This window comes from Stigmatopora argus, chromosome 9 (assembly GCF_051989625.1).
Source record: "Stigmatopora argus isolate UIUO_Sarg chromosome 9, RoL_Sarg_1.0, whole genome shotgun sequence".
Classification (NCBI taxonomy): Eukaryota; Metazoa; Chordata; class Actinopteri; order Syngnathiformes; family Syngnathidae; genus Stigmatopora; species Stigmatopora argus.
In genome coordinates this window covers 16,227,050-16,495,902 of record NC_135395.1, presented here as the reverse complement: position 1 = coordinate 16,495,902, position 268,853 = coordinate 16,227,050, and the positions used below count along the sequence as shown (strand labels likewise).

General features: G+C 39.8%; 11 protein-coding genes and 3 long non-coding RNA genes across 30 annotated transcripts; 5 read left to right on the top strand and 9 right to left on the bottom strand.

The window, feature by feature from the left end:
• Positions 1-2,603: 2,603 nt before the first annotated feature.
• Positions 2,604-7,376, top strand: LOC144082851 (transcriptional activator protein Pur-alpha-like). Its single transcript, XM_077610302.1, has one exon. It carries the CDS (start codon positions 2,697-2,699, stop codon positions 3,543-3,545), a length of 849 nt encoding a protein of 282 aa, XP_077466428.1. The 5' UTR covers positions 2,604-2,696; the 3' UTR covers positions 3,546-7,376.
• A 2,646-nt stretch (positions 7,377-10,022) lies between these two features.
• Positions 10,023-38,106, bottom strand: LOC144082508 (PH and SEC7 domain-containing protein 2-like). Its single transcript, XM_077609729.1, has 15 exons — positions 37,747-38,106; positions 31,592-32,132; positions 29,806-30,558; positions 19,897-20,094; positions 19,729-19,809; positions 18,471-18,583; positions 17,830-17,888; positions 16,512-16,601; positions 16,391-16,434; positions 16,109-16,299; positions 15,892-15,962; positions 14,535-14,692; positions 14,316-14,460; positions 13,357-13,500; positions 10,023-12,028 (listed from the first exon to the last, which is right to left on the bottom strand). Exons 2-15 carry the CDS (start codon positions 32,050-32,052, stop codon positions 11,804-11,806), a joined length of 2,733 nt encoding a protein of 910 aa, XP_077465855.1. The 5' UTR covers positions 32,053-32,132; positions 37,747-38,106; the 3' UTR covers positions 10,023-11,803.
• Positions 38,107-49,040: 10,934 nt separating this feature from the next.
• On the top strand, positions 49,041-56,487 carry LOC144082922 (uncharacterized). Of its 5 annotated transcripts, XM_077610420.1 has the most exons (7): positions 49,041-49,209; positions 49,562-49,599; positions 51,009-51,414; positions 53,907-54,024; positions 54,883-54,997; positions 55,086-55,317; positions 55,837-56,487. In XM_077610420.1, exons 3-7 carry the CDS (start codon positions 51,243-51,245, stop codon positions 55,992-55,994), a joined length of 795 nt encoding a protein of 264 aa, XP_077466546.1. In that variant the 5' UTR covers positions 49,041-49,209; positions 49,562-49,599; positions 51,009-51,242; the 3' UTR covers positions 55,995-56,487. The 5 variants fall into 5 exon arrangements, with proteins under 5 accessions (XP_077466546.1, XP_077466545.1, XP_077466544.1 ...); XM_077610419.1 differs by lacking the exon at positions 49,562-49,599; XM_077610418.1 differs by lacking the exon at positions 49,041-49,209 and having other exon boundaries at positions 49,241-49,599.
• Positions 56,488-63,526: 7,039 nt separating this feature from the next.
• On the bottom strand, positions 63,527-66,400 carry LOC144082925 (uncharacterized). The gene is made up of 2 exons (XM_077610426.1): positions 66,116-66,400; positions 63,527-65,254 (listed from the first exon to the last, which is right to left on the bottom strand). The coding sequence occupies exon 2, from the start codon at positions 65,013-65,015 to the stop codon at positions 64,119-64,121; it is 897 nt and encodes a 298-aa protein (XP_077466552.1). The 5' UTR covers positions 65,016-65,254; positions 66,116-66,400; the 3' UTR covers positions 63,527-64,118.
• Positions 66,401-68,433: 2,033 nt separating this feature from the next.
• Positions 68,434-71,355, bottom strand: LOC144082404 (CDGSH iron-sulfur domain-containing protein 1-like). Its single transcript, XM_077609559.1, has 3 exons — positions 71,185-71,355; positions 70,213-70,415; positions 68,434-69,032 (listed from the first exon to the last, which is right to left on the bottom strand). The coding sequence occupies exons 1-3, from the start codon at positions 71,240-71,242 to the stop codon at positions 68,943-68,945; spliced, it is 351 nt and encodes a 116-aa protein (XP_077465685.1). The 5' UTR covers positions 71,243-71,355; the 3' UTR covers positions 68,434-68,942.
• Positions 71,356-72,623: 1,268 nt separating this feature from the next.
• On the bottom strand, positions 72,624-79,961 carry LOC144082537 (ubiquitin-conjugating enzyme E2 D2). Its single transcript, XM_077609767.1, has 7 exons — positions 79,679-79,961; positions 77,226-77,289; positions 74,999-75,030; positions 74,791-74,868; positions 74,561-74,666; positions 73,974-74,067; positions 72,624-73,673 (listed from the first exon to the last, which is right to left on the bottom strand). Exons 1-7 carry the CDS (start codon positions 79,700-79,702, stop codon positions 73,628-73,630), a joined length of 444 nt encoding a protein of 147 aa, XP_077465893.1. The 5' UTR covers positions 79,703-79,961; the 3' UTR covers positions 72,624-73,627.
• A 608-nt stretch (positions 79,962-80,569) lies between these two features.
• Positions 80,570-116,802, top strand: LOC144082586 (protein phosphatase 3 catalytic subunit alpha-like). 4 transcript variants are annotated; one of them, XM_077609844.1, is made up of 14 exons: positions 80,570-80,913; positions 93,138-93,338; positions 96,663-96,787; positions 97,696-97,807; positions 100,622-100,767; positions 102,145-102,284; positions 103,720-103,797; positions 105,622-105,716; positions 105,794-105,919; positions 107,038-107,115; positions 108,103-108,187; positions 109,513-109,610; positions 110,936-110,983; positions 114,917-116,802. In XM_077609844.1, the coding sequence occupies exons 1-14, from the start codon at positions 80,871-80,873 to the stop codon at positions 115,093-115,095; spliced, it is 1,554 nt and encodes a 517-aa protein (XP_077465970.1). In that variant the 5' UTR covers positions 80,570-80,870; the 3' UTR covers positions 115,096-116,802. The 4 variants fall into 4 exon arrangements, with proteins under 4 accessions (XP_077465970.1, XP_077465971.1, XP_077465968.1 ...); XM_077609845.1 differs by lacking the exon at positions 80,570-80,913 and adding an exon at positions 81,238-81,471; XM_077609842.1 differs by lacking the exon at positions 80,570-80,913 and adding an exon at positions 91,470-92,846.
• A 2,239-nt stretch (positions 116,803-119,041) lies between these two features.
• On the top strand, positions 119,042-121,474 carry LOC144082892 (uncharacterized). 5 transcript variants are annotated; one of them, XR_013303390.1, is made up of 6 exons: positions 119,042-119,184; positions 119,368-119,453; positions 120,456-120,529; positions 120,979-121,095; positions 121,164-121,280; positions 121,346-121,474. It is a non-coding gene; the product is annotated as an uncharacterized LOC144082892 (long non-coding RNA). The 5 variants fall into 5 exon arrangements; XR_013303387.1 differs by lacking the exon at positions 120,456-120,529; XR_013303388.1 differs by lacking the exons at positions 120,456-120,529; positions 121,164-121,280.
• Positions 121,475-121,516: 42 nt separating this feature from the next.
• On the bottom strand, positions 121,517-122,571 carry LOC144082893 (uncharacterized). Its single transcript, XR_013303391.1, has 2 exons — positions 122,440-122,571; positions 121,517-121,626 (listed from the first exon to the last, which is right to left on the bottom strand). It is a non-coding gene; the product is annotated as an uncharacterized LOC144082893 (long non-coding RNA).
• Positions 122,572-122,659: 88 nt separating this feature from the next.
• On the bottom strand, positions 122,660-130,140 carry LOC144082894 (uncharacterized). The gene is made up of 3 exons (XR_013303392.1): positions 130,071-130,140; positions 127,153-127,313; positions 122,660-122,734 (listed from the first exon to the last, which is right to left on the bottom strand). It is a non-coding gene; the product is annotated as an uncharacterized LOC144082894 (long non-coding RNA).
• On the top strand, positions 127,225-129,264 carry LOC144082891 (DNA damage-inducible transcript 4-like protein). Its single transcript, XM_077610365.1, has 2 exons — positions 127,225-127,562; positions 128,362-129,264. Exons 1-2 carry the CDS (start codon positions 127,385-127,387, stop codon positions 128,805-128,807), a joined length of 624 nt encoding a protein of 207 aa, XP_077466491.1. The 5' UTR covers positions 127,225-127,384; the 3' UTR covers positions 128,808-129,264.
• A 1,122-nt stretch (positions 130,141-131,262) lies between the features above and the next one.
• LOC144082843 (bromodomain-containing protein 8-like) lies at positions 131,263-142,152 on the bottom strand. Of its 6 annotated transcripts, none has more exons than XM_077610290.1 (19): positions 142,088-142,152; positions 140,985-141,081; positions 140,834-140,903; positions 140,472-140,734; positions 140,312-140,392; positions 140,149-140,213; positions 139,469-139,632; positions 138,958-139,149; positions 138,382-138,478; positions 138,123-138,265; positions 136,920-137,358; positions 136,807-136,844; positions 136,543-136,742; positions 136,344-136,436; positions 136,180-136,248; positions 135,237-135,522; positions 134,255-134,299; positions 132,656-132,755; positions 131,263-132,013 (listed from the first exon to the last, which is right to left on the bottom strand). In XM_077610290.1, the coding sequence occupies exons 1-18, from the start codon at positions 142,104-142,106 to the stop codon at positions 132,696-132,698; spliced, it is 2,421 nt and encodes an 806-aa protein (XP_077466416.1). In that variant the 5' UTR covers positions 142,107-142,152; the 3' UTR covers positions 131,263-132,013; positions 132,656-132,695. The 6 variants fall into 6 exon arrangements, with proteins under 6 accessions (XP_077466416.1, XP_077466420.1, XP_077466418.1 ...); XM_077610294.1 differs by lacking the exon at positions 134,255-134,299 and having other exon boundaries at positions 140,472-140,594; positions 140,685-140,734; XM_077610293.1 differs by lacking the exon at positions 131,263-132,013 and having other exon boundaries at positions 132,567-132,755; positions 140,472-140,594; positions 140,685-140,734.
• An 802-nt stretch (positions 142,153-142,954) lies between these two features.
• LOC144082781 (glypican-4-like) lies at positions 142,955-169,952 on the bottom strand. The gene is made up of 9 exons (XM_077610179.1): positions 169,290-169,952; positions 154,368-154,526; positions 148,959-149,356; positions 147,745-147,910; positions 147,173-147,303; positions 146,948-147,094; positions 146,745-146,869; positions 145,728-145,900; positions 142,955-145,645 (listed from the first exon to the last, which is right to left on the bottom strand). The coding sequence occupies exons 1-9, from the start codon at positions 169,447-169,449 to the stop codon at positions 145,434-145,436; spliced, it is 1,671 nt and encodes a 556-aa protein (XP_077466305.1). The 5' UTR covers positions 169,450-169,952; the 3' UTR covers positions 142,955-145,433.
• A 6,408-nt stretch (positions 169,953-176,360) lies between these two features.
• LOC144082433 (glypican-3-like) lies at positions 176,361-268,382 on the bottom strand. Its single transcript, XM_077609599.1, has 8 exons — positions 268,037-268,382; positions 261,207-261,368; positions 223,202-223,884; positions 216,718-216,860; positions 214,395-214,520; positions 210,336-210,447; positions 191,881-192,067; positions 176,361-176,621 (listed from the first exon to the last, which is right to left on the bottom strand). The coding sequence occupies exons 1-8, from the start codon at positions 268,194-268,196 to the stop codon at positions 176,440-176,442; spliced, it is 1,755 nt and encodes a 584-aa protein (XP_077465725.1). The 5' UTR covers positions 268,197-268,382; the 3' UTR covers positions 176,361-176,439.
• Positions 268,383-268,853: the final 471 nt, after the last annotated feature.

The window sequence follows — 268,853 nt, the reverse complement described above, 5'->3', positions numbered from 1 at the left end:
TGAAAGCATCAATCACTAACAAACGTGCCTGCCTAAAGTGGCTATCTTTGAACATACAATCTTTTTTCAAATTCTAAATCTGCGTTTAATATAGTAACACAAAGATATTGTTCGAGAGCCAAATTGCTGTTGTATTTTTTTCTTGCTTTCGTGTCTTTTAAGAAGCATAATATTTATCCTATATCCTATCCTTATAAAATAACTATTATTCGTTGAATGGATATATTCTAATTAAAAATGCCACATGAAAGTGAAACGTTTAAAATTATTCTGATTCCTATTGACCAAAGCACTTCAAGTGCAAGATCTGATGAAAATGAGTGAGAACCATCACGCGCTACTGCACAAACACTATGGCAAGGCAGGAGGGACAAACGAGAGTCGGGAAAAACAATAGCAGGCTGCTCCTAACAGTATTCTTATTCGGACAATACAGTACCAAGTATTGTTTTCAGCTCCGTTTTTGAACAATTTTATCATGTATCTCAAACATTTTAAGTGCAAGACTTCTCAAAAAGTAATTCAGTTTGAAAATAGCTTTGCGTTTGATTGGCAACATAATTTGACACCTGAGGCCAAATTACAAATGTTCTTATTTTATTTTATTTTTTATCTTACTTTTCATTGCCCCACTGAGTGCAATGGGAAAATAACTTCTAGGATCAGCTGTCATACAATATGCTTTTCATGCTTTCATGGTTATTGCGGCCTCTTAACAGGATTATGTCTGCCTCATCCCATTCTTTAGCTGCAGTTTTATACAATTAGAAAAATTAAAGATGTAACACAAGATTATTAAATGCATTAGTCAGACTAAGAGAAATCAGAATGCACAAACAAGGCAATTTAGAACAGCCTCTTCTGTTGAAATATCACATTTTCCTCGTCATCCGAGGTTTCAAAGTTGTTGTTATTATTTTTAATCAATCAAATACACGTGACCAATCTCAAACGTCAATTACCAAAATTTACAGTGGGCAAACAATGAAAATCAAGACGTCCTGCTGGGAACGTGTGAATTGAGGCAAATCGGATTCCGCCTCTACACTGTGCAGCCTCTTTTAGAGTGGCCGTGGCAGCCACACTCAAGGGACGCAGGAGGGCACACAAACTGATGTTAATGTAGTTAGTTGTTTGACTGCAAACCAGACTGTACTCTGACTTTGACCAAGACTGCACACTTCACAACTGGTGGGGAATAAATGCAAAACTCACAGAAAGCTTCTTTAAACTAGGCCAGCAGTGTCAAATAAGTTTTTAACTAATACTTATGGTTAAATGTGATTACTTATTATATCATTTTATACACAACAATTTGAGGTTTGTCTGTTTATCTATGCTTCAATTAGAGATTTTTTTTTAATTCAAAACAAAAATAAAGTTCGACAGTCCAGTGGAAGAGTGGTTAATGCATCGGACGCACAGTTCTGAGATGAACGTTACAATCCCCTGTGGGTTCCGACCTTCCCATGGGGAGTTTGCATGTCCTGCATTGATTTTCCCCGGGTACTCCGGTTTCCTCCCACATTCCAAAGACATGCATGGTAGGCTGTTTTAACACTCTAAATTGGCCCTAGATATGAGTGTGAGCGTGATTGGTTGTCCGTCTTCTTGTGCCCTCCAATTAGCTAGTCACCAATTCAGGGTATCTCATGCCTGGTCCCCATAGTTGGCATGGGATAGGCTCCAGCACCCCCTGAGACCCTTATGATGACAAGCAGTTTGGGCAATGACTGAAAGAATGAATACAAATCAAGACAGTTTCTTTCTCAGGCTACTTAAAATGATATGATGGCCTGGATTTAGCCAATTCTAACAAATATCACACTGCAAAACAAATGAACCTGACTGTGATTGTGTGTTAATTTGTAAACATGAACAAATGTAAACGTGTGTTACACGACAGTGCAATGACTACACTGTAAAAATAGAAGCCTACAATGTATAATCGTCTGTTCTGTTCAATCTAAAGTACTCTCTGTACATTTGCTATGTTCACATCAAAATGAAACTCCTGTTCCCCACCCCAGGTCAATAGCGGTCTTTCCCTATCGACGGATTCATTCCTGCGAGGCCATCAATAATTTCCCATTGAGAAATAATCCCACACAAGTCCAATCACAAGGCAATGATTCATGGAGTTTCACCAGCCTCCCTCAGACTCCCACTCGGCTATTCATTCAGAAATCTTTCCTTGACACCCCCAACGCACTCACGCTCGTCACCACGCGCGCACGTCGTTTGCCACGTTCGCTGTCCGCGGTCCTGAAAGCCTCACCCCTTGACGCCCTTCAACCTGGGCAATTTGCCGGCCATCTGTCTATCCAAATTAGCGAGGGACTGCATTTTTTTTAATTCAATAAATATAGAATGATTTTTCTTTAGAAAGGAGCGTTTGATTTGCAGCCCTGCGTTTCTAGTTGTATTGTGATGAGCAACAATGTTGCAAAATCGCCGTGAGTGTCTTGAACGTCGCTTAGACGCATTGAACTACAGTAACCATGGACACTTTTGCCTTTTTTTCCTCCCTCCCGCTCCCTCCCTCCCACCTCCCCCCTCCAGTTTCACCCTCCCTCCTCTCTTCCTCGCGCACTTCTCGCGATAGCAGCGGAGCCGTTTTGACAGGCAGTCGAGGTTGCAGCAAGCAAGCAGAGGGATACACGGTGGAAGGAAGGTAAAGCAGGGAAGGCAGCATCATGGCGGACCGAGACAGCGGCAGTGACCACGGAGGGCCTACTGCAGGCCCTGGCTCGCTGCCGCCGGGTGCGATGGGAGCCATGTCCCGGCTGCAGCACGACACCGAGGAGCTCGCCTCCAAGCGGGTCGACATCCAGAACAAGCGATTCTACCTTGATGTCAAGCAGAATGTTAAAGGACGCTTCCTAAAGATAGCCGAGGTCGGCGCGGGGGGAAACAAGAGCCGCCTGACGCTCTCCATGTCCGTGGCCGTGGAGTTCCGCGATTATCTCGGCGACTTTATCGAACATTACGCCCAGCTGGGCCCGAGCAACCCCGACTTGGTGCAGGATGAGCCGCGGCGGGCGCTCAAGAGCGAGTTCTTGGTGCGGGAGAATCGGAAATATTACATGGATCTGAAGGAGAACCAGAGGGGGCGGTTCCTGAGGATCCGGCAGACCGTTAATCGGGGGCCCGGGCTGGGGAGCTCGCAAGGCCAGACCATCGCGCTGCCGGCGCAGGGTCTCATCGAGTTCCGTGATGCTTTGGCCAAACTCATCGACGACTACGGCGTGGACGAGGAGCCGGCCGAGCTCCCGGAAGGCACCTCGCTCACGGTGGACAACAAGCGTTTCTTCTTCGACGTGGGCTCCAACAAGTACGGCGTCTTCATGCGGGTCAGTGAGGTCAAGCCCACCTACCGGAACTCCATCACCATTCCGTGCAAAGTGTGGGCAAAATTCGGCAACACCTTCTGTAAATACGCCGACGACATGAGGAAGATCCAGGAGAGGATTCGAGAGAAACGGGTCTCGGAACTACTACCCGAGGGCCCCCACGGCGCCGACGACGACGGCGACGACGACTGACTGACGGGCTCAGACGCCAAACCGAACTGAGAACTCATCGAGGAGATGGGACTTCACGGTGTCGAGCGACTGTCAAGAGAGAAGAAGATCTCCAAGGGAATCACCCCCGACCCCACCGTCCCCTCCACACACGCACATAAGCACCACAGAAAAGGCAGCAACTTGGCTGTCTTCTCTCTCATTTGACTGGATGTCACCCACTTGATCACCACGTCACAGTAAGCGCTGCTATTAAGGACTGTAACATTTCAACTGTTTCTTACTTGAGTTCAGTGACGATGAACAGTGTTTATATCTGTCTAAAAATTTTGCACACCTCAAAAGCTATTTAAAAAAAAGAAAAAGAAATCAAAACTCTACTAAAGATTTCACCAGAAATGACAACAGAGCTCTATTATGTATAAGAAAAACAGCCTTCTCATCGAATGCGTTGAAATATCAGCACAAACAGAACATTTATTGACAATATATCCCAATGTTTTATAGTTTAATATAAAGGTACGCAGACTAAATATGGAAACTCTCTACAGGTGACTGACCTGCAGAATGGCAAAAGCCCGTCTGCATTCTTGTGTTCTGAAAAGAGGGTTGGTAAATTAGTTAGTTATTTAAATTTGACCCAAAAATGCACAGTCTAATTAAAGCATTACTATTATGCTGAGAAACTAAAAACTCCATGCACTTACAAATGAGATACTAAGTCTATCTCCGTGCTATCTTAGGGTCCGATCCTCCTGCACCATGTCCTTAAAGACTTCAGTGGGGGGGAAGTGCTAACTTAGATGTACAAATTATGATTTTGTGAATCAGCTGTAAAAAAGAAAACAAAATCCTTACGATACCCACGTTTTTGTGGGAGAATTTTTTTTCTGTTTCTTTTATCCTCCCACAGGGGAGAGGGTCCATTTTGGGGATGTGCAAAGCTTATAATTAAGGGGGGAAAGACACGCCTGCGCAGTGTGGGCATCCTCTCTGACGTCATTAGAACCCGTGCCTTATACACTCCGCCCATTTACGTGTCCTCACGGGAATGGTCCGTGACCTTTGTCCACTTTAATTTAACTGTGCTGTTACTTAGGTGGAATGGCCTCCATACTGTTGCAAGGGCGGTAACGTTGAGAGCCTTGCGAGGTAGCGAGCGTGATGCTTGCCCAAAGGCAGCGTGTTCTCTCACCCCTCGGAACGCTCCGAGGTGGCCTAGATGTTCCTAAAATGTCGTCGGTGGCTCTGCGCACAGCTGGTGTAAAAAGTAAAGCGGCGACAGAAACAAAAGAAATCCGCAGAGGCTCCACCAGACGGTTTGTCAGCGTGGAGCAAAGACAGAAGCTGTTAAAGGACCAGGCAAGGCGTCCTTGTGCCCTTTTATCAGTGCAGGGCTGAGGCAGTATAAATGTTATTATGGTGCTATAGCCCCGACATTGCTCCTTTTCTCATTTTACATATAATATACGTGTATATATATATCTATAGTATATATCTATGTCTTTGTTGCTCTGTTCTTTTTCCGTTTAGTTCCCATCGCTTTGTCATGCCCAAAATCGTGTCAGGTTTCCCCCTCCTAGACTGGGGCGGAGCTACTTACAAAAGAGGGACATTTCTTATTAGTGTGCAATATTACATGCATGCCGATCATGGCGTAAGTGTCACTTGTATGGACTATCACAAGATGAAAACAATAACTCGGTATATGAATATTTGAAAGCATGGCAAAGTACTTACACAACGTGATGTTTTTTTTTCTCAGCTAAAAGTTCTGTAAAACTCGGATCGGTGTGTGCGGGGTTTGCTAGCCCACCATGAACAACTCTACCATCTTTTATTCTGCTCCACGCACTTACAACGTCTATACTTGCTTTGGGGTCTTACACACAAGCACGCACATAGCCTCCCCCCTGCTGAGGCCTCATGTTGCTTTTGGAGCGATTGGGAGGGCTCTGCAGTATTTTCAACAAGGCCTCCTCTCATTTGAATCCAAAAGTGTGCTTGGGGACTGAGCGCAGACCTTTTTTCTCACCTGGCACTAATCATGGGACGTGCACATTTGATGATTTCACAAAAAAAGTCATCTACATAGGTTTTCTAATATTTTGGAAAAGGCTCAAGGTTGAGTGAAAGTGACGGTGCGGACCCAACACCACCAACCTAACGTGATGGATTCTAATGATTACCTTTTACAGGTAACCTTTGATTAAGAGTTTAGTGGTCCCATTTGCCCAGGTTTTTGATGAACCAATTTTGGCTAAACTAGCATCCAAGGCGTTAGAAAGTCAAGCTCCAAAGGTGGGAATCCAACTATTTTTGGAAATGTTTGCATGGCTAAATATGAGGAGAATCCAAGTGTGCTCATAAACGTGTTTTGTCAATGAATAACTTCCACATAGATCGCAATTACCCAGTCGTGTGTTGAGTCCTCTGTAAGAGAAAAAAAATAGTTTTTTTTCTTACATGCACTATATTATTCTTGAGTGCCCCATTATTATTGTTTGTTAACAACAGGGTTTGCAAATATAATGTATACACCACTTGAAAACAGCAGTGTTTAAAAAGGAATTTAATTGAACATGCTTTAAAGCCGGACGTTATTGCTTAAAAAAGTCTTTTTTTTACATTGACCACATAGTAACGCATCGTACAGAAACTAAGGAAACAGATGTTATACCAAAATGGACAACAAACTGAAGTTATACTTGGCGCTATGATTCAGATTTGGCTGTCCCTCAATGACCATACAGAGTTTCTGATTAACATTAACCACACAACCAATAGCAACAGTCTTTGGTGTCACAACTCCACACAAACCACCCACTAAGTAGCTCATTCAGCTCTTCTGTTTGCACTCTGATCAAGTGTCAGCTCCATGATTGGCAGACTGTATAGGCTAATATTGTGTATAGATGTTCGGAAGGGAAGTGGATCCCAGATTTTACAGGGCAGGGGTGGGAAAAGATGGTGTCAATGCACAATGGACATATCCCATGTCACTATTAGGACAGAAGCCCTTTACCATCCCATAAGAGATATGTTGTACCTTACGAAAAGATTTTATCTGTGCTGTGTATGTGTGTATATGTATATATATGTGTGTGTATATATGTATATATATACACATACATAAATACGTACTTAGAAAAAATATATATATATGGTTTGTTTATATGGTGCGCCTCCTTTCAAAAAAATATTACATTATAAACAGGAAAAACATTGCGTTTTTCTTTTGCTTTGTATATTTATACTTACAGAAAGCATTGAATAAAAACAGATACCTACTTGCACTTTAGATATACTATGAGAAATACAAATCTGCATATTATTTTTTATAGGGATCTAATTCAAAGGATATGAATTACAGGCTTTGTGGTTATTGCTGGACAGAGATGTATTGAGTTCTACTTATTGAAGTATATTTTGTCTGTGTCAGAAAGTTTACTGAAGTAAATTGCATGATAAAGTAGTGCTATACACCAATATTGTTCTTTTTTTAAGTTGGTAAAAATGTCTGAAAACTGTGATAACAACCTTCTTGTATGTTAAAGCTCTCCTTGCCCTTTCTCGAGTATTTCCTGTCAAAATATGGCCTTTCCTGACTACATGACGATGGTGCTTATACTTTGACATCAAGCTCATCCTGTACATCTCAGCATCATCGCGACTCGTGTCCTTACACTCTGTTTACCACCTTATTAAATTTATGTTGATGGCTAAAAACAAAAAGGAAAACAAAAGAAAAGAAAAGGTGTGCTGTTTTGTACAGTGCTGTTTATTTTTAATGTTTGGGGGAGTCTTGTTGTCTGAAAAATGATTAATCATGCAATAAAATCTCATTCCATGTGTTACTGTCACTGCAGTATTGTATCAACACTACATTTACGGATGGCAATAGTTGCATATATATATATATATATATATATATATATATATATATATATATATATATATATATATATATATATATATATATATATATATATAATTGGATTCACTTAACTCTCCTACCTTAATGGATAAATAATAAAATGTATTATTTATTACTATGTTGTGGCTGGAAATTAGTTAACTAATTAACAATTTGTGAACCAAATTTCACAGCCACTTTGCTGTTTTTGAAAGTTTTAGATGACAATGATCATATTTCCGTATAATAAAAGCAACACTGTGAAATGAAGATCATCGTAATGAAAATTAAGAAAGTATCTTAAATTATAGTTACTCAATCATAAATGTTATCTTCACTCAAAAACAATTAACTCAGTTGGATTACTACAATTTTTGGATGGAGGCTTTTAAGTAGTGTGGTTATTGCACTACTTGGGGTTGCGTAGAATAAAATTCAAACATATTGCTTCTTTTAATTCATGAAGTAAGGATTATTTAATTTAAAAATACATTTCCCTTGTGTAACATCAACAACAAATATCGGCTAATTGTTATCCAAAAAAAATTATACTGATGCTTAACGTATTAAACTTGAATCCGTACAATCACTTTTCTTGAGACATTTCAGATGAAGTAAATCATCAGGTTTTACGATGAATTTAAATTGATTGCTTTTGAGTTATTGGAAATAGCAAAGCTACAGTAACTGAGTATGTTTGAATGGAAACACATTTGGTTTAAAATATTTAATGGGAAGATTCTTAGCGCCACACCGATGGTTTAATGTGAAAATAAACATTTACGTGGCGATGAGGATGTAAATTTAACAACCCTCATCAATAAAAAAAGGTTGAGTTGGCGTGAAGTCAGAGCCTTTAAGGGCTTGTCTTCTGGACATTTAAATACTATCCTAAACAATGACCGAGATAAATGCATAGATGAAAGATTTATTTAATTGGAATGACATTTTTTAGGAAGTAAATTGCAAGAAAACTAAGAAACGTGTGTACCAAGATTGCCGGTTTGCACGTTTCAAGCTAGTAGATTTTGGGGGGCAGCAACCAACTGACACAGGTAAGGAAAAAATAATTATTGTTCGTAGATCGTTATCTACAATTCAATTATGACACCGAAAATAATTGTCTTCTTCTAAAATGCCTTTAATATAGAGTACAAAGAAATATGTACAGTACATAATTGACGTCAGTGGCACCCAAGCTGCTGCACATCATTTTGGTGCCGATATTAATAAATCACAACTCCAATCTTCTCTATAAAAGCTTACTTTATGAAGCACATACTAAATATTCAGTAAATATGTTTCTTACGCTGTAGGAATATCTGGGTGGAAGAAATTTAAAAAAAAAAAAACATTTCAGATATATACAAACAAAGTAAAATGACAGGTCTATGCTGACATCAAAGTGCCAAAGTTGTCTTTTTTTTTACTTAACATGACAATCAACAAATATTTTTTGTCACAGTCCTATTATACAGCACAGGCCTACCCTAGGACATGAGGACCAACTGTTAGTACAATAGTCTAAATGACTAAAAGGGCCTCTGTATTTTTAAAAAAAAGCATGATATTCATCCCATACCTGTCAACCTCTGCCGATAACTGCCCTTATAAATGATTATGATTCCCCTTACAAACCCCCCAAAAAACTTACAAACACCGTACGAGTCGTACGGTGTTTGTAAGGTTTTTGGGGGGTTTGTAAGGGGAATCATAATCATTTATAAGGGCAGTTATCGGCAGAGGTTGACAGGTATGTCATCCTGATGTTACAAAGCTCTCTACTGTTAACATTATTCAGCCCAAATTTCCAGTGTAGCCCCCAAATGATTTCTAAACCTGTCCATTAAGAAACAGAAGAACTGAACCCCAAAGCGAAGACATGACAGCTCGTCATTCTATGGCACGCTCAGGTAAAAAGTCAACAAGTGCCTCACAGAGGCTGCGTGAGGGGTTCTAAAATCTACAGTTGTGTCATAAACAAATTACTTAGAACGTGTGTCTGTGCATTTGAGTGAGATCAACAAGGTGCTCACAAACATCGGTACCATCGCCACTGGCTCCACACGCCAATGTTCTTGCGTTATCCAAGAGGAGCCTTAATGTGATATTTTGTTAAATTAGCTCTAGATGACTGCTTTGTCTTCTAGGTCTTACTGAGAAAACCTAACCATCCGCTTCTTGGAAAACAATTGTTTCATAATAAAGTGACCAACGCGGAGGATGTTTTGATGGATATTCCCCTGCTGAACTTGTTTTCCAGCCCCTCTTAAGACACTCGTATTTGATGTTTGTGTACCAAATGGCTGCTACGCTGGTCCAAAAAAGGCCAAAGAGGACAACACGATGAAGAACACAGGACTGAAAGATTTGTATGTTTGCTCAAACGCTGCATGTCATAAGAAATTGAGTTGTATTTGTACTGAAGTTTTTCTGAGACGAGAAAGCCATTTTGGGATTCAAAAACGTCAACGAAATACTTCATGACCCTGTAAGATAAATTTCTTCATGAACATTTTAAGTATTTGAACAATGACAGTGAGAATTGGTGATTTCATTCATCTGATATTATCTGACTGAAGTGTAAAATTCCAGCTTTAATTTAAGAGGGGGGAAAGTGGAAAAAAAAACATTCACAATGATACAGTGGAGAAATAATCATCACAAAAATATTCACTCAAATCTTTACTGAATATAAAAGGCTAATTATAGATTAGATGGGCTTTCTCACGGTGAATCCGATTTTCACACCCAAGAATGACACAGTAATTGTAGTTATATTGTTAAATTATCCCAGGAGAAAACGCATTAAAAAAGGGATCTCAAACTTGTGGCCTGGACAGTATTCTGCTTCCCCCTGACCATGATTTTTAATAAGTGTGTTTTAATAACTTACAGCGCAGGACAAGCTACCATAACTCAAGATCATGACAGTTTTCAGCAAGGTTTGTCAATAAGTTGCCAAATTTTATTAGCCAATGTCACTTGGTTAAAACCAAGGGGAAAATATATTTTAGTCATTCCTCTTAGCATGCTATGAAGAAAGCAGTAAGAAAGGTACAAGGCTCAAAATATTCCAATAATTCCTTGTATTTAATACTTTAAAATACAATATGGAAGTGGTCAGGACGAGCCCAGACTCTATTCCACCTGCCCCAGGAAAAAAATGAGTTTGAGACCCCTACCTTAGCATCTTCACACCAAAATAGTTTTAAGCCAATAAAATTGACATTAGAAATAAAAATTGCCATTACTACTGAATGCCAATTGACGTTTTTTTTGTGAAAACCTTTAAACTAAAGCTAAGTTTCTAGACTTCAATCACAATCATCTGAAGACTGCGACTTAGTCTAAATAGTACTAGACCTAACTGTATTGAGAATTGCTTCCACTGATATTTCCACGTTCATACATCCATCTTTAAACGCTTCCCACCAACTACTGTCAGTGCAGTCTTTTAAGAAAAGTAGGTTGGTGGTCATAACAACACGGCACAGTGCTTTAATTCAGTCACATGCTGATTCCCACTATAAGACGCTAGAAACAAAGAATATCTAAACACGTGTCACTATTCAGGGATAACAGCGAAATCTAGAGCTCGAGCCAGATCTGGCTCGGATTCAAGTTCTTTTTGATTTGATTCAAGTTCTTCCTGTTGACCGTTTGCTCACTAGCTAGTCAAGGTGCCGCGAGTAAGGCACTCAACTCCGAGCTTCTCCGGCTAACAGTTCCACGAGGACGGCCCTCTCTACACGTGTGCAAGGAAATGATGGTAAACAGAGTGAGTTCACGATCGTTTTTTTTTTTTAATTATTATTATTATCATCATATTAAGAAATAAATAAATAAATAAATATGCTCGGCATGGGCGGATCCTTCTGAGTTTCAGGGAGTTTCTGTAACAGATTCGTGGCGTCACCTTTGCAAATCGCACCCCAGCCAAAAAGTAGGTCCAAACGGGGGGAGTGTGAAATGCAAAGGGCAAAATGCTACAGTAGTACCATTTCCTCTACTTCAGCCGCTGCCTGCAGAGACTATGGCATTGTTCTCTTTGCTCAAACGTAAACGCTTATTTGAACTAATGACTGCATCGAAGCTTGCTTTACAAATAAAAAATACCGATGATGTCATAAATAGTGATCACAGTTCCGATCATTTTCAATGTGCAACAGCAATGAGGTTGAGGCGGGCGGGGCAGGGTCTTCTATTGCTCGAGAGGGTTTTATCACCGGGGTCGATATTGGTATTTTCATTTCGGTGGAACGACAAAGAGGGAACCTAATATAACACGTTACGTGACGCTGGTTTTGGCTTGGAGGGAGGTCGTTTTTAGGGCAGTGGTCTCTGCGCTCCCTTTCTCTCCTCAGCTCGTCGTCTGTTCCACAGCAGTGCAATCGCCGCCCCTCCCGTTCAAGCCACTGTGGGCCTGGCTGATGGACGGTGAGGACTTTGTCTTGCGTAGGTGGCCAGCGTGGACACCCTCCGTCATCAGGCCGCCCAAAATGCTGGCCTCGATCTTCTCCAGATCGTCTGTCTCAGTGCGGATTTTGGCCCCGAGAAGGCTGATGTATGTCTCATACCGAGTTTTCTGTTCAGGAGAATGAATTGGAAAAAAAAGATAAATGGGCAAATAAGCAGTATGACCGAAAATTAAACTGTTATTACTGCATTGATGCACACTGTACATGGTCACAATTTGGCTTTTGCATTTTTCCCGCCTGAAGAATCACCTCTTCAGTGATTTGTGATCAGACCAAAGTCATGTCTAATATGAATTTATTGTTTTGGCACCATTTTGTGGAATCTAGTGGCTAGAGAAGGAAGGGAGGAGACTCACAAAATCGCCACCCTCTTGTGGCACCAACAGGTAATTACAAACTTTTGAGGTCGGGGATATTTTTCAGTTTTTCGGGTTTAAAAACAGGGCTTTGTGAAGTATTTGGCAACAGAAAAAAAGAACATATCGACACTGAAATATTTCCTTGACTTGACAATTTTGGTTTTTTGAGGAACGACACCTGGATCCTAAACAATTTTTTCCGACTGTCAAATGGCTGGAAATACCATTTGTCACATATACATGAAGACGACAAACACAATTGCTCCCTTAGCTGAGGTGTTTTTGCTTGTTTGTTTATTTTAAATATATATTTGCAGTTGTTCTCTCTAAATATGTTGAAGGTTTAAAATCGCACCTTTTCATATCCTAAGGCGAATTTGTCTTCATGTTAAAAATGTTCAAGGTCCAATTCTCTTTCTTTTGTTTTAGTTAGGCAATAAACAAAAAGCTGTATTCAAAAACATGTTGAAGCCACTTTTTTTAAAGGTAGGTAGCTAAGCAACAACTTTACTCTTTAAAAAAATCTATTAAATGGGTCACCTCAAACTCCTCTCAAAACATCAGTCCAGGCATTTGCGGAGTTTGAAGAGTTAAATTTTTATTTTATTTTATTCCTTCTTGATCCACTCTCAATTCACGCCAAAGCTTACTGCGGACATGCCAAATTCATAAGAGCTTAGCTAAGGAAATCGGCAGAGGGTAGGGATCATAATGTTATTGTCGTGCGATCTACCAATAGTACCTTGGCTATCTACCAATAGTTCCTTGGCGATCTACCAGTAGATAGGGATCTACGTAATGGGTACGTGGTGTGGATAGACCAATTCTACGCCCAAAATATACTAGCTATACCACGTTTGTGATATACATTTATGAAAGTGGAATTCAAAACTGTGCATTATTTTGTTATTCGTTTTTTTATACAGCATTTGTATTAGGATGGAGTACATTGTGTTCAGAGAGAGCAAATCATTTATATCATTGGTGATATGCAATAAAGCCTTAGCATATCACAAAATAAACAACAAATAGAAAAAAATTGAAAAGAAAAGATCAATTTTAAGCAAAAAATATACCTCGTATGTGAGGTAGTGCTCTTTGAGCCGATACTCCTCCCACTCGCGGCTTTTGGGGTCAGATGAGGGTGGGTTTTTCCGGTGCTCTTCCAGCTCCAGGCTCATCTGCTTCAGCTTGCTCTCGTGACTCAGCAGCTGCTCATCCTGCACCAATCGCATGCCAGAAAAACAACACAAGACCCACAAGACAACCAATAAGAAGGCTTTGCACGCAAATAGAACATGTAAGCGTATGGAAGGTAATAGAGAGCAGGTGTGGTTCGTAATTTGCAATCATGTGTAATTATCTTTTGGGAATATGTAAGGAAATTTAGATCAAATACATAAAACAGACAATCTTGGGGTGAGTCCATACCTGTCAACCTCTGCCGATAACTGCCCTTATAAATGATTATGATTCCCCTTACAAACCCCCAAAAAACCTTACAAACACCGTACGAGTCGTACGGTGTTTGTAACGGTCGATTGGTCGCCGGTCTTTTGGTTGCCGATCTTTTGGTCGCCGGTCTTTTGGTCGCCGGTCTTTTGGTCGCCGGTCTTTTGGTCGCCGGTCTTTTGGTCGCCCGGAAGGTAAGTGATAATTACCATTTAAATCGTTGCTCAAATTCCCTAAATACAAACTGTGAATTACTATTTAGTCATACTTAATGCCCTATTAATTATTAGGCTAAAGAAAAGCTCCAAATTTCCCGGACTTCTATTGTTTTTTGTTGGAGAACTTGTTAAGACCCTGACTGACGTCGCTTCTTAAAGTGACAACGCATGTACATACAAACTCTTCTTCTACACTCACAGGTCGGCTCAGTGAAACTGCTCATGGCCATTGTTGGCTTTTATTGATGCGTGGACCGTGTTGTTTTACCTTGTTTTGTCGCCGGTCTTTTGGTCGCCCGTTGTCGCGGTCGGGGCGACCAAAAGACGGCGACCAATCGACCGCACACGTGTGAATTTATGTATACCTGCTTGAGTCTTGTTGATGAGGACGGAAGGATGGGTCGGCAAAATTTTTTCATGGAGCCAATGGCGGCGGGAAAGGCCGGAGCGGAGAACAGTGCTGCCACCAGATTTATTCGAAAGATCCACGACATCATCTCTTCCTCACTCCTAAAGAGAAAAAGCACAACGATAAGCTGATTTGGGATAAGCGAGAGAAAAAGAGGGATCTTCCGTTTACTCACGGAGCCTGCAGCAGAAAAACTCTCCAATCGGAGGTTTTGAGCTTGAGTACGTTGGCTTTCTTGCTATAATCGGTAGCCCGAGTGGCTAAAGCGTGGTGGATTCGCACGGCGTTCTTAAGATCCACCTCGGAAATATCAGCATCTGGCTTATACTCATCCTGAATGAGACAAATTTTAGGCCGTATTTATTGATATGAATCAACTAAGTTTTTCATGGTAGAAGAGTAAAAAAGATGATCATTTGCAGCCTTAATTGAATACTGTTGAAAATTTGAAGAATCAATCTCTCTCTGCAGGTGAAATTCTGCTTTCATAGAGCACATACTGTATTGAGCAATGGTGCGCAATTAGTGCACAAAGGGCCGCAGTGGGTGCAGCTTTTTAGTACAACCAAACAATAGGACCCCACTTCCCTAATCTTGTGTCTTACAAGTATAATCAATTGATTGCAATTTGATTGGCAAAACTCTGCAGCATTGGTTGGAACAAATACGAGGACCCACTTTCTGAAATAATTAAAATAATCCTGTATAAGCAAACCCCCATTCACCCATCGTGGAGCAGCCCATCCCTAATTACCAGCTATTTATCAATCTGTCTGGTTAGCTAGGTCTCGTTCTATCTGTAGCAGATAGAATGTTGACCAAAATATTCCTCTATACTACAAAACGGCATTAATTCAATCTCATCTCATTTTATGAACCGCTTTATCCTCATTAGGGTCGCGGGGAGTGCTGGAGCCAATCCCAGCTGTCTCCAGGCCAGAGGCGGGGGACACCCTGAATCGGTGGGCAGCCGATCGCAGGGCACGAGGAGACGGACAACCATGCACACTCACACCCATAGCTAAGGGCAATTTACAGTGTCCAATCAGTGTCCAATCAATGCGTTTGGAATGTGGAAGGAAACCGGAGTACCCAGAAGAAACCTACGCAGGCCCGGGGAGAACATGCAAACTCCACACAGCTGGACCAACCTGGACTTGAACCCAGGACCCCCGAGCAGTGAGGCTGATGCGCTAACCACTCGTTCCACCGGGCCACCCCAATAATTATATGTGTATAAAAGAAAATACGGGCCCCTCCGTTCACCCTTCTAACAAAAATTTGTTCATCTTAACATATTTTTTGACAACATTTAACCTAGGATCAATGTTTTTAGTCAGAAAAACGCCTGCAAGCACACAGCAAACCAGCAGACGGCGACAAACACACTACATTTGAGAGACCTTATTTGCCTCGCTCTAAAGCGCTCAAAAGCGCGTTGCAGTCGGACCACTCTACAGCATCCACCACATCAGTGACGTCTTGTAGTGTTTGTTTCTATGGCAACGGAGAAAACGGGTGGGGTGCAATACCTTTTGGAGATATAATATCATTCCCTTCAGAACCGCGTAGAACTTCTTCCAACCACGGCGACCTCGAGGGGCTGGAAAGTACAAATTGGAGAGACATTGAGGTGAAATTGTCTCAATGATTTACAAAACTATAACATATTTTGACATTCGAAAAATATATCAATTAAAATACTGACTTCCCAGTTTATGCATTACTCAGCTCTTATTTGTGACTCACTCCGTTTGCCATCCATGTCAGCATGGCTTTTGCGAGTCAGCACTCCGTGTTTGTAGGTTACGGCATTGAGGAGGATGGGGATGGCGATGAAAGGGTTATTACTGTCCGTTACCCTGGCAACACGTTTACTCCCGCCCTCACACTGCTCCTCCACCAGCTCTGACAGACTCTTACGTAGCTCTTCTTCTTCTCTGCACCCAGAAAAGAAGAAAAAAAAAGATGAACAGGAGATTCACATAGTGAGATGCACCTTCTTTTAAACAGAACTGAGAGCATACTCACACAGCCCACTCGAGCTTCTCGTTCTTGATGGAGTTATACAAGATCTTTTCAGAAAAGGTTGAAAAACAGCATTATTAAATCTTAATAGCTTCAAACCTTTCAGAAAGGCTAAGAGCTGTACCTTCAATAAGTCCTTGGGAAAATCACTGCCATTGTTGAGGCCATCTAGATTACTGATAAACTGTTGGCAAGACATCTTTTTTCCAATGTTCTGAGGAAGGAATAAATCAAATGCGTGACAGTTATAATTGTTATGTTCTGCATAAGAAGATGTAAAACTTGCTCCTAAAACGCCCTTTTTATTTAGTCTTAAAAGGGCCCAGAATGAATGCACTTATAGATCTGTCCACCTAGGGGCAGTGTTTGTCTTCCCAACTCTCCTGCTTGTATGTGACATGATAAAGGTGCTGGGATATGGCAAATCCATATCTTAGTAAGCTTGCTTACAAATCATAAACATCCATGTTAAGTGTCATGAATTATACTTAATTCCTCATTTTACAAGTTGTAGGTGTTATCTTGGGAAATTGGCATTTGAATCAATTTCCATGAGTAATTAAGTGGTTTTTTGTTGTTGTTTTCTGAATGTCCTACTATTGTTCTCTGAGGATGTAGCACAACTTCCCATGAAGGATGTAATGTTGCTAGTAGCCTCTGGTGGTTGCAGAGTTAACTACTACATTTAATTCACTCGTGTCAAGAAATGGAAAATTAACAATTGAATTCATAGCCTCCAAAAATGTTTGTATTGGCCAAAGGGCCATTGCTTTTTTTCCAACTTTATAACATTTTGCATTTAGCAAAGTACATCTCACGGAGCTCTGAAATCATATTAAATTGCTATCATTTTGGTGACAGCTTAATCTACTGAAGGGAAGGCAAACATAGCATCGGCGCACCAAAATTGGGACATTACTTAAGAAACCAAAATGAGCACATTCGGATAGATTCCATTTTTGGCTCCAGAGGAATACTTACCACCTGCAGGGACATAGAGAGGCCAGGAAACCGGATGTGGTGAGCAGGGGGTTGGGGGGATTTGAAAGGGAAGAAAAGGAACCAAAAAGAGAGAAAGGATGTTAGTTAATGGAGGGCTATTCACTACACAAGTGTTTAGCAGGGGCAGGGTAGATGTGAGCAGTTTAGGGGACGTTTGATGACTACTGATTGTGCTATGTGGCTCACATCACAATGCTCCAGTTAGAAATGAACACTTGAGACTATCTAAGGACAGTAGAGACAGAAACAGGTCAAAAAGTAGGCTGGGAGGCAAGCGTGAGCAGAGTCAGCAAGACGTGGGGAGGAGGGATGGGAAATCTTTAGTAAGAAAAGAAAATGTAGATATATATTTAGTATATATACATTTTGGGTTTTTTTCAAATGCGCAAGGTGATTAGATACACTGCTTGCATTAGAACTAATATAGTGTTAATACATACATGTCCATGTAGATCTGTGTTAAGCAGCATGAGAGCGCAGGTTAATGTGTGGGCTCCATCTGAAGAGGGACGACATACACGGCTGAGGTCAACTTAATGTCACACAAAACACACATGAGAACATTGGCACACATTCTCTGGCTGTGTAAACGAGAAGCGTTCAAGATATCTGAATGAGTTGATGTCGCTACTTCAGTGTTTCACAACTTTTTTGGAACTGCGGCATACATTTTGCATAGAAAAAAATCTCAAGGCACACCACCAGCTGAACATGTCATTTAAAACAATGTCACTTATATTCATAATATAAAGTTGTATCTGTCAAAGTTTTTTTTAAATACCAGGAATCAAATAAACCCCAAAAGTTATTCCAGGCAGAACATACAAACTCTACACAGGTCTTTTATTCCTGATATTGGATGCAAGCTTAAAGTGACGTGGGTCCGAATTTTCCTAAACTGCCGACACCCTATAATTACATTTGTGCATGTACTTAATATTGTGCTCAGTGAATATATAGAATTACTATATGTATAAATAAAAAGTACATCATATTCAATATATTCTTAGCGATTATGGAATGGATTATCTTTTGCTAGTTCACTTCATTAAGTTCGCAAAACCAATACTATTACACTGACCTTCAGAAGTAACGGTTTGTAGATTGCAGTGGCAGAAGCGCTTGGAGAAATGCACAAGGATTCTCTCCCTTTCCTGTGTCTCCCCCATCAATGGAAAGGCTTTTAAAAAGTTCCTGTCATGCATAAAGGGTCAACTGGGGGTCAGAAGTCTCCCAGTAATGCTACGAAATATGCACATTCATCATTCTTGTCATAAAAAGAATCTGAAAAGCTCACACATTCAGACAAAGTTCACATAGAATACTGTCAAAAATTGAAATTATGTTTTTCAAAAGATTGTATGAGAGATGTTACTTGGCAAAATGTCAAAAAAAGTTCATAAATCAAAACAAAATATAAAATATAAAAAAGTCACCCCTTTGGTCTTGGAATTAAAAAAAATCTAAATAAAAGATGGATTCTGTGGTTATTTTTTGTTTCTTTACAAATATTGCATTACACTTCATTTTTATCATTTTAAATTCAAGCAGAGTCTCATTAAAAATGAATGGGGCATAGCAGAGTAACCTAACTTTTGCACGCAACGCAAAGTAAAAAATGTGTTTAACATGTTAGGGCTAATTACATTTTTAAAAATATTTACTTGTTCTATAGTGTCTGTTTTCTCTGTTTATATTTTTTTCACCTAATCAGCACATTTTAACCCTTAATTTACACAAATGGTCAATGTTCTTTATGAAGACAACATTTAATGTTGACAAACAAGAAACATTGAGAAAATTAGTATAAAATGAGCAATTTAAGATTTATTTTCAATATGTGCGCATAGTCTTCAATAAGCTGCCCCTGCGAATATGGCCAACACAGACATGTTGCTTAGTTGGGCTATAATAGTGCATTGATGTCTTCATAGATGGATTACATCATGGTGTTCCTCCTTACGTTTCAATTTTTCCCGTACTAAAATGTTAAAAAGGCTGTAATTTAGAAGCATTGCAGTGACTCACAGTAATAATGACTGAAATATTATTTTCAAGTCATCTAAAAAAAAACGTGTCTCTTTTGGAGGTTTATTGCTTTTTTTAATGCTATTGTTGGGAACAGTACTCCAGTAATTAGGACAACAGCATCTTGAAATCCCAGCAGGTCAGCTACAAGCAAGTGATGTGCTTACCGTCTGTCAGCTCTACTAATAACTCCACACGACTGCTTAATTAGCAGAGTCAATGCCCTGTGAATAGCAAATGTGACTTCCACACTTGTGGACAAGTCTTTACACTGCCCCGCACGTGCACGTGTATAGCTGTGTGTGCATTACCTTAAGGCCCTATCCAGTGAAAAACCGGAGAAGTCAAAGAAACTCAGGTACTCTGACGCCACCAATTGACTGAAGTCATTACTGCAGAAAAGGGCAACAGTTAATCAGTGACCAATTCAGTACAGCTAGGCCTATTTTTTCTCAGTGTTCATGTTCGCATGTGCTCACTTTTTGCCCAGGTGTCTGGCCACATCGCAGCGTTTGAAGCCCTCAAGGTGATACAGGCGCTTGGCGAGCCTTTTGGCTGCATCGTAGTCCGCTCGGCAGCCGTTGGCCAAAGTGTCGGTGCTTCCACGCTCCAAATGCTCCAGACTGCCCAATTCACACTCTTCTGAGTCAGACAGCACATGTGTGAGGTTGGCATCGCTGGTGGGAGGAGAACAAACACATGAATGGAAAAAGAAAAAACAAACACATGACGAAGGAGGCCAGGAACAGAAACAGTCTAACATAGCTAAGAAAATTGTTATTACTAGTGAATGTGGTAACAGAAATAATGATGTACATTGTTAATCTATCCCCCAAAAAAGGTCAACATATCTCAAACTTTAGTTCAGGTATTTCTCTGAAATTCTCCACGATGAAAGGTAAAATGCCACTTCGACATAGCAAGACTGAGCTTTTATTGTTTTAAAGATCCTCAAAGAAGCACCAAGTGTTCTCCCTGGCCCTTCAAGTTGCCCCCGAGCTAAACGGCATCAGCTGACCTACAAAACTGACAATCTCATGCTCACTAGCTTCAGATCTGGCAAATAATGGATACAAGAGTGTGACACTGAGGCAGAGTCCTCTGATGTCTTTTAGAACTGGATGTTCATCACTTAGTCACTCCTATTAGGAACAGTTATGCAAGTTGAAAATCTTTTGAAGTCCTTTTAAAATGTAAATGTCGTGTAAATTTGACAAACTATGAAGGAGAAAAGTCAGACATTTAATATTGAGTAATTAGCACCACAATTCATTGTTTTAAGTACATTTTAAGCAATTATCTTCAAAAGGGTATACTGTATTTTTCAAAATTCAGTCCTTCATTTTCTAAACCACTTATCCTCACAAGGGTTGTGGGGTGGGCTGGAGCCTATCGCAGCTAACTATGGGCAACAGGCCGGGTGGGGGGACACTGAATGGTACACGGTCGATTGGTCGCCGGTCTTTTGGTCGCCGATCTTTTGGTCGCCGGTCTTTTGGTCGCCCGGAAGGTTATTGATTGGCCAACCAATCTCAAGGGACAAGGACAGGGACAACCACACCGGGCCACCTATTTTTCAACAAATAGCTATATTCACATCACAGGCTATTTAATGCATGTGTATGTGCATTTTTTTTCTACCTCACAAATATACTGTAGATTTAAAGGCCCTGCAGCTCAAATAGCATGTCATGCACCATGTAAATGTCATGCAATGCAAGATCTAACAAGAACCCCCATAAATAATATGCATCATCATGAATACAACCAGATTAAGCAATAAAAGTGCCAAACTGGCTGCCATGTATTACAACTCACAGCCTTTTTAAAACATTAGGAAAAAATAATGTACAACCACAAACATAATTATGGAGAAAGAATACAATACAAGCACAGTATGTTTACTCTTCTTGAAAAAAAATAAGCTATTTACCTGTTACATCTGTATGGTGTCATCACAAATGTGAACAATTTTATTACTCAAGCCCAACTTTAATATTCTAGCTGAAATAGAAGGTTTGACATACCAATTTCATAGCTGAAGATGGATTTTCTTTTAAATCCTACAAACATACATAATGAAAACAAAACTGCAGGAGGCCTTTCTCAGCATAAACTCAAGCTCCTATTTTCTTTCATCACACTAAATGTCATTTGTTCATTTCCTCAGGGTGTGCATCTGTGTGGCATGTCAGCATTCCCACCACATGGATCAGGATTTTTTCTCTTTTGCATAATGAGATCAACGCAATTGTGTTACCCTCACAAATTCAATAAATTACAACCCATTACAATTTGTGATTTGCCAGTTACCATGGACGCAGTGGAATCCAAATTCTCCGTGAAGGCTGCCAGGCTCAATTGTGCAGCTCGTCAAAAAAAACAAAAACTGTCATGTGAATCCAAATTGACACTGAAGAAACCCACAGAAAAATGGTTCCATTCCCCCCCCCCCCCCCCTTTCCATGCTGTGCCTCCATCCAAGGCCCTTGACAATATTTCTACATGCAGTGTTATGCTTTCTTTTATTTACTGATTCAATTAGACGTTAATTATTCTCCATAAAGCCCATGACCTTGAAGCACTTGGAGCCACTGCGCTCAACAAAACACATCCCAAGTTGGCATTTATCCATCAACCGTAGATTGACCTTCACCACTCTCTTTTAAAGTATAGATTGTATCTGCTAAAATTACTTTGAAGTGGAGTATGTCTCGTCTCATCCTTGGGGAGAGGGTGGGCAGCTGTTATATCCGGAAGTGTGAAACCATTAGAACAGTTAAGGGGCAGCCAGTGGACTTGGTCGGAGGGAATCTGATTAACCTTCTTCCTGTACTGCTAAGGGGGATGCGTGTATTTGCAGGGGTACATAGTAGAGCTGGGCGATAAGACGATTTAATTGCTTATTCACAGAAGTTTTAAGTTTCAAAGTTGAAACAAAAAGATGTGGTAGTTATCGAGATAATTATTTATATCAACTGATATATATTTTTTATCATGATAACAATTTTTGTCATATCGTCCAGCTCTAGTACATAGCCAAACAAACCAGAGCTTCTGTTTATAATAATACTACCACATACCACACAAAATAGCAAAAAAAAGGGATGCTATACTGTATACCTGCTCAGTGAGGACACCAGGTTGCATTCAAATGTTTATTTGCGTCAGTGGTGGTGACATAGTGAACATGATGGTGCATGCCACTGACTCACCTAATCTCTTTGGTGGTGCACGAACACCTAAATTGTGTCTGCCTCCAAGGTATGTGTTACACTTTACAGTATGTGTAAGCATTAGTCGGACTGTAAGTGATCCCAGTGGCATGAGCGGAATGAAATATTTTGAAATTCAGGGATTTTTCACTGATCAATCCACTGTGGGTCACCGTAGTACAAATCAAAACATGCAGAAAAGCTTTTGTGTATGATATGAGTCCTATATTGTGTGAGCACATTTAACTGAAGGATTTCAGATGTTAGCTGGAGAGAGAAAATGTTGTAATAAGTACTATTTGGCTTTAAACTGGTGTTTCAGCAAATAAAGATACTTATGTGTGCAGAGTTGGTTCATATATTGATTTAGTCATTTGGAGACCACCCACTGGTCAGAGTACGTTCATGAAGATAACCACAGTGAAAAATAACATAGATGAATAGGTTTGAGAAACTATTTCAGAGCAAGAAATTATAGAATGTTATGAGATGATATAATAATTTCCAATTTGAAAAAAAAGTATTTTGGTTAAACTGCACTTATTATTACTTCATTCCTATACTGTGACGCCATCTGTATCGATTAATAATAGGCCATTATTTATACAAATACACTTATTAAAAACAAGAATGTAAAAAAAAAGCAGTAACATTAGTAAGCATTCATTCGTTCGTTTTCTGAAACATTAGTGAACGCGCCCTTCATATGAACACTTTTCCACGCTGGAAAGTCTCAAATTCGCCGGTAAATTTCGAAATCAATGATTTGGACTTACAGGAGTTGCAGCAAAAAATCAAAGTGAGCATCATATTCCTCTTTCCACATCGTCTCAGATTTGGCAAATGACTGACGAAAGGCGCGATGTCCGACCGACACATCATCCGGCTCTCGCCCACATCTGTATGCGTCCGTTCGGGTATTCTACTCCGAATGTTAGCGCAGTCAAGGGGAAGGAAGTCCGCTCTCGTATAAGTACAGCCTACGAATGATACGTAGTCGTGTTATTCCGACATACTGTCAACGGGTGGGGAATAAATTTGGATTTTTTTCCTAGAAGTTTCTTGTATGTCTGAGAGAGGATGTAGGGGCGGAGCAGAGACTTTTCCTGATGCATGGGTTGATTCTTCTGCAATGGCCCCAACTTCCTCTGGGGCCCCTCGTTAGTTATGAACACTTCTTTTGCTTAATTTCATGTCGGTTATAGCAGTGTTTCCCAACCTTTTTTGAGCTGCGGCACAAATTTTTCATTGCAGTCCATTTAGGCAATTTTGTCATCTAAATCCAGTGCATAACCAAACGGTTCTGTCAAACTACTGCAGCAGCATTTATTTAAGGCCCCAGATCACAGGGTATCATGCTGACACAACATTACATGCCTCCCCCTTCCTCTTTTTGATTAAGTGGAAAGAAGGAAAAAAGAAACAGATGGCTGAAAAGCAGCTGGAAGGTCAGCAACAACAGAAGATAAGAAGATGCAACAATGATGGATTGGTAAATTATGTTAGCACAAAGTAACAATCTGTTTCATGTCTATGATTGTGGATGATTAGTCTCGTCTCTCGGTGCCAACGCCAAGTCCATTTTTGAAGTACACCCTTTGATCAGTTGGTAAGGGTTCCATGACTCATGGATAACCTATGTTATTTACTCAAGTTTTTCTATAACTGCTACTATATTATTAACCTGGTGCAGCACAGATGTAATATCATGGCAGCATAATCAGAAGATGACTTAGCGGCTTCTTAATGTATGCACTCAACAGTTCGGGCTTCATTAGTCAAAGCACTCAGTCTTTCAAGTGACTAGAAAACCCTTTCAAGCCAGAAAAAGGCCCAGAGCACAATTAAAACATCAATATCTTCATTTTAGTCCACATCATGGATGGGATTCAGCTAAAATACCATGTGCATATTGATCATGTGACGAAATACAACTGTAATTCTTACATTGTCTGAGCCACCCCTAAATAAAATCTCAGCACCCTAAAAATACCAATGACAATAGTGATTATATTCACCTTTATTATTATTTTCTATTGTTTTCACAACATTAAACGTCACAGTCATCATCTTTGTATATTTTAATGTATAGCCTATTCAGTGCATGTGCTGAAATGACTCACAGAATACATTGGGATAGCTCACTCTCGCCTCCTTTTTGACAGTCGGTCTTCAAGTCACTCATTAGCATTCAAACCGCTCATTTGAATCGGATTTGAACTGAGATTGAGATTTGAAACTCTCATTTCCATGTTTACTAATCTACAGTAAATTGCGTCTATCAAAAACAATCCAAGTAAATTTGTTCAGGCTCATTACATAAAGACTAAATGTGCCTCAGCCAGGAATTACAGTAGCTTTTAAAGTACCAAAATGGAGCGATTACAAACCACCGATTAACATCCTTTCATTTTCTGCTACACCATATATCCTGTTTAGAGTCACATGTTGAGTCTCTTAATGGCAAGTATCTTGTTATTTTTTTAAAATTTTTAAAAATGTATTTACATTTTTCAATTTGAAAAACGCAAAATGTGGAAAAATTGTGTCATGTTTTCATTTATTTTTTTAATAAAATTGATGGCCTGCCAATCGCAGGGCACAAGGAGACAAACAACCATTGTATGCTGGTATGCTGGTAACCATTGTACCAGGTATGCTAACATTCATACCTAGGGGCAATTTAGAGTGTCCAATCGGCATGACTTTGGAATGTGGGAGGAAACCTGAGTACCCAGAGAAAACCCAAGCATCCCCGGGTAGAACATCCAAACTCCACACAGGTGGACCGACCTGGATTTGAACCCAGGACCCCCACTGTGAGGCCGACCCGCTAACCACTCAACCGCCGGGTCGCCCCTGGACTACAGAATTTTAATAAAAAATTGTATTTTATCAGTCAACAGTCATGATTTACTTTTGTGTAGCAGGGCTTCTTTGGCCCCCCAAGCGTTGAGTTTTACAAATGCTCTAATCTATTCTGCTAAACCTGAAACTTGAGTAGGTATCTTTTGTTCTGAATACATCTCAAAATGCTAAAAAGCAAGCTCAAATCCCTCGTCAATTCTGACTCATCAAAGTCAGACAGAAAAAAAGAGAAACTCGTGTGTAGAAGTAGCAACCTCCACTAAACCTGTTATTGTTACAGCGAGGCTCTCAGACATGTGTGAAACACACAGAGTGCGGCTATATATAGACCAGAATAAATCTGTCAGTGCTCAAATGATTCAGCGACTGTGTGGGCCTGTGGCGAGGATGCAGCAGAATTTGAATGTATTATTGCCCGTGCGTGAGTGCATAGCTATTCCTGTCAGTGTCTGTGTGTCTATATCACTACGTTACTAAGAACAGATGAGGGGATAATCTGCAGAATATGTTTGCCATACAATAGAAACATTGTAAAGCTTTAATTTTACCTAGTGTTGTGCTGAAATATTATGAAGATTTGTGTGCAAACACAGAAAGACTTGCCCCAATGAGCAATATGAGGTACTACTGTAATTGTGTCATTATTCTCATTTGTTTGCGAATGCACTGCATGATTCTAGAATACGTGAAAGAGATTAGTTCTCAAAGCAGAGCTGCCTCTGTGATATGGAATCAAATGTGCTTGGCTTTTATCTGCTCTGCATGGGCTTAGATCTGCTAGTCTTGAACGCAAGGGGGAGGAATACACAAACCGCATGTTTCCAGTGAAAGGCGTGCTTGCATGCAAATGCGCAGTCACAAATTCTGTACACATTTAAATGAGTAATCCACATTTAAATACACACATTACACTAGGTGCTATAGATTGCTGAGGGCAGTGTTTCAGAGTAGCATACATCTAAAATGTAAGGCAGGGGTGTCAGACTCGGGTTGGTTCGCGGGCCGCTTTAACGTCAACTTGATTTCACGTGGGCCGGACCATTTTAGATATAATATTTAGATTTTTTTTAATAAACGGATTAAAAGAACTGGATTTAAAGCCCTGAATATTCATTTTTTATAGATCTAAAACAATGTTTATTTTAGCTTTTTTTAATATATATTTTTAGATTTTACAAAATGATTTTTGAACTAAAAACACAGAAAAAATGATTAAAAAATGACAATTATTGGTTTAAAAGGGGGAAGATCAGGAAATTTAATATACATCTATACTCTTCATTTTAATTTGATCCTAAAACAGAAAGTCGGCACTCATGATTTACTTTCCCGGGCCAGACAAAATGATGCGGCGGGCCAGATTTGGGCCCCGGGCTGCCACTTTGACACATGTGATGTAAGGGATTTACTTGAAATGTTCCCTTCACTTTTTATTTCAATGAGTTGGAAATGCACAGTCTAAATTCTAAAACATCTGCAATGCTTTCCACTGTTTTATATATCCCCTTGAGGCCTGTGGTCTACTTTATTGTAAGGGGCCTGGTAAGAACAATTAATATCGGAAAGAAGGGGATTTACGGTGCTTGTCTATGTTGGTTTGGGGGTGTGAGATTTGTGATTTAGGCTCCGTTGGTTGGGGGCGTAATATACTCTTGAACAGGTTTGCCGCGGTGTTTTTACCTTGTATTTGCAATTTTAAGTACTATAACTGCCGGGAAATGCGTTTGGATCTGGTCCCACTTTTACTAATTAACATACCATTGGCTGCTGTTAAAGGTAACAGACGTCCAATCCATTTGAACTGGGAGAATTGGCAGTGAAAGATAACATTTCAGTGCTACTGACATCCAATGGTGAGGATCAGGTTGGAACAGAAGAGGATAACTTGCAGTTCCATTGCAGGGGAACTATTTGCTTTGACCTACATCTGCTTAACAGCTGTTGTGAGTCATAAAAGAAGATATCAGGGGTTCACTCCAGGTCTTGAAATTGAGTAAAAAAAGAACAACTTGAGAAATATATCAAAGTTGGAAACATCCATCATCAGCAACAGACTTAGTTGACTATATTAGCTGGCAAAATGTACATGTGAAAATCTTCGTTGAGTGGACCTTGACAGCTGGTCCATTGTGAAATAGATACCATCTTTGAAAGAAAACTACCCCACCAGATGTATCCACTCGTAAATTAATTGGTCAAATGTGCAAGGCAGCTTGCGTGGCGGGGCAATAACATCTCCCACACACAAACTGTAGAAAAGCCTGTTGGGTAGAGGAAAGCTGAAGATGATGATGTCATTGCATAAACAATAGCTCTTTCATTCTGGCACTTTTGGTCAGGAAGCAAGTCTGTGCCTGAAGCCTAACATCTGTAGATGGGGGGACCCACATCATCTTATCAAAACTTACTGAGCTGTGAAAGCACCAGCAGAGCCTAAAAAACAAATCCCAACAGTTAGCAGATGAGATCATGTCAAAGGTCTCCCATCTATATGGCATTCCTGTCGTTTTGGAACTGGAGAAACAGTAGTGGGACAAGGGGGGGGACCAGTGTGTGCTAACAAACCAAATAGAATTGCTGCCATAGTTCAGGTTTCATGGCTCTCCCCATATGGTTTCTATTAAATCCTCCCCCCTTCAGTAGCGCTCATTTGTGTTCTTTAGCCATGGTTCGAACGATTAAAAGGTACTCGTTTGTATTTTTGTTTAACCCGGTCTTCGGGGCTTCGCATTGTATGGATGTGTCAAAGCAACATAACTGCTCAGCAGAGGTGAAGTGACTAACATCTTGTCCTTGGATATTTGCCTTAGAAGTGTTGGAAACTGAAATTTTAAAATTAAGTCCACATTAAAAATGGTTATTGGGAAGTTTGCAATTTTGTGTTTCTTTAGTAAAGTTTTTTTCTGAAAAAAATCCAAAAGGTTTTGCCTTATTGAATCTCTGCTTTGGGGCCAAATTTTTGACATCACCAAATTGAGTCTCTAAAACTTGTATTACTAAAGGGGAAAAAAATCCTTCATGAATTTTCATGAATCACCAGTCATTTACATTTAAACTAATCAGGCTCACTATTATTTCCAGATTTTCAACCTTACTATCAATTTACTTTGACATGTCAGTAATTTACTTAATTAAAGTCACTATAAATATTCATTGGCTTTTTAGGGCTGCCAACCCTCCGAATTCAAGTGGTAGATGCATCTTCTTCTGACAATTTAAGTAATATCTATCATTGGACGTCTATCATCAACGATGGCACAAAAAGAGTTAAGAGACAACCAAAATGGGATGATCTTATCATTATTGTATGAAGCAAATACTTTACTTGTTTTCATGGCAGCATGTAACATGTGACACGATTATTGTGTGACTCAACAACAGAGTAAAACATCATCATTTTAGAGTGATAGATGAGTTGTCAGTAGAAATGTTCCCTGTAAAACTAAGGACAACAAATTACAACCTCATTTCTATTTAATTCATTTCAGTTTTGAAGTTAAATTAATTCCAATGACTGTGATTTCACATTTATTTTTCAGTCGAGTGTGCTCTCGGTCAAAATAGCCTGGTTTTTGCTTATATGTTGACTTCACATTCCATAAATTTACATTTGAGAAACACCAAATATCAGAAACCCATTTCTCCTCAATTACCAACCTCACGCCACCTACTGGTTCAGGCAAGGTCGCAACAAAGTATACTGCAAGATCTGCATCATGCTTTAATAATTCATTCATTTTCCATAACGCTTAACCTCACAAGGTTTTTTTTTTGTTGCAAATGGACATCTGCCATCATATCTCTGTAAAAGCTGGCAAGACACATTAGATTTCTTCTTCCTCTTGCTATATAATTAGTAATTTGAAGCTTTGTGCTTTTATATTTTTGTGCCAGTACTTAGCTGGTATAGGATCCAGCACCCCCCGCGTGAGGATAACCGGTTCAGAAATTAGATGAATGAATGAATAATAACATATCCATGATATATGGTTTATTACATTGCATAATGGAGTGGCCAATGTATATAGAATGATGTGTTTTTATCATTTTTTAATTAGTTTTTTTATCTTGTATTCACTCAAATAATATATGCCTTTATTACTAATATTATTTACTATAATATAATCTGGGTGGGGGTTAATACATTTATCGACTCTTATTATTATGTGTCCCAGATACTCATAGGCAATATTAAAATGCTGAATTTGGACTAAAACTATAAGAGGTAGATATATGAAATAATGTTTGGTGTTGTTGACTGTTATATAAAAGGTGAAATGCAAAGTGTGAAATGTAAGACCTTACCTGAGCGAGTTGTGCATGGCTCCACAATCCTCCAGAGCTTCCTGGGAGTCGCTATGGTATCCATTGGGGATGGCCCAGCGTCCAGGCTGACTGAGAACAAACTCCGACCTGCTCCCGGGTATGGTGGTCCTCAGTGGGCTTGCTTCTACACCTGCCCCAGCCCCGGCTCCACCCCCGTCATCGGGATCGGCGGCCGGGGCATCTGGTCCGGCCTCAGCCCCATCCTGCTCTTCAACCGTTGCCAGCTCCAGCTCCAGGGGCTCGGGGCCCTGTAAGAGGGCCCTCTGTTGGATGAGCGGCGTCAGTGGAGCTTCAAAGCTGACGCAGCTGTCAGTCTCGTCGGTGAGCGACAGCACATCCAGAGAGTCCAAACTGCTGTAACAGGTCCCGCCTCTCAGCAGGGCAGACTCCACAATGCGCTCAAACGTGGAGCTGAATCCATCCTTGTTGTCCAGCTGACCTTTCTGTCGCTCTTCTTCCACAGCCGTCTCCTGTTCGTCCTCGCCTTCCGCTCGCACCTCCTCGACAACCTGCTCAAACGCCGAGCTGAAACTGTCCTGGTTTCTCCTTCCAGCTCCTTTATTAGGCACATCTTCCTCCTCCTCTTCCTCTACTTCTGTGTCAGCCTGTTCCACAGTGGTTTCAAAGTCAGAGCTAAAAGTGTCCAAGTGAATGTGAGGCCTGATTTCATCGCCTTCGTAGTCCACTTCGGGAACTTCGTCGTCTTCAGTCCCGTTCATGCCGTTTGTTAACCTGTAGGAAGAGGTAAATATATTTTGCTTGTGCTTTAATCAGGGGTGGGCAAACCGGTCCTCGTCCAGCACAGACATTTTGACCAATGAGATTTCTCAGCACCTGACTTCAATCCGCTGATTGCACTTATAGGACACCAGATTTGCAAAAAGGTGTCCTCTTTATGGGTTGGAAAGAAAACCCGCACCCACTGCGGCCATTTGTGGAATAGTTTGTCCACCCCTGGCTTTAATCATAAGACGGACTGGGTCATTCGTTTCACTGTCAGGAGACGAAATGCGACTTGTTGAATTTGGCTTGAATGAAAATTCAAGAAACAGCTTAATGAAGTACTTGAAAAGTACATTTGTACTCTTATCCCATTACTTTTCTTTCTATTTATATACTTGAAGTATTTTGCGTTTTTTTTTAAATAAAATGACATTTAAAAAATAACTTGCAATGATAAAAAACGCTCCGCATGTATGCTCATGAAATCCAGTTAGCTTAATTACAATACTCACATTTAGTTATAAATAAAAAATAAAAAAGCCAATCAATGAAATTTAACTCTTTCAGTGGCATTGACGCTGATAGCTGTCCAATCATGTGGCTCTGTTTCGTTTGTTACTGGTAGACACGCAATCCATTTTAACTTTGATGACTTTTAATGAGCTTTGATGTCATTGGTTTGTACTTCTAATAGCAAAATGTAATACATTTCGAAACAGTAAACATTTTTTTCCCCCGCTTGTAAAAATGATACTACCCAGAGTAGTATATGTTCCTCTTTAAGGATATTAAGGCTGATAAAAGGGTTGATAAAGAGCTTATGTGATGCTCGGTACAAGTGGATCCTCTGCCAAAAACAGATTCGATTTTGTGGCGATTTCCATGCACTAAGCCTGAGCTGACCCGAGTGATGCACGTTAGAGGAACTGCAAATCATATTTTCATCCGCTGTCATCCATCTTAGAGATCTCGAGTTAACATCTACACATCGAGATAGTGACAGAGTAATCTTCCGCTAAAAATGATGAGCTGTGAAACTAACCGTCCAGCTTGCTGGAGCCCAGTTGCTTCGTCCTCTGTGTACGGTTGCATCTCTTCATTACTTCCACCCTCTTGGTCTTCTTTCATCTCATCTGCAGCATGTGTTTCCTCCTCTCCTGTTGAGCTCACCTCATCCTTCCTGCACTCATCTCCGTTTGACGCATCGCACTCTTCCTCCTCCCCTCTGTCTGTCTGTTGATCGTGAACATCAGCACTCTCATCCAAATCACCTTCTCCTCCCGCCCTCTTTATGTCTGCCCCCCCGTCAGCATGACACCGTGTATCCTCCTCTCCTTTCTCTTCTTCTTTCCTCTCCTCTATGTCTTTCTTCCCCTCTTCGCTCGGGTTGTCTTGCTCTCCCCGATTCAGAGCCTCTGCGGGCAGTTCGTTGGTAGTTGAGACAGGTTCTGTTGTGTTTTCCGATGGGGTGGGTGAGGGCAAAGCCTGCCCCTCCTGGGTCATGTTGCTCCTCACGACAGGGTGCAGTTGTTCACTCTGGTCAGGGTGGAGAACCAGAGAGATTGGCAAATGGGCAGGATTCTCTGAAAAAAAAATAGTGAGAGAAGTACATTAAAGCAGCAAAGAGATTACTAATATAAGGAACCTATTGTGGACAGTCCTTGAACTTTTTTTTTCATTGTCAGGCTGGTGATTACAGAATTGGAGCAAACAAGCGACCTCTGATTGCACGGCAGAAAACACTGCAAACTTCCCAGCTTTAGCTACCTCGTGGTGTAGAGGTTCACTGGCCTGACTTTGGTGCGGGCAGGCGTGGGCTCAATTCCTGCTGGTGGTGGTGTCATTGTGAGGGCATGTGCTCGTTTGTCTCTCTGTGTACCCTGTCGCTGATGGGTACCAGTCGAGGGTGTAGTCTGCCTTTCACTTGAAGTCAGCTGGGTTAGGCTCCAGTAACCCCTGTAAGCCTTTTGAGGATGCGCGGTATGGAAGGTGACTGAATGAATGATTGAACTTGCCATCTTAGCCAACAGAGTGGCACAGCAGAAGCGTGCTGGGCCCATAACGGGAGAAAACACTGCGAACTGACCTATGCAGGCAGCAGAAGTGTGCTGGGCCCATAACCCAGAGGTCGATGGATCGAAATCATCTTCTGCTATCTCGATCTATTGTCCACTTATCTGTGTATGGTCATAAAAACTGGTGTGTGGTTTTCAGTATCAGCCTCTGATTGCAAGGAGGAAAGCACTTCCAAGTTTAGACAGCAGAGTGGTGCAGCTGAAGTGCGCCGGGCCCATAACCCAGAGGTTGATGGATTGAAACCATCCTCTGCTTGATCTATTATCCACCCACTTCTGTTTGTTATGTCAAAAAACTGCTACATCATTTTAAGTACTGACCTCTGATTGCAGACTAGAAAACATTGAAACTGTCCTCTGTCATACAAGTATGTATTTGTCCACTCACTACTGTGTGCAAAACTGGTAAATGATTTTAACTAACGAACTTTAACTACCGGTGAGAAATTACTGTAAAATACCTATAATTGGTGATGGTATACTGGACCCAAACTCGCAGGTCGATGGACTGAAAACATTCTCTTCAACCTGGATCTTTTTGTCACTCCACTATTGTATCAAAGGTGATTCTAAATGATAAAACATTTTCAGTACCGATTTCTAACTCCAGGGTAGTAACACTGCCAAACTAAAACATATTGTATAAACTATAAATGTGACGGTTATCATGTGTTACAGCAAAACGTAAATATTTTCCGATGCAAGTGACAAAATGCTTTTCATCAGGTTAACCTTTCACTCACTTTTTGAACTAACGTCTTGATTTAATAAGGCTATAAAATTCGGTGTCTTTGGCTCAGCTCCTGAGCATGAGGATGCCGGTTGTCCACTTAGTGTCTCATCTGAGCAGCAAAATGATGACACAAATCATTCAGAAGCCAAAATTCCAACTAGGCATGTAACCTATCTTTTTTCCTTTGTTCTCTACAAGTGATTCTTTTAAATAGATTTCTTTGTCCTCCTTGACAGAAAATGCATTAAGTTATTCAATTGCAGTATACTGTAAAATGCGGCACTTTTTTTTATTTGTGTGATTTCCCGAGACCGTGTGTGTGTGTGTGTGTCTGCTCCTGTCCTCTAATCCCCCTTACTCTTGTGTGAAGATCTCAAAGGATGCTCTGACTGATCCCTCGGCACATTCTTTTTGAATTTGTGAGCTGTAATTGGCTGACACATTTTCTTCACAGGCCTATATTAATTGGAACTATAATCTATTTACCAAATGTTGTCAATATATTCCATCTGCAGGCTTCGGTCCCTGTGGTAGCACATAAGAGTGCTTCATTAGATTCGATTAATTTAATGCACTACAACACATTTTTAAAATGTGCATATAAAGTCACATTTTGAATATTATCACAACAACTAACAAGCCCTCTAGCTCTCATTACTCATTGTAATTAAATCCAAATAGCCCTGAACCATAATGTTGTATACAGTGGAGCTTAAGTAATTACATAGTGTATGCAAACAAGCACTATTAGCATCCATTTATAACTATACAAACACACATCTGCACACATCAACACGTAGTCAAATGTGAGCGCATTCCAATGCAAAACTGTGACACTGCTCCATAAATGGAAATAGTGAACACTTATGAAACCAGACATGGAAAGTTGGAATTCACTTTGTGTCTGTCTGCAGCGTTCCGTTTCCTTTCCCTTCCCTCCTCTTCATCTGTTCCACATTATGTTTTCTAATATCTCTGTCTAAATCCACTATCGGATTCCCATTTTGAACTAATTGAGCTAAATGGGCCTTAGAAAAATAGGACAGTGGTACTACAGTGCATTGTGATTTCCACTACTGAGGAAAACAGATGTGTTCTCACACATCTCAGAAGGATTGATGGAGCATCTGTGCTTGTTGAGTGTGTTTGTTGCATTTATATAACAGCTAAGGGATTCTTCTTGCACTTCCACGTTTCTTCTTGCAATGAAATGATACTCCAGGCCCGGTTCTGATGTCTAAAAAGCTCCAGTATTTGTATTTAATCAATAAATGCTGTTTTCGCCTGGATTCTACCCCATTTTCGGGCAATGTTTGCTGGTACGCCATTGACGTTCATCGCTGTCTTTTCCTGGGAAAATCACCCCCCCCCCCCCCCCCCCCCGCCCGGTTGTAATGTCTGAAAAGCTCCAGTATTTGTATTTAATCATTAAATGCTGCTAAGAAGTGGATTTTACCCGTTGAAGGCGCTACGAGAAAATGCACGGACCGCCACTGTCTAACTGCTTTAATTTCACTCAAACTGGCATGGCACTCACACAACCAATCAGACAAATAAACCACCAGTCAGCATGATAAATAATCAACTGTGACATGTTGCTTTCTTAGTTCAGTCTTTTGTGTTTCAAACCCACACAGACACTTCACGCACGTGTATATTGTGCACACACGAAGGTGTGTTACACAGTATCGATCCATCTGTTATACATTCGTGGTCCACCGGGAGGGTCTTCAGATAACCATGATTGCGATCTGTCATAGATCCCATAGCGGCTACTAATGCAATTAGAGTGGAATTAAACAGACCCACTTGCTGGCAATCACATTTAACACAATCCTCTTTCAGGACTACAATCAAGCTAGATAAATACAGACTATTTGATTGAATCTTCTTCCAGTGGAAAACTATATATGAAACATATGTAAGGATTAATACATAGTACACTGCCAGAGTTTACATCCCCAAACATCTAACATTGCTTCGCAGATTGGCACAATATCCAGTGGAAACTCTGTAATCAATTTCCGTGCGGTTGGGTCATTTTTTTACACCACACTTGAAACCAAAAATCCCACTGCAACCATCATTCACTGATTGAACTTCACTGATACGCTGAGCATCCATCAGGAATGAATTCAATATACTAGGTTTGTCTTTTTATTATTCATGTGAGAAATAAGACTGTCATTATCATTATCAACAACCAATGTGTGTTTGACATTGAAGTCTCTATTATAGTCTCCACCTGAACTCAGCATCCTTGTTTCTACACATCGACCTCCAAACTCACCTTCATGTGTTCAATGCATACAATCCAAATGTGCCACTGGTGGATAATTTTCCTTCTTTTCATGCTAATGAACTGAAAGATGATGACTATGTGTTAGTAGCAGTATTACCATAACAAATAGAAGAAGAATAGCGCAGGTTTTGTTGTGTCATTTAAAGGACAGTGAGAAAATAAGACGTGCTTCAGCTTTTCTGACACAACTAGTACATCAAATCTTTATAAAATATGTATTGAATGCTAAATTAATTTATTTCTAAAGCAAATCCACTAGCAAAATGTGAAAACAATCACATTTCAGTCGCTATCTCAAACAGAGCTAATACAATATGTATGAAGCTGAATCTGAACACTGATGAAATGAACCATGACAATAAGATGTGAGTTGATGCCTTCCTGCTCCCCCTTCTCTATCATAGACATTCTCAGGAAGAAAAAAAAATCACTCACAAACCATAAATGACCCACTGACCCTGTTCACTTAATGTTGAGCAATGCCACTGCAGCCACTGTCCAAAGCTTCAGTGTCACCTTTTAAAAATGCATTTGAGTGTCACGCATGCAGATGGAGGAAGAAATCCTTTCCTGCTTGTCAGCCTGAGACGGGAAGGCAGGAAAACAAAAGTTGGAAGCCTTCCAGCGTGTGTTTCTGCCTGCCTACTATGTCCCACCATCATTGAGCCTCCAGTGAAGCGGAACAGTTCCCTCAAATCACCCCGATATGTCACTTCTAGCACATCAAGGTCAAACGATTGTGCCAATTTACCAATAAACGACCCTAATAGATAAACACATGCAACATACCGAAGTACTTTAGACACTCTTTTGGAGTGTGTCTGTGGATTATATTGTGACTGTAAAAAAAAATGTCTGCTTTAGTTCATCACAGTTGTTAGAAAAGGCTGCTATCAAAGAGTTGTACACTAAGCTCAATCAATCATACTTTCAAATATTCTCACATACGGATATGGAAGAATTAATTCATTTAAAGTCTGGCATCAAGTCTCACAGGGAATGAAGGGTTCCACCCCAACCCTTGACTGATTAATTAATAAAGATGTCCCAGTCCCTTCATGTCCATATGGCATCCATAATGCATGGCTTTATCTTTTTATTGGCTTATTCCTCGACTCATTCCATAGAGGACACACTTGTCTTAGGGTTGTAATATAAAACTTAATAAGTTTATGTAATTCATGGGTAATTTCCATGTTATCTTCCCTTCAATGCTGGCGTTGTGCTGACAAAGTGTGAGCCTAATGCAGCTGATGGAAGCGCCTTCACGTCTAACACCTTGACATTGAAAATCTGACTCTGGATCTGAATTAAAACAGACCTCGATTAGACATGTCTATAATTAAGATAATTGTGCCTTTTATGATGCTGATTGTAATTAAGCTGCCATTAAGTGTCTCTTGTCCGGAAGCCCTGTTTCAGGGGAAGGAAAATTTACACCCTATTGTTTTTGAGTGTGCACATACCAAGTTATATAATCGTTATGCGTGTTATTGTGCCAACCGTCTGACAGCTAACATGTGCTTGCCGCATGCTTGTTTTTCCCAGAGTCCCCAGTACACTTTAAGTGACATAAACAAACTAGATAGACAGGGCTCATTGTCTGCTCGCCCAGAGAGAGAGAGAGGAGGGGGGTTTGAGAGAGGGAGAGAGTGAGATGTCCTACCAGCCTCCTCGAGCTAGTAACCATGACAACAAGATGGCTGGGCGACTTGCTTGAAGCTCAAATCAGGCCGGTGTCTTGCATTTCCTCCAAAATAAACCTTACTGACACTTCAAAGAACAACGCGCCTTTGCGTTAAACGATGAAAATGAGGAACTTTTTTTTTCATTATTACAAACTCACCTCCAAAATCCCACAACCTGCACATCTACAACGGCTAAACAGACACTGCAGGTCTCGACCTAATATTTTGATCCCAGATTAGCAAGAAAAACATAACGTCAAACGTCATAGCAGCCTGGTCTATCCATCGTGATAGAGAAATATACCCAAAAAATACATGTTTTACTTCCCAACAAGATGACATGCTATTGTCATATAAGGCTAACTGTATAGCGTGGAATATGAATATTTCTTCACTCACCAGTAAAATGTGAAAGCGGAGCTGCTCCTCTTCCCCCGTCTGCCTTGGTACATCCACACCGGGGAATAGAGCGAGCAGACGGGTTTGTTTCTCCTTTCCAATTCTCTCTCCCTCTCCTCTCTCTCTCTCTCTCTCTCCACCTCTCTCTCTTTCACTCCCCCCTCTCTGGTTAAAAGGACGGATGGACTGCCTGTGTCCGCCTCCAAGCAATGCCGCAAAAAATGTCTGAAAGGCGGCATGGGACCGCCTCACCTTCCCATCTAGGATTGGAGCACCAACTGGGAACAAAACCGCAAATGTCTCCTGTCTTCCAGGAAGATGGGCAAAGTTGCATCTGACTGAAATTGGGATGATTAAAATCCTTTAACCGTATAAAATGTACAGTATGGAGCTCTATATGTAAAGGGATGTCCTCCTCTTCAACTCCCACTTGCCTATTTATTTCACAGAGTATTGACATCACATGATGATGTTTTGATTGGATGGCTTTGGTTGGAATTGTGACCTGCAAAAAAAAGCATAGCATGCAGATGATTTACAGGCAGTTAAATAGTTCTGTCCAAGGTCTAAAGTCATATCTAGACGTAAGCATTCATCATGCAAGTTTGGTTTAGATAGGACATTGACATCAGCCAGCAAAAACAAGATTGAAATAGCTGGGTTTGACATTCTCAACTGCAGGATAAATAAATCAAACCATTTAAAAAGGATTTGTGGCCATGTAAATATGTCAAGAATATAAAGATTTTAACTGATGCTAGATTGAAAGCCGATTCTTTGTCCAAATTATACATTTGCTGGATTTAAAGTAGCGTTTCCTAACCTTTATTATATTTCACAATAGTGGGGAAAACAAAGATAGCAAATTTATAAAAATACCTTTTTGTGGAAGATGTTTCAATGCTTATATACGTCAATATACACCACTGGGATACTGTACATTGATTAACAAATGTTTTTTTCTACGTAATTTGTGTTCAGATTATTATAAAGGAACAATTCTTTGGATAGAATTGATAGTCCTCTTCAGATATCCTATTGGATAAGCCCAGTGATACACTCAACTGGATCATTTAAACATTTAATTTGGTGTTTTCTGTCAATTCAATTAAAGCTAACCCAAATAAGAAATACTGAAAAACGCTGAAATGTAGACAATCAATTACGCAGCCTTATGAACAAAGATAAATAGCAATTGGTGTCAGTTGACACCAGTTCGAGAAATACTGATTTATGAGCAGTTGATTTGTTGTTGCGTGGTCATTGTCTCTTTGGGACAGCATTCTTCGCAAAATGAGGAATTGATTTTCCACCACATATTAGTGAGTCGCTGATGTGTCAGAAAAGAGCGGAATTGCGCTGTCAAGTAGAAAATGGTTTCTGCTTCCATGTGTGTCTGACAAGAAAGAATATTTTTACCGACATTTTTTATTAGCTTGATGCATTGTCCTCAACAAAATCACACCCCTATAATACTTTTCTGTAAACTTTGACAGTAAAATAACCTACTTAAATCAATATAAAAGAATTTATTGCACGATAAAGATATTTTATGTACATTGTTTACTACTTCCAACTTCAAATATATTTCAACTTACCTGTTCCTGTGCACCCATTCCCACTCTTTCCTTGTAAGGAAATGGGAAACTATCATTGAATATCATTTTTGAGAAAAAGAAAACAAATCTCCCCTATGCAATCATACTTTTAAGAGAAATGCATGTTTATTTGTTATGTTTTTTTAATTTACTATCTACTACAGAATTGTCTCATTAAATAGTTAATAAATATTGAAAATATCAAATTTTTCAACTTAACAATATAATCATATGAAAATTAGTCAGCTAAAAGAACTGGATTAAAATCCCTGAATATTCAGTTTTTTATAGATCTAAAACAATGTTTATTTTAGCTTTTTTTATATATATTTTTCGATTTTACAAAATTATTTTTGAACTAAAAACACAGAAAAAATTGATTAAAAAAATACAATTATTGATTTAAAAGGGGGAAAATCAGGAAATTTAATATACATCTATACTCTTCATTTTAATTTGATCCTAAAGCAGAAAGTCGGCACTCATGATTTACTTTCCCGGGCCACCCAAAATGATGCGGCGGGCCAGATTTGGCCCCCGGGCCACCACTTTGACACATGTGGCTTAAAGCTAACAAATAATGCAAAATCCCATTTACCAGCTAAGTAAAATTAGTGTAGAGGAGTACGCTGTTAATGTTTAACATAAAGAAGGTCATTGCATTAGTGTTATCTTGTGTTATATTAGGTTATATTACGGTATGGTGCGGTGCATTAAGTTTCAGTACGGTGCGTAATGTTACGTTATGTCATGTTACAGGGTGTTAAGTTATGTTATTTTGTGTTGTGTTGTGTATCGCCACTCTACGCTATGCAATATTATGTTAGTACTTACATTATATTATATTATCATTTATAAAAGTAGATTTGGAGAAAACAATTAAAATGTTACTACAAGGCCTCAGAAAACACAACACTGCAGTGACCTTGTGTTAAGATTTGGTAATGTTTTCTTCTGGGATATTAAGAATTCTGGCCTTTGTCTCGGGCTTTATTGCAAAGTCTTTATAGATTGAGAAGATTAGTCCATCAGGTGATCTCTGGTGATCAATACCACATGAGGAGGAGAAGAAGGAGTATTTGGAAGAAGAGTGCATATAAAATCTAAAGGGTTTGTGAACAGAACAAAGGAGGCGTGTGCGTTTGAAGACAAGGGGAGGCGAAGGTTAGACAGGCAAGACCTACTGTGAGGCAGGTAGGGGGTGGGAAAAGATGATGTTCTAAGGTTAGAGATAGGTTGAGGTGTAGAGATGACAAAGGGGAGATGTGCAACTAACTAGAGAATTTGAGATTTCAGAAATACGTAGTTTGGGGGAGGCCTACTGCAGACGCAACGTCAATCCTAATCACTAATTCATTAACCTGCTGGTGTCCCCTCCTCCTCCTGCGGACATACACAGATGCACTCACTGCTGCCTCTTGTGTGTCCCTGGAGAGGCGGAAGGCTGGATAGAGAAATAAGGAGGTGTGTCTGCCGCTAAGTGACATCTGCTGGACCATGACAGTGGAAATATTTTGGGAACACTGGAAATCCCTGGTGTGACCATGGGATGGTAGGGAAAAGTGGGGGAGTTATTTTCGAGGGATGAAAAAAGATAACAGCTTGGCTGGTCAGTCGGTGTTAGGTGGTCCCCAGTGATGGTGCATGCACAAGTGTTTTGTTGTGTCAGAAAAATAACATCAACTTGCGCTGCGGGTAAGGTGTGCATGGGGTGGGGTTGCTATTCATTGAAAAAAAGCAGGCTGTGGGGATAACAAATCAATATGCATAATGAGGTTGCTGAGCTCACGTAATAGCATTATGAAAATCAACTCACTTGCCATAATATTAGGTACACTTCCTGCATCAAGTAATGGCCATCTTGAACAATATTTCATTGGCTGCAATTGATGGTTTTAGATGTCCAATTCATTTGGACTGTTAGTCTTCATATATCAAATGAATTGGCAGTCTGTCGACATCCATGGCAGGCAATATGTTACAATAAACTTGTGTGGAATGGCATATACCATAGTTCAAGGGTGTCAGACTCGGGTTGGTTCGCGGGCCGCTTTAACGTCAACTTTGACACATGCGCCAAAGTTTGAGCATTAACCCTGCAGTTAGATTTTAAAGAGAAAAAGAACTAACCTTCCTGTGTAGAGTCAACCACATGGGTTTCTCCAGGGTACTCTTATTACCCATAGTCGGCTGGGCTTGGTTGGCTCCAGCACCCACACTACCCTTGCAAGGATAAGCAGAACGGAAAATGAATGAATTAACGAGTAAACGTAATGAAAGGCGACGTACTTATTTGAACTGTTTTTTTAATGTCCAATCCATTTTTTTAATTTAATTAAATGATTTTCTTGTTTTTTTTTCTGGCAATGACTCAATGGGATCTTATACCCATATTTTTAGAGCAGTAAAATAACAATTAATAACAGCCAAAAAAAAAAGGACTGTAAACACATGCGACTGCTAGATCAGAGCCAATTTTGTTACCAATTTTAAACAGTACGATACTTCAAAAATAGGCCAATGCCGATTCTGAGTATTGGTTTGGGAGCACAAATAGTTCAATGTTATTACCCTTAGAAAGTGTTAATAAATATCTTAGAAAGAATCTATTCTTAAACATAAATATGAGTCTTTTGGAGCTAAAGTTGAAGACAACCTAAATGTACTTAATTAATTCTTTCTAGTGGGTTAGAAAATGTTTGAACATTTTATTCATTCAATCTGTTTTGTGGCAATAAAACGAGCCGGTGTATCATTGCTGGTACTCATACCACACTTTCAGGAAAGCTTTTCTGGATGTTTTTTGAGGCAATTGGGAAATTGGTCAGGTCTAAGGAAAATGTGATGTAGCTAGAAATCCTGGATGAAAACCCGCCCTCAGGTGCTTTCGATCTCAGACTAAGAAAATAATTAATCTGTCAGAAAGACAAGGAACTGAAGCGCAGGGCTTGAGGACAACTATGTGAATGTCCTTGAGTGGCCTTGCCAGAGCACTGACTTGAATCGACTGAACATCTCCAGAGAGATCTGAAAATAGCTAGTTATCAAACCAGATGCTGTTTGCAAATGGCTTCAAAGACAGGAGTGAAATGTGAGTAGTTTATTTTTCACACAAAATACAAATTCACAATTTATTGTTATGGGTTTAAATAAATGTCAATTAAAAAAACAAAACACAGTAAGACACACAAAGATGGTAAGCAGAGTTCCCAATATATAAAGGGTACACGGTCGATTGGTCGCCGGTCTTTTGGTCCCGGATCTTTTGGTCGCCGGTCTTTTGGTCGCCCGGAAGGTAAGTGATAATTACCATTTAAATCATTGCTCAAATTCCCTAAATACAAACTGTGAATTACTATTGAGTCATACTTAATGCCCGTTGTCGCGGTCGGGGCGACCAAAAGACCGCGACCAAAAGATTGGCGACCAAAAGACGGCGACCAAAAGACGGCGACCAAAAGACGGCGACCAAAAGACGGGCGACCAATCGACCGCACACGTATATAAAGACCCACAAGATTAGTGGTGTCTGTTTTGTGTTTTAGTGCTGTTAGATCGGATTTTCAGGTATTCACTGAAACTCTATAAGTTTTGTATGTCCTTTTCGGGGTACAGAGATTAACACAACAAGTAGTCTCATCTCATCTCATTTTCTGAACCGCTTTATCTTCATTAAGGTTGCTGGGGACGCTGGAGCCAATCCCAGCTGTCTCCGGGCCAAAGGCGGGGGGACACCTTGAATCGGTGGCCAGCCAATAGCAGGGCACGAGGAGACAAAGGACAACCATGCACTCTCATCCTCATACATAGGGGCAATTTAGAGTGACCAATCAGCCTACCATGCCTGTTTTTTTTGGAATGTGGGAGGAAACCGGAGTACCCGGAGGAAACCCACGCAAGCCCGGAGAGAACATGCAAACTCCACACAGATGGGTCTGTGCTTTTATATGTAACCGCATTGTAAGGGTTTACACTGACTGTGAGTATGCCCAGAATCCACAAATATTCTGGACACCTTTTGGCCTGCAACTTCTTGGGTTTGTTCTGTGTGGTATGTAATAATTGGAGGGTTGTCCATGAGTCATACTTACCACTTGAATTATTTAACCCTATAAACTATAGTATTCGGTTGAAAAAAAAGTGGTACTCAGTATCTTTTTGACAGAATGAAATAACCCGTTTTTTAGTTCACATTTTGCCTGTTCTGCATATATTTGGTAATGCAAGTATTCAGTTCTGATGAACTAGCTTTGTATCAGTGTGTTAGTCTGTAAGTGTGCTTGCACGTATGCTTGCAACTGCACACAAATGCGTGCATCAACGTTCGCTGACATCAAAGCTATTTTTATTGCAGTTGACAGTTAGAAGACCTAATCAGCATCACAATGACTATAATGTAGGTCATTTCAAAAGAAAGACACCTGTGCTTCATTGGTTTTCACATCATTATTCAGACGGTTTTCATCACAGCTTAATCAGCCACATTAACACGGAGGAGAAAAGGAGCAGTGCGTGCTTGTGGATATGTATGCGTTATAAGGGTCATTTTGTCCACAGGCATGAAAAAGTCTGACACAGCCCCATTTAAGTGGCACTTTGAGAGGTTTCCGTCACTTTCAGCTGTAACCACTCCATCAGATGATCCATGAAAGGGAAGCATTAGTATCTGAAAAAATGTTCATACCAATTTACTGAGTGCATGTGTTTGTGCCAGGCAGACAAACATCGGAAAGTCTGCCAGCATCATGACAGAGTGTGTTTGAGACACACACACTGCGTATGGTGCTGATCGTGCGGACTGAGTTTGTCGGACAGCCAGGTCAAACGACCGATACATCGCTATAGCAACAGCACCAAGCTCAGTCCTCCTACTTGCCAAGTAAATATCCTCCTCCCCAAAAAATAGCCATAGTCAACATCATACCTGTCAACCTCTGCCGATAACTGCCCTTATAAATGATAATTGATTCCCCTTACAAACCCCCAAAAAACCTTACAAACACCGTACGGTGTTTGTAAGGTTTTTTGGGGGTTTGTAAGGGGAATCAATTATCATTTATAAGGGCAGTTATCGGCAGAGGTTGACAGGTATGCAACATGTAAATGTTATTTACCTCCAAACGTACTTCTTTTTTTAATGTGACTTGCTTCTGATTTGCAGACAGCAGCGGATTTAATAGAACTTAAGATCATGCAGCAGGGGGAAAAAACATATACTACCTCCCCGCTAGTTTTCTTTCCAAAGAATAAGCCAAAACACACAACTGTTTTGACTACACTGCTCGCTTTTGCGGGGAGATTCAGCTGGTATTCAGATGTTGCACTTTCTACATTTGAGATTTCCAATGTCGAACCAACTGAGTGTAAGCGAACCATTTCATAGCCTTCATCTTGGAGGAGCTCCATCGTCTGGCGTTGGAGGACCTGACAAAACCATGAATTGATGGCATCTTTAAAGACAATTCTGCCATTCAGAATATCTTGGAAAGAAAATGTCCCATAATACTTTGAGGTCTGTTTTAACTACAAGCATAAGGGAGGAAGCTATATTTTTCCATTGGGGGTCACATACAAAGACAATGGAAGAATCCATTCATTCATTTTCTTTGCTACTAAAAACTACATTATAATGTTATGTAGACATTTTGCCTTGACAAGTATCTTTATGACTTTACACAGTTGCAATAACAGAGCCGCATATTAAATAGTGATGCACTAAAGGGATCTTTTTTTTTATCACAATCATCTCTAAAATGTTTTCCTAATGGCATAGCCAACTCATTTATCATTTTCACACTGATGACAAACTGAGCCACCCAGTGTTGAAATAAAGAAGTGCAATGCAGACAATCAAGTTTAGTGCAGGCCCTGTTACATGATATTTTTAGAACATGCTGCAGCCTGTGAATAACGGATATGGTTCGAGGCTGGACATCAGACACGCCTGTAATTGAAATTCTGCCAATTTAAAGCAAGGATTACAATCATATTACCAATCCCGACGACTCAAATCTCCCAGTAAATTGAATTTATTACAGTTTTATTACAGTATATCCAATTTTTGTCTTACTACTTTTTTTGTGAAGCATTTGGTGCAGAGGAAAGCAAAATTCTGGACCCATATTTGGTTGGGCTCAACAAATCCTCTCTTTCTTTCCACCGTGTTTTGCATTTTTGGTCGAGGAGTGTGGAAAATGTTGCGGTGTGTTTTTTTCATGGCTACCACTGGAATTGGAGAATATGACGGGATACAGTTATAAAGCAGCCTTTCACCAGTCCTCCATTCTATTCCCCAATCCACAACCTTTTATTGTACATGCAGTGTAGGAATAACACAAAGGTGTAAAGTGTTGCATTTACAAAAACTCAATAATTAGCTGTAATGGTGCATGTAATTTCAAAGAAATTTAGTTGATGAGGTTTGTAACTTCAGGTTTTATAATTTAGCAGCTCTGTTTACTATCAAATCATTGACTTACTCTTAGTTCAAACTGATTATTAAATCCTGTTGCCGTCTATGGCACCAAAACATGTTTAAAATGGAAAAAAAAAAACTAATATACTAGAATAATTCATGTGTTTAGTAAGACATTATCACGTGTGGCCAGCAGGGGTCACTGTTTGTAAAAGGATTCCATTAAAACGTGTCCTAATCTCATTCACGTGCTCGATGACGCTATGGTGGTATTTGTGGGGATTTTCTCGAAGTGTGCCTGCGGGAAAGGCAAATGTAGGTTGCACACATGGTTTGTTTCCAGTTGCAAACAATTTATCCACCCAAATTGCTTAAAAAGGAAAAGAAGGCGTCATCATTTTCACAAAACTCATTTGACCTTTCATGCCTACCCATGTCTATTGATTTATGGTACATTTATGGGCTGTCATTCTTTACCTGTATGTCAATTTGAGTTAACTGTCTCAGATTTTTTTAGGAAAATAAAATCAAAACATCAACACATTGTTTTTTTTCATTGTTTGATTTTGTTCACAGTTGCGCAAGTACTAGTTTTGCCTATTTGTTGTGTGTCTCAACCTTGACCTTTCCTCTGTCTCGGCAGTGACAAAATAAAGACAAACAAATAAGAGTCTGGTTTCACTGTGACTCTACTTTTTGACAGAAACCCATCTGTATTAATCGATATGGGTTCATTTGATGCAATGCTGCGGGGGGATGCAAGAACTCATGAGGATCTTATCAATTTTGTTTGGTTGAATTGTTTACACACATGTTCTGAGTAAGGTCATACCCATCTAGATCTTATGAGTCACATGATCAGGAGGAAAAACATCCCTGAAAAGTATCGCTTAGAAGGTAATGTCTCACTTTGAATCGATACATAAGCCTGTCCACATATTATATCTGTTCGAATGGACTATTAAAAAAACACAAATCATGCCAGTTTTCTCCATCATTCTGTTCATTGAAGTGCTTGTTTACTAATAGTGGGACATAAAACAAAGTTAAAGGACACATATCATGGAAAGATAACATTTTGTTGTATGTCATAGCTGGAGTTTTGGAGACCATCAAATGGGAAATTCAGCCATAAATTGACCACCTCCATTGCTCATTTGCCATCTATGTATGTAGGTGGGAGACTACTATAGAGATATGACCGTTTCATACCTGTCAACCTCTGCCGATAACTGCCCTTATAAATGATTATGATTCCCCTTACAAACCCCCCAAAAAACCTTACAAACACCGTCCGAGTCGTACGGTATTTGTAAGGTTTTTTGGGTGTTTGTAAGGGGAATCATAATCATTTATAAGGGCAGTTATCGGCAGAGGTTGACAGGTATGCCGTTTACAGACCTGCAAATATTAGTGCTTTTGTGTCCTGTCCACTGCTACATTACCTGATTAACAAGATATTTGACCATTTGGATGAATGATTGTCCATCTCCTTGTGCGATCGGCTGGCAATCGGTTCAGGGTGTCCACAGAGTGGGTGCGGGTTTTCATTCCAACCCATAAAGAGGCCACCTTTTCACCAATCTGGTGTCCTGCAAGAGCAATCAGTGGATTGCAGTCAGGTGCTTCTCGTTTTCTGCAGAAATCTCATTGGTTAAAGTGCCTTTGCTGGATCGGTTGCAACAAAAACCTGCCCACCCTTGGACTAAAGCAGGGGTAGGGAACCTATGGCTCGGGAGCCACATGTGGCTCTTTTGATGGGTGCATCTGGCTCTTTGCTAACCTGTGAGCTAAAATATGGAAATTGCTGGTGACAGAACTGAGATATTACATCTAGGACTGCTAGATGGTGAAATTACAAAAAAAAAAATGAAAAGGCACTTGTTTACATGTATGTATTTTGACTTTTAAATTCATAGTATGGCTCACAAGGAATAACATTGAAAAATATGAATTGTTTGTGGCTCTCTTCGTCAAAAAGGTTCCCGACCCTTGGACTAAAGCATTGGTACCTGAAGCATTTTTGTGGCTAATGATTCTGTACAACGAAAACTAGCAATTGTCAACTTGTCTGGGAACTACATAGAAACACAATGAGTGGTCACTTGACAAGCATGCCAACAGCCTATCATCAGCTTAGTTTAAGTATGCGCATTCCTTCCTGCACATGTGGTGTTTTGATTACTGCTTTCACACAAAGCCAGCGGGACTTCCTTGCAGGAAAAAACAACGGAAGGGAACTGAAGATCAACAACCAAGTGGAGTCGGTAAATAGATGAAATCAAGGAGGAAAAAGGCCAATGAGCCTCCACCACTTCCTGTTTGTGCCGTCCACATTATGCAAGTGCAGCTCATTCTGATGGGGCACATTTGTATTTAAAAATCTTTAGCATGATTATGATGCTTTTTTATTGAGTAGCTCGGGTCATGTATACAGCTGTGAGCAGGAAATATAACTTTAATTTTGTTTATATGTTTTGTATTTTGGGTGGTCAACAATTCAGGGTGTCCGACGTCTGGTCCCGGAAGTCAGCTAGGATAGGCTCCAGCACCCCCCGCGACCCTAGTGAGGGTAAAGTGATTCCGAAAATGAATGAATAAAAATAAAGAAGTAAAAAAGTTTAAATTGTAAATATGATAATTGCTAAAAATGTCTTGCCTTATAAGGGGTGAAGATTTTCAACCCTTGACATCGATGCTCTTTGTTCTCAAAAGTTTCTTTCACTAGTGTAAATATAAATATACAGTATAAAACATACTACTGCATATTTTGCAATATCCCTCTGGATTATTTAAATTTATTTCAGAAATAATGCAATGTGATAAACTGAGCTCTTTTGATTTTCTTGACCCATGTGCCCTCTTTGTTCTGCAAAGTTTGTTTATTATTATTGTTTTTTGTATCCCTAAACTGCCATTGACATTTACAGACATCAAATCCATTTGAATTGTAAAAGCTGGCTGGCAGTCCAAGTGGATTGGACGTCTTTCGCCGTCAATGCTAGGCAATGAATTAATGCTTAAAAACTGAGAAATACATGATAAAACCTCGATCATTTGTACCCGATTCCCATCCTCTGAAAGTGACACGATAGGGCCACATGATCGAATCTAGGACATCTCTAGTCAGGGTTAAAAGTGTGCAATGTAGTGCCCACTGTGCTTGAAATGATTAATTGCAGTGATAAGAAAAGAGGAGGAAAAAGAAGAATGTTCCGACGTCAGTCCGTCCCACTCATGTCAAGTCCAAACGCCGCTGGGAAGAGCTGAGGCTGCATTCCACCACCCTGACGCCTGACCTCACACACACTCACACGCACACTCACACACACACACACACACACAAAATATATGCACAGTTCCAGGGGCCCACGTCACACGCTCATCACGGCACTCTCTGGAGGAAGCTCAGAACAGTGGAAGGGGATGCTGGCGGCTGGCAGCCACTAAGTAAGTCCACTCTCATTCCCTCTCTCGGCTTCTGTCTTTGTTTCGCTTGCCATTCTAGAACATGTCTCATTTCATTCATCTCCCACACTCTGTTCTGTCACTGTGAAAAACAGCCGCTGTGTTCTCACATGAGGGGGACTTTTTCAAACTCTTCTCTCAGTATGCCTTGGACACACACACACACCTTTCTCCCACCCACACACACACACACTTTGTTTTCGCTGCGGGTGAGCGGAGGCACAATTGAAGTCTGGGCCTATTTGCATGCTGGAGCACAGCCACAGTGGCAAGCTTTTGTCTTTACATGGCAACAATAGAGTTAAGCGTGTGAATGCTGATCCTCTTTTTTTAGGACCTCTCCTGGAAACTTTGCTTCATTAAAGCAGCTAGGTAAATTCATGTTACGTATTTTGGTTAGGGTCATTCTCATACCTGTCAACCTCTGCCGATAACTGCCCTTATAAATGATTATTGATTCCCTTTACAAACCCCCAAAAAACCTTACAAACACCGTGTACGGTGTTTGTAAGGTTTTTTGGGGGTTTGTAAGGGGAATCAATAATCATTTATAAGGGCAGTTATCGGCAGAGGTTGACAGGTATGCATTCTTGAAATATGAAAATTCATAATATCAACTATATCATGATTGATTAGCTTTAAAATTGTGCAATAACTTAGATTGTGCAATATTTTAGAAATACCTTGCCGGATGTGACTTTTTAAATTACTTATTTATGTTTTTACTGGGAAACACGCACTTTGTGGAGTAGCACCACTAATTTCATTATACGTAATTGTTGTATAATGACAATAAAGGCTTTTGACTTTTGACTTTGACTTGAAATTTGTAGAAATGATTTATTTTGTGTTTACAATATTGAGTATAGTCCAAATATGTTACTAATGTTGGCTTTTTCTCAGGGTACAAGCTAACTTTTTTCTTACTGCGGATCAAGAAGACACACATTTGTGTAAATAAGTAAAGAAACGTTGAGAAATAAATAATCATAAGTATTTTAATCTAATCACAGAGTGTAGTATAAAGTAGAGTGAGACATTCAATCAAGGCTAACTATTAAAAGAAAGAAAAATAGAAGAGGAATAAATATAAATTTGCCATAGCCTTTAAAATTAAAATGCTTTATGATTCAGTACATTATTCAACATTTGAAGCGTGGGATGTAAAATGTCCTTTAATTCTGAACTAACGCATTATCACTGTTATATTTTCCTGGGCATATTAAAATGTTCATGCCGCCCCACGAGGGCAATGCATGCCGGCTGACAGATTTAAGGCTTAATGCTTGGATCCAAATCTAGCTCGCACGTGGCTACACTTGAAGCTCTAAAGTCGGGCCTGATGTTTCACCTGTTCATTCATGTCCCTCTCTGAGTCATTGGCGGAGTCTTATCAGAGAGGTTACGTAAATTCTATTGGCTCATTTGAATCTTTGTTGACATACTTTAAAGGAGGAAGATGGCGGTTATTTTCCGGTAATGTGCTTTTTTTTTAGTACTTTCCCAGTAACAATTAACCAGGCTCTCAACAACTAGCAGTGTTGTGTGTCGGTAAGCAATAAAAAGAATGTGTGCTGTTTGTGGATTCATTATTACGTATTTGTAGATAGTCATGTGTCAATGTGTGCCTTGTTTGTATTGCGGTATTTCCAAGAGCGGTGACGTTCGAATTGCCTTCTCACTGTATGCACAGTAAAGAAGGGGCATGTATTTGAAGGCCTATCTTGTATGTGAGTGGTCAATCATCTTTCTCTCTCTCTCTTTTTCTTTTCAACTCGCAGCACCAGCCTTTACTCAGTTGATCCAGACAGGAGAGTCCAGCATATTTCCACTGTGAGGGAGAAGACTGGCAAGAGGATAGCAGGGTTTTAACTCATTCACAGAGCAGGAAACCGGAGCCTAAAGAACGGGGGTGGGGGGAAAGAGCGAGATATCATAAGGCACGGCTGAAACGAGAACCTCTCGACAGCTGCCCGGCTGACAACTGGTTGTGGTGCTTGAAGTAAAGCGTCAGGATGCTGGCTAAAATCCTGGAGGAGATGTGGGTGGAGCCGGAGGTGCTGGAGGCTCTGAGCGAAGAGCAGAAGAGGATCCTCTTCCTGAAGATGAGAGAAGAGCAGGTACGCCGCTGGAGGGAAAGAGAGGAACAGGAAGAGGAGGACATCACCAGAAGCAGACCCAAGAAAGGTAACATGCACTAAGAATACCACAACTTATTTAAGATACAAATCTTGTCTTTTTTCCTAACCCTATACTATTGTCCAACATATAATTAATAGATTAATTTTAAGGAATGTGATATTTTTCCTCCTGTTAAAAATGGATCTGTCAAATGAATGTGATATAAATATAGGAAAAATATATTTTAAATATGCATACCTGTCAAACTCTGCCGATAACTGCCCTTATAAATGATTATGATTCCCCTTACAAACCCCCCAAAAAACCTTACAAACACCGTACGACTCGTACGGTGTTTGTAAGGTTTTTTGGGGGGTTTGTAAGGGGAATCATAATCATTTATAAGGGCAGTTATCGGCAGAGGTTGACAGGTATGAATATGGTCCTTTTTTTGTCCTGAAGGACCATTGTAGGGGGCAGGGCTTATTATTTATTTAGTGGTTTAGGCTTCAAAGAGTTAAAAAAAGAGGGTTTGCAATATACTGTATATACTTCCGCCTCTAATAATAGAAAGAAAACTGCATAGATCAATCATCATTAGGACTGTTTGCACATTTATTCATTGATTTACTGAACCGATTACAAGGGTCATGGGGGTGCTGGAGCCTATCCCAGCTAACTACGGTCACCAAGTGAAGGACATCCTGAGAAGGGCAACTATTAATGCTCACACTCATACCTGGGGGAAATTTAGAATGTTCAACCAGGCTACCGTGGATATTGTTGGCATGTGGGAGCAAACCGGATTACCTGGAAAAAACCCACACAACCCCGGGTAGAACATGCAAACTCCACAGAGTGAGGAGTGACCTGGGATCGAACTCTCTACCCCAAAACTGTGAGGCTGACGTGCTAACCACTCGACCTCCAGACCACCCCTCTTTATGAATAATTCTCTACAAAATATAATAATGATGAATTTGTGATGATTTCAACATTTACTGCAGAATGCTATGAGGTGTGTCAAGAAACTTTGAACCTAACAAAGGTAAAAGTTAAGCATAATAGTAGAAGTGAGTGATTTAAAAAAAAAATCAGGGCACTTTGTCATTGTGTTTTGAGGCAAACAGTTCATCTGATTTGCCTATGGCAAAACAAGTGGTTGGTGGTGGTCAAAAGGGCTTATGATGCAAATTGCCTGCCTCGCTTTTGTCAGTCTGTCCCCGGGCAGATGTAGCAACAATAGTTTGAAGTGAATAATTGTAGCCCTTGAGTGTCCTGGGAACAAAATGCAATAGAAATCCAATGTATGATTGTTTCATTGTATTTAATCAGCAGTGACTTACTTTCATGAATTCTCCATTTGTCGCTCATTCGACACACACGCACAGGTGTTGGGTCAGGATGCGACAATAGTTTGTAGAATGGAGAAAAAGAAACAGGGCCAGTCTTCTCTTCTGTCTTCCTGCAATCATTCTGATCCATCTTTATTTAGTTCTACTCCAGCAGAGAGCCTCACCTTTCTCCATTGGTTCAGCAACTCAATGTGTACGCGTGTGTGACTGACAGACTCTATCAGCATGAGTCGAATCGGTTTACGGGCTTGCAGCTGAGTAAGATTGACTAACCCCCTGTGGTTTCAACCATATATTAAATTACAGTCTTTGTTTATCCAATCTCTGTCATGTCACCCGAGAGGCAACCAGGTCTGTTTGTGTTACACAACACGCACTTTTTTTTTTCATTCATGTTGGTGGCAAGCGCCTATACATAATTAAAAAAAAATAACAGGAAATTACGATTCCCTTTAATAATATATATGCGTTGGTTTTAAATATGGAGAACATTATTAGATAAAAGGTTTTTTTTAAATGTTGAATGTCAAGTTCAGGTTGTACCTGTGTTCCAAATGATGAGAACCTGTATAAAATGTTGAAATATGAAAAATAATTGGGTAGACGTGCACTTAAAGTTATAGCTTATGCTAACTTGAAGTGAATTTGGGAGGTTTTACCTATCAATATATGGTATGCAGCAAAAGAAATATATACTATTACTATGTACCAGATATTTAAAGCTAAACCTCATACAGAATGGACAATTATTGTGTACATTTTACATGACTGGTTATCATGACTCAGATAGCGCAATTGCTCTCTTGTGCATGTACGTAACATTAAATCTAAAGCATCCATTAATAAAGTCCCTCCTTTGAGCAGGTAGAAAACCTTCAAAAAAATTATGTTAGTATGTCACAACCCTGTCATTCCAGTCTGTTATCAATATAATGACAATTAAACAAGGTTATTAATTATTTTGGTCTTAATGGCAGGTGTGTTTTAAGTAAAAAAAACAATGTTGTGGCTCGCTGCTAAACAAAGAATGATTGAGTTAAATCTGTGAACAAAAGGCCAAAAATTCAGAAATAATCTGTAAAGACAGTTTATCAGAGTTTGTACAACAGCACCACTTTGTGGACACAAGCCCCAATGACAACCCTTGTGGGCGATATGCTCAAATAACGTGTTCCTCTTTTTTGTGTGTGTTGTTGTTTGCAGCTACCAGTAAGCACGTGAGCTGGCTTCTCGGTCGTGACGGAGACGTGTGCGTTCGTGTGATTGGAGAAGTGGATGAGTTCAGCTCATCAAAACTTCTCCACAATCTTTTCAATGACAGGTTAGCGCACACAATAAAGAAAATTAACATGACTGACAGATCCACTACCATTATTAGGGCCCGAGCACCTTCAGTGCCAAGGCCCTACTGTTCTTTAATTGTTCTTTGTAAGTGCTCAGAATGAGTTGCCATTTCAGAGGCTTTAAAATGCTCAAATGTTGAGGAAAGATTGCAAAATATGGTGGTGGTTTCATGAAAATCGCACAAAAAGTGGCTCAACAACGGCCACTCCAATTTTTCAAAACACCCATTCTATCCCTTTTTTTAACATAGAGCTATGAAATCTGTCGATACTATGGCCCAAATGCACAAAAGAAGTGGATTGAAGTTGAAAAAAATTGACGCTTTTTGGCCGATTTTGGCCATATCCAGGGTCCGCATTGGGGCGAAGTCATTGGTTATTGTTTTGAAAGTAGGTTTTAGAAATACAGCAACAACCCTGACCACAAAAACTAACAACTCCACATTATATTCAACATGATTGTGGAGTCAATCTTTATGCTCAAAATACATCAATATAAATGTATGCCTAAACCACTCATAAAAAGGTCCATATTGGGTCCAAGGTGTTTTTGGTGCCCACCATTACTTCCTAGCAGGTCTTGTGCGACTCATGTTGACTCGTGTTCTCCAGGTAGTACATGACCACATGCCCCATACATTCCTGTCCTTTTCCAACATGGCATCTCGTAGTCAAAGCAGCACCAAAAAGGGAACCAACATTTACATTTCAAGGGAGCTCAAGGTTCATGTCTCCCTCATTGGATCATTGAATTTATTGGCTAAATGAGTGAATGGCTGAGTGATTCATTGGCGAGTCTATCTGCTGACTGCTCTCCAATGGCGATTGTCCCGTAGGCTGCGCTGCGATAATATGAATGGCATCCAGACAGCAGATGTGCAGGCAGGAAAAAAGGCCCTGCAGCTTGGATTTAAAGAAGGAAGCCAACTAGCCTTTACTGAGGACACCACAGTGAGTTCATGTGTTTGCTTTGCTGTTTGGGTAAGGATAATACGATAAGTGTTCACTGATTGTGACATTATACACTCTTTGCGCACAGAATGGTTGTGACTCACCAAACAGCCACTCCTCTCAGGACGAGATGGACTCCGACTGCGCGGATGATGACCCGAAGGACCCCGGCGAGGGCAGCGACAGTGAATCAGGCAGCAGCTCGGACAACCTCGGCGACTGGGCTCCTCTCTGCGGGCCCCGTCTTAGTCGCCATGGCAACAAACCTGCACTCAAAAGCCAGCTGTTCGACACAGAGATGGTCAGCCCACAGGCCAGAGGTGAGAAAATGAGAGGATGATGGAAATGAATTGCTAATCTTCATTTCCTTAAGAGGAGCAGCATACCGATTGATTAGGCGTAAGCAAATCGAACAACTCTGAAAATGAACATTGAACAATAACAATGGTACTTTAGTCTTATTGTTTAATTCAATCTGGAATTAGTTTTTTTGCGGTAATGTGTCATTGTGCCTTTGCAACAAAATACTATTAATGGCGCTGCCAGTGTCATAAATTAGAACAAAAAAATCAAGGATAGATCAATGCATTATTAATGCTTGATGGATTAACTCAATGAAGTTCTTAGAACCAATTACTGCAATTTGACTGCTCAATTCAATCCACTACTAATACATTTGTTTGAGGATGTAAACTGGTTTAGTTATTACAAGAAACTATTATCATGTTTTATCTTCCTATCCCTCATCCTGTTGTGGATAAACATTTCAACCTATGCAACAATATCTGTCATTTTCATTCTATTTTTGATATTAATATTAACCCTCCTTTCCTTATCAGATGCCTGGCGGGTTCAAGAAAACAAATCGGAATACGGTGGGAGAGTGGCCCAGCTCAGAAAAGCCTTTGGATCTGCTCCTTCAAACAGCTTCAGCAAGCCTCCATTACCTGCCAAAACTGCTCCTCTACTGACCAGGCACATGCCGTTGATCCATTAGCCTTCCCTTGGACCAGCTTTGAAATCATGCTGTGAACCCAAAAAGACAAATCAACAGCTTTTCCAGAGTATAACATCAAACTCAGGATGTTTGTGGTCCAGAATAAGACACTCATTTCAATCCCAATGGTGAACTGAGTACAGAGAAATACAAATAAATTGCTCAGTCTCCATCAAGGAAAATACGGAAATGAAATGTAATAATTGACTATTCCGTAAAGCACTTAGATTAGTACATTATATTTATTTGTGGATCTGTAAGTACAGGATTGTACATGTTATTTTATCCTGTTTTAGTATTTCTCAATTGTATCTTTTGAAATCCATCTTATTATTGAATATGCCAAATTTTCTTGAAGTTCCTCGTTTTAAATAATGTTCTTTTCATACAAAATGAGTAGAAGCTGTTTTTGTTATACAATATAAAGTGTACACACATGGGTTAAAAAAAAAACCATGCTATTCGAGTTATTCATAAATGAATGTCTCACTTATGTCACTGTCAAAGCCCTCGGGTGATGCTTTCATTCAAAACATTACATCTAATTGTCTATGTGGGAATCCATATTAAGACTATTAGTTCTGGCAAGGGTGAGGATTCATGAGAATATCAAATCAAATCAAATCAAAAGCCTTTATTGTCATCATACACAGCTGGTGGTGCTACTCCAAGCTTTTCAAAGTGTGTTTTCCCAGTAAAAAAAAAACATAAATAGTAGTATACGTATAAGTATAAAAAGTCATATCCCAGCTAGGTGAATTCTAAAATAATGTGATAATAATATGATGTGTGATGGGCATTGCTAACTGCCTTATTTACTAACAAATTTGAACATACTTGGTAAACGACATCAGTCCAATCAAAGGTGAACGTGACTCCCCTGTTTTGCTGTTCTCACATAGTTCAATTTGATATCCTTGAAGGCAAGGACTGTTAACACTATACATTACAGTAATTATAAATATTTTCATTACAACAACAATAAGGCATGCTGTGAATTCTTTTTCAAAAGAGGTTTCCAGGCAAAAATTAATAAGCATACAATGATCACAGTCCTTTTCTCTGAATATAATTTTCTATATGAGAAAATGACCACTCTGAAGTGATTCAACAAAAGAGTTGACAATGAGACCATGTTTAAGTTCACTGAAATGCCAGGAATTCAGATTTTTGGTGCACGGAGGTGATAAGACGGATCAAGTCAATGTACCAAGCTGTCCTTGTTTTTGTTATCAGTTGTTGAATGTGCAAAGGCCAAGATCAAAATCATTGCACAATCCAAAAAGAGAAAACACCCAAATAAAAGTGCCAAATGCAAACATACATTGAAATCAAGTTAAATACAACTGAACTGGGCTACTCATTTTCTTACCACTAGAGGGAGCCTGGACACCACTTGTGGTAGTCCACCATACTTTGGAAACCATTGAATTTACTCATTGGCTGCCATCCCTTTCAGTGCAAATGAATTGGACCTCTATTGGCGTCAATGGCATTGAGAGAGTTAAGTTGCACTTTTTTTTCAAAAACCTATTTGACTCAAGTTGCGTGTATCTATAGTTGACATTCCGTGTGATGGGGGGGGGGGGGGTATTCTGTTAGGTTTAGACAAGGAGGTTGTTGATAGTGACTCGCACAATGATTATCTATTCAGCAAGAACACAGCCCACCAGAGATCAAACAGAGAGCACATAAAGCTGATTAGCATGTGGTTAAGACGTAGAGACAGAGGGCGAGACGCTCGGGGAGACGGAGCAAATGCGAGTTGGGTCACGGGGAAGCAACACGTCACAGCCGACTCATTAAAGCTCCTCTCAGCATTCCCTCACCGCCTCCACACCCTCAGCCTCGGGATTTGGCGTCTGTGTATGCGCTTGAGTGTGTGCACGTCCAGCCCATATCTTGGATCATGTGACTAGACGCACGCACGCAGTGCGAAAAGGCCCACTATATTTAGCAGGCCAGTGTAGGGTTTCCTAGCGAGGCTTCGTGGAGAGAGCGGTCAACTTTGTCGCACAAGAAACTGCACATCATATTAAGGGTGAGAAGCAAGAGTGCGCAAGGTGCTCTTTTTTATGTCTCTCTGGCCCAGAAGGAGAAATCAGGCCACTTCTCATGTGTGGTGACAAAGCACCTGTCCAAGATCACATGCTGGACACCTGAGACCATTTCCTCCCACAACGAAGTCATTGTGGAGAAACAGGAGATCAGAATGTTAAGCTACAGCTCTCAGCTAATGAGATATTACACTTTTTTTAAATTCCTGTTTTAGAGGAGGTGCCAATTCATACCAAACTTCAACATTAAAGTCAGATTTACAGGTTAATGTCATTAACCATTTCAGATATAATATTTAGATTTTTTTTTCATAAATGGATTAAAAGAACTGGATTAAAAGCACTGAATATTCAGTTTTTATAGAGTCCCTCGAGCTAAGTGACTTGATTTGATCCATTTTCAGCCTGATGGAACAGTGGTGAAAAGTAAAAAAAAATGGTATGTTCAAGAGTATATTCTTTTTTGGGGGTTTCTTCTACTTGAGACGTGAGAGGCTTCTTTTGTTTGTCCATCAAAAGTCCTTTAGATCATGCTTAAGCATGTGCATTTCAAAGGTCATGTCAGTACATGTTTTTTGTCAGCACTCTGCAACGTGCTATTGATCTTTCTATTCTTCAGTGGTTTTCTTGCTATATTACTTTTAAAACCTTTCAAATAAAAACCAAGTCAAAACTTGATCGAATATCAGTAAAACTATTCAAATTGCTGTAGTATACAGTCAAAATCCATTGAAATCTCCAAATGCAATCATTTATTTGTACTTGTTTGGAAGTTATTTTGTTAGATAGTGTCTAAATCAGCATGGGTTCGCTTTTCATCTTTTGCACGCAACACGACGCACATGTTTTCTCAGTGCAGTAATTCCGAGCATGCCCACAACACTGACGCACAACAAAATTAACAGAGTGACACCAATGTGCCAGAAAATCGGGCAAATGACGTTAAGGACGAAGGGAAACAACATTGCTTGGATACGAACCTTGATTTTTAACAAAAAAAACATGCCTGTTGGGGAAAAGAATGCGAGCCTTCAAAATGTTGACATTTTTGTTGTTGTTTTTAAGACATCTTAATTTTTCATTAATCTATTAATTTTCCATACCGTTTATCATTAAAAGGGTCGCAGGGGTGCTGTGGGCGGAGGACATCCTGAATGGGTTGTCAGCCAATCGCAGATCTTAAATATTACTACTTTGAATACTGCACTCTAAAAAAAACATAATAAAGCCAACTGAATTTAGGAGGAAATCACAAACCCCAAAAATATTACAATTACAATATGTCCATTCACAAAAAGTATGATCTGACCCAACAATACAAAAACAGGAAAACTCCACGTCCATTTTAATCTTCCATTTTCTTATCCACTGTTTAAAAACACACTAAAAAAAATAATATTTGTTCAGTTCAAACAGCGCTTCAAGAGAGATGATGACTCTCACACGGCTGAAAACTCATGACACATTATTGTAACTAGTCTGCCTTTGTGGTAAAGTATGCTGGGTTGGTCTTTATTCTTTGGAAATTAAATCAAAGAAATACTTTAATACCGTTAGGATGAAGCGCACTCAAATTTCACAGTGATTACACTAAAGTCCTGCAGAGTTTGATTTAAAATGTGCACTTGTAACTTGTGCTGGTCAAATATAGATCCAGGTAACTCACTACTAGCTGTTAACGCTAACAACTAGTTACCAATTTATACAATTTTATTCAATGGCAGGGTAATTGGTTTCATTTTGTGTGTGCATGTGTGTATTAGATTAGTGAATATATATGATTTTAGGATGGAATGGTGTTGATATAGGCAACAACGACGGGATGTATGATGGCAATATATATTCTGTCATGGCACCCACAAATCTCAAAGTTAACGACCTTGATGCATCAATGTGAGAATTTACAAACAGTGGTTTATAATATAAAGTTTTGCCATCTTGAATTTTGTTATTATCAATAATCGGAGAACAGTGCATTTCAACTAAAATACATCAGAAAGAAATCAGAACATTCATTTCTTGAAGCCCTAATTTTCATTACGTAAAGAACAAAGTAGGAAGATTTATATTGCGTTTCCCTAGGGATAACCACAAATCACTTCATAAAACTGCAATGAAAATGTTAGTTAATCCCCGTTTGGAATTGTATATTTATTTAAAATCACGCAAAATTACAGCTCCGTTCATGATATATCACTGGGTTAAAAAAGGAAACGCTTTTGAGAGTGATGCAAATGGAGGAGCGAAGGCCGCTCCGAGCTGAATCCTCGGTGGTAGCAATCGATTCCGCATCATGAGATGGCGTGACAAGAGGCCGTGATGAACTATCCCTGCAGGCAGGCAGACTTTATCAGCGTGCTTTGCTTAACTTCCTGGAGCCACCGTGGCTTTTTTTTCCCTCTGCGACCAGCAGCAGGCTAAAGATTAACAGAATTTCGTGCACACATTACCGCTAAGAGAGAACGCCATCTGACCTTGCCTAAAATGGCAGCCAAATGTGTGAAATGGCTTTGAATGCTTAGAGGGGCAAACTGGAATATATGTATTACAAGCCAAGCATCAAGAATTGGGATGAACTTTACGTCCTTTATATTTTAGAGTACCAAAATTTGCCTGTTAATTATGATGGCACTATCACTTGCGAGTAATTGAGTTGACTGCTGGGTTAATGCGGGTACTGGTTTTGCGATATTGAACTGGTAAGCGAGCATCTTCTATTTGGTAGGCGGGAAAAAAACACGTGCCTTGAACTCTTTTACCGACATTGACAGCAATATACATTCCAGAGGGAGGACAGGAACGATTAGTGCAAGGGTGTCAGACTCGGGTTGGTTCGCGGGCCGCGTTAACGTCAACTCGATTTCATGTGGGCCGGACCATTTTAGATATAATATTTAGATTTTTTTAAATAAATGGATTAAAAGAACTGGATTAAAAGCACTGAATATTCAGTTTTTTATAGATCTAAAACAATGTTTATTTTAGCTTTTTTAATATATTTTTTTAGATTTTACAAAATGATTTTTGATCTAAAAACACAGAAAAAATGGATTAACATTTACAATTATTAATTTAAAAGGGAGAAAATCAGGAAATTTAATATACATCTATACTCTTCATTTTAATTTGATCCTAAAACAGAAAGATGTACTTTCCCGGGCCACACAAAATGATGCGGCGGGCCAGATTTGGCCCCCAGGCCGCCACTTTAACACGTGCCCTACATCATATCTGATTGATTGCTAGAGAGGATTGACTTTCAAATGCTGTCGCATTCAATTGACAAACTCGATAGATGACAACTGTAAAACGGCTAAAACATTTATTTTGCTCTACGATGTGCATGGGAAACTGGAATTCGACAGAAGACTTTAAAATAGCAACAACACATGGGATTAGCTAGTGCTTTCCCCAAGATATTCAAAGTGGCTTTACAAACAAGCAGTAAACATTGACAACTGATATTTTGTCTTGGTAACTTTTGTGCCCATAAATTGGTATTGTAATTTTTCGTACAAAATTGAAGAAGCGGAATTCAATGTGTTGCAACTGTTTGTTGATGTCTTTATTGATGTTTGTGATTTCTCTTGGGAATTGAGTCAGCGAAGCCACATATAGCTGCGGCCTTTCCTCGATCCATCTTTATAGCTTAAAAGGTCAAAGGTGAAGAATCCACTTTGACCCCAAGTGTCACAAAAATACAAGCGCAGGGCAGATGAGCCGGATTTTTTCCAGGAAGTAGAGACATTTGTGTTTTGGAAGGAGGGGTGGGGGGTTACCACACGAGAGGCCTAGTGGTTAGGCCTCACAGCTCTGAGGTTCCGAGTTTGAATCTCAGGCCCCACCCACCCTGCGGCACAGCGGCCCAACTGAGGACACGCGTGTGCTGCAAAAAAGGAACGGCGTGTCGCTATTCCAAACGTACCGACGCCGTCACACCTTTTCCAACACCCCGAGACGCAGCGTCTGCGAGCTCACGCCAGGTCCGTCCGGCGAGCGGGCGGGGGTCCGCCCTGCTTCCAAGGAGCAGCCTGGCAGAGTGTTCCACTGCAGTGCGAGAGGAGTTGCTGCCAACATACGTAGGCGCCACGGGGTCGCTCGATTGCACGCACCGAGCGACGCCGGCGTCATTTGCTCGCGCACCTTTAGCGTCGCCCTGCATTTCTATCACCTTCATCACTTTATTGTGCGTGGAACTCTCAGTCATCTTTTCACTTTCTTTGTTTGGGCAACGTTATCTCCATCCCCTGCTGTCCGTCTCCCCGCATGTCACTCTTTCTCTTTTTTCCCCTCCTGCGGCCTTCTTTTCATCCACCCCTCTCCCGTATACCCCCCACCCTCCCACCATCCCTCCCTCTCTGCCCTTCACCAAGTCTCTTTCAAGCCCCCCGACGCACCCTCATTCACCCTCCACCTTCTCTCCCTCTCCCTGGATCCGCTTTCGACCCCCACCCCCGGCCCTCCTCCTCCTCTTCCTCCCCCAACCCCCTCCCCTGTCCCCTGTTCAATCCCTTTTCCTCCCCCTTTCTTTCCTGCCATCTTGCAGGCCAGTGGAGCCAGACTGCAGGCGTTCAGGGAGTCACTGGACCTGCTGGGCAGCGGGTGACACAGATTTCCGGTGTGGGTGTGTGCGTGCGTGCGCGAGGAAAAAAAGGGGAGGGGGGATTAGGCTCGGAATCACTAGAAAGAGGGGAAAGAAAAGCCGCAGATCCAAGAATGTCGTTCCCGAGCGAGAGCCGAAGAAAGACGAGCGCGCCGACTTCAGCGGGAGATTTTGTGTTTGTCATTCAGAGCGAGTGTCGTAATTGCATGATGTTGGAGCTCGCCGCTGTTCTCCATGAGTTGGCAGTGTCCTGCGTTGGTTGGCGTGCTGCGCCTCTCTCTCTTTCTCTCTCGCCTGCCTGACAAACACACACAACCCCCCACCCCCTCAGATGCACACACACACACACACACACACACACACATGCACTCACGCGGTCCCTCTGCGATCCCCCCTGACTGAAGGCGCACAGGAAGTGCAGCCGTGGCCCAATTATAGCGTGACACCTCAGGCCGACCGTTGCCATGGTTACGTCTTCCCTGAGGTCCCCTGGAGTGTGGCGCCGAGGAAGAAGGTCTTATCACATCAGCCATCGTTACGGCAACAAGCGAAAAACCCGCACGGCCCGGTTCGCTCAGAGATGTCCTTTCTTAGGCCAAGTTGCGAATAATAAATAAAAAAAAGCACGTTGCGTCACGGGAGCGGGCGTGTGCGAACGGAGATTGTTTGTGATGTGTGTCAGCTTAGGTGTGCGCGCCAAGCGGCGAGTAGGTGTGCGTGCGTGAGCGTATGTGCGTCTGCGGGGTGGTGATAAGGCTTTCCGCCACGCCATTAGGTGACTCATAAGCCCCACATACGCGCACGCACACGTATCAGCGGAAGCACGGTGGCCGGCAAACACATATTCCCAATTAAATAGGAGTACAAGCGTGTAGACAAGCGCGCGTGGCCAATTTCTTTTATTTCAAAAGGGCAAACAGTTCTATACAGTACAAGTTGCACATGAAATAATTTAGACGACTCGCTTACTGATGATGCGTTGACAACAGAATCGAGAGTCCCCGTTCGAAACAAAACATTTGGCTCTTTTTTTCTCCGTCTTTCTCTTAAGCGGCTGCAACACAATACATCCAAACTGGAAAGGGATGTAAAAAAAGACATAATGTTTTCCCCCCCGATATTTACAGTCTATTTACAGCTTCTTTTTTTTGTTTTGTTTTTTGTTTTCTCCTCGTTGCCGACACGGTTGACACACGGGTGTCCTTCTCTCGCTCTCTCTCCCTCTCCCCCCTCTCTCTCTCTCTCTCCCTCTCTCTCTCTCTCTCCTCTCCGATTCACTGATTGTCAAAAGAAAGGATGGGAACGAGTGAGAACATTCTTGAACAGAGGTACAGCTCTGCACTAAGCATCATGTTCGTGTCTTTCGACCAACACGGTGTCCAGTGTGTGTTTGCGTGTGTGCGTGCGTGTTTTACACTTGGGCTCCTCGACAATCATCTGAGCGGGATCCTGTGGCAGAAGTTACTATCCGTCCAAGGCGCCGCTGCTCCTCTCCTGCGCCAGGCCCAAAGAAAAGTCGGAGCCTCTGAGGTCAAACGCGGACACTCGACCCTCGAACCCGGGGCCGCCCGGCTTCCTCTTCAGCTCCTCGCACTTCCTGTATTTACAGATCTGGTGTCCCCTCTTACGATTGCGGCAGCTGCTGCACTGTTCGCAGTTCGTCTGACGCCGACATGGCACGCACTCGCCGCAGCGCTTCCTCTTCCGCCGGCCTCCGCCGCCCCCGCCCAGGGAGCCGGGCGAGTGACCCTCGGCCACGAGGCCTTCCATGCCGTCGGCGGCCACGGCCGCGCTCCTCCAATGGCCTCCCCCCATCTGGAAGCCGGCGAGCGGCAAGAGGGTGGGGCTGAAGGGGAACCAGGCGCCCAGGTAGGGCTGGATGTCCGTCCTGCATCCGGGCGAGTCCTCTTCCTCCTCCTCGGGCCCGGAGGCCCCACCCTCGCCGGCCCCCCTTCCGCCCTTGGCCTCGACAGCCTCCCTTTTGGCGGGCTGGCCGCCGCTCGGCGCGCTCGGGACGGCCTGCTCGGCGGCGGCGGGGGTGAGCGCCAACAACCCGGCGCGCATCAGCAGCTCGGCGGCGTGCGCCAGGTGGAGCCCGCTGGGCGACTCCCACATGTCGGGCCAGGAGGGCGCCCGGCGAGGTTTGGTGGGACCGGGCGGAGCGGCCTGCTGCTGGGCCTGGGAGGGCTGCATGAGGCCTTTGACGTCCATGCCCTGGGTTGGGTTGGCGATGTAATGGGACAGGCCGTACGGGTGGCTGGAGCGCTTGAGGCTGGGTCTCAGTGGCTCGTTGGGGATCTTAGCACTGCTGTTGCCTTGGTCTGGCGAGGAAGGGCCAGCAATGTCTAATGCTGTGGACATAGCCGTGAATGTGGGCGGCGGTTTGTGTCCTTGTGTGTGCGCCGGAGGGGGGGAGGAGAGGTGAGGGAGGGAGGGAGGAAGGGAGGGAGAGAGAGAGAGAGCGAGAGATAGAGAGAGAGAGAGAGAGAGAGAGGGATTGACGCCGGCGCGCGGGCTTGACAACTGTCCTGTTCCTTCAGCCAAAATGGCAAGCCTTGGCCTGTGTCCCTATTCCCATTCTCTGCAGCAGCCGTGGAGTCCTGGGGAGCAACACATGAACAGGGCGAAGGGAGGAGGGTTAAGAATAGAAATAATCGGGGGAGGGAAAAAAAAAAAGAAGCCAAGAGTAAACACAGCGGGCTAACCTAGCTCCGACGCTGCTCATAATGTGACAAATGCATAAGAAGGGTGGCAAACGCATAACAACAACGCGGCGGTCATCGACATCGTGACAATTGTTTGAAAAGAAAGCCCCCCCGAGGGAAGCTAAGCGGCCCCTGCGAGCGCATGTGTTGCCACTTATTTCCGCATCCAGGAGGTTAGTATCCCTTTAAGGATTTCACGGTATATCAATGCAATCAATAACAGAGCGACAACAATATGCAAAGATATGCGCATATGCGCAGGTCAAATGTGGAGCGCGCTTTTCAAATACATTTTGACGACTGCTCTTATGTGTGCCAGCCACGCTTATGTGGCTTTCCGGGGCAAGAGCAAACGCACAAGCGTCCGAAAACAAGGCTGTCTTTTGTCTGCTATCGACGACGACCAGCGGCGAGGTGCGCAACGATGCGGTGGCGGCGGATCGAGGGGGGAAAAAAGCAATCGGGCGAGAATCCGCGGACACGTCGCTTGGACAAATTCGCCGTTCGCCCAGCGATTCGACACGGCTAGTTCTCGCCCGGGGAACTCGGCGCCTCGTTCGGGGGTAGCGCACAATGGCGGAGCCCGTCGGCCGTTTTCGGCCGAGTGGACGGTTACCTAAGACGACGCTCGGCCGACGCCACGGCGCGCTGACCACAGTCCGAGTGGTCGCTGCGACACGCTCGGGAGGGAGGGAAGGCGACGACACAAAAGCAGCCCCGAGCAAGCAGGAAGTCACGCCGAATGTGTCCGCTTACCTTCTAAAATCGCCCGTTCGAACGCCGCTGTCACCGAAAAAGCCTTCGACGAAGTCATGAACTAATGGCGTTGGCGCTGCTTGGAGCGTACACAGACGGCCGAGCTGCCGATTCCTCCTCCACCTCTCCGTCCCGGAGGGTCTGCAAACACTCGGCACGGAATTTGGGGGCGTCGCTCAAAATGCGAAGTGGACTCTCGGCGGCGGCGGCGGCGCGACGCGGCCGTGACGCGGTGGTCGTCGCGGTCACGACGACCCACGCCGAAATTGCATGGAAAGCTGGCGACCGGCTGACGGAAGTCGATACTTTTAACACGCCAAGTGGAGGAAAAACAAAAGCACACGTGCTATTAGACTATACAAGTTGCTCCTTATAGTTTTACTCTTTACGGGGATAATGAGTTGACGCTCGTAAAAAGTTTTTTTTCATTAGTCAATTGGGAAAAAAATGTTATATAACATCTAGATATTGATATTATTCGGACAATTCCAATTTTTTTGTTGCAAATGTATACTATTTGAAGTTGTCAATCGTTAAAAGAGGACATGTACTATCCCGATTTCAAAGTATAACCAAGTATAAGAACAGATTTTTTTGGATTCAATGACTTTTGTTTGGTCAATAAATGGCTTAAAGGTTCAAGTATTTATTGCATTTTTTTGCCAAACAGAAAGTAAATTTTTCACTTTTTTCATTTTTTTTCAAACTCATTGACATCAAGGGTCATCCAACATTTTAACTGGGATAACTTGCTCTTAATGCTCAACTTTCAATGTATTTGACGTCTAGTGCCATCCATGGCAGCCAAACTGTTAGTAAGTGTATCTTTTAATCGTCATATGGTGCATTTTTTTGTTTCCTAAAGAATAAAAAACATTAATTAACATAATTTAACCCAATATTCTCATTTGAGGACAGCCGGTCATTCTTTTTATTTTTTTGTTTTTACCTGATATAAAGGAGTTTTATGCAAATGTTCTGAAAACGTTCCAAAAATCTAAACATTATTAACTTTGATTAAGATTGTAGCGAGTATAAACCACCTAACATTACTGCGGTATAAAATGTGTGTTTTGGCTCAATAACGGTTGAGAAACACAGGAAAGGATGAAAAAAATGTTTTGATAGTTTTGAGAATACCCACATTAATAAGTTGATCTGCTCTGTAGGTGTAAAACACAAAATCAAAAACCATTATGGAATGTTACAAAACGATATACAAAATAAAAAGTTGTTACGATTGTTTTAAGCCTGTTGGGTGCACGCAACCCCAAGCACTATACTCTGTGATTTTAGTTTATATTTTAAGTATGCATTAGAGGAAGACATGAATCTGCCAAAATAAAAATCAGTGTGTCCTCTAGAGACGTTTTGCATTCTATTAAAATCACAGCCAATTCAAATAGCATTTGACTGTTTTTTTTCCATTTCTTTTTGCTCCAGTTCCCCTCAGCTGCCCTTTTATTCTGAGACAATAAAAATGGCCGGAGCGGGGACTCGTGTCGCTTTCGCAGGTGACTCCTCACGAGACGCAAAGTCCACTCCACCTCTTGCGAGAGTCCTGCTTGCATCTGGCACGCAGCCACATAAGCCCGTGCACGCGCCCGTGCGTGTGTGCGTGCGCGCGTGTCACTATAGCAGCAGGGGCCCCCACCAACACTCGTGAACACGCTCTGGACACGACTGCTCGTGTAAACACAGCGTCTTCTAGTGGTGACCACACATACTGACGCGTCTTAAAATGGCCACTCGTGCTCGAGGTGGACACTGCAGACCCCCCCACACTACCATTTTCATCCATCCCCCCCTCCGCTACCAGGTTCGCGTGAGTCAGTGCTTGATGCGGTGGTTTAACAAACAAACAAAAAAACACTTTTAGTACTTTGGTGGTAAAGACTTTTTCAATTAAAGAAACAAATAAACAAATCAGGACGGCCCGGCGGCCGAGTGGTTAGCGTGTCAGCCTCACGGTGGGGGACCTGGGTTCAGATCCAGGTTGGTCCACCTGTGTGGAGTTTGCATGTTCTCCCAGGGCCTGAGGGGGTTTTCTCCGGGTACTCCGGTTTCCTCCCACATTCCAAAGACATGCATGGTAGGCTGAATGGACACTCTAAATTGCCCCTAGGTATGAGTGTGAGTGTGAATGGTTGTTTGTCTCCTTGTGCCCTGTGATTGGCTGGCCTTCACTTCAGGGTGTCCCCCCCGCCACTGGCCCAGGATAGGCTCCAGCATCCCCCACAACCCTAGTGAGGATAAAGCGGTTCATAAAATGAGATGAATTGACACAAACAAAACAAGAAGCGTGCTGAGCCACTATTCTCCCCACAAAAAAAACTTTTATTCACACGATGCAGAAGGGAAAATCCTCAAATCAGACAACCAGGTGACAGTAGATACATTAACATTTTCGGGAGAAGGGTCCCCACAATGATTTTGGCTGATCATCAATTGCGAGTATTAGAGAGAATAATTTAAGACAAACATCGAGCTCTTAGCTTAGCAAAACAATCACATGGAACATTCAGCTTTGTAGTGCGTCTTGGAATTCATCGATTTAAGGCCTTGAGCTTTAGGATAGATAGCAGGTCTACAACTGAATACACCAACCATTCTTAAGTGGATGGAGGCTGAAACACCACCTGATTTTGGTGTTCATCATCTCCTTGCAAACGTTTATCATACTACTTTTGTATAACTTGGTGGGGAATCAAATTCTACTGAGGCCTGTGTGATTTGTCGTGTCAATGAAATACCGTAATGGCTCTTGCGATGCCGTTCACAAAAACAAAAACAAAAAAACAGCAGCGGAGCCAAAGTTGGGATGGTCTCATGCGTCCTTCTTCTTGATGATGAGCGGCCCCACATTGTCACCGGTTTCCTCGTTATGTTTGCTGTGGGCACCGTCGCAGAAAGGGAACTGCAAAAGCAGAAAATCACAATTCACACAGTCTGTATATGAATGGATGTGATTCTTATGTAGAGGTTGATGTTTTTTTCTTTTGCATCATTTGGAAAGTTATGTGAGCGACGGGGTGCTGAAGAGTACTTTCAAAACGGGGTTTAAGTGTGTATTAAGAAGGTAGAATGTAAAAGTGTATTGTCTCTTTGTAATGAGGATTTGAATCATTTAGGACGTGAGCACAAGTTAGCGATTGCCTGAAGCATGTCTCAAATAAAATGTTTTAATGCGACCCAGCTTGACCCTGCGATATTATTTCACGCGAGGAAAGCTGTAGTGATAGACAACAAATTATTATCAAAACAATTATATAATCGACAACTATGGCAGCCGAGTGTCGTCCTCACAGTTCGAAGATCGGAGGTTCAATCCTAGGTTTGGACTTTCGTGTGTGGAGTTTGGCATGCAAGTTTGGTTCCTCCCACATTCCAAAGACATGCATGGTAGGCTAATTGGACACTCTAAATTGCCCCTAGGTATGAGTGTGAGCGTGAATGGTTGTTTGTCTCCTTGTGCCCTGCGATACTGGCAACCAGTTCAGGGTTTCCGCCGCCTGATGCCCGTAGTTTGCTGGGATTGGCTCCAGCACCCCCCACGACCCTTGTGAGGATAAGCAGTACGGAAAATGCATGAATCAAAATTTTCGTTGGATTCACTCAACGGTTTTAACGTGAATTCGTTAAAAGGGTCAATGCAAATTCTTACCTTAATTGAAGAAAGTGAGAGACTATGACACAATGAATCATCAACAAGTATTCTGATAATCGATTGTTCAGAGCAACATGAAATATTTTCTAAATGCAGTCATCCTGTATGAAGACAATCTGATTATCTGTATTCAGTAACAATATGTAAATGTTTTTTGCCCTTTTTCAGTTGACATTTGCGCATTTTCTTCTCTGCCAATATCAAATGTGCAGTTTTTAAATAAATTGATGGAAACTAGAAACTTGAAAAGATAATCAATAGCAGATAGCAATAACAGAGTTGTAGCCATAGGAATTTGTGTTGAAATCCAAACAATACCAACAGTCTCTTTTGGAACACTAGCAATAAATGACCTCAACAAACGGTCGCAAGAGTTACAGAAGAGACTTTGATCTTCAGCAATAACTGAAACAGCGACACACAAACTGACCTTCTGTGATTTCCAGCAGCGACAGTAGACAGCTTTGGAGCCAATGTCCTCCATGTCAAAGCTATGCACCACTTTGGGACTATCTTTGTTGATGCAGGTGTTGACCAGGCCCTTTTTGCAGCTCCGCCCACTCAGGTAACGACTGACCAGGAAGCCTCCTGCGGCTGCGACAACAGCCACGGGCAGCGCAACCAGAAAATGTTCTGCAGAGAACAAAGCAAAAGGCACGCAAATGTTAAAAAGTACCGTAATGTTCACACCAGTCAAACAATAAAAAGGAAAAAATATATAGCACTGGAGTATGAATCACATTTTTGGAAGGGATTTAAGGACAGCTAAGACCAACATACATGGCTGGACCTGTTAAAGTTGATGCGTTATAACTTATAGATTTCAAATGTGTAAAATCTGCTAGTAAAAATGTATTTTTAATTCTCTTTTTCATCGAAGGTATCCATTTGTGACATGTGTTGGAAGATTTAGATTGCCTAATCTAATTTGTGACACATTTTATCTGGAATCAAGATATCGCATGAATTTAAAGCGAATTCTTTTTTTTCTTTCTTTTATGAGTAAGCAGATGCCTGCAGAGTAGAAACAGGGACGAGCCGCCTGTCAGGCTTAGCAGGTCCCGTGATGAGTCTTTACTCGGGGGGCACGAGGCCAAGCCACGGTGAGAAAGTTGGATAGCCTTCAAAACGACCACTGCTTGGAAACTAAATATGACTCTTCGGACTGTTAAATGTTAGGTGCGTGTTAGCCTGCAATAAAAGCATTTCGTGTCCTTGCAGTGCTCTTCACGCCAATCATCAACCTGAAGTGACTTCCGGATGCGTTATACAAACAAAACAAAGCTGTCACAAAATGAGAAGTCAGGTGGCACCGATGTTGAGTTTAGGGGGGTCGCTGAAATAAAATAAGTTAGAACAAGGCCCATCGCCGCATGCTAGGCGCTATAGATGAACACTTTACCTTTTGACAACCTCATTCCCGAGCTTGATGACAACGGCGGGATGGATGGGGTGGCCATGATTTCTGTGGACGCTGGTTTATTTGGCTGCAGCAACAAGGTCAGTCGCGGCTAAGTGTTAGGTGGACTCCGTCCTCTTTCTGCTAGCGTTGGTCTCGTCCTGCGTACGTCAACTAACAACACGCATACGTAATACAGAGAGGTTACAAGAAGCTTCAAGCAGTTCCCCCCTAAGAACTTCTGGTTTCGCTTTAGCGCTATTATGAACGCTGCTTGAATCTCCAAATTTCCCTCTCAATGTTATTTTGATGTTTACGCATAGCCATAGTTGCATTCAATAACACCAAATATTTTTTTTAACAAATGAACGTTTGAGAAAAAAAATAGTACGAGCTTCCGTTATTCGTAATCGTTTAGATGAACTCGCTTGATAAATACAATCTTTGGTTACAGTGACGTCAGTACCCCCGATCCTGACTCATAGATATAACATACAAGGCAAGATGTCTGATGCGCATCAGTCGCAGCCTTTTTTTGTCAGCTATTTAATAAACACATATTAGTCAACTGAACGTGCACTTTGAAATAGTTATAGATTGCCTAACTTTTAATCTTTTCATAAACATAAGAGATACAGAAAGGTTACTGTATTCACACAAATAATGGATTTTTTAAAACCAATATACAGCCTGATATAGTTTTTGTATTTGTAAATAAAGCTCACTTTATTTTAATTGACAATCCTCATGCATTGCAGTAGTAGGCTAAATGTAGTACACAACCATCGTAATGAATCAATCCTAATGTTGTTACATGATGTAATTCTGTGAGACGACTAAAGGGGGCGACAAAACACCCACTGCTAATGGAAATCAAATCAAACGGTGTAGTATAGTCAATAGCCAAAGTAAATACCATTTACTTCTATTGTAAAGGTGTTCCTAAGGCTGGATATAATCAGCTTCATAACCCTTACGTACATTTCGTTATAATCTAGATATGGTTAAATGCTAACAGAATGTACAAATTTAACCCATTGATGTGTGACCCTGTTGAGATTTTAATGTCTTTATCTCTGCAATAAATCAATTTCAGGATTCAGTATTGAAGGTGTTGCTCAATTGACTTGTTTTTAATCATTATACATTCTAAATGCATCATTTCCTACCTTATTTTTTGAATGGAAACATTTATTCACTACACCCCGAATGCACATCAAAACATCAAAACTTAGATCTACCCATTTTCAATAGTATTGCATGCATTGAGAAAATTATTAGCCAAAGGATTTGGGACATGTTTCCTGTAGGAGTAGGAAAGAGAATAGTAACAAGGTAGTGAATTTGTAGGTTTAAAAAGGGATCCCACGCAAGACCTCGCTTTAAAAATAACCCTTTCATCCTCCCATGTCCTCCCCAAAGGGTGTTAAAATGACCCAACATAGGAGTCAAGGGTTTTTATTACACAGTTTAATCAACACACAAAGCTCAACGAGCCTCTCAGGTAATTCAATATACAGAGGTTTTGTGCAAGAAGAGTGGGTTCTCCTCGCACTCAAGAGCCCAAGCCAGTCCCAGAGCCATTTAAGATGTTAGCCTCTAGATTTAACAACAAAAAAGCAAGTAACAAAAAGAAAATAAGCAGCCTAAAGAGTTATGGGGAGATGGATATGTGGGGGGATTAAAAAAAAAACAAAAACAGGTTCAACTAGGAAAAATTCATTTTTAAATACCCGGTCCAAAGCCTTCACTTGATCGATAAAGAAAAGATGCTGGCCATTATAGGGGTGACATAAGTTTAAAACGGTTCATGTGTGTTGTAGCCTTATAGTTAATAGAGTGCCCTTCAACACAGTCAGTCTGCTTTCTCGACATGATAATAAAAAAATAATAAATGGGAAAAACAGATTTCAGACTGAAAAAAATACCCCCAATTTTGTGTGTCCCCCCAACCCCCCCAAAGGAAAAAAGAAACCGGTCCCTTCAAATTAGATGTTTAAAGGAATGCTTTAAGTGATTAACAACCTGTGGTGGGATACTAATTATGGGGACGCAAGAAAGGCGGTAGGGGCAGCCCAACCTGTACGTTAAGTAAATAAAACCGAAAATAGACAGGGGAAATAAAAAGGTAGGGCACTACGGAAGAGGCGTTTATTACAATTGCACGTTGGCTGTTAGTTCGTGAGAGGGAGGGCAGGCAAGACAGAAAGATGGAGACAGGCTGGGGTAGGGGAGACAACACAAATGGGGGGGCAGAGGTACTCTGGTGATGGGGAGGCGTGGCTCAATGAAAGCACTCCAATGGAAACCAACAAGATCTTATTTTAAAACTTTTCTTTTGTTTGTATGTTTTTTTTGTTTTGTTTTGTTTTGTTTTCTCTTTACATCTCAAGCTCCCCAAACGTTTGCCTTAGAGCTGGTTGGACATGATTCTGCTTCGCCAACACTACATTGCATACTTTTGTGTCCATTCCCGGGCTATTTTGTTATACCTGCAAACAGACAAAAAAAAGGTGGTTATTTTCTGTCATTTTAAAATGTGACGTGCCATTCAGATTTAACACAATAACAATGGAGACATGATGTTTCATAATATTTTATGTATTGTACGTACATGGCTTCATGCCAAAGGCTGAGAAAACTAGGGTTATTCATGGGTAATTTCTCAGTTTACTTCTGATTAATTAGCAAAAATAATAATTTAAAAGACAATTTATAACATCGAACTACTCAGGGAGTGCACACGTAGTGACAAACTGAACTTCACCAAAATATAGAATGAGAAAACATACTTTTCCCTGTCCGTCTTGTAGATACGGGCGATCTCGGGTACTAAGGGGTCATCTGGGTTTGGGTCACACAGCAGAGAGCAGATGGACAGGAGAACTGGGAAGGACATGTCAGAGGGTCATCAAACAATTTGGGAAACTGAATTCAAATCGGACGCTCTTTTTCTGTAAGCAAATTTTTTTTGCCAATAAAAATTTCAATTATTTGTGTAAGGCAGAATTTTTGCAAGGTGATGTTTTTAACAAAGTGTCCACTTAAATAGCCCAATAGTAAGAATATGCAGCAAAACAATATCGTATACGTGAATATGAGTGCCAATTTTAAACAGCCAGGAATATTTTAGTAGGGAGCAGCTAACAAGCTCTGAGAATTGACATGACAACTGGCTGCCATCCAGCCTCGTCCTTTTCCATAAATTTTTATTTCTTGTTTTAATAATGAACATGACCACCACCGTCTTGGCAATCAGAGTAAAAAGACCCCCGGGCTAGGAAAACAAGCTTTGCTTGCTCTATGAATTCTTATGTCGTGAGCACAGTCGGGGTAGACACCCACTTTTAGTAAAAAGGCCAGCACAAAAACTGCCTACCTTTGGAGATGGTGAGAGCTGGAGACCATTGTGATCGCAGGATGTCAAGACAAATGCTGCCGTTGCTGTTAATATTTGGATGGTAGATTCTTGTTGTAAATGAAACCTGAAGACAGAAACGTGGATGATTAATGCAGGGCACCATGGACACAGAAAAACTAGGATTGGCTTCAGCAATGTGTTGTACTACTTCACTGCTCTAATATTTAATGTATTCCTGTCTTGCAAACCTTTGGTGGTTTGAAGGGGTAGTCTGTGGGGAAGTGGATGGTCAAGAAGAAAACCCCGCCTTGGTAAGGACTGTCATTCTAAAGCGGAAAGAGGCAAAAAAATGTAAGTAATGCATACACAAAAGAAGCTGGAATATATAAGTAAAACAAGATATAGCCATTTTTCTAGTGGCCATGTCAATACGAGAGCAACCTCTTGAATACTTACAGGTCCCATTATTGTGGCTTGCCAATGAAAACCTGTAACACAGAAAATGATTATGAGGGCACATTAGTAGCTGATTAACCCTAGAATGGTAACCCTCTATTTCAGGGGTTACCTTTCACCATTTATCCCCGGTAACCGTGGTAACCCTCTATTTCAGAAGCGTGAAAGGTAACCCCTGAAATAGAGGGTTACCATTCTAGGGTTAAACAAATGATTACATAAACTAGGCCTGGGCGATGACAATATATGTATATAACTATCACATTTTTTGTCTTTCAAACTTTTGTTAATAAGTAAATTACTTTCCTTATTGTTCCAATTTGAATGTAACAATGTTACTGTACTTTTAAAAAATAATATAAAATGTATAATGATTTCAAGTGTTTTTGTTGTTCTGTTGCATAATAAAGATAAGATAACTTCCTCCTTCCATTATGAAAAGTAACGAAGAATAAAACCTACAGAAATTTTCACAGGCATCTTTATTAGTATAAATTTGCCCTGAAGTCGAAAGTTGCTGTGCAATATGAAATAAATAAAATAATAAACTGAAGCAGACTATTTTCAGCTTCACAAAAAGAAACCATGTAAATTTACCTTATGTGGTAATTTTAAAAAATTGGATGAACTTAACCCATTTTAAACCAAGTTAACAAGATTTAGATTTCCTCTATGTATTCATAACATCTTAATTAAATGGGGAAACTACTTCATGTCAAGTAAGTAAAGAATTACAGGCTGTCCTCAAATGGGGAGAGTGGGTTTAAATAGGTTAGGGAAATTTTCAATAAGGCTGCTTTTTGTGCACAGGTGATTAAGAGGCATTTTAAAAATAGAAAGAAATCCCTTCCATGGCTTTGTTTAGAAGAGCCCTACCCTGTCAGAATTTCTCATATTGGCTTCGGTGCCCAATATGTATGTATGTATATATGTGCTAAGCAACACGCTTATTTAATTATATATTTATTCATGTATTTATTTCTTGACCTACTTATTACCTATCTATTCATGTCTAAAATGCCTTTGCTATTCCTGCATCCTCACCCTCTTGCCACTGGAACAACGAAATTTCCCGAATACGGGATGAATAAAGTTATCCAATCCAATCCAATGACTGTTTATCATGTCCCTTTAACCTTTGTTCTAATATAACATTTTTATGGATGACTACAAGTGGGCCACTTGTCCTGTCAAACAAGGTAACCAACATTTTAGCGTTCTTTATGGTATGTTAGTGATAGGCCTTTTTTGTATCTGTTCTCACATGGTGTAAAGCTCAAGACCGAACAGAAAAACAAAATGCAAAGTTAAACTATTAAAGAGGCATCCTATAAGCACGTATAAGGAACACAATTTAGAGCCAGAGTGTTAAAAGCTGAATTCAACCGATTAGGCATAGATTAATTGGTATGCTGTAGTCGTACTCAGTCTCTCCTAAATGCTGTCAGTTTGTGAACTATTGCCCCTTTTCCCAATGCACAGCTCCACTTACCTCCCCTGCATAGCCCATTTACACTGATGCTCTGATTCTTTGGTAATTAGTGCAAATTATATACTATATGCATACATATACATATATATTTATATAGTATAGTATTTGATGCCTGTAGCTATTAACTTATTTACTTCAATTGACAGTTATAGACATCAAATCCATTTCAACTTGGAAAACTGTTATTGAGTCATCATGTATAAGAGATCATTTCCTCCGATGATATGTATTTTTCATTATAATTGTTTGCTTCTTTAATTACTATCCCACAATAAAAAAAAAATGTAATTGACACCAATTGGGAAAGTTTTCAGTCAGATTTCCCGTGTTGTTTATTACGCTGGGTAATCGGGAAGAGGCTAACTTGGAGCGCTCTAAGAAAAAATGGAATTTACATCATTATTTGGACTAGTGTATAGACATACAATCAACCACTGGTACAGTGCTGCACAACAAAAGTGGATGGAAGCGCGTTTACAAAGCGACAGCTGACCGGTTTGACAGGTTAATTATTAGAGCATTTGGGGGCTTATATAGGTGTAATAGATTCAAATACAAAGCTGCTTCCAACAGAAATTTCCATCGTGTTAGTTATTTATTTATGAAATTACAAGTTATTTTAAGGAAACCCTACAAAACCAATAATCTTTGAATGTGAATCTTTAGTAATAGTACTCTATAATCGCCCAACTTTTGTTGACATTGGTCCTTAATACAGTGGTGTGGTAAACTTACTGTCATCTCCTACTGGTCCAGCGGAACACTGGGCTGGGGGATCCCGTGCGAAGTCATTCAATTCCTATCACAAACCAAAAACAAGAAAAGCAAAACAGTCAGATGTGGGTTGACTGATAGGTGTTGCTTTCTTTTTCTTGCATTTTTGTGTCCATTTCAACAGACAAGGGAAGGAAGTGCGGAAGGTTTTCTTCCCCTATAATCATTTTAAAGCAAAGTTATTGAGTTATTCAGGTTGGAGTTTTGTTGTTCTTTGGTATTTTTGGCTTATTACAAATTCATTAACAGAAAATTAGCTGCAACAAATACAGATTTGACAAAAACAGAACCTAGTGTTCAGTCCACTAGTACACAGCTCAGTAATAATCCTATCTAGCACTGTGAGATCTATTGTATCACTCTTTTGGATGAATATTTTATTAAAGCTCAATGTGGAAAAAGGTTTATAGTTTATTTTGCGTACACAATATTGTCGCTATGTGAGACTTGACGTGAACTCTGGTCTCACAGACAAAAGGGTCAATGTTGGACTCCATTGAAAAGAAATAACTATTTTTTTCATTCTGGGGAAGAAGAAAAAATTGTATCATTTAAAAACCATGTTTGTATTGCACATTCGCCACTTTGCCAATGGTGAATAGAAACACGGTGTGGAAACCACCAGAGACGTGTCCTTTAAAAGTTACTGAGACAGGTGGAGCCTCCTTGGGCAGCCATTTGGCGAACCTGCTATTCTGGAAGTGGGGCCAATTCCTGCCGGACGAAAGTCAAAATGATCGCGATTGGACCAGTTCCAGTAGGGGTACGACGTGGGCTACATAACAGTTAAATTTCTTGGTGTAGTTTTTCCTCCGGTGTAAAATGTGATCCAAATGGACACCGCATGCTGACTGCACACTACGGAGGCTGATGGGTGGTCTCGGCTTGTAAACTGCTCTGTGTCTCAAAAGGAGAACTGCGATGCTGAGAGACCCCATCTCCATGCCCCACACCTGGTGGGTCACATATACTCAGCAGAATTGAAGCATATCATTGTAATGTACATTTGCAGTTCCGAAGATTAATATGTCCTGCAATTCAATGTAGATGTTCATCAATCAATGTATTAAAGACTAGTCGGTGTCCATTGCACTCGGAAATTGAACTTCTAATGTCAGTCTTGATAAAACAAGAGAGAAAAGAGGATAACATTTTTTAACGAGATTTAATCATAACTTTCGTGTAAATAATGTTCACCAATTAGTTTTGCTTTACACATTTTCTTGCAATAACATTCGGAAAAGAATGTTGTGACATGACAAATTAAGGCCGTATTGCACAGCTCTACCGCTATCTGTGGTATATTTCTCAAACTAGTTGATTAAAGAATCAACCTCTTCATGCAACGGAACTATTTCAGGTATGGCAGACCGTGCCAACAACGAAAGAAGTCAACATTGAGACAATTTGAAGTGAGTGACGACAACTAGTATAGCTTCCAAGAGAGAATGCTCGCGGCAACAACTGCTTAGCTGTCAGTAGACGGTTCAGATGGGCAAACCTCAACTTGTCTCAATTCAAAAGCTCAACTCCCGCCGTAAAAAAACAGCCACGTCTAATATATGTAATAATATTTATGGCTAAAGACGTCAACAAGCGGCAAAGAAACGGCGTGACGGCGTCCTGCGGCTGGCCCGCTGTCACTAGCACGACATCGGCCGAAGTACGCGTGGGGCCTGCTCCTATGACTACTAGCATTCCCACGGTCGTATTTTACGGCCGATGGTCAAACAAATACACATTTACATTCAGTAACAAATTATTAGCAAAACAAACGCGTAAAAATGGCATTCAAGGTGGCGCATTGTTTAGGCGACGCGATGAAAACACAGCATCAACTACGTTAGCTGATAACCGTTCTCGCTGTCACAATACAGAAGTCGCTTTTTTAATTATGTAAAAACACGTAACTGCTGGCAATATAATCTTAGCAGTACAATTTATTTTAAAAGTATTGCATTACAAAAACGAATATGAGCGAGTCCACTCAAGTTTCACCTTAGTGTGAATGTGTTAGCTTAGCTGAAACAGCGGAAACATTTAGCTTCTCGTTAGCCGAACATCGGGACGTAGCAAGATACGACTTTGTTCACGTAGAAACGCCACAAGCATTTTAAACACCGCAACATATGGTGGTTCGATGAGTTCGGGGTGAGAGTATCCAAGATGAGAATTCGAACCACGGGTAGAGAAGGCTTAAGTGTAGGTTGAGGTGGCCCGTTAGAAGACAGAAAGGCGGCGGATTGCTCCGACCCTAGTCGCTGGGTGCCCGGAGACCGTACGTCTTATTTTGTCAATATCATTTCAATCAACGGAGCGTAGCCAAACCAAAGTGTCGAGCAGAAGACGGACGACCTCGGCCCAAAATCCCCGATCTAAGTGCGAATGCGGGGCCTCGCCGCTCACTTCCTTACCTTGTGGATTCTTTTCAGAGCCATTGTTGTGCTAGCGCTTCTGTCAGGGAAAACGTGCGGTTAAAATGGCGATTGATGTCAGTCCGTGGAGAACAGAGCGACGTAATTATCATAGAACACGACTAGAGCACACTCAAACGATCGCTATTCGCTATTACAAAGGGCAATCTTGAGATTTTCGAGTCGAAAGTAAACGATGGAAGGGGTAGACCCGCGGTCCTTCCTCCTACTGCAGCGGCTACCAAATCACAGCGGGCCTGTGCTCACACGACCGGAACAAGAACAGAACATCCGTCTGGGTCTTTTCACAATAATAAATCGACAACTGCAGCAAAGATGCCAGGCAACTTTCTGCTTGGCCCATCAGATGTCGCAAGAACTGATGATACAACACTTTTTAAAAAAAAAAAAATCGTGACAATATTTACCACTTTTAGGTGATCAAAATGTAAAAAACATTTTGTGTTCTAGGTTAAAAAAAAATCTTTTGTGTTGTTTTAATCGCAATTGAGAAATTCAGAGAAGTCTAGTCAGGATTTTGTATACTTCCAATGGGAAAAGTGTAAAGGCAGATGGGGAAAGTATGCACAATATGCATATCTTCCATAACAAGACGAGAATAAATTATGCAATTCTTATTCTCATTTTCTTTTAGATTAGACAGACAATGGCGCATTTCTTAAGACACTGGGAGATAACAATGTTGAAACGCAAAATGGGAAGCAGCTGTGTGGAAAAAAAAACCCTGCAGGACTTTAACAGTGTAAACCTCCACAGGATGGCAGTAAAAGTCCGGATGCATTCATATCTGCCCGCGTGAATATGCGTGGGAGTTCATCTTTCTCTCGCCATTCCGGGGTGTTGCCATCCAGCTGCGCATCTCATCTTCACTTTGCAACGGTTGTCTTGGCGAGCTCGAGCTCACAACCCTTTCCCACCCCTTTTCCCACAACTCCCAGGAATCTCCACCAAATCAAATCCAGGATTCAAACATGCCGCCTCAACAGGGGGGAAACCTCTGCCTCCCCAGCCCCCCGATCTCAACGACCACAGCTGGTTATCCCCGCCCATGACAAGACGGTTACGCCACAGAGTGATGCCTGCAATCGCGAGGACCCGCCAACGCCACCGTGTTTGACAGAAGACCCGACAACCGCCCCACACACCCCCTGACACCCACCCACCCCCCAGGATGTCCGACTGCAACGCAAGCCCCGCGGATCGGCTCATCAAATGTAGGCATTGGCGAATGATGCACGCCCAGCGACTGTACATTATATGCACACATGACTCTGCTGTGATCCTCCCCCTTTTCTCCCCCATGTAGCACGCTGTCTCGTGTTCGTCCCCCTTTGTTACTGTAGCACTTATCACTCAATAAAGTCACCGTGCATGTGCCTGCCTCTCAAGATTTTCGGGGAGGGGCGGGAGAGGAGAAGCTGTAGGTGGGTGAGTGAGGGCTGGGAGGGGGGAGGGGGGTACATCCGCCGCTATACGACACAATCAGGGTCTTCCCCTCTTTATTAGAATTCACTCCTCAGCAAGGCAATACCCCATTTTCGGAAGAAGGAGGAGGATGAGGAGGAGGGGTGAGTGGCGCTATTGCAATACACGGACTTCCTCCGTGCTCGCGGGCTACCCCTAGCGGTGGTTGGCTGCTACTGAATAATACCCTCCAGAGTCACCCACGGAGTGGTAGAGGGAGGCACAAGCCAGCGAGTGGGAGAGATGAGCATCTTGTTCCAATGAAACGGCGAACAGTGTGAGGATGACAGCGAAAGGCAGACATAAAGGTAAAGAAATTGTGCTTTCTTTTTTTGTTGTTGGTTTTTTGTTGTTGTTGCTGCGTGGCGTGAACGTGGTCACGGGAATGATGTTGCGGTGAGAGAGGGGGAGGAAAAGGATGCTGCTACGAGGGGGCATTTTACAACGTTTCTGCCTATCATATGCTGAATTTTTAATGTGCACGTCATGTTTATGCGTGTGCGCGTGTCTGCTCCTTCCAAACGCTGGCCTACATTGGTGGTCTAGTTTTATTTTTAGAGCCGGTCAGGTGATCGATTGCTTTTAAACGTCAGGGTTGGGGGGGAAACTTTTCGAGTGTGTAGCATGCTTGGGTTTTTTTTTTTTTTGGTGTCGACATCCCCCATCGTGGCCCTTTAAATATCCCCACGGTCGTCTTTTCCTCAAGGCCTGCGTGCTCGAGAGAGGTTGCGTTTGTTGCCGTTCCTCCAAACCTCCTCCTTGGCTTCCCTTCATGTTTCCCTGACGGTCAAATGAGAGACAAAATGGAGTGAGGGGATGTGCAGGGCTGCAGATCCGCGATGACGACGGTGATTCGTGCCGTGTTGTCATTGCATCGTTGGATTATGGACTCACTATATCATGTGTTGATGATGAGGGCGTGTTGGTTCTTTACGCGTGGTCGGGTTATAGGAAAAAAAAGGGGGCTTTGCGGGGCACTGATTGTCGTGCCGCCTGTGAAGCCATTACTACGAGGGTGACATGTTTCACGCACACGCAAGATCACACGCGACGACGCTTGGTCGACTCTCGTGTAAATAAAGTTCCGAGCTCTCTCTGCCGGAAGAAGCGGAGCTGACAGCTGGACGCGTCGCCGGGGCATGCCCCGGTATTCCGTGCGTGTGGCGTGGGTGGGGAGGGGGAAGGGACGGGAGGGGGCTTGCAGTTTTTTTTTTTTGCACGTAGACCTTTTGCACTATATGCATATCATAGGCGGTGTCCTATAGGTTTTTGTACTTGCACTGGTGCACGGCCGGTGTTGGGATGTCTGGATTTCCTGGAATATGTGATTGTATTGAACGATAGGAATAGGTTTTCCCTGGTTGATGAGATGAGTGGGTGTTTCAGAGAAAGAGAGGTTTTGGCAGGGGCGCAGTTGAGGGGGGGATGGAGGGGCACGTCACTTACGAACCGCCTCCTCTTCATCACTTCGGAATTGTGCATGTATTAATTTGATTCTCTTGTAACAAACAACTATCGTTATATCATACCTGTCAACTTATACGTTTTTCCCGTATTTTATACGTTTTTTGATCATTTCAAATTGTGTACGCCGTATAACAACTTTTGTACGAGATTTTTTTTAAGTACGTTTTTTGTAAAACGGATCTCGTTTTACGCATTTCGGCTCTAATCCGGATCGTCTCGGTCACTGGTAGCAGACGAAAACGTCATCGTCAATTGCTAATATTGTCATGTTTTAAGCATGATATGCGCACACGCATTCCCCTTTTACACGAAACAGGAAATGATTAAAAAACAGGAAATGATTAAATCATTTCCTGTTTCGTTATTTAAGCAGCTATGAGTCATAGCGCTTGGGTCCGAATACATTCACGGTCGCGTCACGACAACGCGCCGCGACCATAACACTTTTACGTGCACCCTATGTGAGTAAATATGTGCCGTGTTGCATTTGTACGGTTTTCTATTGCTTAATACGGGGAATTCCAATCATTAATACGGGGAGGAATTGGCCAAGGTTGACAGGTATGTTATATGTTTTCCAGAAATAGTCAGTGCAAAGACATGGCTTTGTAGAATCCACTAATCATGGTCATACAACTTAAATGTTTGAACTACCACCCCCTATAAATTAGTCTCTTGAAAATATAAATAAAATGTATCATCATGCCGATTCAACTAATAACATAAAAACTAGAACAGATTTAAAATAATATTTCTCGGCATGTGCTCCTTTGTTTTGATTTTTGTGAGTCGGAGGAATGTAAGAAAACATCAACAAAGTGATCCATCCTTTTTGTATGATTTCATCTACCTGAATGTTTAATCATAAGTCAACGTCATCATCTACTTCCGTTGTGACGATATAGTAAGCCAGGGGTGTCAGACTCGGGTTGGTTCGCGGGCCGCGTTAACGTCAACTCGATTTCATGTGGGCCGGACCATTTTAGATATAATATTTAGATTTTTTTAAATAAATGGATTAAAAGAACTGGATTAAAAGCCCTGAATATTCAGTTTTTTATAGATCTAAGACAATGTTTATTTTAGCTTTTTTCATATATTTTTAGATTTTACAAAATTATTTTTGAACTAAAAACACAGAAAAAATGGATTAAAAAAATACAATTATTGATTTAAAAGGGAGAAAATCAGGAAATTTAATATACATCTATACTCTTCATTTTAATTTGATCCTAAAACAGAAAGTCGGCACTCATGATTTACTTTCCCGGGCCACACAAAATGATGCGGCGGGCCAGATTTGGCCCCCGGGCCGCCACTTTGACACGTGTAGAAAGCAATATAACGTGATACTTTGTATTCAAAAAGGTTAGCAATATGCTCCCGCCAAAAATCAATATATCATTCTAGAAAGATGTCACTGTTCATTAAAATAGCAACAGGTTGCTAACAAGTATTTTTTTCACTGGTATAGTGTCTGTGTTAACTCAATGGATGGCAATGATGGCACTAGACATTGAATTAATTTTCAATGAGAGATGCAAATAAACATTGGCATTCAAACATGAGCATCCACTTCCAGTTTGAATGAATGGAAAATCTATTGAGTGCTCAGATTAGGATCACAGTACAGCTTTGCACTGGGGGACCATCCCATTTACTGATGCCCACCCTTAAAAACATGCATCCCCAGGTAGTGTGGTGCATTAAAATTGGAGGGAAATTGAGGGAACAATAGAAATTAATGTTGTTTTAATGTTGATTTTGGATAGGAGTTACAGTACTATACTATATTAATACTATATTAGTAAATATTTCATGCTAATTTATAATAATAGTCTGGAGAAGCAGGAAATTATCAGCTATTAGTATTCGTTTTGAAAACAATATTCAGTCCATCCTAAAATATAATCATTATAAAGTTTGAACTCCAGCATCATTATTTTCATCTGCAAGTGGGGCATGAGTCAAGATGGAGGAAATAATAAACAGTTTGAAAGCTATTTGCTGTCAGGCCAAACCTTCAGTCTTCTTTACTAAAAAATAAAAAAATAAAGGGGCAGGAAAATCTTTCGTGACCAGCTATACTTCATTTGGAGTTTGAATCTAAACATAATTTAGATCCACGCTTAATCGTTACACCTATAGTGGTTCGTTAATCCTTCAGAAAAGTAAACATTGGCTGAAAATATGAGTTAATACTGTCCTTGCATTGCGTTTGGATGCAAGCAGTTGCGGAACTCTGAGTGGGAGATGAGAAATGATGATTATATAAAAATAAGTGCAATATGTCTTTAAAGGATCCAGCAAAGATTTCTGTTGTTGTCATAAACTATGGACATTTCTAATAGGTGAAGCTAAACCTGAGCCGTCTTTATCACTCAATTGTGTCATTTTATGCCCGCTTGATAAATGCAGTGACCATCTGTATTGTATCCATTTCTTATCAGTGTAAACAGAATACCCAATACAAACAAGCTCCTTTATAGCATCACATTAAAATAAGTAATCATGCCGGGCTTGCTTGATGCAGTGCATATAAGACAGATAAGAAGCCGTGAAGATAGGTGAGGAAAACAAATGGAAATGTTTTATGTCTCCATGAGGTCATTTATTGTCTGTGGCAAAGCTATGTTTCACTGTAATGCCCTCCAAGAGACCTTTTGCTACAGTGCGCGTTTTGGTTTGTAAGCACAACTGTGGTCGGCAGTGTGAGTCATGGCCGCATTTCATTTTGCTGTACAAGAGTGCCGTGGTGATGTGACTATATTGCCTGACTGAAATGAGGAACTGGCTCAGCAAAACTGAGTGGCACGGCTGTGAGTTTCACTTTGTACCTTACATATTGGGAACAAGCACGTAACCTGCGTAAACAACTTCAAAACTTATATTTACACAGGGTGGCGTGATGGTCAAATCGGATTTTTTGTTAGCAGGAACGAATGTGACTTTTACCATGATCGGCATACAAAATGTAGCATGTCGTCACGTGTCACGTGTTCATGGAAGTCTATATGGTCCTTTCAGAAATTGTACGTCAGGGGTGGGCAAACTATTTCACACAGGGACGTAGTGGGCGTGGGTTTTCATTCCAATCCATAAAGAGGCCACCTTTTCACCAATCTGGTGTGCTACAAGTGCAATCAGGGGATTGCAGTCAGGTGCTTGTTGTTTTCTGCAGAAATCTCATTGGTCAAAGTGTCTGTACAGGATCAGTTGGAACCAAACCCTTCACACAGCACCCCTCGAGGACTGGTTTGCCCACCCCTGTTCTACGTCATCATGCTGTGGAATTTTTGAGGATTTCATGCTAACAAAGGTCTTTCCCTAACCTGATAGCGTCAAATGAGGTAACATGAAGTATTTTCCATGCATTAATCCATAATTTAATTCAAATCTGATGGTTTTAGCGAAAAACTGTGACAGTCTTTGCCTATTGTTGATGTATGTGGCAGGTGCATATGCTTACTTACTTACATATTGCAGAAGCATTGTATAGATAGCCGATTTATATCCCGATCGAAATGAGTCCAGATGGGAATTGGAATGTTCTCTTTGCATGAAAAAAATCGGATGTGTGTCACATATGGACAAAAAAATGAATTTGGATTGGATTGGATAACTTTATTCATCCTGTATTCGGGAAATTTCCTTGTCACAGTAGCAAAAGGGTGAGAATGCAGATACAGAAAAGGCATTTTAGATATAAATAGATAGGTAATAAGTAAGTTAATTAATAAATAAATACATAAATAAATATATAAGTAAATATATGAATAAATAAGCACATTGCTGAAATATATATATATATATATATATATATATATATATATATATATATATATATTTATATATGTATTTATATTTATATATATATATTTATATATATATTTATTTATATATACATATATATATATATACGAATACAAATAAATATACGAATTTGAACTGCTGAGTGGACGTAGCTTTAGAGCCCCTCTTCAGGAGTGTAGTCCAACGGTGACTCGCAAAGAATGTGAGTTTATTAATTGAATTTACAGAGAAGATGGCAGAAGTGGGATGTCTTCTCCAGGTCAAGAGTTTCTACTTGAAGTGGAGGAGCTGAAGTATTTTGGGATCTTGTTCAAGTGAGGGAAAAAAGAAAACGGGAGATTGACAGGAGATTTGGCATAAAGCCTGAAGTGTCATTGTAGAGAAGGAGTCGAGGCGTTAGGCGCCAGGGACGACCCAGAATGCACTGGCAGGAATATGCCTCTAATCTAGCCTGGGAATGTCCTGGGATCTCACAGCTGTGGTGGAGATAGTAAAGTATGGGTTTCCCTGCTAAAATTGATTCCTCTACAATCTTCAGAAAAGGTTCAGTGTGAGATTTGTTTGGCCTAAATCTTGGTGGAAATAAAAACATATCATCTGAGATTTTTTTCCTTCTGTACCAAACCACACATAGAAAATCTATCTCCACACAGATACAATAGATCAAGGATGTCAGACTCGGGTTGGTTCGCGGGCCGCTTTAACGTCAACTTGATTTCACGGACCATTTTAGATAGAATATTTAGATATTTTTTTAATAAATAGATTAAAAGCCCTGAATATTCAGTTTTTTATAGATCTAAAACAATGTTTAATTTAGCTTTTTTTATATATATTTAGATTTTACAAAATGAGTTTTGAACTAAAAACACAGAAAAAAATGGATTAAAAAATTACAATTACTGATTTAAAAGGGGGAAAATCAGGAAATTTACTATACATCTATACTCTTCATTTTAATTTGATCCTAAAACAGAAAGTCGGCACTCATGATTTACTTTCCCGGGCCACACAAAATGATGCGGCGGGCCAGATTTGGACCCTGGGCCGCCACTTTGACACATGTCCAATAGATGATCAAGAATTGTTTGTTCAATTAACCTTGCAGTCCATAATGTGTATGAATATATCAGTTCATTATATTGTATCTAATGTGCACAGTTGCACAAATGAATGCAAGTATTCATGCATGCACAAACAAAGCACTTCTGGCATGGCCAGGGGCACTCTGGGCATATTTCCTTTTAGTGCAACATGCTGTCCCATTCCCTCATGGTTGGCCCAAGGCTTTGCGAGAGCTGCATTTAGGATAAGTGTGTTAAAAGTTGCGTGTTGTCTCATGAGTTAGGGGTCCCACCTTGACAGGTCTGTGTCTGCCCCAGTGGGTAGGGTGGTAGGGTACTGTCTATTTATAGAGAATTAAGAGAGAGAGAGAAGGAGAGAAAGAGAAAGAGAGAGTTGCCTAATGAGGGCAAGCTGTTAGGGGATGAGCTGTTGTTTCTGTTTGTGTGCGTGCGTGTGTGTACACAGATGGGTCTTCAAGTGTGTGACTTCAAACGTATCTTTGCTTGTTTCCTTAACACCATCACCACCTTCAAACACCCATGGTCCTGTTAGCTAATCTGGGTCAAAGACAGTTGATAAACACTCACGCACATTTATACACTATGCTTAAGCACCTCAAAGCACCTTTCTAGATTCACATGCACCCCATTTTTTTGCACTCCCATTCTTCCTAATGGTTTGGTCTCATTCTTTCATCCCCCACTTCTTCCTGCCTTATTTATTCATGCTGAGCAACAGATTGAAGGATCTTGGAAGGTGTGTGTGTGATCATGTGAAATGAAGGCGACCTTCATCTAATGCAAATGTGTCAAAGTGGCGCGGGCCCGGGGGCCAAATCTGGCCCGCCGCATCATTTTGTGTGGCCCGGGAAAGTAAATCATGAGTGCTGACTTTCTGTTTTAGGATCAAATTAAAATGAAGAGTATAGATGTATATTAAATTTCCTGATTTTCCCCCTTTTAAATCAATAATTGTCATTTTTTAATACATTGTTTCTGTGTTTTTAGTTCAAAAATCATTTAGTAAAATCTAAAAATATATTTAAAAAAAGGTAAAATAAACATTGTTTTAGATCTATAAAAAAACTGAATATTCAGGGCTATTAATCCAGTTCTTCTAATCCATTTATAAAGAAAAATCTAAATATTATATCTAAGATGGTCCGGCCCACATGAAATCGAGTTGACGTTAACGCGGCCCGCGAACCAACCCGAGTCTGACACCCTTGATCTAATGTCTTACTTCCTGCACGACCCCACATTTTATTCTCCCTGGATGAAAACGAGAGGCAATTTTTGCCGGAAATAAAGGATCCTCAATTGTCTACTGTATATGTCATTTAATAAGCCTTGGCTCCAAAAATTCCAACTAAGTGACAAGTCTACTTGCTTTCATACCCATTTTCTGTTTTGTTGAACAGACAAATTAGGCCAGACGATTGCCGCAACTTCCTCCTGCAGCAGCCCCGTCTCCTGTTGCTAAAACTAATGAAATATCCCTTTTAATTGATTTTCGCCATTAGAAATAATGGAAGGGTGGTTTCTGATCAAATTCTGCACCACTTAGAGTATTTGACCAGCCCAAACAAATTTAGGGGCTTTGGTTGAAAGCCATGTCATGAGCTCGCTCTCGCTGGTTTGTGCTCTTGAGATTTTTGGCTGAGCTGGCAGCTTTGTCGCTTAATAAATTCCACACTTGGTAGTTCAGCTGTGCGGAGTGGGCCAAAGGATATAAACAGTAGGAGGTATCTCCAAGTGATCTAATCTGTCATTGTGCAAGATTTAGAGATGATTGCCTCCATTTTAAAGTTGAATCTTTTTATTTTTTTCCTCAAAAGTTTTTTTTAAAGGTTAAATGTTCTGGTTGAGTAGACTGAAAATTCCTTTTACTACTGCAGGGGTCGGCAACCATAGGTTCTGGAGCCGCATGCGGCTCTTGAGCGCTGCCCTTGTGGCTCCCTGGAGCTTTTTCAAAAATGTTTGAAAATGGGGGAGAGAAATATATTTTTTGTTTTAATATGGTTTCTGTAGGAGGACAAAGAAGACACAAACATTGTTAACATTTTTCCATGCTGTAAATATGTATGTAGAAAAAATAGTTCAGCATTTCTGTCAACTAAGATTTGCGTCATAGCCTCGACATGCGTTTCTATTAGCAGGGCGTGATGATAATCTGGTTGCTGTTGTAAACAAAACCCAGCGACTGTGTTATAGGCCATGGATCCCAAGGGAAAAGAGAAAAAATTTTTTTTTTTTTTGCATCTCCAGACATATTTGTGTTTTTTTTTTGTCTAACGTGGCTCTTTAAACATTTTGGGTTGCCGAGCCCTGCATTCATGGGATAATTCAGTTTGTTGTTGTATGTTTTTCGCTCGTATAATGCGTCGTTTTCTCTCGCGACGATGCTCGTATTGTGAAAAAGTCGTAATGTGATGTGCTCATATTATGACTGTCCACTGTTAATGAAGAGTAAACAATGGTCATGAGTGACTACCAATATTTTAAGAAATAATGTTTAGATGGTTTGGTCCTCTGAAAAATATCTATTTCCTGGACTGATTGACCCAATTAGGATCACAAGTATGCCGAACCTATACCTAAAGTGATGGCTACTCAGTGGATGTTCTAAAAAAAATAGATATAACTAGAAAATATTTATCTCACGTATTTTATTTGCAGCCTTTCACGGAGTTTGTAACTTTCCCCAACACCATCTGTTGCAAAACCCTGAAGACAGTCAGGTGCTATAGGGATCATGTCTAGCATTAAATATTGATTTAACGTCTGAAGTATACATAGTCTGCCTTGCTCAAGGGCACCTCAGACAAACTGGTATTTCTCCACACAATTGTATGCACATCAAAACAGAAAACGACTCCAGGCTGGTTGAAAAACATTATAGACTGGGGGCAACTTGACATTTTTTTTTTTTACAAGTCATTGCAACAGTAGAAATGATTTTGAAGCTCCAACTTTGGGGTAAAATACTAAAACTACTTTTTGGAATGTGGGAGGAAACTGGAGTACCCAGAGAAAACCCACGAAGCCCAGGGAGAACATGCAAACTCCACACAGTGAGGAATGGCCTGGGATCACTTAGAAAACATCCCCCCCCCCCCAAAAAAATAAATAAATAAAGGGCATCAAATCCCAAATGCATAAATATCATAAACACACTGTCCTCACACAGCGCTTAAAAATACTGTAAACAAAATATTTCATTTTTACAGCCTCCTTTAAAAAGAACCCTTAACCTCAAACATCTTTCTCAACTGAAATGAAAAGGAGCTTGCATTTTGTCCCAACAAAAAGGTCAGCTGTCCGATGAAAACGACATTTATGGTAGATCTGAACTGGTGTTATGCTAAATTCTTCCTCTGCCCAGTGCAATTTTCCCAAGTATATAGCTCTTCTCCCAGAGCTGTGTTTCTTCTGCTCTTGACACATTCATACCTGCCCTATTTTTCACAGTAGGCTCTACATTTACGACTTACACAAACGCACGTGTGCGCACACACCCAAGATTTAGTTTTGCCTCAAACCAACACGTGGTGATCATGTATAAGTACCAGCATGTGTTCCCTCATTTGCTCTATAACAGTACAGCGTGGTCCAGGCAAGCACAGAACAGTACATTACCGTACTTGAGTCACACACTGACTATTGTTCTCTTGTTTTTCAGCTCACACGCATGAATAGCTTTTACGCTGCCAGGTTGTGCACATACTTTTAAATTATTAATTCGTTTTTTTGTTTTGTTTTAAACCTGAAGTCAAAGATGGTTTCAGCACTTGGTGTGAATGGATGGAAAGCAGACACTCCAGTTTGGCAGCTGCTGGTGTCCTGGCATGTGTCAAGACGCGCTTGTGTGTTGAAGGGTTTTTCACTTAATAATAATAATAATCGGACATAGGCCCTGTCGTCATCATCAACAATAAAATCCTAATTGTCATCACACCCAGAAACAGCGTATGACGAAATTGGTAGTGCTTCTCCATAAGGTGCGTTTTCTCGGCAAAAGACCTAATAAGTGGTAGTTTCGGACTCATAATTTAGCATTCTGCCGTTATGGATACATCGCATCACCCCCCCGAGCGGATCACTTACCTCTCACTGTCTTTCACTTAACTTCAGTCAGCCATTAGGAGGCAGCTCACCACCCAAACATCTTTTCATATTACCTCACCCCAAAGTTATTACACAGAAGGGATAGTGTGTTGGGTTACCGCAAGTTTAGAGTTCTGATGGATGTGGGGAAAAACTGTCCTTAAGCCTATTTGTCCGTACTTTGTGGGACCTATAGCGTCTGCCAGAGGGCAGCAGGTGGAACAGATTGTGACCAGGGTGGTATGGGTCCCCGATGATGTTCCTTTTTTCTTTTTCCACTTTTAAGGTGATGTAATGTCATAAATATTGAGTTATTAGCTAGTTATGTGCTACCTAATGCCTGAATTTCCAAGTCCATTCCATACCATAGTCCAGGGGTTGGCAACCTAAAATGTTGAGCCATATTGGACGGAAAAAAAAGCAAATGTCTGAAGCCGCAAACAATTTAAAAGCCTTATATAGGTCTAATTAATGAAGGCAATCCATGCTGTATGTATCTACATTAGCCTACTATCAAAATGATGTGGGAGGAAACCAAAGTACCAGGAGAAAACCCTCGCAAGCCAAGGGAGAACATGCAAACTCCACACAGTGAAGACTGACCTGGAATCGAACTTTTCTTATCATTTTTTTTCCAATGTCCCACTAAACAGAAGCGAGCATACTGTGACAAAAATTCTATATACACATACAGACGTTGTTGTTGTTATATTTACCACTATTGCACCGTGTTTGACTTTAAAACGTTGTAAGTGACAACTGTGCAAGCGGACGTTGTCGCCTATTCACAGGGTCAAGATGAGAGCGTAACAAAGGGAGAATTCAACGCTTTTAGCCTACCTACTTTTAGAGTGTGATCTAGGCCATTATCTGTGTTAGCAGTGGTGGGGCTCAAAGAGGCTCAGAGGATTCTGTGTAACAATACCTTTTATGACGTATGATCTCATGTGTTTTCGTGTGTCCCTTTCACACATAAGCAATCAAGCATGTAAATGCCAAGACTTCTTACGTGATGTACGCATGCGCCCCCCACGCCTCTGCCTTTTGTGTCTTACCACCGACTTTGTGCGCCTTCATGTATGTTTGCACAGTTCTCAACGTGCCTTGTTTGTGTGTGTGTGTGTGTGTGTGTGAGACTCCTCACGTGCAGCTGTGCACTCTCGCTGTATCACCCCCCGTCGTCAGTCAACCCCCCTCCTGCGCTCCAGCGGCGGCCCCCGGGACTTCATTATGTAAGAAAGACATTACTGCGGAACAGAGGCGGGAAACATTACTGCGGAATAGAGGAAGGCAACCCTGATAACTATGGCAGCCCCTGCTTTATTACCGTACGCCTTAGCCGCCATAATTCACGCGGTCAGAGCATGCGACATTCTAATAGAGAGCTCAAAGGGGCTAGTAATGTTTCAAGGCGAATTTTAGAACGAAAACATCAATTCATCATGTTCCGGTCCCCCGCTCACTATGCAAACCAGCTCGTCAATGTTCTCTCATGCACTTATTCCTATTATTTATCCCCACAGCGGTCCCCTTCCCTCTGGCCCATCGGCTAACCATGAAGGAGGTGTTTGATGCCGAGGGTAGACCGAGGGTGGACCTGCTCAAAGCTCACCTCACCAAGGAGGGCCGGCTGGAGGAGGCAGTGGCCCTGCGCATCATCGATGAGGGTGCTGCCATTCTGCGCCAGGAGCGGACTATGTTGGACATTGAAGCGCCAGTAACAGGTATTTGCCTATGGATGTATAGCGGGTCTAAAACTAAGGTTCCTGGGGCGCAAATGTGGCCCTTCACATTATCTTTTGTGGTATGCAAAAGTAAATGGTGCACGTCACTTCTCAATAAAATGTTGCGGACTAGAGAAATCTGAATATTTACACACACACAGCCTTTTATTATTAATATATACTATATATATATATATGTGTGTGTATATATGTGTGTATATATATACATATATATGTATATATATGTGTATATATGTATATATATATGTGTATATATGTATATATATATGTGTATATATGTGTATATATATGTATATATATATATGTGTATATGTGTATATATGTATGTATGTGTATATATATATATATATATATATATATATATATATTATAATTTCTTTTAAAAGGAACACATTTTTTAAACATTCTAAAAATTAAAAAAAGAATATATATATATATATATATACCCACATATATATTTTTTGCTCTTCTAATTATGTCTACTTTTATGTTTTCTTTAAAGTACATTAAAAGAAACTTTTTGTAAAGATAATTTAAAAAATAATAAACAGTAATATAAACAAAAATATTTGATATTAACAGGCTTGGAAAAGAGGACAAAATTCAAAAGAGTCCTTGGGATTTAAAAAGCGATTTCTTTTCTTTCTTTCTGCTTTTTTTTAACCTGATATCGATCCTGATTATTAAACGAAAGTGGAAGGTTTCCAAGTTGGCCCTTGTATCATTAAAAATTTCTGAAAGCGGCGCTGACAGGAAAAACTTTGGAGACCCCTGATTTAAACCATATTGCCCGCACTGGCACTACCTTTTCGGTGATATCATTTGCCATGTGTATTCACTGCCCTTTCACCATGAACTATTGTTCCCTCGCACTTTGCTGAGAGATGCAATCGGTTTGTCATACCCCTCCGACGCCTGCATGCATTCCCTGGACAGGCAAATGGTTTGAAGCAAATAGAATATGAAAGTTGGAAGCAGAGGATAGATTAAGATCGATGGAGAGTAAAATGGAAAATAGATTTCAGAGAGGAGACTGCCTCCATACTCGGACTCATCTCAGAACATCAACAACAGTGGATGTGCAGGTGTGTGCATTTATGCAAATCTAAGTGGTGAGATGAATCTGTGTGGGTTGTTCCAGTGTAGGAACATTACTCGGCTTTCACAGGTACAGCTCCCCGGGGGCAACCGAAGACAAGGTGGATTGAGAGTTGGTCGAATAAGAGGTGTTTAGCACAGAGGTTTTTCCTGACTTTTTCCCTTCGGCAAAGAAATATTGATCTATTACTCTAACTTCCGCTACATCATAATAATCCTGATTTTTGTCTGGGCAGGCAAAAGTGATAAGTAACAATTTTCAGGGTGAGCTGAGGTAAATTCATTCGTGTTTTCATCTTACTTTGTGTATGTTAATAAGAAGGCGATTTTTATCTACCTGGGAATTCAACGTAGCTGATGAAGTAAAGAAACAAATGGCACATTAAGAATATTGCTTTGCAACCAAAACCGGGTCTTAAGATAGAGAGAGTTCTGAGTAATTTCCAATTTGGATTTGGTATAGATAAAATGCCTGCAAAAAGTGGAAGATGAATCAGATTTTTATCTCCTAGCTGTGTCCAAAGGATGCATCCAATTAACAAAAGAATGGATTCACCAGAAGCAAAAAATATTGGGAATGCCCAGCCATATTTGCTGTTCTTCTGCATACAAGCTTTAACAGACAAATGATCATCTTTTCTTACCTGTAATGACTTCAACAAAGAGCACACTCATCCTTAGTTGTACTACTATTTCTTTCTTTAGTATACATACAAATGTTCAATGCAATAGTATGAGATAAAGACACAGTTCACATCCATTATGTACATTTGTGAATAAATTGAGGCTTTAGTGCGAGCTTCTTCTAATCTAAAATTGGGGGGAAAAAAGCTTGTTTACACGAATGAAAACACTGGTTTAGCTTAGCCATCTTGATTTTGAATGATCCTCAATTCCCAGGCCAATCGAAAAAGAGACAAAAATGGAGGGACAGAATGTTGTCAGCAGTCAGACAGATGCAAAAGATCTAAAGTGAAGTAGATGCAGAGGGGAACTTGACTAAGTGAAAGCAGACAGATGGCGAGCGAGGCGGATGGGAATTTGTGTGCTGACAGATCACACGGTCCTGAAGTCTACGTATCAGAATGTGACGGCTTCAAACAAGAAGGGTCATTTGAGGTACTAGAGTATCGAGCACATATATAAATACAATAGCGACACAAAGTAAAGGTTCATGCAGGCGTTGGTAATGTTGAGAATAGGCACAGCTCCAGAGATCTTCAGGTAGACTGGCCATATTACTATTGGCGAATTAAGAGATCATTTAACTTGCATTCAAGCAAAGTGGCTACCCTCATTCCCTTTAAGCATGGAACACTCAAAGTTTGGGTAAGGATGTAATCACATTTTCACTGCTCCTGGTGTGGCAAAAGACTGTGAGTGGGTGTGAAAAATAGTGGATCACATTTTTTGAGAGCTTTTTGATCTCGAAATTCTCTATATCCTACAAAATGTCAATTTAAAAGCATTTAGAAGAGTAATAATAATAATAATAATAATCTGACATAGGGTTTGTCATTATCATTGTCTCGACAAAAAGCCTAACTGTCATCATACCCAGAAACTGCGTATGACGAAATTGGTAGTGCTTTTCCCGGCAAAAGACCCAAATAAGTGATAATTTCGGACTCATAATTTGGCATTCTGCCGTGATGGATACTACATACCTGTCAACCTCTGCCGATAACTGCCCTTATAAATGATTATGATTCCCCTTACAAACCCCCCAAAAACCTTACAAACACCGTACGACTCGTACCGTGTTTGTAAGGTTTTTGGGGGGTTTGTAAGGGGAATCATAATCATTTATAAGGGCAGTTATCGGCAGAGGTTGACAGGTATGGATACATCGCATCACCCCCAGAGTAAACAATTTAAGCAGCAAAAATTCTCTCATTTTTGTAGTGCTCGATTTTTAGTATAGGACAAAAGATACATGACTTTAGTGAGAATCATGAAGTCCAAGCAAATGATTAATTTTCACAGGCCACACACAACCGTTTGGCACTTTTGCAATAGTCACTTAAAATAATAGGTCTTAGAATGTAGGATTATGTGTTCTTTCATGTGTTCTGTGAATGTAAACACTGGCGCATTCGAAGTAACAAGTTGAACTAACAAAGTAACTTCATAGTTTAAATCATGAATGTGACTGCTATCACCGTGTTGTTAATTCACACACTCGCTCGTGTGTTATTCTCACAGTGTGTGGAGACATTCACGGCCAGTTCTTCGACCTGATGAAGTTGTTTGAAGTGGGAGGTTCCCCTGCCAACACACGCTACCTCTTCCTGGGGGACTATGTAGACAGGGGCTATTTCAGCATTGAGGTAATAATATATATATATATATATATATATATATATATATATATATATATATACACACATATATATATATATATATATATATATATATATATATACACACATATATATATATATATACACATATATATATATATATATATATATATATATATATATATATATATATATACACACAGAAGAAGAAACCGATCAGTGCTCGTAGATATCTGTTATATACGAAAGAGATGAGGCAAAAAAAGACAGTGCGCTACAATGATAAACAGCCTCTCATGTCATGGCCACCTGGTTTTCTCGCATCTCGAAAATTTTCTCGTATCTAGAGCTAATTATTTGCTCGAAATCTTTCTCGTATCTACAGCTAGTTATTTGCTCAAAATTTTTCTCGTATCTAGAGCTAATTATTTGCTCGAAATTTTCCTCATATCTCGAGCATCTCGTAGGGAGAGCTCCTCGTATGTAGAGGTACCACTGTACATTGATACTTGTGCGATGGGAAAAAAGGAAAATGATTGGATTGCGCATTTGTTTCTGTACAATAGAGGCAAGTGCATAAAGGTATTTCTGTGATCACATTGTGTGGCGGAAGTGAGCCGTGATGGGATGAGTGTTATGTCATTGACAGTTGGAAGAGAGGTGAGCAATATTTAGTCCGCCTTTGGTACACTAACCAAGAGCAGGTAGAGCTAATGTAGAGCAATCACTTTGAGGATCTCGGCAAAGACAATTTCATTCTGCATTTACATTAGTTTATTGGCATTTTAAGTTCACTTTGCTTGCTTTACTCCAGTTAGCATTGTTGCTCTAGGAACACTGAGGTCCAACACTTCTATATTGAGGCTCTAGTTTGAAAGAACATGGGAAAATAACATGCCATTTTTTGCTTCTTCTAATCCTCTCTTCCCATTTAGTGCGTGTTGTACTTGTGGTCATTGAAAATCCTCTACCCAAAGACACTCTTTCTTCTACGGGGAAATCATGAATGTAGACATCTGACGGAATATTTCACCTTCAAACAAGAATGTGAGTAATGCATTTGTTCCTTTTTAAATGTCACTTGAGCTTTTGTGTCATTGTTTATGCAGAGGGCGAACATTTCTCCAATTGTGTGTTTAATTTTATCATTCGAGGAATACAGTACTTAAGTGTTTGGTAGAGGAGGAAGTGATAAAAATGATCGACCCCCTTCTATAAATCCTATATTTTATCCTCACTGTTTTACTTTGTTAAAATTTTCTGGAAAGGCTCATTAAAACAGCAAAGCAAGTCATGCCTTTTGCATTGGATTCTTCTATTGGTACTTTCTACCATTCCTTCAACCGTTTTGCACAATCCAGTTTTCTTCCATCTAATCCAGTGTCCAATCTGTGGCCTGGGGATCAGATTTGGCCCAAAACATCTTATTTTTTCGTGGCTCACAAAAGTCAATCATTTGCATCGACATCATGTTTTCATTTAAATAAAAAATAAATACATTTTACTAGTACTCCATGAAAGAAGGGGGACTACAGAAATGAATACAACAATAGAATATTTACTATTTCTCTCCCATAATAAAAAATAAACAACTAAAAAGAGGGATTAAAACTTATAATAAAAGAGAATATCTACAGTTTTCCTGTTTAGTTTGATTAAATAAAAACAAAACAAAAAGTATATTGAAAAAGAATATTTACAGTTTCTCCTTTGTTTTTTCAAATTAAAATAATGCAAAACATTTTTTATACATGAAAGAAAAAAATAAGAGAATTATAATTCTTTAAAATATGAATAAATACAATTTTAAAAACTTCATTAAATTATAAAATTTCACTAGTATGTACAGGAATATGCCACTAAATTAAAACTAAAACATTAATTCATTTTCTGAACCGCTTATTATCACAAGGTTCGCAGGGGGTGCTTGAGCCTATACCAGCTAACTACGGGCACCAGGCAGGGGTTATTTATATTCCTTCCAAAGGTATTCAAAACTATGAATAATGGATGGGTTGGATCTAAGTGTTGTATTGCATTTCCGAATAGTCCGGGAACCTCCTCTTTGCCTGTGAGTCCTGTTTGAGACCAGGTGATTAGCAGCCCTTAAATTGGCCCTCAATGATTGGCTCAGGGACTTCCTCCTCGGTGTTTGATTGGCCAGGGGACGAGAAAGCTAATTTCCCCTGGTGCACTTGCCAAATAGTGGTCGCCCTCTATTACCATCTGCTGTATGTGTGCGTGAGAAACCGAGAGGAAAAAGAGGAAGAAAGAAGAAGATAAAGTGGAAATAAACTGACATCTGGCAATAATGATCTCTTGTTATACACCAAGCACAGAAGTGATTGACAATGACACTCCTGACAGACACATTTAGACCTAAAAAAAAACCGCTCACTGTTCCAACAGAATCAGAGTGCGTACGTCTGTTGTCCTCAACCGCACCCTTTTCTTGATATTATCCACAAATATCAGTCCATCATTTTCCCCTTCCCTTCTCTCTTCATCAATCAGCCATTGTCCAACCTCCTATTTTTTCCCTCATTCATCTTTTGTTTTAACCTTTTGACAATTTTAATCCATAACACTGTTTTTCTGTTGGCCGTAATGTGTGAAATGTACTTTCAAGATGCATCCTGTTGGATGTCACAAGTGATATAGCAGCCAAATCAGAGAGGGGGGAACAAAACAATCTGCCTTACAGGGTCTCTGTGCTGCTTCCTGCTCTATTTGGGTCAGATTTTACTCCATAAAATCTGAAGCAAAGTCTTAAAGGGAATGACAACTCCATGATCATGTGCATTCTAGTGGAAATTACCTCTCGGAAAAAATACTGACTTCATACCTGTCAACCTCTGCCGATAACTGCCCTTATAAATGATTATGATTCCCCTTGCAAACCCCCCAAAAACCTTACAAACACCGTACGACTCGTACGGTGTTTGTAAGGTTTTTGGGGGGTTTGCAAGGGGAATCATAATCATTTATAAGGGCAGTTATCGGCAGAGGTTGACAGGTATGTGACTTCCACTTTTCTGAAAAGTAATAGTCGCGTTAAAAATAAATAAAATAACATAACTATCAGAAGTGGTGGCAATACTGTTTTAGCCGAGCCAATCATCAGAGTATTCCAGATTACATCATTAATACCCATTATGGATGCACCTGTGCTCGACTGTGTATGATCGTGGGTATGACTGACATCCCAAAATGGCTCCACCCATTATATTTACATAATTTCCCTATTTAACATCCTAAGACCCAAACTCTTGCAAGGCATGCATTTTTATTTTCTCTTTGATATTTATGCTAATTGAGACCTGATGAGTGTAAAAATTAAGAATTATCTTTTTACATGATGTTGTTTCTGAGAAAAATGATGTCCACATCATAAGTGGACGCCAAAACTTAACATTGTAGTCTTGTGACAACCAAAAATGTGATGTCCACACATGTGGATGCTACGTCCTAAGAGGTTAAACATTACTTGCTCCATTATCAGAAGTCTAAGAAATACATCATTTGCATACTCAATTACTTGAAGCGACGGCAATTTCCATGAAATGCATTTATTATTATATTTTTTATATGCTGTGTTGTTCTCCTGTTAAACTGCCATTACAGTCACTTCATCCTATGTGCTGTATTTGTTTTCATCCTAGCATTAATTAATGAACACTAACAAAAAGTCATCAAATGCCTTCAGTCCTAGCTTTGATCCTCCCAACATCCTTTGTACTTGTGTTTGAATCCAATAAGAAAAAGCAAGTGCGACAAACTGGTGGTTCAAAGCGCAAGTAATAATTTAAAAAATAAGTCATTTCGAGCTTCTCTCAACTTGTGTCCCCAAATGTCCCGCAGGTAAGATCAAATATTCGGAGCAGGTTTACGACTCCTGCATGGAGGCATTTGATTGCCTCCCCCTTGCAGCCCTCATGAACCAGCAGTTTCTGTGTGTGCATGGGGGCCTTTCGCCAGAGATCCACACACTGGACGACATCAAAAAGGTAACAATGATCATGTTTCACTTCCATTGACGTCGCTAGCCGACCAATCTGTATTAACTGAGAGCAGTGGCGGTCCTTGCATTTTCTGGTGACGCCTTCAGCAAAAACTATGTAATGGCTATAAAACCTCTACTGCAGCTACAGCTGCGACACATAAAAGATAATCAATAATAACCTCATACAATTGAAATATTATTTAGGAATATAGCCATATTTTACTTACCAAAAATCATTTTTACCTGTACACAATATCCACCCTCCTTTCTTTTCTCCTTCTTTTCTATGGCCATCGAAGCTAATGCTGAAAGTCGAGCCTTTCCTGTCGTATTTCTGTCATATGTTTTTATTCGATTTAGTGCTGAAAATGTTCGTTCCCGGTTGTGACAGGCTTGCTTCCTTTGGAGTTGTCCGACCCTTCTTAATGATGTCCAGCTTTTTTTTCTTGAAAAGTCCGTCTTGAAAATGGCTTTGACCATAAATCTGCAAACAAATCAATTTCATCTCCTTCATCCATTGCGGTTTGACAAAACCGCCATTAAATCAACACAACAATATATTTGCTTGTGCAGCTCGCTCCAGATACAGTTTGGTAGCTCTGGCTAGTCCACTCTATCACTAGCCAATCATAGTTGGTGAAAGCGATGACGTATCCCTACGCCTGCGAGAAGGCCTTGGTGTCACCAAGTCGAATTCTGATTGGTTAAAGCAACGGTCTTATCGACGCTTGTTTAATGCAGCAAAACCTGCAGAACTGATTGTGAAGCCTTGAGGCAGATTTCTGACCCTGGCAAAAAATAATAGCTGAAATGTGATTGGTTAAATGCTTAAATATGAAAACACACATCTGGAAGCAGTGCAACCAGGGGGAAAAGTAATGAACGGAAGCTAACAGACAATGTGGAATTATTTAATAAGTATTCATGGACAAAGTATAATTAACATCAGTCTGTGATTCAGATATTTCTTAGGCCAGCAGAGAAGGGCTTGAAGGCCCTGACGGCACACCACTGACTGAGAGACGCTGGAGTCACAATAGATCGAATGTCTATCGCCGTCAATGGCAACCAAAGAATTACGCGTAGAGTATTTCCTCATAATGAAGCCCGCAAATGAACGCGCCGACATCGAGAGAACACACACTTCCTCCTCTAATGGCAGCGTTACCATGGTGAATCTGCGAGTGTGACATCCTCCCTCTCCTGTGCGGAGGGGGTTGCCACGGAGATGATCTGTAGTGTTATGTGTCTATGTGTTTGCTTTTCTTTTCTGTAATTTACATGACATGTGATGGTGTTTGTTTCTATGGAAGAAAATGGGGTTATTCTGCATAGGCTTGGTGTGTATGAGACTTACCCTTTTTTTTTCTCTGTGTCCTAGTTGGACCGATTCAAGGAGCCGCCGGCGTTTGGGCCCATGTGTGACTTGTTGTGGGCAGACCCACTTGAAGATTTTGGAAATGAAAAGACCCAAGAGTACTTTGGACACAACACAGTCAGGGGTTGCTCCTATTTCTATAGGTAAAATTAATGGCGCTTGCCTCCACAAGGTCCAAAATACACTAAATTTCAATGATGCTGCTGGGAAGCCCCCTAAATGTGTTGTTTTTAAGGGGGGTCATTCCAGAATTCGAGGTTATTTAATGTCTCGTCTATAGCATTTTTAATCATCTACACGAGAATACAAAAATATGTCTATATGATTAAATTTATTTGTCTTGAGACCAAATTACTACCGACATCGAGGTGTCTCGTACACAAACATACAGACAAACAAACCTCTCTGACCTTTGACATCTTTAGACCCATTTTTAATCAGTTCTTCTGTTTCATACTATACAAAAATATTTGGCAAGTTAAATAAGATTCCTTTATCAATTCCTCAACACGAACATACAAACAAACAAACAAACAAACCAGACAATCAGAATTCTACATAACAAAAATCAGACTTACTGAACATAGTTTTATAAGACATCATAGTGGCATTTGAGAAGAGAGCAATTCTTCCAATGATCTAAGAACTAATAACCATCACTAGGATTAGTCCTAGAGACACAGAATTCTGGCTTATTTACACACACACACACACGGTTCTGAGATGAAACACATCAACACAGCACGTTCGCAAACACATGCACGCATTTTTGTTTCGGCATGAAACGATATCCCACAATCCCCAGGGAAGCTGCACGGTTCTGTTGCTATGACGACCGGTTACCCCTGCCAGATACAGAGTGATATTAAGATATAGTGAGAGAAGAGGGAGAGCAACATGGGAGAAGAGCTTGGCGAGGGTGAGAAGATAAAAGATGCGCGTACAACTGTCAGCAGTGAGAAATTTTGAAAAGACAGAACACCCTGTGTATGCGTTGTGGGGGTCTTATGTTATTGATCCAACATGTTGTACATGAGAAAAGACAGTCATTTTCTAGAAGTTTAGTTGGGGCAACAGTTACTCATCTTAATTGTGGTTAATCTCATTTTGTGTAAAAGTGAATTCAAAAGTAGTTGAGTAACACCTCTATTTATGAAAATAATTGGTTCTAGAAGTGGTTCCAAAAGTTGAAACTTTCGTAAGTAAGGACATATTTTACATGTCAAAGCTTTAATCCGTTCCAAGCTCTGCAAACTAACTAAATGAATAAAAGTAGACCAATGTTGTGTGTGTATGAAATATGTGAGAAGCTCACGAATAAGAGGAAAAAGATGAGAAAATTATTGATAATAATTCTATTAAGCATCAAAATGAATAACAAACAGGATGTTTTTGCAATTCTTTTGTATCCTGAGACAAAATGTTCATATTTCATATTAAATTATAAGGAAACAATGAGTTAAAGTGCAGAAAAAATAATTAACTGTGTACTCTACTCACCTACCCCAAGTTCAGTGGATGCTTTTAAATATTAAGATTTACTCCATTTCTTTTAACTCCGCCCCTTTTCTTTTCCAGTTACCCAGCAGTGTGTGAGTTTTTACAGACCAACAACTTGCTTTCCATCATCAGAGCGCATGAAGCACAGGATGCTGGGTAAGAAGAATTCTTTCGTTTTATAATTTAATTGTAATATAGTATCACTTTATGAAGTATAAGTTCATTTCATTATATAATTCTGCCAAGAATATTTGCTTCTGTCATTTTGAAAATGCCATAACAATGCTCAAACTGTTTTTCAAAATAATAGCATATATTTCCAAAACTGAAAGGTCTTCAAAACACACCTAACAATAAGCGCGCCTCTAAGCTATGAGCTAAGATGAAAAATCTTACATAAACTCAGACCTAAACATTTATGTTGACTGTTATTTGTTTTGTCATACTTATTTCCCATTTTAAATGTATACAGTGGTACCTCGAGATACGAGCTTAATTCGTTCAGGGACTGAGCTCGTATGTTGATTTATTCATAACTCAAATGAACGTTTCCCATAGAAATGAACTAAAAACAAATTAATTCGTTCCAACCCTCTGAAAAAACACCAAAAACAGGATATTGGATTGGAAAAACATTTTTATTTGTTGTAATTCGCCATCTATTAACAAAGTAACAAATAACTAGTGCTTTCATAGTACTAAAATGTGTTTAATAGTACTAAAATTAGATGGATTTCGCAGAGGGGAGAGAGAGAGATGGACAGAGGGGGGCTTTTTGCACGGCAACACACTTGTAACATAACATAAACAAATTTAAATGAACTTGGATTATGATACAGACACACTCAAAAATAACTTTACACTAAACTTAATTCTAATTTTGGTTTAAATTTTGATACCTTTCTTCTCCCGGTTTGGCTCTATTTGCCCCGCCTCCACCTCTATTTGCCCGAAATTTTACTCATATCTCAAATTGCTCGTATGTCGGGGCACTCGTATGTCAAGGTACCACTGTATAAATTTTTAGTCATTGTTCTTCTCCGGGTTGTCACAAACGCTTTATTTTATATTGGGAAAAAGCTCTTGATTTTAAGCGGAACTCAAAATTCCGTAGTTCTGCTGGATCAAGTTCTTAAATTAAGTTTTCAACTTGCATACCTGTCAACCTCTGCCGATAACTGCCCTTATAAATGATTATGATTCCCCTTACAAACCCCCCAAAAAACCTTACAAACACCGTACGACTCGTACGGTGTTTGTAAGGTTTTGGGGGGGTTTGTAAGGGGAATCATAATCATTTATAAGGGCAGTATCGGCAGAGGTTGACAGGTATGAACTTGTTATTAAAAGTCCATGTAGGATTTATATTATTTTCTACTGAAAAGCTTGTGATTTTATGCTCAACTGACTTATCCTGCGAATCATTATTTAGCGTGTAGAGGACCTGAGAAGAAAAAAAACAGGCTCGACTACATTTAAGCATTTTACAAACATGCAGCGGTTTTCACTATTGCTGTCAAAACATTTGTGGACTATCGACTCACAATGCCGCAATTCCATAAATAGTAAGCAAAGCATGTTTGCTTCAAGCAATTTGTAAGTCCCAATTAAAGTTAACCGCAAAACAGGAGAGGGGCTTAAACATGCTATATTTTACCACAAAGATTTTAAACAAAACCTTGTTATTTGCCATGAAATAAAGTGCTATTATCCATAACTATGTGACTTTTCTACCCTTTTGTTAAGAAAATAGTTTCAGGTCAAATCATTGTCTGACCGATAAATCAACCCTGGCATCTGTTATGTGAGGAAAATCCTCTCAATGTAATGCAGCAATTAAGGTTGCCCTTTTACATGCACTGTTGCTGCTCCTGCGCTTCATTCACTTTGGTGAAACCATTAGTAACATTACGTCAAACATTAACCTTCAAAATTCACCGGAAAAAGAGCTCTTTATTTAAAAGAAAAAATCTGTTTTAGATACCGCATGTACAGAAAGAGTCAGACAACAGGATTTCCTTCCCTCATCACCATTTTCTCTGCTCCAAACTACCTGGATGTCTATAATAACAAAGGTAAAGAATTGCACATGCATTTTTGGGGGGAAATCAATTCAAATGAGATAAAGTGATTGTTTTTTGTGTGTTTCTAGCTGCGGTGTTGAAATACGAGAACAATGTAATGAACATCCGTCAGTTCAATTGCTCCCCTCACCCTTACTGGCTGCCCAACTTTATGGACGTCTTCACCTGGTCTCTGCCTTTTGTGGGGGAAAAGGGTAACGTGCGCCCATAACAGGCGAATACAAACCTACCCAATTTATTTTTGAGGGTTTTGAAAGAAACGTAATTTCATTTTTCTCCAAGTATGTAGTACTGCAGGTTTCACATTTCTGCTTTCTGTTTGTTAGCCTATTACCATTCAGTTTCTAATGAAAATATCTTTGTAACGGTTCTGTAGTTTAATACATACAAACATGAAAAGTGAAAATTTATCCTGTTGTATATTTCGGATGTCACTTCATAAGACAACACTATTATCTGTGCTTAAAAAGTGGCTAGCCTCGACTTAGAGGATTAAAGAGTGGTGGGTGTGCAGGGCTTAGGGGGATTTTCTAGTATAACTGGTTATAGTTGCATATTCTTTGTTTGAAGTGTTTGAGGCTGGGTTTAAAAGTTCAGAATAATAATGGAAAATGTGAATTATTTCATGCTAAAACAAACAACAACAACAAAACTGAGGATAAGACAAAGCGAAACTTAAAGGCTTTAACTAAATGGAAGGTAATAAAAGAACTTTTAGAAGAATTAGATTTAAAAAAAATATTGATGTAAGCAGTTGTGAGTTTGCGATAGAGTTCTATAGAGAAATTACAAAGGCTCTTTAGCTATTTTCTGTTATTGTTCAGCGGATACATTCACGATTGATCGGACCACTTTTTTTTCAACCATAAATTATTGATGCATAAAATACGGATATGCAATGTAAAAGGGTTGAGCCTTTGGAGGAGGAAAGTTCTACACATGCCAGAAAATATTTTCTTCCAAAAGGTTTGACATTTTTCCAATGGTATACAAAATGTAGGTTGGAATATGACATGTTTTATGCTAAGTTACGTAGTTAGTTTAGTTTAAGAGAAAATATTACATACCTGTCAACCTCTGCCGATAACTGCCCTTATAAATGATTATGATTCCCCTTACAAACCCCCAAAAAACCTTACAAACACCATACGAGTCGTACGGTGTTTGTAAGGTTTTTGGGGGGTTTGTAAGGGGAATCATAATCATTTATAAGGGCAGTTATCGGCAGAGGTTGACAGGTATGATATTATCATAGTGAAGTCATCCTTTTGTGAGCCTGAAGTGATTCATTTTTATTTTTATTTTTTAACAGTGACAGAGATGCTGGTGAATGTCCTAAGTATCTGCTCTGATGACGAACTCATGAATGATGGCGAAGAGATCTTCGATGGTAAGGAATAATCAAAATGGCTACTGTGATTTAGCGTCACAGTCCTGATTGAGATATGCACCATGCATAGTATTCATCGTTTAGGAGTGTTTCCCAACCAGTGTGCCGCGGGAAATTACAAGATGTCACACATCGTAATAATCCAAGAGGGAAATCTAAATATTATCGAACTATTACGAGGTTAAAATTTAAATATGGAATCATCGATTGTACTATAACAAGATTCACATCGTAATATTATGAGATTAAAGTCATTTTGTTGTTTGTTTTTATGTTAAGTAAACCGGAAGTTTTCCGGGCTTCAACTTTGTCGACGTTAAGTCTGTGTGAGCACAAAACGGCTCTTCTGGTAATGTTAGGTTGGTTGAAGTAATATTGGGAGATTTAAGTCATTTTTCAGTTTTTACGGTACGTGAACCAGAAGTTGTTTGGTTTCAGGGTTTTCAACTTATTTTGGTGACGTATAGTCTCTGTGAGCACATTACTTTTTGCGTAATATTGGGAGGAAAACGTCAAAAATTTAAATAAGGTTAAAAATGATTTTAACATAAGTCGAACTGAAAGCTGTTTGGGGTCTGCAGACATCAACTTTGATGACGTTAGATCGGTTAAAAAAAGATTTGGGAATCATTTGGGGAGGTTATTTAATTCCTGTTGATAAAATTTTGATGAGAACGACTTTATGATGTTAATATAGGCAACATACGTAGTTTTAAATTAAAATATTTTCAGCTAGTGGTGTGCCTTGAGATTTTTTCAATGCAAAAAGTGTGCCGAAGCTCAAAAAAGGTTGGGAAACACTGGTTTAGGATGTGCAGACACAACTGTTGATGATTTTTTTTCAATATTTTAAAATGCATCAATGATGAATTTACCTATTCACTCATTTCCACCAAACAGATTACTACACGTGGTACTGCATTAGTGGTAGTAGTACATAAGTGTTTCTTATAACAAATAATAACATGCTGTCTGTCTCTTTTATAGCAAGTGCAGCTGCAGCCAGGAAGGAAGTGATTAAGAACAAAATCCGTGCCATCGGGAAGATGGCTAAAATGTTTTCTGTTCTACGGTAAGTTGACTTGAGAATGTAGTAGAGTATAATACAGTGAATGATAAATGTTTGAAATCAAGGATGACAAAGGCTAGCTTTGTCTTTTTTAAATATAAAATTGAACTTGATATATCTGTAAATCATAAAAAATAACAGGTGTGTTCCAAAAAAGGGTGACAATAATGAGAGAACCACCTATTTTTTAAGTCGTTCTCTCTTGTAACAAAGCAAAAAACGCAATTTAACGTTTGTTCATTCTAGCAACGTCAATGGCACTGAAAGATGAGCATCCACAGCCAGTTTAATTAAATTGGACATCTATCATTGTCAATAGCAGGCAATGAGTTAATTTTGCGTCACTTTTTTCTGTCATTTTATGGTACTTTTAGGTCCTTTAACCCTAGAATGGTAAACCTCTATTTCAGGGCTTACCTTTCACGCTTCTGAAATAGAGGGTTACCATGGTTACCGGGGGAAAAAATGGGTACCCTTCATTGCACCGTCTTGCTTAGGACCCATTTTTTTCCCTCGGTAACCATGGTAACCCTCTATTTCAGAAGTGTGATAGGTAACCCCTGAAATAGCGGGTTACCATTCTAGGGTTAAATTAAATTTTGGATCACGTCCTATTGATTTTGGGGGCATTTCCGGGTTGGCTCCTGTTCATTAATCGCTGCTATTTTTGGGGGGGCACTTTCAGGTTATTTGCCGTTGGTTTTGCCACATTTTAAGGTTCACTTAGGTCGTACGTTTAACACCACTGCTGTAAATTGTCCAAGAACTTTCACTCTGAATGTGTTTCTGTGCCTTTTGTATCTGTTTAACCCAAGGGTGTCAGACTCGAGTTGGTTCGCGAGCCGCTTTAACATCAACTTGATTTCACGTGGGCCGGACCATTTTAGATATAATATTTAGATTTTTTTAAATAAATGGATTAAAAGAACTGGATTAAAAGCCCTGAATATTCAGTTATTTATAGATCTAAAACAATGTTTATTTTAGCTTTTTTTAAATATATTTTTAGATTTTACAAAATGATTTTTGAACTAAAAACACAGAAAAAAATGGATTAAAAAATTACAATTATTGATTTAAAAGGGGGGAAATCAGGAAATTTAATATACATCTATACTCTTAATTTTAATTTGATCCTAAAATAGAAAGTCGGCACTCATCATTTACTTTCCCGGGCCACACAAAATGATGCGGCGGGCCAGATTTGGCCCCTGGGCCGCCACTTTGACACATGTGGTTTAACCCATAAACAGTCTGGACAGGTGTATGCTTCTATTCTTAGCCTTTCTTCTGCTCTTTCTCTGTCTCTCCCTCTCACTGACTCTCAGGGAAGAGAGTGAGAACGTATTGACCCTGAAAGGCCTGACCCCGACAGGTATGCTGCCAAGTGGAGTGCTTTCAGGAGGCAAACAGACTCTGCAGAGTGGTGAGTCTTTTGCACAATCACAAACACACACATTCACACACCTGATTGTCAAAACCAGAGCTCAACTCTAGTGGAAAAATACACACTCCAAATACAAGTTAAGCATATACGTTATGGACCACAGCGAGGTATACCTGATTTCCTCTTGCATTTACTATCTCCTGTCATCCTATTGCCCTGCGGACTCATTGCCTCTCCTCACTTCACTGCGCTGGTGCTGAGGATACTAACAGCCTGCTGGTTATACGTGTGGGGGTGTGAGACAAGAGAGAAAGGGATAGTGTGCGAGTGAGAGAACGCTATTGCTAACCCCGGGGGTCCTCTAACCCAGTGTTTCCCAACCCGTTTTGCCGTGAGCGTTGCTCAGGTGTGCCGAGGGAAATTACAAGAAGTCATGTATCGTAATAATCCAAGAAAGAAATTTCAACATTAAGAGATTAAAATCGAACTACTACGAGGTTAAAATTGAAATATGAAATCATCGATTGTAGTCTAACAAGATTCAAATCGGAATGTTATGAGATTAAAGCTTTTTGTTGCTTCGTTTTATGTAAAGTAAACCGGAAGCTCTTTGGTTTTCCGGACTACCACTTTTGTCGACGTTCAATCTTTGTGAGCACAAAATGTTATATTTGGAGGTGAAAAGTTGTAATATTACGAGATTTAAGTCTTTTTCCTGTTTTTACGGTACAGGAACCGGAAGTTGTTTGGTTTCAGGGGCATCAACTTTTGGTGACGTAAAGTCTCTGTGAGCACATTCGTTTTTGCTCACATTGGGAGGAAAAGTCAAAAACTAAAATAAAACGTTGGATTAATTATTACAACATCAGTCGAACTGAAAGTTGTTCGGGGTCATCAACTTTGATGACGTTAGATTGGTGTGAAAAAGATAGATTTTGGATTTTTTTTTAAAATTTAATTCCTGTCAATAAAACTTTGATGAGGACGACTTTATAATGTTAATATAGGCGACATAGTTTTAAATTTGAAGATTTTCAGCTAGTGGTTTGCCTTAAATGCAAAAAGTGTGCCGCAGTTCAAAGAAGGTTGGGAAACACTGGTCTAACAACGCATGGATTGAGCTTGAAACATTCCTTTTCAGTCAAGAATTGTTTCACATATGTTTGCAAGAGAGGCCCTGTATTTTCCATAAACGCCCATGAGTCACAAACACTATCATATCCAGGTGTATCTGCACAGAAGCATGTTTCAGTCTTCACTCGTTTTTTTTTTTCTCCTCCGTCTCATTCCTATGCTCTCTCGGAACCTGTCGTCTTTCTTCCTCTCCCCTCTTTTCTCTCCTTATCTATCTGACCATCATTCAGCTACCATTGAGGCCATAGAAGCCATCGAGACAGTTAAGGATGCTGAAGGTAAAAGCCACTCATATCACCGTGCTTGGCGTGGGTCGGTGGTGGTGGGGGGGGGCGGGGTTAATGCGAGCAGCATGGCTGCGCTCTTTGCCACCATGCTCAACATATCATAGATTGTCTTGCTCAACGCTTTTTTTTTTAACCGCATCACCTCTCACAACAATAATCACAGCTCGCTAACATTCAACGCATTCACATTGTCGACATTCTCACGCAAACATTTTGAAACGTGAGCGCACAGCAGAAAGGCGGGGGTGAACATTGATAAGCGGGCGGACCTTAATCTGACCCCTTGTTGTCTGTTTTCTTGTTATTAAATATGTTATAGGTGCTGTGAAGGGTCACTGTGCAATCAATCTGTTTCCTCTATCAGCTAACTGATGGTGAAAATTAAATGGCTCTAATATTTGCAAAAGGATTTATGCTTTGATACCACGCTGACCCGTAAAGTTTTAATTCTAGCATAAAATTAAAATCTTTTAAAAGCCTTCTACACATAGCTTCGTTTTAATGACACTTACCTGATTTATGAGGCTGATTTATTACAATGTTTGTACAATTGAGCATAAGTCATTGATCCTGCTCACATATCCCGGACTGGCACTCTATGAACTTAGCCTAGTAAAACAAAAACAAATGGACTTAACTTTGTTTTAATTAGTGTTGCATTGCTTCAATTGCCTGGCAAAAAAATCAGGGTGTCCCCTGACTAAAGGCCAAAATTGGCTGGGAAAGGCTCCAGCACCCCCGCAGCCTTTGTGATTACAAGTGGAATGGAAAATGAGTGAAGGAATGGTGTTGCGCTGATACCATTTGCTAACTCAATTCACATTGTTGAGGTCAAAATAGAACAAAAATCATTAGTAAGCGAAATCAGTGATCAGAATAAATCGTATACATATCAGCTAGATTTTCTCAAGGCGCAATGCAGACCTTTTAAAATAAACAAAAACTACCAAACAGATTGATTTCATGGTACTCAATGTGTCAGTATTTTGTGTGCAGACGCTTGGTGATTAAGTGCACGCTTTAATTGACTGTAATAGTTCAGTTTGTGCAAACCCTTGTTCCAAAATCACTGTGGAAAGCAATGTTTGCATATCAATAATCAAATGTGGAATTTAATGCCTGCAAGACAAAGTCGTTAAAGATTGGTAAATGATTGCAATGTTGATCGTTTAGCACTCAAGACAGATTTCTACAAAGAAAGCCATGGTCAAAAACATCATATAGTTTTAAGAAGAAATCTAATTTATTTAGCGTATGATAGGTAGGCATCAAAATCTTTATTCCCACGTACACAAGAGAAAATTCTTGCTCACATTGTCTTTTTGGACTTTGGATTTGTATATGTAGTCTTGTCTGTGGCTTATGTGAAATACAGTCCATAATTTGTTCAGGAAAATAAATTATGGGTATTGCTTGTATTGTGTTTTTCTGTGAAAGATGGGAGCTAGAGTTCGTGATGGGTGTAGCTGAATATTATATATTTGTATGTGGCTTCACGTTCATGAAAAGTAGTTTTTAAAGTGGTGTCATCAAATTTCAGTCTCAATGTTTTCGTAAAACAAAATACCGTGATTGATGGCCGCTGAAACTGCCACAAGACCTATTGTGTATGCTTGCTACTATTACCCTACTCGGAATAAACTAGGTCACTGAAAAAAAATCAAATAAATGATCAACCACAAAACATTAAAAGGAATTTATACTGTATATATAATACCGAAATGAGCCCTGTGCATAGAACGCTTTGATATCCCGTCTGCTGAAGATTCAGTTTCTCAGTCTTAGTTTGGGTCTCTGTGAGTTTCTAGCCAAGCTTGATCAATTTTTTGTTCTAAAAGTAACGGAAACAAAAGCTACATTTAAGAGGGTACAGAGTGGAAGTACAACTATGCTAGTAAAATAATTTGTATACACATTTAAGAGACAAAATGAATGGCCACTTCAGTTTGGCTATGCTTTGTTCCATCCGTATTCCCTCTTTAGGGCTTTGTTGGTCTACTTCAACTAATCCGGGCTCTGCATTGATAACAACAGATAAACACTGCCTGATGTGTGTCGATACTACTACAAGAACGTATGCAAAGCGACCAAATTCTGTTTATCTGAGCCCAAAGCTTTAGGGGAAAAGAATGGACCAAATGTTTTGTTTGTCCTGCCAAGTATGGAATGAAAACTCCTAAAAAGTTGAATTAGATTAAGATGACACTTGGGCCACATTTAGAAGACCTAAGCAAAAACACGAAAAGTGCCTTGTAACTGCTATTTTAATTCCCCACGTAGTAGAACGTTTGGGAAACACATTACTGTATGAAACTTCCAATAGTACGGGCCTTCCAGGTCTCGTCCACTCGTCTTTCTCTTTCGCTGCATCTTAATGGATGCACTAAATTGCTAAAATGCTCTAAAAGACTCTCTGAAATGAGCGTAGTCAAAAGTTGATTGGACTCGTGTATAGCATTGACCGCAGTTAGTTTATGGAGAATAATAATCCAGTCTTCGAGGGTATCTGTGGGTCTTGGTTTTTGTTCCAACCGATCCGGCCGGCATAGACAATTGAACTCATTGAAGTCATCTGTATTTTCACCCCCTTCACTGGCAAATTTATAATGTGCTATTATCACTACCTAATGATCTGGAGTACGGAAATCAAACATCACCCAAAACTGTTTAAACAACGGGTGGGCTATTATGCCACAAAGGGTTGCAGGTTTGTAGTCCAACAGCACAATACGACATCTTGTCACCAATCCAGTGTCTTACAAGTATTATCAGTTGACCGCAGTCCGTGACCGGACGTTTGGTCAAAAGACGCTTGGTCCTCAGACGTTTGGTCCCCAGACGTTCGGTCGACCGGACATTTGGTCGCCGGGTTCGCTCGCTGTCAAATTATGAGAGAGAGAGAGACAGTTTACTGTTGAAAGTGAGCAACCAGGTAGTCTCTCGCTCTCAAAATTATAATCATGAGAGAGAGAAAGAGAGAGAGAGTCTGTTCTACCAAACGTCCGGTCGACGCCCCGTCCGTTATACCAAACGTCCGGTCGACGCCCCGTCCGTTATACCAAACGTCCGGTCGACGCCCCGTCCATTATACCGGGTTTGCTCGCTGTCAAATTATGAGAGAGAGAGACAGAGTTTACTGTTGAAAGTGAGCAACCTGGTAGTCTCTCGCTCTCAAAATTATAATCATGAGAGAGAGAAAGAGAGAGAGAGTCCGTTCTACCAAACGTCCGGTCAACACCCCGTCCGTTATACCAAACGTCCGGTCGACGCCCTGTCCGTTATACCAAACGTCCGGTCGACCGGACGTTTGGTCGCCAGGTTCGCTCGCTGTCAAATTATGAGAGAGAGAGAGAGACAGAGTTTACTGTTGAAAGTGAGCAACCAGGTAGTCTCTCGCTCTCAAAATTATAATCATGAGAGAGAGAAAGAGAGAGAGGGAGTCCGTTCTACCAAACGTCCGGTCAACACCCCGTCCGTTATACCAAACGTCCGGTCGACCAAACGTCCTGGGACCAAACATCCGGGGACCAAACTTCTTTCGACGAAACGTCCGAGTGCCACCGCAGTCAGGTGTAGAAACCTTATTGCTTATAAATTTATTGTGTTGGATTAGTTGGAACAAAAACCCGCATCCACTTTTGTTCTTTGTGCAATAGTTTGGAGACCTCGAAGGGTGGAGCGCTGTCAAGATTTCCAATCTGGAAGGAGTTTTCAAATTTTTCAGCCGTAGGCGTGGACATGGTGGGCTTTTCGGGAAAAGTTTTTGTATTTCATCCTGTTACCGTTGTGGTATAGATGGCCTCTTAAACTAGCCTGACAGTCAGTAAGGTGGTTTTCCTTCAAGAGTTTGAATGCAGACAATTCCATCAAATGCCAGATAATAACTGCGTCTGCATGTTTGTGTCCGACTGCTTGTCCACGCAGCTATCCGAGGCTTCTCCCCGCAGCACCGGATCAGCAGTTTCGAGGAGGCCAAAGGTCTAGACCGCATCAACGAGAGAATGCCGCCGCGGCGTGACGCCATCAACAGTGTGGGCCTGTCAATGGGCCGCATGAATATGGGAGAGCCCAACGGGACCGACAGCAACAGCAATATACAGTGATGGATGCGTACTGTCACACGGCCAGTCACAGTTACCGCAGTTACGACACCCTTAATAGCACCATCCTTACTGATTTCTGTACATAGACATACTCGATACGCAAACGCATCACACAGCAATGCAGTCTTTCAAACATCGTCTCAAACAAGACACACTCTCACATGATAATCTACTCCTTCTCTTTGCTGTATGTAAAGGCATCAGTGTGGCCGGACTTGACAAAGGCTTCTCTATTTAGAGAACTGCAACTCCCTTGTACCTGCGCGACAGACAGAGGAAAGAAACTACGGAATGAGCAGAACGGGAGGAGCTACTATTCACTGTGCATGTCGGAGAACCCCGATGGGTGGACAGTGTCAGCGTGGTGCGACTTTCTTGGTGGAATGTGTCGTGTTGACGAGCAGCGGCCACCGGGGGACATCTTGTTCCTAATTTGCATCCAAAAGTCGGGAAGTGGAACCAAACGTACAATAGTTAGTTTTTATGGAATTGCGAATACACTTTAACAATGTCCATTGCAGTAATATTTGGAAAAAAAAGAATGGACGGTGGCTTGATGAGCCCCCGTTTGTTATTATTGGGATGAGATGAACCGTTTGCTTTTGTAGCACAACGCCTCTATTTAAGAGTGGCGACCCACTCGCCCCTTTTGGTCTCAGGCTAAACAGCTCTCGGGGATTAAAAAGGTCGGAAAGTCGGCTGTGATCGGAAGCAAGTGTCTCATGAGTTTTGCTGTGGAAATAGAAAACTTTGAACATTTATATTGCACACCTGATGCAGGATGCAGCTTAGCAGAAATAGAATGCGTTATATACGCGAGGGGACGCGAGTTAAAATGTGAAGTCATACTATATTAAATCCCTATTGCTACCAAATGGCAGTGATAGCCAACATTCTCTGGGCTAGAAAGTGGGAACTTATATCTTACAGCTGCCAAGACCAGAATAAAACCGAGGGAAAACGTCTTTGTAAAGCATTTATATTAACGCATCGGTGCATGCAAAGTTAAGTTATTTGATAATAATGTGAATTATATTTGTGCTCTGTGTTTCACTATATAGTAGGATTTTTATTTTCTGTTTTTCTGGAAAAATGAAGTGAGGAATAACAAATAATTTATTTTGTACATAATGTTAATTTGCTTTTTTGTATTCACTTTTGTGTTTTATTATGTCGACTTTACTTCCCGGTTCTTTTTATCACCTGCTTCCCATTTCTTTTTGCGCTGCACTAAATAACAGTACACGCGGTGGAAACAAAAGAGCAGAGTCCGAGTTAAATTCTCTGTTCTTTGTCAGTGTGCAGGAGTTGTTTGATGACATACAAATTTGTAGTTAATAACCACACTATATACAGAGGCACAGGCATTTGGCAGGCGAAAGCATGATTGCATGGTAAAAAGAAGAAATTGCGTATTTTAAAGCGACACCGAGACATTTGAACAGAATAATATTGCCGTAACAATAACAAAGCGAAGTGTACGCTCATAAATATTGTTTTTTTTTTAAATATATATTTATGGTTTGATGATTATTATATTTACTATGAACATTATTGTTAGTATTTAAGCTCTGGCTCTCTTTCTGCTAGTTGCTCCTCATGTTGCGTTGCCCCTTGGTTGATCTTGCTGTGATTTTTTTGGAGAGACGAAACCACTAAACCCTGAAAATCCCGTGCCATAGCGATGTTGCCACGGTTTTCTCTCTCTCTCTCACACACTCTCTTTCTCATTCGCATTCTCATTCTCTCTATCTATCACACACACATTCTCATTCTCTCATTCTCATTCTCTTTCTCATTTTCATTCTCACATACATGTCAACCTCTGCCGATAACTGCCCTTATAAATGATTATGATTCCCCTTACAAACCCCCAAAAAACCTTACAAACACCGTACGACTCGTACGGTGTTTGTAAGGTTTTTTGGGGGGTTTGTAAGGGGAATCATAATCATTTATAAGGGCAGTTATCGGCAGAGGTTGACAGGTATGTTCTCATTCTCTCTCATTTTCTCTCTCTATTTATCACACACACACATTCTCTCTAATTCTTTCATTCTCTTTTTCATTTTCATTCTCTTTCTCATTCTCTATCTCATTCTCTATCTCTCTCGCTAACTCTTTTGCTTTCAACTTCCCATTCACTAACACTGTAAGCATGCCCCATGGGACGATCCACTTTTTTTACTCTTGAATAAAATATGCATGAACCTTTGCCATTGATGCTGAGCCTTTATTTCCTGAAGGAAGATCTATAGCCGCATCGCCGTCAAACGCAAAAAAAGACCCAACCAAACCCAACTGAAAATGAAAAAGAAAAAGCGAGGCAATGCCGAAATCTGACGTGATAATACACAGGTGAATTTAAAGAGAAATTGTGAATATTTGTTTCTTTTTTTCCCAGTCACTTCCAAAAGTAAGTCATCTGTGGCATCACAAAGATTAGAGGTGCTTAACTCATTTCTGTCAAAAGCCTCATTGCAGTTCATTTTTACTGAGAATCATCATGACTGGAAACTTGTGTGTGTGTGTGTGTGTATGTGTGTGTGTGTGTGTGTGTGTTTGTATAAAGGCCTTCTCTGCTGGCATAAAAACTATCTGAATCACAGACTGATGTTAATTATGTTTTGTCCATGAATACTTATCAAATAATTCCAAATTATCTGTCATCTTCCTTTCATTGCTTTTCCCCTGGTTGCGCTGCTTCCAGATGTCTCGTCTCATCTCATTTTCTGAACCGCTTTATCCTCATTAAGGTCGTGGGGGGTGCTGGAGCCAATCCCAGCTGTCTCCAGGCCAGAGGCGGGGTACACCCTGAATCGGTGGGCAGACGATCGCAGGGCAAAAGGAGACGGACAACCATGCACACTCACACCCATACCCATACCCATACCCATACCTAGGGGCAATTTGGATGGTCCAATCAGCCTACCATGCATGTTTTAGGAATTTGGGAGGAAACCAGAGCACCCAGAGGAAATCTACACAGGCGGACGTGACCTGGATTTGAACCCAGGACCCCAGAGCTGTGAGGTAACCACTCTTGCCACTGGAGCCACCGCTTCCAGTTGTGTTTTCATATTTAAGCCATTATATATATCAGTGGTGGTCCGTGCATTTTCTCGTAGCATCTTCAACGTATCAATCCAACCCTCAAAAACTATTTTATGGCTATAAAACCTCTACTGCAGCTACAGCTGCGACAAATAAAAAAATAATCAATAAATCTGCACAAAAATGGGGTAAAATCCACTTCCTAGCAGTATTTAATGATTAAATACAAATACTGGAGCTTTTCAGACATTACAACCGGGCCGGGGGGTGATTTTCCCAGGAAAAGACAGCAGTGAACGTCAATGGCGTACGGGCAAACATTGCCCGAAAATGGGGTAAAATCCAGCCGAAAACAGCATTTATTGATTAAATACAAATACTGGAGCTTTTTAGACATCAGAACCGGGCCCGGAGTATCATTTCCCCGGTAAAAAGACAGCGATGAACATCGATACGTCCATATACGTCCATACGTGAAACGGCAAAAAAAATGCACTGCCACTGTTTAAATGTCTAGAAGTAAAAAAACAAACACTAAAGTGCATGTCATCACAATGTTCATAATGTGCAATACTACTGTATTTTAAAGGATTAAAGCCCAACCAAAAAATATTTACAGCTCCCCCCACTAACTAATGCACGTTATGATGAAAACAATGTGTTTTTTTAAGTATGAATGCCCAATCAACACGTATTTACAGCCCCGCCCCCGCCCCACCCACTGACTAATGCATGTTGTTATGAAAACAATGTATTTTTTTTTTAAGTATTAAAGTCCAACCAAAAAGCATCCACAGCCACCCTCCCCTCACACACACACTGACTAACGTACGTTATTATGAAAACAATTTATATTTTGTGTGTGTCTATTTTTAATAGGCGTGGCCGAGGTCACAGTTCAAATAGCCGACGTCAAACGCCAAAATGGCTGATGAGCCAGGAGGCGACACGGGTGTGCACTGCAGAGCAGCTCAAAAGTGACGATTTGCCGAAGAAAGCCTGACAAACTTCCCACAGGACGATGCAGCACATTCGGTACGTTGTCATTTGGGGATTTCGAAGCCCCAGTTCTCGTCTTAAGAGTGATAAGAGCATGATTCGTTGACGTGATGTAGCCCCATGTGTGTGCAGACGGCAAAATGTTTGCAAACAAATTGGCTACATTGCGTTACCGATCGCTCTTTGTTTAAAAGGAAATCATTTCATTGTGTGTTTCAGTCCCTCAACGAGCACAGACTGCTGGGAAACATCAAGAATGTGGCCAAAACGACCAGAAAGGGGCATCTTGTCGACGCCATAACAAAGTGAGTCAGTTTTAAATGGTTCCGATTTTCTCTATCCGTGTAATATTTAAACGTCAGCGTTCAGTATTCAAGGCTTTGCGCAATTGGTTCGTTTTTCATGATACATTCAACTTTTGAATGAAAACACTAATTAGCTTTGTGTTTTTTAATAGCAAAAACCTTTGGATAAGTCACCCACACAAATGCCATTAGTGGACGTGTAAGGAATAAACAGTAATCCCTCGATTATCGCGGTTAATGTAGACCAGACATGGCTGTGATAAATGAAAAACTGTAAAGTAGGGTCATCCCTATTGAATTTTTAATTTTTTTTTAAATACTATAGTGGCAAGTGTAGGAGTAGCTTCCGCTTGTGAGTTTCACATATTTCTGAACTTACAAATAATAATCGAACATAGGCTTTGTCATCATACCCAGATAACTGCGTATGATGAAATTGGTAATTGGTACAAAAAATTCTGCCATGTAGTGGAACTGTGCACTCAGATTATATACCCTTACCCCGTTAACTTTCTTAAAGACCTCAGGGCTTGGACTGTTTCATTTTTAAATGTGGTTTTGACAAAACCTAAGTGACATTTATTCAACAATAGTGCAGGTGTCATTTTTGACTCCTTGAAACATTTTTTTCCTCGGCATAAGAGAAAAACAGAAGCAAGATTTATTTTTGTTATTTTCATGTAATTTGTACCTTGTGGGCCGTCTATATTTCCCACCACATCAAGATCCTGATTATTTGTTTGTGGAGGAAAATGTGAAAAATAGCCTGGATAGGGGCCTTTAAAGACTCGGATCATTTTTTAGTCTCTCTGCAGAAAACCCAGACCATCAGGAGTATGTCTAATATTGCCTTTTGCAGCATCTAAATAATGGGTACCCTTTTGATGTTTTATAGAAAAAAAGCTAAATGTAGGAGGTTTTTTTAGTTAAATTAGGCCCTAGTCTGTATTTCTTTTTTATGTAACTTAATCTTTTGTGCCTTGACCCCTTTTTGTTTTCCAGAGTTCCCTGCCTATGTTGAGATAGGCTGACGCACCCCCTCAGTGTTACGCCAGAACCTATCTTCAAAATAAAAGGTAAGACCTTGCGAATGGTTTTTTACTTAACTTTGTGCCTTGACCCCTTTTTTTCCAGAATTCCACCCAATGGGGGACAAGGTTTCCTGCCTATGTACAGATAGGCTGATGCACCCCCTCATTTCTCGCTTCTGGCGTAACACCCAGCACCGAGAAATGAGGGGGTGCATCAGCCTATCTGTACATAGGCAGGAAACCTTGTCCCCCATTGGGTGGAATTCTGGAAAACAAAAAAGGGGTCAATACACAAAGTTAAGTAAAACACCATTTGCAAGGTCTTACCTTTTATTTTGAAAAAGTTTGGAGATAGGTTCTGGCGTAACACCCAGCACTGAGAAATGAGGGGGTGCTTCAGTTTTTCTCCAAACTTTTTCAAAATAAAACGTAAGACCTTGCGAATGGTTTTTTACTTAACTTTGTATATTGACCCCCCCTTTTTTGTTTTCCAGAATTCCACAAGGGGGACAAGGTTTCCTGCCTATGTACAGATAGGCTGATGCACCCCCACATTTCGCGGGGCTGGGTGTTACGCCAGAACCTATCTCCAAACTTTTTCAAAATAAAAGGTAAGACCTTGCGAATGGTTTTTTACTTAACTTTATATATATTGACCCCCCTTTTTTTTGTTTTCCAGAATTCCACAAGGGGGACAAGGGTTCCTGCCTATGTACAGATAGGCTGATGCACCCCCACATTTCGTGGGGCTGGGTGTTACGCCAGAACCTATCTCCAAACTTTTTCAAAATAAAAGGTAAGACCTTGCGAATGGTTTTTTACTTAACTTTGTATATTGACCCCCTTTTTTTTGTTTTCCAGAATTCCACAAGGGGGACAAGGTTTCCTGCCTATGTACAGATAGGCTGATGCACCCCCACATTTCGCGGGGCTGGGGGTTACGCCAGAACCTATCTCCAAACTTTTTCAAAATAAAAGTTTTTAAATGTATGCATGTGTTTGTCTTTATCTAACAAAAAATGCAAGTAACAATCCAAGTTAAAAAATTTATTTACAGGTAAACATTTCAATTCTAACATACATAGTTGTCATTACATTGAAGTGTTGATTGGTGTAGCCAGTCTTTTCTCTGGTTTGTCCACCTGTAGACATAAGAACAGACATTTTAGTTAAAGGTTCACAAAACAATTTTACACTTACAATTAATTTTTGTAAAATACACTTAGAAAATAAAATTAGAAAAAAAAGATGGGGGAATAAACACTTAGAAAATAAAATTAGAAAAAAAGATGGGGGGGGGAATAAACACTTAGAAAAGAAAATTAGAAAAAAAAGATGGGGGGAATAAACACTTAGAAAATAAAATTAGAAAAAAAGATGGGGGGAATAAACACTTAGAAAATAAAATTAGAAAAAAAGATGGGGGAATAAACTTAGAAAATAAGATGGGGGGAATAAACACTTAGAAAATAAAATTAGAAAAAAAGATGGGGGAATAAACACTTAGAAAATAAAATTAGAAAAAAGATGGGGGGAATAAACACTTGGAAAATAAAATTAGAAAAAAAAGATGGGGGGGAACAAACACTTAGAAAATAAAATTAGAAAAAAAAGATGGGGGGGAATAAACACTTAGAAAATAAAATTAGAAAAAAAAGATGGGGGGAATAAACACTTAGAAAATAAAATTAGAAAAAAAGATGGGGGAACAAACACTTAGAAAATAAAATTAGAAAAAAAAGATGGGGGGGAATAAACACTTAGAAAATAAAATTAGAAAAAAAAGATGGGGGAATAAACACTTAGAAAATAAAATTAAACTGGGGGTATATACACAGAAAATAAAAAAATGGGGAATAAACACTTAGAAAATAGAATTAAGGAATAAAAACAGAAAAAAAATGGGAATAAATACTTAGAATTCCTGCTCTAACATTAACTGGGATCCTTCTTACCTTAAAGATTTAGTCAAAGAGCTGTGGAAATGAATGGCCAGTGAAACATCACCATGATGATCTAGGCTTTTATTTAATTTGGATTTTCAGAAGTACAGAGACATATGATTCAAGTGGGCAACTTGTGAGGAAGATCTCTCAGGCCTGTTGCATGCAAAAAAAATAGCAAAAGTTAGAATATATAGAATGGAGATTCAACTTTGGGGGGGGTGTATTTTTACCTTAATCTGGCACAGTCTCCTCTTCTATAACCTCAATAGTGCTCTAGGCATGCTAGAAGAGCTGCATCTTGGTGCTAAACAGGGAAAATTTGCACACAAAAAAGCATAAATTAGCATATATAGAGCCTGGAGATTCAACAGATAGGCTTAGTTGTTTTTTTGGGGAAGTAGTTTTATCTTGATGCTAAACAGGGAAAACTTGATTTAACCAAGGTATTTGGGGGCTGCCAAACAATTACGGGATAGAGAAATCTTACAAGAAATTTAATAAACGATCAAGATAAAGAATGAAAATTAGTTAGCGAGAGCCAAGTGCTATTTTTCCTTTTCCAGACAAGGCGATTAAATATACAGACTGACATTAACAGCTAGGACAAGGGTGTCAAACTCGGGTTGGTTCGCGGGTCGCAATAACGTCAACTCGATTTCACATTTTTGAAATATTTTGATATTCTTTCTATTTAAATTGGATTAAAAAAAAACTATCAAAAGCCCTAAATATTCTGTTTTTATAGATCTAAAAAAAATGTTTGTTTGAGCTTTTTTTTCTTCATGAGGGAAAATATCTTATAATAATTTCTTTTTCATTTCAAAAGGAAACAAAATATTTTTGGGAATATGTTCAATATTAGAGTGGAAAACAGATTTTTTCAAATATATTTATTTTTAGATTTTACTAAATGCTTTTTGAACTAAAAACACAAAAAGGAAAAAAATGGATTAAAAAACTACAATTATTGATTTAAAAAGGGGAAAATGAGGAAATATAATATACATGTATAGTCTTCATTTGAATTTGATCCTAACAGAAAGTCGGCACTCATGATTTACTTTCTCGGGCCGCAGAAAATGACGCGGCGGGCCAGATTTGGCCCCCGGGCCGCCGCTTCGACACCAGTGAGCTAGGAGAAAGTTGGCTTAATAGTTTTGTATACGGCGATTAAATATACAGACAGACGTTAACAGCTAGGAGAAAGTTGACTTAACAGTTTTGTACAAGTGATTTTTTTTGTAAAAACAGAACATTTATAAATCGGCAACGGGTGTTTAGCACTCACAAAGAAAACTATCATTACATAGAACAAACAACAGGAACTAAGTCGTGCCTTCTAGAGTGAGCATTTACCCAGCAAACTGTCGGTTGATGACTCGGCGTTGTTTGATTAAATTTAAAGTCTTGCCACACGACTCAATAATGGAGAGAAAACGGACAACATACTTTTTAAGTCAAATCGTGACACTAACGCTAATGTTAACTAGTACCATACAGCACAGAGCCGGTGGGGAAATGAAGCCCAAACTTTTCCAAACTGTCGACGGTGTGTTAAACTTGGCACTAAACTAAGAGATTTGTTGGCGTTTTGGGCTCAATTGATTGCTGAAAAATATCCCGATAGCGTGATAAAAACGCATTTAGGCCAGCGAATTGCTCTGCTCCTTACCTGGTTGGCGTGCTTGTCGAGCGTCAGCGTGGGACAGCCGTTCCAAAAGGAACGGTTACTGCGCATGCGCTTAACTAACTCAGCTACGTCGCCAATAGGCATAACCACGCCCATATTGTCCCGCCACATTTAAAGTGGTAAACACCTCAATGTCCATGTTTGAAGATGACGTAGAATAGTCATGAGTTTTGCGGTCTTGATACTATAAAACCAGTAGCGGTCGGTGCATTTTCTCGTAGCGCCTTCAACGTATCAATCCAACCCTCAAAAACTATTTTATGGCTATAAAACCTCTACTGCAGCTAGAGCTGCGACACATAAAAAATAATCAATAAATCAATGCACAAAAATAGGGTAAAATCCACTTCCTAGCAGCAGTTCATGATTAAATACAAATACTGGAGCTTTTCAGACATTAAAACCAGGCCAGGGTGGCGATTTTCCCGGGAAAAGACAGCGATGAACGTCAATGGCGTACGGGCAAACATTGCCCGAAAATGGGGTATATATATATATATATATATATATATATATATATATATATATATATATATATATATATATATATATATATATATATATATATATATATAATATCTATCTATCTATATATATATATATATATATATATATATATATATATATACATACACACACATACAGACACATAGATGCACATATAGTTGTGGAAATACCCATTGCATGAAAAGCTACGCACAAATTAGGCAAATACTGAATATTGTATATTATGCCATAAATTGTGTTCTAAAAGTTTAAGTTCTTCTTCAAACAAGGAGCAAAAACTGTATTTCTTGCTAAGATAGGGCTTCTGATCTGACCGTTTAGCTTGGCTACTACTATTTTTTTGTGTTAAAGCCAAACAAACACTCAGCTGAAGATGCACGAGTTCTGGTGCTAGCCACAATGAGTGATGACAACTGAGACAGGTCAGACTTGTTTTCTACCAATCATTACATTGTAAGCAGCTGACATCATCTGACATGTTGACTCTATTGTAACAATAAGGCTCAGTGTTCTGGCCTGTACTAAACAAGCCAGTTTTATAATTCTCTTTGTGATATAGGATCATTGGAGCTTTGAGGGTTGAATGCTGGTCAGGGGTTTTACAAACATTTCTGATATGCTGTGAAATCAGTTTTTTTAAAGTTAATTTCATGGAGGTCTTTAATATTTTTATTTTTGGTTAATGCGAGTGTTCTTGTGAGTTACAATGAACAACAGAAGTTACTTTGTTAATTAAATAAATAGCTTGACACAATCAAGATATTACCAAACTATGTACGTACTTCAGTTAATTCATTTAATTCAGTTAAAATGGAGTTAATTGTGGCCCACATAAATGGAAGAAACTGTGTGATGACATTTAAGCAAACTCAATACTTGTTTTGCCTTAAACTGACTAAATGAGAATTGAATAATTCCCCAGTAATTTAAACTATGTTGGCAAATACTATACACTACTATTGATATTTTACCAATTTTGTATCCTATTTGTCCTATTCATTTGATTGTTTTAAAAGGAATTAAGCATTTTGAGTCACTTTTATACATTCATGATGAACATGACGCATGGCATTGTTTCTCCTGGCAGCTACGGCTTGATCTTGTTGTTTCGTTCCAGACATTTTCTGCATAAATCATTATATCAGTGGGCGAGAGTGAATTCTCTGTGAAAAGCACTTTTTGCTCCAAATCTTTGTCTGAAAAGTGTAACGCTTGATCCGTAGATAAAGATAAATATACCTCAAAAGTTAGATTTATTATCGTTAACAGACGTCGTCACATTCTTGATTAAATATTCTCTGCATTTATTGCCTCTTTCGCTATAATTCCCAGAGAAAAACAAACACGTTTTTCTGCATCATTGGTGAGGACTGCTGATGTCGAAGGAGAAAAATGTTCACAGTCATTGTGATTCAACAGACATGTGGTTTATATATTGTTGCAAAAGTTTTCCACTTAAGACTCAATGAATGAATGGGTAAAAATATTTTCAGGCCATGATTTCCTCGTTGTGTGTTTTTTAAAGCGATGACATGTTTCAAATGAGGTGGTATTAAACGGTGGGTTTAAATACAGTAGAATAGGATGACGTTTTCAAAATTGCAGTATTGGGAGGTAACATGGATTACGTATTCAAGAGTGAGGTTTTGTTTCAGACAGGTGTTACTCAACCGTGAGTAAGGCAAAGCTCACGTCACGAGCCTGGACCTGCCGGGGTCTCGCAATTCCAGTCTTGCCCCCATCTTGTGTGGAAGCACACGGCTAAGTAGAGAGGCAACATTTTTCCAAAGAGTTGTTGCATAAAAAATGACGTCAACAGCTCTAGTAAGACTATATTTAGATGATCATATAACATGAGTGTGTATTTTAAACTATGCATCAATATATACTCCTAGTTATTATGCAAGAATAACCATCAATATATCAACAAGATATTAAGTTGTTGTTATTTCTATTTTAACATTTATAACACATTTCTACAAAAGCTAAATTAATGAAACGTGCAAACACGCAGAAATGTTATCTTGTTGTTCTTTACAAGAACAAATTACTAATCCATTCAAACTTTACCACTTTACCATTCAAAACAAAGGGGCACACTTTCTACTTTTGTTCGAAAAGCCTGGTTATTTACTTCAAACTCAGCAGAAAAAACAAGGTTAAAATGAGTTTTCAGCTGCAGTTAAGATATTGTCATTTTTTTCATACTATCTAACTTGACGGCTCTAGACGTCCAATTTATTTAAACGGAGTACCGGGTGTGCATGCTGATCTTTCAGTGCCATTGACGGCGATGGACGTCCAATACATGACTTGGACCTCTGATGCCGTCATCGGACGCCAATGAGATTAATTATTAAAAAATATTAGGGGGAAAAAAGTCATAATTCCTGCATGAAAGGGTCAAACGACCAAGAATAGTCATTTCTGAATAGCTGTCCACCACGCTCTTAGAAATTCGTTAGATGCATCTTTTTTTCCACATTGTAGGCTGTTTTTTTTTAAATTTATTTTTTTTATGTTACCTGTCTGCAATGTCCTGCCAAATTGCGTGAGACACTTCGGGAACTTTCTTCCATTGAAGCCCCGCCCACGAGACAGCAAACTCAGCTGATGCAACAAACTCCTCCGCTATAAAAGCTCGTCCACTCTCATCCGTTTATCTCCTTTCTTCCAATCGCAGTTCCTGCAGTACATGGAGAAGATACAAACTAAGCATCCGGAGGCGACACCGGAGTTCTACAAGCACAAATCAAGATGGTCTATACCGCGGCTCTTCTATTTGGAAAAAAGCTCCCCGTATTTCGAGAGGAAGAAAGCGTCACGGACATGATAGGAACGTACTTTTTTAGGCTCGCGTCCCTGCCTCAAGAGGACAGTTCGATCAGACGGGGAAGCGTCGACAGTTTTGACGACACCAACTGCACTTTACAATGTAAGTATACGGAATGGGATGAATAGTTTAGACGCAGAACAGCTACGGAAAACAACGCAATCGCGAGATTCACCTGTGGTTTGGTCGAACTAGTTTATGTAGCGGAAGCGCACCACGCGAACTCTTTCTGATGCAAGTAATGCGGTTGTAGAATCAGCTGATGTCATGCTGAGCTGTTCAGTTGACATGGCTACTAAATGTAATGTCTTTTGTTCTCGTGGCTCTCTGCATTTATGTTTTGTCACATATTTTGAATACATAGTTAATGGGGGAAAATGTGCATATTCCATTCCAGATCAATAGTTGAAAACCACCCATACAGTCCTACACTAGGGTTGGTAGGTAATAATAGTAAACGCCAGAGTGACTTTTTTATAAAAATCCAAGGATGCAAGGGCCAACTTGCACTTTAATTTGTTAAATGTAGTCATTTAGACATCCGATCCATTTTGATTGTGAGCTACCATGATTACTAATGAAACTGAAATGGAAGGCCCACAAGCAACAGATTAATCCAGAGGTATAAGGATCTTGCAATATTTCTATTTTCACTACTGAAACAAACTTTGCCATGCAAAGAGAAAATGTCCAGTAGCAGAAAAACACTGCAAAATCCCAACCTCTTACACTGATTTCAACAGGTTTTGACCATACGACTAATTAACTAGCTCCACCTAATGATGAATCTGAGAATGTATGCTGAATTTAAGCTTCTTGTGCGGGCTATATTCATTTTTTTTAAATCATATGTGGTGGGCCAGTATGATCAGTTTTGAAACTCCTATCGTTGTCTTCACAGATCCCAACATGGAGGTTGGTTTGGAGCATGACGCAAAAGTCCTTCAACAAGATCTGAAGCACCACATTGAGAGATGCCTGAGCGAGGCCAAGGCATCAGTCCTCCAGTGCAAGGTGTTGCTCCTCCCCTGCCAGATGACCGCCAAAGTCAGCCGGGACATACTGCGCTCGTCTACAGACGAGCCTTGTGGGCTGCGAGGCGCCTCCATCAGGGTCTATGTGGAGACCAAAGATGGACTCAAGTCTCTAGGGGGCATTTTCCCCATTTCTAATGTCATCCCGACATTTGAACTCTCTGTCGTATTTAAGGCAGACAAGAGCGATTGTTGGCCGCCACTCAAGCGCATATTCGAGGGCAATAAAGTGTTGAAGTTGAGGCCAGAGTACAAGCTGGTCAAACGGAAGCTCTACTCCTCCGCCAGCCCTGTCATTCACGAGTTCAACTAGAGCCAATGATCACAAGAGTATTCCTTGTCAAGGTGTGTGAAAAGTACAGAAATTGATAGCATAATAGCAATTTTGACTAAATTGACACCATACGATAAATCTGGCACTGCTTCACATTAAAGTATTAAAAGGTGGTGGAAAAAAATCTAATGTATCGTAAGATGAACATTCCACACGGTGCAATATAAAAGTCACACAACTGGAGTTGCATGTATATGAAGCTCAGGTTTAACAAAGACTCAACCAAACCTGGCATTGTGCTGAATGATCTAGTTTTATGGGCATAAGATGTTGAACATTTTGTTTGTGTGAGACCACGAGGTAAAACATGCTTGTCTGTGTTGGTAAATTTGCACATTGTTCTGAGTGTACACTGTTTATGTCCCCTCTGGAAGGGGAAGGTTTCATTCCTGTATTATTCTGTATTTTTATTTATGATTAAACATTTTGGTCACAATTGTTTTGCTTATTTTGGTGAACTATTGACACTTTGATGAGGGGTAGTATGTAATACCTAATAAATTTCATTGGAATCAATAACAATGAAATCTAACCAGTCCATACTTTTTTTTCCAATGTATTTTTACTACATTCATATATAACAGTTGCTGCAAACTGGCTGTTGATGGGGCAATATTTTGGGGCCTCTGTTTGAAATTAAATTACTATTAGTTGCTATGTGCACACATTGTGATGGTATTTACATATGAATTTAATTTAGTGAAGGACTATCTTTAAATATATTTTATAATTAAACAGCTGAAAGATGAAAACTTTAAAATAAAATCAAATTTGGAAAAATGGTATTCATGTGGCCTGTGTAATTTGCTCTGCTGAGATAACCTTTTGTTTTATAAATCTTCACTTAACTCTTGGCCTGCCATTTCAACTGGGAAGAGCTGGATGCAATCGAACATAATCGTGCTCGGCTCACTTGTCCCAGTTGGAATGGGTTGGCTGTCTTCTACTGTCAAAAGGTGTTTTTAACATTTTCATTCTCACTAACCTCTGCCCCCCTAATGAGGATAAAGCGGTTCAGAGAATGAGATGAGCTTCTTACTAACTAGAAAAACAGATATTTGTTGGCCTGTTGTTGTAGTAATCAGTAACCCACTGAACTGAGCCCTCTCAAAGTGCACCAACATCTCATGAGCAAAACAAATTAGGTCACCATGTGCTAATCCTGAAACACTTGCTTAACAGAGGTACGTTTCCATTCTACAAACCCATGGCGTAAAACTTTGGCAGTTTGAAGAAACTCACATGCAAACCGTTCCAAAAACATCCAACACTTTTTGTGTAGCGTGCAGTCAAGTAACAATTGCGGGGGAACTGCAAAAAGAGATAATTATATTTCGTGAGCTAGTTTAAAACATCTTTTATTTAACAAATGTACAACAAAACTTATGATACATTTATTAGCTACCCAGACACAAACTCTAAATGGTCCATCACGTGAGCACAAAACATGTTTTCTTACTTTCATCTAGGACACATTACATAAGCTGTCTTTGACCACACCACGCACTCTGGCAACACGCTAATATGTTAGAACTAAGGCATACATCAATGGTAGTTTAGCTAAACTGAATCGACGTATTTGTGACCTGGCTTTCGATCATGCTTGAACCGATTTACCAATGAAAAGTATCTCTGGGCTCAATTCAATTTCTTTTGTGCAACTGGTAAAAAAAAGTCATGGCAGGAATCATTGCAAATGATTCATTAATTGCTTTGGAAGTAAAACATTTCTTATACATGGACTTTTTTTTGTCCAGCTGAAAATTGTTGAGGTGGAGCATTCATTGACATTAATAGAGAATGGGAGTTAACAAGGAAACAAAGTGTCATCTAACAGTACTAAATGATTACACAACAGAAAATTCCAAATGAGCAACTCAAAATATACTTTGGAATAAATTAAAAGAACATAGAGGTTTCTATTTTTGCTTCATAAACAATTCAAGTCATTAAGTAGCAAAATTTGAGTGTCGAAAGACGAGCTCTCCAGGTTTACATTTTGTTTTTTTACAGTACGCTTCTTGATAAACACTATCCATAACAAGCAATGTCAATTATGTAGATCTTGCTTGTGGTTCTATTTTATTTTCTACCCTATACTTGCCACCTTGTTGTATGCAATCAGCTGACGTTGGCAGATAACGTGTAAAAAGATACGAATGGATTACGAAGGTGATCCCAAAAAGTGACCACCCCCAAGAGAAACACGGTACATGTTCAATTTAAGGAGTGTTCCAGAAAATTGAGGCAACCATGGGACAGATTGTTTGCTTTGTACTTCCACAAAGTTTAGGGAAAAAAGGACCAAGAGCATACCTGTCAACCTCTGCCGATAACTGCCCCTATAAATGATTATGATTCCCCTTACAAACCCCCAAAAAACATTACAAACACCGTACGAGTCGTACGGTGTTTGTAAGGTTTTTGGGGGGGTTTGTAAGGGGAATCATAATCATTTATAAGGGCAGTTATCGGCAGAGGTTGACAGGTATGCAAGAGTGCTGGAATGTACTTCAGCATGAGAGTAAATGTACATTTTTTACAATGATATGTAGTACATTCTTGTGTATGGTAAACATGGTTAGCTACACATCCATGTGTTCTGCCAGCAATTCTAATATAGTTTACGTACACAAGAATATGACATGGCACAGTAAAAAATGTATAAATCAGAATTTTGGAAAACACAAACAGAATTATCTTTGGCTTTCCCAGGGTCCACTTAAGAGACCACTTAAGCTAACAATAAAAAAGGCAGCATCTACTCCCACAGTGCCTGGAAAACATATTTGCCCAGTTTTCAATTTAGATTGCTTTTCCCCATAGTTCTATTAAAATGTTTGAGATCATCAACAAATGTGAGTAACTAAAAACAAAATACATTTTTTTAGATACTATGTCAAATGGGATGTTTTATCAACTGGGACCAATTTTTAAACTCTGGTTCTGGTCGATGTTCTGCCGTTCAAACAGCCTTTAACTTATTGTCTTAATATTATCTTCTTAAAATTCTATTCAAAGCCAAGAGTATTCATTGAGCACACTGAACATGTTTAGATGGGTGGAAAAGAATTGCATGCACTTACCACCATGGTTATCTTCTTAATAGTTACTCTCCACACAGTGAGGAAATAGGAGTTCCTCACATCCTACATTTGTTCTCAAGCTTTTTCAGTTGATTAACACTGTGAAAGAATTACAGTCAATAAAGCTCCAGTGTTCGTTATCACAAGATAGGTGTGCCTTCCTGAAACGCTTCAAAAACACAAACCAGTCAGTGTTTTCTTAATCCAGTACACTAAAAAAAATGTTAAACAATTTCTGTTGGCTTACAAAGGCTCTTTGAGTGAACTGATTGGATACCGGAGAGTCTTTAAATTGAAACACAGGTATATTTCCCCAACCCGTCTTACAATCTCCAATGTCTATGAATGCGCCACCAAACGAGATGAACATGCTCCTAGCTGGTAACTACGTACGAAAAAAAAAATAGATGCAGCTCTACCAAAACACATCAACATATCCGCATGTACCGTATGCTCCTCTCTAGGAAAGAACAAATGCACTAGCAGAACTGCTACATAGCTGTCAACCTCTGCCGATAACTGCCCTTATAAATGATTATTGATTCCCCTTACAAACCCCCAAAAAACCTTACAAACACCGTACGAGTCGTACGGTGTTTGTAAGGTTTTTGGGGGGGTTGTAAGGGGAATCGATAATCATTTATAAGGGCAGTTATCGGCAGAGGTTGACAGGTATGCTGCTAACACACTAGGCCCACAGACTGAACAGCTCTTTCTACTGAACCACTGGACCAAACCTACTCAATTCCATCTTCTTGGCCTCCAGGCATCTTGCTCAAGTCTATTTCTTCATTTTCAGGTCAGCCTCCATTGCACTACGGCGACCCCTGGTGCCGCCATCCTGTAGAAGAGAAAGCGTTGAGGAGGAGGAAACGACGAGAAAGAAAGAAAAGAGGAAAAAAAATGACAATTTAAATCGAGAAGAACAAAGATTAGCTGGACAGAGCGACAAAATGTAAATTGGGTCTGCCCGCACACACAATACACAGCAGGCCCACCTCTGTGTAGGATGGGAGTGGGGGCTTCCTACTCAAATGGAAAACAGAAAATAAAATGATCAAAAGGAGAATACATTCAAGACAAGAAATCATATCATGCAGACAGAGAATAAACAAAAGAGCGATGGGTCAATGTCCCGACGGTGGCTGGTAACAGGTTGCTAAAAGCCCAAGTCAGTGTTCAAAAATTGAACTGGGATGTTTTAGGAAAACATGGAAGTAAGCACTATTTGTTGGATAGGCACTGATATTTATCAGGCTTTTAAAATCGGAATTGTCTTTTTCCCTGGCAAAGTCATTGCATTATACTAAATAGTACTTTAGTGCATCTGCCTGCATTTAATCCAGGCTAAGGCTTTTCTCGGAGTTATTAGCTTCCCCAAAACTCAAAAAAATCAAGCCTGTTTGTTTCAGTGTCTTTTAGTGTAAATGGATGTTCTCCAATTAAACTGTGATCCCAATGAGAAAATAAATGTACAGTTTTAAAGAACCCAGCAACTAGTTAAGAGCGTACGCTGAAATTAGACTGTTAAATATACTGACAAATTCAAGCCAAATAGATTGAATGAGATAATTTAGGAGAGCAAAAGTGCTTTTCTTTCTTGATTTGTTGAAAGTTGTTACTTCTTTCTTCCAATCTATTAAAACATGAATGTCATCCATAACTAACATTCAATATTTGTGTATCCCCACAGTAAAGTAAAAGCCAAGCTAATAGTTTCACTCTTTGTGCAACATTAGTTGATAAGTGGCATCGTTTCAACATAGTTAAGTCAACAACACAACGATGTGTTGAAACACCTCACTTATGAGTAAATAATTTTTCATAATTTGTCTACAAATCTGTAACGGAAGTTCAATAGATTTAACAAACCTAAGTATAGATATAGATAGACCCTACAAATCAAACAGCTAACGAGTGAGGCAAGTTAAGTTGCAACAAACACAAAAGTGTCTACAGATATCCTTTAAAATCTGTTGTGATTCCCTTAAAAGTCCCCTATAAGTATTTTTTTGGGGGGGCAATTACTGTTTGAAAAGCTCTGTCTCTGAATGTAAAAGTCAATTTTGAAAGATGATTTGGATAAATCGACCACTTTCAGGACTAGTATCAAAAAAGCAACCTATTTGTTGTTTGAATTATTTACAAATGTCTTAACCAATTGCACCACCCAAGTTTCACAGTTTGCGATGATCTGGGACCCAATACACTTCTCTCATGCCACAAATGTCAAACTGAAAAGAGAAGACGGGTGAACTGATGAAGCGGTTGCAATGACAAAAGCGTGCGCGGAACGTGGCCTGCTTCCGAGGAAATCTGATCAATAGCCTGCATACTTACAAAAAGAGAGAGAAGGAAAGCAGGAGAGGCCATTGGGACCATGTCCTACAGACGGACACACATTGGATTGAGAAGGAGAGAACACACACAGACATCGTGTGAGAAAATGTCATCTACTTGTCAGTCCGTCAACTGGGAAAAGCAAGTGGAAAGACAAGCACCAAAACACAAACTAACTTCTTGACAAACAGTCATTCTCCAAAGTGTAATATCACAAAACGTTGTCTTTTGTAATTAATTGGAGTCTTCTAGGCAGACGTGAACATTTACATACACACGGAAAAGTTAGGGAAGTGTGGCCAGCGTGCAACTAAAATATGCAGCAAAGTACTTAAAAAGGTGAGCAGAGAGTAGACAGTCAGGCAAATAAAGACCACGTTTCAGTGTTCCGTGCATCTCAAGATGTGTCTGTCTAGCTAAAAAAAACAATGTTAAATGGAGCAGACACAGATAAAAGAAAAACAACCAAATGTCATTACTTCTTGGGGAATATAATCAAGTTTTTTTTCATCTATACATACCATTGATTGTGTTAACGTGCCATAGCTGGTGAAGGAGAATACTCCATTCACTGCTATACATATTTTGAGAGATGATTGACAGGCATAGGAATAAAGGGACCGAGGATTCCAAGGATGTTGCACAGTGTATTGCTATGGACAGTGCAAGGCACAAATGTAGTTGAAGGCGCATTCTTAACAAAAGAAATGTTGTGTTATCTAGGATCCTAAAACTAATGACAAGAGCTGTAATTATATTTTCACTCATATGCCACTTTTACAATCGCAACTCATAGAAAAATCTCAATTTAAACTGTGAAACAAGTCACATCCGAGGCTAAAAAAATGCATGCATGTGGTTGCCATTTTAGTTTTGTTTAAATTTGTCTGCATTCTTAGCACACCTAAAAAACTGCAACAAACCAAATGTTGAGACACATTTGAGTAAGCCATTTTTCTGTCATTTAAGTTGTTCAACACACCTTCTCAGCTGGCTCGCCTGGCTTGCGACTTCCTTCCCTTCCACGGAGGCTCTTGGCAGAGATGGCGCTCTCCGAGGTCTGCATAATGAGCTGCGTGGCCAGGAACTGCTGGACATGCTCGAGCACATCTCGCTGCATCTCCAGGGCCATGTGATAGACGTCGTGGTCGGACGAGTTGTACATGACAGCGTTCTGAAACATCAGCATGATGTCGCGCTGGAATTCTGCTGTCGTACGGATCACACCGGATTCAATGTTCTTCTTTATTGCCGAGAGGTCCATTGGTCTGAAAAGGGAAGAGGCATGAGAGAGGATAGTTTCTTGGTAGGTATAAAAATGTATTGGGGTTGGCTAAATAACTTCAAAGGTGAAATCTTGTAAAGATTTTTACTGGCAGAAAATTAGGGAATTAAAAAAAGAATAAACACTGAAAAAAATGGAAGTTTACCGTTACTGTGGTAGTATTGCCAAATTCCTTTCCTGGCCTCTAAAACCTTTGATCTCATTGCCTCAAACGTAATCCGTTTCATTTTGCAAACATATGCATTTTATTAATAATCCCCTTATTTGTTCTTGAGTTCTTAAACACGAGCACATAGACAAACAGAATTACAAGACCCGTAAACAACCTCTGCCTTAGGTAAGATTTGCCTACTAGCAGAGGTAGTATTTTTTTTCCTTTTGTTGAGTTTTTTAATACCTTGCATCTCACAATTAACTCTAGAAAAAAAACTAAACAGTCCTAAAACTCACGAGTTCAAGAAAAAAACGAAACTAACAAATTTGATTTAAAACTATTAAAACAATTTGGGGAATTAGAGGGAAAATTATTCAATAAACTCAATATATAACAAAAGTATAATGAATAATCCCAAATTATTCTAACCCTAACCTTGGTAAAGGTGTCATGTTTGGACAGATTGCAAGGACACAATGCTCGTACCTGTGTACAATGCTGTGGTAACCAGGGGCGATGTCATCTGACACTGGTTGCAAGAAGACGCTGGCATACCTTAGAGAATGTGGAGAGAAAAATAAAAGGCCAGTTGAGTTTTAGAGAAGCACTTGAGTCAATTTCTGGTTTTAGGCAAAGCTGTGAAGCATCACCTGTGGTTAGCAGCAGCTCTCCACACCAGCATTATGGCTTTCTTCCAAATTTTCTGGGCTTGTACTGCCTCTTGATCTTCACCACATGTGGAACTAGTATGACCAAAGAATGGTACCCAAATGACCAAATGCATCTATCTCTTACAGCTTTTCCGATTCATTCAAATATATCTCGATTGTATCGCTTGAGGATTCTCACAGCTGGGAAGAAGAAGCAGGGCTGCTGGCCAGTGAATCGGCAGTGTAGCGTTGCGAGGGCGGCCCGTAACCGTCTTCACTTTCGCTGGCTGCCCGCTCCACTTCGGACAAATACGGACCCTCGCCTTCACCGCACTCTTCTTTCAGCTCCATTCCTTCTTCTGGGTCACATTCACTCCCCGCTTCTTCCTCTTTCACCTCCTGAGTTGAATACATGGCAATATTTTATAGACGTCTCCAAAATGACAATAATGTTCACTATTACCTTGGATTCTCTGCCAGACACAGAACTGTCCTCGGAATCTGTGGGCATAAATAATGTATTATTATGATGGAGGAATTGGTATTCGCATACTTTCAGTGTATCAGTTTGTTCACCGAGGCATGGCGGGTTTGCCTCGGGCTGATTCCACTCCTCGACTTCGCTCTTCACTTCTGCATTTGTGCTGGTCTTCCCAGTGTTCTCCTCTTCTGCGACATCACCTTCAGCTGCCACATCGTCCGAAGATTCACACATAGCTATGTCACGCTCACTCGCGGCTGCCTCACAGTTTTCTTTGACATGTTGGGAGGTGCTTGTATTTTCTGGTTGATTCTTGTCATCCAGCTCGACAGAGGTCGGGACAGACAGCGCCGCATTTTTGCATGGCTCTTCTATGTGCTCATTCTCTTGGACGGTTGATGTTGTGTCCGATTCTTTTAGTTCCTGAGTCTCCCAGGGGCCTGGTAAGGTGTGTCCTTCTGAGACAGCTTCTTCGCACAGAGACAGCGCTGCTTCCACTGCTGCTGCATCTAACGCCTCCACTGAATCGTCCACCTGGGAAGGAGAGCAAGCATGAGTTGTTTAATTGAAGTTCGAACTCTATAATAACAATTGTCATTAATCAATATCGATTGAAGATTGACCAATATGAGGAAAGCTACAGCATGTTTCAACAAACTTGTCCAATTCCTGAATAGAATTGTGGGCAATGCTTGAAGCAGTATTGAAAAATGAACAAAAACCAATGTTCTAAAATGATGTCCGTCAATAAAAATTCTGGGAATCAAGTTAAAACTTCCAGCTTTCATTTTGTAGGCTAGTGAGGACTGGGGATATTGTCGCTTTTTTAATCCATACTTATTCATTTACCTCGCCCACCCAGGTCCGCATAATTGATCCCAACAGCACCCACATAAATGCATGAATGCATTGATAATCTGTTCTAAGAAATTTCTAATTTGTTTGTTTACATTCTTTAAGAAAATGTATTTCACATGGGGGTTATTTATACTAGGTCATGACACTTTAACAAAACTTTAACTGGCTTTGAGAGTTGTCAAAATGGCACTATACTGCCATTTGTTGTTCAAATGAATCTTAAATGAAACTGTCCTTTCATTTAGCATGGAAATTAACCACCACATTTTGAGCTGTCAGTTACACACAAAATGTTAATAGAATGCACGTAAAACTGCAAAAGAAAGAAAATATAAAAGGCAGGTGGACATCTACAAACCCAAAGTTTTTGGGAGAACACGATGGAGGTGAAAACCAGCATAAAGTTGATACAAAAGAAAATTAAAGTCTGACGTGTGCACCTTCTCCTCAATGATGGCAATGATGTCCCCTACAGTTTCCAGATCGAGTTCGTCCCCCATATAAGAGACAGCAACAAGGTCTTCTTCTACTAGACCAGTTTCCTCACCCAGCTCTGCCTTCACTGCTGCTTCCACTTCTCCTTCTACTAACAAAAATAAACCCAGTTGAGTAACAAATGTGGCTTGCTTACTCAACAAAGACGGTGAAATTAAATTAAGACAACCAAAAGTTGCATTACATAAAATTGAGCACATTGACCTGTCATGACTCCATGCCCAGACGGCAACGGGGCGGCGACAACAGCAGCAGTCTGTATTCCATTGCTCAGACTGCCAGAGGAGTCTCCTTCAGTTACCTGCAAGAGCAAGAGAGTGTATGGTTATTGCAAGGAATTTAGCCTGTAATTTTGAGTAGCACATTTTTTAATGTTCAATTTTTTTTTAAATTCTGGATTCATTAGATGGAACTACCAAATGGGATTAACATGGGCTCAATCATTTGTTTACAGTATTTCTACATAGTTGTGGCACTATAAAAATACATCTCTAATTATCTATATGTATTAAATAAAACAGATTATACAAAAAATATATTTTATATGAGTCAAGGATCAGGACCTGTAATAAATGCTTACAATATATAATGTATTTGTGTCTTATTTACTAAACTATCTGACAGCTTTGGCATTATGTCCTAATTTTATTTTATGACCACGTGCTCTCAAAAAATATTTTGAAAGGAAAATACCCTGCCAATAATTTTGCATATGATATTAATAAATAAAATGTGTACAGTGTTTTTTTTTTGCAAAATTCAGGCTATGCTGGTTCTCACAAGGCGGGGGCTGGCCGAGATGTGGTTGCCTTTTTTCAGCAGTTCCGACAATAGCGGAGACGGTGGAGGCGTAGCTTTCTGAGCCAGGAGTCTCTTCTGTGGGGAGTCCTCCACAAGAACAGCGTGGCTTCCATCTTTAATGCCTGAGCCTTGCCCCTCTGACACTGGAAGTAAAAAACTTACACCTTGGACCTGGAGGAGCGAGGGGAAAAAGAAAATGAGCGGCCAACATTGCTCAGAGAATTATAACAACTGTAATGCAAATTGGAACATTCCTGAAAATGAACTCGTACTTTAATAAAGTACATACCTGTCAACCTCTGCCAATAACTGCCCTTATAAATGATTATGATTCCCCTTACAAACCCCCAAAAAAACTTACAAACACCGTACAGCGTACGGTGTTTGTAAGGTTTTTTTGGGGGTTTGTAAGGGGAATCATAATCATTTATGAGGGCAATTATCGGCAGAGGTTGACAGGTATGGAAGGATATTGTAAGCATGTTCTTACAGTGTGGGTGCCGGTGTCATCTGAGGCGATGCCCGCAGGTTCCGAAGGTGGTGTGGGGGCAGAAGAGTCTGGCTGGGAGTCCACGCTGGTGGGACTAGCTCCCAAAGGGGATCGAACGGTGACACTGGGGAAACGCTTGGGCGTGTTCTTAATAGCCTGACGAGCTGAAAGACAAAGATTCAAAACAGAAATGTAAATTCCAATAACAAACCTGTTTCTAGACACGAAACAGAATAAATTATGACGTCTTCAAAATATTTCAGTGCCGTGTTCATAAGACAGGCTCACATTTTACATGAATTTTTCAATAAACGGAGACATTATCATTTCAGTATTTATCCTTCTTGCAAAAGTTTAGTGGTATGACAGTTTTCTTTATATAAAATGGGTGCTTTTGCAAAAAGAAGATTTAAAACTCTTCATAACGTTGCACTTTTTTTCTTGGTGGAGGTACACCCTAACCACAAACACAGTGCACCCCCACGATACGACTACCTCACATTACTAGGTTTTAACTCCAATTTAAAAACACACATTCATTAATTTGGTATTCATTTCAACTGGGTGGGCTGGCAGTAATCATACACTGTCAGCCTCTCCCAGTTGTCTCCATCAATGGCAGCCGAGGATTAAAATAGTTTCTACAACCTAAATTCCGAATTGTTTTGTACGTTTCTCACCTTGATATGCCATTTCTGTTGCTCTCTTTTTCTTATCTGCCTCTTCCTCATCCTGCGTTTTCTTTCTATAATGGAAATATGACAAAAAATAAAAGCAATTGGGATATTTTTAAGACGTAGATGCTTTAATAAAAGGAAATAACTATAAATCAGCAGCTCTTACAGTGTAATCTCTGCCCACACTTCTTTTAGCTGGGGGTCCATGTGACCGGTCTGTATCAGATCAGCATCCTTTTTCAATTTCCTACAGAGATGATAGGCGTACAGGTCACATAAAAAAAAGAAAAAGAAATCTTACAGCTTCCTCAAGAAGTCATAATTACCTGTACTGTTCTTGTGTGTCTCGCAATAGTTTTTTCAGTTCCTCTATCCTTTCAGTAGTAAGCCTCCGAACAATTACATCTTCAATGGTCTCAACCACTTCGCCCTTTTCACCACGCTTACGCCTGGAACAATAATGTGGAATATAAAACTGGATTACGAACCCAAAGTTAGGCTTTTTTTTGGACTGGGTATTTGTATTTTCTGGTACTGACTTAGGGGCTTCTGTTGCTTCCAGTAGCTCAGAGTATTGTGAGGCGCAGTGCTGTAATGTAAAGATATGAAGAAATTATTCCTGATATTGGGAATAATTCAGTAAATCCAATGATAGTGGATCAGAACAGAAACAATTGGGAACTCTTACCTTCTGTGAGAACCAATCAGGTGGTCGACCTGGCTCGGAAAAAGGTTTGATGGCTCTACTTACAGATACCCTTCAATATCAGAAGAAAAAATATTTGAAATTAGGAAGGTTAAGGATGTTTTACTTTAAGAACACAGACATATAGATTTACCAGTTTTGGTCACCACTCCTCATAACAGAAGAGGCCAGGCACAGTTTCTCTCTGACTGACCATGGCTCTGTCGGTCCCACATTCAAAATCTTATGTTCTGGGAAAATGTAGAAGGACAATTACATTTTGTACAAAAGCTTTGTATCAATAGCTTTGAACAAACTAAGATAAATTAGTATAGCAAGTAAAGTGGCCCTTGACCTGACATTTTAGGGGCAACTTGAATATTCAAGTAAAACGAATTGTGCAATAAATTCACATGTGCATTGATGTTCCTGATTAATACTTTATCGTGACGAATTTATTGTACACAGGGTCAAATTTTGAAGGGCAATTAGATTATTCCCACGTAAGCGAAATAAATGAATGAAATTGTACTGATTTTGGATCAGACTGAGGCCTTAGTTTAATAATACATGTGTATAGTAATCAGAAGTATCAACTTATTAGGGAGTACTACAACGACACTGAACAATCATATAACATAAATTAAAGTCATAAAAATAAAGGGGAAACCCATTCGTTTATTTAAACGACACAGAGATACAATAATATGGGAAATGTTTACAATATTTTGAGTTGTAACTGTTGGTTTTGGGCATGTTATACTTAAATTACTGTGTAAATTAAAATAGCAACGCGGACTGAACTCTTAACTGTTCGGCATGCAATTCTCTCATAAAAAATCACCATTTATAATAACGCAATAAGGTAAGTTAATGAAATACTCGTCCCGGTTACGGTATGTTGCTACTATGCTGGATATGATTTTAAGCGCCGATTATATTAATATCTACATATTGCAGTAACAACAACAGATGGAATGATTGGAAACAATAATCAGAAAAAGAAACATTATTTTAAAACGATAACCCAACGAAGACAAATGTCTAAAATTCATTTTGCGTTAGCTTAGCTTTCTTATTACGGGGGAAGACAATGGTGAGACACAACCATCTAGGCGATATAGCGTTTATTTAAGATGAAGAAATACACATTTTCAACTTAATCAAGGTAGTCGTAGAGGTTTTTAATAAATTCGGTACATTTTTGTTCTCTAAAGTAAATAGAAAAACCTCCCAAACAAATAAAATAATACTCACTGCCTATGCCGCTCGCCATTCCTTTTGTGACAACAAGGCCGAGGGCCCAACTTCTGCCGGATGGTTTTGAGTGGTACACAAGTTATAGTCAATATCACATATACGGGTCTAGATATCTAAAGGCGGAGTCATCGGCATAAGTGACTGATGGTGTATGTATTGTTGGGTGGGATACCTGAGTGATTTCCTCAAACTAAATATTTTCATCTTGCTGAAATCTTGACGGATTTACAAACCATTTGGCTTATTAAAAAATCATATTAACTTGGTAGGGATTTAGACTTTATGTTGAAATACACGTTAATGTTTTTCAGTTAACAGTTCATTTACTGGATCTCTGAGATTTATAAAATACAAAACACTTAAGCAATTAGTTTCTATTTCAAAGTACAGAATCCTCTCAAATGATCCCGACGCAAAATGGTGACTATATTCCGTTGGCTCACTGAGCGCACCAAAATATCTAGTCACATATATGTTGTCTATTGTGCGCGCACCTTATACATGAAACATTCAACGCGCTCATTGCGCAAAATTGTACATAAATTACAATGTGTAAACGAAGACTCCCTATTAAATTTCTGACTATAAATCACATTTAGCAGGCTAGACGTAACTGTATTTTAGCAATGACATTTGATTGTAGTTAGGTTTTTTTTTACAATAAGAGAATGAAATTTGTTTCATTTTGTGTGGTGGTAAAAGCAGGATATCTACAGCAAATAATTACCACTCGTACAATATGCCCTGACAATTTAAAACCTGTCATATATTCTTTCTTTCACAATGTTACTGTTATCTGAAATGTTATCTGTCGAATACAAACTGAATAAAAAGTGTGCAGATGACAAAAGAAGAGACGTATCATCATTTAAATATTGGCAGTCTTTATTTCAACAAGACTAAGAAATGTTGTTTAAAATACATTTTTCTTACAATTCAACATCTATCTCATCTTGTTTCCATAACATTTAGGAGATACTCTGACATGTAAAAATCTGTTGTACTGTTATGGCCTCTTTTAGAGACATCTAAAACGGCTGCTCTTTATTTACACTTCTCTTATTCTTTTCAGTCATCCACACAGTCCCTCCTCAGAGATGATTCAGTCCATTCAGTTTCCTTGTGGACCATAGACATTCTAAAGACTACCAACACCTGTCCAACTCAACTTAGTCACTAGACTGAAGTTGATCTGTGGTTAAAAAACACAACATACTGCAGTGGGACCGACTCCTGCCATCTGGAAAATGCTGCTCCGGCCCGCAAGCACAGACATACACCATTTCCCAAAACATTTACTCTGAAAGTTTTTCTTTTTGGGGGATGGGGGGGATTCTTCGCTCAATGTAACCCTTCTGCAAGTCATGATGACTTCCATAAGCACTTGGAAAAATGTTAAGAGATATACTACTATGTTCATATGTCAGCCATATTGAAGTACAGTATTGCCAAATCCAGTTGCAGCGCACTATTTTAAATTAAGGCTTCACGGTTTTTAAATGGATTGCATAGGGATTCCTTCCATGTGTGATTTTCAACAGCAATGTCTCAGTGACTTATTCGCAGTCTATTTGACAGGACTGTAGACTAGTTTTGAAGACATTTTCATGTGAACTTACAATCAACCTGTCAATTTTAGAGCCAAAAAAACAGACACAATGGTGATGTACAGCACAGTATTTTGTTGCCAGATGTTGAAGGTCCATTAAGATATATGGGGAAAGCCACTTAAAAATGGTAGGATTGCATACTTAAACCCTAAAGTGTGAATCAAAGACTGACTTTTACATGACAAAGAAAACTGAAAATTCAGAGTCTTGGCCAGTATTAAGAATGATTTCATGTACAAAGGCTATTTGACCACAATCTTGTAGATGAAATAGAAGGAAAAAAAATCTCAAGAAAAACAAATCTAATCGTCTTTTTAGGAAAAAAACAGCGTTGATTGAATTTCCACAACAGAATTCAATTAAATCTATACATTCTTTCTTTACAAGTTTCCAATTATGTATGAAGATGATCAGAAAAGCTGTGCCATAAATTGCATTAGTTTGGTTGAACTTGTGACAAAATGTCAACATTTTAACCACGATTTGAAATGATGTGACTAAAGGAACATGAACAGTAGATTAAAAAGGATTCCAATTATACTGAAAAAGGCCATATGTGGGAGGTGCAGCCACAAAGCACACCAGCCAGTTCAACTGCCTAAAACTAGCATTTAAACCCCATTGTAGTACCTAATATATATCTTCATACCAAAAATAGCTATACAAATACAGCACCTCTTCAACATTATTTAAAAACCCTGTAGTAAAACAACCTGTCCTTGATTTCCTTTGACTGAAGCACTCTCTTTTGGTTTTCTAAGTTGAATGTGATCTTTTTCAAACTTTAGACTGTACAAAGTCAGATCTTCAGTCTTGAACTAAGCTTACAGTACAAAAAAAAAGGGGGGGGGGGTTAATAGGGGGGTACTTGCTTTGCCTTTTTAAGGGGTAACACTAGGAGGGTCCTGCTGCTGCTCTCCAACAAACACTTTCAACTCCATTATCACTAGATTGCACTAAAATAGCGTGAATGAGGTATGACCTTACTACTGAACTACTCAGTAGAGAAACCAAAAAGTTAGGCTGTTATATGCACATTTGCAACCAAAGGGAGCCTTCAAAACTCTTGAAAAGAATGATTCCGTCCCTGTTTATTCTCCTCACCCTGGTAACTTTTCTATTTGTGTTTACAAAGTAATGCTGCAGTGCTAACAAGATATTCTATCTTTCCAAGGAAAACCAAAAAGAGAGTGCACACGTGAAATGCTCCATTCCCAGAATTTCATACTGGCTGTTGTAGGAAAAAAAAAGCATAAAAGCGAAGAGATTCACAGTTTGCACACAGAGAGGTAATTGACGTTCATAAATGAACACTCAATTTCACTGTTCAAATACAACTACTAAAATCTACATTACTCTCTGATCTCTGTATGATGGAAGGACACCAATAGGTACCATGTGTTATTTTTACATTGAAGAAGGCACACATCGAAGTATGAAATGAAATTGCCGAAATAAGACAAAATAGTTTTCCTGAAGCTGCAGACAGAACCTTAGCGTAGCCTTAACAAAGTCAAGGTGACTTTCATGGGATGATAATCCGATTGAAGGACACAGTTGCCCTCAAAACATGCAAATAATTAAAAGTGTAATGTTAAAAGAGACTCCCCCCTCCCCCAAATTTTGGACTGTCCGAGGTCCTGAAGGAAGCCTTGTTTAAAAGTCTTTCTGACAGTTTTCCCCTTCGCTCCGTCATTCTCAGTCATTCTCGTCGTCTCACGGCCCAAATACTTTTATCTCAAGTGGGCAGCAAGCAGGGCCAGCCCGCAGAACAATAGTGCCACGCTTCCCCGCAAAGTGACGCCGGCCGATGCTTCACCATGGACCAGATTAACCCGAGGATCCACCGGAATGGGTGGAGTGGAAAAGTAGATGTCTCGATCCGTGTCGCAGGACGGAGAATCGCAGCCGCTGCCGCTCTCCTCTCCTCCGCTGGCTTCCTCGTCTAAGAACACAGAGACAAAGCGAGTCAAATATTTGCCAGTGGACATCATAAAAGATTACAAAAAAAAGCTGATCATTCTCACCGTTATCAATGGAAATATCATTGCCGCTGTACGCAGCTTTGAGCCAACTTGTCATTTCCTTCAAAACTGCAATCTGGCTTCGAATCACAGTGTCTGGCTTTGTAATGTCCACATCCACATCGGGGTTGGACCCCTGATTAGCCAAGCCGTTGCCAATGACAACAGCCTCATACCTAAGTGATAAAGTCAATAACATTAGTAAGTAGTAAGGGCATAACGTTATAGTTATCAGAATTACAACGCTTAACGTCATCTTTTATTCATGTAATTTTATTTAAAAAAAGAATGTCATCCATTCAAATATTTGAAACGTTTCAGCAAAAAAGTTGTCAAAACTTTGAAATATATTATTTTAGAGTGAAATGTAATTGAATTTGTTAAAGGTACATGAAAGTACATAAAATTTGTTTACAAAAACTAGAGTTGAACGCATGGGTGCAAGAAGAGAACAAGTGAGTTCTGAATGTCTGAATTATAGGCAGAAACTCCTTAAGATTGATTTATGAAGTTTTTGTTATAGGCAAGTTTAAAACACAAATTGTTGTCGCCACGAGCCGAAGCCCAGTAGTGTCACTGGTATCTGACCTACTGTTACAACTTTAAATCAGTCGGTTTTCCATTTTAGAAAGGACCAATATTGCAATGCCCTAAATATGCACATTTCCTGAAACCCACATAGCAGTAACAACATGGGGACGTTATTTTAACTACCTAAAAATGACAAAATAAAAACTACTTTATTCAAAACCCCACAAGTGGAGGTGTATTTTACGTACTACAAACACGTAAATATGTATAGTTGATATCATTTCTTAGCAAGTCGAGGGTTGGGGAATAAAAGCCTAGCGGCCCGCCAGGCCTTTAAGGCACTGGAATGGTATCTTAATACAATTGGTCATTTTCCTCCTAGCTAAGTAATGCTGATTGACGAGTAGCATTCAAGAACCACACAAAATGGGTAACATCTTCTTTCTTTCTAGTTTTAACCATCAGGCCCGTTTTAATCAAATCCTGTACCTGCTTTTGGCTGTTCCATTCCAGCAATCATCACCAGGTGCAATTCTCTCACCAGCACAAACTGTGTCTGGCAAAGTTGACCAGAACTTCTTGGCATGTTTCAACTTCTTCTTTACATCGTTCGTCTATTGCAAAAAGTAAACAAATCAAGGACAGCCTCACAAAACTACACCAAGTTCTCCTTCTGTCCACTCACACCTTACCAGTCTATCTAAGCTCGTTCCCGCAGCAGTGGTAGGTCTTGCGTCAGGGCTGTAAGGGCGGAAGCGTCCAGTGAAGGCTGTCTCCTTGGCGGAACGTTTGGAACGGAATGCCATGCTTGGTTTAGGCTGGCCGCATCCATGGAATACCTGTCAGCGAAGGAAAATGGTTGATTAGGAAGGAATCTGTATTTCTTGTGTCTGTCAAAAACATGGGAAAATACTGACTTTCTGCGAGACTTGCATGCTGTTCTCTTGCATGTTCATGATGGCCTCGGAAATCTTCACATCAATGGGATCCATGACAGACTCAAAATTAAAAGGACCCTCGAGTCTCTCAGCCAAACCAAGCATGGCATCTAAAATAGACAAAAGGGAAAACTGCCAAGTTAAGAAAAAACGTCTCGGCCGCAATAATTGGTTATGCAAATAATTTCCAATAGGGGGAAGCAAGGTCAAAATCACAGGAGTTGCTGCAGCTTGCGTTGTCGCTCCACAAAGAGCCGAGTTAGTAAAATAAGTGTTAAAAAAAGGTTTTATTCACTAAATGATTTTACAACTAGTTAAGTAAAAGTTCCTCATTTCCCAAAAAACACCTGATGCTATTTTAAAAAGTGTGTGCCATTTTTAAGAACGACTTATGCAATTTAGACAGGAAACCTTAGAAATGTGCCTTTATATAATTGAGTTAATTCGGCGAGACATGCAAAGTATTGTGAAATTCAGAAATCTGACAACACGTAGCAGTCTATAAACGAAAGGAGCAAGAGAGTGAAGCTGCAGGTAGTATCGCCACTTACCAAGAAAGTTGTTCCATTCAGCGTCAAGGTCTGCCTGGTTGGCCAAACATCCCCGCATTACATTGAGACAGTAATTTTGGCAGGGCTTCAGCGCTACTTGGCCCGAGCAGTAGGGACAATACAACATTTTCATGGCCGCTCGCACACAGCTGGGAGACGCGCTGACCTGCAGTTCAGTTGGAAGACAAACATTCAATGAATAATGTACTGTACTTTCAGACTCTTTTACACAACATTTTTTTTTTACAAAACCGTGTAATCTTCTCATCAATTACTGTGGTTTCTTCAGAGTGTGTGTTTTTGCCTACGTGTGTATTTATAAATGTTTGCCGCAAAGTACGGATTGTGAAAAGGTGTACTTTCATTCCGCTAACTTTTGAAATGTCCTATGTTACATATGTACCGTATTTTCACGACTATAAGGCGCACATAAAAGTCTTAAATTTTCTCCAAAATAGACAGGGCGCCTTTTAATCCAGTGCGCTTTACATATGGACCAATACTAAAATTGTTATCACGATAAAATAAAATAAATCAGTCGATAGGGTACACCATCCTCTACAACTCTCACAACTACGCCAAGCAGCCCCCGACTCTACTATTTTCCCGTAGAAAAAGTACTGCGCAGTGACTGCTGGGATATGTAGTTCCTTTGTCAATACACCCAATGGATTGTGGCCTGGCGATCGGCATCAACACAGCTTTACGAAGCATGGACGCTAGCTACTAGCTAGCTACTATTTGCGAATGGATTGTGGCCTGGCGATCGGCATCAACACAGCTTTACGAAGCAACTTTGCTGGATTTGTGGGAGATGATGACGTGAGTACATTGTAAAATGGATAAATAAAGTATAAACGAACTCAGTTTTGCTTCCGTTGCCTTTTAAAAAATGTGTTTTTAGCGTGTGGGTGTAGCGTGTATGTTAAAGCTGGTGTATGTTTTGCCATGCCTGGCTGCGTCTATAAAAACGGTGCGTCCTTTGTGTGTGTAAAATACAGAAATAGCACTCGTTATTGACACTGCGGCTAAAAATACGATGCGCCGTATGGTCGTGAAAATACGGTACATTTAAAAAAATATTTTTGCTATTGTTGCACAACATGGGGAATCGTATAATTAGTTTAATGGTATGTAAACATACTTTTGATAGGTGCATGCTACACATGAGAAAAAGTTTATTGCTGTCAAACGTGCATTGCTTCGACTCTTACCGTAGAGACTTTGTTGACCACCTCTGGCATGAGGTTTAAGCCACGCACAAATGTACGCGCTGCGACAAAAGCGCGCGTCAACTGGATGCGGAGCTTGCGAGGCACGTCACCGAAAGGCTGCAGCTGTTCTGTGTGGCGGCTCACGCACTCCATGTAGGCGTCACTGAATTCATACTGTACGTTGACAAGCCGGAACATCCTCTCCAAGAGGTCAGCCCAAAAGTCTGACAACATGGACTCCAAGTTGACAGCCGCGCTGCCTGACACGTAGTACCGTGTCAGGGACTCGAAGAAGTTCTTGAAGAGCTCGGCGTTTTCCACATACATCATCCCGTAGGTTCGCACAAACATGCTGTGTAGCGAGACTTCTGCATTTTTCAAAAGTTCCTGGAAAAACTCTGTGGAAGGTTGGAGAAGATAAAGAGAGGCATATTGATGAAACAACTTTCGGGCCATGTCATTAAGAATTTAGAGAAACAGACATTCTGATAAAATATATACCTTGAGCTTAAGCAGATACTAGAAATTGAAAATAATGTAATACACTGGGTCCCTCTAGTGGTAAGCAAAAGATTGGCTGAATTAATTGTTCTAAATCATTTTAGAGGGCATTTAATCAAATGCAATTCAGTTCCATTCATCTAAAATTACAAAAGATTCAAACTTAATGTTTAAGAACTCTTTCTTTTTAAATATTTAGGAACAACTTCTAATTTAACTCAGCCTTAAGTACATTCCTTCTTTTTTCTTCCGCTTAGTTTTAATGTTGTACCTTATAGTGCTACCCAGATAGCCAGATACTCTAAGTGTAATAGGTGCATTTTTTTTCAAACAAGCAAAGGAGAGAAAGTAAAAGAATGTTGCGAATAGTTCATTTTAGGCTGGCCTTAACACAAAGGATCAAAAACTTGTAAAAGGCGCGGTGTTGGAAAATGTTTTGCTAAGTAATGCACACAGGCCAGTCAACTGGGACATCTCCTCACATCAAACTGACCATCAATGGCATTTTCTCTGTTGTTACATTCCACTGATTTTCTTTCTCCTGGCTTCTCTTAGACTGTCCTTCAGAGGGATTTTTTCAATAGGATTACTGAATAATAAGAACTGTTTCCCCTCCCATATATGGACCTGTGCGCCTTCACCCATCCCAGCATCTCCCTCGCCGTACTGCTTTCACTTCATCAGTTTCTTCAGAGATCTCCCTTCAGTAGACAGGGAACAATGACCTACTTCATCCTAAGGAATGTCCATCACCCCCCCCCCCCCCCCCCCCCAATAATCCAGTCCCCCTTACCCCCGACTCTCTTAATCTGAACAAAATGAGAATTCCAGAGTCACTGAAAAATGCGTCGCCTTCAGTCGTGCATGCATGCAGGCGTACGCGCTCAGCCCCCTTTCACTCATCTCTTTTCTATCACTCTTGCCGCGGCGTGCAGACAAAACTTCTGTCCCGCTGGAGTTTCTCTGGGTGTCCAATGCCTGCCTTTGAAATGTAAAGTTCCCATGCTCTCACAGGAGGAGACACTAAACGTTCCCTGCCACCGGCAAGCACGTGCACGCACACACACACACACACAATCACGCGCACACACACACACACACAATCACACGCACACACACACAATCACACGCACACACACACAATCACACGCGCACACACAATCACATGCACACACACAATCACACGCACACACACACACAATCACACGCGCACACACACACACACACACAATCACACGCATACACACACAATCACACGCGCACACACAATCACACGCACACACACAATCACACGCACACACACAATCCCACACACACACAATCAGACACACAATCACACACACACAATCCCACACAATCACACACGCACACAATCACACACACACACAATCACACACACAATAACACACGCACACAATCACACACACACAATCACACGCGCACACAATCACACACACACACAATAACACGCACACACAATCACACACACACGCAATCACACACTATCACACACGCACACACAATCACGCACACAATCACACACGCACACACAATCACGCACACAATCACACACGCACACAATCACACACACACACACGCACACACAATCACACACACACGCACACACAATCACACGCACACACACAGACACACACACAATCACACAATTACACTCACGCACACACACGCGGTCCCCTCGTAATGCTGTCACTTCCACTCCAGACTGACACACTAAAAAGAAAAAAATGGGGATGGGGGGTGAGTGAGGGCAGCATGGGGTGGGTTAAGTTGAGGGCTTTTTTAACTCCAAATCCCTGCTGTGTTGCCAAGGATACCGGAAACACCGCAGCCCCCAAATCACACGCACACGCACACATAGTAGATGACAAGAAACCAAGTGCTACTCTTCATTAATAAAGATTGACCCCCAACCACGGAATGTTATAGTACCAACAAGTTTCAAGTCAGTAAAAAAAGAATTGATGGACATGAAAAAGGAGAAAGAGAAGCAGCTGTGCGCGCCAAAGAGTACAAACAAATAACAGGCATAATGATGATGAGATGTAGCACAGGAATAAATCGGCATTTTTTATTATAGTTTAGCCTTATTTATATAAAGATTTCCCCCCAGAAATCCTTTGTTTTAGCTCGGTTTATATTACAGTTTATATTTCCTACTTTGCAATATTTGAAATGTGCAAGATTTAAATAAAAAAAAATTCAAGCATGTAAAAAATGTTTTTAAGAGTCAGTAAATAAAGGCATTAAATTAGGCTTAAATTGTTTTTGCTGTTTTATTTTTTTAAACAACACAGTTTCAGTTCTATATTTTTTAAATATAATTTTATTATACTATATATTTTATTCATTTCACGATTTCACATTGCCATTCATAACCTTGAAGTAGCAACTTAAAAGTTGAAAAATGTAGAAAGCAAATGTCCAAATCTAGCCTATTTTGACAATTCCATTACACATGGTTCTTAGAGCCCTAAATTATAAGTAATGATTTTAATTTGTTACAGCATCAAGGAAGCAGAATTCCTCCCACTCCACCCTCCAACTTCCTCCAAAGTACACCCCCACCTATTTTACTTTAAACACTGCTCCTCCCAATCCCAACCCAACTAGTAATTGCACCCCTATTTGTGCCAATTAGTTCTTGCTCCTCACTCTTTTCTCATGGGATGCGATTTGGCCACTCCTGCTGCTGGATTTCTGGGGACGGGTGTCTCTTATGAGAAGCCTTAATCCACGTTTTTGAATTCCACATGTAAGCCTGCACTGCTGGACAGGGTCAGCGTATTAAGGCCGACAGACAGGCCGAGATCGTGGCAAAGCGGGTAGAACTATTTCTGCCTCCTAATTGGCCATGACTTCTTGCTCCAGGCCCAGGGTGAGAGCGTGTCTAATCACATACTCCACTTCCTGAGTTTGGAAGTCTGTATATGCATGTAGTCATGTGCGTTTTTTTATCGTTATTTTTGGCTGAACTGTGTTTATGCATTTATGCAAAGCAGTTACTACTCATTTACTACACCACTGATGGCAAAAGATGTCTAATCCAGTAGTGTTTCAAGTGTGGTACACGGACGCCCTCTAATGGTACTCCATTTTCATTCATTCATTCATGATGCCACTTAGCCTCACGAGGATCGCCGGGGTGCTGGAGCTTGTCTAACGTAGAACGAATTATGCTATTTCAATGACCGACAAAAATTCCAATTTACAAAATCAGAGGTACCACTGTATTACTCTTTTACAAACTTACCAGGCTGTAACAAGGTTTAGGTAATTAATTTGCCAAATTTTCCAACAGAACACTTTGGCCAACTAACTCATTGTCTGCCATGGACAGCGCTAGATGTCCAGCCCATTTTGATTAGGAGGGATGGCGGCAAAGATTCGCTGCCAGCCTGTCCTGGTCAAAATGTATTAGACTAATACTGTTGAAAATGGCAGCCAATGAGTTAATATTTCTGACAAAGAACTAATACTGGAAGAAGCACTTTATGAGTCAGCTCCTGAGTGTCGTGGTGTGTAACAAGTAAATAATGGGATGGCAACATGAACATGTCAACATAAGCAGTTAGAGGTGTCAAATGGAGCAAGTGGAAAAAAACGCAGCAGGCCTTTGTAAAGAGATCCCACATCTAACAGTTTGAATTGAGCCGCCCGCAAGCTTCCTGCAGTCATAGGGGGCACAAAAGGTGAATGAAAAGCAGGTTACAATTTCACTCTCAGCTCTGGGCTGGCGGTGACCCCTCCAAGATAACTACATGACTTGAAAAACGGATCGTATAACTTGCAGTATTCCACAATGATGTAATGATTACCATATATAGACATATTTCAAGCATGGTATTTTAGTGTTTAACACGACTGCTAAAAACATTTGCAGTAGCATGTACTTTATATGTTCCTACATTTTCAGTCAGTGCATTTTTGTCTAGGAAAAACAAGACGAATGGGGAATGTTTATTTTATTATTCTAACTTTTATTTTACGTTAAAGCCTCGAGTGCTCTCACACCTGTGCTCTAGAATGATTGGAGGATATCTATTGACACAAGACACTAACATGGACCTGCGTGTGCACAAAAAAAACCCTGAAAATTCAAGGAAGAATGAAAAATACTAATACTTAGAGAGAAAAGAAAGGTCTGAGTGGGATGACAGGGAATGTCAAGAGAGGCATGAGATGGGACAAAGGGGCAGGAAAAGGAGAAAGCGAGGGGCGGGACAGTGTGAGCTGCCACTGCATTCCGACGCGTCACATTCCAGTTCACATCTGGCTGCAATACACACTCACCCTGTTACTGACAATCCTTGACTCTCTTTTTTAGACCCACAACATGTAAAGGTCTGCGACTCACATATGCACAGGCGCGCACGTACAAGAAAGGTGTCACACATGCACAAACTAACCCAACATCTCAACATGACCTTTTCTTCCTTCCCCTTTTTTCAAGGAATAAATCCATGAAAACGGCAGAAGTGATAGGTCGGAGGAGTCAAAAGTTGTGCCACTTCCTCTGTGATTCCGCTCTGTTGCGTGTTCCCATGTGCTTCCGCCATACATAAGTGAAATCTGATCCCACTATTTACTGGCGTACGCACATGTGAGCATACACTGAGGAAAAGGAAGCACAAATCTGAAGATGTGTGTGGTCCGTCCGCGAGTGTGCGGGTCTTTCTAGAGAAGGAAAACCAGTAGAGGGGGCGAGAGAGGACACTGAGATGTTGAGAGACAGGTGGACCGGCCAGTGGATACAGACCGACTGTCTCCGCTTCGGGCAATGTAATGGCAGGTGGGATTGTCTGTCAAAAATTGTGTGTGCTAAACGCTGCTAGTATGACGAAACTTTATGACAAAATAGCTGGTATTTGTGTTAGTTTGTTTGCTTACTGTCAAAGTGCTCATGCCTCTGTCTAAAGGTGGACTGCAGACTGGTGCTAAGTTTGGAGACAGGGGCTTTGATATCGTAACGACTTTGCTGGCACAGCTTCTCTTCCATTTCCACAGTGCAGCAGGAGAAACCTTGCAGACATACTCTCAGCGATTCTCCTGGAAAAGAGAAAACAGAACATGTAAATGATGGATGTTAAGTGACAAAAAAGGAGTGATTGCTTCATATAGTTTTGAGAGAAATGCAAAGTAATAAGTAAACACACTTAAGAAAGGAGTGCATTCAACATTTTATGATCTCAGTTTGTACAAGCATTTATGAGCTGTTTTAAAAAGGATGCAAATCAAAGTTGAAGGGAATACTGTGGGGAAAAGCCTAATGTGCGAGGATTAGTTAGTATTTTCATTGAATTCTTTTCCACTATTTTGGGCAAATGTGCTGCGAATAACTAAATGCTGCAACCACATGATGAAAAGACAAAAACATAAAATGCCGCAAAATAAAACAGCTGTAGCCACACAAAATAATTGGAAGCAACAACTTTCCACTCACATTACAGATGCACTGAAATGACAAAAAAAAAATTCAAAAACAGTACACTGATATCTTTACTTACGCACATCTGTACATACAAAATATTAATGTCCCGAAATGCCTCAATGGAAAATTTTTGACTCAGGATACGAAAGCATTTTAAGTTTTTGGGGGTTTCTCATACAAAATTGGTATACTCTGATAATTTTTAAAGAGTTTCATTGGTAGTATTGGAGCGAAATAGGGCTATTAACTGTAAAATCTGTCTCTACTTACGAAAAAATTAAAGTTATCACTTCTGGAATCACTCGACTTTGTAAGTAGAGGTACCACAGTATTTTGTGTTTGCAACTGTGTTAATGTTTCCTTTTCAATAAACATGGGTCCTTTCAGGCCTTGTATGGTGGTGTGTTTAGTTTTCCCCAAGTCGGGGTGCATGCAAAGTTTTTTTAAGGTTATGCAGCCAAGTTCTCAGTCTAAACACTAGGGGCACCATACAAATTGGTTCAAATGAAAAACACTTCCAGAAGTGATTCATAGTCATGAATCAAATGTTTAGAACAGAATGATACACTCTGGCACCATGAACTGCTTTTCTCTGTCTATACAGTACAAGTCTCTACTCCTCCATTTGTCTCTAACCGTTGACCATCCAACCAGGCTCTGCTCGTGTACACGTGCATGTGAGCAGCCCCAACTTAAATATATTAACACATCACATCACTGCTCAACACATGGCTCTTTGTACAGGCATGATTGGAGGCACTGGAACCAAGGGCTACACACACTCTCAACTTTTAGGTCTAACAGACATCCAATTCGCCCCCCACCCTTCAGCAGCGGCCACACCGCCCAGCACTCAGAAGGGCTATATCCACATGGAAAATAGCCCTAGTTACCAAAGTACACAAATAAAGTGAGATCGTCGATATTTCACAGGAATGTCTGTACAAGTGTTGCATTGTTAACTCACAGATTCACATCTAAAAAAACTCAACGTTCTTAGCTCGGGGATATAGTGTGAAAGTTAGTCCTTGTCTTAACACAAAAAAAGAAAATTGAGGTACAAGACACCGAGTACCAGTTGAAGTCAACAACAGGCTTGACTATCAGAGTTACTTATTTACAGCGATCTTTGCCAATCATTTTCCTGCACATTCCTTGACATGAATAGTCTTTGTGTGTGTGTTGGGTGGACTGAATCTTCCTTTAAGGGGCCTCTCAAAGATGAAACAAGACACAGAGGCTAAACCTTGTTGGGATGTCATTCTGAAGAGGAAAATAGCCATTTATGGTGCTCAAAACAAGAGAACAGCACCTTGTAAACAATCGTGACTGCGCACCATGGCATTCATCAGCACTCCACCACTTTTCTGGCTTCCCTTTGTGGGGTGACCACCATTCCCTTTAAATGGCTCATAAAATAAGACACTTCCCTTTGACATTGTTCTGCCCCAAATGCTTTTCCCAGGAGAATGATGGCGGGGGAGGTGAAAACGCCTCACGGACAAAAAACAGATTAGACACCTTGCCGCCCTCCTTGCCTGCCATCATGTGCTCCCGAACCAGACAGACATCAGGATGCAGCCCCCACCCAGCGCTTGCATGCCCTCCGCCTCGGCCACCATCACCCTCTAGGCTTAACCAGTGAGGTCAAGGGTTAACAGCCACTCCTCTGAGAGAGGTCCTGTCCTCTGACCACCCCCTTGTCTACCAGCCGGTACATCCACCACACATAGTAACATAGAGCCTAAACCTCAGTCATCCAATAATAATGCCACTAACACACATCCACCCAGACATTCTGGCAATTAAGAGTCGTAAAAGTCGCAGACACAAGCAAAAAGTATAAATAGAAAGGCCAAGTGGTCAATTCTCTCTATCTGAAGTCATGAAAGACCCATGGGGATTATTTCTGTACTTTCTTGAACTCAAGACATTGCTCAAATCTATTAGCAGAGCTGTAAAGGAAACCATGGGATAAGTGCACATTGCACGACTGTTTGCTTGCTTCTATTGTAATTGGAACCCCGCGGTTGTCAGGGCTTCCACACAGTCAACAACATTTGTAAATAATGAACTGAACTTTGGCCAGAGATTATGTACATACTGATTAAACTTGAGATGTCTATTTTGCAATGTAAAACCATTATGGCATGCTGCAGCGTACCGTTATTCATTTTCATTTTCTCTGTCCACAAAAGGACGAATGAAAGACAGCACCAAACACGCACACATTGTAAAGAAACTATCATGACATGCAAAAACAAAGACAAACATAAGACCCTGCTTCCCTGAACATGCAAAGAACAGATCAGACTGTATCAGCATTGTTGTAAATTTGCACGCCTTACAGACGTAACATTCCCTTCTTGTTTGCACTTTGCTGCTTAGTAAATAATCCCCAGATATTGAAGTGGAGGTCTGCAATCTTGTTCACATCAAACTCTCGATATAAACATTCCAGATCTCAATTTTGATAATTAAAATTTCTACTATATGGACTTTTCACACTAGCACCACATCTACAGCTAGGTCCAACTGGTAACATATTTATACAGTGGAACCTCGGTTTTCAAACGTCCCAGACTTCATTGACATCATTGAATTTTACATTAGTGCACACAAATTCACTCACCTCTGCCCTCTTGATTACCAGTGTTTGTCCATTGCCAATATGTTCAGTAATGCCAGTTTTCAGAACATTTTTAAAAAAACAAATGTTACATACTGCCACCCTGATTACCAGTGTTTGTCCATTGCCAATATGTTCAGTAGTGCCAGTTTTCAGAACATTTTTAAAAAACAAATGTTACATACTGACACCCTGATGACATTCGCAGACTGTGGTCAGTTTAATAGTACAACATTCCAAATGCAAAATCCAATATTTATAAACATACCAGGGAAAATAAATTATTAAAATCGCTATACTTTTTTTGCAGTTATAGTTGTGGCTCTTTGAAAAAAAAGAACACTGAAAACAATAGTATTTCGGGTATCGTACTGCAATCTAGCGAGATGTCCGTATTGTCCAGACTCAATTTCTGGTCAAGATCCTGGAGGCTTTTCAGCTACCGTGGTGCTTCTAAAAGTTTGAAGCTGGAATTCAAACGCGTGTGATTTGAACCATTTGTGAGTTTAAAGAAAGAAGCCAAAGGTTTGTTTATTGGGTGTAGAAACTAAGAAAATTCCTTCCTCTTTTGCGTGCATAATCCAGTAAGTCAACTTTTCTGGATGTCTTTAGAAGACATTTTGCTTTTCCTTGTGAGCAAGCTTCATCAGTTTATGCAACAAAATTACTTAAGGTAGCAATAACCTAAACTGAATCAATATCTTGGTTTATTTCCATTATTCATAGTACCCATAGAATATCAACATTTGGCTTTTAGTCACTGATTTATGACCAATTATTATCCAGCCGACAAAAAGCAACTATTTCAAGGGTTTACTTAACAACGTTCTAAGGGTAATTTTAGAAAAGCTATAATGGATGTGTAATAATGAAATTAAACTCAAACCTTTAATGAGGAAAAAAAATATATAGTTGTTTAGAGGGCCCAGTTTAGTACGGGGATCTCCACCACAGTGGCACTTAGAGACATAAAAACAAAACTTCCATAAGTCGAAGCATTAAGTGGCGTCAGCAGAAACCTCAAAAGCATGAGCTCAGACCATCATTTCATGCCATAAAGTTCAGCTGTAGTGTTACTATTAGCAGGAGTATCATATAATATTTTTCAGTACAGCAAAACCTTCACTAAGTTGGTTGACTATTAGTGTTGTTGCAGGGGGAGAGAATTTACAGACACCCACATATTCACATCAAGTAGCCACTCGGTAAAATCACGTACTCTTGCTCGAGGGCACCGTGCCAAAGTTAAAGAAAAGTGATGTGTCTTTTGTGCACACTTCCAAGTCAGATTTTCCAAGCTCTTCAATGTCAGGGCTGTCCTAAAGACAACTTTACCTTTCACTTTTTAAATTAAGACGGTCCACGGTTGTAATTATTTTTAGATTTGGTGGATAAAACTAACATTCTAATTTCGAAATTTTGCAGTATTTGTGAGAAAACCTATTTCCCTCCGAGCTCTAAAGCCAAAGTACACCACAGGCAACACCCTTACCTAGATGGCTTTTATCTTACAACATCCATATACTAGATCATAAATGGGTACAATAAGAATAAAGGGTGAATAACCAAAAAGGAGATTACATTTTATAAGCTTTATTAGACGCAGGGCTGAGCATATGAAGATAATGAGAGCAAGGCAATGTTTCCACCTACTATGTCAACACATTATCCACTTAAAAAGATAATGTGATGAAAAGTTTATAGCCAAATGCCAAAACCAATAATGAGTTTCAGTCCAACTCCCTTAAGAGGTCCAGAAGCGCAAGACTATGCTGGAACTGTGCCCCACAATCTGTCTTAATTAGTTTTTCTGGTCAATATTTGTCCCATATTTTACTTTCTGTTAAGTGATTCAAGCGACAAGTACTGACTAATATATACTGGAGATCTGCTATTGTAATAGTTGGCTCACGGTAGTTTATTTAATTCTAAAGTATAAAATATCTTATCTGACATTAAATCATCTGGATGACTTGTATGAGCAAGAAATTCCAAAGACGTGCTGAAGACGTGGCTTTTGCCCTTACAGCTGTCCCATGACTTTATTCATTATTAGTCAGAGCGTGTCAACAATGAAACAAAGTGGGAACCTTTAAGTGAACAACTTTATCTCTGTCCTCTCACACATTGACAATTAAATCTGAACTTCATTTATAAGTGTTTGAGAGACACTGCAAATTGTGGCTTAGATATTTTGCAGACAGGTACAAACATAGTTTGACTCCAAATAGAAATAAGTGTCGACGGAAAAGCTCTGTAAAGAAACATACCAGATGAACAAAAGAAAAAGCAGGAAGTTGTGCATTTACTCTAAGTAGACATGTCTGGATAGAATAGATTTAAATTTGGAGCCAAAGACATGGTTTGGGGAAGCGCCAATATAAATTGAGGATTACCACTTTTTAAACAACTGCTTTTGAAAACATTGAAGTGCCAATTTTTTCATGATTCAATCTGTGAATCATTTTACTAAAACATTCTCTGAAAATATCAATTTTATTTATTTACATTTTTTCTTTCACCCAAATAAATGCACATTCTTAAGTTGTTACCAGAGTCCATTACCGATTACTAAACCAGTTGGGGCCTCTGGCCAATTAAAATTCTCCACTTGTGAGTGTTCCAAAATGCTGTCATCCATGAACATTTACCCAGAAGCGCCTGGGGAGATTCCACAACATCACAGCAGCCTCTCATTCCATTTCCCTCTCCTGTCCTGAGCCGGCATCTCCAGCTTTGTCTCTGGGGACAAAAGCTCCCTGCCTGCACCACTTCCCAGGTCACTGCTTTGTCAGGGTTTCAACTTGCTCCCACATTTGCCTGAGAGCATTTACAAATCAGTAAGAAAAAAAAGGTCTACCACTGTTCTGTTGCCACTCTCAAAACGCCCCACAGTTGACTATTGAAATATTCTTTAGACGATGTCTGACCTCTATGTGCAAACAGCATGAGACAAATGTAGCTCCTCAGTGTAGAATTGTCTGTAACTTGAAAGGATTGACAATTCCATGTTATTCTTACTCATACTATATTTGAGTGGATATGATAGATATGATTCTTAGGTTTCAAACTGAATTTTTTTGCAAGTAGAATTTTAAGAAGAGACAGTGCTAAACAGACAAATGCGTTAATTAATGATTAGTAATGTAGCTAATTAGTGTAGAATTGTCTGTAACTTGAAAGGATTGACAATTTCATGTTATTCTTACTCATACTATATTTGAGTGGATATGATAGATATGATTCTTAGGTTTCAAACTGAATTTTTTTGCAAGTAGAATTTTAAGAAGAGACAGTGCTAAACAGACGAATGCATTAATGATTAGTGAAAGATAAAGATTTACAGGTCATCCCTTAAACCGATTACATGATAAATGCCCCCCACACAGAAAAAAAGAATCAATGAGTTCCAAGCGTAAGACAACATTGCCCAACAAACTGTACTTTCTGTCCTTTGGGCAATAAGTACAACATCTGAGACTTGTATACACGGCTCTGCAAAAACATGAATGATTAATGCAGTTGCTGGTGCACGCAATTTTTAGAAAATTGATTAAGCAATAGTTTATATGTCCAAGAATGATTTATATGTCTATTAAGTAATTTGTCAAACTTAACAGTTACCTGCGAGCAAGCACAATCAACAGGGAAATGATTCCTTGGATCAAAATGTCTTTATCTTTACAGTTTTAGTTCATTTCTTAGAAGATCCAGGCATTCATGTATGATCAACTGCATTTGCAGCATATTCCATCTTGCCATTTATCCAGTTCATGCTTCTGTGTTTGTTAGACAGAATAGAAGCATTGGAAGAGCGATAGGGTTTAAGTGAGAGATTTGCAGAGACCGGGATCTATTTAGTACACAAATGGAGAACAAGTTGTAGCATAGCTTGCTTGATTTACGCAAATGAAGAGAGAAGAGGAAAAGAACAGGTGGTGCCCAAGATCTTTCATGTTTGTTCTACAATATCCACCGTCAGGCTATCACCATGCTTATGGCATATGTGCAAAAAAAAAGCATGCACGAGTCAGAATTCTGTACAATGGAACCCTTGTTAGATAAAGATTCACCTTGGTATTTTGCAATCAAGAAAATCAAGGTGACATCACAATCACTCCATTTAGGCCATGCAAGAACGATGTGCACGATGGGCATGTACTATAGAATCAGAATCTTCTAAATTGTTAGAACATAACTTTTAGAAAAGGCGTAATACAAAATACTTCAAATCTCATGTGTGGAATATATTTACTATTGTATACTGCTATACACCAGATGTTAAAGCAGAACATGGCCAAGCAAAATGCTCCAGGCAAAATGAGGTCAGGTAAAAGATTAGGTTTCTGTACGCTCGGTAATACAAAGAGGCAACAAAGATTCTAATATACCTGTTGGGTTTTACGACACTGGACACCAGTTGAAGTGACAGTCAAAGAAAGTAGAAAGTCTAACCCTAACAAAACAGGGGTGTTATGGACTTTAGTCAAGAATGGTACAGCATTTTCGGAATTTTGTGAATGTCTATTTGCATCTGAGCTTGTTGATAATAATTCAAGTCCTGGCGGGACAACTAGAGCTCCCACTAAACACATTTGTCTGCCAACACATATCACACCAAAAATGCACTGACCGAATGATTTGCAACCTCAGAGCCATCGTTAAACACAAAAATCTTTCATGTGTGCGCTTCTTTTGCCTCAAGCCAGCAGGAAGCCTGCCATTGTTTCCATCATGTTTTACTTTTCAGTTTTGCTCTAAACATGGCATCACATCATGAGTCAAATTCACAAATGTTAAGCAGCCAAGAACCCGCCTCAGGTTTTTTGGGCGGTTGCTTTTTGGACAATTTAAAATGAATGAAAACCTCCTGTTCTTTCCTTAAATGTTAGAATTGTATATTGAAATTCATCTACACAGAAGAATGAGCGGAATACTCGGAAACCTACTTAAATTTCAGTTATCAAACATGAGCTAAGAGTGAGCAACGGTCTCATCAGCGAGTGATTTTTTTTGTAGGACTTGGGAGTAATTAGCAAGGATTACAGCTTGTCTGGCTCAGAACCAGCACTAGATTTCAACCCAAACACCCAAGCAAGAACTTGGCTCCACTCTCCTTTTCTTTCAATTTATATGGACCTCCACCAAATGCACAAATCCCTAACACTGCAACAATGCAAGAGCTGCTTTGATTAAAACTAATTTAACTTTTTATCGTCTGTTCTTTCTCATACAGTTTACACCAATGACATGACAAACGTGAGGGAATTGTCTAACCAATATGTTCTCACTCTAGCCCACAATTTCATATCCGACCATAGAGTCTTAAGTGTTGGCAGAACATCACTACTAGTGAAGGGATCCACACAAGGGATATGCACATAAACCACCAATAGACAAGATCTATTTCTATTCCAAGCATTTTATTTGGGAAAGGGCTTCATGAACAACAAGTCAAATAGATGGTGAACACCTAACAGGAGCAAGAGTCTTAAAAAAAACTTGAATATCAAGGATAACATTTAGACTTTGAGATATATTCATCATTTACTGAGTATTTAGCAGTGAATGCAAAAATGTACCCATTAGTCTGAAATGGGGGGCGGGGTTCACAACTACAAATGGGGGTGCAAGAGAGGTTTTTAGGACTGCAAGGAACACGACCTTAAAGTCCTGGCAATGAGGTTTCAGAGCTTCATTTTCCAGCAATTCATAAAGTACGGGAGAAAACAAAACCTCAAGGACACCATATCTGCCCACCATCAGTCTCATTCTCAGCAACTAACTCTGACCTGAATAATATTACAGCTTGACATTCCATTCACTCAACTCAACAACTGATATTAAAAGCCTGAGCAAGTTGTAAAAAAAAGGGTATACAGTAGGCCCAATAGTAGCAAAATAGTAACAAGAAGCGCAGTAAAAACTACGGCTAAACAACTAATCGCTTTAATTGATTGAAATCGATTATTAAAATCGTTATAAACTAAATTAGTCAACAATTTGTTTTTAATTAACTTGTGTATGAATATTTTTGGAGTATTGTTTTTGGTCACAAGGCCGGATCCGATCTAGCAGTCGCATGTTTTTTTCTGTATCATGGTGCTTTTCAACTGCCGTAAGTCAAACCACAAAGCAACATCTCTTTAGCAACTAATGACAGTAACAGATTATTGTGTGATATCATAAACAAAGCATTTTTTCAATTTAATACAAACAAAGTAATTTATCAATTACTGGTTACATTACAGTTTGCATTTTACTGGTTTAAAAATATGAGCATCGGTTCGGCATCGGCAAAACACATCTTGAGAAAAATCGGACTGGAACGTAAGTCAAAGAGTGATATGAGATTATTTGCTATTTTGAATCTTTAAGTAGGTTGACTTAACTTAAAAACTTGTGGAGTAACGTGGGGAAAAAAGGAGATAAATATAGACCAAAATTTATGTAGACATAAGATATTCAACCTCACTTCAGCCCCTGAAACTACCACAACAATTAAGCCATTACTTTTAGTTTAACATCTGAAACTGTCCATCTCTTTCTATTGTCAGTTGGGTGTTGCCTTCAGGAGATTGGTAATTGTTCATTACTCACATAAAATCCAAGTTTTCCAAATATATATAATACATGGGTACAAGGGATTAAAATATTTTTTCCGAGGGTTGCTTTTAGGGTGAGTGTACTATACACAGGGGCATATTACACTCGGGACATTATGGTATGTGCATATGTGCTTTTTGTCTGCTGCCCGTATTCCCGCGTCTCAAGGACACTAAGATCAACTTCCCCTGCTCCAAACTTTTTCCTGTCAGTCAAATACCCCACTCTTTTTCTCCACATGCCTTGGTCAATTCCTCCGGAACGCTTTGTTATCGAGTGCTCCCAGCTCTGGGGTTCCCAGAGTGTGGGTCTTGGTGGTCCGGTGTGGAATGTGATGGGGTGGGGGGTAGGCAGACTAGAATATAAGGGGGTGCTCAATTGTTCCCACACGCAGCATCAACCCCCCACTGATCTCTTGCTCACTTGGCCATTTGTAGAGGTATTGGCTACAGCAAAAGATGCAGGGATGGAATGGCAGGCCTCTAGTGGATAAACTGCTCTTGAACCGAGACTCCACACAGAGCATAGTCAATGAGTTTGAGAAGGGAAACTTAAATGATGTCTTTTCAAAACCTGGAATAACAATGACACATAAATGTTGGCATTTTCAAACAAATTCAAGGGAAGACTTTTCCTGGATACTGATTTGCTGTATTGTTCTGGGTTAGTGATAAGTACTTGCTAGCATCCGGAGAGCCACTGATGTCTGAGCTGCCCTGCTGTGTTCACAGGAAGCTGATAAGAGGGGAGAGACAGAGTGGAGCTGACAGGCACGTGTAGCAGGACTCCCACCCTCCTTTTAGATGGCCGAAGTCAAAGCCAGGTTCCCCCCTGCACCTTGGATTCGTGAGACCTTGGCCTCATGGTATCTAAACTTAGTAATTATCCTTAGGGCTCACCAAGCAGTAACAGGGGAGATGTCACATTTCAAGGGCCAAACGCGGCAGGATTCATCCCATGATCACTGGTAGCGAATGGGAGACCAGTCCAGAGGGGGCCCCTCAAGCAAGTAATCACAATCTTTTTAATGATGTGTCTGTCAACACCTTTTCAGGGCAGTGCTACCTGGAGGATATGGAGATTCTATATTCATTATTGGGGTGCTTTGTCACAGTTTGAGTCACACCCTATACAAAAATCTCAAAAGGTCAACTTTTATTTTAAAGTTAGCCACTCTTTGGCACCTTGCAGGCTGACACAAGGCAAGTGTTTGTATTATGTGCAATCTTTAAAATCAAAATAAATGAAAAAAAGTTAATTTGGTCGCTCAACACTTAAAACATGTAAATTACATAACCTAAACAAACCACACAAATAAGAAAAGGCATTAGATATGAATGCAAAACCAAGTGTACTACCTACAACTTCTCATGATTAAACATGAAGTGTGGTTCAACTTAAAACACAGAGGGCCTTTTGGAGTTAATGGGATTGACCTTGAGAGCATACAAAACATTTATCTGGTTGTTTAATAGTTAATTATCACTGGAGTTAAAATACTAGGCCACAGTCCTTCAGAGGTGGGCCAGTAATATACTGACCTTTGGATAATAAAAGTCGTGGGAGGCTTTGTGTACACTAAGTTCCTTCACAGGTATTTAGAGGATCTGCATTACAGAGTTTTGACATTGAAGCCCATGTACAGAAACTTCAGACATTATGCAATGGGCTGATTAACAGTAAGGACTGATTCTCCCTTTGTTGTTGCCCCGTAACTTAAACATTACATGAAAGCCTTGGGGCAACACAATAGTGTTTTCATTCTTCCTTTTTAGTTGATTCCAAAGAAAAAATAGCAGCATATTGCTCAAACCAGCAAAAATTGCTTTAAGGAAACCACCGTGGTCATCACATAGCAAAGGGTCCTCACATTAGTACCATGAGTTACAGTTTCAGGGTCGTCCACAATTTATACTTAAGAGAAACAAGACAAATGAAAAGGTAATCCTTTTGTCACTTTTAATGAGTAACCTGACAGGATTAAAATTTATGACACGAGTCTTACAAACATCCTACTTTGAATTCAAGAGAAGTGGCTTAAATGAATAACCACATTCTGTAGTTGGTAAGATATTCGGCGTTGGATGGAGAAAGAGGAATGGCACTGATTCCATGTGATCAACAAGGAATTCAAAATCTCAGCCTGCTGTTACTGTCTAGCACTTAATTTGCTCTCCACTGAAGCAATCGGGGTTTCCATTTCACTTTTACTGCATTACAACATCTTTATTGTACCTCGTCAGGACTCAACAAAGCCCCTAAAGTAACATTAACAGTAACAAACATCCCCACTGGTGTGTCGTGCCAACAATAACACAAGATGTCCATAGTTGTAACAAGCAGGTTTCTGAATTCTGTGTCTGTTATAAGAGTCATATTCCAGCGGTTTGATTTACAATCACTGTAGGCGTGCCAGTAAATATTTCAAGAAGTACTTATCAAGCACCTGGCAAACATGTAGTCTCTCCAAATAAATAGAAGCTGTTATTCTAGAATAACGGTTTAAACTATGGTTGGGATCTTAACATACAGCACTGTTAACTGGAACCTTTAGCAAATGTAATGGACAATTGTCAAAAGCGGATGATCTTTGTCCCCATTGTCCTATCTATCCAGGTTTGACTGTATTAGAGATTTCAAGAGTAGTTCTTTTGAAGAAGTTTGCGGCCACTCCCAACTCGCTCTAACGTCTAAGAACCTTGAGACTTGAATGTATGAATGATCTCAGTCACCATCTATGACAAAGGGAACTCATTGAGACTGTTGGCCCAGACATACACACAACAGAAATCTATTGCAAGGGAAAAACACGTGCATGCCTCACAAACCTGTGCAATAAATCTGTCTTTGTAAGGATTCTTCTTTCCAACACCATGAAACAAAATTAAAAGTGACCAATGCTGAGAAATGTAATGGAATTTAGCATCACAAACATAGTCACTTATTTGACAGTTACACCCAATTTTAATCCTAATGACCCAAATCTGCAGTTCTTACCATTCATAATGACCTCATTTCTAATAAAGTAAATTGCCAGTTGGGGACATATTCCTTTGGAATTTATGTTTATAACACTGTTCGTAGGTATTGTACAAAGTACAACAAACGTTGATGCCCTTTGTTCAGTGCCAAGAGATGATACAGTTAAAGAAAAACACTAGCAAATCAGTTGTTGACACCAGAATGACACTGTTATTCTTTGGTTGACAAACATCCCAGATGTGACTTTCTTAGCAAGGAATTTGCAAAACTGGAAATCAAATTGGACTGAAATGAAATCAAGTCTGGGTATGTGTGCATATTCAGTTAACGACCATAAAAAGGAAATGAGAGAAGGGAGGGATTTGAAGTATGCGGGGCACAGTGGAATTTCAAACCCCAACTTTGCTCCCCCACCCTAGACCTCACTGTAAAAGTCACCCCCATTTGTTTCCATTACTACGGTTTAACTCACAATTACCTATGCCGAGGGGATTTGTTCTTACCAGGCTTAAATTGTTTGCCTAAAGTGATAACCAAGCTATCTGAAGTTCCTGAGAGGCAATGTCTGTTGTCAAATTTGACAAGTATATGGAAAGGCTGTTTATCAAACTTTGCACAAGGCTGTGCTTTCACTTTAGCAATATATTATTGATCAGCATCCCATTGTAGATAATATACACCAACACACCATACTACTTTGAAAACACTCTTTAACCAACACTGACAGTCCGGAAAACCTGTCCTCACTACCTGCCGACTTGGGAGTTTTACAAGGAAGCTTGAAAATAAACACAGACTGGATTTTTTCAGTGAGAAGCACAGCTTGTGAGTTGATTATACCTTTCCATTGTTATGAATTGCTTTCAAGTATTTCCTAAATGAATGGTCTATTACTGGTTGCAGCAATGAAGTGTTGCCAGCCACCTGCCAACCTGTACAGAATGTCTCAAAATTGACCTACGGAGCTTAAATTAGCTGGGTCTCTTTTCTTAAGATGAACCCTTTATAGGACACTCATTCAACTCATTGGACACCATTGATTGTGATAAAAGTCCAATACGTTTTGATGTTTGATAGTTATTCTTGTCCGTAAGTTAAATAGTATGAAATAAAAAAAATAAACCAACTTTCAAGTGGGGCGGCACACTGGTCAAGTGGTTGGCAAATCTGCTTCTGTAGTTATGAGATCAAGGGTTCAATCCTGGGCTTTGGTCTTTCTCTGTGGAGTTTGCATGTTTTCTGTGGGTTTTCCCTGGGTACCAGAGGGTTTCCTCCCACATCCCAAAACCATACGCGGTAGCCTGGTTGACCATTTCAAGTTGTCCCCAGGTATGAGTGTGAGAATAATTCGGTGTTTGTCTCCTTGTGCCCTGAGACTGGCTGGCAACCAGTTCAGGCTGTGCACCGCCTACTGCCAATAGCTAGCAAGGATAGAGTCCAGCCCCCCTGTGATCCTCGTGAGGATAAGCATTACCAGAAATCAATTAATTAAGTTTAGAGTGTTAATGGGGGCCATAATCATTGTATTTCTGTTTTGATTAATTTTATATATTTTCCTTATCAAATGTATTCATTACAAAATTTATAAAAATTGCATTTAAAAATACAATGATTATATATATACATATATACAGACATACATATATATACACAGACACACACAAATATTTATAATTGACTGGCAACCCCATAGTATGTTGACATCAATTTTGGGTCATGTAGGGCATTCCATGTTAGTATTGTGGCCTGTATGTGTATGTACTGTTGGGCACATTTTGTGTAAATAATAATAATTATCTAATACCTAATAGTTACCAAACATGTGATTTACACATAAGTGGACAGAAGGTCTTTATGGATCAAGTTTTTTATTTTTTTATTAGCATCAATCACTGGCTCTATGAAGGATTACAATATGTTGAAATTTTTTGAATGAATGATGAGCTCTTTCATAAATGCACTAGAATAAAATCATTTTTGAAGCCTGAAAGAAATACAGAAGATCTTACCTTGTTAATCTATCTTTGCTCATTTTAATTCACCCACTGGCCCACCACAAGATTTTTGGGGCCAAGGCCGGGCCCCGGGCCCTATGTTTACAACCATTCCTTTAAATTAAAATGTTTAGATCACTGCTAAGGAAAGTGAAAGATTTCAAATTTACCGTTCACTCCTTTGTTGGGAACATCGTTGATGTTGAAGCCTTTGGAACTGTAAGCATCTCGAACATCGTTGCAGTTTTTCGACTTTTGCTCCGCCGTGGCCGACATACAAAACACGACCAGCGTGTTAAACACACACAGCAACAGCAGCAGCGTCTTCATTTTGTATCTACTTCAAACAAAAAAAACTAAATCAAATGATCAATTCGCTGAGAGCAAAACGTAAAAAATGCGTCCAAAAATGTTGGAATCTAAATGGAAGTGAAGCCGACGTTCCTCATGGAGACGCGTTGCTTTCCTTCGGCAAAAAACAGGCACTTCATTCACTCCAAAAAGTCAGGGAGCAAAAAAAAAAATCACAGAAAAATCGCTCACTAAATTATTCCCTGGAACACAGCGTGTTTAATAAAACTGTCGAATTCCAGACTCGACTATAAAAAAAACACGAAGACGTTTGAGAAGTTTTAAAACTTTTTGGGGGATTTCGGATAAGTATCCCAAAACCTGGGTCCGGGTCTTCGACGACAATAGTAACCACAAGCGGGGAGTAGACGACAAAAAAGTCTTGATATTTCGTTTGTTTTCTGTTGTTTTCTACCGCAGTTTCTGATGATCGGCACAGTGGAGTATAAAATCGCCCTACTGCGATCCAGATGCAGGGTGAAGGCGCTGGTAGGCACCCGGGAGAGAGTGGAGAAGTTCCGGGGACAAAGAGGGTGGAGAGGAGGAACACCAGGGCTGGACTTTGGAGCAGGAGTGCCTGGATTTTCTTGGGTGGACTTGAATCAAGACTCCTGGTCGCCAGCATTACAAACACTTCACTTATCACTAAGAAACCGTTTACAACTCCAAAAGTCTTAAATCACACATCACTGAACACCCTCATATGACCTTTTTGATTTCCATATCTATTGTTCCAGATGGATGACCGTTAGAAATACAGTAAAGCAGGGGTTTTCCTGGATCAGATCAGGGCAGATGTGGTTCTTTTCTGATCATTTCTTCAGGGACTTTTCTAACTCAGAGTCTCCCTTTTCAAGTACAGGATTTTTTGGGGGTATTTATTGTTCTCAGTGGTTTTCGTTGACAGTGAAAGACATCTATAATCTATTTGAATGGGGAACATTCGTTCATTCGCCACTGTGCAGTTCAAGTGGATTAGACGTCCATTGTCGTCAATGGCAATGGAAAATATTTCACTGATAGATTCTTTTTCTAAATGCACTTAGGTCATAATTTTACTTGGACACATACTTTAATTACTAGGCATTCATTCATTTTCATTTGTCCTCACAAGGGTCGCGGGGGGTGCTGGAGCTGACTTTCAGACACGAGGTGGGGGACATCCTGAATCGGTGGCCAGTCGATTGCATTCATTGAAAACAAAAACATAAGGTGTGTAAACAGACCATCAAATGTGCTTGCTTAAAGAAATAGCAATATTTATGTTTGAAATTCTAAAGAATCGTCCAACACTCAAGATAAAAAAATTCAATTATTGGTTTTAGGTGTTAAGGAGAATTTTGAGACCTTTAAATAAGTGCCTCAAAGTGTTTTTGTTATTTTTTTAAAAACATGAATACCGTATTTTTCGGACTATAAGTCGCACTGGAGTAGAAGTCGCACTTTTGTGGGGCATTTTTTTTTATTTCATCAGAAAAATAAGGACAAACATATGTTAAAGAAAAAATAGTAAAATGGAGAAAACGGGCTGAATATGCTTTAGATAACACCAGAGTTTGAAAGATAACTATAGCCTATAATATAAATCACAACAAGAAAAAAAAACCACATAAGTCGCACTTGAGTATTAGTCTCAGGCCCGGCCAAACTATGAGAAAACTTGTAGTCCAGAAAATATGGAATGTACCGTATGAATAGAAGGGAAAACCTCTTAGCAATAGTTAATAATTTTAATAGCTATGAAATATAAGACCTTTTTTCGTAATCAGGTGACCTGTCGAGGCTCATGTTGAAAACAAACACATATTGTGTTGTAACAGTTCAAAATATGTATGAATTTATTTATTTCTTGACAGAGCTTTAATCACATGACTCTGGAGGCAGCTCTTGTCCATAGATGTTGTTTCAGCTCAGCCTTTATTATTCAATACACCTTGGTTTGTTTAAAATCCAGCTAGGGTTACAGTATCTACGAAGTCAAAATTCCAACTTTATACAAACACAGATCAGGCTGAGTAAGGTATATATTTAATATGTTAGTTGCTTGCTGGTCAAAGTAACTCCTCATACTTGATTCAAGTGAAAGAAGCATGATAGGCAAGTTGTCAAAATGACTTAAAAGAGTATGTGTCGAATAAAGTGGCTTACTACTTTAATACTGATACTGAAATAGCAATGAAACTCCCTATTTTTTTTTAGTATTCTTATGATAATGTTTTACATGTTTATTTTTCACCTTTTGAGCCAGTCAGAGACACTTGATTCCCTTATGATTGCATCCTGCTTGAAATCCCATACCGAAGGTTGTTATTTTAGTAAGCAAACAGTCCACGTGTTTCAAACTCACGCTACGGTCTGAGAAACATTTTAATCGAAATTCAAATTTCCTAAATTCTTGAGCTGCTTAGAGCTTCCCGAAGTGATGTTTTATATGTAGGCCTTGGGGATAAATTGCAGCACGCATTTCTTATTGAAGAAAGTCCCTTACTTAAATGAAAGCATGCTTATTAAAAGTTATATGCCTGCTTTCAAACACGTTTAAACAAGCCTGACTTGTGTGTGTGTGTGTGTGTGTGTGTATGAGTGCACGCACATTCATTGGTTTGGGGGTAGCACTCAGCAAAATGACATTCCTCCTTTTGTGTCCACATTCCTGAGGCGGCTGCATTCATTCCGTGTGACTGTGGCGGCTGCAGGGGAAGCCAGGGGTTGCCGAGGAGCAGGAGGAGGATGCTGGGGCTGTGTGCTTGGGAGAGCGTGGGCCCGGTGCTCTTAATAGGCCAACAAAGGGTCTAAAAATGCTGCACTGCCGTGGTAATTAGACATGAATGAGCTCTGAGCGACGTGACATGTCTTGTGCGTCCCATTTGACAGAGGAATGTAAGCGTCCAGCTTAGTTTAAAATTGGACCGGACTGGGGATCTCATACACACGGAAGCCCCTGAATTATAATGTTATCTTAATTTTATGCAAGGTTTGATGGTTAGACGGGTAGACCAAGTATGAAATAGTTTGGTAATACATATTTATAGGGAGATGGAAAATGCGAGCAGTCCTGATAGTCAGCTCATTTGAGCAATCCTGCTGACTAACATCAAATTGACCTTTCACTCTCATAATGCTTGCTGTTTCAACATTGCCTCAATATTACCCTAAGAAAACACATGAAGTCTGCATCTCAATAGACCCGTTTGCCCTTTCTCTAGCCAGGCATTAGCATTCAGAATCTAACACCCAGACCACCACGCCTTAGGTAGGCTGCTGTTCTCTCTGTGGCCGGCGTTTGCTCATCCCCTCCTAATCAGCCTCTGTTTTCCATGTAAAAAGCTAAAATGCAGTTCATTAGATAATAGCACAGCTGGACCACAACGGTGGGCCTGTGGGTGTGAAGTTTTACAGTAAAGGACTCAGACAGAGAAAACAGATTTTCAATTATGTTTGCAGTGATGGGCTTGTTATGTGTTTGGCCTTGTTAGTTAAGTGGATTCCTTTATTAGTGAAGGGAAAACAATTCCCACTAATTAACCTTTTGATAATTTCTGCCAACTAGTCATAAAGACAGAGAAAAAAAATCATCTGATGCTATGCAATCACGATGCTCTTATGACTAATCCAATTATAACAGTATGAACTACACTATATGATTCGTAAGGGACTTTGAAGTGGCTTTGGGGAAAATGCTGAAGAACAATGGGGCTTCTAGTCAGAACAAGTTGTTATTCTCTTGCTATATTAAACATGTAAACAATTCTGCACGCCCAAAATATGGAATATCTGTGGTATCATCATGTGATATTGAGCCACACTGACTCACATGATGGCACATACCTTTTACAAATGATGCATTTAACTCTTTCAGACCTATTGACAATGACAGCTGTCCTATCGTGGCTCTTTTGATCCTTCTGCTGTGAATTTAAATTACTTTATCACTAACAAAATGGTAATTCGTTGCCCTGTTTAAATTGATTGGACATTTATGCCTATTTATGGCTGCCATACTTGACTGATTTATTCTGAAGCCAATGTTTGGAGCATTCTTAGCTCATTTAATGAAAAGAAATATAACATACCTGTCAACCTCTGCCGATAACTGCCCTTATAAATGATTATTGATTCCCCTTACAAACCCCCAAAAAACCTTACAAACACCGTACGACTCGTACGGTGTTTGTAAGGTTTTTTGGGGGTTTGTAAGGGGAATCAATAATCATTTATAAGGGCAGTTATCGGCAGAGGTTGACAGGTATGAATATAAGCGTGAAGGACAGCAGGAGTGGAATCACAATTGATAATTGCGATTAGATTAAATATTTTGTTCAAGTCTCTCATTAGATTAGATTAGATAACGTTATTCATCCCGTATTCGGGAAATTTCATTGTGATAGTAGCAAGAGGGTGAGAATACAGACACAGGAAAAGACATTTTAGCGGTTAACCTTTCAATTAATGTGCAAAAAAATTAAAAAAATCAAGTTTACCAGGACAAGAGTTTAACTCACCTTCAAAAGAAAAGTTATACTTAACATCCCATCCCTGTGGAAGCATTGTAACGTGAGCTATTGTGGTTTTGACTGTTTGTTCAGTTGAAACACCTCCAGACTGTTAAAAGCTGAACAAAGACTAGAATGGAGGCTTTGGGCTTTGATAATGAAGAACCGTCACCCAAACTAAACATTTTGTGGTGATGTGTTAAATTTGTTTTGACAGTGATGACTGCGTTGCCGCAATTGAAATACACTATGGACAAAAGTATTGGCGTTTACATCAGGAACAATGTAACATGAGACTGTTTCGTCTGAAGTTATAAAAGCCACACTTCCAGGAAGAGTGTGGAGAGTTTTAAAGCTCATCCCAAAGGTTTTTAATGTGGCTGAGGTCAGTGCTCATAGATTCTGGCACACAAAAAATATGCAGGCTGTCATTTCCCAAACGCTGCCAAAAAAGATCATTGAATTGTCCCAAAGTGGCTCTGAATCTTTGCCATTGCTCTCAAATCTTGGGTGAAAAATGTAAAATAATCTGCATGGGAAAGGAGGTGATTTGACTGTCCAATGATAACAGTTGTTTGCTCATACAGTCACTTTTAATATCTTTGTTGTGAAGTTATTAAGTAATTAACAAGAAAAAAATTGCAGTTATCGGTTGCAAAACATTATGTTTAATGTGTTCAGCTCTTTTCTTGAAGTAGATACTCGTTTTTGTCATTTTTTTTCTTTTAATGTCATTATAAAATGATATATCACAAACATATTATAAATATAATCAATAAGGTCATTTATTTACATTAGAGATGGACGTACACGTTGAATCATTCATTATTCATTTTAAATACATTCATTGGAATTAAATGTGTCTTATTTTCCCCATTTCAACTGTTGGTCTCTAGACAAATTTTCTCATGACAAAAATCATAGTAGTCATTGCATCTTACTGACCAATTGTGTGCCAATATGAACAAGAGACACTTTAGTTAAGTAAGGTCAGTCTAATCCACGTTTTTTTCAAGTGGCAACCGCTTTTTATAGTGCAGATCTTCTAAACATTTTGAAATACAACTACAAGCTGCAAAAAATAAAAACATGTAAGTGAAAATACTTTGAATCTATACTTAAAACAGTTGGACACAGAGTTCAATAAACAGCTGCCGCAAACAGAAGTGTAATGCTATAACTGCTGTACTCACATTTTGTTGCCTTGTGCTTATATTAGCAGGGTACTCCATTATAGTATACTGCTTTATGAAGGGTGTTCATGGCCTTCACCATAGACACATCTGAACTGTAGATCCTGTATTGAGCGCTGAATTGTGTGTAAGAGGATAAATTAGTATAAAAAAACACCATAATTCAAAATCAGTTAAATGTAAATTTGACCTTTTGATATTTATCATCACAGTAATTTACATACAATGTAAAAGCTCATCAAAACATTAACAAAAGGCAAATTGATGATCTGGTTTGAATCAGCGCTAAAAGCATACAGTATGTGCACAATATATATGAATTTCCCGAGTACGGGATGAATAAAGTTTAATCTAATCTATTCTAATGCCTGTGTATGCTCTTCCTTTTTGAAAAAAAAATCTTTCAGAATGGACATTTTACACTTGTTCATTCAAATGTCTTCAAAATGTACTATCAAATTCACAAGTTGTCTATTTTATAAACAACAGGATTATTTTAAGTGGTCATCCTTATTTACATCGTCATAAATGTGCAGAATTTCAGCAAAACTAAATGGGTACATGCTTTCAAGAACCTGCTAGACACATCAAAAACTGCAGCTAAACACACTGTCATTAAAAAAACCCACAATTTTTGCACTTTGTGCTAAGTAAACGTAATTAATGTTCACATAAAGTACACAAAAAATATTTACATACAATTCTGTATTAAAACTGCTATGGAAAATGTGTTATGCTTTTTCATCATCTTTTTTTACTGTCCACCCTGTGGACTAATATTGCAAAAAAAATGTTATAAAGATGCGCTCAACAAAGAGAAACACGGTACATTTACTCAGAAGCAAAAGGTAAAAGGAACCAACCTGAACATTTGTGGCTGTCTCTGAAGATTTCTGAGAAATAAAAAATACATTTTTGAGGCATTTGATAATAGTGAGTCATTTTATGAGTGAGATTTTACCTCTCAAAGAAAAGGGTTATTCGCTTCTATGGGTGACATCTTACGTTTGCAAGGCAGTAATTCAATGCAGATAAGCATGAGCTCTGTAATAAAGGATAGCTACGACTTCATATTAGAGTGGAGCAAAGAGGACGGGTTTATTATGTTGCATTTTATATTAGCTCATGTTTAATCAGACGGGCTTGAAAAAAAACCAAATTTGAAGAGAACTTCTGATGCTTATGCATTGTTACGTTTTCTCCAGAACAATGTTTGAAGTTTGAAAGTTTTTCTTGTCCTGCAGAGCTGGCAATGTGCGCAATGGAGTGCACGTGGCAGACGGTCAGTGCTCCCACAGAAGAAAGAAATATAGAGTGACACACAGTGGGACGGTCCAAACCGGGTAAACAGTATGTGGCGAAGTCCCGGGAGAAAGAACGTCTCCAGCCCCTGCTGTTGCCAACCGAGGGGTCAAAAGCTGCTCCTGGAAGGTGAAGTCATCCATTGCCAGGTTATCCGCGAGGTCTGAGTGGTAAGCAGATGAAAGAATCAAACACCACATGAGAAGCATGAAGACGTTTAAACCCAACATTGTCGCAAAACTGATAAACACGTGTGGTATGTCTGTCTGTGTTTTGTATGATGTCTTGCCCAGCTGTAACAACAATGTTACTTACACTCAGAGAATGTACCAAAAAAACCCAGACGTGTAATTGTAAACACAAGTTTCATCGCAAAAGATATCTCACTCTAAGTGTTGAATTGTGAATTTAAGTGGTAAGATGGAAACCATAAACAGTTGCCTCAGTTCAAGCTTCAGAATTGTTAAATGATATCTCTTTACATAAATTCAAGAACTGTCTGACTTGAGGGCCATGTAACCAATAGTTGTTTTGTTACCCATATTTAAATTTGTACTAGGCAAAACAAACCATGCAACATAATTGAGAGGCAGCAAACACCACTTAGAAAAGAACCTAAATTTCAGACAATTACAGACAGCGCCTGTGGTGCTTTCAAAAGTGTGATTGAAACAGGAGGAGAAAACAGGAGACCAGACACATTTTTAAAATTCTTAACAGTATTTAGTAGCTACTGTATTTTGTGAACTGTAAATTGCACCTGAGTAATTGCACCAGTAAAGAAAAATGCACATTAAAGAGGGTTAAAAACAAATTGCACTAGACCAGAAATCATATTTTAGGGGGTATCAGGCTCGACTTTCAGCATTCGCGTCGATGGCGATAGAAAAGAAGGAAGAAAGAAAGGAGGATGGATATTATGTACAGTTAAAAAAAAATTTGGTGAGTAAAATATGGCTATATTCCTAAATAATATTTCAATTGTGGGCCCAGTTCTGATATCTGAAAAGCTCGTGTTTGTATTTAAGCTCCGGTGTTTGTATATAATCACTAAATGCTGCTAGGAAGTGGATTTTACCCGTTGAAGGCGCTACGAGAAAATGCACGGACCGCCACTGGCTTTTGTTAACCTGATAACAGTTATTCACATAACAATAGCATACACAATAACTTCTTTATAAAACTCAATACCACTCAAAATCACTACCAATTTAATACAAATCTCCATCCTCATTTTCCCCCCACATAAATAAAGTAGTGTTGTGCATTTTCCTGACTTTGGCACCGGTAGGTTCAGATCCCACTTAGTGATATGCGAATGTTTGTTGATCTCTACGTCCCCTGCGACTTGCTGGCGACCAGTTCAGAGTATAGACTGCCTTAAGTCTGAAGTTGGTTGGGATATGCTCCAACTCGCTGCTACCCTGAATGGGATAAGTGGTGTTAAAAATGGTTGAACGGTATAATGATCAGACAGTAATTACTTCTAGTAGGATTCAGGCAATTCACACTGTGTTACAAGTGCCGTGATGTTAGAACTCCACAGTGTTGGGAGGAGCTGTAAACAGTAATTAGAGTAAGGGCAAGCTGTATTTAAAATATGATTTATATCTGCTATAATCATACATTAGGCCACAGCTCCTGTATCACACTTCTCCTATCCCATCTGTTGTGCATGCTGCAGAGATTTAGTCACCTGCTGCTGAGTTCTTAGTCACAGCTGCTTCATCGCTCCGCATCCACAGCTGTGCTCCTACTGACACTGAGCAGAAGCCTCCCGTCCTGCGTGCATCTATGTAAATGTCTGTGTGTGTTTGCGTGTGTGTGTGTGTGCGCAAGAGTGTGGGAGGGTGTGGGAGAAAGAAACACTGTCAACTATGCTTTGTCTGGCGAAAAGCTGTGAGGGGGACTGTAATAAGCAGCCTGAGTTATGAGAGGGCGGTAGGATATCAGTAATAATGTGCACTGCGCTTCGGTATCCTGACAATGAGATAGTGCCAAATGATGCACACGTACACACACACATAGACACTAACACACTCGTGCTCAGGCAATATAATACAAAGTTCCAAACTCTGTTAGTGCTGGGTGATATGGAAAAAAAAATCTCTTATGTTATGGGTCATTTCATATCATGAGAAAAGAAGCCACGATTTAGTATGTTTTACATCATTTATATCAGGGGTGTCAGACTCGGGTTGGTTCGCGGGCCGCGTTAACGTCAACTCGGTTTCATGTGGGCCAGACCATTTTAGATATAATATTTAGATTTTTTTTTATATAAATGGACTAAAGAACTGGATTAAAAGCCCTGAATATTCAGTTTTTTATAGATCTAAAACAATGTTTATTTTAGCTTTTTTTAAATATATTTTTAGATTTTACAAAATTATTTTTGGACTAAAAACACAGAAAAAATGATTAAAAAAATTACAATTATTGATTTAAAAGGGGGAAAATCAGGAAATTTAATATACATCTAGACTCTTCATTTTAATTTGATCCTTAAACAGAAAGTCAGCACTCATGATTTACTTTCCCGGGCCACACAAAATGATGCGGCGGGCCAGATTTGGCCCCCGGGCCGCCACTTTGACACATGTGATTCATATGATGTATTTTTCATATTTGTTCACTTTAATTAAATCATGTCAATGGGATGGAAACAAATTCTATTCTTGTGTTGCCTCTTTCTTTTCCTCGGCATCATTGGCAGCCAGTTAATTGACTTTTTTATGCACCATATGTTTGTGTGTTGATTTTTCACAACATTGATTTGCTGGTAAAAGCACATAGACTCGTCACTCTGTTGAATACAGCTTATTCAGATTGATGATGGAAGGGAAAAGGATATATCATGCATAGTATATATTGATTATACATACGTATATCTCCCAGCACAGTAAAAAAGCAGTTAGGCAACAGTCAACAGGTTTAAAATGCCCTCCTTAACCGCTATCTTAAACAGAGAAAAGCCACAAATAAAGTTCAAAACTGCCCCATCTGTGAATTTCTTTGCGGCAATTACGACAACATTTGATCTTGGGCCAGAGGGACAATAAACTTTTTTTCTCCTCCTGTGTGCTACCCACAATCCCTCATGACATGGCAACGGGCAAGCATTCAGAGAAGCTCTGAAAGAACAATTTGTCACCGTCGACAGCAGTGCACCGTAATACCAAGCCAATTAAGTTCAAGGTGCAATTTGATACAGCCAGCGAAAAAGGAGCATGCGAACAAGTGTGTTTGTTGGACTTTAGCTGTTAAGGAGTGCTTTTAAGAAAAAGCGCAACGGGAGAAGACATTATAATTGAGTAGCCCAACAGTCTCAATCTTGTATTTAAAAAATAAAAAGGACCTCCGTCTTCCTGCTAGTCTGAAGACATACGTAAGCACGACTAACAGAGAGGCCTTGTTCTGAAAGCCTTAAAAACAACTCCATGGGGACAGAACACTATGAAAACTGAAATCCTTTACGGTCCAGCACAGAGTTGGCTCTAATAATAACCTGGTATCATTAGAGATCGACACCTGTGCTCGCTTGTGTAAGTATAGAAAGAGTGAGGGCCACAGACTATGAAGACACAAACACTGAGGACACTTTTGTTTCGTCCACCTGTCCAATGCTTTGAGGCACAAATCAGAATAGTGGACATGCACTAACATTAGGGATACAAACAGAGTTGAAGTCGAGCTTTAATTTACTGTGTTATTAGTGCAAAAAATGTGGGCTCTCGAGGCTTTCGCTGCACAATAGTCCCCCTCATTAAACAACCATTTTAACCTTCCATTCCAAGACAATAACGCCACCAAGGGCACCACCTTGCTAATGTAACCCTGCTAGTTTTATTGTAGCTATATGAGCTCGAGTTACAAGCCAGGAGGGAGGTCAGCAGCTCACGCATTGATTGGTGACGCTCTGTGAATGATTCGGGCAGGCACTTCACATGCAAGTCAACAGACGCTGCTGATGCATTTAAGCTCCCACTTTTTGTTGTCTTTAACCACCAGTCCCCAGGAGGAGGACAGGCCAGGGAATTGCGGTCTTTAGGGGTGAACGGATGTTTGTTTGGGTCCCGGGAGTGGGTCAAAGAGTGGCCACTGTGGCTGCATATACATGCATGTATGGAAGTGGATTCGTGCTGTGGGCTGTCTGTGCAAAAGGAAATTGGGCTAAAGGGGATGGGAGTCTGGACTTTTTTTTTTGACAGTGCCTGAAGCTTTTTGGATACAAGTAATGTCTAAGAACTTCAGAAAAGCTACAATTTCTATTGCCTAAATCTGAATGGAAGTTGACTTTTGAATAATGTCAATGAAAAAAATCATGGGGTCATATTTGTCATAAATATACGTAAAAGTAAGTTGAACAGTGGTATGAAAATAGTCTTGAGTCAAGTGAACATTACTCAACATGGCTCTAAGTCATCTGAAGAAATGGTTGTTCATCTCACGGTGCCCTGCAATTGTGAGAGTTGATATTAAAATGTTTAAACATATATAATTAACAGTAAAAAAAGCTAATTTCGCTTCTGAAAGTAGTATTCACCAATGGGAGTCTTTTTTTCCATCCTGCATAGCTAAATGATATAATTGCTTTGTTGCTTTATTCAACATAAATGCAAGAGCAAAGTCAGGACAAAGTGCTGCTTAAAACTGTTTTCTAAAAAGAAATACGACAGATGTATCTAAAATGGGAATAATTGATAGAAATGCGTGAAATGTGTCCAAATTAATGACAATTTGAAGAAGTCAAGGAGCGGCCCTGTGGTTGAGTGGTTAGCGGCTTCATCCTCCGGTTTCCTCTAAAATCCCCATATCATGCATTGTAGGCTGGTTAAACACTCCAAATTGCCCCTAGGTATGAGTGTGGGCATGTGAGTGTGGTTTTCTGTCTCCTTTTGCCCTGCGACTGGCTGGCCACTAATTCTGGGTGTCCCCCACCTGGTGCCCATAGTTAGCTGGGATAGGCTCCAGTGCCCCCCACGACCCTTGTGAGGATAAAGAGTTTGGAAAATGAATGAACTCTGAAAAAAATCTAATTTTCAAGGAAAATAATTCGAGATTTTATTTTATGGCCATATTGCTTGACCCGACTCATCTAATTCTCCCTGTCTTTTAATACTCCAATGAAAAAGCAGACACCTAAATTTAATCATCCGCTGCTTACCAAACGGAGGCCCTATAACACATGTGTCAAAGTGGCGGCCCGGGGGGCAAATCTGGCCCGCCGCATCATTTTGTGTGGCCCGGGAAAGTAAATCATGAGTGCCGACTTTCTGTTTTAGGATCAAATTAAAGTGAAGAGTATAGATGTATATTAAATTTCCTGATTTCCCCCCTTTTAAATCAAAATTGTAATTTTTTAATCATTTTTTTCAGTTTTTAGTTCAAAAATCATTTTGTAAAATCTAAAAATATATAAAAAAGCTAAAAGAAACATTGTTTTAGATCTATAAAAAAACTGAATATTCAGGAATTTTAATCCAGTTCTTTTAATCCATTTATAAAAAGTCTATCTATGTTTATCTAAAATGGTCCAGCCCACATGAAATCGAGTTGACGTTAACGCGGCCCGCGAACCAACCCGAGTCTGACACCCCTGTCCTATAAAGTACACCACTGTTTTATGTGCAACTTCATACCATAAATATATTTTTCTGGACGTGTTGATCAAATTCCAAATTTAGTTCCGAGTAATTCACGACTTCCAATTATTTCCTGAGTACATCTTAATTTCTTTTAGTGAGGGTGAACATTGCCAGATGACATGATTGTTATAAGCTTTCGAGTGAATGTGTACCTTCATGGTTCAGTACAGTTTATGCAGTACATGTGCACTACGCACAAAGGCTTTTTTTGGTAAGATAAGTATGTGGAATGTTAAGTCTCCAAACACAGGTGCTTCTTATGAAATTGGAGAGATGGTTTAGATTGCTGTTCCATTGGCAGACGCTGTGTGCACATAACACGGCAAAGAGGGTCAAATTTGATCTAGCTTCTCAACCAGAATCACCATCTTAGAAGATATTAAAGAGTCTGAGGTAAAGCAAATATTTAGCAATTCTCTCATGTCCCAAAAAATGAAGTGAATGTTACACCCGTAAAAAACAAAGTTAAGTCTCCCTCCCTTTCTTTCTCTTTCAATGTAGAATCGTTTGGCCTTTGCTACCGCAAACTCATCAATGTACATCATTGTTTTGAATTTCGTATTGCTATGTGATAACGCTTGTGTACAGTATATGTTTAGGTAAGTTCATGGTCTGGGGTGACTGATTACTGGCTTGTTGTGGTCAAATTATATTACGTCTGTGACTTGACCAGAGTAATTTGTCCCATGACATTGCTGAACGAGAGCTGAGAAGCAAATGAGGGCGCCGTGCAGGATGCTTCGGACCGTGGAATGTGACCGTCTGCCTCCACGCCCACAGGCTGACCACAGGGGTGATGAGAGGGACTGGGAATGTCGGGCCAATACAAACGGGACGCGCTGAGGAGGCCGTGCCTCGGGCAGATGGGACTGCACTGCGCTCTGAATGACTCTGGCCTCCCAGCCTTTAAAACAGTGTGTTATTATGTGACGGAATAAGAACAACCGGAGGATTACCGTAAATGCTGATGATATAGAATGGATAATGGCGCTTGGAAAAGATTTGATGAGAAGTTTCGAAATGGTAGACAAATGCAAGTCAACACTAGGGAGTTGGTTTATGTGGGATATGGAGTTATTCAAAATTGACCTCTCGGTGCACTTTGCACCCTGACAAATTTATTGTCTTTATATAAAAGATAAAACAGTTGTCATACCTGTCAACCTCTGCCGATAACTGCCCTTATAAATGATTATTGATTCCCCTTACAAACCCCCAAAAAACCTTACAAACACCGTACGAGTACGGTGTTTGTAAGGTTTTTGGGGGTTTGTAAGGGGAATCAATAATCATTTATAAGGGCAGTTATCGGCAGAGGTTGACAGGTATGAGTTGCAGAGATTCAAAAGTGCAGGAGTTTTAGGAGAATTTAAAATGGGAAACAGGGACGTAAATTTCAAATGAAAATTCCTTGTAGGACTGTGAGGCTGGAAAGTGTGTGAGCAAGCAAGTGAGGTAAAAAGTACAAGTCAAACATACAAAGACTCGATTCTGTGCTTAAGGCATGGAAAGGGGCTCATTCAGGGTGGGGAGCTCTTGTGCTCACAGAAAGGCCTGTAACCTTTTGCACTTCTGAGTTTGGTGCTGCCAAAATGTCAGAGGTAGACTGGAAGCCTTTTATTTTGTTTCGAAACACAGGAAGTACGAGAAAAGGACTAGTGCAAGGGGTATCATCGTCATCTTTGTCGCAGGCTACATCGTTCTTATGGTTTCTTGTGGACTGCAATGATTAATTGATTATCAAAATAATTGAGGACACCCGATGGTGCAGTGGTTTTTTTCACCCGACTTTGTTGCGGGAAGCGTGGGGTCGATTGCCAATCGGTGGCGGCATGGTTGTAAGTGAGAATGGTTTTCTGTCGCTATGTGCCCTATAACTGACTGGCGACCAGTCTCGTGAATAGTCTGCCTTTCACCCGAATTCAGTTGGCATAGGCTCCAGCACCCCTGTCAAGGAAAGCAGTGTTGAAAATGAATGAATGAACTGAGAATTATTTTGATAGTCAATGAATTATTTAGAGACATTATTGACCTCAAATTGAAACCTTTTTTTAGCCTCATAAAAGCAATTAGTCTCATGTTTTAATTTGAATTTTTAGGTGCATTATTTTATTGAAAAAAATAGGGAAAAGAGTAAATATAGTCTTTTTGATTTTTTTTCTAAATATTATTCATTCACACATTTTCAACACAGTTTATACTTGTCAGGGCTGACTTCGGGCAAAAGGCGGATTACACCCTAGACTGGTCGCCAAAATGTAAATATTGTGGCCTACATGACCCAAAATGTGTATGCCTGGTATTCATGATTTTTTTTGGTTTGTTTGTTTTTTATTACAAAAATACTCACATTCCCTATAGAGTGTTAATCTATCTGTACATCAAAAATCTATTTTAGCAGAATTATGGAGATAAGTTAGCCACCAAGTTTTGTTTTCAACATTTATTCACACTTTTTAGAAATAAAAACAAATAAGGGGAAATATTTATTTTAATTATTTTAGATAAAAGGAAAAAGACATCTTATTATCTGATTTCTGGAGTGCTTGATCTTTTATTATAGACTAGAGCACAGGTGTCAAAGTGGCGGCCCAGGGGCCAAATCTGGCCCGCCGAATCATTTTGTACAGCCCGAGAAAGTAAATCATGAGTGCCGACTTTCTGTTTTAGGATCAAATTAAAATGAAGAGTATACATGTATATTAAATTTCCTGATTTTCCCCCTTTTAAATCAATAATTGTCATTTTTTAATCCATTTTTTTCTGTGTTTTTAGTTCAAAAATCATTTTGTAAAATCTAGAAATAGATATAAAAGCTAAAATAAACATTGTTTTAGATCTATAAAAAATGAATATTCAGGGATTTTAATCCAGTTCTTTTAATCCATTTATATAAAAAAAAAATCTAAATATTATATCTAAAATAGTCCGGCCCACATGAAACCGAGTTGACGTTAATGCGCCCACGAACCAACCTGAGTCTGACGCCCTTGGACTAGAGTAATTGTTTTTCCATTTTATTTTACCAAGAAACATAAAGTCAATGCAGAAGAGTTTCTTTTGCATGCCACACAGAATGAGGTGGTAGGTCGGTCGGCCTTGACTTTCACGCCTTTGGGACTACTGTAGTGGATCAACTTTTCCCCCAAAGAGCCTCTCGGGAACACATTCTCCTAGTGCTATCATTATCATTCAATAATGAGTGAGGCTGGCATCAGACAAGATTTTTAACACATGTTTTAGACCTGCCAACAAGCACAAAGCCTTGTCTTTGCATTCCTTCTGGATGAAAGACTAGAACTACTGCAAAAAGGGACACACTCTGACCATATATCCTGAGCTCCAGTTGATGCTTTCACTGACAATTTGGAGCTGGTTCCACAGCGGTCAGCTTGTGGTTTCATGCAGCAGCTCCCAGTCTATCGACAGCATGTGTCCAGAACTGCTCATTGCATTGTTGAATTACATTCAGGAATGAGGCCCGCCTCGACTATGTGCGTAGAGGGAGAATTCAGGAGCTGCTTGGGAGAGTTGAAGGTTAACGTGTAAAATGCAAATGAGCCGAGCCTTCAACACGTTCCGTTGGAGAGTCCTAGAAAATGGCTGCAGTGTGTAAATGTGGCAGCAAGTAAGGGAGTAGTGTGCTTCGAGAATGGACCCGCTGTGTGCAGAGTGTTTGTGGACTGTGGCTGAGCTGATGGACACAACCCAGGAACGGGCCTGGAATCAATTTAGTGCGTCCAAAAGTGCCTGTGAATGTAAATAAAGCTCTTGAGCAAACAAACGCTTTTCCGAAAGGCACACACAAACACAGAAAAATGCATAAAGCCTACAAAACGAATCAAGCGCTGGTGGGCCCCCTTCATGAAAATGATGAGAATCCAGGCAGATATCTGCATGCTTGTTTCCACAGAAATTAAAACCAGGGCTCCTCTTCCTGCCTTTGACTAATCTTTAAAGGTTTTATCCCTGGAATCAGTTGAGAAGGCGGCATGGCAGAAGACCAATGAGGGTCCAATAAGAGGCTAACTTCCTCCCTCTGTTCCTTTCCACGCTTTTCTCCCATCGCCTTTCAAAACACTCGCACACACTAGTCCACACATAGTCAGGGACACACTAGATCCAGTAAGAACCAGAGCGCACCCTCGCAGCTAGCCAAGCCTATTTACACAGATGGTGGCAAACGTCATCTTTTTTTGCCGGGCGTGGAGAAGGTGTGGAAGGAGTGGGATTCGCTGACGACACAGAGGTTGGTTATGAGTTTGCAATGGCATGGAAGTTCCAAACATTAGCAGACACATTAGCTCATTCACTCCCCTTGACAGTGATGGATGTAAAATCCATTTAAGGAGGATGGCTAGCATTGATCACGATTGGTCATTTTTCACTGCCATTTTCGGAGACAGGCATCCAATCCAAATTGACTCCCAGTCAAAATGGATCTGTTGCTGCCAATGGCAGTTGGTGACTTGAGACGGCTTCCCATGTGTTTAGAATCCATCAACTTGTAATTTTACTTTGCAAATTAGTCGCTAATTATAAACACAAAATACACAACAATGTTCCATCTTTTCAAACCTCAACCCTCAACTTCAAAAAATAAGACATCCCAGAACACAGGGGTGGGGAAACCGACCCTCGAGGGCCACAGATTTTTGTTCCAACCGACCCAGCACAGACAGTTTACCCAATGTGATTTCTGCAGAAAACAAGAACAACCTAACTGCAATCCACTGATTGCACTTGAAGAACACCAGATTGGTGAAAAGGTGCCATCTCTATGGTTTGGAATGAAAACTTGCACCCACCGCGGCCCTTTGTGCAATAGTTTGCCCACCCCGGCCGGCCATAACATCATATAATCCAGCAGTGGCGCTTACAGAAATTTTTGACTGTGGTGGCCAAACTGAAATCTCAAGACCAAAAACTAAACACCATTATTTCAGGACATACATTTTGTGGTAAACTGGTCAGTAGAAAATACCCGAAATATAATACAATAGAACAATTTATCAAGCACATCTCTTCATCTGATCTCGGTGGTTATATTTAATGTTACAAATAACCTTGCTACGTGACTTTGTAGCTTCTGCCTCCGAAAAACACTAAACATAAATATAGAATTATAGTTATTCATATTTAGATTTTTTTTCTACTAATGTGCAGATACTAATCTGAAAGCATTATTAAAATCTACAGTAGATGAGTCAGTGTAGTGGCCAGCCACCAGTGGAATGACCACCTAACTTTATAGGGGGGCAAAACCCCAGCTAACCATTTCTTAAGGGTCACATTGTAATTTTGGGAGCATAATTCAATCTAAGTATTATTCAAGTGACATTATTGCTTTCCTGTCATCAGATTTTTGGTGGTCTGGGAAAATCTGTATACATGCTTTCATAGGCCACCATTGTACATGACATCATGAGAAATGTCAACAAGTCATTCCAGAAGTTACATTTTCTTTCCCTTAATTTATAGTTGATTGCTACATAGTCACTCCGGATACTCTACTATTTGCATCCAAGTAATTAAAAAGTCAACACAAAATGTGCCGTTTGAAACAATCCCTGTACAGTTAGTTTTTTTCCCCATTTTTTTAAGATGACAGCGTGACCTTGTCTCTATTTAAACACTCCAGGAAAAAAACACTGTCTGACACGTCGCCTCCTGTCTCACGCGAACCTCTTCCACGTGGTCCGTGCGTGGCCACCACATGCAGAAAAAACATCTCACATGAATCAGCTCTAGGCAACCCAATGGAAGTTAAAGCATTAACACGCTGCAAATGTAGTGGATTCATCCTGAGCCACCAACGCTAATACCAACAATGTCTGGATTAGGGCTGCTTTGATGAAAACATGTGGTAAACACTACTGTGGAAGAGCGGCGCCATGTGACTCACCTATCAGGTGCTGAAGGTCAAGGGTCACAGCTGCAGCCTATTTACATGCCAGGTTCTCGTTGTGGTCGCATGTACGAGTGTTAATTCGACCCACATCCAGGGTACATAATGTTTATATTTCCCAGTGTATCAATCTACAGTTATAAAAGGTGTTTTTTTTTGTCTCATTCTACTCATCCACTGCATTCTTTCACCGCCTTCCTCTTCCTATCACACAAAGACCGGCATCAATAGCGAGTGAGAATTTGAGACTCCCATTGTCAGTCATGTGTTTGACATCGTGGCAATATTTCCACGTTGTATTTTGCTAACCTGCAGTGTTAATAAAATGGTCCCCGGCTTCCAGAGGAAAAGCTTTCCTTTGGGGTACTTAAAGCAACCAGGCATATGAGTGGAAGGTTATTACAAGAGGTCTATTCAAGCAGCTCCTGCTGAGCAAGTTGAGTTACAGCACACGTCAAGCCGGGCAAAAACAAAACAAAATAAAAAAACGCACAAGAGTTGGTACTCTGACTTTTTTCGCTTATTGACATTAGACCATTATTAACTCATTCAATGCCATTGGCAGTTATAGACATCAGCTCCATTTCAACTGCATTAGCTGGCATTGAGTGATCATGTTTCACTGCCATTGGTGGCGATTGACGTCCAATCCGATTTGCAATTTCAAGGTCGGCCCCCATAGGGGGATTGATCCGTCGATCGCAGAACTGTGAGGCGGAAGTGCTCACTACTTCTTCACCGTGCCGCCCACAGTTAAATTAAAAGAAAAAAGGGAATAAAGTCTTACAGGAGTTTTAAAGTAAACAGAAGATAGTTATACTACTACAGAGCTGTCAAAAACATTTTTTTCTTTTAAGGTGAAATTCAAATGTCTGTGACTTAGGTGAAGTTTAAAATCAGTTCATTGTTTGCAATAATCTTTGAAAGCCAACCTGCTTACAAGACAAGTGCATCTAAATTTGGCATAATTGTGACATTGGAACTCAACTTATCAGCACAAAGTTGTAACCTGCTATACTTCTAGGAAAAAAATAAAGGAAATTTGTAAGCGTTTTGCAGATGGTCGTTTGTTGTTCTTTGTGTCCTGTCTAGGGTGTAGTCTGCCTTTCGCCTGAAGTCAGCTGGGTTAGGCTGCAGCAACACCCGTAATCGTTTCGAGGATGCGCGGTATGGAAGATGAATGAATGAATTATTTGTAACACTGTTTACATCACCAATTTCATTGGAGTCTCTCAAAGTTGACTTTCAGCGAGAGACGTGGTACACCCTTGAATGGCCGCCAATCAATTACAGGGGGACCATGCAAATTCCACATAAAGATGTCCAAACGGAGACTCAACTCAACTGTGAGACAGAGATGCTCACCACAGATGATTTAAACTGTAAAAAAAAAAACTGCTGCGTCAAGCGGTTTAACAGTTCTGCAGCACAAATCACAGCAGGGAATGACACATCATCAGAGGTCACCGTAAAGAATGATTTGTGCTTGGCTCTTAGTGGCGAGACGGGGGGCAGGGCGGCCTGTGGGGGTTGTCCCTATCCTGGAATAGCTCTCTTGGCCTGGAATGTTCTGGGGAATGTTAGGCCAGAGGAATGATTGGTCAGAAGGGCACGGGTGTGTGTGTGTGCCTGTGTGTTGGAAAGGTAATCAGTCAGTTATGGAATCTGTTGAGAGCGAGTGAGGACAGATCAATCATTCCCCACGTTTGGGAACATCCTCCTGCATGTTTGGAGGTTGACAGCCGAGCTGTGTGGGCATCTCAACCCCACGTTGGTTCTTTCGCCACCTTATTGTTTTGCCTTCTGTCCCCTTTCCGTGTGCTGTTTGCTTGTGTGATGTGCAGTATCGGCACTGCCTTGCTGTCTTTGTGAAAGCAGATCTGCCTCGTCCATCTAAGAGCCCCGCAGCTCAGACAACTAGCCCATTAGGCCTCATGCTCTGCAGGTTGACCTTTGCACTCCAATCCCCAAGACCTGTATTTGACCAAAACAGGCTGAGAGGCCATACAAGGTCAGCGTTTTGAAGGGTCATTACAGACTATCAGCCGCTATCTTTGTGTCTGCCAATGAGAAGGAACCCGTCAAGGTCTGCAAACATTTCTGGCTTTGAATGCAAATGGGTTTGTTAAAGCCTGAGGACAGTCCCAGAACTGTGACAAAATCTAAAGCTGGGTAAATGTACCCAATTTTTAAGATCATCTTGTGTACTCATGAGGATACATACAGCAAACAACACACATTTTCTCTACAAACAAAATGGATTTTCCCTCAAATTAGTTGAGTCATGAAATTGATTGATTGAAATGTGAAGCTTGGCTAACTATACTGTGAGTGTAAATTTGTAGATTGTGTTGAATGAAGGCGGCCCATTGGACGAGTGGTTACCCCATTTGAAGAGTGGTTACCCCATTAGCCCCGCAATTCTGGTATCGAGGTTTCGATACCAGGTGAGTTCTCACTGTGTGGAGGTTGCATGTTTTTCCTGAGCTTGAGTGGGTTTTCTCCAGTTACTCCGGATTCCTCCCATATTCCCACTTGATAGGCTGATTGAACAGTCTAAATTGCCCCTCGGCATGAGTGTGAAGGTTGTCGCATGTATAGTTGTCTGTCTCCTTGTTCCCTGCGATTGGCTGGCTACCAATTTAGTGAGTCCCCCACCTGGTGCCTATAGTTAGCTGTGAAAGGCTCCAGCACCCCCCACAACGCTTGTGAGGATAAGCGGTTTGGAAAATAAATGACCTGTGAAACATGTTTGGGTTGCTTCCAAGCAATTGATGAGTTTCACATTACAATCACTGAGTCTACAGCATGGCTCAAATAGATTTTGTCCTAACACAATGTGGATTTGTGATTAGCCAACTATACATGGCCAAGACTTTTTTGTGCAGTCTTAACAAAATGTAGACCACAGTTTTAAGGGACTTGTTGCTCGGAAGAAGGGAAAATTCTCAAATTTGGCCTTATTGCTAAGTGTACTATGTACTGCTCTTAATCTGCAAACTCACCAACTGATATAAGAAAATGGAGCTTTGCTTATTTATACAAAAGAGCCCTAATGTCCCACTGTGTCAACCTTCAGCAGCTAGTAAAGAAATAGGAGACAGTTTGATTTGTAGAGAAGCGAGACAGCAGAGTCCAGAAGTGAGGGCATTAGGCTCTCACGGCCAAGCCTGCTGGAAGTGATGGCCCTGCAGGATTCCAGTGTTAACCTCTGCTTCTCATTCTAGCTCCCTGCCCAGAAAACCCAAATCTCTGCCACAACATCCCCAATAGGAGGACTACTCCCTTGGCTTTGTTTGCTCAGCTGCACTGGCTTTGTGTCGGCATATTGAGCTCTCTTGTTCCTGCGCCGCGGCAGTTTTCTCCCTCTTCTTATGTTTAGTTTCTTTTCTCTGAGCAGTTTGTATCCTCAGTTGTTCTTTGTTTGGTCTGAGGGGAGCCCATCTGACCGTTTTAACTGACAGCGGGAAGGTCAGGAGGTTGAGTTGAGGGAGCTACCTGAGGAAGTCTCACGTCTACTGCCTCATAGTGTCACCATGGTGTCAAGATGTACAGTAGTCATGTAAACACCTCTGCGTGTATTTGGTCTGTGCTCATTTTGACTACTCACTGCAATGGAAACCTTGTGGTGTGCTTACCAGTCTTACTTAGCAAATAACTCTAATTTGGTCCACGAGAAACTACTTATTAGCCTGTGATACAAATATTTTCACAGACTGTCTCATAAATTCAAATAAAGATGTCTTTAATTGAGATGATGACTGGATAGGAACAGTCTGTTATTGTACCTAATATTAACTACTTTTGTAGCACATTAGCTACCATGCAATGGACAAATGGGTAATAAATGAATGCATGCATCTAACCTGCAAAGACGCGTAACCGTTTTCGTCGTGGTGGTGGTCCCAGGCCAGACATGCCAGCGCACTCGTCCTCATCATCACAGTCGCCACTCTGAAATCCCTCTTCTCCTTCGTCGCTCCACCCTTTCGCCCCACCTGTGCGCGTCCGGGCCCGCCACCTTTTTTCGGATACCGTTACGTGCCGCAGCAGCTGTGAGAGAATCAGAAAGTCGTAAAGCATTAACATTGAAGACAGACAAATGCATTCATGCTAATTTAGGATGTATTTCATATTGGAAGAATCATCTAAACATCAAAATCATTGTCATTCAGAAAACTCATTGCCCTGCACTCATCATACCACTGCCCTGACAACTGGGCACACTTTTGGGTCTACCATGACAGACAAAAACCCTCCAATTTGCTGATCACCAATCCATGGTGTGTGTACCTTAAGATAGATTCCTTCTCACCCGAAGGTTAAGCAAACCTAAAAACAACAAAGTACAAAAAAGTACTGGCAGCTGAAACTAGACTGGACTGTTAGCTCAGTAGTCAGTACGCTTAACTGCTACAGTGACAGTCAGTATGGACTCAATTACTGGTTGGAGAGGAGAAAGAATAAAAAAGGAAGCACAGTGATGTCATCACCACAATAAGACCATCAGTTGAAATGTACCCATGTACTTCTTTTTACAGCAGTTGTCACCATGTGAGGACATTTGTGGTTTTCTCCATTTTTATAACAGTACAATTCTGACAACCACAACTGCCAGTATTATATATATAATTTTATTTTAGTGTTTTTTGTAAAACCTTTTTTTGGGGTTTACATTTTACCAGAGAAATAGTTAACTTAAATAAAGATTTTTTTTGTACAATACAATGCAGAAAGGACATGTGTGTGTGAAAATCAGACATGTGGTTCAGTAATGAATTTGTATTGTAAATGGAGTATTCTGCGATTAAATAAATTGTGGCTAGGAGCTATCAATGTTTATTCTCCACATCTGTTTATTTATTACCAGATTCTAACACACGTTTGGTTAAAAAGCAGCTTAACCCTTAATGTTGGCCAAGAACTTTACAGAAGCTTCAAATGTGCTGCACAAAACATAACGGAAGCGTTTTACCGAGCACTGTGGGAATCTAATCTCAGAAATCAACATGGAATTGCACAAACCAAATGCAGTGTATCATTTTTTTTATTAAACCCATGTGAAACGTTTCCAGTTGGAAGAGGTAACATACTTATGATGCATTACCAACAGAGGAATGAGGGGGGAAAAGTTCATTCTTGTACCTACTGGTGAAAAACATGTGAGTGAGCGAAACAACGACCTCACCTGTCACTCTCTGACCATCTTTCCACCTTCGACACATCACACATGATTGAGAGCCCTGCCAAGCTAACAGATGTGCTAAATTCCAACGCCCTTCATTGCGAGTCCTCCTTTCATCTCAACCGCTGTGCCTTGTATGCTTTTTATTGAGTTCCTTCCTATTAACATACGTCAGCATGCAAGTTGTGTTGTTGTTCTGGTTGTTTAGGCGTTTTGGGGAGAAAATTAAGTTCATATGTTCCGTGTCTCCGGTCAGATGGCATTGGACTTTGTGTTTGCGTGAGTGTTTAAGCGAGAAGGAGAGACAGCTGACGTACAAAATTCTAATCATGAAACTATGCCTATCGGAGGATAAACCAGACTGTTCCCTTTTTGTCCATACAAACGAGTCAATCTGGGCTTTACAAGAGATATAAACCGTAGAATTAAGACAGAGGGAATGTACAATGTCTTGACACTTGCTTAAACAAACTTCCATTTATTTCAGAACATTTTTAAAAGGCAGTCGGCATACACATTAGGATGAACCAACGGCCAACCACAGGCAGAATAGATGATACATAGGGGAGACAAGAGGTGTCACTTGAGAACAAATTCTCTCAATGATGAGCGAGAGTTAAATCTACTAAACCGACTTGTTTAAGAGAGAACTCTGTTTGTCCACCTTGGCCAGTGTCCTCCATAGATTTACTGACTTGGAGAAATTCCTTCTCGTAGTCCTTAGCAACCCCCTTGGACTTTGTGAGAGAGCCTTGTAGCCCATCTAAGGCAAACAAACACTTGAAAAGCAGCTCAATGAAGAAATGCTTCTGGGAATTTTAGGGGAAAAGCATTTTTAAAGAAAACATTATGACAAAACCAAGCGTAACAGTGCCTCAGTGTTGGGTTTGTGTAAGCACCGCCACGTGTAACTGATCACCTGCGAGCATGGACACCTCAACACAAACATTCAGACTGCCATTTGAAAATATACTCACTGACTTGACATGTCAAAATGTGTACAAGATGCACAGAAATACTGCAATGTTTGGAAATGACAGTAACGTCAAGATCACAGAAGATATAAATACCTACAAAGGCACAGCAGATGATAATTTGGTTGTTTTTTTTAGGATTATAAAAAGAAGTGGGCAGAATCGTTATAATGGTCAAAGTGGGCAATAGTCCTATGCGCTGCCCTTTTCCATGAAGGCGTGGGCCGTTGCGCATTACTGTCAGGGCATTGTGGTGTCTCTCCACAGTTCGGTCAGATTGTATGGTTGTTGTCATAAGTGACAAGGTTTTTTGAACCATGATCTAAACAGAAGTTCCAGATTCACCACAAACTGGACAAACGTCAAGTTGGTTCACAATGCAGTTTTGTGGTAAAGAACAAAAACATAAAGCAAAATGGATGATGGAAAAACATAACTACTTTTGATGGTCAATGATTTCTGTTAACTCATTGGCCGACATAGTTAGTTATTGTATTTATCCAAAAATATCTATATATTTAAAAATGTAGTGTTTTTTTATCCTCATTTTTTAAAATTAAAATCACAAAGGAAATAATACTGTTAATATTATTTTTAAAACTATTTATTTAGTGATACATTTTTAATTAAAAATAAATAAGGAAAAAAGAGTAAATATCCTTTTTTATTTAGTCAGTTCAATAATATTTGATTCATTTTTGAATATATATTTTAAATACAAAACTAAAAAAGAATGAAACAGTAAATCTTATTCTATTTATTTACATATGCAAACACACGATGAATGAATGAGTAAAGGCTTGTATTTTTTTTCTTCTTTTTTCACAAAATGCTGGCAGCACACATTTAACACAAGTATGAGCCTCCAACAGGCTGTGGGTTCTTCACTCCCAAGCACAAATCACACCAAGGAAATGCTCACTTTAGAGAGGCAAAACAAGTTGTGTGGAATTGTGCTTAATGCAGCCCAGCCCAGACAGAAAGTCAAACCACAAGGGTGTCATTGCCTCCCACACAAGACATGAACTCCATGCAGGGTCACTGCTGGACTCAACAGCTGCAACAGAGCCACCGTGAACCTGTACTGGTACAAATAAACCCGCTCCCACAGATGAAGTTTTCTCATTCATAATGACGCGTGAAAAAGAAGAAGGCCAAATGCAGAACAGAAACATGTATCATCTTGTGTTTATATAGAGAGTGAATGAGTGCTGGTGCAGGTGACAGACAGCAGTTGAGTAATGAAGATAGAACGTGGTAGGGAGAAAAAGGGTCTCCTTGCTGTTATTTTCTTCTCAATGCAGAGGACACGTCTGGACAAGATGCTCATGACTCGGCTCGGACGGAATCTGCTGCTCGCAAGGTTTCTATCAATGAGTCAACATATCCCGAGTTTCTCTCTAGAGACTGCTGCTTTTTATACTTCCAAGTCTTTGGTTTGCAGCATGTTATTTGAATTCATTTCAAAACTGAGGGCTAAAAATGCAAAACTACTTGGCAAAATTTCTAAATGCACTAACATATATTGACTAGTATCAGAAATTAGTATTAAGGAGCATTAATAAATCAGGTTGTTCATTGAGATTCAATGAAATTTACTGTGTTGAACTCGACCAGCTTGTATAATTACACCACCGTCACAAATAGTCATTGTGTTAGAACGCCAATGTTTTCACAGTTGTAAACAGTTTAATGTGAGTATTTTTATATTTGCCTGTTTCCGACTAAAAAGGTAAACAAACTGAGAACTTGTTGACTATTTTTGCCACCGATTTTTGTTCACGAAAAGTTGCTCATTTTTAAACGCAGTTAATAAAACAGTTTACAAGTGTCAGAATACATGTTATGACATGCTTGGTTGGTCAAAATATCCTAAAGATAAAGAACTGAAAACACATCCAGAGACTCTATTTTAAAAGTTGTCATGATTCTTGATTTTTTAAAATATTTTTATTTACGACTGTATCCTTACCGTGTACGGTCGATTGGTCGCCGGTCTTTTGGTCGCGGTCTTTTGGTCCCCCGGACCGCGACAAAGGGCGACCAAAAGACCGGCGACCAAAAGACCGGCGACCAAAAGACCGACGACCAAAAGACCGGCGACAAAACAAGGTAAAACAACACGGTCTACGCATCAATAAAAGCCAACAATGGCCATGAGCAGTTTCACTGAGCCGACGTGTGAGTGTAGAAGAGTTTGTATGTACATGCGTTGTCCCTTTAAGAAGTGACGTCAGTCAGGGTCTTAACAAGTTCTCCAACAAAAAACAATAAAAGTCCGGGAAATTTGGAGCTTTTCTTTAGCCTAATAATTACTAGGGCATTAAGTATGACTAAATAGTCATTCGCAGTTTGTATTTAGGGTATTTGAGCAACGATTTAAATGGTAATTATCAATAACCTTCCGGGCGACCAAAAGACCGGCGACCAAAAGATCGGCGACCAAAAGATCTGCAACCAAAAGATCTGCGACCAATCGACCATGTACCATCCTTACGCAACCATTTGTATGCACATGCAATTAAATAAAAAGTGGTCCCTTGAAATTGTAGTTGATTACCAAAGGCTATCAAAAAATATATATATACCTTTACACATAAAACAGGCCATAAAAATGAAAACAAACAAATGTGTATAAGATCGATTAGTCAGTTATCGGTTAACTTCCAAGACAAACAAAGACCAGAAAAGCACCCTGATGACGAAATGGTTCATGGCATTTTAGAAGAAAAAAAAAACATGAAAAATGAGAACACCCAAAATAAGTCTGGCCCTATGTGGAGCAGAGTTTGTGCAAACATAGCAATGTGTAACTTACCACCTGCCAGCAGACACACACACCTCAGCACATAAACATTTAAACTGCTCGTTACTAACTCATCAGACATTTCATTAGGTCGACTGGCACAATCTAGTAAAAAACAATACACCTAAGCACCAAGTACAATTTGTTTTACAATATCGTAGTTGCTTATAAGAGCTCGAAGCCTCAAGATTTTTCACCGAAAGTAAAAAAATAAAGAAAGAGAAGTTTCAGTTTCCATTCAAACGAGATGTTAATCTGTATATTCAACATCTGGTTGCCTGCCAATCCTGGTGCAACATATAGATGAACATCCATTTTACACCAATGTTATGACTTTCCAATTTCCCTAATATGTTTTTAAATTGTAGATGGAAGCAAAAGCACTATGAGAAAATCCATTCAAACACAGGGAGAACATGTAAACTCCTGGGCCCACTAACCGCTATACTCCAGACAAGCATGACATGTTTAATATGTACACTGACTGACATATGACAGATCCATGGTTCTGCTATATTCAATCACATCTATTTTACGGCATCAATGGTCACTGAAAAGCCAGCCAGACAGTACAATTGGGCGTGCAGCAAGTTGACACTCCATTAGAAACCCAAGTCACAGAGAGGAGTAAAACTGCCCAAGTGAAAAGAAACACATATGATTTCAAAATCCCAGTGGAAAGCTTTTTGAAAATAGTCTGTGGAATTTGAACCTGGCCGCCATATGTTTAAAATGCATCGATACAGACATAACAGGTACAATACCAGAAAACCCAAATACAAGTAGTGGGTAGTGATTTTAGTGCCTGGACCTTCAGTAGGGACTTGATTGACTTATTGTGCCATGTAACAATTATGGAAATCACCACAAAAATTGCAATATAATAATAAATATAAAAATAAATAATAAATCAAATGAATGCATTGTCAATTCATTTAGCAAATAATAGATTTAAAGTTGTAAATTGAGGTCAATGTTCCTGATTATATTCATGCTGGGAAAGAAGGTCTGGCTGCACCCTAATAAAATTGGTAAAACATTAGATTAGCATAATAATAGTACCGTATTTTTCGGACTATGAATTGCACTTGAGAATGCACACAAATGACGAGTCGTACGGTGTTTGTAAGGTTTTTTGGGGGTTTGTAAGGGGAATCATAATCATTTATAAGGGCAGTTATCGGCAGAGGTTGACAGGTATGGTATAAGCAATTTTTATGATAACTCTAGCCTAAAAAAACATACCAAGCTGTTGGTGGTCAAAGTAAAAAAAAAAAAAGACATAAGTCGCAGGCCAAGCCAAAGAATGAAAAGGGTGCGACTTATAGTCCGGAAAATACGGTACTGTCATTTTCGTATTATTGTAAAGTGTAATTTTCTGCCTTCAATTCTGACTGCGCAGACAAATAGAGAAAGGTCCATGCAGTATGACAGCAGGCACTTTCCATCCTGTGACTCATGGAAAGCTCCTGCGCAGAGGGCTGCAGTCCCACCTGCTGCTTGTGGCCCATTACTCAACTTTTATTCAATGTGGAACCTAAAGGGGGAACAAACTTGTGCTCCTTCTCTCTCATTCTTCTCTCTGACAGCCCCACAAACCAGCTCGCCCCCACCCAACCCAACCCAACCCAACCCGAGTCCTCCCGTAGCGTGGTCACGGCTCAGTATGTCACGCAACGGTCGCTCTGCCTCAGACTGTCAGACAGTTAAGGCAGACAAGATTAATTTCCTGATGTTAATTCCAGTCGTAACACAAACACAGAGAAGAAAAGCAACTCTGCGGTCGTTAAACTGGGCGCGGACCCGCTCCACCTTTGTGACTAAGCCCACAACTTGATTTCCAGATTTCTCTAGCTGGACTGAAAAGTGGATTTTTATATTTCACTGGCAGTCTGGTTGTTTCTTGTTTCAATTATCTTTGGGGGAAAAAAAAACTCCTGAGCAGTTTACATACTTTAGGACTATCGAATTAAATCATTTGTTGCCAGCCATCCCACCCTTTGGAATATTGAAATCTCTTGTGTGTTTCTTTTAAACCAGACTCGGCTCAGTTCAAGGCAAGAATTTCATGCCCTGTACTTAAAGTATCTGGTATAATACAATACAATAATTTTCAACTGTTCAACTGCTCATTTCTGTGAATGTGTCTGATTGTCTGCGTGTGGTTGAACGTTTTCAAAAGTTCCATTCCGGTTGAGGCTGCTGGATGCGAAATCAGATTACACTACCCGAACAATCTCATTTTGTCTGCTGCTCGCCTCCTTTGCACGGTATCACGGTGGTTCCCAGAGTCATGTGTTTCTAAGAAATCGTCCATTTCCAGCAGATGGTCACTACATGAGGATCCCATGATCACACCTAGCAAAAAGCCGGCAGACGCACTGTTGGATAAAATAATAGAGTTGGGGTTCCCAACCCAGATGGTGCATATTTGGGATGGGCCAGTAATTACCACGTACAATTGTACCTCAGTAGATAATTTTAAAAAGCATAGTTATACAGTGATAATGTTAGATCTTCATTAATTCATTCATTTTGCGTTTTGCGGGGGTGCTGGAGACTTCCCCATCCAACTATGAATTGGTTGCCAGCCAATTGAGGGCCGCAAGGTGACTAACAATCCAGCACTCATACTGAAGGACAATATTGAGTGGTTACTCAGCCCTGCATGAATGTTTTTCGATGTGAGAGGAGACCAGAGTACCCAGAAAGAATCCACGCAGGCACGGGGAGAACATACAAACTCCACAGGTCGGAACCCACCGTGGCTTGAACCCTCAATCTCATAACTGTGAAGCAGACGTCCCAACCACTTGGCAACCATGCCAAAAATGACAGGAAATAAATGGAAATAAATCTATGCACATGCTCTCAAAAAGATAAGTACAGTAAATAAATGACAGTGTATTACTGCCTTAATTTCCTTTTCCATATTTTTAGTACATTTAGTACATTGTAATTCTTTTGGGGAAAATTCTTTCCATATCAATCACTTCTACAAAAGATCAACTTGTCTTTGTGGTAAATGGAAACAATTGTGTGTGTAATTTATGTCACATCAAATTTAGCGATTGTGAGCGCCGTTATTGATCCATCTCTTAAAAAATGGAAATACATTCTCCCTGTGTCTACCATGCAGTCTGCCACTAAATTCAATGGTCTTGGAATTGTGCATTTGAAATGACAAACAAAGCAGTTTTCCTCCATACATACTTAAATTAAATACTTGAGAAGACTTTACCCACAATACTAACAACCAAATTCTACAATTACATGTAAAAGAGGTGGTTGAAAATGATCTTGTGACAGTCCTGCCCCTATTATTTTCTGTATATAAACGTTGGGGGAATGAGTCGTGGATGTTTTACTCAGAAAAGAAGCGAATATTTGACTATCTGAAAGTCTGTACTTGCAAAAAAGTACATATGTTAGAATATCATAAAACACGTTTGAGATCAATTTAGTGTGATAGAGGAGTTTAAAAGTGACTCTATTAGGGATCAGATATGAAGCCCTTAATTATGGTTACGATGACAGATGAAGTCAGACTGGAGTCCCCATAAACCATGATGTTTGCAGGCAACATTGTGATTTACACTGAAAGCAATGAGCAGGTGTAGGAACTTTTAAAAAGGTAGGACTAGGTGGAAGAAGAAAGGAACGAAGGGGAGATTAGTAAGGCAGTGATGAAATCATCCTCCTGCTTGGTCTGCGTTTGGTTAACATTTTTCCATTTGCTGTCATGGATGGGTGGAGCCTCCTGCGTGTAATTATCTGCTTTAAAATCATCTCAGCTTTTATGCATAGGAGAAAAAACATAGTGCTGATCACCCTTGCCTCATGTTTGTTTGTACTTTTTTAATATAGTATCTGCTTGTAACTGCTTTTCTCTTTGCTTTGCACAGAAATGTTGTTTTCAACAAATATGTGAACTGCATGCATTGCATTCACCAAAGATTTATGCATGTCCATGCACGTTTTTGGAATGTGGGAGGAAACCAGAGTACCCGGAGGAAACCCACGCAGGCCCGGGGAGAACATGCGAACTCTACACAGGTGTGGCATATATTCACACGTGACTATTTAGCTCTGTTAATTATGAGCAGCCAGTCTCAAGCAAAAAAAATGTCAGGGACAAATTGTTTTGTCCTACTCCAGCCCCAACCCACACAGACAAGAGCTGCCACAACCTGAGGGGCAAAGGGGGGGCTGTTCAGATGAAAAGCTAAGGACCTTGAGGGGCAATGAAAAAAGTTAGGGGAGTGCAAACACTCTGACAGGTCTAGAAAGGAGCCCCTACTCTGCTGTGCCTGCCGCAAACAAAAGGCGGAGAAGGTCTTTGACCCTCACATGAAGACCCTCTGATGACCTAGCACAGACAGGAAACAGGAAGTGTGACCCTTAACCTCTTGGCGCGGGGAGGGATCCTGTTACTCAGGAGCATGTGACCGTGCCCAGTGACAAGCTCAGGATGTCAGAAACTTCAGCAGGAAGAACTCAGCTGTTCATATCTTCATCAGCATCCACACAAACTAATAAAGATTAAAACATAATAAATCACGACCTAAAAATGCAACTATGTCATGACATAGTGAAGCAAGTGTGTCATTATTTTAAAGCGCTTTGTAGATCAGAGTCATTGAAAATCAGGTTTTCCAATTCACTATTTGCAAACTGAACCAAAACGAATAGCTTTATCCAAATTACATTTTTAGTTTTGAAAAAAAAGGCTTTTAATGTCACATAATAGTATAATAATAATTGATTTCACAACCTAAATCAGAATTGTTTTGTTAATTCATCATTAGGGCAACTACTTTCTGGAAATAACAAAAAGTGGAAGGAGAACAAATGAGGTGGGTCCAGATTGAAAAAGGAAATTACGCTGTAAAAAAAATAAAAACAATTCTATTATTCATAATAATGGGCAATTTTAAGTAGACAACTTACATACTTGTTAGACTGTTACTTATTTTATCAAATTAATACAGTTATCTTAATAAAACGAGTTGAATAAACCATTATTGATCTGTTTTCTGAGATAATGTATTATTGAAATACTTAAACTTAAGTCTATTTTACTTCAAATCTTAAATTCTACTTAACAGAATTGCAGTTTACTTCTTAAAATGCTGAGTTCAAACAACTTTACAGAATTCCAGTTGACACAAAATGTAGAGTTTAAGGCACATGTGTCAAAGTGGCGGCCCGGGGCCCAAATCTGGCCCGCCGCATCATTTTGTGTGGCCCAGGAAAGTTAAAATGAAGAGTATAGATGTATATTAAATTTCCTGATTTTCCCCCTTTTAAATCAATAATTGTAATTTTTTTCATCATTTTTTTCTGTGTTTTTAGTTCAGAAATCATTTTGTAAAATCTAAAAATATATAAAAAACGCTAAAATAAACATCGTTTTAGATCTATTAAAAAAACTGAATCTTCAGGGCTTTTAATACGGTTCTTTTAATCCATTTATAAAAAAATATCTAAATATTATATCTAAAATGGTCCGGCCCGCATGAAATCAAGTTGATGTTAATGTGACCCGCGAACCAACCCGAGTTTGACACCCTTGTTTAAGACATTAACTTTCAGTTTTCCATCAAAACTTAAAAATTCAAAGGCTTTGACTATATATATATATATATATATATATATATATATATATATATATATATATGTATATATATATATATATATATATATATATATATAAAGATAAATTATTTATGCATTTATCTTTAATGCAAGAAGAATTTCTTTTAAGCCTGCCTTGTCATAATTAGACACAGTGCATTGGGGTGGCCATCATGCGGGAGGCGTACATAGAGGTGACGCTGATTTGAGCCTCAAGGCTTGAAGTGGAAGGAGGCAAGTCTGTGGAATTATAGAAGTAGACGGAGGAATGGGTGGCAGTGGAAGAAGGGATGGTTGGGCCTCATTAGCTGGCAGACTAATTGGGAGGAAAAGGGCCCTCACATGCTCTGTCTGACCTTCCAGCCAGCAGGGGAGAGGGCTGCTGCGGATGGATGTGGACGTGGGGACGGCTGAGGGGCGGCGGGGGGTTATCTGCTCGTTAGATTCCCAAAGTTAAAGAACCATAACTCCACATCACGCCTCCAATCCTAAAACTAGCATGAAGCCATAAGCCACCTGAAAGGATATGTGCGTGTGGCGCTTTAACGCGGGAAATGACTGCGCCTGCATAAGTGCCCCCACCCCGGCTCCTCAGAGGTTTACACCAGGTGTCACACTTCATTTAAAAAAAACCCTTATGGCTTATCACCCGCTTATAAATATAGCTGAATAACAAGCGCTCCTTCCTCCTCTGCTTTAAAGAGCAGTCGTACCTCACCCACATAAAACCTGGGAGGGCAAGAGGACGAAAGCCCCGAGGGGGTATGTTAAATAACGCTTGGTAAATAACTTCAAACACAATCTGCCGCTTTGACTTGAGGAAGCATATTGGCCAGGTGAGCAAGTGTACGTTTACAAAACAGCAGGCTCCGTCTGACACTCATGATGTCTTTTAGACTGAAAAGGAGAGAGCCAATGATGTGATGAAATTCTTTCCCTTTTAGTTTTCTTCTGGAATCATAACATGCAATGTTTAGGTCATATGATAAAAGAAATATTTGAAGTGCACACAAGTGTCACAGTATGCCAAAAGCAGTAGGTTTTATACTATGGAAGGATTCATGCACGAGTTGCTAAAATATTTTACTTGACAAATTTGATCATATTCATTCATTTTCATACCGCTTGTCATCGCAAGGGTTTCTGTCCATTGAAAACTAACATGACAAATTGTAATGATTGAAAAATTTGCTTTTTTTTAATCAAATGAAAATATACTAAAATGTTAGATATCGTTATCCTAAATCAAATCGCCGATATTGTGAGTTGTTTTCATTTCATATTAGTTCCATTTCATCAAAAGCAATGAAAAATACAGTGCAATTTTGGCATTTTGGACTGAAACAGTTTGAACATTCTAATTAAAAACATTGTTTAGAAAAAAATCGCAGGCCGCGTTAACGTCAACTCGATTTCATGTGGGCCGGACCATTTTAGATATAATATTTAGATTTTTTTTATAAATGGATTAAAAGAACTGGATTAAAAGCCCTGAATATTCAGTTTTTTTATAGATCTAATACAATGTTTATTTTAGCTTTTTTTATTTATATTTTTTGATTTTACAAAATGATTTTTGAACTAAAAACACAGGAAAAAAATTGATTAAAAAATTACAATTATTGATTTAAAAGGGGGAAATCAGGAAATTGAATATAAATCTATACTCTTCATTTTAATTTGATCCTAAAACAGAAAGTCGGCACTCATGATTTAGTTTCCCGGGCCACACAAAATGATTTTGCGGGCCAGATTTGGCCCCGGGGCCGCCACTTTGACACATGTGATGTAGATCAATTTAGATTTGATTGTCCTTAACCAAATACATCGATTATATCAATAAATTGCCACACCCCTAACATACAGTGTCCTTGTTCTGTATGTGTTTGTTTTCTTCATGACTTTGCATAAGGTGTCACATACACACTGGCCAGGCTCGGGTGCCTCTAAGGAAGTGAGATTGTGCGATGGAATTTTTGGCACTCGGGATCTGGTTTATTTTCCACCCTGGATTCCTGTCCTACCTGCAGGATTTTCCCAGGTTCTGGCTTCAATTAGCCTGGGAAGCCGGGAGGAGAGGAGGGGATCTAGAGCTTTAGAGGGAAGGACACGGCGGCGGCGGCGGCGGCGGCGGCGGGGTCGGAGGAGGGAGAAAAAGGGCGACAGAGCTGGACTCTGTCACACACAAGTCAGCACAGCTGGAGTGTCGGAAAGAGGGCCAATGAGCGGACGGAGATAAAGAACGCTCCAACGTGTAAAACTTTAACGCGGCATTCAAAGATGGGTTAACCTGCTAATGAGAGAGCAATTTGAACAGTTTGCGATGAATTAATTTAATGTTGCCAAAACAGCATCCGTACAAAGACTTCTTTCATACCCATTGTGCTGTGAGTGTATCTCTCTAAAGAGTGTCACATTGCCAAGTGGAGCTTGTCAGAATAAGTCCCAGGAGGTCTGACCCTCTAAATTGCAAATTCATCCGACAAATGAGTGGGAAACGCTCTGTAATCAAAGACCAATCACATAATTGCTCTATTTTGCCACTAGCTCAACCATCTCCTGTGAGATTAGTTGTTCGGAGTAGAAACTTGATATGCTGGGAAGTTTAACAGATGTGGAGCAAAACAAGCTCATCTCTGCCGAACAAGAAACACATCATCAAAATAATATGTTCTCACTTGAGGGCCCTCGTTTCCACGCGGGAGCTGTCCGGGGCCACTTTTCACAATAGACATATCACAAGCGGCGTGGATGATGCAATGTCATGGTGGCAGAGGAGATGTGTTACGTCCGTGTACACTCGACTGTATCAGCTGTGGCATGCTGCAAACCGCGTAAACAAGACCTCACAAAGTGACAAAAATGCGTCGCGGTTCCTCTAAGTCTTGCACTGATTATTTGTGAGAGGAAAATTGATGAGTAATTTTTCTGTACCCATTTATTGATACCAGATTGTGTAAAAAAAATGCAGCTCAGAAGTGCTAAAGCGTGAGAATGTGAATATATTATTATTTTTTAGCTCAATGTTTTCTTTCAGATAGCCTTTGTAGATACTCAGGGACTGTCATTGTGAGAAATGACACATTTCCGGCACATAGCCGCATTTCTCACGGGTTTCGTCACAGGGCAGTTGGAGATGAAGGAAGAGAAAAGGAAAGATTCACATACCAAGTAGTGTGAAATTGGAAAACAGGCTAGATGGATGGTTATTTACGGGCTTCTTAGTGGAAGTTTTTGAGAACAACATTTTTTTTCAAATCCCAACTGGCGCAGGAACGCCTTGGGATCCTCCCAGAAGAGTTGGATGAAGGTGCTATTCTTGCTATGCAACTTCAGATAAGAGGGAGAAAATTGGAAGGAAGGATGGATGTTTTAAATTAAAACATTTATATGCATTGTTTGGTATCATATGACTTCTCCAGCTAAGTGTGTAAAAACCTTACAAACACCGTACGACTCGTACGGTGTTTGTAAGGTTTTTTGGGGGGGTTGTAAGGGGAATCATAATCATTTATAAGGGCAGTTATCGGCAGAGGTTGACAGGTATGCACCATGATGCTCCAATTTCCCTGGAATGCAGTCTAACGATTGACTTTCCCATTTTCACCAATTCAATTACAAGTAAACAAGACTAATAAGTACTATCCGTGTGAGGAATGTTAAAAACATTCACACGGCGCATCGTGTGACTGAAGCAGTGCCATGTGGACTCAACATGGCACTCCTCTGGTCCACTTCCAGGGAGGTTTACACATGCTATCTGTGTTGTTGGCAGCTCCTCATGCATAGTGAACAATACGGGGGCAGATGAAAGTAATAATATGTGAGTTACTTTGTTCTTCTCCTATCAGATGCTTATTTAGTCCATTTGCGCTTCGCGTCGCGCCACACACAGCCAAATGTTGGGAGGCGGTGACCTTGTAAAACTGCTTTTAACTAAACAAGGACACATTTGCCAGTTCCTCAAGAGGATGTTTACAAGACACTGGCTGTGATCAGTGTGGTTTAACAAATACTTTGTAGAGTACATAAATATTTCCCAGGATTTTTACATTTATTCATCTTCTGAACCGCTTACAAGGGTCGTGAGGGGTGCTGGAGCCTATCCCAGCTAACTACTGCCAGCCAATCGCAGGGCACAAGACAGACAACCATTCACGCTCACACTCAATTTAGAATGTTCAACCTGCCTACCCTGCATGTTTTTTTAATGAAGGAGGAAACCAGAGTACCTGGAGAAAACCCACGCAAGCCCGGGGATAACATGCAAACTCTGCGCAGTGAGGACCTACCGTATTTTCACGACTATAAGGCGCACTTAAAAGTCTTAAATTTTCTCCAAAATAGACAGGGCGCCTTATAATCCAGTGTGCTTTATATATGGAAAAAAAATTGAGGGTGCGCCTTATAATGCGGTGCGCCTTATAGTCGTGAAAATACGGTACCTGGGATCGAATCCTTGACCCCAGAACTTTGAGGGTGACACACAAACCACTCGGATGCCTAATTTTTACATTCTTTAAAAATAAAATAGTTGTACTGAGCTATTGGCAAGATGGCTAGGTTTTCTAATCATAATAATTCAAATTATTCACTCACAGGGGTGGTAAATTGTCCCCGTTGCAGAATCCCAAAATGTAATTATTCCATTAAGTACATCTGACACACGGCTGATATTGTGGAAAAATTAATTATGTAATTGCTTGGACACAAAGGACAATTTCTAGCGCGTCTGGAAAATCATCAACTGTGAAGTTATGTAGCAAACTATATGTTTTTCTACAAGGGTATATTTGGGGGGGTCATTGTGTCCCCTGAAAGTGTCACATGAAGAGATTAATAGCCTAATTGACAATGTGAATTCAGCATCTTGGCGCCAAGTGTACTGCCTTCATGAGCTAAAATACAACCGATGCATTAACTGGCTTTATGTTGGCTTGATTACACTTGAAATGGGGACCTTAGCTTTTCCTCGTTTGTCTTGGTAATACAAAGGAAGTACCCTGCAGTATAGTGGGTTTGAAAGGGCAGTGATTAAAGAGCATAAGACAGGACACCCAGTTTAACAGGGCAGGAATAAAGAGAGTGAAAAAACATAAGGAAAGTAGCATACTGTATTGCTCCAGGCTACACTGAGAGGCTGTGCGAGCAAAACAGTGGTTTCGATGTGATAAATTGCCCTGTTTACCCCAAAACTGTTAAATTGGATTGCGTTACTGTCTTTTGCGGGGCGTTTCTGTTGGCACTCTATTAGACTAATCAATAGTTACCCAAATATTTGTCTTGACAGCTGAGTCGTAAATTGTTTGACTTTACATTAAATCGGTAATCAGTCTTTTATCAGATGTTTTTCCCAGCATTTTAAACCCAAAGTAACTTCATGCAGATATCAGAGTTAAAGGGGAACAATGATATCAGCAATCTATTTAAACCTAATCAAATAATGTTCTTTGTGTGTATACGTGCACACACACACACACAATATCTACAACATCACTTTTTTGTCATTTTAGCAAAAGCCAAATGCCATCAATCAAAAATATGATCTCAACGGTGCTTGACGCAGACTGCTGTGGCTCTGCTTTTTATCATTTTGTTAAAAATATTTGTTTCTGGCAAGCCATGGCATATGAATCCGTGAGAAGTTTTGTTGTAAAAAACTTTAAAAGATAATAACATGATGCCTTCATCAAGATTCTAAATATTTGGGCAAACAAAAAAACGGCTTCTACTGTTTCAAACTCCCAGAAGATATTTTTATGATCAACATTCTATTCTAATATTTCTATCCTTCCATTTTCTACAGTGCTTGTCCTCATTATTTCACTGGAGGCCATCCCAACCGATTTTGGGCCAATGGCTGTGTACATCATGAATTGGACATACAGTACAGTGATTACTGAATGATTGGCAAAGAGGAATTTTTGAACTGTGAGTGGTCGGTATCCAATTTCTAAGGTCATAAATCACAATAAACAAGGAATACATTCCAAAAAAAAGAGAAAAAAACAGCCATATTTTCAACGGACCGTTTTGTTATTGCGAACTTAGCATGATTACTGATATGCACTTTTTTTTCCAATGACAAACAATCATTATACACAGACAACACCCTGTACTATAGATGACCTTTATGTGCTAAACATTTGCATTTGTCGGATTAAAAAAATACCGATATACGCCAACTGTCCAAATATCAGCCCTGATAATCGGCCCAAACGATTTTCGGTCGATCACTACTTTTCATCACATTTTTCTTTTGAAGTGACCCAGATTTAGTAAAGTCTCACTACTTTTATCCCAGGTGTAATAGAGTTTAATCCCAAAAAAATGATAACAAAGCCCAGCTATTTTGTGGCATGAGTTATACACCGTGACCGGACGTTTGGTCGCCGGACGTTTGGTCGCCCGGAAGTTTGGTCGCCGGACGTTTGGTCGCCCGGGTGAATATAATTTTGAGAGCTGGTTTCAACAGTAGATATTTAGATATTAATCTCTCTCTCATGAATATAATTTTGAGAGCTGGTTTCATCAGTAAACTCTCTGTCATGTTGTCAAACGTCCGGGCGACCAAACGTCCGGGCGACCAAACGTCCGGGCGACCAAACGTCCGAGAACCGTTATACACGATACACTTGAGTATATGTGATCATGAGTATAATCAACATAACGAGATATACTTGCATTTGATTGGCTAAAAGGCATTGATCAAATGGCCGCCGCCAGTTAAAATGGACACTTTCTGGAAATAATGGCGTTTATTTCCATTTAATCTCCACTATTTCTAAAAATTTAATTCTATTTCCTCAAACTATTAAACAAGATTCTTTCCACTCTCATGTACATGCTAAAAGCGGTGTCTCTCCCTTTAGGGTGAATTCACCATTTCCAAACCATGAATGGGGAGGGTTCTGAATAACATTGAGTCACAAGAGTGGGATTTTAAAAATAAAATCACAAAAAAGGATAGGAAAAAAACTTCCAACTATAATATTATGTTATAGCTTGACGCACGAGCAGGACAAACTATGAGGTAATGGTGAAAGAGAAAATTACAGCCAGAAACCACAAGCCTCTGTATTTTTTCAGAACGTAGAAAAAGCCGAGAGGTTCGGCAGCTGCTCTTTGGATCTTTCAGGTTTGTTTAAAGCCGAGGCAAGCATTGTAATCCGCCAAGACAGGCCTGTGGCACACACGACGGGCTCTCGGGCATTTTAAGCAAATGTCCCTATGTTTGGCGGCTGTGGCGATTCAGCATGTTGACAGCTACAATTTCGACCACCAGGAAGCAAGAAATTTGGCCTGGGCCTTTGCGTGATACATCTGCCCACTAACTTTGAGCCTATGTGCGAGCATTTCTGGTTCCTGCCGGCCGGCCGGCCAGCCACACTCCAAAAGGTGGTTTCTATGGTGATGACAGAATGAAAAATAGGTCTCCGGACTAGAAAACAGCTGGATCTTCCAGTGGATGTTGCAAATAATTTGTGAACTTCAAAACAATCTCCCTCGCCCTTGCGAGCGTTCTCTCCACTGACGCAAATGTGTGTCTCAGATAGGACGCAAATGTTTTTCGCAGGTTCTTGCCACTAATACAATTGACAAATGTTCCCTTGTCCTCTGCTGACTCCCACAACACCTGTGTATGTGTGTGTGTGTGGACCTTGGCTCACAGCATTCTGAAATTCCCACAGCAACATTTTTGTGTGTGCTTGTGCTCACCTGGTTAATATGCTTGAGTTTGTCTATCATCTGACTGATGACAGGTTCAAGAGGCTTGCTGCTTCTGGATTCAGATCCTGAATGAGACCGCTTCAGCGTAGGCCCTACAAACCTGACCAGGGCAGCAAAAGCAATGCATTACAAGCAGCAAGATATGTTTTAAAAAATGTATTGACAATGTATTGAACTGAAATGGCATTTTTTTTAAGAGGTGCTCCCAATAAAAGGCCTTCAAATGTTCTTAAGTCAAATGAATAGACGCATGTGAGGCCTCCATTGGAAATGAAATCCTATCAGCAAATATTGTATAATTAGCTATCCAGTCACAAAACTATTTTTGTTCTATGAATGAGGTGAAAAGAGGAAATCTAGGAATTTATTGCCACCTCGTGGTAATGGTGTAAATGACAGTGTCTTTATTTTTTTTATTATTATATATAGAGGGAAGAAGTCATGTAAATGTACAAATCAACTTGAAGTAAGGGGGCTCTTCCTACATTTGTAATTACACAATAATGTTATTTTAAATCGTTTTAGTGGTTCCCTGTACAGAGGAGCCTACACCAGTTCTAATCCATTTTCTTCAATTCAACTTTTACAATCACAATTTCTCATGATCTTCCATTTATGCCTTGAATAGGCCACACAAAAGCTAAAAAAAATGGCAAAAGAGTTATGAGATCATCCTTCTAAACTTGCTCAAGTGAGCTGCAAGATTTATACATGCAAATTTCAATTTCCTCTTCCAACTTCATCATTCAAAACTTTACCTGCGCTCATTCCAAAGTTTCATTAAATTCCTATGACTTTTTCCCGATTATTTAATCTTCATATTAAGCACAATCTCCACCCTTTTAGCTCCTAATGATCAAATTAATAATAGAAAGGGATGTGCTTCGAAAGACAGATGGGGGCTTAACGAGCATCACGCCTTTCTTTTGTCATATGCGCCTGTAAGGGTACCAAAACTGAAATATTGCATTTATTTAATTTGATGTTGTAATTGCGCTTGATAAGGCTGTGTTTAATAACGAATATGTTGCCTTTTCCCATTAACATGGATGGACATAAAATTTTATATTGTATGCAAAGTTGAATGAACTGGTTCATATTTTCCACAATACATATAATAGTGTTTTTTTTTATTGTGTCTGCCAATGCTGGCTGGTTGTCTTGTTCATGGGTCAATGTAAAATGGATGGAACAAGTAAAGTAAATTGGCTCATTTGGACAGTAATGTGATTAGAACTCCTGTTCTGCTGCCATGGCAACACTACAATTCAGTGATTCTCAACCTTTAGCCACTGAAAGCTGAAAAATCGCCTCCAAAAAGTATTTTTATTATATGACCACCTATTCAAATAAAATAGAGTGGTGTAGTCATTATCAAAGAACGAGCGTTATAAATTCCTAAATAGTATATGTATTGATTATGAGCCGCATTGTGGCCTGACGTCGGTGCGGGCAGGTGTGGGCTCAATTCCCGCTGGTGGCAGTATGACTGTGAGTGAGAATGGTTGTTTGTCTCTCTGTTCGCCCTACGGAGGACTGGCGACCAGTCTTGGGTGCAGTCTGCCTTTCGCCCAAAGTCAGCTGGGTTAGAGCAACCCCTGCAACCCTTTTGAGGATGCGTGGTATGCAAGATGAATGGATGAATATATTATTTCGGTACTCTGGTTCCCTCCCACGTTCCAAAAACATGCATGGTAGACTACGCTCTAAATTGCCCCTAGGTATGAGTGTGAATGTGAATGGTTGTCCGTCTCCTCATGGCCTGCGATTGGCTGGCCACCGATTCAGGGTGTGCCCTACCTCTGACCCGAAGTCAGCTGGGATAGGCTCCAGCGGTTCCGAAATTGAATGAATGAATGAATGGCTGAATGTACTAAACTGCAAAGTTAAAAACAACTGACTTGGGCTCAAGAAGGAGTTATTCTTTCACCAATCACCAGAGGGAGCTCACATACCAAATTATGAAAGTCACTCCTGTTGCAGGATTCATTTTTCCATTTATCCAGATGAGGAAGACAGGTACTGAATTAATGTCCATCTAGATACACACTCAGGAACCAAATTATTAGGTTGCCCTGCATTATTAAATGCCGTCCTAATTCAAAATTGTGATTTTTGTCATATTTAGCTCTCTCGGGCCAACTTGTACTTCACTACAGGTATTGAATGTTTCGACTCGACAAAGCATTTTGTCTTTCATCATTTACCTCTTCACATGTATGCAGAGTCGAATATGTAGTGTTTGTAGATCAGACATCGCCATAACTATCAGTTATCAGCATGACGCTGTTTGATGTGCTGAAAAAAAGCAGCTCCTGTGATCTCAGCCCAGGAGGTAAGGTAAACACGGTTGACGGAAAAACTACTATATTTAGCTTTAAGATCACTCAAGTATTGCACACTTTGTGCACTTTATCCTCCCACGGCGCGATACTTGTTTTGTTTTTTTTCTCCTAATGAACAATGCGAGACAATTTACAGAATAAGATGATATCTGGATCGGTATTATCTCATGGGGTGAAAAGGTAGTTTTCTGTTTTTGCAGACACATGCCTTTCGAGGTGACACTGAGAATTGCTGGCCGGAAGGTATTGTAATCACTCCATCATTCTGCTGCCTCCATACACATTCCTATCGTTTGGTCCGGCTTGTAATCGTCCCCTCGGGATAACCGCGCCCCTCACCAGCAGTGTCTTCTCCTCAAATTCTCTATCTTTGCAGCAGACGTTCTCACAGGAGCTGCCCTCGTGATCAAGAGGTCAAACATCCACCTAGAGCATGTTTCCTCGAAAAATGTGCCAGCGCAAAGATTAAATTCCACTAATAAGAGAAGGGAAGGTGTTTATATATGAATCACAGCTACATTGACAAGAATGATATCAAAAGATGGGTAGACAGCAGGAAGCATTTAATGAAGTTGAATATTGTGGAGACCAAATTAGGATGATGGAAATGTTAATTAAGTGACCGACAACAAGGTGAAAGGATGCCTGTTGAGCCAAAATGAAAATTTACTCTCAATCAGTGAGAGAAAGGTTTTGGGTTCATGTGGCGAACATCATTTCAGAGCAAACATAACCTTGAGATAACCTCAATGACGCGCAGAGTGGGCGAGTGGCGCAAATTAAAAAATATCATGGAAGTCTGTCTGCATTTCTAATCGTTTAAATTCTTTGATCAATTTGACGTATGGTTATTGAGATCATACATTGCGGGCCTGAAATGAAGGATAACTTTGAAGAAAACTACATCGTGGAAACATATTTATCACTACATTTGTCAGGTGCTGTGCAGAGATTTTAGTCATTTACATGAAGTGGGTGCTATGCTTTTAATCTATTTAAATACAAGAAAACAAATTTCTCTTGGCCATTTTGGACTATAAATCGCACACTGTTTTATGGTTTTCTTGGCGCTGTGACCTATGTTCAGGTGCGACTTATATACCAATAAATATACTTTTAAAAATGTGTCAGAAGATCTAGATGTCATGTCCTAACTGGTTTGTTTTTACTGTAGTGCAGAGCCCAGGTTGGGATGGCGGTGGTCAGAGTCTCCTGCGGGTAAATTTAGACGCGGGTGAGCGTCCTTTATTTTTTTTTTTGCTTGTTGCTGTCTCAGTTTTGATCCTCTGCTTTGTGGAGGTATTTGTTTTTAATCTTATGGGAATCTGTCCATAGCCTTGGTTGCACTTGGGGGTTTATTTTAGATCTTTTTGTTACTTCCTTTTCGTGTTTGCGTGTGTTTTTTGGGTTCATTACTATTGTAACACTCCTACTTGGCTTGAGTTGTCTGCTTTCAGGTTCAAATTTAGATCCGCCTTCGAAGATTGTAACACCGAGAAGTGATAGACACTTTTTTTTACAAGAGCAGTAAAAATGTAATTTTTCGCCCTATAGTGAGTGTACCATATCTCCCACCCAAAGTAAGCCGCGATACCCGCAACTTTAATGACGAAGAAATGTATAGAATCTTTTCACCGTGGTTCCAATGACCCTTTTTGTTTTTGAGCATATTTTCATTCAAGATGATATGTTGCCAAGTTACCTGTCTGTCATTTCTTGGCCATTCCAGCAGAGAGAGTGGTTCGCTGGAGCAGGCTCTCGGTTGCACAGAGACTCCCCGAGACCGCCGTAGAACGAGCTGAATTCCCTCAGATTGGAAATGAACTCCCTGGAGAAGGAAAAGCAAGAAAAATGTCCATCACGTGCCCGAAACAGGAAGCTAGCCGGTGAGATAAGTCTCGCGGGAGAGAGAGAGAAGCATGTCTCTTCTCCTAATTGACATTAATTTAGGTACCGTGTTGCAAAGGCCAGTGGGCCCAGAGGGCATTGTTACAAAATGCACACAGGACTGTTATTACAATACTTTGGGGAGAACGGGGTTGGTTGTTGTAATGTTGTACTGTTTCAGGAATATCTTCTCATCAACACAACTTTGAAAAGTCATTTGTTTAATACAGGAAACTTAATATCAAGGGTTCCATTTGACGTCCCTTCACTTTTGAACTAATCTTTCACGGGAATTTATTTTAAATGCATGCAATCCCGACGCTTTGTGATAACGATCCCCCCCGCTGGGTCATTGGTGGCTTATTAAAAAGGCTTTTCTATTAAAATTGCTGAGAATCTTCTTAATATAAGTTATACACCTTTTCAAAATGTTCTTAATAAATGCGGGAAATGAACAAGAATACATTAAAAGTATGTGTTGCGGTAGTTATTAAAAGGAGTGATATTATAAACGCCCGTTGGACAGAAACACTTTTGTGGAAAAACAAGAACTGATTCATACCTGTCAACCTCTGCCGATAACTGCCCTTATAAATGATTATGATTCCCCTTACAAACCCCCAAAAAACCTTACAAACACCGTACGACTCGTACGGTGTTTGTAAGGTTTTTTGGGGGTTTGTAAGGGGAATCATAATCATTTATAAGGGCAGTTATCGGCAGAGGTTGACAGGTATGCTGATTGCACTCAAGAACACAAAATTAAATTGGACGTCAACATCTTGTTCGATAGCGATTGAGTCTGAATGACAGACAGAATCTGGGATCTTCATGTAGAGTGGCTGTGCTATGTTTTACTGCTTTAAATAAGTTGAAATTTCTAGTTTTTTTCTTCCTATTCTACGACGTACACAACCGAGAGCTGTTGGAACACAATTTCACGGTGTCACACAGGGTGACAATACGATTCCTTTGAACTGTTGATGGGGTGACACCAATCCCCATCCAATCTGTGACCTCACTCGTGATTTTGGCTAAAGGCGAAACTAACAGCTAGCAAGCAATTGGGCAACTTGAGAATATAAATCAAAACTGTAGCTTTGTTGTGCTATCAATGCCAACAAGTACTATTTTTTTTATTAAGTCTTATTTTACCTTTTCAAAACTTTAGCCATTTGTTTTCCCGTCATGATCATTGTACACTTTCTTGCAGTAACTTTAAAGTAGTCTTGATCTGTTGACCACGAGTCACATAAGCGATGTATTTATACCACAATCGTTTGATATTAGTACTACATATATTCTCTGAAGCATTTTTAGCCATTAGGACCTATTACAAGAATAGGGCAATTTGGCAGAACACCAGTCCTTAAGTGTCGCTGTGGGTCATGGTTTTTGTTCCAAATGATCCACCACAGATAGTTTAACTCACATTTGTCAAAGTGGCGGCCCGGGGGCCAAATCTGGCCCGCCGCATCATTTTGTGTGGCCCGGGAAAGTAAATCATGAGTGCAGACTTTCTGTTTTTGGATCAAATTAAATTGAAGAGTATAGATGTATATTAAATTTCCTGATTTTCCCCCTTTTAAATCAATAATTGTAATTTTTTAATCATTTTTTTCTGTGTTTTGTAAAAGCAAAAAATATATTTAAAAAAGCTAAAATAAACATTGTTTTAGATCTATAAAAAACTGAATATTCAGGGCTTTTAATCTAGTTCTTTTAATCAATTTATTAAAACAAATCTAAATATTATATCTAAAATGGTCCGGCCCACATGAAATCAAGTTGACGTTAACGCGGCCCGTGAACCAACCCGAGTCTGACACCCCTGGTTTAACCAATGAGGCATCTGCTAAAACAAGCAGCACCAGACTGCAATTAACTGATTACATCTGCAAAAGACCAGATCATTTGTTGGGAATGCCTTCTGTGGAAGAGTTTGCTATCTAGTAAAAACAATGATTGAAAGTCGCAACTGATATTTTCTTTCTTTTTTAATTGGCAAAATTCCGATCATTTCAATATTAACATGACAAACAACCCTCTTCTCCCCTGAACTGAATGAAACCAGGACAGCATCATTTTGACAGACAAACAAACCGCTCTGAAATGACACAAAATGGAAGCATAGTCACCTGCGGAGCCCCCCTAAGGTCTCATCAAGATCTGAGTGTGATGTCTGACTGTTGCGGGTCAAAGAGGCAGCAAGTTGCTGGAAAGGGCGGGATGCGGCAGCGCGGGTGGACCGCTTCGGGGATTGTCCACACATTCCATTCACCTGCAGAAGAGAGGGGACGATGCGACCTGGTGAGTGTGCATTTTTTTTCTTTCTATTCGCAGTTCTTGCACAATAGCATGTTTATTGTCATTATTAGCAGCAACGCCACAGCAGGGGCTGTCAGCACTCTATCTTGCTGAGCTCCCCTGCAAATTGTCATCTGTTTAGGTGTGTTTATTTTGAGAATGGAAGAAAGTAGGGATTTGCATAACAAACACATCATTGTATCATCCGCCAGCCGTTCATGCTACATTCCACTTTGTCATTCCGCCACTCGAAATGCGAGGCAATAAAATGAGGCCTCTGGTTCGCTATGCTCCCTAAATAAATGCCATTGTGTTTCCACATGGGACATACGCAACAATAATAAATAAGGAGTTCTTCTCTGCCTCCTAAAGATAATGGACTTGGCGCACACTTTGCAGGTGCTATAAAAATGCAAATTGTTGTTCATGTTTAGCTGCTGGTTTAAAGATTTGCCGGTGGGTTAATTTCCCCCGAGGATACCAGCCCGGACTTAATTTTGCCATCAAGCGCTAACAGCTAATTGTCTCATTTCCCTTAAACTGAAGAGGCTGGCATTGCGCTTCACTCGACTGATGGAGACTGATACGTCAACATCTATATTGTGAATATCGTGGCAGCAAAGTCATACGGTCGCGCTCAAATACTCCTTTGTGGATAAAAATGCAAACGCGCATGCAAATGAGCAGTCTTAATTTAAATTTTAAAAAGCCATGACAATAAGAACACGCATTTATTCACGGTTCGCATCATCTTAAACACCTTTCATCCCTTGATCTTGTATACCGCTTATCCTCACAAGGATCATGGGGGTGTTGGAGCCTATCCCAGCCAGCTATGGGCGGTAAGCATGGGAAACCCTGGCAAGGCAGGTCACAAAGAAACAAACGACCATTCACCCTCACATTTATACCTAAGGTCAATTCAGACTGTTCAACCAGCCTACCGTGCATGTTTTTGGGAATTGAAACCCTCAATCTCAGAACTGTGAGGCAGATGTACTAAACACTCCTACACCGTGCATCTCAATGAAAACCATCTACTACAAAACACATCTGACATATCTTAAAGATGATGATGCTGCCCAAATTTTTGTGTTTTCATCTATGTTGGTTTATTGTTTAACCAATCAGCATTGATTGAGATCAATGAATTGTTAAACATGGACACTAAACTCCGATTTTTTTTTTTAAAGGCGCACTAACTTTTTTCCATTACCCCAGAAAATTCGCCAAAATGAATAATGTATATATTGGAAACGAGTGATTTTTTTTCATGATTTTGTAAAGAGGTATTTCAGACATTTCAAATTGACATACATTGCAAGAGCGCAACAGAAATACTTTTCCAATTTATAAGCCACAGGTCAAGATGTACCAAGGTACATAATTATTTTTCCTCCACACACAACAGGTTTTGGCATTCAAGGGTGAGAATTTTTTGAAAAACAGCCTTCAATGGAAACACGAAACGTTTCAGTCACATTTATATTATAAATACCGCTCATATTTTTCAAAAAAAAAAACTTTAACAGAAACGCAGCTACTGTCTGACTGTGAAGTCATAATTTAATATAGGTTAAAAGTAATAATTTGGACAAACGCTTCATTAGTTTTAGTGTAACATTTTGGAATTGGCTTTCACTGTCTATGGTCCTGAAACGCACCAATGGCAGCCAATGAGTTCTTGTGTTCAGGAAGGCACTCAAAACATATCGGTATTGTTACAAGAATATAAATAAAACAAACACTCAGTCAGTGTATTCTCCTAAATCTTCCTCTCTTGTAATTGCTCGTGCTGTGCTGCGCCTGCAGCGAGTCCTGGTCCTCTTGAAGGCCGTGATTAATGTGATTGGAACCATGTTCCTCTTTTTGTTGGCGCCTTCCTTCAGAAACCACGGGGGACTCTGGGAGGAACTGATTCAGTACAGACGCTCACTTCTGCACCCGTGTCGATTATTTCGAGAATTTTCAAGGCGGCGGCACATTAGCAAGGTATTAATGGCACGTAGGGATGGACTAACATAAGCTACAGGGTAAGGAACCACTGATAAGGCCGGCCCCAGTGGGAGTGCTTGAAAATACCGGCAGAAATTTATCATCACTCAGTAGCGTGCTGCACTGACGCAGGGGACACACAATCACACGTCGTGATCTACTGTGAAAAATTGGGCCATATTCATTTGGTGTCAACTTTATCTAAAACTAAAAATGCAAATGAATGAATATCGCCTTTTAATCATAATTCCACTACTGGTCCTAATATACACTATATAATTATTATTAGGGGTGTGTATTGCCTCATGTGTGGTTATACGATTCGTATCAGGATTCAAAGGTCACGATTAATCCCGATACTGCAGTTGATTAATGCGATTTTTTTTTATATCATTTAAAAAAAAATCTAAATGCACATGAAAGTACATTTTTCATTTTATTTCTCAAACTTCATTTAGCAGTAAAGTAAACATGTTTTTGTTTTATGTTTGAACAACACATGGACTGCATAATATTTATTTTTTATTTTTTTCGAATTGAAAACTAAATGAAAACAACTATCTTAAAAAAAACTTTCTTCTTAAATTCAGTTTCACTTAGAAGTGAGGGGGGAAAGTTCAAAAGTAATTTAATAGGACCGAAAACTCAAATAGTCAATGATGCAATTTAAAACTAGACGTCTGCTATTTGGCAAGTTTGTAAGAAAGAAAAATTGATTTCACAGTTTTCACTCACAGATTTGTTATTTCTGGATTGTTCATAGCCTTTAAAAGCATGACTTTCACTTCATAGCGACTGCTACAAGTGCAGAAAATAAAAATCTTTAACACAAAGACTCATAATTTCATAACAGAGTGGAACCTGTTACCATGTTAATTGACTATTAACTATTTCCGTACCGCTGACAACAATGTGGCTCTTTTCATCCATCTGCTGTGAATTTCATTAAGTGGATCACTAGTAGGCACCTAAAGCGGCCTCCCATTTCAAATAGATTGGATGTCTAGCCCTGTCAATGGCAGCTAATAAGTGAACAAATGTGCCTTTTAATGGGAATGGTGTGTAATTGAGGTTACCTAATTCCGAGTGGCATAAATATGGGACAAATAGGGCAAATTTGAGCACACTGGCAAACACCAAGAGAGCCAGAATCAGTGACTTGATGAACAAAATCATACACATGTCCGTGGCAAAGATGGCTGCCGGTTGTCTTCTCTTCTTAGAATTGTCTTGTGAGCTTTTATGATGTTTGTTTTTTCCTTCCAGACTAACGATTTGCATTTAATCCCTCAGTGAAATATCTGTTCAGACTTGACTGGCTCTACACGCGCATGAGAAGAAAAGAAATAAGGGAAATTCTTCACAAAGAATGTGACCGAGACGGTGACAAGACACGGTGGCATTATCGCATGCTTGCTGCTGCGTCCAGCGTGAAACAACATTCAACAATTTCCAACAACGCCGGCCAGATCCATCATCTTCGTGTCACATTTTCATGTGAGCCCTGGACCCGGGTGGCCGGGTGATGAATGTCTCCTGTGCGCTCGTCTGTCCTTCGTCCTCTTGGGCTCACCCCGCCACCCCTCCCCGAACTTCTATTCTGTCCCCGTCTTTGTCGTGCCTTCGTTCCTCTTCCTCCCGAGTAACCGGTAAAAATAGAGCTTCATAAATCATGCATCTTCTCTCACAGCCAAGCGAATGAGCGGCAGAAAGAGAGGGAATGGAAACGACTGTGTAATGTTCAGAGTGAGATATACAGAGTGAGGTGGATGACATCAAACTCCGAGAGAAAGCTGGAAAGTTGACAGGGGGATAGATCAGAGCTGTGGGGCTCTTGGCTGCCCTCTCTCTTCTCTCTGAACATAGGTTGATTCATGGCGGTGTTATGCCGAGAGGTAGAAATGAGCATTAACATGCTGGGGGAAGAGGACCGTCAGACTTATGATTGCCACCGAGCTAGCAGAGTTCACGTTTTAAAGTGTTCACAGATGAGCCGCAAGTCTCACTTCGATGCAGTCAATCCGTCTATCGCTTGAAGTAACGACAGTTCCCTTAAGGGCAGGTCAAGTGAGAGACTTTAAATAACAAGAAACGAGCAAACAAGCTGCTGTGAGAGGATCTTCTCTTCTCTGAATCTTTTCAAGGATACAAGAGAGGTCGTTATTTCTTTGAGACAACCAAGTCTGCTTGTCAAAGTTGGGCGTATTAAGTGCTTATTCAAAAATACTGTATATTAGGGAAATCATGGATAATACCGATGATCACTTGCATTTTTTGTTCATAGTTTGATTATCCCCGTGACTTCTTGAATGAATTTTACATCATTTGAAATGTTATTTAACGCTCTCCGATCATGGAGTAAAAAGTACCCACGACCAGCCTTTTCCACTCAACATGGATCGGACGTCCATCCCAGCAGCTTCTAAGTTAATTTATGAATTCACTTAAAAAGCTGCCTTTGATGGCGATTAAGAATACAAAAAATAATGGTAAATAAACACATTACTTCTAGTGAACATCATATCGAAAGGCATCTGGTTTCTGTATAAGGTGTCCATGACAGCCTGCATCCCTCAGACAACATTAAAACAATATTTGCCCAGGCAACCAAAGCTATACTGTGCTTAAATAGTTGTTCCAAAGTCACATTTATTAAAAAAAATCTAAATATTATATCTAAAACATCAAATCGAGTTGACGTTAATGTGGTCCGTGAACCAAACCGAGTCTGAAACCCTTGCACTACACCATCAGGTGGCACATAGTCAAAGTTATTAAGCATTTCATTCTCCAGTGACATTTTAGCATTAAATAAACAATGCCGCTGTCCTTCAATGACACCCCTGAGCTAGGGGTGTCTGAGCAAGATTACATTGGAACACAAACCCACCCAGACACACAAACACGACCTTGTCACAAAGCAGAGCAACACACTGACTTCGGAGCTATAATCCTATAAAGTGGAACTAGTCTGAGCCGTGAACACATTTTAAAGTCATCCGTGGTGACTGGAACAGCAATGCTATTTAATTTTAAACAGCAATCCTTGCACACAGAGTGGCAAAGAGCATCAGCGATTTGTGGATTCCAAGTAAGTGAGGTCAACCTGTGAATTAATAAATGATAGCTTGTGAGTGGAAACCCAGTCACTGTGGGGATTCTGGGTGTGAGAGTGAAAAGTTCACCAGATATACGAGAGGAAACACACATCCGGTTCTGTAACTGTGGCAAAAAAAAACAAAAGTGCTTTCATATTTAATGAGCTCTTCTCCCTGACTTCACTTGTGCGTCTCGAACTGAACCGACGCTTTTATTGCAGTAGGAACCTCACATAATGGGTCATGGCAATTGGGAGGACTTTTACTGCCGGAATAAAAGAAACGCGTGCTAAAATAATGTTCACTGACTCTTCTGTTTTACGTTCGCTTTATGACTCGGGAGATGTTTTTAAAGCGGTTAATATATTCGCAAAAATACAAGGTTCACCTGGAGTTTTTAGCTGCAGTTTTTTTTTTTAAGTCTCTCAATTACAAAATTAAAAATAAATAAATGTACATGAATTGAGAGAAATATTTGCATTTTTTTTAATTATTCTGCCTGACCTAGTATAAATTCGTGGACATAATTTAACTGCTTTAAAAGATGTATTACTTAGCTATTATTTTTATTAATGCAAAATGCTGGAGTCACACTGAAACACTACATTTTGATCATTTTCGTCTCATTTAATCAAAATTATTGAGAGATCCAACATTTTGCATCAATTTTTGATATCCCTACAGTATTACACTTTCCATTAGTTTGGAAGACTAAAATATTTTAAAGACATATGATTCTTTTTCTGATGAATGAAGACATGAAAGCCTAAATGTATACATATCGTGACGGATAGTTATTTTTGCACTTAATCCTGGTTAAGCTTAGCTTTTAGGGAAATACGTATATATTAAGTATTCATTACGTCTTATAGTGTCTTCCATTATTGATGAACTAACATCATGCAATCAAAGGAAGAAGATTGCAAACACAGGAGGGTTCAACTCGAGATTCAATTCCAGGACCTACGCTGTCCTGTAAATTTGTGTGCATAACATTTTCACCTTGGGAGAAAATGTGCAATTTCTAAGGAGACATGGCATGGGTAACAATTAAAATAAAGAGAAAGGTGAGCTACTTTTTGTACTCCAATAAAAGGGGTCTATCTACCTCACAGTCATCGAAAGTGACAGTAAAAATGATTGTTTCCCTTATAAAATTCAGTGCCGTTAATTCCAACTTAATTGTATTGTGCGGTTTCTGGACAGAGTGTGTGCGACTCACCACGGTATTGAGACGACTGCGAGCATTTACTGCGTGTTTGATGGCCAGTTTGATCATAGCCGGCAGCCTGAGGACAACAGCCTCCATGTCCTGCTCGCCGCTCATGGCCGCCGCCAACTTCCCCAAGCCGTCCACGTAGGTTTTCCAATGAGGTTGAACTTCGGCCGCTCCTCCCAGGCAGCTGTGCATGACGGCTTGGCAAAAACCTCGGCACACCGGCGGCCCGAGCAAGCCTTGGCAGTGCGGACAGTACCAGAGTTTCATCAAGGCTCGGCCGCAGTCCCGACTGGGTCGCAGGTGGTCGGTGGTATTCACCACCTCGATGCCCAGATTCAACGCCTGGAGAAAGACTCGAGTTGCCAGGAGAGAGCGGGAAAGACGAGTGGTCATCAATTTCGAATAGGGGCCGAATGCACCGGAGTCCTTCCAGGCTTCTCGAACACACTCCTCAGACATTGAGCCGCTACCCCCGAGCAGGCGGCGATATGTGGTGTGAAAGAGGCGACCGTTGACCAGCGTCACCATGCTGTCCACTGTGGTGTCCGAGCCCAGGATGTAAAGCGACATGTCCAGAAACAGCTGACCGACAGAACTTTGGGCAGAGCCACCAAGAGCGGGGAACTCCGATTTGAGCATGGCCAGCGTGGCGTTACGGCCGTGACGAAGCACCAGGTCGAAAGCCTCTGCAAGATAGAAAGAAAACAAATATTCAATGTAAACAGTGAGCTTTTCAAAACATGTGATGGTGACATGCATTAAGGATCATTTGGAAATAACGTCTTTCCACAAATACATTCAAGAATTATATAACTTAAATGAGGTAACTTGACTTTCTGTGGTCCTGACACAAGAATAACAATGCACATAGTATACAGAACTATTGCATAGGAACTTTTCATTTTAAATATCTTTAAAATATATCAGATATATTATCTTATAAGATATAATATGTTGTGTCCATTTCCTTGCTGTTGGGGTTAACATGATTATTGTTCTATTTAATGTGGAATATCTGGAATGAATCCTCGTGGCTAACGTGAACTTCCTGAAAAAATAAGTCCGCTTTCTCCACTTCACAGAAATTATTTAAATATCGGCTCTTTGATCTAGTAAAAATAGCTAAAATATCTGGGAAAAATTCACATTGAATTGAAAACTATCAGTCTGGAAGGGTTAAAAAGCCAATTCTAAAGCTTCAGCACCACTGTGTGAGATGTTATCACAAATGGAAAAAAGAAGAAACATGAGTAAACCATCCTAGAAGTTGCCGGCGTCCCGTGGCATCTCCACTTTGACTACTCAAAAGACCAACTTGTTTGAAAACTATGCTTCAAAAGGCCGTTCAAGCTTATAAACCCAGCAGTCTGACTGTATCAGAACAATTCGGCCAAAATATCCTCCTGACTACCAGGAAAAAAATGTTGTCCAATCACATTTACCGTATTTTCACGACTATAAGGCGCACCGCATTATAAGGTGCACCGCATTATAAGGCGCACCCTCAATGAATGACACATTTTAATTTTTTTTCCATATAATAAAGCTCACTGGATTATAAGGCGCCCTGTCTATTTTGGAGAAAATTTAAGACTTTTAAGTGTGCCTTATAGTCGTGAAAATATGGTATTTTGAAATCCACAATCTATGTGAAGTAATTGGAATACTGTCAGTACTTCAAGTGAGATGGGGAGAAAGAGAAAAAAAAACTACCCATAGGTAGCTCGACCAATTCTTCGGTCTCGGGGGAACTACTTTTGCACACAGTGACAGATAGCCTTGAATATCACCACCGTTTGTGTGCACACCGTCAGACGGGTAGCCATGAAGAATGCAGGAGCCGGTGTTCCAAGGAGGGAAAATAATCCGTGGCATTCTGAAGCTCAAAGAGTCCAACGTCTTATCTCCAAGGTGGCACAGGAGGTGGGAACTACTATCAATGCAGCCAGAAGCCATAGTAAGAAAGGACAATAACAGCAGGGATTTTGAGTACTAGTGCTGAACTTCTGAGCTGAAAGTCAGTGTAATGAAGCTTTGCCTAGGAGAGAGGCAAGTAGTGCTGATGTTAAAATCCCACGGGTTCACTGCACCTCCATTTTGAACAATAATTTCATCCCGTGCAGGAAAAGTTTTGAGCAGAATGCCATTTCATCTGTTTGTAAATATCTGATTTCATTGGAGGTTTTTTTTGACTACTATTTTACTGGTCTATAAATCGTTATAAGGTGGTTCAAATCCTCGTTTTTGCACGAGCCTCTTATTTATTTATTTTGGTTACCTACATCCTTCCCCCCCAAAAGGGCAGTAAACTACTACATGCTTTTTCTTGTTTGTTTTAATTTTTTTAATTAGAATTGTCATCTGACAAATGTTTTTAAATGTATTGAGTTTACCTTTTGTAATTTGCAGTACATTAAATATTAAAAGCAAGTAGAGAAGAGTAAATATTTAAAGGTTTAAAATCTCAAAACAGCAAATATTCTCTTAATTTTTTAATTAAAAAAGCTTTATTATTTTAATATCTTGAAAAAAGGTGGAAAGTATTCTAATCTTTTGAAAATAGGTTTGGATTTTCTGCCAAAGAAATACAAAGAAAGAAACACAATTGTAATGAGTAGTTTTTATGACACCATTTTGTGCACAGATTGGTGATTAATGGTTGAATTTTGGTGCACTAGTTATGACATCCTATTATATTACTATTCAATCGATAGGTCACGAGGTATAATTCTGCTGACATTTCAAAGGCGAGATATTGAGCATGGTCTTAATTAAAGGTCTCTGATGACATTCTTTGGTAATAACATACGACACATCTATTTTAAACATTGCCTTTTGGAGTACATGCTTCCGTTTCACTAACGAGCCATTGCTTATCTTCATCTTTCATTACCATGGTAATGTGGGTGGAGCTTGTCAACTAAGAAAATAACTAGATAGTTACTGTTGAATAGCTCAAATTGTGATATCCCTTTGTTGGAATACAATACTAAAAAGGTGAGCCTGGCATCAAATATTAGTAAAAAATATATAACTTTTGATTCTAAATTGTCCGAAGATGTGAATGCAAAGTGCCCGCATGCAACCCCTGGAAAGGATATGCATTGGAGAAAATGAATTAACGATCAAATACGATTTTGATTTGTGTTTGCGTGGTTCTGCTTCGCATTGTTAGTCTTACTGCCGTAATGTTACACGTACACACCATAAATAATAACTCACTCTTTCATCGACTTCTCTCAAAGAGATTATGCGTGCTGTTTGCGCTTCAAAAAAGCTTTGCGAGGTAAGTAAGGTGTGAGACGATTATTAAACAGATTTCTATTGATGATTGAATGATCAATTAGATGTTAGCTAATGGTGAAATTCAATAGGCTTTCATCCTGTAGCTATTGCGATAACATCCTACTTCAGGGGGAAGGCGTAAACTTCGTTATCGCTCCCTGTTCAGCAGAACTGTTTGATTAAGTAGTTTAAAGAGTAATAAGTAGCGCGGTTGATGTTGTTTCTCATTTTTAGACTGAGTTCTAATACTTTCCTTGTGATCCCTGGAGGGGTGAGGTCAAAACAAGATGTGCATCCAACTTAAGTAAATAGAAAGCATCTATCTTTTGTGACATTTAGTTTTTTTTCTTCTTTAACTGCTACTTTTAATATCACTTTCACCACAAAGAGCACATTCACTTTGTATAATGCATAAGAGAAAGACTAGAGGGCTCGTGATAAATGCAATTGAAAGGCTGGAAGTAGTCAGGGTCATTGTAAGAAGCACCGCAAGCCCATTTCCTGCGCATGCTGCTGTTTTCTCGACTGTCGGTGAAAGGATTTGTGAGATCAGGTGTCCTCTAATGGAGAGAGAGCCAGTATGTCAGAAACCTGTGACATTCTGGATGTGACTGTAGGGGGGGGTTGAGAAGAGACATTAGCAGACGAGTAGCACCACAGATGGATAGCTACGGGGACACAATTAGTATTTTCAGTAACATTTACTTTGTCAGTGTCACAGATGGAGGAGGCAAGCTGGCTGACGATTTGTCCGCTGAGATTGGGTCTTTGCACAGACGCGCAAAAGGAGGAGCAAAATTGAAATCTCTTTGCCTCGTTCCTGCCAGCCTGTCCCATTTGACCACAGATGAAGATTTTTGGAACTGCTGCCAAATGTTGACATGACCGGGCGCTATGAGAGGACAGGTAACTGGAGCATAGACGGCGCCATGGGGAGGAAAGGACAAAAACAGGCTGGACAGAATGGAGCTTTAAGGCGTTATAATTCATGCTCGTACTATAATTAACCAGAAAACTGGCTCTCCAGGATTATTTGAAGACGGAATTATTACACTGTCTTGGCTAAAGAAAAAGGGGTTTTAACCTTTTAGAGGGCAAGTCACTATTTTGGGTGAGAAAAGACAACTTGCCTATTACTTATTTAAAAATAACTATTGTTTTTTTCTATTACATTTAAAAATATTTTCTAATAAAGAAAACAATTGAAAAAATAACACAACCAAAATTAATACAATTAAAATGAACACAAGGGAAGCACGTGAGAAGAGTGGTTAGCATGTCCGCCTCACAGTGCTGAGATCAACAGTTCAATCCAACTTTCCTGTGTGGAGTTTGCATGGTTTTTTTCCGGGTATTCCGGTTTCCTCCCACATCCCGAAGACATGCATGGTAGGCTGGTTGAACAGGCTAAATTGCCCCTAGGTTGGCTGCCAATCATTTCAGGGTTTCACCCCGCCTAGTTATCTTGGATAGGCTTCAGCACCCACACGACCCTTGTGAGGATAAGCGGTACAGAAAATGAATGGGTAAAACAAAACAGATATCTTCTATTGCACGAGACAAACTCCCTAAAAGAATATACTATATATATATTACATGATTCTGAGACAAATACTCATATTTCTATTTCAACCTCAGGTGTTGTCATCGCCACAGGAACCAACTTATTAAAAACAACTTCATACTTAATAAGATCAGAGCATTACATCAGGTCCCTCAAAGTCCTATAGAGGTTACTGACTCTCAGAGAGAATACTACCAGGGTTATATTTCAATTAGGTTAGCATATCACCAGTCAGATCTTCTTTCCTAGCTTGCCATGTTATTCCCCAAAGTCTGCCTTCAAGCTTTTGCACATTAAGATGATTTAATGCCAAGACATGCCTTCGTTGGCATTAATAAATGTGTAATTGACATACAATAGTCTTTTTATCTAATCTATGAATGCTCTGTCATTGGATATGTTCAATGTCCATGAAGCTATCAGAGTGCAAGTCAAATAAATCAGCTTTGGGGCTGAAAGCTGACATGACTGGCTGACCACTGACTGTGGTTGTCTGCAATGGCAGACACGCTCTGAAATGCCTCATCCATCTTTGAGCCATTCTCCCATTATCCACATGTGAGAAAAACATCAATAAATTACCACAACAATGAGACGAATCCATTTGGCTGATGGAGTGTCACCTCTAGATGCCATAGAGAGCCATGTAATAGCCGCAACCACCTGGTCCCGGTGAGAAAAGACTACATATGCAAGTTTCGCAAGAAGGACTGCCAGTGAAATTTGGAAGGATAAAATGCACAAGTGTGTCTTGCTTTTGTTAGGTTTTTCCCCGTTTGTTGTTGTTGATGTTCTGTTGACAAATACCACCACAGAAATGACGACAAATGGGACGACAACCAAAGAAGTTGAAATGGAAGCGGATTTTGGTAAATTTCCGGGATGACACGCTGTTAATTTGAAAGTTTTGCGTTGACATTAAAATCCAATCACTACATTTTACACCAAAGCGGATTTGTACCACTTAAAAAAATAGAGCACGACTATATGTGAAGAGACTCTGCAATCTTTTTGACCGAAACTCAGCTTTGAAGTTAAGGGTAATGTTTTTTTACCGTTTCCAGCAGTTAACTTTTACGACTTATGGATGCCAAAACATTAGTTATAGATGACCTGTGTTGTGACGATCAAAGTTTTTGTGTTTCAGTACCTTTTTAATTTTTGTTATTTCCAAAGGGGACATTGGCATTTTATAGCCTAGAATGCAACAGCAGTTTTTGCAGAGGATTAAGTGCTTGAGTTGTGAAAAGGTCTTTAAAACTTGAAGCGACCCAACTTTATTTCATGAGTTTAATGTGCGAGTAAAAATATGCAGACTGATGGGAGGATTTCCATCCACTTTTAATAGTGCTTGTCCTCATTAGGCCAAACTACGTAGCGTGAATGCAATATCGTCATATTAACATGAATTAACAAAGCAGTATAAAATATATGGTTCTGGAATATGTGCAGAAGTCTAAGTGGACAACCAATGAAGTGGTGTGTGGTGTAAATTAGTATTCTGAAACACACACAAACGCTTCCCGACAGAATTTGCGAAGCAATTTTATGAGCCTGTCTGCAACAGAAGCAGATGTGCTTCATTGACTGTAAACAATATGCAGTTTATCTAGTCATATTTTTCTCAGCTGCCCCAGAACAACCTGCTCCAGGTAATCTGAGAGCTGATTGCTTGACAAGCTGTTCTCGTGGGACGGGGTCCGGGCACCCGTGGCATTATATGGTGCCGAATGGTAGTCAGACGGGAGGAACCAAAGCAGAATCGGGTGGGCTGATTCCTGGAATCATGCTGGTAGGATGCTGGGAAGGCCCAGATAGCATCACAAGTAAAGCGTGAGGACAGCAGGATGGAAATGAGATTTGTATTATGTTACTCCATCTGTCCTTCAAGGTAAACATTCGCCAGTAAACATCGTGTGTGCACACACATTCGCATCTTATCGCAAAAAGTGCGATGGTAGACAGGTGGCCACGGCATGAAAGTGCATTTGGCACACCATCGTGTGAAAGCTAGTAGTAACTCAGGTGTAAAAATCATGCGAGACAGTCACAGACAAGAAGTTCCTCCTTTTCCTTCATAAAAAAAGTTGGAAATCGCTCCTTTCCAAAATGAAATTACTGGCAGTGGAGCTTCAAACCGCCAATTGTAGTCTTCAGAATCCTAAATTTCCTCATAGAAAATACTCTAAATTTATTAACTGTCACGTTTGGGGGAGGAAAAAACGGTTTCCTTAAACTAAATGGGTTTTTTTGGGAGCCAAATGCACATTCTTGGGCTAACATTGCTTCATCAACAACAATTATTATACAACTATGTGCCAATAAAGCTTTACTTTTTATATATCTAGTTAGCTAATTACCAATTGGGTGTGTATAAGACTTTGCCATCAATCTCAGTAAGTAAAACATTAATTAATAAGTGTAATTCTGTGAACGTAAAAACACCATCTACATCAAGGTAAAAAAAAGAAAGAAAATATAGGACAAACAGATGTCTACTTATGTTTCTGTACATATATGAATAGATCACTATACATCATTTGGAACCTAAAAAAATCTGTCGGAAAATGAGCTCCACTTGTTCAGTGGTCTCTGTTTCACTTCCACACAATGGCCTCACTGGTTTTCTCACCCACACACAACAAAAAAACAGCAAAAAATAGTCTTACTGAAGTGATGAGGTCCAGTGAGACGTTCAAACCTACATGACTCAACTATTACAGCAATTTTGCTAGTAGACATGTTTGCGGGAACCGATCATTTTTTTTGTTTTGCCTGATACTGAATACACCGGGCTGCATCTTCTTTTCTGACTTTCACTATCGACTCTAGTGGCCTGTGGCGCTCACCTAGGTCAAAAGGGCCGACATGCAGGCTCCATCAGAGGACGGGCGACTGCTGTGTAGAGGACACAGTGGGTAGAGAGAACGCAAGGACGAAACAACACAGCAAAGAGCCAGTGGGAAGAAGAAACCTTGAGTATGGTTTTCAAGCTGTATTCAAAGGCAGCAAGAGTAAAGGAGTACCAGAACTACAAGAAGCTGCAGGCAACTCTTGGCTCAATTCAACCATGCTAACAGTGTGAAAACCCATTCATGGCAATTTTGTCACTTTTGAAATTGATGGTGAATTAACACGGTAATATAATCATTTACAAAGTGAAGTAACAAAGTATTGTGCTTGTAAATTGAGTGCTTTAAATGTCTATTTTTGCAAAGGCTTTTCACGTTTACCCCTTAAATTTATAGATACAGTGGTACCTCGACCTACGATCAGCTCTACCTTCGACATGCTCGAGATACGATGAAAATTTTGATCGAATAATTAGCCCTAGCTACAGACGCTCCCCTACTTACGAACGAGTTAGGTTCCGAGCGATTGTTCATAAGTTGAATTTGTTTGTAAGTTGATTCAGTGTTATATTTTATATTATAATTTATGTTTAAGGCCTATATAAGTATATTGAAGGTTTATATAAGTGCATTTGTATGTTTAAGGCTTGTATAAGTAACACGCATTGGTTTGTACTAAAAAACATTTAATAAAATGGAGAGAATATGTACAGTACTGTATAGAGAGAGAGAGAGATTTATGTATTAGAAACTGGAGGGTTGGAACGGATGAATTTGTTTTTAGTTCATTTCAATAGGAAACGTTCGCTCGGGTTACAAAAAGCTCGACATACGATCTCAGTCCCGGAACGGATTAAGATCGTATGTCGAGGTACCACTGTATCTGTACTTTCAAGTACATTATAAATATAAAATAATATAATCCTCTACATTAAACCTAACTCATGTCAAATATTAAGCTGCCTCATACTTTCAATATAAACCCGACTGAATTGATTTTCCTAACAATCAATGTAAACCGTGTCAACCACAAAACTGTGATATGATCCAAAACCATACATTTTGTGAACCATTTCACTCAAACGCAGCAGACGATGCTTTCCAGGGTTGGTAGCATTTTAAAAGGCTTGCATAAACCACTCCTATTGAAGCATTCTACCACCAAACATAATGAACAACTTATCTCAAGTGCTCCACTCCAAATGAAGTAGACATGCTCTCTTCATCCAATGAGACACTCTGAGGCAGTCCAGTGGCATTAAAAGAATGATCCGCGAGAATACATTTGCAAAGAAATTAATTTCTCAGACCATGAGGGTTCTTTGACATTTCATAAAGTGTTTGAAGATTACATCTTTTTTTTCAAGTGTGGTGTGGAGGAAATACAATAAAAAGCTGAAACACTCAAAGTTGAGAAAAGGGGCTACAAGGACATGCTTTTTTTGAGTTTTTCAAACAGATGGGTTCCACAGTCTGAGTGAGAGGAACGTGACCGTGATGAGAAGAGAAATAGAAGCGTGTCACTTAGATAGCTGCCGCCTCGGTTATATACACCAAGGAGGTTATGTTCTCATCACTCCCTTCCTATGTCATTAAACTGTCACATAAACTGCTGCCGTGGGGCACACTCTAATGAATAAAAACCACAACACATTTTGTTGACTTTAAACACTCTCCCTTATCATTATTCTTTTAAGTAATCACTGAGAGTTTAGCAGCTCCCTCTCTTTAATTTCCTCTTTCTATCCGTGTAAATGTGAATGCAAAAGGAGAGACGATATCTATTCTGACGTAATATGGCTCCTTAAAGCCAATCTGTTTTAATTGGAAGTGAATTTGGCTGCAAAATCAACGACTACCTGCTCTAATTAGCTGTTAATGAATTGTGCAGTGGTTTTAGTACACTTATTTTCCCAGTCTAAAATTCCTTGTGCTTTTTACATGTCTGGTCTTATTGTTAAAAGCATAAGAAAAAAAAGGCATGAGCAAGTTTTACTTGGTTCTTTAATAGCTGAGTCGAATTTGATCAAAGATTATTACACTTCCTCTAAGTTTAAATTATTAATGGCTGATTAATAGCAGCCACGTGAGGACTTCTTGCAAATGCATGTAGTCAGATTACATTAGTAGACGCTCACATTAGTCTGAATCCAAAGGCTCATGTATGATGTCATGAAACGAATGAGTTCTCATGGGTTTACGAAAACGAATTAATTTATCAGTGAAGGGAGAAGCATGATGAAATCCATGATCCTGGGCATACGTCCTTTAAAAAGTGCGACTGTGACATCATATAACACAGATGTACTTTTACTTCATAGAATAAGAAGAGAAGGGAGCTGTCTAAGTAACATAAGAATGAATGTGAAACGGAAAGAAGTCGAGCAGTTGGCTTCAGGAGCAACACTTCAGAAAAAAGATGGCACACTGAATGATGGAACTGAAAGAATTCTTCATGTTGAGCACAAATTGTTCCTGGAACTAAAGAAGGGGAAAAAAAGAATGCCTTACTCAAATCACCCCAAATCAATATTTCCCCTTTATGTACTGCGAAAGTTTGAAACCGGCCACCTAAAGTACATCACGTGTGTCGGCATTTTATGATGAAATTCAAATTGTAGAAGATTCATTTATTCATTCATTCATCTTCTGTGCCACGCATCCTCGTGAGGGTTACAAAGGATTAAAAGATAAATATCTAAATATTTAATGTTTAATAATTAAAAATGAAAATTAATGTTTAATTTCTAAGAAAAAAAGTTCAAATAAACATTTTATTTCTAAAAAAAAAAATGGGAGAGGTTTTTACCTTTTTAAAATCCAAAAATATATATTTTTCAATTATAAAATTTAGAAAAGTGGGCTACTCAGAGGCTCAAAACTTTGGACAAATTTTAAAGTCTATAAATGAACAAAATGTGACTCACAACAAAAGAATGAGTTTGACACCGTTGTATTGTATTATATTTCTGGAGTGCAACCTAACAGGAGAGGCATCAAAGCTAATGTGAGTAGTGAGTGTATTTGACAACAAGCATGTTTCGAGCTTACTTCAAAAGAACTCTCTTGTGTAACAATCAATTACAAGCTAAACTCTGACATGATCCTGTCATTAAACACGCTAATAGCGTGAAAGCACATCAGACACAGAGTAATAAGACGCAGATTGCCGAGCTGCACCTGCTGCAAACATTAGAGGATATTAGTCTGACTGACACGTGATGCCAAAACAGACTGCAAGAGGAGCAGAAGGAGCATCTATGCTGGACGAAACCTCCCCCCCACACACACACACATGGGCACATGCACACGGGCACACACATGCACATATACACACAGCTGAGAGGTAAAAAGCTGCAATCCAAATTATTGTCTCGCTGATCTCCGCCTGTAGAAGTGTGAAATGCAGTATGCAACTGTTCCCAGATATGGTTTTCTTTAGCACTTTACAGGGCATCCATTCATTTTTGCAAGTCAGTTTGCAAACAAAATATGTATAAATACATCCAATAATGGTACCACAGTGGTTAGGGGGTCGGCCTAAAAGGTTCTGATCGTCCTGTGAGGAGTTTGCATGTTCTTTCTGGGCGTGCATGGGTTTTCTCCGGGTACTCTGGTTGCCTCCAACATCCCAAAAACATGCAGGGTAGGCTGCATGAAAACTCTATATGTGTGCGTAAATGGTGGCCATAGTTGGCTGCGATAGGCTCCAGCACCCCTTGGAACCCTTGTGAGGATATGCAGTACAGAAAATGAATGAATACATCCAATAATGCAATGTCACACATTGACCTTTTTTGCTGTCACATTTCCTTGTTCTGTTCAATGTCCTTATACCTATCGATGGAACAATTGCTTTCAGCCCTTCAAATCAAAATTGATTGGATGTATATTTCCGTCAACGGTAGCCAATAAATGCATTTAAAAACCCTATATTTATGACCCAACTCAGATCCTCTGAAAAGGATCTGCCCCAATTTCCAATAACATCCCTCCCCGTTTCTTAGTGGTTCCAGCGATTGAGACATGAAACTTTAAAAGTGATCAAAATCCATTTTGCCAAAAAAAAGTGGATCACATTCCGATAAAAAAAACTGTCATCTCTTTACCAGGGTTCACCTCTGCCAATATTTTTCAAAAGGAAAATGTCCTTAACGCTTGTGATCATCTTGAACATAATGCAACATGACAACGTTGCTGGTGACTGTGGCACCAAACCAAGAGTTGACAGTGCCTCTGCTGTCACCTCCTACGAGCACAACAGATGTCCTTGGATCTGAGAAATCCACCAGTTTAGGAGACAACGGCTCAACTAATGAATAAGGATTTGTGAATTGAATGCACTCAATTTTAACAAACTGGCTAAGCAAAATTGCTGCCATACAACAAACTCAAACATGTTTACCAAAAATCTGCAAAACAAAAAAACAAATGTCTTAATGTTGCACCAAAATGCCCAGAAATGCAATAGGCACACCACCACTATGACTGCACAAAGAGCAACAAACATCAAAATGCCTTTTAAAACCCTTTTAATGCTGTGTTTCAATGCTCAGCGTACCAAGTCGTAATTACTGAAGATTTTCATTACAGCATGCAGCATAATCTCCCTTTCGAATTGAACGAATTCATCTGGGGTAGATGTTTCTGTACAATTTACTGTGACAGGAAGGATCAGGATTAGCAAACAAGAACAGGGCAAAAAAAAAGTGTAATATAAAATTGGGAAAATTCTGCTGTATTACATTCATGGAGTTAATAAAGCTGTCACTGGTGGCTTTTGATCCCTTTACAGTAATACCTTGACATGCAAGTGCCCCGACATACGAGGAATTTGACATACGAGTAAAATTCCGAGCAAATATTTGACTTGAGATACGAGACAATTTTTGAGATACGAGCATACGAGACAGTCCGGTGGCCAAGACGAGAGAGGCTCTTTCCATCTCCCCTCCCGTACAATGCGGAGTCATTGTACTGAATAATGTCTCATTTTAGTATTCAAAATCATAACCACTTGATAGTTATTAGTTACACTGTTAGTAGATGGCGAATTAGAACAAATAAAAATATGTTTTTCCATTCCAATATCCTGTTTTTTGGTGTTTTTTTCAGAGGGTGGGAAGGAGTTAATTTGTATTTAGTTCATTGGGAAAAGTTGATTTGAGATATGAGCAAATTGACATACGAGCTCAGTCCCGGAACGCATTAAGCTCGTATCTCAAGGTATTACTGTACTTACCACTCGTATGTGAGCTGAATACACCTGCGCAATGGCCCAACATAGAAACATTTTTAAATGATTTTATTTTACTATATTGTAATCATTTTAATTTATTGTGGAATAATCAGGATAGTCTACACCGTACAGAGAAGCAAACCACACACACACACACACACACACACACACACACACACACATACACACACACACACTAAGTCCTTACAGATGAGTTACTGCTGCCCGTTTCCAAAGCAACTAGAGCCAGAAGATCTGAAATCGGGGCTGAATGATAGAAATCCCAGGAGGTGATGATTTTTTTTCCAAAAAAGAGGATGTCAAATCAACCTACCAAAAGTATTTCTTTCACATAGCAGTATGGGAAGAAAGTGCCATTTTCTGGCATCCTGATGATTGCGGTATGAATCTAAGATAAGTGAAACATAATGAAGGTAATGCAACACCGTTGGACAAATAATCACAAAAGCAGAAATGAAATGGTAATAATTCCAATTTTTTTTGCACTGGATGTCCTCCATTCTTGTGTTTTGTTACATTTTTCTTTGTTTAAATCATTGGAGAAGTCAATAGTGGTTGCCTTAAGCGTTTATAGTGACATTGAGACCTAATAGTATCCCTTGCCTTCATTGTTAAATCAGGCACAAAGAATGATTTTGAAGGTTATGTTTGTTATTAGTCAACTCATCAGCTAATATAAAAATCACATTATTGACTTGTATATTGCTTTGTGTTTTACATTTTTGTTGTAAATTTGGATTGGAATCGAAACACTATACAATAAGAAAAGTTGGACTAACTATTTTATTCATTTATTCGTTCATTTTCTGAACCAACAGGGAGGCAACAACAGCAAATAAAAAAATACCTTTTTCTTCCTTTGTTTTTATACTTTCTTTCAAATAAAATTATGTTTAATTTTAATTTTTAAAGTAGAAACAGTATAATTTAGATTCATCCTGCTTTGTTTGTTTTTGCAATATAAACAGAAGCTGAACAACCTGAACACGCCAGCAAACTGAGAAAATCAGCACATTCGCAAAGTTATATGTCTTCTGAATTGAGGAGCATCCAAAAAGGAGTTGTTTCCCTTTTGAAGGGTTGCACAAGTTGAAATAATTAACGCTTCTTCATTTCGGCACTCACATGAATGTGAGCATTGTTTAGTTTGGTTAGCCAAAGTTTATGGGTAAACAATTTATTTGAATAATGCTGCAGTGTGAAAGCACTCTCCCACCTGCACTATAAATAGGTAAAAGGTAAGAAAATCCCTCGCTCAAAGGGAGGGAATCTAAAAACTCTTTGTTGTTTATGTGCCAGATGAAACACAAATGCCTACGCCGCCTTAGTGACTGAAGTACCCCCACCTCCTACGCTCACTTCTTGCTCAGCGCATCCTCACAAAGCGTCTCATCCCAAACAAAATTCCCTTCTTCAACATACACACACACACACACACACACATTGATGCCACTGAAGTTGCAAGTGTGTTTCAGTCACCACAACACATCTGAAAACACCTTGACAAGTTCCGGTTTTGATCAAAGGTACACGTGTGCACACGTTTAATTAATTATTCTTGCTCTAACCTTGTGTGCAGGATTCCAGCTTCCCCTATTTTTCACCTGCCAACCCCCAATTCCGTTCTATTTTAATCCATACTTATTCACCTGAGGGGAAATAGATATTTACATTAAAAGAGACTTTAACCGTGAAGTTCAAGGGGGTGACTATGTTAATATTTATTGCAAAAGTGCCCTGGAAATGCACCAAGATGAAAAGAAAGTAACTCAGAAACACCCCAAATCAATAGCAAGTGACCAGAAATAAACAGGGATGGGCCAAAAAATGCACCACAATCAATAGGACGTGATCTAAAATCATAGGGGGCTCAGAATGAGTTTGTGTTTGATTTATTGAATAAGGGAAAGCACATATTAATGAACATGTTCATATTCATGTTAATGACCATATATGTAAATATATAAGATTGTAGTCGCAGGCTAATTGCATACATGTGCATCTGTGTGAATGTATGTATATGCATATTTATATGTGTATGTATATGTATATTTTTGTGTATGTATATTTCTGTGTATGTATGTATATGTGTATGTATATGTGTATGTATATATATGTATGTATATTTATATATACACATGTATGTATTTATATATATATATATATGCTTTTATTTATTTATTCATTCATTTATTAACTTATATATTACATATTTATTTATGGCTAAAATGTATTTTCCTATCTGTATTCTCACCCTCTTGCTACTGTGACAGTGAAATTTCCTGAATAAAGTTATCTAATCTAATCTTTAGTTCTTTGTGTAGGTTGAAGATAAATGATGACACACACACACACACAGACACAACCACACAAGTAGCACAGTTATAGACAGCGTTATGATCTCAATTTTGTTCGTCTAACAGCTAGGCTTTAAGATGATTGGCAAAGAGGTTCAGAGACGGGAGTTCACGTATGGTAATTGGTATCGAGTTCCAGGTATGTGAGGCACGGACCGAGAAGGTGCTTTGGCTGAATGCACTCTTTTTGGAGGGAACTACACAGTCACCTCTAGAACCAGCCCTTGTTGATGTGTTGGAATTTTTTGGTGCAAAATCTTGCAGTGGAGAAGGAGCTTTGTGATGGAAGATTTTGTAAACTAAGGTGCCATCCGCATATTTAGCAGTATTGTCCCAATTTAGGCGTTTGTGTGTTTTTGATATCTGACAGTGGTGGTGCTTTTTGTTTTTCTGTCCAATACGTTCAGAGCTTTCTCATAAATGGTTTCACTTGGTTTTAGTGTTGTTGTTTTTTAAGGCCGATGACCAACAATTGTCAATTGCCCCCAAATCAACAGGAAAGGACAAAAAATGAACAGGACGTCATCATCTTGACTCCACCTCAAAAGAAAGTGACCAATAATTGCTCTTAAAACTTCCCTTAACATTATTCTACACACGTGCAGTATACTGGCCAGCCTGAAAGCATGCCCACCCAATTTCTACAAAAATGCCATTTTCTAGTAGAAAAGTAAAACCGTATTTCCTTTTTCTCTCTACAGATCCAAATCTCTTTTGACCCCTGTGCACCTCCAGAAACACCCCGGCTGTCTTTTACCTTACAATCTGCACAAACAGGTTTAAATTTTAATGAGGGTCTCAGTCAGAGGGGACCTGGCTCCTTCCATTCACCTTCTCCCACCGCATTGCGCTCACCTTCACTCCCGCCCCAGCCCTCTCTAACTTTCCTAGGCGCAAACCCATTCTTCCTCTTCCCCCAGCCAAAGTCACAGTGATGAATGGGCGAGTTCTGCCATCTCTGCGCGCCCACCAGCTAAAGGCAGAGGCCAGCTAACGCGGCTCAGACGCTCCTGGGATCATACGAAGAAAAGACTGTAATTAATCCTGGGGCTGCAGGATGTATCACGTGCTTTAAGACATACTGTGTATGCAGTCTGTGTGGCTGCAAAACTCAACACGGTTATATTAAAACATGTGTAGAACTCGGGGTGATGAGTCTCAGAGCACAAGGTTATGTCAGTGTGTGCGTCAGTGGTGAGGCGAACGCCTTAAATAAACATCACTTGGGTACAGACTGGAGCAGCCAGAGGCAGGGCGTACAAGACTGTCCTTGAACTCCTGGGTCATAGACACACACACACAATACATAAGCAATAATGAAGAACATGGCTGGGGAAAGCCACTGCAAAAGTGTGCCAAGGGGTGAAACAATATTCCAGCTCTTTTGTTGGTGTCAATCGATTACCAGCCGCATTCTGAATAATAACGAGGGTCTAGTTCAGGGGTCGGGAACCTTTTTGAAAGAGAGAGCCATAAACAATTCTTATTTTCTAATGTTATTGCTAAAGAGCCATTCTCAGAATTTAAAAGTAAAAATACATGAAAATGTGCAATTTTTTTTGTCATTTCACCACTTTTTAATCACAAAAAGTCTCTCAATTCTGTTGACAACCTTTTTTATGCTGTTGCTAATTAATCAGTACAATGAGATGATGCATGCAGAAGAGTAATAAAAACTAAATTATGATTAAAGTGGTGTTAAAGCTAGTCTCAACGCCACAGTGTCAACGTGACGCTCCTATTGGTGCGTTCGGGACTCGGCTCTCTCACTAGTGATTTCCATATTTTACCTCACAGGTTAGTGGAGAGCCATATTGATCCATGGAAAGAGCCACATATGGCTCCCGAGCCGTAGGTTCCCTACCCCTGGTCTAGTTGGTCACGGAAATCTGAGACACCATCCCCTCCAAACCCCACATTTTCTTAAACTGCAGCAGAGGGCACTAGTCAACAAAAAACTCTAATAGGTAAAGCTAGGTGATTTTTCAGAACATTTGCTCAAAAAAGATTTTTAGTCCAACTCGGTGATGACCCACAAAATATTAAATCGACATAACCGGGTGCAAACTGACTGATTTGTCAACAGGAGTTCACTGTTTGTATTTTTCATTCAGTGTATGAGTATGCAATTAAAGTAAGGTGCAAAAATATCGCACATATATTAAAAAAATGAATAAAATACATTTCAAAAAACATTTTGCTTAATATTAATATACCAAAGAAGACCAAGAAAAATAACATCACAGTAAAACATGTTAATTCAATCATCCATACCACTTATCCTCACAAAGGTTAAGGGGGTTCAACTATAGGCAGCAGGCGGGGAACCCCCTGAATTGGTTGCCAGTCAATCGCAGAGCACAAGGAGACTACTTTTTTATACCAGCACGGTACTTTCGCTGGTGAAAAAAGAGATGAAAAACTGAGAAAAGCTGCTTTGAGCACACTAATAAAAACCTCAAGGAACAACGGGGTTAGAACTGCGTGACGAACGAGAGTCGAAGGCACATGGATCAAGAACTCACCCCAGGTTGGAGAGGTTCCACCATGGTCCTGGAAAAAGTGAGGGGGCTTTTGGTTGGAGGGTCAAGCTCATACTCTGCCAGTGGGCACTACAGTGCTTATAGCCAATGGGAGAGCAACACTATCACAGCAATTTCAAAATCAAGGATGCTACAAGAGAATGTTTGAATATTTCCGATCTCCTGTTTCGTAACTTGGAATTTCTTTTGTATACCGAGACAAAACTTTGCCATAGAGGCTTTTCGAAACATGAATATTTAATATGTAGAGGAATTTGTAGAGATACCACTATATTTACTTCTAGTTTAAATAAAATGTTTAAACTACTCTCTTGTTTCTGGTGTTCTCATTGCAGATTAAACATACAAAATAAAGACTTAACTAAAATTTAATTTAGAAATAAATCAAGATTGCCCAATATTGTTTATTTGTTTGTTTTTTTCAAGGTGATTGCTTTTTTGTGCCAAATTTCCCATCCTTAGCAGAAGGCGTTTATTTGTGGGGAAAGCATTTGAGTTCTGCAAAGGTGCAAATGGTGTGCCTCAGTCTCAAGTCGTTCATTTTCTCTTAATAATGCAGTGCATTTAGAGACTGAACTAATCATTACCTAATTGTTTCCCCGCGTTACATATAATTAAAACTTGCACCTGAACAGACAAGCAATACTGCCATAATGAACTTAAATCGATTTAACTCATTCACGGTGAATGGCACTGAAACATGATCATGCATCATGCTATGATGTATTGGTTGTCATATTCACTTCTGATTTGTTAAGTGTAGAACTAATTAGGGAAAGAGGAGAAAAGGTCATAAATTCAAAATACATCACTTTGATATTATCTCCCAGAAGCCTTGAAGGTAAACTTTGCTGCATAAAAATCTACGTGTGTTCTCCATCATAATTCTATGCTAATTGGGCCAATTTGTTACCCATTTTGACATGTTTAATGTTTCGGGGGATGACCGATTATTGTAGCGTACACAAGTGTCCGTGACGTCTAACCAGAGGCGCTGTGCGCTGTGCATCATTAGCGCTGGTCGAGTCAGCATACAAATCATGTCCCTACAGCATCATCGGATAGCTAGGAGGGAGTGAAGGAAATGTATTGGACGCTATACAGAAGATATCTTTGAGTGGATGTGGAGAAACTAGTTGATAGGACATTTTAGGAGGATTTAGGCAAGGAAGATTATCTTTTAAACCTCCAGACTACTGAGGGACTGTGCGGTAACCACAGTCTCAGTCTGCAGAAGGTCCCCTCCTTGTAGACTTCCTGTGTGTGGCTCCAGTTTTTGACCTAGGTCTACAATGTCTTGTGTGTCTTGTGTCTGTCTTGCTACTGCAACCAAGAAATTTCCCAAATATGGGATGAAATAAAATTCTAATCTAATTTACAATTAAGCAAAAATGTTGGTTGAAATATAAAAACTTGAACTGTTGGATTTGAATGAAATAACAATAAAAATGTAGTTTCTTTGTTGTATTAAAAGCTGAATCTGCATCCCCGCGACCCTAGTGAGGATAAGCGGTTCAGAAAATGAATGAATGAAATTTACTATTGAACGTGTAAATATTTTTCCCAATTTTGCCATTTAAAATCAGATGACGAGTTTCTATTCAGGGTTGCTGTGACAAGATTTACTAAGTAAAGGCAGTTCATCAATGTAGTTACAAGAAAGAAATGGAACCTAAGCTTGGAAAATGTGTGGTTTCATCACGTCTCGTGGGCACAGCTATGGTCGTTGCAGGAATGTCAGTCCAATGTTGTTCTTCCGTTCTGCAGATTTATCTTTGATTTCACAGCTCCGCTCCACGACATTGAAATTGTTCACCGTTTGAAAAACAAACTCAAAGTCTTTTGCATACCATTAAAGCCTTGTGTTTCGTCTCTGCGCCACGGGTGGGTGGCAGACGCTCTTATCAGCTCCTGTGCCACACCCATGTCCTCTGTGACACACCTTCCCCCAGCCCTTTCCCTTCCTTCTGTTCATCTTGTGACTTAGTATTGAATAGTTCTTCCTTTTGCTTCGATATGCAGCATTTTACTAACTGGTCGGTAACTAACCAAGAGGTGATTGAGACCTGAATATGAATTGGGTTGAATTTTCCAAACAACCCCCACCCCCCAAGCCCTTCAACGAGGTTCTTCAAACAAAACAAAGCAATTAGACAACTCAAGTTGAGCGATCCAGATCGAGTTTATAGCGGCACAAAAATTCTACCATCTCCCAAATACAGGTACAAGTAGATGTCGGGCTATAGCCCACATGCAGTGACCCATTTTCCCCCAGAAAGAGGTAGCAATCAGCAACGTAGCCGTTGGGCGCCAGAGGCGGGTGTGCGCTCTCCCAGCGGACACGGCGCTATTACAGCACAGGAAATACAATCATGACAAGTCCAGAGGCTAAATGTAAGATTCAGCAACAGCACAACAGAGGAGTTAGGTCCTTTTAAGTCCAACCGGCACTCCCTACCCGTGCTTAAATGTGTTTGAGCTGCTTGAAGATCTGATCAAAGACACTTGTACACCTACTGAGTAGCTGCTGATGCACTCCCTGCGCAGCATCCAGAACAAAAGAATGAAGGAAATTGTGTTTTCTCCTACCGAGAGATATTTTGGGGGGAGATTACCCAGCATGTTTCCAGTATGTAGAGATGACTGTGTTAAATAGAAAGATGGGATGAAAGGAGGAAGGCGAGGAGGGACGAGTTGAGATGAGAGGTCACGGCAAAGGAGGAGAGCAGACTGACAGATATGGAAATGAAGTCAAGGGGGAGACGGAGATACCGAGTTTTCCTTCACTTCCTCTTTGTATTTACCCTTCAAAAAGGAAGAGAGCTCAGCCTAATAAAACATTTATCATTCCAGGAAAGCGCTTTAATGTCTTTGCATTAAAGGTGAGGAAGAGGTGAAAAAAAGAGACCGAGGAGAAGTGTAATAATGTATATCGTGGTGAAAGGTGTAGCAGTGGCAGGGCATATGAAAACATACAAGAACGAGTCATACGAGAACGTAAGATCACTTAAGACTGAAGATCAGGACATGCTCAGAGAAATTATTTATCAGAAGACAAGAACATTTTTTATGGTAATTACTCAGGCTTGATTCATGAGGAAGAAACACTCTTATATTAATCTTGATCTTGCACATAGAGTGAGTGTGTGCACAATTAAAATGGAGTTTTGCTTTCCATAAAATACTACTATATTACATATCCTGGAAATTCAGGTTAAGTCAAACTCCCTCGCTTGATAGTTTTCAGCCTTGTGGTTTGTTTCAAGCATGCACCCATATTCTGTTATGCTGGCTCTTTATACCAAATGTATTTTGTTTCAAATGATTTTGCTACCTTGGTGAAAAGAGAAAAGTTCTGGCCCCGCAGCCTTCATTGCACAGAGCGGCAGGGCAGTGTCGTAACTAGATCGGGCATCACCCGAGGCTTGAACACGACCGTCTGATATACCCAGTCGCCGAGAGCCTTCCCTCGGGTATGACTGGCAGGCTCAGCGGAATGTGGTTAACAGAAAAAGAGCCTATGTGGCAATGCACAGTAGGCAAGAGAAACAGAGGAACGATAACAAAGAAATATTCAGCGGAAATCTGGTTGGTCAGCATGTTGGTGAGTGTCTATCTGCATCTGGCTTAAATTTGCCTGAGTGACTTGATGCAGTCTGAAACGCGACCGTACTCTGAATGAAAGATGAACTTTCGACCTTAATGTGTAAACCCTGAAGCTAAAGGCTTCTTTCTCTGTAGAAGTGGATCGACTATGCAAGGTTGACTTTCCATTACTTGTATACAAATAGTTTTGTATCTGGAGTTCCTGTCCAGTGCCCACCCATCAAGTGTGAAATGAATTCTTTTCTCACTACATTTGTGGAATTAATGTGTTAGCGAGACGCTTCAGTGTCAGGTAATGGAAGTAACCGTGGAGCTACATTAACCACCACCTACACCTTGTCTCCACTTTTTATGACGACAAAAGCTGGAATGCCGTAATAAGTCGGTAAAAACATGTAGAAATGGGCTTATTTCAGAAGAGTGAAAAATATCGGGAGGAAAAAGTGTTAGAATCCTTGATCCTTGGGGTATTTGATGAAAGCATGTTTCAGACACATTAACACCACAGTAGATAGTGATAGTATCCATTTTAACTAGAAATGCTGGTTGTGAAGAATCATGTGTGATTTCCATTGGGAGTCTAAATGGACTTGACGTCTATCGCCTTCAAAAGCAGCCAGTGAGTTATGACATCTGACATCTACTTTAAATTGTGACAAGAAAATATGTACTTAACTAAAAGCATCACATCAGCATGTATAGGTATATGAATATTATTCACTGTATGTGTTCATTTAAGATATTCTTCAATGTTCACTTATGTATATTGGCATGTAATGCATGTATGTATGTAATGTCTGTTATCATAATTATGCAAAAAATACTTCAGGTAACTCCATCGCCATAAGTTGTGTAAAATGCGAAATAAATATAAATAACTAATTAATTAGTGTTGCATCTTTATACTCTGATACAGCTACAGGGAATTATTAGTATCAAGAGAGAGTCTTTTTTTGTAATTTCATGAATATGTATTTCATACTCTATACATACTAGAAACAAAATCTTCCTGAATGAATTTGTTCATTTAATTTCAAACAAGTTACATACAACCACGCAGATGCAGTTTAATCAACCTGCAAATAACTTCATCATAACTCTATTTGTTTAATTATGAATCTTGGAACAAAGTCATGATAACTCCATAGCATAACATTTCAAGTCTGCTCTCTTTTTGGTTGTTCGTCATTGATATTAACCTAAAATATTCATGTCAGAAATGGTACTGTGTGTGTGCGCGTGTGCGTGTGCGTGTGCGTGTGCGCACATTTTGCAGTTGAAATGAATTCTGGTTAGAAGCGGCAGGAATTTAGTCTTATCTAAGAGAAGAGGAGGGATGGATTGTATAATTATTTTTGCAGACTTTGATCTAGCAGGAAGCTACTTCTGGACACCTGTTGGTGTCTGGCTCCATCTGAGGCGCCATAATTAGCCCAACAACCACAAGGACGGGACACATACCAGGCTGCACGCCAGTTTTGTGTCACAAAGATGCAAAGAACAGCATCACTGAGCTGCCCTCTGAAATCCTTGTACAACAAAGGGAAGGAATGGGAGTATTTTGCTAACATTCTAATTAATAATAACACTTGGACATGCCTGCCTATATTGCTTTAGTATATCATAAAATAAAAACATTAAAATCCTAGTGTAACCAACAATACACATCTAAAATATGCGTGTAGGAGAAGACTGGGCAAATAAAAGAGTCTGTATACAAGAAAATAAGTGAGTAAGCAATTTGAACAAGACAGTATGCTCACAGTTGACAGAAACACGCAAACATATGATGGATATAATGTTCTACGATGACATTGCACCCAGTCAGCCAGTCGCGCCCACTTCCGAATAGATAGATATTAATAGATGTGTTGTCCTCTTTTGCCCAATCCAAACTGATGCCACCGCTGTACGCGGCCCCACAGCCAATCAGATCCGGCACTCTGCCTTTCAGCCCCATTTAAAAAAAAGACTGAACAATTCCATCAAACGATAAAATCCAAAAACAACTAAAATGTCAATGTCTACTTAAAAACGCAAGATGAAACGACAACATGCTTGCAGTTCAGAAGAGCCTATTCTTCCTAGTAAGCCATTTCTTCAAGCATTTTTGACTAAAACAGTTCTTTTATGTTGGTAGAAGAATCATCAGCTATTCCCTTTTTCTTAACAACAAACATCTCCTTCAAATGAGTCAGATGTGGAAATTTGTTATGAAAGATTTGGGTGTAAAACTTGTTTTCTAAAAGAAACAGCAACATAAGATGTTTTCGGGAAGCAGAAAACACAATTCACGTGTAGTTTTAAAGAGTACATGTAGTTTTATACTCTTAAGAAGATTTACATGAGAAGTGACAGATTTTAACACTGCAGCAGCTCCATGTCGTGGATTTAATGTTCCTGTTCCTCAGTTCTGCGTCGCTCCAAAAGCAACAAAGAAAACTGCTTCTCAACTGCCATTCACAATGTATCGACTTTCATATGACATTGACGCCCAAGAGTGTCCTGCATAGCAACAGTTCCATTAATTCTGCATCTCTTTTACGGGGAATATTGACTCGAATTTGTCACATACATAGAAACCCGAGCGGGGGACGGAAAAGGGAATTCTTTTTAGCAAAATAACTTCGAAAGTCATCTTCTGACAGGCCGTGTCTTGTACATCCTCTTCAGTGTGTTCTCAAGGCTTCCTATTATTTTTCAAAGAACAGAGCAGATCTCTGTCAGTGGAAGACAAGAATAGATGGCAATGGCTACATTCTACCCGTTGCCTCGAAAAAAGGCTCAACTTAAGCCAAGAACGAGAGGTTCTTTTTCGTCTGTACTGTTCCGTTTGAAATCTAGGCGCCAGCAACGCTTGAACAGATACAAGTGGACAAAAGGCTTCCTTTCAATATGATTTTTTTTGTCCTATTCATCAATTTGTCTCATATCTCACTTACAGTAATCCCTTTTTTTATAAGTTTACTGCAGGCGCTTACATATAAGTTGTACAAAGCATACAATTCCTTGAGCTGTACAATAGAATAGTTTGTTAAGTTTAAAGATTATGATCATGCACCGTTCCATCTGTCTTGTATAACTACTACTAAATCTCCCCAGGGTTGATGATTAACCTTAACGTTGACCCTCTTAACCTAATGAAGGCCTAAACACTCCAACTGAAGTTTTGTAAGTAGATCCAGTCACAGCGACACCCCTTGGGTCTTGTACCCAGTCCATTCTTGAATGTTGTGGTAAAACCCAACACCTCTCCTGGGCTTTTGACAGGGTTTGACTTGATCTCTAGCTGAATGCGTGTTATCTTTTTCGAGTGCAGAAGCTCATGCCCTTCTGAAAATTATATCAATATGAAGTGATTTTTAATTAGAGCACAGTCCGCTGTCTCACTGCAGAAAGTATGTCATCTCACCCAACGTTTGTCATGTGTTTTGTGCATTTTATATTAGACAGAAACTCATGTTTAGGGAGAAGAGGAAATGAATAGGAGCACAAAATTAAATTCATTCATCAGATAACAAAGAGTCTCCACATAAATTAATGAATGACGGCCGCATCCTTTGTTTCCGTTTAATGATGGAAATGAATATATTGCCTTTGCGACTTGAAAGGACGCTTTGAAAAGTCTCAGCCAAAAGGCTGCAAACACAAGTTCTAAAAAGTGAAGCAGAAGTGAATGAGAATACGGACGGGAAATTGGATTGGAATTGTAGATAAGGCAACCTTGATGGTTGAATTGGTATTTCCTTATAAAGTAAAAAAGCGCAATGTTTCTCAGCTACTGAAAAAGGCCACAAATAAATTAAACTAACGCTTTTTATCCGAATGGTAATTCCCGTAATATTAGGCTTCCACTGTACTCACTTTAACTCATGTGAAAACAAAAAGTGTAATGTCAGTGCCTATGAAACCCTGAAACGCAACGCACGCCAATTACCGTATTTTTGGGATTATAAGGCACACCCGAGTATAATGTGCACTAGTTATAAAACAAGCAATGAAGGGAAAAAAACATTTCTAAGTCGCATTTTGGGGGAATTTTTAATCAGATAAAATTCGCAACAAAGAACTGACTGATGGCGCCGTTCATGCGGCAGCCAGTTGCAGTAGCTTTGTACACTTATGTTTTTCGTGTTTTACAGCCCTTCTATCTTTTTTTTAAATTACATTTTAATATTTCTTAATACATTCCTTTTTACTTTACTTTGTACTTTGTACTTTATACTTTAATGTTTTTACAACTTTCCTTGTTCTTCCCTGTTCCACAAAATGATGGCAATGGTGACGGCAGAAAAAACTTCTACAATACAGAATAAGTGTACTGTATGTGCTATCCTTAAAATATCCGGAGAGAGGAAGTGTAAGCCTCAAATAAGCCTAATAGCATTGGGGAATAAGACAGACAAGCCGACAAAGTACATTTGACCTCATTGTATAAACATCTTGGAGTGGGTGTTTTTCTATTCTCATTCATCTGAAGTCTTTGTGTTCTACTAAAGACATTCTTAATGGAAGCCCTTTGCTCAGCTTACCACAGAAGCAAGATGAGTGGCGTGGAAGTAAACAGGACTGCTCTCGGTTATTAACACTGCATGAACTTGTGAACTCTGGCTGACTTCAGAGCAGTGGTCTGAAATCAGCATTTTCCTGGTGAATTTTGGGCAAAATGGTCATGAAAGCATTGGTTTTAAAGTGAGCACAGCAGGCTGTAAGCAGATGGGTTTACCTCATTTTCTGGACTATATTTCATACATCTTTACACAGATTGGCTGGGCCTGGGAAATACACTGGTGTGACTTATAGGAGTTTATAATATAGGATTTTAAATCGCCTAAAACAGGTGTCAAAGTGGTGGCCCGCGGGCCAAATCTGGCCCACCACATCGTTTTGTGTGGCCCGAGAAAGTAAATGATGAGTGCCAACTTTCTGTTTTATGATGAAATTCAAATGAAGATTGTAGATTATTTCCTGTATTTCCTCATTTTAAATCAATAATTGCAAAAAATTGTACTAATTTGAATGTCCAAAAATGATCTATCGATTAGCACGATCGAGAAAGCTGTCAATGTATTAATCGATTAATTTTGTCAGCCTAGTTGGAAGACATTACGGCCCTCCAGATGCAATTGAAACTACCACGTGGCCTGCGGAAAAAAAAAAAAAAAAAAAAGAGTTTGACACCCCTGGCCCAAAATGTTTTATAACACAGGTCAATCATGGATGCAATAATACCCACAATTAGCAGCTACAGGGCACTCTTGTTTTGTGATTAAAAAACACTAATAAAGAGTGATCTTAGAACAAATATTTACACAAATGTCTTCAAGATATTAGGACTGTACAACACTACATGCCGTGAAGGCGGTTTGGATGCTAAGTGAGGCAACTATTCAATTATTCTATATAAAACTAGTGACTGTCCATATCTACTTGTCGAACGACATATTTCCCCTCAAGTCCGTTGCCGTCTTTCATTAAATTAAATCGGCTTAAACTGTAGTGCAACCTTATTTTTTTCTGAGTGAGAGTTGAACTAAAACACAACAAAATGAGAGGTTGACATGTTGTAAACCAGTACAAGTGGTATATGTTGGATGAGAAAGAGAAACCCAACTATAGAAAAAGGAGACAGCTAACAACAGAGCGACTCTTGGGAATTGGGTTGGAGGGCAAGTGGTTTGAGTGACAGGGTGACACTGTCAACTCCTCTGCATCACACTCTTCAGGGAATGCCCCGAGCGGGTTCAGCTGAGTAAACCGCTGCACTGACGAGACATCCTGAAATAATACTAGGGCATGATTCACTCCTCTTGTGCAAATTCCCTGAAGTAGGCCCGGTGAGGCCGACATACAGCCAGCACTTGTCAGACCCTCCAAAATGACTCCGTCGGCACGGCCAAAGAGATCTCTTCCCTGAAGGCTGGAGAACAACCCTCTGGTGGCTCATTCCAATCCGCAACAAAACAGACTCCTAATGAAAATGTACTAAAACACAGCTCATCTCTACTGGTCCACCCTCCATCTTGGCCATCAGGCAAGGATAAATTATAAATGATTGGCTGCTCAGCCACAGACAATCGATACTAACACGGTCCGAATTTGCCATGACACATTTATCCAGTTTTTTCCCCAGATCCTTTCGGTCTGAATGCTTCTTCAACTCTCCGAAGAAGAAAGGCCGAATGCTTGACAGAATAGCTACTTTTAAACCTACGATGAAGGTTTTAAAAAGCAAATATGTTGTACATGTTACAATATAAAGGGTTACTGGACCGCTTTGATCGACCCAGCAGTTCCAAACTCCCGGCCCGTCACCTCTCAACCGACAACCAGACCGGGAATCAGCTTGGGGAGGAGGGTGAGGGAGCTTGTCGGAGTACTCCCTGCTTCACACCACTTAGCCTTTCTTCTTCTCTTCTTGGTTGGAGATGTCGAAGTGGGGCTGGGGAGGTTAGGTGGGTGGAGGAACTCCATTGGGAGATTGCACAGCCTCCTCGAGCCAAAACATTTCTCCTCACATCAGTCACACCGCGAGGGCAGAGAGGCGTGCAGCACTTCTTTGCGCCGCTTCTCTTCCTTCTGTCTCACTGTGTAACACAATTATTTTTTGCTTGACCTTGACATCCACTCGCAGTCTTGCTGGGCTAACATGGTGTCCTTCTTTATCACTCAATATTTTCTAAATATGGACAAGTCTACCTTGAACCGGAGACTTGTACGAGTCATTCCAGGATTGGAGAACACTCTAGCTTCAATTTTCTTGAAAAATAAGCTTTCACTTTTCTGGCTTTCTGCTTTACATTTATCATTGATATGTAAAACGCAAAGGCTTGATTTTTTTATCTACTAGATGAAATGTAGCTTTATTTATTAGATGTTTTATTTGATCTTTCCAATCTTTTGCACAATCAGAGGAACAGGGTTGCAGGGTTCATACGAAATTAAGCTTTTCTTCAGGGGTAGAATCAAGCTCCAAAATGATAATCTTATTTTTATTTCATGCACAGGCTAACTAATATGAAAAATAGAAGGTTATACAAATGCTTCCTTTGGAAAGTGATTGTTCATGTCAGTTTTTTTTGCTCCATAACTGCATGTTTTTGTCATTTATAATCTGGATTAGTTCTCATTTAGTAGAACATTTTTTAGGTAAAAGAAGTTGAACACTAACAAAATTAATGCGTTTTTAACAGTGTGCTGTTGTTTGTGTAGAGACAACAATATTGTCCATCTCAGAGTACCGTAGATTAAATTATGTTCTTTAGAACAACCAAGACATTCGACACTCTTTTACTGGTTTGTTCGTGTGTCCCTATTGGCATTGACATTGCTATACCGTTTATATACTTTGAATCATGACACTGATTAAACCATAAACCATGCCAACAAAAACTGAGTCACGTGACAGTTTGACTTAATTTGGCTATTCAGTGATTTAAATTTAGCTCTGAGATGTCTGTTCTGTTCTGTACTGTAAATATTGTATTTTAGCTTGAATATTTAGTTACATTTTTGAAAATACGATAAAACATGTAGTGCAAAGTATGTCTGATCTGTTTGTGCTATTTTACTGATTGGTGAATCATTGGTGTTTTTGGTTAAATAAATTGTAAATTGATCTAAATGTTTGGATGTGTTTATTAATCACTTTGTTTTGGGGTATACCATTTATATGTATGTATAATAGTAGATTAGAATAATGCAAATAAAGGTTAATTTCCCAAATAAACCTTTTGAGAGTAAGAAAAAAATGGTTGGATCTCTTTTCCATTAAAAAAATACTAAAATAAATAAATGGTGGCTGTTTTTTTTAGTTAGAAGCATGGCATAGTATATAAAATCAAGGTATCACCAAACTAAGTAGTTGAAAAAACGCTTGCTTGGCTTTGGCAGCAGCCTCTAGTCGATCAAGTGTCATTCTTTATATTTCTCCAAAGGCTAGACCCCTCCACCCATCCATAGTTGTTTTGGCTGCAGGACTGGTCTCATATTGCATAAGCATTTTAATATTTCATGAGCAGATATAAAATATGCAGCACTCTGCAATGGCTGATGGTCAAAGGCATAGGACAAGCAGTGAGGTCATGAGGTGAAGACAGAACCGTAAAAATTGAATAGAAGCAATAAACGGGAAGCTAATCACTTACAACTTGCACTCCAGCATGAATCAATCTCAAACAACTTGGATTTACAAGTGACGTGACATCAGAGCATTCACCAGAAGGGGTGCTTGTCATAAGCAACAACGCCTTGAAGATTAATGCCAGCGCATAAGTCTCAAATCACAACCTGACAAAACGTCAATGCAAAGAAAATGAGTTGACGGGGAAACACATCAAGGTCTTGGTGAGGTTGAACTCATAAAACTAAAAAGAGTTTGAGCAAAAGGTGTGGTGGCTTTAACTAAAAATCTCTGAAATTAAGAAAGGTCGGACAACTCCAAAGCAAGCAAGTCTGTCACAACCGGGAACGAACATTTTCAGCACTAAATTGAATAAAAACGTATGCCAGAAATACGACAGGACACGCTCGACTTTCAGCATTAGCTTTGATGGCGATAGATAAGAAGGTGCATTTTTTTCATGTTGTTTCTCAGACTCACACATTCTAAAATGATGGCGATAGATAAGAAGGAGGAAAGAAAGGAGGATGGATATTGTGTACAGTTAAAAAGGATTTTTGGTGAGTAAAATATTGCTACATTCCTAAATAATATTTCAATTGTATGAGGTTATTATTGATGATTTTTTATGTGTCGCAGCTGTAGCTGCAGTAGAGGTTTTATAGCCATAAAATAGTTTTTGAGGGTTGGATTGATTCCGATAGCTGAAGGCGCCACTAGAAAATTCACGGACCGCCACTGGATATAAAGCAGCCCATTTGCCATTGTACACGTGCACAAGTCAATAAGTGGTATTGCCTCTATTGTCTGCACTCCATCACAATTCATGAACTTGTCATCAGACAGCCCAAAAAACAAAGGATCCTTCGCTCAGCTGGAGATGGGAGGAGCTGTCAGTCCCTTCTGCTTGGTTTGATGAGAGCATTTCAAATGACACTTTGATCCTCGCTGCACACTGTTTGTTTTTCCTCCATGATGAAATTCAGCTCGAGAGGCGTGCAACAGGGCGCATCATTAAAACGTGGCTCAAACACCGAGAGCTACTAGGCTTGTCCTGAAAAACCACTCGTGACAATTTTGGGTCACATCAGCATAAAGAACACAGCGTGGTAGGTGGCGTAGGAATTGTTCAGAACGGAAATCAAGTATTTCCCCGTGAAAACAGTCACCGTCGTGACTGAAAAACTCTCTTTTTGCACCAATAAACAAATCTAATGAGGCACATCAACCACAGCTTACCAACCAAACAGCAAAAAACGCATCCTTTGCGCATTGACTACGAGTAAAACTTATTGTAAATTCCTTGAAAAAAGTCTTCTTTAAAAGAAAAATGTTCAATGGATGAGGAAACTACGACAAGATGTGAAAAAGAAAGCAAAAATGTTATTGGAGTTTTTGGAATGTCTTTTTTAACCTTCATATTCAACACTGGCAAAACCAGAAAAAAAATCCTTTACACCAGAGAATGACTAGAAGCTAGCACACTTGCTCTGAGACGGAAACGATTCCTTTGTTAAGCACACATGTAAGATGAGCACGCCAAGCGAGTGTATGTCTGAAAGAGGCTCTTTTCTTTCGTAATTCCACTTTTGAATCAATTTTACCCCATGCAGTGTTGACTGGCTGAATTATTATCAACAGAGAGACAGCTGTCACATTCGTGCGGGTCAAATAAAAAGACAGTGTGATTAAAAAGGTATTCATGAACATACTTAAAATAGGGTGCCAGCTTTGTTGTTAAGAAGAGAGCAGAAGCCTCCTGTGGAGACAGAAAAGCTTGGCAACCTACATAAAACCTACAGGGATAAGAAAGACTTTTGAGAGAAAAAGTCAATGATATCTCGGTAAAACGTGTTAAATCAAGCATGTAGTAAGGTAACTAGCATGACTCCATGTTTCATCCAATGTTTGCAAATATAACAGTATTATAGCGTCGAAAACAATGAGTGTCAGTGATGAGAACTTCATATTTGCGTAATCGTATAGTATTTATTATCATTAAATTACTGGATTGTTTTTAATCGAGTCAAAATGGACTATAAAAAAATTGATGCTTTATTCAAGTTTTCAGCACCAGTGTAGTGAAGGACGATAAACGACAAAATAATGAGTTCAAAATATATGGGTAAGCTGCATTTTTTATAATACCACATACATTTTGAATTCATGTTTATTAAACAGCCGCCGTACAGGCAAGCTTTATTACATGAAAATAGATGCAGCATCTCTCAAAGATAAGTAGCTTGCAATATTAAGAAAGAACTAGCACATTCACAACAAATCCAAATAGTCATTTGTAAAGAGGAGCGACTGTTGGAACATCATAAACTGGCTCGCACCATTACCAAAAGAGATTTAGGAATAAAATGTCTTCTTTCATCACACGCGTATTTTATATATATAAAAAATAATAATAATAATTATCACATTAGCTTTGAATTGCGGTGATAGATGAATCAGATCAGCACTGAAAAAACAAACTGTTTTTCCATTAACCAGGCTGTAACTTTGGAAAATTTCAGCACTCAAACTGCATAATTGGTATATTAACAGTCGTTCCCAAACCAAAAAGTTGTGTGTTCGATTCCCTGCCCTTGTCTATGTATACTTGAGCAAGACACTGCCCCCCCATGTTGTTCCTGATTCTGCGTCTTCAGTGGGTAAATGCAATACAAGTGTTAGTCTATTTACATCAACAACCTCCCTACTAGATAGCCTCCAGCACCCCCCAACCTACGTTAGGGTAAGCGGCCCCCGTTGAATGAACGAACCTCCCAAAAATGTCATCTTACTTCATAAATTAACTACGGCTCAATGGCAGCTAAACTACTACTGTGTTCTTCGCTAACATGTACCGCACTAAAAAAGTCGTAAAGACTCCAATCTGTTATTCATTCATATGCTTCCCAATCTAAATGAACATGGACATTTGGCAGCAGTGAATTGATTAAAAAGAACATACCCTGTTAATTGCCACAATGAAAATAAATCAATGTGTCTGCTTGATTTGATCAGCGCCCCAATAACAATTGAATTAAAATACTATACTGACAGCTTAAAATCATCAATCTAAACATTTATAAGGATAAAAGCACATGTTTTCATCTACTAAATGCGTAAAGCTTGTCATCCTAATGGAGTGACAAAATGCATCTATTTTGCATGTGCCTCTGGGGACATAAGACAGAGATATTCCTGACTCTCTCCACAAAAGGGATAATGAGCAAAGTCACAGTCAGCGTGGATTTGCAGGTGCATTTTTTTCATGTTGTTTCTCAGACTCACACATTCTAAAATGTTCTCTGAGGCAATTCACTGCATAGACACAGACTCCTTAGTGACTTCTTTTAGATAAAAAAAACAAAAGTGTTGTTCTAAAATAGTAAGAAGCCACATAGTATTACTTTGTTCATGATTTTACCAGAATAGGAGGACACAAAAAAAACTAATGGCTGATGGGCGTGATGATAAAATGCACTCAATGGCAATTAACTCAAAGTTAAATTGCAAGTTGATGGAGGAAGATCAGATAATGGTCCGTCTACCCTATTGTGCCTGCTAAACGATGCTCTGAGGAGCCCATTGGAGCTAGGAAAAGTGCACATCATTAAGTTATTAGATTGGCCCGAGGCAGCACGTAAACAACTTCTCGCAGTACTCAAACTGTTCACCTCACCAGTCTTTATTGGGAAAAACTACTTCAGTAAACAAAACGATTGCAAGGTGAAAGTTAGGTAAAAGAGGTATGTGTTGAGAACAATGGCTTACAGCATTTACGGTCAAGGAGATAGCTAACGAGCCAACAAGAAATGGCACGGAGGATACCCAGGTCCAATTTTGATTATGGACCACCGGAGCCTGTTGGGATTGTCCACCAGTCACCTCTCGTTACATCTCTTAGTGCCGCCGCCACTGAAAACGCCAATTCAGCACGATCTGAGTGACCAGGGCAAAGTCCAGTCAAGGTTAACCAGCAGTTGGCCAAAGAGAGGTCGCCGTTTGGATTCCTTGATAAAGTAGTAATCATATAGGAAGCAAAGTCGATCAAACGTTTCTTGCTGGTAATGAGATGCTAAATATGGAAGCTGCTAGGCATAAAGTAGGAGTCAAGGGCGTTGTCCATTTACACTTTTTTTGCCGTTGAATGTTACGGTCTAAATACTGCAAGTTGACGTAAAGACGACAAGTGCCCCAGGGTCCTCAATAATTGACAATGAAGATGAATTTACAATGTCTCATAGGTGGAAATACAACTTGTTCCTGATATTTCAGTAGATATAAGAGAACCAGTAATTTATGGTCCACTTAAAAGTATAAAAATACCAATTGGGAACTTGAGTCCTACAGGGAGAGGCCGTCTACTGGGCCATTTATTCCCTTTTTAAATGTTCATTTACTGCAACAATGGTGCATTCAAGCTAGAAATTGCTACTTAGTCTGAGAGTAGAATTTTTCATAACAATTCTGATGTAATTTGTGTCCCTAAATTGAAAAAAATGGACTGTCCGTATGGTAGCATGGATGAATACAAAAAAATGAATACGTTCATAACAGTTCTCCAACAGAGTGCCTGACCTTGAAAACAGACTACTGATCCAAACTATACAATCAATGACTGAGTTGTTCCAAGAGCACCACGCTGGCTTAGTGGATATCACATTTGCACTCTCATGCATTACATTACAACAATCCAGGCCAATCCCGTCGTCTCATGTTTATTCATTTGGACTCGGGTGTGACTGCACTCTGGGTCAGGGTTGGTTACCCCCAACTGTGGAGGCGTAATGCACTGTGATGAAAATGAGCTGACGGAATGAGGGTCTTTAGAACACATCATTATTGTATTATAGAGGAATATTTTTAAGGATGTATTTAGACACCAATCAAATTCTAAGATTTCAAAATGTAAAAGATTTTTAAAAATTGCAATCTAGATCTATTTAGATGTTTTTTTTAATGTTAAAATGTTTTTTGGGCATTTATCTGCAGCTTTCTGCAGCACGACATGATGTAACTGGCTTATAGCAAGAAAACAATTAGAGCTGTCAATCAAACTGAATGCCTAAAAATAGGGATTTGGATTAGTTTCTACCTTCAATTACACACGGGTGGAAGTATGGATGCCTTAACTGGGCTAAATCTCCTCACAGCTATTCCACCACGATGAATTCAGATCAACTTGTAGGGAAACTCGCGCTCCCAAGTTGTGCAACTATAGAGCAAACCACCATTATAAAATGTACTTTCACATGAGAACAAAATACATTAGTTTGTGACTTTCAAAAGGAGTGCTTATTTAAGTGTTTTTACTCTCCAATTCTCGATTGATTCTATGCTCGCTGTGCCGCATCATGTGCTGACTGATTCCTTGTAACGGAATATTCATAATTCATTTGGCGTCTCATTTTAGACTTTAAAGGCGCAAGTTTACAGATTCTCATTTTGAACTAAATTGAAAGCATCAGACCATTAAAGCAGGTAATCATTGCACGCAGGGGAAGTTCACGTTATGATCTCGCTAATGTAAATCAAGATGAAATTTTAGTCCATGACAAGTCAGAGTAGATACTGCAATTATGCCTTTGCATATGAATCCATCAGTTTGCCTACAAAATTTTAGCAAAGGCTCATTAAATTCCCAAAGAGCAAACAAGGAAATGATGGAAGAGCTACGCACCATTAAAAAAAAAATACTCACACTTTCCTTCCCTATTTTTTTTCAGACAAAAGGATGTGACCATCGTTTTAAAAAATATATATTTAAATGAAGAATTAATTGCAGCAAATCCGAGTCGGATTTTTTTTCAACTCTCTAGTACAAAAACTGCAAAAAAGGATCAAAAAGGAACAGTGATGTGTTATAGCGTTAATTCCTGTTGTATTTACAAGGTGTTACCCACTTCATTAAGAGCTGAGTACCAGCGGGTCATTATTTGCTGGTACGTCACCTGATCTTGAAAGGGAGAATGACATTTTTTTTGTAAGCGAGTACCTAAGTTTGCTTGCTACTTTCCTTTTGGACGTTTTTTTTGTTATTTTCGATGGGAATGCGTTTTTGTTTTGTGTAATTTTCCTCCTTTAGCGTGATTTTGTATTTGATAGATCCCGTCTTGTTTGGTAAATAAATGCATTTTTACTAGCTATGAAAACTCAGTCCAGCCCTGAAAATTGTTCAGATTTTTTGTTGTTGTTGCTGTTGTCTGAATTTATCAAAATATGTATTAGTCAATATATTCATTCATTCATTGTCCATACCGCTTATCTTCACATGGGTCACGGGGAGAGCTATCCAAGTTAATTATGGGCAGCAGGCCCTGAATTGGTTGTCAGCCAATCGCACGGCACAAAGAGACAAACAACCATTCACGTTGACACCTGGGATTGAACCCCCAATGCTGCATTTTTTCTCCCACATTCCGAAGACATGCATGGTAAGCTAATTGGACACTCTAAATTGCCCATAAGTATGAGTGTAAGCGTGAATGGTTGTATGCGTCCTCTTGCCCTGCGATCGGCTGACCACCGATTCAGGGTGTCCCCCGCCTTGTACCCGAAAGTCAGCTGGGATAGGCTCCGGCACCCCCCCCCCCCCCGCGACCCTTGTGAGGATAAAGCGGTTCAGAAAATGAATGAACGTATAATTATAGTGATGTATAGGAAAAGCAAACAGGGCAGGGGATGCTGCAGGCAAAGGGGATTCCAAGCTGGAGCACTCAAAGAGCAGCAATAGACAAGTGGAAAGAAGAAGCCTTTTGATCTGTGGTGAAAGTAAAGTGTCAGAGGGGGGAAGAAACATGGAGCAGCAAAGAAGATTGCAAAGACGACACACTCTCAATTCCCAATACTGGTAGCATAAACAGAGAAAGAAAGTCAAACAGATTGACTGAGACACAGATAGAGAGGAAGGATGACAGGATCTGAGGGAGAAGGGGAAGATAAAGTAGAGGGAGACAGATAAGAGCGGGATGTTAAAAGGATGTTGGGCAGAGGGATGTTTTGCTAGTTCTTTGCAGCCCTTTGCTAAAGCAATTAGTATTGAATCCCATCTAGAAAAATGCAGCGGTCTCTAATGTTGTTAGCTGTGGATGACCAATTCGAGCAAACCCCAAACTCCCTATTAAATCTCCCGTTTTAATTGCTATGTCAGGGGGTGGACTTGTGTGTTCACAGAGAAGTTGGGCCAGCGAAGCTCAAAATAGCAAAGTGAGTAAATAAATTTTTTGAAAAACATTGCAAGAAAACAAAAAAGTGCGAAATGTGGATTTTTTTTTTGAGGGGCCAAAAAACATCAGCAACTTTAACTTTATACTGTGTAACCAAGAACTTCAAATAAATGCATCGCAACTCCTCAAATAGGCTACTATTTCTGTCTGAAAGAAAAGGAACCATAGCCTAAAATGGAAAATGGGCTTCCGCCTGTGCAATGCTTAAGGACTCTCAAAGTATACTTCAATACTGTCTTGTCATTTGCCTAGTACAGTCTTCCCTCAATTATCGCGAATTCACTTCTTTGCAATTTTTTCTGCTATTAATTATTATTATTTTCCTTTTTATGTTAATAAAAATGAAAATCCACGCTGAAACTCGTAAGCGGAAGCCACTTTTGCTACTACGACTCAGCACTGAAGAATAAAAAAAATTGTACTTATAATAGGGGTGACCCTACTTTGCGATTTTTCGATTATCGCGGTCTACATACGTAAACCGTGATGTTCAGAAAAGTCAACAATATCTCAATCAAGAGAGCCGAATTTAACATATTGGCCATTATTTACATATAATTTCATGAGAACAAAATATTTAAATGTCACTTTTTTTTCCACAACTGTATTTTGCTGCACAACTGATTTGGGAAAGAAAATGTTTTTGCTAATAACACTCTTAAATGGCCTTAATGTTGGATGGCTTAGTTCAAATTTTGGGAGAGATACTGTGTGTGCTATTTATCCCCTCTTTAGTACATTTCCGAGGTTTCAGATTGGGACTCGCTATCGGCAAATCCACAGACACGGACTGAACTCACATGCGAACAGGACATCTTTACTCTGGACAAGTAAAACTATTTATCAATTTTCCGTCTATTTCCTGAATTAAAATACTGAAGGGCTCTCTCATAACAACATGCACATTCTCTCATCACCTGTCTGACTTCTCACCGTTGAGTGGTTGTCTCAACCACTGCTGCATTTCACAGATAATTACCACTCATGGCAGTAAGTGTGCTACAGTCTCTGGAGTCTGTCACACTTTTTTGAGCAACATGTCTGCCACTTACAGCCAAACCACAAGAAAACTCGCTTTAACATCCACATTTGTCATTACAACCTTCATTTAAGCATCTTGAAGTTGATCTGTTGCTAACTACATCAATATCAGTTCTATTAAATGTCTTTGAAAATGTAATCATCTCAGCTATTACCTTGGAAAATTGCAGCATTCTGGATGATAATACGCTTGAGTTGAGCACTGACAACTTGGAGGCCAGACTCCAAGTTGCTGCGAGCCGCTACCTGATACCGCTCCTCCATCTTTTTGGAACAGCAGACCGGGCCTTTGGTTTGGCAAATCTGCAGGTCAGCACCTGTCAGGAAATTAACAGAGACGTGGGGGTGTGAGTCTTGAATGAGTTGCAGGGGGAAGAAAAAAAAAAATCTAAATTGCCTCTTGATGTAATACGCTAAGAGCTGTAATCAGACCAGATCCCGACTTAATGAGTTTGAGATTATTCTGAAGAACCACTCTTTTTAGACTGAAAATAAACAGCTGCTAAAAATATGAGTCATTTGGAATCTTGTGTATGTTGTTTTCCACCGAGATCAATTTGGTCAAGAGAAACGATGGGACTACTCAAGGCTGCACTAAGATCAGAAGTATTTTTCCCCCCACAAAGTTGGAAGCCAGGAGCATTGCAGTTTGCAAACAAACAAACCCAGCATGTTCTTAGATAGAGAGCCACTGATAAGACTGGTGAGGATGAAATGTGCAGCTGGCAAGTCCTGCCTAAGGTTGTTTACTCATCGATTGATGAGAACTAATTGGACTCACAAAGATGCTTTCAAAAGAGTATATCAACACAGATAAAACTAGGAATGTTTCTCAACAAAGGAAAACTGGATTTATTTTAATAAAGTGACACCAGAGGGAGGAGAGTGAGTTTAGACAGTCAAAATCTACTGTGACCAATTAAAGCAACGCTGCAGGGTCAGCGTAATAGAACTTCAGTATTGTCTGATGATACCTCAAAGGACATATTTCCCCAATAGACTGCAGGAGGTGCATAAGACTACTACTGTGTTTGTGGCATTGCAGCAAGGAAAGCAAAATCCCAAAGCAGACCGAGCAATGGGCTCTGTTTTTCAATGTTTGTATATTTACAGTGGTACGTCTACTTATGAAACTAATTAGTAACAGAAATTGTTTAGTAACTTGAATTTTCAGAGCCACATTTGTAAATTCTCATTGTAAATTCTCTCATTTGTTCCAAGGTCCTCAATAAACTACCCACTTAAGTGTTTAGAATTTATCAAAATGTACCAATTTATTATAAAAGATGTGAAAATTAAACAAAAGAGTGAAAAAAATAAGAAATGTATTTATTAACTCATTTAAATGACAAACAAACACGTGCAAAACATTTTTATGGTTGTTGAAGGACATGGGTGAAAGGGTTAGAAAACTTTTTTTCTGTACCACTTATCCTCACTATGATCGTGGGGGGTGCTGGAGCCCATCCGGGAAGAAGATGCAAACACCCCACAAGAAGGTTCGAACCCTCATTCTCAGAAGTGTTGGGCCGACACTCTCACCACTCGGCCCGCTTAAAACTTAGAAATTAAAAATTATCAATGAACTTTCTTGGGGCCAAGAATGAAAAATGGATAAAGTTGCTTAAAGAACTTTCAAAAGACCCAAGAACACCGTGTTAGAGCTCCGTAAACGACAAACAGTGGTGGAAGGTAGACTGAAAGCATCATGGGGGAAGTTGATTGGCTGACACAAGGGGACACAAGGGTTGACGCGGACAGGTGGAAATGAAAACCGATGGCATACCCGTCAACCTCTGCCGATAACTGCCCTTATAAATGATTGATTCCCCTTACAAACCCCCCAAAAAACCTTACAAACACTGTACGACTCGTACGGTGTTTGTAAGGTTTTTGGGGGGTTTGTAAGGGGAATCATAATCATTTATAAGGGCAGTTATCGGCAGAGGTTGGCAGGTATGCGATGGCAACATAGTGGGGGAGAGGCACTAGAGTGCCAGTCAAACTGATCAACAAGCAACAGGGACCCTGCCTGTGAAAGATATTACCTAACTTCCTGATCTGCATCAAATCTCCTTCATGGTGGAAGAGCACAATCTAATCAGTGAATGCGGTAGTAAAACTGTCACACACCTTTTGGGTACAATCTAACATTATTCAAGCCTTGAATCAATACACACAATGGCATCCAATTTATAAGATTGACTTCATTTCAAGATGCGGAGCAAAATTAATAGACTGTCAGCAACAACACAGGTGAGCAGAACCAAATCAGAGGAGGCGTGTGCTGGAATTTTACTTTCAAACCTGACTAAAAAAAAATACATGTCATGGGGGCAGATGATAAATGTGCTTTACTACGCAAATTAATCATAAAGAAATAAAGAATTTCCCCAGTCAAAACACACGAGAATTCTACCTGCCTCTATTGTACTATTCAGGGCTATATTCACTTTCTCATTACAAGTTTATTTAAAAAGTGGTTGTAAAACTTGCCGTTTAATTTTGGTTGGGAGGATATTCACACCATTTAACTTGAGGTCAATTACTTTCAAGGATCAAAATGCTTACTTGCAAATGAATTCACTCTTCAAAATGAAGAAAGACAAGATGTGGGCAAAGATCAATCTATGTGTAAATGTCCCCAATATACAAGCTGAGCTCAAGGTGATGCCTTTCAATTATCATGTACTTTCGATCAATATGGTGAGATTGAGGGGCCGGGGGGTCAGTCCATTGTACATGCAGAGCAGCTGTCAAGTTTTTTTAAGTGTCAATCTTGAAAAGCCATCTTTACTCTAACATATTCCATTAAAAAAGTGCTCACACATGCCTTACGTTGCCAAAAATTAAGCTTATGAAACCAAAAAACTTCTGGTTCATGTCACATGAAAATAGGCAATATAACTTTAATCTCACAATATTTCAGATTTTAATTCATATCTTTTTAAAATCTCATTCACAATGTATGACTTGATTCTCGTAATAATACCATGTTTCTCTCTTAATAGTATTAGCATTTATAACTTCTTAGCATGGACGAGTGGGTGGGAAACACTAAAATAAAGAATAGTGATAAAAATCGAGGATGTGATTTTAGTTAAAAAAATAGTGATATCTTTTTTTTTGCATATTGCCCACTCCTAATTAGAAGTCAAAAAGTGAATATCAGGCCATTCCCGGTTATAGCTAGACAGTAAATTTAATGTTGACACCGTGTGGGAACAAAGTGCACCAGAGTATAAGACCTACCTTCAATGAATGGCCTATTTTAATTTGATGTCATTAATAAGGCGCACCAGATTATAAAATGCAGTAGTAGTAGTGGTCAGTGGTGGTAGTGGTAGTGGAAGTGTTATACATCTACTAGATGGAGCTGTAGTAGTAGTAATAATGGTAATGTTATATACATACACTCGATGGAGCTGTAGTAGTAGAAGTAGTAATAGTAGTGTTACACGTCCACTAGATGGAGCTGTAGTAATAGTAGTATAGTGGTTAGGAGTTGTTATACATCAACTAGTTGAAACTGTAGTGATAATAATAGTAGTAGTTAGGAGTTGTGTTATACATCAACTAGTTGAAGCAGTAGTGATAATAGCAGTAGTGGTTAGGAGTTGTGTTATACATCAACTCGGTTGACCTGTGCTTAAGGGAATTTCATACAATGATTATGCAACATTGAACCAAATGTCGCAAATAAAGTGCATCGGATTATAAGGCGCACTGCTGGCTTTTGATAAAATTGATATCTTTTAGTTGCGCCTTATAGTGCTGAAAGTACGGTACTCGTTATGAGCTTACATTATAGATGAAGTACCGGTGTAAAGTCAAGCCACATGGGATTCTATGTCTTTTTTTGCTCACAGCTATGAACAATAGGCAAATGGGAGAAACAGCAAATGAAATATTTAAACAGCACAATTTACAACCAACCTAAATATTGAGACAGTGGCAACGAGAGGAAATAATTCTTTGAAGTGTTTGCAATCCTTTTCACTGTATTTTAAGATTATTAAAAAACAAAGCAATGATCTAAAATTTAGAAGTGTGAGCACTGCCAGCTGCCTCTGCACACATATTATGCAGAACTACTAAATGAATGCACTTTAGTGTTGTTGTACTCAAGTGAAGGAGGATTTTCTAACATTTGCAAGTGATTAGATGATGCTCTTAGGCAGCTCTCTGATTCTGGTTCCAACAATGAGCCATTGCCAAAAGTCTTTGGCAACCTCATTTCTGCAAGATGTAGGTATTTGTTTTAACAAAAACAGAGAAAAGGAAGAGAGGCATCCTTTTTGGTAGGGATTTTAAGGAAGACAGATGTCATCTTAGCCTTCAAACAGCTTTAGGTTTTTATTTAGCAATAATGAGGCTGCAGTGGCTCTTTTACATGTGCTTAGATAACATGTCAGTTGGTCTTCCCTTTTTCACATTTTGTTCTGACAAATGTTTACATTTTTTATTGTTAATGCTTGGTATTACAGGACAAAAGGTTTGCAATATCTCAGAAGAATTAGCTAACTACTAATATTTTAGTAGCATTTTTTAATCATCAGTTCAATGTAAATGTTCAGTATTTTTAAAAAAAGATGAATGCAGATAATTTAATACTGCATTATTGCATGCTCTTGACCCACTCAACACTGGTCAGTGCACACATTCAACATTTAAAGTGTAAGCATCGCTCTCATAGCCAAGGTCATTGAGTGCTGGCTGTCTTATATTCAGTAGAATACATTTTATTCACATAGTTCTTCACAATTGTTTGGATTATAACTGTGGCATCGGGTATTAAAGCTTCTTGTATTATATTTGCAAAGTTGAGTTCTTGAGACATCGTGCATACCTTGTGATAAATTTGTGTATAACCTCACTACATATTTTCTGTCCAAAATCAACAACTTTGGGGTCTGTTTTTTTTGTCCTTTCTCTTCAAAAATTAGCAGAAAATAACAGCGAAATTAAATAAACCTGCAGTAAACCTCAATCCTGTTTTGAGTCTCACAATCTCTTAAAATCTACTTACATGACACATTATCCATGTGATTATCCATCGTCAATGTTCTTTCAACCCCCAGGTTAGGTAACATTAGAATAATGTTGTATTGATTATTTGTTGTTGTGTGGGAAGACATTTGAATCCTCCCACGTTATAATCATCACCCTTTCAGTTGTACGCCTGGAATCCTGAAAGGCCCCCTTGATTCTAATTCAGTATTTTTTCATAATTTCACCACATCTAATAACATGAAGGTTTGAAATATATATTTATCACTAGTCTTTATAGCCATCCTCTCGTTTTGAATCCAGTCTCCCAATCAAACAGAAGTAATTAATGTCTTTTCTTATGAATACATACCATATTTATAGCTTATTCCAGCTAAGCACATTGACCTGATTGTCAATACAACTGCAGCAAGGCAACTGTGGGTGTCCTAGTATGTATAGAAACAAAAACTATGCCCTAACTGTGGTGAAGCGTCCTTTGGCTGACCGTGTAGTGGTTTTACTTTAATCAACTTCTCTACTTAATTGAAGACCAACAGACTTTGAGATTTGTGGTAGCTAAATATTTCTATGGATGTGCTGGATTTTCCTCCCAGCGGCTGTCAGATATCTGCTGGCCCAGGTGTAGTGTGTTTGATTAAAAGTGGATGCATGCTGCAAACGCGCTGCTGGAACTGCATGCACCCGCAGATGGGAGATGAATATGAAAGATAGAAAGCATACCAAAAAAATAACTTGCCTTATTGCATGTCGCTAGAATTCATTCCAGTTATGGAAAAACACTTGCTGACCAAGAAAAATAGGAGAATGGAGACTATGATAGTTCACCTAATGGACTTTTAACATGCTGATGCCAGACACATCCTGAATGTTTGCTATAGTCTATGAGAATGCCAAATGAGAGGGTGATTCATTCATTCAATTTCTGTACCGCTTATCCTCACAAGGGTCATGGATGTCATGATCGCCTCGAGTGCGTGGCGTGGACAGAACCCAGGATGCGAGGCAGGAAAAAAGCGGCGAAAGTGCTAGTGCACAACTCAGGACTTTAAAGACAAAAATGCTCAATACAAAAGTAACAAAGGGGAAGAGACAAGAAAAAATAACTTAGGTGGACGGAGAAACACAAGGTACACGCGGTAATACTCCCACAATGTCGTCACCAAACACTTCTCTTAAATACACGGACAAGGGCTAATTACAAGTTACAAACAGCTGGCCACGAGAGGAAGGGACACCAGGAGGGACATAAGAGGTGAGACGTACAGATCACCCAGACAGTACACACCAGGAAAACAGACACACACAAACACACTTCCACCTCCACCCAAAAACCCCAACAAAACGTGACATGGGACACCCTGAATTGGTGGCTAGCCAATTGCAGAGCAAAAGGAGATGGACAACCATTCTCACTCATACTTAGGGGCAACCCACCTACCCTGCATGTTTTTGGCATGTGGGAGGAAACTGCAGTACCCGGAGAAAACCCACGTTAGCAAGAGAACATGCAAACTCCACACATTAAGGTCCAGACCTGGGATCGAACCCTTGATTTGAAAACCGAGAGGCCAACACGCCAACTCCTCGGTCATCGGGCTACCCACACGTGAGATGAACAATGCATAAATTAAACCCCAATGCAACAGGCTGCAGTCTCAAACCTAAAAATGAATCTCAGTTTTATCCTTTTAGATTGCTTGTTCACCGTCAAACTTTGGGATAAGCATAAACGCTATTTCTCATACAGAATAATATCCCAAACTTGAAGCAAACAAAATCTAAAGGTCTTGAAAGAAATCAATAATAAGTGGGTTGTCTCCCACTGACGTTGCAGGTTGTTACATAGCAAATGAAATAATAATTTAGTGTGATGGACAATGGCCGATGGATGCTAGACTAACTTTGAGTATTACTGACACGTGATGCAATCATGGGCATCCTCGGTAGGTGAAAATGAAGGTGAAATAGTTACCTGACACGGCGGATTCGGGTACCCATTTGGATCCCGGGTGAAGAGTGTGAAACACAGCCCGAACCTCCTGGCAGTTCGGCGCCTGGCTGGTGGAGATCCCGGGGAACAAACGCAGGAAGGCGGATAAAAAAAGCGCACTGGTGACTCTTAAACCAAGCATGGTTACGCAGGAAAAACTTGAGTGCAATGACTAAAAACGCTGTTTAAACGGTTTAAAGTTGGGAGATCCGGCGTCCGCGTTGTTTAGATGACTCTAGTGGGCCAGCATCCCTCTGCGGGTCGCGATCCACCGCCGACCCTCACAAGTTGTGATCTCCTCCGCCGAATACTGCTTGATTGAACTGGAGTTGCGTGTGTGTGCGCGCGCTCCCTCCGAGCGCGTGCACGCACGTTCGAAGCTGTGCACCAGCACGATTGATGAGACGCACAAGCTGTCGGTGATAAACGATCCGGAGTAATGTTGGATGCAATTAGGGTCGCTGTGCCTTTGTGAGTCAATATTTCACCAAAATATAAACGTGTAGGGGAAAGATTTTATTTTACTGGAGAAAATTCCAATAAAGTTCTCAAATTGGAAAGTTTTTTTCCAAGTTCATTCTTGAGTTTCACCATTAAATTGACTGAAAATTATTTGGTCTAAGATCACATTGGTAGTTAGTTTAAAGGCTCTGCTCCACTCAGTTTCAATGAAGTGGAAAGGTCGCCATCTAGTGGTTGGCCAGCGTGCCAACATCACTTCTGTATGTTAAAGTACAGGGGAGGGCAATTAAGTCCAGAGGCCAATAAGAAATCCTTTAACTTTCATTCGTTGAACAGA

Coding starts and splice junctions, on each gene's coding strand:
- LOC144082851 (XM_077610302.1), top strand. CDS start 2,697: ATGGCGGACCGAGACAGCGGCAGTGACCACGGAGGGCCTACTGCAGGC.
- LOC144082508 (XM_077609729.1), bottom strand. CDS start 32,052: ATGACCCAGGAGGGGCAGGCTTTGCCCTCACCCACCCCATCGGAAAAC. Junction 17,889..18,470: donor ACAAACCGTTACTTCTGAAG/GTCAGTGTAATA, acceptor GTCCCTCTTCAG/ATGGAGCCCACACATTAACC. Junction 14,693..15,891: donor TGATATTATATCTCCAAAAG/GTATTGCACCCC, acceptor TGTCTCATTCAG/GATGAGTATAAGCCAGATGC.
- LOC144082922 (XM_077610419.1), top strand. CDS start 51,243: ATGCTGGCTAAAATCCTGGAGGAGATGTGGGTGGAGCCGGAGGTGCTG. Junction 51,415..53,906: donor CAGAAGCAGACCCAAGAAAG/GTAACATGCACT, acceptor TGTTGTTTGCAG/CTACCAGTAAGCACGTGAGC. Junction 55,318..55,836: donor GGTCAGCCCACAGGCCAGAG/GTGAGAAAATGA, acceptor TTTCCTTATCAG/ATGCCTGGCGGGTTCAAGAA.
- LOC144082925 (XM_077610426.1), bottom strand. CDS start 65,015: ATGTCCACAGCATTAGACATTGCTGGCCCTTCCTCGCCAGACCAAGGC.
- LOC144082404 (XM_077609559.1), bottom strand. CDS start 71,242: ATGGCCACCCCATCCATCCCGCCGTTGTCATCAAGCTCGGGAATGAGG. Junction 70,416..71,184: donor GGGAATGAGGTTGTCAAAAG/GTAAAGTGTTCA, acceptor TGTTCTCTGCAG/AACATTTTCTGGTTGCGCTG. Junction 69,033..70,212: donor GCTGCTGGAAATCACAGAAG/GTCAGTTTGTGT, acceptor CTGCTTTTGCAG/TTCCCTTTCTGCGACGGTGC.
- LOC144082537 (XM_077609767.1), bottom strand. CDS start 79,702: ATGGCTCTGAAAAGAATCCACAAG. Junction 77,290..79,678: donor CTCTGAAAAGAATCCACAAG/GTAAGGAAGTGA, acceptor GGTTTGTGATAG/GAATTGAATGACTTCGCACG. Junction 73,674..73,973: donor TACAAGACGGACAGGGAAAA/GTATGTTTTCTC, acceptor GTCTGTTTGCAG/GTATAACAAAATAGCCCGGG.
- LOC144082586 (XM_077609842.1), top strand. CDS start 92,627: ATGTACGCATGCGCCCCCCACGCCTCTGCCTTTTGTGTCTTACCACCG. Junction 100,768..102,144: donor CACTGGACGACATCAAAAAG/GTAACAATGATC, acceptor TCTGTGTCCTAG/TTGGACCGATTCAAGGAGCC. Junction 110,984..114,916: donor GACAGTTAAGGATGCTGAAG/GTAAAAGCCACT, acceptor TTGTCCACGCAG/CTATCCGAGGCTTCTCCCCG.
- LOC144082891 (XM_077610365.1), top strand. CDS start 127,385: ATGGTCTATACCGCGGCTCTTCTATTTGGAAAAAAGCTCCCCGTATTT. Junction 127,563..128,361: donor CACCAACTGCACTTTACAAT/GTAAGTATACGG, acceptor TTGTCTTCACAG/ATCCCAACATGGAGGTTGGT.
- LOC144082843 (XM_077610290.1), bottom strand. Junction 138,266..138,381: donor TGGGCATGGAGTCATGACAG/GTCAATGTGCTC, acceptor TTTTGTTAGTAG/AAGGAGAAGTGGAAGCAGCA. Junction 136,845..136,919: donor GGCAAACCCGCCATGCCTCG/GTGAACAAACTG, acceptor TTATGCCCACAG/ATTCCGAGGACAGTTCTGTG.
- LOC144082781 (XM_077610179.1), bottom strand. CDS start 169,449: ATGAAGACGCTGCTGCTGTTGCTGTGTGTGTTTAACACGCTGGTCGTG. Junction 145,901..146,744: donor AATGGAACAGCCAAAAGCAG/GTACAGGATTTG, acceptor TTTATCACTTAG/GTATGAGGCTGTTGTCATTG. Junction 145,646..145,727: donor TGATATTTCCATTGATAACG/GTGAGAATGATC, acceptor CTGTGTTCTTAG/ACGAGGAAGCCAGCGGAGGA.
- LOC144082433 (XM_077609599.1), bottom strand. CDS start 268,196: ATGCTTGGTTTAAGAGTCACCAGTGCGCTTTTTTTATCCGCCTTCCTG. Junction 223,885..261,206: donor GAATGCTGCAATTTTCCAAG/GTAATAGCTGAG, acceptor TCTATCTTGCAG/AGGCTTTCGACCTGGTGCTT. Junction 176,622..191,880: donor ACGGTTACGCGTCTTTGCAG/GTTAGATGCATG, acceptor CTTACCACTCAG/ACCTCGCGGATAACCTGGCA.